Source organism: Heteronotia binoei, chromosome 1, assembly GCF_032191835.1.
Source record: "Heteronotia binoei isolate CCM8104 ecotype False Entrance Well chromosome 1, APGP_CSIRO_Hbin_v1, whole genome shotgun sequence".
In the NCBI taxonomy this organism is placed as follows: Eukaryota; Metazoa; Chordata; class Lepidosauria; order Squamata; family Gekkonidae; genus Heteronotia; species Heteronotia binoei.
This window is the reverse complement of record NC_083223.1, coordinates 199,165,420-199,453,777: the sequence shown is the minus strand read 5'-3', so window position 1 is coordinate 199,453,777 and position 288,358 is coordinate 199,165,420. Positions and strand designations below refer to the sequence as shown.

Sequence of the window (288,358 nt, the reverse complement as noted above, 5' to 3'; positions counted from 1 at the left end):
GCTACTATGCTATTGCTTTTAATGTGACTTCAGAAACAATTATATTTTTTGTTATCAAAGTATGCATCCACTGAACATCTGGATAAGCCAAAAGATACAGGCTCTGTACACAGATGCTCTGATATTAATTAGAAAATGTGGCAATACTGTAATAAACCTAAGAAATCTGTACTGTGGTCTAGCTTATCCAGTGTTTACTGTGCCTCCATTTCCAGAAGTAGACAAACAAGAAACAAACCAAAAAAGTGATCACCAAAGCAAATATTGTAATAATAATGTGCCCTCTGGGAAAAGAACCAAAGGACAACTGGAAAGGCTTATTTCCATCACAAGACTATCAACTTGCTTGCAAGCAACCACACCACAGGTCCAACAGAAACAGACCTATAATATAGCTTAATAGGCCCTTTTTTATCATCACACACCAAGAACAAATTGAATTCCCCAAACATTTGTACACATAAAATTCGAACATAAGAGAGAAGAGAAGAACATATTGGATTTATACCCCACTCTTCACTTGGAGTCTCAGAGCAGCTTACAATCTCCTTTCCTTCCTTCCTTCCTTCCTTCCTTCCTTCCTTCCTTCCTTCCTTCCTTCCTTCCTTCCTTCCTTCCTTCCTTCCTTCCTTCCTCCCTCCCTCCCTCCCTCCCTCCCTCACCTCACAACAGACACCCTATGAGGCAGGTGGGGCTGAGAGAACTACTCTTGAGAGAACAGCTATGTCACTGGTTCAAGGTCACCCAACTGCTGCATGTGGAGGAATGGGGATTCAAACCCAGTTCTCCAGATTAGAATCCACCACTTTTAACCACTACATCAAATGTGCTCTCAAGCAAAAGGACCACCACCAAAAGAACTACCAACAATGCGTGGGAGCCAGTCCTACAACCACAGGCAAATATGATATGTTTGCAAGTGTGACTGATTCCTCACTGGCAGCTGTTCTGCTCCTAGGCTTCTGCTTGAGCCGGCTCAAGCTATTGATTCTCCACCAGTTGCTTCATGGGCACCTTATGATCCACAGCTACCTCCCATTCCCCTCACAGTGACCAGATCTCAAAAAAACTAGATCTGGTTGCTGCAAGAGGAATGGGAGGTAGCCATGGATCAAAAGGCACCCATTGTGGGGAATTAATCACTTGAGCTGGCTGGCTCAAGGAGAAGCCCAGGGGCAGAGTAACTGCTGGTGAGGAATCAGTCCATGTATGTTGTATTCAGACTTTTCTTCTCTGCAATGCAGTCCTAAAAAGTTACACCCTTCTAAATCCATTAAAGTCAACTCTGTTTAGAATTGCATGGTAAACATACATTCAGAACATCTTTGGTGTGTGCTTTAAATTGTATATGCATTGGTCAAAAGTCTACTTCCATAAATTGTGAGAACAAATTGGCATGTGCTGTCCTTATTAATGTCCGACTCTTTTAATTATTATACCTGCAATGCAAACACGGCTAATCAGTATCTATACATTAATCAGATTATTAAGTGTTCAAAAGCAATACTGGTACCTCCATTGACGTCAGCAAGCTGCACAGTTATCACTGGGGAGCAGAGTGTGAAGATGATTGGATTGCACAGCTTGGAATGTCCTTTATAGTCTGTTTCTACTCCTGTGTTGGCAGCAGGAGTTTGCACAGACTCTCAGGGGCCAGATCAATTTCACAGGGTTAATTTATTAAGGAAACATTACCTTCCCTCTCCCCCCTCCTTAACTATAACTTCCAATTTTACAAGTGCACTTTGGCCAGACTCGTGGCTAAAACTGAGCAGAAGTCTCTTCGGTAATCCCTAAGCATCTGCCATGGATGTCCAGCATCCTGGGGCATATTCTAGGGTGGATACCAGTTCATGTCAGCCGGGATTTTGGGGACTTCCAAAAGCAGAGCATATGCCTCCCGATACCCACACTTTTCTGTGGCCTTTTAAGGGAAAATCAGTAGTGGCAGGAAAACCCTTTTTTTTTTCTTGGAAAGTTTGTCTGCCATTATTGTCTTTTTGTTTACTGATCCCTGAGAGGCCTGGGCTGTGAGGAACTCCTATGTTCTGCAGAATACAGGTTGAAACATGTTGTCAGAGTAAGTGACATAGCAACAGTGCACAACCTTATTAACAAGTAGATAAAGGTTTATTTAGGAATTAACATACTTGATAAGAAAGAGAAGAGACAGAGATAGGTTCCTAACTACATCTCTAGCTGAGAGGGGGGTAAGACTGAGTGTGGCATTTCCAAGAAGAAGGGGGAAATTACCCTAAGAGTAGCAGTCTGGAAACAGACAAGGAATGACACTTAACAGGAAATAAGGTGCTGACTCTACTATCCTATTTAATTGTCTTCTTGCTGCCCCCAAAAGGGTTGTCTTCTCTTCTCATTGCCTTTTCCAACAAAACCCACTCCTCAACAAATTAGCATCTGAAGATGAAAAGGTTCTGCATGTCAAATGTTGCCACCATGAACCCAGCTCTCCCTCCACTGAAATCTAATGAGAAAGAACCAAAATACAACTTGTTGACATTTTATTACATTTATATGTTTGATGTATTTGCCATCTGGCCTGGATTGAGGCCACCCACAACAGCAACAGACAGCAGAAATTACATATTTTGGGAACAAATTGTGGATTAAAGCCAGGAAAAGAAAAGAAAGTGTGCAGTTTCTTTCAAACCAGACCAAGGATGTTGAGCAGCAATACATTTACTACCTAGATGCTGCATGCTTTATTACAGCTTCCAGAACTTCATAAGGGAATTTGCCATAGAGTCCCTGCTATTTGCAACTTTAGAAGGCTGAGAATTTAGAAATCTTTAAAGGCATCAAAGACTCATTTCCATTGTCTGGTCTTCTCCTGCAGGCCTATCTCCTAAGGATTATTTGCTCAGATTTATAAAATAGATCCTTTTAGAGAACTGACAATCTCTGTTTCATCTCCCCACAGTGAAACATAAGCAAAAACTTCTACATTGGGGCCATTTAATGAGTAGTATTAATCACCTCACACACTCACACATATTCACAGGGCAGTAGTTCTATAGATACCTGTAGACTAGAGTAGACAGCAAAGGATGTATTTTCAAAACTCACCTAAAGTCGGGATGCTTAAGAAATTGTCTATAGCTGAATTTCTCCGACGAACTTGATTTGGCCACTCGTTGACATGAGTGGTCGGAACAGATCCAATCACATTTTTTCTCTCTCCTGTTACTTTGCCACCTAAGGAATGATAAGGTAAAACATATATGGCAATACTTATTTTTCTAGAGCAGTGTACAGTTGCAGTGTTCATTCAGGCAAAGACATGATAAATAATAAATGGCAAAATAATAGATATTGTGAGATGTATTCAAGTATCTATTGTTGTGCAAAATACTAAGGAAAAAATCTAAAGATAAGTGAGAAAAGCTGAAGGAATGGAAAATCTATTTAAAGATCTGCATATTACAGCAATCTATTCAAATCTTTTTTATCCCTAATCTAAAGTAGGAAAGGAAGTAGCCGCTAGACTGTTCTTTAGATTAGTAAATGACCATACTTTTGTATATTTTTTATTATTTTTAAACACTCTTAATAGTCAAGATTGACCATTGAGTTTTTGTTCAGTCATAAATTACCACTGAAGAAATAAATCAAGCTGACTAGATATGATTTCAACAAATTTATTAGAAAATATCCATAATTCCAGGTTTTATTTTAATTTAATATTAGCCATTGTTGGTTCAGAATTTAAAATGTTATTTTATTTTGACAGTGTAAAGACCATTCCTCCCCAGTGCAATATTATATCACTTATTTAAAGCTCCATTTAAATAAACCTTACTTAAAATTTAAAATTATCCAATTTCACTGAAACTTTGCTCATAATACCAAACACAGGTATGCTAGTATTGTTCACACTTGCTTTCAGCTTTCTGATGTAAGGTCCCAAAGGGTAAATAATGTCTCCCCCCTTCACTAGAATGAACAGCTATAGACATTTTGCTCTCCTCCCAAAAAATAACTTCTATAATATGGTCATGTACAACCAGGACTTCCAAATACAGTACAGTACAGTACTATCTCTTGGTGGCTCTCAGTTACTAATGGTTCAAAAGGTGGCAAATTCATTGCTAAGTGTGTGCTGACAAACTGACTTTTAAAAGACCAATACATGATGGCTAATGGTCTAATCACTTATAATATTTAGAAGACACAAACATACAGTTCTCCACCAATGAGTATTATCAAAAGTAGCATCTTATGCATTTAAAAAGTTAGATTTTCAGTTATCAGTTATAGACAGTATAGTGATTTTATTTCTTACCTATTTCAGTATCTTGATCAACAGAGTGATGGCAGTAACAGCAGTCCATGAAGACAGCATAATTAACCACATTGAAGAACAACCCTACAAGTCCCACTATTAGAACATACAGTGCTGCTTCTGTCTTCTGTGGGTTGAGATACCTTTTCACAGCTTCAATCAGGATGCTGAACATCAGGGCGGTGGCAAAGACAGAATTACCAAAGGCTCCCAAAACATCAGCTCGAGGGAAGCCAAAAGTGCTGTTTTTGTGCCACCTGATGCGGCTGACCCGAACCCCAAGCAAGCCGATAATCATGGAGATTGTGTGAGACAGGACAGCAAATGCATCGGAGGTTAGAGACAGGGAGTTACCAATGTATCCCACTGTCATTTCTAACACAAAAAGTAGAAAGGTCACAATGCACATAAGTAAAAGTCTACTGCTTCTTCCTGAGTAGCGGCCCATGGCAAAAGCTTTTCTTGATTTTTCTCTCAGAGGAGGACTAACTGTCTACTAGAAGGGTCTTACAGGTGTTAGCCAGTGATCTACTGTGGCTGGTCCCTTTTTATTGTCTCCTGCTGCTTGTATGGAGAAGTTAATTTTTATAAGCTGCACTAAAACCATAAAACCTGTTTAAAGGGCAATTAAGCAAGAACTTATCACATGCAGGCTGCCTCACAAGAAGTATGCAAAGGAAAACTGCATCTGCACCCCCCCAATACTCTTCCACACTGGTTGTTTATTTTTATTATAGCCAAGGTATAAAATTAAAGATATGTTTGTTTATCCCATTGCCTAAAGTTATTCTGTTATTCTTATTTAAAACTGTAGTAATAGTTTCTTTGTGCAGAGTAAATGCTTGATCAGTTCCAAAAGTTAATTGATCTGAGGAAGTGAGAAATGCTAGGGATAAGGTCTTTTGTGCCTAGGATAGCATTTCCCAGGCTTCTGGTATATGCAAATACTTGTGTTCTGAAATAAAATTGGAAGCACACCTCCTCTTTACTTTTGGGATACATTTACTTTTGGGATATGAGAAAACATAGGTTGGACCCAGACTAAATTGGCAATTTGCACCAATTCCTCCTTCCCACAGCAGATCTCCTTCATGTTGTTTCTTGGACTCCCCAGTCCTCCAGGAGCAGGGTTTTGTGGCAATCAATGGGCTGCAGTGGGAGGGAAGGCAAGAAAGTTCCATTCTGCTGATGGAAAAATTGGGCTATCTTGTATGTTTTTATCTCGCCCTTCTTCCAACAAGCAAGGGAAAAGCTCTGACTCAACAAGAAAGGGAGGAGTTCTGGCTCCATGGTAGAGCATTTGCTTGGCATGCAGAAGGTCAGGTTCAATTTGCAGCACCTCCATGTAAAAGGACCAGGTAGGAGGTGATGTGAAAGAGCTCTGCACGAAACCCTGGAGAGCTGCTGCCAGTCTGATTAGACAATACTGATCCTGATGAACCAAAAGGTCTGATTTAGTACAAGGCGTGTTCAGCAAGATCGGGGCAGTGTACATGATTATCCCTACCTATTTTACCTTCACCACAATGCTATGAGGTAAATTAGGCTGAGAAAATGTTACTGGCCCAAGGTCCCCAGCAAGCTTCATGTCAGAGTTAAGATCTGAACCCAGGTATCAAACTCTGACATTTTAACTTCTATCCCACACTACAGTTAGAAGCCACTCAGGTACCAGCAGTATTTTTCTGCACGAATGTGCTTCCTGACAGGAGAGAGGCAGGCCCAGAGCAGTGAACCTTCCTCAAAGCCTGAAACTTCTGTCACATGTCAATATTGAAAGTGATTGAATCACAGACCTACAGATTATCAACAGAAGTTGACTGAAATGATGCAAGTAAACTATGCAGATATTCATGTCAGCCTCCTCTATGGATGGGTTATTTGGATTTATTGGAATCTGTAACTACTTAATTCATTTCTCATGGCATACCAGCAGCTCCTTGCAGTGCTGTTGTGGTCCCTACAGAAGGTTTGGGAATTACTGGCCTAATCAGTGGGATTTGCCATGACTTCCTTTGAATGGGGAGTTCCACATGGTAGAGGTTGAGAATGTGTTGGGAAATACGATTGAATTCAGAGGTGTGGAGTGGCAATAAATGGAGACAAGGCTTGAGCTTAGCAAAAGAAATAAAGTTTACTAGAAAAACATCAGGAAAAGGTATTTGGGATTAAAAAAAGAAATACAATTTAGCTTACCAGCATGGCTAAATACGTCTGGTCTCTACATGCCTATGGATCACAACTCTTTGTCTAGCTAGTTCTTGTTCCCAGAAAGCATTTGGGACAGGAAGATAGGCTATTCAGCTTGCATACAAGATCAAAGTTTTTCACACCTAACATGCTGTCTGACCAATGCAATGTTTACGTGTTTCCCAAGGTTAGAAGAGTCAGTCCCTAATTGGGTTTAAGCTACAATACATCATTTCCTCTTTCAGGTAAACAAACAGTTAACTCTATAATGGCTGGAATGTAAATAACTTGTATTCCAACATTCCCCTTCTCAAGTTATAACATTTCAGTCATTAGAAATTTCAATCAAGTTCATACTTTCATGTAATCGTTCAAACTTCAGTCTGTTAAGTGGCTTTGTCATGATGTCAGCAATCATTTTTTCAGTAGGGCAATGTTGTAGTTCAACCAATCCTTCCTTAATCAACTTTTGCACAAGTAAACACTTGATGACAATATGTTTGTTGTCTAGTTCATGTTTTCAGCTTTGCATATGCTTATGCATGCTTGGTTGTCTTCATACATGAGTAATGGTTTAGGTTCCTCTATTCCAAATTCCTTTAGAAGAAAAATAATCCATTCCAGTTCATTGCATGCCTTTTGAGCAGACACACATTCAGCTTCAGCAGTAGATTGAGATATAATCTTTTTTTTCCTTAGTGTTCCAGTCAATCACACTATTTCCATAGAAGAATATGTTGCCACTTGTTGATTTTCCATCTTCTTCATTTCTCCCAAAGCTGGCGTCCATGTAGACTACTAGTCTTGAGTTGTCACATGCTGAAATTAGTAATTTGTAATCAGCAGTTTTGAATGTCTTGCCAATCTCTTTATGGCATTCCAATTATGATGATATGGTGAACTTGTCTTTCTCCTCAAGATTCCAACAGCAGTAGAGATATCTGGTCTTGAGATTCTGCTCAAGTACAGTAGTTTTCCAATTGCTTCTCTATACTCACGACTGTTTTCGAGCAATTTTCATTCTTTCAAAGTTAAGTATGCTGGATCAAGTGGTGTACTAATGTTTCCATGTTTCTTTATTCCCATGAATTCAACAAGGTCCATAATTTTGTGTTTTTGGTTCAGCAGAAAACTTCCATCTTCAGCTCTTTCAATTTGTATTCCAAGGTAATGTTTATGTCTCCCAGTTGTTTGACTTCCACATCTTTGTTCAGCTCATCAGCAATTTCTTTGATGCCTTCCTTGTTGTAGCAACATAAAATCAAATTGTCAACATAAGTCAATATGTACTGGTATTGTCCATTTTTGAGTCTTGTAAACAAACAGGGTTCTGATTTCCCTTCTTGAAATCCTTGCTTCTTTAGTAGTTGGGTTAGCTTTTCTGACCAACCTCTCGTGGCTTGTTTTAATCCATAAATAGCTTTTTGAAGATTACACTCAAGTTTTATCCTTTCCAACTTCTTCAGATCCTTCAGGTTGTTCCATGTAGATTTCCTCTGTTAACTCTCCATTGAGGAAAGCTGTTTTAATGTCCACATGTTCAACTTGCATACCTTTCGAGGATGCAGTTGCTAGGAGTATTCTGAACGCAACATGACTTATGACAGGTGCAAAAGTCTCCATACAGTCAATTCCTTGTTCCTGCTTGTATCCTTTTGCTACTAGACATGCTTTGTATCGATCCACACTTCCATCAGGATTGTATTTTACTTTGAGTATCCATTTACAACCAATAGCTGTACTTTCAGGAGGTAAGTTTGCAAGTGTCCAAGCTTGCTTGTCCTTTAAGGACTTAATTTCATCATTCGTTGCATCCATCCACTTCTTTCTTTCTGAATCAGGTAGTTGACTTACAGTATTTATTTCCAAGTTGAGGGTTCTTTGAGAGGTTGCACTGTTGCACAAATGCCAAGTCTTGGCAGTGGTATGGCTTTGTTGCTTCTTACTGACATTCTCAAACTGTGGTTGTCTCTGCTTCTCTTGGACTTCCTGCTTCCCCTTCTGATTCATTGCTTTCTTGTGAAGGTGGACCTGCCTGCTCACAGGTGGTCTCTGCACGTTGCCAAATAGCAAAGTCACTGAAGGTAACATCCTGTATAGGATTCTGAACAGTTTGTACTGTGGATTCAGCTTGCATAGGAGCTTGCAAAACACTGTTGCCATCTATATATCACACATTGCATTCTTTTACAGTACATGCATTAGGGTCTAGGATTCTGTATCCTCTTCCACCATTAGCATAGCCCACAAGTATACCAAGTTCTGCTCTGGAGTCTAGTTTTCCCCTTTTCTTCTTAGGTACAAATATGTATGCTTTGCAACCAAAAGGTCTTAAATGTTTCAAACCGGGTTGTTTGCCATACCAAATCTCAAACGGCAATTTGTTTGTCACTTTGGATGGAATTCTATTATGCAAATAAACTGCAGTATTCACGGCTTCACCCCACATATAATCTGGCAATCCAGATTGCAGTAGCATTGATCTGGCCATTTCCATAATTGTTTGGTTCAGTCTCTCAGCTGCGCCATTCTACTGTGGTGAATAGGATGTAGTGGTTTTATGTTGAATGCTTTGTTGTTCCATAAACCTTTGGAACTCACTGCTACTGTATTCAGTTCCGTTGTCTGTGAACAATACTTCTGGATTTCAGGTTTTCATGGCTGGTAACATCATTAGGGTTTGTAGAATCTTTCGAGCTCAAGTGCCGTGTTCTACTGGAGAAAGTTTTTCTTCCAGACATTTTGTTCTCAGCTGTGGAGAACATCCTCAGTGGCGTTGTAGCCGGAGCAGGCGCTCTGACCTTCTTGGCTGCTGTGCATTGAGTCACTCAATGCACAGCAGCCAAGAAGGTCAGAGCGCCTGCTCCAGCTGCAACGCCACTGAGGATGTTCTCCGCAGCTGAGAACGAAACGTCTGGAAGAAAAATTTTCTCCAGTAGAACACGGCACTTGAGCCTGAAAGATTCTACAGACACTAATACTTCTGGAACTTTGCCAAATTTATTTCTCACAGCAGCTACATAGGATTTAAATTTGTCAAATACTTAGAACATAAGAACATAAGAGAAGCCATGTTGGATCAGGCCAACGGCCCATCAAGTCCAACACTCTGTGTCACACAGTGGCAAAAAATTTTATATACACACTTACACTGTGGCTAATAGCCACTGATGGACCTGTGCTCCATATTTTTATCTAAACCCTTCTGGAAGGTGGCTATACTTGTGGCCGCCACCACCTCCTGTGGCAGTGAATTCTACATGTTAATCACCCTTTGGGTGAAGAAGTACTTCCTTTTATCTGTTTTAACCTGTCTGCTCAGCAATTTCATCGAATGCCCACGAGTTCTTGTATTGTGAGAAAGGGAGAAAAGTACTTCTTTCTCTACTTTCTCCATCCCATGCATTATCTTGTAAACCTCTATCATGTCACCCCGCAGTCGACGTTTCTCCAAGCTAAAGAGTCCCAAGCGTTTCAACCTTTCTTCATAGGGAAAGTGCTCCAGCCCTTTAATCATTCTAGTTGCCCTTCTCTGGACTTTCTCCAATGCTATAATATCCTTTTTGAGGTGCGGCGACCAGAACTGCACACAGTACTCCAAATGAGACCGCACCATCGATTTATACAGGGGCATTATGATACTGACTGATTTGTTTTCAGTTCCCTTCATAATAATTCCCAGCATGGCGTTGGCCTTTTTTATTGCAATCGCACACTGTCTTGACATTTTCAGTGAGTTATCTACCATGACCCCAAGTTCTCTCTCTTGGCCAGTCTCTGCCAATTCACACCCCATCAACTTGTATTTGTAGCTGGGATTCTTGGCCCCAATGTGCATTACTTTGCACTTGGCCACATTGAACCGCATCTGCCACGTTGACGCCCACTCACCCAGCCTCAACAGATCCCTTTGGAGTTCCTCACAATCCTCTCTGGTTCTCACCACCCTGAACAATTTAGTGTCATCTGCAAACTTGGCCACTTCACTGCTCACTCCCAACTCTAAATCATTTATGAACAAGTTAAAGAGCATGGGACCCAGTACCGAGCCCTGCGGCACCCCACTGCTTACCGTCCTCCACTGCGAAGACTGCCCATTTATACTCACTCTCTGCTTCCTATTACTCAGCCAGTTTTTGATCCACAAGAGGACCTGTCCTTTTACTCCATGACTCTCAAGCTTTCTAAGGAGCCTTTGATGAGGAACTTTATCAAAAGCTTTCTGATCTTTGCTTTTAATTAAGTAGACATAGATATATCTTGACTTAGCTTCTATGAATGTTAAGAAGTACCTGCTTGCACCAGCCGATTCTTTGATTGGCTCTGCAATATCTGAGAATACTATTTCTAGAAATTGTTCGTTGTGTATAGTATTTTTGCCCGTGTATTTTGGGGTGGTACCTTTTGCTTTTAGACATATATCACAACCAGCTTGCATTTGATCATAACATCAACATCACAGTCCTTCAACAATTTTTGCACACTTTGCACACTACAGTGACCCATAGTTATATAAGAAGACATGATTTATGCTTACATTTAAGAAGACATGATTTATGCTTACATGTAGATTGTATTGTATTATACGCTGGTCCAACAACATTAGTTACATCAGAAATATTTTCAGCATCATTTTGCACATCATCATCAACAACAACAACAACAATATGACCATCAACTACATCAAACATAAGTTCAGTTCTAAATTCAGGATCAACAATATTTCCATTTTTCTTTCTGAGTACAATCTCATGATCTCTTCTGACAATTCTCTTTGTTGATACTAGGTTGCTGACTGCTTCAGAAGCAAATGCACACTCTATTAATGTAACCTTTTTAATTTCTTGATTTTCATCCATAACATTTAAGATTACTTTTAATCTGCAGTAATGGCAGATTATTTCCTTTTTTCCCAGGATGGACTCTGAGTACAGACATTTTATTCTCAGTTTCAAAAGCTCCCTCCTCCTGGCTTCATCTCTCAAATATTCCAAAATGTAATCAAGTTCCTGTTTCTCTCTCATCCTCAACAAGGATGCAGTATTGTTATAGCTTTTAGGAAAAGATTTAAATAGAGCAGCAATTATCACTTCATCTTCAACTGTGGCTCCAATTCTCTTAAGTTCTGAAACCACTTCCATTATCTGATTCGGATGGGCAGCCATAGAATCTGTATCTTTCATCTTAAAATTGTATAGCTTTTCTCTGAGAAATATTCTCTGAGTCATAGAAGGCTTAAATGATTGCTTTTCTAGTAATATCCACATATTCCTACTTGAATCACAGAATAATTAATTGTGTGATTGACTTTCACATCAAAATCTGAGACCTTGTCCTTATTTTCAGTGAAGACTGCTTCAAAGCACCCCTTTTCCCAAAGGAGCAATTTCATTTTTAGCGCCCAAAATCTGTAATTGTTTGCGTTTAAACATGGAATTTTAACACTGAGAGGATCACTACTCATGACCTGAGCCATTGCGTTTGCTGAGGAGTCGTCTCTCACAACAGCCAAGGTAGAAGGATGCTCCTGTGTGTCGGACATTTGAATCAGGCTTCAACAGGTCAGCAGCAGGAAAAAGCAGCATCTGTGCTCTTTCTCTGTGCTCTTTCACTTCATGGCATTTGGGGGATGCAGAGTTTCCCAGCTTCTAACTGAAAGGCAGATTTCTTTTCAGTGGTATCAAGCAAGAGACAAGGCTTGCCTTCCAGAGGTCCTTTGTTCCTCTTGATTGTTCCGGTAGCAAAAAATACAGCTTTCAAACAGCTTCTGGTCACTCTAAAATACTTTTCACTGTCTGCCTGTTCTGACTTTAAAAAATCATTCTCCAATGCCAACTCCGAGCAACCATCTGCACTGCTAACATATGTTGGGAAATACGATTGAATTCAGAGGTGTGAAGTGGCAATAAATGGAGACAAGACTTGAACTTAGCAAAAGAAATAAAGTTTACTAGAAAAACATCAGGAAAAGGTACTTGGGATAAAAAAAAGAAATACAATTTAGTTTACCAGCATGGCTAAATATGTCTGGTCTCCACATGGCTACGGATTACAATTCTTTGTCTAGCTAGTTCTTGTTGCCAGAAAGCATTTGGGACAGGAAGACAGGCTATTCAGCTTGCATACAAGATCAAAGCTTTTCACACCTAATGTGCTGTCTGACCAATGCAATGTTTACATGTTTCCCAAGGTTAGAAGAGTCAGTCCCTAATTGGGTTTAAGCTAAAATACGTCATTTCCTCTTTCAGGTAAACAAACAGTTAACTCTATAATAGCTGGAATGTAAATAACTTGTATTCCAATAGAATGAGCTACAAGAAGCCCTCTGAATTATTTCCTTTATCAAGAACTCACTGTATGCCAAGGGTGTCAAACATGTAGCCCATGGGCCACACCTGTCCTGCTCAGTGCTCAAATCTGTCCCCCATGGAACTTCCTTCTCCTGCTTTCTTTTCCAGAGTTGCTATTGCAGCCACACAGTGGCTTTTCCCCCCAGCTCCCTAGTGGTTTTTTGCTACCTGTGTCTTGCCTCTTGCCTCCCTCCCCCGCTCTCTCACACACATAGGCACACAGAGAGCTCTGTGGTCGTTTAAATACAAAGACACATGCACAAAGAGAGAGAGAGAGCTTCTGCTTCCTTCTCCAGGATTGCTCTTCCTCTTTTGGGGAGAAAGGGATGGGGAGGAAAGATACAGAGAGAAAATACAGTTGGAGTCCATGATGGCAGCTTCAATATCAACATTTTATTCCAGGTATAAGCTTTTGTGTACAAGCACATGTCTTCTTTAGAGGGTGGGTTTGATTTGGATGGATGGATTCTTCTGACACAAGCACAATGTACATTGAGGACAATGTTTTGGATTATTCTGAAAACTTGTTGCTTTTTTTAGAGAAAAGATTGGATTTCTCTGTTCCTATCTGGATTTGTTTTCTTCCAAAAAAAGACTCTGATTAGGAATTAGAACACCTGGATTGATCCTTGTATCTTGGAGTGATTTCAGATGCCAAATGATAATAGCACACATTCTCCTTACACGGAACATTGGTAATGAGACAGGAAAACTAGCTCAGTTCAGTCCAAGAGGATGCAGTGGCTTGAGCAGGGGTGGCCAAACTAAGGCTCAGAAGCCACATGTGGCTCTTTCACACATATGGTGTGGCTCATAAGAACATAAGAGAAGCCATGTTGGAACAGGCCAATGGCCCATCCAGTCCAACACTCTGTGTCACACAGTGGCAAAAAATTTTATATATACACACACACTGTGGCTAATAGCCACTGATGGACCTCTGCTCCATATTTTTATCTAAACCCCTCTTGAAGGTGGCTATACCTTTGGCCTCCACCACCTCCTGTGGCAGTGAATTCCACATGTTAATCACCCTTTGGGTGAAGAAGTACTTCCTTTTATCCGTTTTAACCTGTCTGCTCAGAAATTTCATCGAATGCCCACGAGGGCTCTTGAAGCCCCCACTGCCCTTTGAGAGTTTCTCTCTTTAAATCACTTCTCCAAGCCAGCTAGTGGCTTGGAGAATTAATTTAAAGTTGCTTTCTTTTCAGCCAGTTTGGTGTAGTGGTTAAGAGCCAGTTTGGTGTAGTGGTTAAGTGTGCCGGCTCTTATCTGGGAGAACCGGGTTTGATTCCCCACTCCTCCACTTGCACCTGCTAGCATGGCCTTGGGTCAGCCATAGCTCTGGCAGAGGTTGTCCTTGAAAGGGCAGCTGCTGTGAGAGCCCTCTCCAGCCCCAACCACCTCACAGGGTGGTAAAGGAGATTGTGAGCCGCTATGAGACTCTTCCGAGTGGAGGGCGGGATATAAATCCAATATCTTCTTCTTCTTCTTCTACCTCTCCTTCTCTTCTCTTCTCCCTCCCCTCCCTCCTTTCCTTCCTTTGTTGTGGCTCTCAAACATCTGATGTTCATGTCTTTCAGCTCTCAAACATCTGACATTTATTCTATGTTGCTCTTACATTAAGCAAGTTTGGCCATCCCTGGTCTTGAGCTTCATTATCAATTGCAATTCAGCAGTCTCTCTTTCTAATCTCCCTTTGAAATTCCTTTGTAAGAGCACTTCTGCTCTTAGGTCAGTAACTGACTGTTGTGGTTCCTAATGTCAGAATGATGTCCATTTATTCTTTGCATCCTCATGGATGGAACAGAAACCTAGATTTCCTGTCTCGTTACCAATGCTGGTATCCTAATCCAATCAAGCCTGCTATTGTCATCCACCTACTATTGCCATTTGAGATCTGAAATTGCCTTTATGAAGTTTATATCTCTGGTACTTTGCGTTACATTTTATGGTACACATGGCCTGGCCCAAGAAAATGACATTCATGTCAGATCCAGCCCTTGTATAACAAATGAGTTTGACACTTCCGCTCTATGTGATCTTATGCAAACAAGTCCCTCTCCCTCCCATCTGCAATATGAATCTTTAGTTTTAAAATTTTTATTGGTTTTCAGTATAAAGGGGGAAAAATGCGGAGATAAAAAAACAGAGAAGGAAAGGAATTGGGGGGGGGGCGGGAAACAAAACAGATAAAAGCAATAGATATAGCTGTTACATTTCTACCTTTCAAACGTGATATTACATTTTTTCTTCCTGCAAGTCTTACATTTTAATCCAATACAACCATTACATTCTACAGTCATATTATTTTATTATAGGGTTTTTTTGCTATTTATGCTTATAATATGAATCTAAACTATTCATCTTTGATACCAACAAATGAGAAAACCATCAAAGCCAACCACAAAATAAAACCCACTAAGTAATCTTAACCATATTAGGGATAAGTACTAATTTTAACAATAATAACCATAATCATAAGCAGAGAAGATGAGTATAATCATTTTATCCTTAATACTACCTTAATTGTTTCCAACATAAAAAATAAAAATAGAAATAACAAAAGGCCAAAAAAAAACTAGTAGACAGTACTTTATCTTTTACAATATCAACAGGATCTATTATTTAAACAATTAAAATAAAAAATAAGCAGGGGCAGATGTTTAAAGCTTCCAAATACCTGTGTTGTCTAGATTATTATAAATTGACCCAAATTACTTATTTATCTAAATTAGATATTTAAGTATTTAACTTTAAGTATTTAACTTCATTAAACTTTTTGGAGACTATATCTCCTATTTCCATATCACCCTAAGAGAGAAAGAACAACAGACGCAAATTTAATAAGCAATCACAGCCCATTTTCCATACTTATTATTTTTCTTAAATAAAAAAATCATATACTCTTTATAACCCACTCTCTATTAAAATGCTCTATTTGACTTTAAAAAATAGACTCTCTAAGTGAAAACGGTCTCCTCTCTCACCCTTATTTATTTTAACCCATAGAAAAAATCATACCTCGCTATAATCCACTATTAAATTGCTCTATTTAACTTTAATAATATACACTTCATAAATCAAATAGCAAGCAGAAAAGAAGCAGTCTGATTTTAAGAGTCTCTTTGCCATTTCAAAGTCATGCTTCTCTGGAAGTCTCGCTTGTCGTTTCTGAGCCATTCAAGGCCGTACGCCAGTTCCCTTTTATTAATTCCATGTTAGCCAATTACAAGAAAGAGTAACAATTTGTAATCCCTTCTTTTTAAAAGCTTTCCACGACTTGGTCTTCTTAAAGTAGTCTGCCTTTTCTCCCTTTAGCACATATATCCATTTTATTGAAAAAGACAGGTTGCTTACCTGTAACTGTAGATCTTCGAGTGGTCATCTGTGCATTCACACTTGTGGGATACTGCGCCTGCGCGGGTCCCCGATCGGTATCTGTAAGAAAGCCCGGGAATTTTCCACGGTCGGCGCCACTGGGCATGCGCAGGCGTCCCATTGCGCACGCCCAACGGCGCCATCGCGGTAATCCCGCCAGTTCCTTCATGACCGCTGAAAGCTCCTATTGAAGGGAGACCGTCAGCAGTGGGGAAGGAGGGCGGGTAGTGTGAATGCACAGATGACCACTCGAAGATCTACAGTTACAGGTAAGCAACCTGTCTATCTTCTTCGTGGTCTCTGTGCATCACACTTGTGGGAGATTAGCAAGCAAGGCATACCTGGAGGTGGGAAGACGGTCAACCGGAGATAACAGATTGTAGAACCGCAGTCCCCAACCGAGTCCTCTGTTGAGCATGCACGTCCAGCGCGTAGTGCTTCATGAAAGCATGCGGGGAAGACCAGGTAGCAGCTTTGCAGACATCCGCCAAGGGCACGCCCTTCAGGAACGCCACCGATGTCGCCATTGCTCTTGTGGAGTGCCCACGAACAGGTCCCGGCAGCGGCCTCTTTGCTAGGAGGTAGCAGATCTTGATGGTCTCCGTCAGCCACTTCGAGAACCTCTGTGAAGAGATCCTGGAGCCCAGTCTGGGCGCAGTGTATGAGACGAATAGCTGCTGGTCCCTGCGAAAGGCTTTAGAGCGCTTTAGGTAAAAAAGTAGGGCACGCCTGACGTCTAAGGAGTGCAATCTCCGCTCCTTGTCCGAGGAGGGGTTAGGGAAAAAGGCGGGTAGCCAAACCTCTAGATTGAGGTGGAATTGGGAGGGCACCTTAGGGAGGAAGTTGATATCTGGGGCCAGGGAGACACCAGATTCTCTAAAGGCTAGGTAAGGGTAGTCACAACGCATCGCCGTGAGCTCCCCCACACGACGAGCAGAGGTGATGGCCACCAAAAAGGCAGTCTTCCAGGACAGGAGCTGCAGGGAGCATGTGGCCATAGGCTCGAAGGGACGCCTGGTTAGCATGTCTAGGACTAGTGTCAAGTCCCACAACTGAGTGGGAGGCTTAGATTGTGGATGCAGTCTAAATAGCCCCCTCATAAACTTTTTGGACTGGGGGTGGGTGAAAACTGAGTATCCGCCCACTGGTTCGTGAAAGGCAGATATGGCTGCCAGGTAGACCTTAATGGAGGAGAAGACCAGGCCTGCGTCGACTAGGGACAGCAAAAAGTCAAAGATTGCCGGCAGGCCTGCCTCCCTTGGTACGCCTGGCTGGTTAGCCATAAAGTTCGAGAACTTCCTCCACTTCCTATCGTAGGATGCCCTGGTGGAGGGTTTTCTGCTATTCAGTAGAACCTCCTGGACCCTGCCCGAGAACTCTAAGAGTCTACGAGCCACGCTGTCAGTTTTAGGTGTGGTACGTTGTGGTGTAGCACCAGGCCCCCCTGAGATGACAGGAGGTCTGGTTCCGCTGGGAAGTGGTAAAAGTTCCCCCCCGACAGGTGTAGTAGGGAGGAGAACCAGTTCTTTTTTAAAAAAAAAAAACTTTAAATTTTTATTAATTTTAACAATATTCAATAATTCAAAAACAATCTTAACAACAAAACAATTCTCGAAAGATGAGCACCTATGTTACAATTAAACGTAAAGTACCTTAATTCTCCTCTTAATCTTTATAACATTGGATGTCACTAAACCCAAACAAAATTTTATCTATTGTTTAAATAAATCTAATTTTCAATAATATGAAAAATCAATAAAAATTTTTGGAACATATTTATGAGGATCCTCTTCTGAATTAATATAATTAAAAAATGGGAACCATTTTTCAATAAAGTTATTATTCTTTCTTTGTGTCTCCATTGTTTTTATTTGTATTGCCAGTTTATCCAAAGCTGCTACCTCCCATACTTTAGTCAGCCATTGTTGTACTGTAGGGGACGCATCTCTTTTCCAAAATTGAGCAATCAGTAGCTTTGCCGCCATTAACAAAAGACTTATTAATTCCTTTCTCAAATTAGAAAGTTTTGAGTTGGGCCAAAAATTCAAAAGAAAGGATTCTGGTGTGAAGGGGATATCTTCTGCTGCAATAATATCAATTATGCGTTTAATATCTCTCCAAAATTTATTAATTTCTGGACACAGCCACCAACAATGCAGAAACGATCCTTCCTGCTTACAACTCTTCCAACAGTCTGGAGTTGGTTTTATGTGAGCCAAAAAAAGCTTTTTAGGTGTCAAGTACCATCTTGCAAACAGTTTGTAGTTTTGGAGTTTCACATTTAATGAATAGGTGGTGTAAAGTGGAGATTCCCAAATGGATTGTCATTGTTCCAATGAGAAAGATATACCACAGTCTTTCTCCCAAGCTTTCTGTTGGGTTGTAACATCAGACCAATCTTTAGCATTAATTAAGTTATATATAGTCGACGTTAGTGTTTTAGTTCGTTCTGTATTCTTTTTCAACAAGTCTTCAAAAGTTGTTAACGGTCTGTCAATCACTTCTACAATTCTGGGGTTATGCAAAATAAAATGTATTTGTTGATACTGAAACCATGGGATTGATACTTTAAATTGCGTTTCCAATTGTGTTTTAGTAAGCATTTGTCCATTTTTAATGATATTTTGGAATTGGTATATACCTGTCTCTCTCCAAATTTTAAAATCCCCTGGCTCACGTCCTGGTTTAAACCACGCTTGACCCAGAAAGCTTGCCATCGGCGAAGTGGATGGTATTAAAGTTTTTTTGTGTCTATCTCAAAGTTTTAAGGTCAGAGCTAGGTAAGGGTTATTGTTTACAGTAAAGTGCCTGTCTTTAGGAGTGTTCCAGATGGCTTCACATAGATAGTCATCTGCTAGATATGATGCCTCAATTTTTACCCACGGTTTCCCGCAGTGCTTTATTGCATACATTAATATGTTTTTTTAAATTTGCAGCTAAATAATAAGCTTCTAAATTAGGTAGGCCCAACCCCCCCTGTTTTATTAGTCTTGTCATTAACTTAAATTGAAATCTTGGTTTTTTATTAGCCCATAAAAATTTAGAAATAAACTTTTGTCTTTCCCCAAAATCCTTAGTTGAAATATAACAGGGTAGGTTATAAAATAGAAACAGATATTTAGGAAGGACGAAAGTCTTAATCATATCAATTTTTTCTAACAAAGTCAAATTTAATTTGCTCCATTGTTCCAATTGTATTTTAATGGTACTATCCATTGCTTTGTAGTTGACGGCATAGAGATCTTGCAAATTTAATGGTATCTGTATACCCAGGTGTCGAATAGACTTTTGAACCCATTTAAACGGAAAGGCGTTTAATAGATTTGATTTGGTATTTGGAGACAGTACGATAGGGTATAATTCAGATTTTGTATAATTTATCTTAAAACCTGATATCTCACCAAATATTTGGATATGATTTAATAGTGATGAAATAGATTGAAGGGGGTTTGTAACATAAAAAACTGCGTCATCGGCAAATAAACTCAATTTATACTCTTCTTTTCCTACTGAGATGCCAGTTATCAATTTTTCATTACGTACCGCAAAGGCCAGCGGTTCTATAGAAAGTGCAAATAATATAGGAGACAGGGGACATCCCTGTCTCGTACCCCTGTGCAACTCCAAGTCCTCAGATCTATAATTATTAATATAAATTTGTGCTTTAGGCTTTGCGTATAAAGTTTTAATGGAGGTTAATAATTTCTGGCCAAATCCCATATATTGTAATAAAGTAATTAAATAAGGGACCTCCACCCTATCGAAGGCCTTCTCTGCGTCGATGGCCAAAAGGACCGATTCTTCCTTTCTTTGTTTCCCCAGAAATATTAAGTCCATTGTTTTACGGATATTATCCGTTAACGTTCTTGTGGGGATAAAGCCTGATTGGTCATTATGTATGTATTCTGTGATGACATTATTCAATCTGTTGGCCATCAAAGCAGAGAAGATTTTAAAATCATTATTTAAAACAGAAATAGGTCTGAATGAGGCTGGGTTTTGTTTGTCTTTTCCAGGTTTCGGAATTACTGTAATTCTTGCTTCAGACCACGTGTTAGGCATTTCTCCACTGTACATAACTGAATTGCAGGTGTGGACCAAGGGTTCCATCAGCTCTTGCTCAAAGGCCTTATAGAATTCTATAGGGATACCATCCCGACCTGGAGCCTTATTGTTTTTAATATGCTTTAAAGTTTCAGATACTTCAATAGGAGTTATATCTTGTTCTAAGTATGCCTTATGCTCCGAAGATATTTTAACATTATAATTTATTGAGGTAAGATATTCCTTAATTTTATTAGGTTCTGGGTTCTCTGATTCGTATAACTTTTGATAGAATTTCTGAAAAACTTGAATTATGTCACTTGACTTAGTGACTAGAGATCCCTGATGATTTCGCATATTGTGAATAAGATGAGAGGCCCTCGTTTGTGTGGTCCTCTGTTTAAGCAGTTTTATTGATTTAGGTGTTTTGGTAAAATATTTTTGATTGAGTATTAATAAATTTTTTTGTATTTGAGATGTTTCCAATAGTTCCAATTTTTTCCGTTCCTGTTCCAATGTTCTTAACAATTTTTTCCCTCCTTTTTTTGCATATTGCAATTCCAAATGTTTAATGTTATTAGTAAGTTCTAGTATCAATAATTGTCTTTCCTTTTTATGGGTGGAAGCTATTGCAATTAATTGCCCTCTAATAACTGCTTTAAATGCGTCCCACAATGTCCCTTGTGTTACATCCTTGGTGGTGTTAAATTTAAAGTATTCCTTTATTGCTGCTGAGATTTTTTTACAAATCAATTCATCTTGTAGCAGCAATTTATTTAATTTCCAATGATATCCCTGTTTGTCTTCTGATTGGGTGGTAAGTGATCCTGTAACCCAGGAGTGGTCTGAGATTGTACGTGGGCCTATATCTGCTTCCTGAATTTGATTAGCCATCTTTTTGCTCACTAGAAGATAGTCAATTCTTGTGTGAATTTGGTGAACATTGGAGTAATAAGTATATTGCCTTACTCCAGGGTTTAATGTACGCCATATGTCCACCAAATTGAATGTATCTAATATATTCTGTAGACCTGTTGGTTTCAGTACTTTTTTCCCCGTTTTGTATGTCCTGTCTAATTTGGGGTCCAATATGTAATTTAAATCGGCACCAATTATTGTTTCTCCTTTCTGAAATTCAGACAGCAGTTGTAAGGTAGTCATCAAAAACTCCTTTTGGTTCACATTTGGGGCGTACAAAGATGCTATTGTTAATGGCTGGCCGTCCATTTCTCCGCTAAGAAAAATATAATGACCTCTAGGGTCAGCTTTTACTTTCTGGCAATGAAAGGGTACTGATTTTGATATTAAAATGGCTACTCCTCTGGATTTTGATGTTCCTGCTGCCAAATAACTTTGATTAAACCAGTTTGAGGATAATAGTTTTCCATTTGTGTTTTTTAAATGCGTCTCCTGTAGGCATACAATGTTTGCTCTATCCCTTTGCATGGTGTTAAGTAGTCGCTTACGTTTTACAATATTATTGAGACCTCTACAATTCCAACTGAGGAGCTTATATGGGCGTATCATCTTCCAATCTAACTAACACAAAAATAAATAAGAAAATATTAGTAACAACAATATTCAGTAGTGTTACAACAACACACCACCTCACACACAAAACTTAACTTAAGAAACAACTTCTTAAACTAAATTCCCTAATTAGGGAAACTTTTCAGAAACTCCTCCCCTAGAAAATACCAAACAGAGCAAAGAAAGCTATTATAGTGCTTTCTTATCTGAAAAGTAAAAATAATCCTATTACAATCACTATTATCCGGGGGCATTGTTCAGATGTCACAACTTTTTTCCCATAACCAACAGTACAAATCAAAAGTTCCCTCCTTCCCTCCTGTAAGGATATAAGCAGACTAAATTATATTCCGCATTTCAATTTAACTAACCGTAAATGCATTTAGTGACTTGTAACCTTTTTTCCCCACCTTGACTCTATTTCTAATTGTGTCTACTAACATTCAACTCCTCACTCATATTTAACTATATCAACATACATTCACACCCTCATTCAGATTTAACTCAATGTACTTCCCCCTTTCCCTTATCATTTACTCCAACTGAAATACATGTGAAATAATACTTAACTTGACTTACACTCTACAGTATGCTAGTTAAAACACTTATATAGGTTCTATCTGAATTATTTAACTAGTACTGCCCTCTGGTGGTTTGGGATGTTACTGTTTCTAACGATAGAACTTAATAACCATACTTAAAGTCTACATAATACATATTATGATAACTTCTTCTTGTACCTTCTTCTTTACTTAAATTGACTTACACTCTACAGTCTACTAGTTAAAGTACTTATATAGGTTCTATCTGATTTACTTAACTAACACTGCCCTCTGGTGGTTTTGCAAGTTACTGCTTCTAACGATAGAACTTAATAACCATATTTAAAGTCTGCATACTACTCATTATAATAGCTTCTTGTATCTTCTTCTTTTTTTTTTCCTTGTTCTCAAATACATTATCAGTTTATCAGTAGTTCATGTGTCCGTAGGGGTTTGTTCTTCTTCTTCTTCTAAGTCTGGGGAGAGGGCTTGTAGTTCTTCCTCTTCCCTTTGAGATAGTTTAATATTCAGTTTCTTTAAAAGCAGTTTTCCCGTTTTTAGATCTGATGCTTTTAGTAGAGCCCCTCCCTTGAACACTATAATGTCAGAAACAGGGCTCCAGCGGAATCGAAAGTTCTCAGCATACAATTTAGTTGTGAAGAATTTCAGGCTCCTTCTTTTTTCTAAGGCCTCTGGTGGCAAGTCTAATAGGACTAGGACTCTCTGTCCCTCATAACTCAAGGCGCCTTTCTTTCTAGCTTCCTGGAGTATCCTGGCTCTCGTTGTGGGAAATACGAACTGGACCCATATATCTCTTGGCCTTCCTTTCTTTGCTAAGGCAAACGGTCCCAGGCGTATGGCTTTTACAATCTCTGGAACTGTGCTATTTTCTCGGCCCAACACCTCCATCAGCCATTTGTTAATAAAGGGTAAAATACCCATGTCTTCCTCCGCGCCCTCTTTAATCCCTCTGAGCTTCAAATTATAGGCTCTCCAGCGGTTTTCCAGCGTTATAATTCTGTTATTAAGCCTTGCTTCTTTACTTTTTATTTGTTTTATTTCTGTCTGTAATACAAGCGAGGCTTCTGCATTGCGTTCCGCCATTTTGGCGGTTATTTCCATGCTGTTCTCCATCTCCTCGACTTTCTTATTTATTGGGGCTAGCCAGCTTTGCATAGACTCCTTAAAGAAAGTATGAATATCCTCTTTGAGTTGCAAAATGTCTTTTTTTGTTATGGGAGTCTCGTCTATCTGCAACTGCTCAGTCCCGGGAGAATGTTGTCCTGCTTCCATAGCTAGGGCGGCCTGGTTTTCCCACCTCGGAGAGGAGTTGGGGGAAAAAAACTTCCTTACCGACTGGGTCGTCTCTACCGCCGCCTTCGTTTTCAGTTTTGGAGTTTCCTTCGGCTTCGCTTTGCTTTTGGAAGGTTTTCCCATTTGGGGCTGCTTTTTCAGTCCGCGATTTAGCGATAGGGCCGGGATTTCGGAGGGAAGGAACGGAGCTGTGCTAATTTGCGTCCACCATTACCCGGCGACGCTCCGCCCCCCCGAGAACCAGTTCTGGCGAGGCCACCAGGGGGTCACCAGGATGCAATGTGGCCTCTCCGTTGCTATCTTGTTGATTACTCTCGTCAATAGGGGGAGGGGCGGGAACAGGTAGAGGAAACGGCCCTCCCAGGGGATGAGAAGCGCGTCCCCCAGGGATGCTGGGTCGGCACCCCCTCTGGAGCAGAACATGGGGCACTTCTTGTTGTCTGCTGTGGCAAAGGCATCCAGCTGTGGGTATCCCCAGAGCTGGAAAACTGGTTGCAGGAAACGCCACTGGAGTTCCCACTCGTGTGGTGAGGCCCCCCCTCTGCTCAGGGAGTGCGCCTGTATGTTGAGGACCCCTGGGAGATGTGCGGCCTTCACAAAGACGTCGTGCTGGATGCATTCCATCCACAAGTCCATCGCCAGTGCACAGAGGCGACGGGACACCGTCCCACCTTGTCTGTTGATGTACGCCAGGGCGGTGGTGTTGTCTGTGAGCAGTGCCACCGTCCTTCCCGCCAGCTTCGGGCGGAATGAACGAAGGGCAAAGTGGACCGCCAGCAGCTCCAGGTAATTTATGTGGTGCAAGGCCAGCTTGGGAGGCCACTGGCCCCCCACGCACAGTCCGTCCATGTGGGCGCCCCAACCCCACTGGGAGGCGTCCATGGTGATGGTCACTGTGGGGGCCGGGAGGTGGAAGGGCGCTCCTTGGCAGATATTGTCCTTCGACTCCGACCACTGGAGCGATTGGAGCGTCGTAGGAGGAATAGTGAACCTCTTTCGAGGTGAGTCCTTGGTTGGGCGGAACTGACGGAGAAACCATAGCTGCAGGTCTCTCATCCTCAGTTTCGCGAAGAGAAGCACGCTTGTCGTCGCCGCCATCAGCCCCAGCATCCGCTGAAGCTGTTTTACTGTGCCCCACCCTTGTCTCTGGAGCAACTGTACAGTGTTGGTGATGTCCTCTGCCCTCTGGGCGGGCAGGAACGCTCGATGTAGGTTTGTGTCCAGTACTGCCCCTATGAACTGCACTGTCCTTGATGGAGTGAGTTTTGATTTCTCTAGGTTGACCTGCAGACCCAGGGCATCGAGAAGGCATAGTGTGGTTGTGATGTGGGCAGACAGACTTTCCCTTGACCTGGCTACCAGGAGCCAGTCGTCTATATATGGGAAGACTATCACCCCTTGCAGCCGGAGGTGGGCAGCCACTACGCTCATCATTTTTGTAAACACCCTGGGTGCTGTGGAGAGTCCAAATGGTAGGGCCATGAACTGGAAGTGCTGTGGGCCTACCGCAAACCTTAGAAACCTTCTGAACTCTGGGTGGATGCTGATGTGGAAGTAGGCATCCTTGAGATCTAGGGTGGCCATCCAATCCCCTTGGTTGATGAGGGGCAGGATAGATTGCAGTGTGGACATCCTGAACTTCTGGTACAGGATGAATTTGTTCAGATTCCGAAGGTCCATGATGGGTCTCAGACCTCCATCCCTCTTGGGAACCAGGAAGTAGCGGGAATAGAACCCACCGGTTCTGTCCCCTGCTGGTACTTTCTCTATGGCTTGTTTCTGTAGGAGGGTGGTCACCTCTGCCAGCAGAGGTGGGGAGGGAGGAGTGGTAATCACTACGGACTGGTTTGGAATCTGAGCAAAGTCTATTTTGTAGCCCTCTTTGATGATGGAGAGAGCCCACCTGTCTGAGGAGACCCGCTCCCAGGCAAGCAGGAAAGGGCGGAGGCAGATAGTGAGGTGGGTGGGGGCGACAATGCGTGGGACAGAAAAGTCAAAGTCCCTGCTTGGAGGGGCGGGCACCCTTAGATTTGCCAGAAGACTGGGTGCTGTAGCGACCTCTGTTGTTGCCCGAGTAGGCCTGCTTGTCGGGCTGCGAGGGACGTGGGCGCCACTGTTGGTCTGAGGACGGCTTGTGGGGGGGTTTCCTAGTCCAGGACCTGCTCCACTGCCTGGCTCTGGGTTGTCTGGAGGGTGCCTGCACCCCCAGGCTCCTGGAGATCTTTAAGTTTTTATCTAGTTCCTGCAGGGCGTTATCTGTGGTGGAACTAAAAAGCCCGTCCCCTTCAAAGGGCAAGTCCTCGATGAGCGCCCTGGTGTCCTGCTGCAGGGCGGTAGACCTCAGCCAGGAGTGCCTGCGGATGGAGACGGCGGACATGATGTTCGAGGCAAACACGTCCACCAGATGTTTTGCTGCCGTTAATTGCTGCTTGGCTACCTTCAGGCCTTCATGTTGCAGTCTCTTGGCAGTCGTTTTCTTGTCCTCGGGTAGGGAGGACAGGAGGGGGGACAGCTGTTCCCACATGGCGTATTGGTATCTCACCATGCAGGCCGTATAGTTCGATACCTTGGCGCCCAGGGATCCCGCCGAGTAGATCTTCCTGCCCATGGAGTCTAATTTCTTCCCCTCCTTGTCAGGGGGGGCAGAATGCACCCGGCGCGACCTCGAGGAAGACGAGACAATGGCTGAGTTTGGTTTTGGAGGACGAAGTGCCGAGGCAGTTAGTGCGGCCGAGAGCCTTGCCGCCCTGTTCTTCCTGGTTTGTTTGGAGAAGCGGAGGCAGTGTGGGCAGGCCTCCACACGGTGCGCTTCACCCAAGCAGAGAAGACACAGGGAATGGCCGTCGGGAGGGGCGATCTTCTTCCCGCAGGCCTGGCACCTCTTAAAAAACCCCCAGCGACTGTCCATAGACAGCGGTCGCTGGGAAGGTCCTCTCAGAGTCCTCTGAGAGGGGAAAAACTAGGGAGCAACAGGGGGGGGAGGTCCCGGAGGACGACCCGCCACAACACGCACCCGAAAAAACAACAACTTTTTTTTTTAACTAACTAACTAACTAAGAACTAACTACTACTCTAAGGAAAACAACAAACAGGCTAATATTTACAGAGGCTAGGGGAAAAAAGGGTAAAACCCGAAGCTCACCGACCGGGAACACGAGGAAAACGCAGCTTCTTCACGCAGCGGTCAGAAAGGAACTGGCGGGATTACCGCGATGGCGCCGTTGGGCATGCGCAATGGGACGCCTGTGCATGCCCAGTGGCGCCGACCGCGGAAAATTCCCGGGCTTTCTTACAGATACCGATCGGGGACCCGCGCAGGCGCAGTATCCCACAAGTGTGATGCACAGAGACCACGAAGAAGATAAATGAGATCTCCACGCAGTCACTTCCTCCTGCAAAAACTTTAATCCAGCTTGATTTCTGTCTCCTTTTTGTAGCTATGCACAATGTCTCTATTTTGATTTCTTTCGACTCCTTTCCTACTGGATCTTTATCCAGCTCCGTAGACATCACTGGGATCCCTTCATCACTCCACTCGTATATATTTTCCATTTCACTGTGTTTTAAAACAAATATTTCTACCTTGTCCTGTATTAACTCTGCCAACAGACCGATTTCCTGCTTTAAGGAAGCTATGGCTACCATAATATCTTTTTTTTCAAACGCTTCATTTGGTTGAATCATCATCTTCTCTACAGTTAAACACAGTCCAGTAATCAAAGTTAAAAAACCAACTCCAAGTCCCAGATAATATATCTTTCTGAATCTCCTCTTGCTGTGTGCTTTCCTCTTACTGTCTGCTTGTAATCTATTTCATCCCAATCAGATATCAGAAGCATTTCTCTTAAAAATATACATGACTTTTATTCAAACCATATTAAGATAAAATAATACTCTTATTGTAGCTTGTTCAGTTGTAAGCCAAATCCATTCAAATATCCCTGTTCAGATCAATTTAAATTCTTAAGAGTTGTTAAGTTTGTTCTTTGTCTTTTTGAAGCCTCACTTGAGAAAAGAGAAGGGGGGGATATCCTCCTCTTCCCCCTTTTTTTGAACAGTCCTGATTGGCGTTATGCCAGAAAATCCATTAGGTGGTGGTAATAAAAAGAAAGACTTACTTGCACTGTAGCATCTCGATGTTTAAGGTAGAAATATGATATAGTAGAGTAGAAGCTTGTTGAAAAAAGAAAGCTGTCGGGTATTCATCTCTTGCTGCCATCATGGCAACCATGAAGAGGAGCACTGGGACAGACAGAAGAGACAGGGACCAGCTGCCGCCATTTTCCTGGCTCCTGTAGAGCTCTTTGCTATAAGAAGACCCCTCCAGAGTCTTCCACAGCTGTGGCACCCCTCCTACTGCCCGGTTCGGGGGGGCCACTGCGAGCAAGCTCCGCAGACCCCACCGAGCTCAAGATGCCAAAACCGCAATATGAATCTTAATAGGCATGTGAAGAACTGCATTTTGTCCATGCTGGACTAGCAGCTATTGTGAAGTATATTATGTGCCAGATTTCCACCTTTGCTAAATAACCCAACATTCACTCTCAACTTATTCCATTAATGGGTATTTACAAGATACTAAATTAAGAGGCAAAAAGAGACAATAGTGTGGGCATACCGTGAGGAAAATATTTCTTCCCTTCCAAAAGACTGTAGATGATCTTCTTCGTGGTCTCTGTGATTCACACTCATGGGATATAGCGCCTGCGCCGATCCCCCAAATCGGTACCTAAAAAGCCCAGGATTTTTTCGCGCTCAGCACCATGCGCAGGCGTCCCAGTACGCATGCTTACCGGAGCCAGCACGAGGATCCCTCCAGCTCCTTTTTGACCGCCGCGCTGAGAGGATCTCCTTTCAATTGTTCTGGTTGGTACTTTAATCCTTTGGATTTTTCTTGTTGTTATATAGTCCACTTGTTGTTTTCTTCATTAGTAGTTAGATAGTTAAATAGTTATAGATAGTTATTGTTGAAAAAAAAAAGACTGTTGTTGGTTGGACTTGCCCCTTGGGGCTTTTTTCCCCCCCATTCCCTCAGAAATTGTTCTGTGTGGGTTCCGGTGCCTATGGAAAGGCGTTGGGGGGGTTTTAAACGTTGACGCAAGTGTGGCAGCAAAATTGCACCTCCTGATGGACGGTCCCTCTGCTTACTGTGCCTGGGTGAGGGACACCAAGTTGATTCATGCCTGCATTGCTTAAGTTTCTCTAAGCAAACCCACAAAAACCGGGCGGCAATGCTCTCGGCAGCACTTGTGGAATCGGCTCTTCATCCGCCGAAAATGGCAACGGGCCCGTCGGTATCGATGGGGGAAGCCACCCCGGCCCCGACAGTTACATTGGTCGATCCATTGTCACCGGTGCAGACCGATATGCCGACCGAGCGTGGCCGACCCACGAAACGACCCTCTGAAGGGTTAGTGGTGACTCCAGCCAAGAAACGTCGGGACGATTCGGGGACCCGATCGTCCCCCCCCCCCGAAGAAGTCTAAGGAGAAGGAGAAGCGAAAGAACAGACTTTCCCGCACTCTTTCTCCTTCTTGGCATGCTTCGGCATCGATGCAAGCTGCTCCACCCTGGAAGATCCTGGCGTCTCCACATCCAAGGAGTCCTTCGGTGTCGAGAAGCAGGCGTTCGCAACCAATCCGCCTGTGGGGATCCAGGCAGGAGATAGACCTGACCCAGCGCACCCACTCATCGAGGTCAGGAACGCGTTGTCGGAGCGACAGTAGTTAGATATCAGAAATCGAGGCTTCGGCACGGAATGAACCCCTGGCACCTCTTACACCGATGATGGGACGGAGAGAGCTTGAATCAGCTGCTATGGTTCGATGTTTCCCGCCGCTTCTGCCGTGGGATCAACGTCAGTGGCCTTGCTCCTACGGGTACCCGTACCTGCCATACCAGTGGTACCCCCCACGTGACTTCCCCAAATGCGATCAGCGGTCGGGAGCCTCTCATCTCTCGAGGGTTTCACATCATTCCCAGCATTGAGCATTGGCATCGGTGCCGATCCCTCCTGAGAGACACAAAGAGAGGGTGGAGGAAGTGCAGCCGCGATCATTGGTATCGCTGCGGTCACCCAAGCAAGTTTCGACTCCGATACTCTCAGAGCACTCTGTGAGAAGAGATTCCTTGTCATCGGACTCCGAGGTTGGTACCGATGACCCTGAAAGGGCAGTGAAACCTTCGCCAGAGTCGCATATTGCTGAGGACCTTCCCATATCTCCATCGGAAGATCTGATGGGGACCTGGTGAAGTGGATGGCACACTCCCTCTCCCTCACAGTGGTTCAACCACAGCTAGTCGTCGATGACACGGTCTTCGATATAATGCAGAGAGACACATAGACGGCTGTGGCCCTGCCTGTAACAAAAGTTATCCTGCAAGCGGTGAAGGAGCCCTGGGCAAAACTGGCATCTACACCTATTTCTTCCCGGAGACTGGACCATACGTATCGGGTTCAGGAGGCTGGTGCTGAGTTTTTGTTCACCCACCACAAGCCCAACTCGGTGGTCTCCTCGTCATCTAAGGCACGCAAGACCCACTCTTCCCCACCTGACAAGGAGGGCAAGAAATTCGACAATGCAGGCAGGAAATTTTATTCAGCTGGAGCATAGAGAGTAAAGGTCTCCAATTATGGCGTGTGCATGGCTCGCTACCAATACTCTATTTGGGAGCAGCTCACCCCGCTATTATCTTCCATGAACGAGGAGAAGCGATCTTCTTTTAAGAAGCTGCAAAAGGAGGGCTTTGCTGTGGCCAAGCAACAACTGGCTGCAGCAAAGCACATGGTGGACGTATCGGCCAAAACCATCACTTCTGCCGTCTCCTTATGCCGTCACTCTTGGCTAAGGTCTACAACTTGGCTAAGGTCTACAACTCTTCAGCCTGACACCAGGGCCTATGTAGAAGACCTGCCTTTCGAAGGTGAAGGTCTCTTCAGTTCAACCACTGACAGTGTCCTCCAAGAGATGGACAAAAGTATAAAGACCTCAAGAAACCTGGGTGTCCCAGCCTCCTCTAGGGCTGGCAAGCCTAAGCAATGGCATAAATCTTGGCCCAAGAGGCCCTACCAGAAATTCTCCCCCAACCAGCCATGGAGACCTCTCTCTTCCCAACCAGAGAGTAGGTCTCCCTATAGGGGAAACAACAAAAACAGGTTTGCTTCAGCATCCCAAACCACTGGCAAATCTAAAGGTGCCCGCCCACAGAAGCAGGGCCTTTGACTTTTCTGTAGCATGCATTGCCGCCCCTCCTTCATCACTTATCCACCTTCATCAATACCTTCCAGCTTGGGAGTCCATCTCCACAGACAGGTGGGCTCTTTCCATCATAGCAGAAGGATACAAGATAGACTTCGTTCAGGTTCCGACTCAGTCATTGATTGTCACTACACCCCCTTCCCCACCTCTGCTGGCGGAGGTGAGCAACCTCTTGCAGAAACAAGCCACAGAACCAGTCCCAGTAGAGGCCAGAACGGGGGGGGGGGTTTCTATTCTCGTTATTTCCTGGTTCCCAAATGGGATGGGGGATTGAGACCAATTATGGACCTTCAGAATCTGAACAAGTTTATTGTGTACCAGAAATTCAGGATGTCCACTCTGTAAACAATCCTTCCCCTCATCAACCAAGGGGACTGGATGGCGACGTTAGATCTCAAGGATGCCTACTTCCACGTCAGCATCCACCCTGAGAACAGGCATTTCCTTCAGTTTGCAACAGGTTCCAACCATTTCCAATACAAAGTCCTTCCATTTGGCCTTTGCACTGCACCATGGGTGTTCACCAAGATGATGAGTGTTGTAGCCGCACATCTCCGGCTTCAGGGTATAGTCGTCTTTCCATTTATCGACAACTGGCTCCTTGTGGCAGAGTCAGAAGAACGTCTATCTTGCCATATTGCAACTACTCTTCATCTTCTTCACACCTTAGGTCTGCAGGTCAACATGACAAAGTGTCACCTTACACCATCACAGACCGTTCAGTTTATAGGGGCCTTGCTGGACACAAGCCTTCACCGTGCTTTTCTGCCTCAGCAGAGAGCAATGGAAATTATCAATCTCATCCATCTTTTCCAAAGTCGGAAATGGGGCACAGCACAGCAGCTGCAGTGGATGCTGAGGCTGATGACTACAAGCGTGCTGCTGTTTGCAAAATTGAGAATGAGAGGTCTTCAACTGTGGTTTCTCAGACAGTTTTGGCCTTTATGGGACTCGCCTCGGAAGAGGGTCACAATTCCACCCTCGATCCTCTGGACCCTGCAATGAGGGAAATCCAGAGACAACATCTGTCAGGCAGCTCCCTTCTACCTACCTGTAACAACACTGACGATTACCACAGATGCACCTCTGTGGGGCTGGGATGCTCACATGGACTCTCTCTGTGTGGGGGGCCCTTGGCCTCCACAATTGACTCATTGCCACATAAACTATCTGGAATTGTTGGCAATTCATTTCGCCCTTCAGTCTTCTGTCCCATAGTAGCGGGGAAGGTGGTGGCCCTGTTGACGGACAATACTACAGCCCTCTGTTATGTCAATAGGCAGGGCGGAACAGTCTCTCGTCGGCTCTGTGCACTAGCAGTAGAACTGTGGACAGAGTGTCTGGAGCACGACATCTATGTAAAAGCTGCACACCTTCCAGGGCTGCTCAATCTGCAGGTGGACTCGTTGAGCAGAGGAGCAGCATCTCCACACAAGTGGGAGATACAGTGGTGCTTCCTTCAACCTGTGTTTCAGCTATGGGGGTATCCTCAGATGGATGTGTTTGCCACAGCCAGGAATCGGAAGTGTCCTCTGTTCTGTTCCAGGGCAGCATGGATCCAGAGTCATTGGGAGACGGCCTGATGTTCCCATGGAATGATTGGTTCCTATACCTGTTTCCACCTCTGCTGACAAGAGTTGTCAACAAAATTGCAAGAGAAAGGCCGCGCTGCATCCTAGTGACGCCATGGTGGCCTCGGCAGAACTGGTTCCCGATCCTGCTTCAACTAGCGAGGGGTTTTTTTTATCAGTTTCCGGTAAAGCCGGACCTTCTGTCGGCCCAGGACAGTCACGTGTTCCATCACAACGTGCCTCACCTGAAACTGACAACGTGGCTCATCAACCCTGTGAGTTTTCCAGCAGAGTCCAATACAACTTTCTAAATAGTAGAAAGTTGTCTACCTGTGCTTCCTATGACAGGAAGTGGGGGAAGTTTCTTCAGTTTTTGGCTGACCCTACAGTCTCACCCCAACGGGTGGGTCTGTCGGTGATTTTCGATTTTCTGTTATCTTTGGTGGATGCTGGACTTTCCTTTTCTTCTGTTAAAGTTTATTTATCTGCATACCATGAGTCTGTTGAGGGGCATTCAGTTTTTGCGCACTCTTATTCAAAGAGGTTTCTAAAAGGTCTGCTCAGATTGCATCCCCCATCAAGGTCACCTCCACAGTTGTGGGACTTGACTTTAGTATTGGATAGGTTGACTCGGCGTCCCTTCGAGCCAATAGCGACATGTTCTCTACAGCTTCTGTCCTGGAAGACTGCTTTTTTGGTAGCAATCACATCAGCACGCCGTGTAGGGGAGCTCATGGCTATGCATTGTGACTATTCATATCTAGTTTTTCAGGAGTCCGGAGTGTCATTGGCTCCTGATGTTTCTTTTCTTCCCAAGGTGGTTTCCCAGCTTCACCTTAAGTTGGACGTTTGGTTACCCACATTTTATCCCACGCCTTCCTTGCATGAGGAACATCAATGGCATGCTTTGGACATTAAGCGTGCATTATTGTTTTATTTGAGTTTTCATCAGGACCAGCATCTTTTTGTTTCTTATGCTGCTCCTAAATTGGGCTCCAGAATTTCATCTCAGCAGCTTTCAAAGTGGCTCACTGAGACTATTAAACTGTGCTACATGTTGGCAAAGAAGCCATTGCCTGGGCCCACTCGTGGACACGCTACTAGAGCGATGGCGACGTCGGTGTCATTCCTGAAAGGCATTTCCCTGACGGATGTGTACAAGGCTGCCACCTGGTCCTCTCCGCATGCTTTCATGAAGCACTGCATTCTGGATGTGCATGCTCAGCAGAGGACTCGTCTGGGAGCTGCGGTGCTGCAAGCTGTCTCTTCTGGTTGACCGTCTTCCCGCCTCCAGGTATGTCTTGCTTGCTAATCTCCCATGAGTGAAGCACAGAGACCACGAAGAAGATAGACAGGTTGTGTAATGTACTCGGAGACAAGATGTGTTGAAGGCAGCATGCTTTATTTGATGGTACATTACGGAACTCGAACACTCGGGCCGGGCCCCGCTTTGTATACATTCATCCCGGAACAGCCCCCCAGCTGGCCAGCCCAATCCTGGCCAGTCAAAGTTCCCGCCACTGATCTTGATAGGCGGAGTCTTTCCCGCACTGTGCTGGGTGACTGTGGGACTTCTCCTGGTCGCCCTTACTTGCGGGACTGCGTGGTGCTTTGTTTAAGCACAAGACACTACAGGTTGCTTACCTGTAACTGCGGATCTTTGAGTGGTCATCTGTGCATTCACACTACCCACCCTCCTTCCCCACTGCTGACGGTCTCTGATCGATGTGCTGATCGATGTGCCTCCTCAGCACCTGGCCCCCCTCGGTCGCTACCTCGTATGATCTGGACCCCGTCACCCTCAGTACCCGGCCAGTTACCCAATCTGGGCCACTTGCGAAGTTCTTTGCATCGACTGGATCACCCGAAAAGAACCCCCGCACCGCTTCCCTGATCTCTGGGGAATCGTGGACGTCAGTGGCTCGGTCCGGGTGCAGCCTGTCCAGCCGGGTAGTCAATTTCCTCCCCATTAGCAGCTCAGCGGGACTGGACCCTGTTGTTGGGTTGGGGGTGATCCTGTTGTGGAACAGGAAGGCTGCGAGGCGGTGGTCCCAGTCCCCTTGAACAATGTGGCCTAGGGCCTCTTTGGTGGTTCTCACCATGCGTTCGGCCTGGCCGTTGGTGGCCGGGTGGAAAGGGGCCGACCTAATATGCTTAATTAAGTATCTCCCTATGAACTCCCGGAACTCCCGGGAGGTGAACGCGGTGCCATTGTCGGTGATCAGGATATCAGGTATCCCGTGCGTACAGAAAACCATCCGTAGGGCTCTGACAGCTGCCGCCGTGGAGGTGGACGCTACCAGGATTACCTCCAGCCATTTTGTATAGGCGTCGACCAGGACAAAGAATATTTGCCCCTGGTACGGCCCGGCGAAATCTAAGTGGAGGCGGGACCACGGCTGCCTGTTAGACTCCCATCGGTGGACCGGTGCGGAGGGTGGATCGGGCCTGGACTCCTGGCATGGTTGGCAACTCACCCACCTCTCTATTTCCTCATCCATGCCTGGCCACCACACATAGCTTCGGGCCAGGGCTTTCATCCTTACGATCCCCGGGTGGGTTTCGTACAGCATTTTGAGTACCTGTTTGCACATGGGGGGGGGAACCACCACCCTGCTGCCCCATAGTATGCACCCTTTGTGGGAGGATAGTTCTTCTTTACGGGATGCGAACGGCCTGAACTCGCTGTCTACCCTGCCCGTGGGCCACCCCCTTCCCACCCAGTCCAAAACTCGTGCGAGGATGCGGTCCCTGCCTGTTGCACGAGCTACCTCCTCGGCGTGGAGTGGGCGCTCGGGCAGGGACTCGATGAGCATCACCCTGTGGGCTGGGGCGAGATCTGGGTCTGTTGAGGGCAGAGGCAGGCAGCTGAGCGCATCGGCGTGCCCCATGGCTTTGTCCAGGCGGTGCACCAATGTGTACGAGTTCAGGAATTGGTTCCACCTCAGGACCCGCTGTGATACTATTTGTGAGGTCTGGCGGTCAGGGGCGAGGAGACCCAGGAGCGGCTTGTGGTCCGTGGTGATGGTGAAACGCCTACCATACAGGTAGTCGTTAAATTTGTGCACCCCCGCCACGATGGCCAAGGCCTCCTTATCAATTTGAGCGTAGTTCCGCTCTGCCGGGGTTAGAGTTCGGGAGTAGTATGCGACCGGCACCTCCCGCCCGTCTGGGAGTTGGTGCCCCAGGACGGCCCCCACCCCAAGCCAAAACCAGTGGCGTCACAAGCCAAAACCAGTGGCAAGGCTTCATCGAAGTGATGGAGCACTGCGTTTGAGACCAGGAGGTCCTTTACCTCCTGGAACGCCGCGGCTTGGCGCTTGCCCCAAACCCACGGGGCTTGTTTGTCCAGTGACCGGTGCAACGGTTTCGCTACAGCAGCTTTGTGGGGCAGGAACGAGTGATAAAAGTTCAGCAAGCCCAAAAAACTCTGTAGCTCCACCCTGCATGTGGGGGCAGGGGCCTGGATGATGGCCCTGGTCTTGTCCGCAGTCAAGTGAATTCCCTCCGCGTCCACAGCGAACCCCAGGAACTCCACCCACGGGACTCCTATCAAACATTTCTCCTTTTTAACTTTCAGCCCCGCCGCTTGGAAATGACGGAGGACCTCTCGCAGGCGGCGGCTGAACTCTCCTGTGTCAGGGGCGGCGATTAAAACATCACAAGGGCTGAACTCCGGGGATCCCTTTCAGGAGAGAGTCCATTATGCTCTGAAAGATCCCCGGAGCCACGCTAACCCCGAACTGCAATCGTTTAACCCTGAACGCCCCCCTGTGGGTCACAATCGTCTGAACCTCCGCTGTCTTAGCGTCAACCGGCAGTTGTTGGTATGCTTGCGCTAGGTCCAGCTTCCCAAAAACCCGGGACCCTGCTAGGGCTGCTAGGACATGGCTGACCACCGGGACTGGGTAGGGGTTGTCCTGGAGAGCTTTGTTTATTGTGCACTTGTAGTCAGCGCAGATTCTCACGTCCCCATTGGGTTTAACCAGCGTTACTATGGGGGTCTCCCATGCAGCATACGCCATGGGTTCTATAACGCCCTGGGCTGTGAGGCGGTCCAGTTCCGCCTCTATCTTGGGCTTTAAGGCGAACGGGACGCGCCTCGCCTTGAGCCGGATTGGCCTGACCAATCGATCGGTAGGGTGATGGGCGAACCCGTGTAACTCCCCAGGGACCCGTCAAAAACCGCTGGAAACTCCCAGCAGACCTCTTCGAAATTACTGGTCCGCACGTGTCCCACCCCCACCAGCTGGATCCCCAGTGGTTGGAACCAGGCCAGCCCCAATAGGGTGGTAAGTTTACGCTTGACCACCAGGATGTCTAGGGGCCCCTTGAAGTCCCCTCGTTCTACTCTCACCCAGGCCCATCCCACAATGTGTACTGGGTTCTTTTGAAAGTCCCTCAGTACGAAGTCCGCTGGCCTCATTTGGAGGCGGCGGGGACATAGTCTCTTAAGGGTTTCCTCCGAGATAATGGAGATGGAGGAACCCGAGTCCACTTCCATGACGCAGGGGGCGCCCTCGATGAGGACCGACATTTTGACTTTGTCTGGGGCTGCGAGGGGCAAGTTTAATACCTGCAGGCTTGTGGACGCCGTTGTGTGAGCATCCGTAGAGTCGTGGTGCGCTGACGGTTGCCGGCGGCTGTTCTTGGCCCGGCAAGCCCGAGCGATGTGGCCTGTCTTTCCGCAGCTGCGGCAGTCCAGGTTGCGGTATGGAAGTCCCTCCTCTCGTGGGGGTCGCTGCAGCTGGCGCGTCTGGTGGTGGAGGCCCTCTCCGTCGTTCGTTGCTTCATGGGGGCCCTTGGGTCTGTCCCTTGTGGTCGCCGGAGCTGGAAAGCGTCTTCCTCTTCTTGGTCCCCCGGCTCCATTTCTTCTTGGTGTACTGCCTCTCCACGTGGGTGGCTGTATGCTCTTCTGGCCCTCTTGAAGGCCGTCACCTCGTTGAAGGCTTGTTGGAGGGTGAGCTCTTCCTTGGCGAACAGCTTCTGCTGCAGCCTTTCGTCTCGGAGGCCCCAGACGAACCTGTCCCTCAGGGCCTCTTCCCTTTTGTCGAACTCGCAGTTCCCCGCGATCTGTCGGAGAGCGGTCAGATAGACCGCCGCCGTCTCTCCGGACTTCTGATCCCTCTTGTGGAAGAGGAATTGGCGGGCCACAATGGATGGTTGGGGCGCGAAATGCCCTGTGAGGAGTCTGACGACCTCCCCGTATGTCCTTTCGGTGAACTTCACTGGGGCCGAGAGCCCTCGGGCGATCTCAAAGGTCGCCTCTCCACAGACGCTCATCAGGACGTCCCTCATTCTGTTGTCGTCTGTAATTAAGTTGGCCCACAAGTAGCAGTCAACTCGTTTGGTATACGTTTCCCACCACTCAGGGTGGTCCGGGTTGAACTCGGCAAGATGGCCCGTCGTTACGCTATTGTTCACCATGGTGGCGGCGGGCTTCTCGGTTCTTGCGGTTCAGCGCCTTCCTCGTCTTCGGCTAGGGCGGATGCCTCCCTAGCTACATCCCATCCTCGTCGCCAGTGTAATGTACTCGGAGATGAGATGTGTTGAAGGCAGCATGCTTTATTGGATGGTACATTACAGAACTCGAACACGCGGGCTGGGCCCTGCTTTATATACATTCATCCCGGAACAGCCCCCCAGCTGGCCAGCCCAATCCTGGCCAGTCAAAGTTCCCGCCACTGATCTTGATAGGCGGAGTCTTTCCCACGCTGTGCTGGGTGACTGTGGGACTTCCCCTGGTCGCCCTTACTTGTGGGACCGCGTGGTGCTTTGTTTAAGCACAAGACGCTACAGGTTGCTTACCTGTAACTGCGGATCTTTGAGTGGTCATCTGTGCATTCACACTACCCACCCTCCTTCCCCACTGCTGACGGTCTCCCTATGTTAGGGGCTTCCAGCAGTCAAGAAGGAACTGGCGGGATCCTCGCGCTGGCTCCAGTGAGCATGCGTACTGGGACGCCTGCGCATGCTCACTGGTGCCGAGCGCAAAAAAATCCCAGGCTTTTTAGGTACCGATTCGAGGGATCGGCGCAGGCACTATATCCCATGAGTGTGAATGCACAGATGACCACTCAAAGATCCACAGTTACAGGTAAGCAACCTGTCTTTCCAGTCTTCTGCTTCCATTGAGAAAGATGCTAATGCAACATTTAGAAACAGGAAGTACTTACCTTTACAGCCTGGCAGCATATAGCAAGCGAAGCCAACATGTCATGGGGGAGAAATAGGTTCAAATCTGCACTCAGCAATAAACCTCACTAACAGTTTAATCCCGTTGACAAAAAATTGGATTTCTCTGTTCCCATCTGGATTTGCTTTTTTTTTTTTTTTCAAAAAGACTCTGATTAGGAATTAGAACACCTGGATTGATCCTTATATCTTGGAGTGATTTCAGATGCCAAATGATAATAGCACTGGTTGACAGATTGCATCCAAAGAGTGCTTGTGAATGGTTCCTCATCCTCTTGGAGAGGAGTGACAAGTGAGTGCCTCAAGGATCTGTCCTGGGACCTATTTTGTTCAACATCTTTATCAATGATTTGAAGAAACGAATAGAGAGAATGCTGATTAAATTTGCAGATGATACTAAATTATAAGGGGTTGCGAATACAGTAGAAGACAGAAACAGGATACAGGATGATCTTGACAGGCTAGAAAACTGGGCTAAAACCAATAAAATGAATTTTAATAGGGATAAATATAATGCATTTAGGTAGGAAAAATTCAATGCATGGTTATAGGATGGGGGAGACTTGTCTTAGCAGCAGTATGTGCAAAAAGGATCTAGGGGTCTTAAGTGACCATATGCTGAACATGAGTCAACAGTGTGATGTGGTGGCTAAAAAGGTAAACGCAATTCTGGGCTGTATCAACAGAAGTATTGTGTCCAGATCACGTGAAGTGGTGGTATCGCTTTACTCTGCTGTGGTAAGACCTCACCCCCAGCATAGGACCAAGTCCTATGAAGAAAGGTTGAAGGAGCTGGACATGTTTAGCCTGGAGAGGAGGCAGCTGAGAGGTGATATGATCACCATCTTCAAGTACTTGAAGGGCTGTCATATAGAGGATGGTGTGGAATTGTTTTCTGTGGCCACAGAAGGTAGAACCAGAACCAATGGGTTGAAATTAAATCAAAAGAGTTTCCGGCTCAACATTAGGAAGAACTTCCTGACCGTTAGAGCGGTTCCTCAATGGAACAGGCTTCCTCAGGAGGTGGAGGCTTTTGGAGGTTTTTAAACAGAGGCTAGATGGCCATCTGACAACAATGAAGATCCTGTGAATTTAGGGGGAGGTATTTGTGAGTTTCCTGCATTGTGCAGGGGGTTGGACTAGATGACCCTGGAGGTCCCTTCCAACTCTATGATTCTATTGATGTCAGTAGGCTTGGAAGGTGTCACTCTGCTTAAGACTAACAACATTTAATTATGGGTATAAGCTTTAATTATGGGTATAAGCTTCTTCAGATACGTTAAAACAAGACTTTCTCAACTATTACATATTAGTGGGAAAGGGGGGGGGTATTTGCCAGGAAGGGCTCATTAGGGTCAAGATACATAGGTACCTGAATGATGTGTATTTAAGATTGGATTAAAGCACTTGGTAAGACCTGTAAAGAGCAGCAAATTAGCATACAGATAATAAAATACTTAATAAACAGATGTGAGACCTAACTTTGAGTCCAGTGGCACTTTTGAGACCAATGGAGTTTAATTCTGGGTATAAAGAAGAACTGAGCGATTTAGCATGTGTAGTGAAATAAGAACCTGATATCTCTGTTAAGCTCTGGGGTTTCATTGTCTTTAGTGTTGTAATAATTTGTAATCAACAATCTCCCATTCCAGTCTGTTTCTGAAATTCCTTTGCAATAAAATAGCTGCTTTGAGATCCCTCATTGAGAGCCCTGGGAAGTTGATACGCTCTACAGAATTCTCAATTTTGTCATTCATTCATTCTTCCTCCTCCTCCTCCTTTATTGAAGTCAGATTTGTGTCCATTTATCCTTTGGCATGCCATAGTTTGACCAGTTTGCCATATGCAGAGAACTGAAGGAGATTGTTGGCATTTAATGGCATATACAGTGTCAGAAGATGAGCAAGTGAATGAGCCTGAGATGGAACATGTGATGTTAGTTTCAGTGATTATGTTGTCTGGGTATATGTGGCAGCAAAGCTGGCATCTGAGTTTTTTGAAAGCTCTCATACTAGTATCCATCTTCAAATGAGATGGTGAATGATTGTGGGTGAGGAAAGCTTATAACCTGAATAAAATTTTGTTGATCTTAAAGGTGCCACTGGACTTGAATTTTGTTCTGTTGCTTGCTTCAGATCAACATGAATACTCACCTGAATCTATCTGCTTAGGACTGTACTGTAAAGGCCTAACTATATGTTTGGGTTTTAAAGGATCCAGGTCCACCGCAGCTGTGGGGAAATGCTGCCATAGTGCAATGAAGGGCTCCTGCCTTTTTCCTCCAAACCTTAATGGCATATGCCTTGTCCAGACCTTAATGGCATAATGTCAGAAGATGAACAAGTGAATGAGCCTGAGACAGTGTATGTGATGCTGTTAGGTCCAGTGATTATGTTGTCTTGGTTTCCAGCAGAAAGTGCTGGGAGTTATCATTTCCTCATTTTTGCTGCTCCGTGTGCACAGAATACTCCATGTGGAGCAGCAAAAATTGGGAAATACCACCCCCCACACTGGTTCAGCACAGGAAAAGGGCTGAGAGGGGAGGAGTATAGGAGCCCTTCTTTCCTTCTTGGTGGCATTCCTAGCCCATTTTGGGCTTTTTCTTAAAAGTCTTCCCTACAGCTGCTGCTTGTTTGCAACAAACCTGAATTGAGTCCAGGAACCCACACCCAATGTAATTTGACCCGAAGTGATCTTAAACCAGTCACTCACTTTCAGCCCAACCTATCTCACAGAGTTGCTATAAAGATAAAATGAAAGAGGGGAGAATTTATATGGTGCTCTGAGGTTCTTGAAGGAACGATGACATAAAAATGTGACAGGTTGAATGGTTTTTCCCACAGCATTGTAATGTTGTGCCATTGTGCCATGTGAATTTTCCTTTCCTTCTTTTTTTCTCATGTGCTTACCTTTTCTTCATGTGCTTCCATTTCACACCACACTTGCACAAGGAACAGCATAGGAACCATCAAGGGATAACAGACACCAAGAGGGGTCCATAGTAGGCTGCAGAGATTCACTCATGACTGAAACTGCTTATAGGTGGGTGTCACAGCCTTATAAGAAATTCTGCTGTGAGACAGCGTGTTGTTGGGTTGAGGGGCCTGTCTCCACACCCGTAGCCAAAACATTCCGGATGGGGGGGCATGGCAATTTTTTTTAATGGAGGGCCCCCTCTCTGGCAGCCCCCCTCCATGCAGCACCTCCCCCTCCCTCCCTCCCAGCCATCCACTGGGCGAAACTGTAAAGAGCTGGTTCCAGGGGCTCTTGCAAGGCACCCCCAACCCCCACTGATCACGTGATCAGCTGGAAAAGCCGTGCCAAAGCTGGCAGTTCCTACGCTGGCCCCTCTTTAATTTTGCCCAGTGGGTGAGTGGGTGGCTGCGGGGAGGGAGGGGGAGGTGCCACACGGAGGGGGGCCGCCAGAGCCATGGGGAGAAAAGCGGCTGTGGAAAGAGTGGGAGCCGTAAGAGAGGGGGCCCTCCATCCCAAAAAATTTTCGGTGGAGCCCCCCAACCGGAATTTTCTGGCTACGGGCCGAGAAACAGGCCCCTCAACCCAACGACAAGAAATAACAACCCTGAATCTCTTCCAAGTAAGAGTTCTTAACCTTAAGAACATCTTCTCCAGGATGAGCAGCAGCACCTGCAAGAATCATTTCTTCCTTTATTGCCTTCTCCACAAGGAATTGGTTTTAGTCCTGCCTGAGAGGATCCAAAAAACAACAGCCACTGCAACTGCTCTCTGGGACTTGGGAGTTGTCCCTAGAGTGTTTAATGGGGTTCTTTTTTATTCTATTTGTTATTTGATGTTTAAATGAAGCTTCTGGGAGACACCATCCAGAGTTTGGGACAGAGTTAAGTTTACCATATTCAGCAGATTCCAGAGCAGTCCATTCAGTTCTAAATTGGGATTTCTCTGCTGTGATAAAATGGTTAAGGATGAAGAATGTGAAATTCTACCCAAACAAGACTAAAATGATGGTAGTTACTGATCCTTAGTCTTGATTTTTTTGTTTGTGGGCATGCACTTAGAATTACCAGTTTAGGGAAATACTGGTGATAATCTCAGGAGTAACATTTTTGTTAACTGATAGTTAAATCCCACATATATGAGCTTGACAACAGAATATTAAAACAAATGGGTGGTTTGGGGGGGGGTTCCCCTTCATTTTCGCAAAATTGATTTTATTTTTTCTGTTAAACTATTCATAGGTCTTTCCTATAATGAAAGGAACCTGCAAGAGATTTAGTGGAACACTACAAAATTGGGATACAGCAGTATCAGATGTGGCAATAAATATAATCAATGCAATATGCATCAATTCTAATAAAAGGGCTTGCTATGAACCAAAACATTTTTAAAATGCTGTTTAAATGTTGTTGCAGGGGATCAGAATTTGGCTGTTCTGATGTGAACCATCCTTCACCTAGATCCTCACTGTGATCCAGATTTCCCAATATTTTTCCACTACAGTAGTTTATGCTTTTATAATTGTAAGGACAGACTATGGAAATGTGCTCTGTGTCCTTGAAAACTATTTGCATCTATAGTCAATGCAAAAAGTACTAGTCATTTCCAGATGGGTATAGGTTGTGAAGAATAAGTCAACAACTGACAGCACAATTTCAGGCATTTATCTTAACCTAAAAAAATTGAAACTGGGATCCTGGGGCATGCATACCTCAAACCAACAAGAGAGATATGGTCTCTTCTGTTATGACTCCACATTTGGGAAATCCCCTTACCAAAGGAGCTTCTCAAAAAGTAGGAGGCATTGAGAAACTGGAAAATTATGGGCACTTTGCAAAATATTGGATTGGACTCCCAAAACTTGCAGGTGGAAGGAAACTAGCAGCTATTGTACATGGATGGACACAAGGATAGAACATGTTTGGATTTAATTTCACTTTTCTTGGACATTGCTTTAGAACAGGGGTGGCCAAACTGCAGCTTAGGAACCACATGTGGCTCTTTCATACATATTGTGTGATTCTTGAAGCCTCCACTGCCGCATTGGCCAGCTTGTTCAAAGTTAAAGTTGCTTTCTTTCCACCTCTCCCATCTAATTGCCTGCCTTCTGGCTCTCAAACATCTTATGTTCATGTCTTGCTGCTCTCAAACATATTTATTCTATGTGGCTCTTACATTATGCAAATTTGGCCACCCCTGCTTTAGCACAAGATATAAAATAGCCCTTGTGTGTGTGTGTGCAGAAGTTGCCTTCTCTAATTTTACGAACTGTTGTTGCTCAGTCACACAGTCGAGTCAGACTCTTTGCGACCCCATGGACCAAGTCATTGCGAAATGTTTGTATCTCAGAAGATTTTCAAACTTGGTTTTATAACAATTTGAAATAATATAGATAGCTTTGAAAAGGATGCATGGTTCTTAATAATGAAAGTGATCTGGTAACATCATCTCTTTATTTTATATTTTAAAGATCAACACTTGCAGAGAGCCAGTTTGGTGTAGTGGTTAAGTGTGTGGACTCTTATCTGCGAGAACCGGGTTTTATTCTCCATTCCTCCATTTGCACCTGCTGGAATGGCCTTGGGTTAGCTGTGAGAGCCCTCTCAGCCCCACCCACTCTGTTGTGGAAGGAGAAGATATAGGAGATTGTAAGCCGCTTTGAGTCTCTGATTCAGAGAGAAGGGCGGAGTATAAATCTGCAGTCTTCTTCATTAGTTATAGTCTTGGACCCACAAGAGTTTCCATCAATGAGATGTCTTCCACCCATAGTTGGGAGATCCCCAGGACCAGCATCTGTGGACACATTCTGGGCTGCAGTAGGAGCAGGGAGGAAAGAAAGTCACATTCCATGGATGGAAATCCTTTCCTTGATGGAAACTTTCTCTGCAGACCGGATTCCAACACTAGCCTTATGAATTCATCTGAGTACAACTGCTGTCTTCACTATGATAACTATTCATCGATAGGACTTGAAGAAAAAGTAGAAAAAAAATTAAAACAAGGATGGCTTCTGAATCAGTAAAGCTTCGAAGAAATGATTCAGAACAGCTCTTTTTTAAAAAATGTCATCAATATTGCATTCAAATACTTCCCTTTTGATCAAATTGACTAGAAGGAAGAACCGTTTCCCTTTGATTCCTCCCCCACCCCCCAAGACCTGAGTACACATGCTTTGAGATCAATAAGAAGGCAGAATTAGGTTAAGGAAGCCTAGAGTCTTCCTGATATATGGTATACAGAAACACTTTGAGGAATTAGAAAATGTGCTATAAACAATTCAGTTGAAACTGGATGAGTTCAATTCTCTTCCACTGAAGCAAACATAAATTAAAATGTGCTTAATTCAGGATAGATCACGCCCATGACATTAGTACTGCTGCATGGTCATTAAACCTCTTTGTATGCCAGTAAATATTCTATAACATTAGAAAAGGAAATCCTTATTGGTAAGCATGATGGATACATGAGAGATATGCTTGTCTCCAGCTTCCCAAAGAGTCGTTTCCACTATATTTGCATACATAGCTTCCCCCCCCCCCCCACTTTCTGGACAATATTTAAAAAAAAAAAAACCACTTCTGAACAATTGGCTTAGACTGGGGTATAGGACTGCACGGTAACAGAAGTGTGTGTGTGAATTGATGCTTTACTATCTACAACATCCTACTATCTACAACATTTATTCATCAGTACCATAGAGGTCAGCTGCTCTGTGATATATTATATCCTCCCCACTTGTTATTTTTCTAAGCAACAATGTAAACTCTGTTGGCCATGGATCATTTTTACTCCCAACTGAACAGAACAAGAAAGTGAAATGAATATGTAAGGTGAAGTTCACAAAATTGTATTCTCTCCCTGGTATCCTTACTGTTTTATTCCTACAAGGTCAAAGAGAGTTTAATGACGTATAAGGGATTTTTTTTTTCTTTGCAGTTGATGCAATGGTCAGTGAAATCCATTTTTTAAAATTACTCTGTCTTACCCTGGGGATCAATTTGACTGCCACACCAGATTAATAAATACATAATTTGTTCAGATGAGGATTTAAAGTGCCACCAAATCCTTTTACCTGCATAACTGATGCTGTTAGCCGCCCTGAGCCTGCTCCGGCGGGGAGGGCGGGATACAAATAAAAAATTTTAAAAAAAAATTAACTGCCAACTTTGTGTATACATGATCTAACACAAGCATGTATCCTCCAACATCAGTAAAAAGCCAAAAAACAGCTGACAATACATATTTATTATTAGAGATGTTGTATACAGAAAAATCTGTGCATTACTGTGAGTCTGACTGACTGAAGGGATATGACACCATATGGCTTTATTAATCGTTGTTCTGAAAAGTAACAAAAGTTGATAGCATCTTGGAATATTTCAGTCTTATTTTAAAAAGTTGAGCACTCAAAAGGCAAGGAATATTTTCAGCTAGAAGCTTAGTAACTACGACCAAAGAGGGTGTAGAACTTGGCAGGTTTCTTTCCACAGACACATTTCTCTCCATTCTGCAGCAAACGGAGAGGTTTGAAGGGAATACAGAGACTTTTTGCTCCCATGGATGGAGCACCTGGCTCAAGGTCTTGTTCTCTGAAACACAAAGTAGGTTTTGTTGAATTACCAGCTGTCTGAAATAACAATACTTAGAAGTTGTGAGCTAGGATATAGGTATATGCCCTGTGGTATATTATATCCTCCCCATTTATTATTTTTCTAGATAGTCCTATACCCCAGTCTAAGCCAAGCACAAGGGATGAAGATTAACAAGGGGTGGGGCAGAGAATCTGTTGCTCATTTGTGGGAATGCTGCACAAAGTGGTTTTGTGGCTGATGAGCTACAATCCATGCTTGTGCAGGCCAGTTACTGAGGTCAGCAATTCAAGTAAGTTTTAAATGGAAATGTTTTTCCACTTATGAATCACAGAACCTTTCACACTTTATTGCAGATTACACCTCATGTGACATGGAAATTCTCTATCACTGTTCTTCTTTCATAAGCCTAGTACAAATATCCCTTCCTATTCCCTTTCTAAGACAGATCACATGGCCTTGTGAGCTGATCTTTCAGAGTAGGAGCCACCTCCACAGGGCACTGTGTTATGTAAACCTTTGAGAAATGCCATTGCAACTGTTAAGAATATAGTATAAATGGTACAGCTTAATGTATAAATGTATAAATTTATGTTTTATAATGTATAAATTTATGTTTTATGAATCCTGTTTATCTTTTACATTTTTTTTACCTGGCAGTGGTTTTCTTGATCCAATCCTCACAGTCTATTTCACCACAGAATGGAATTTGCACAATCTGAGAAGGCAAGAAAATCCAACCCAGTCAGGATTCATAAGGTGGGAAACATTGAAAAAAATAAACAATTTAAACATGGTTAAAGTTATAAAATTATATTAAAAACGCATAAACTGGCAGCACTAGAACACTAAACAATTGGCTTCCATTGTTCAGGATTAGTCCATGTATAATACCAGTTTGGTGTAGTGGTTAAGTGTGCAGACTCTTATCTGGGAGAGCCTGGTTTGATTCCCCACTCCTCCACTTGCACCTGCTGGAATGGTCTTGGGTCAGCCATAGTTATCGCAGAACTTGTATTTAAAAGGGCAGCTGCTGTGAGAGCCCTCTCAGCCCCACCCACCTCACAGGATGTTTGTTGTGGGGGAGGAAGATAAAGGAGATTGTGAGCTGCTCTGAGACTCTTGAGTGGAAGGCAGAATATAAATCCAATGTCATCATCGTTGTCTTCTTAACCCAGCATAGCCTTTCCCAGTATTAAGAACAGTCTGATGGGATTTTTAATGCACATTGGGGAGGAATAGTAAATCTCCCATTTGTGGTAAATCTTGATAAAACATTACGCAAAAATTAAAGGATGTGAAATGACATAATATTACCACTTTGAAATTGAAGAGGCAAACACATCTTTGAGTTTTTCTACAGTGAATGATACAAAGACAATTTTCTTTTTTTATTTCCCAATCCAGTTTCTTAAGTTAGATGTTCTCACCTAAAGAACAATTTCCAAGCAACAGTTCCCCGCCTCCCCGATATTTAATCACTGGTACCCACATCAAGCTCTTAAGAAATGGAGAGGTTAGCAACTTAAATTGGAGTTTATGCCTGGTATTTAACACTGAGGAGCAGAAGGAGACATTTCTTTGCATTGAACTGCCACTTTCTCACTTTGCTCTATAAATCTCTCCATTTTCATGTATTTTAACAGGGCAAGTGGAAAAGAAAGAAATTACAATAACATGAAGGAGACGTGTTAAAGACATGTATGGGTAAAGTGGACAATGGCCAAAGCATTATGCACACTCATATGTCCATTTTATCATTCTATATATGTATACACTCTGTAAAGGTTTCAAATGGTTTCAAGTGGTTTTATCATGTATGTTTTTAATTGTTAGCCATCTTGGTGGTCCTTGTGAGGGCAGAAAGGCAGGATATACATTCTGCACAAAACATAACTGCAGCACAGGTTACCGGTCCAAATTTTGAAAAGTAAAGCTAAATTATACTGCTTAAAAAGTTTAAAATGGCAAAGGGGGGAGGAATTAGAAAAGTAGTGCTGGGTATTTCATTCTCCCCCTCTTTACCACTGCTCAACCTCACCTGGCTCTTTGTCCTGCGGGGGATGGCAGAGATCTGGGCAAAACAGAATCCCTTCACCCTACAATGCATTCATCTCCTGCCTATTTGTGTGTTATAACAATGCAACAAGTGCATGTTTTAGAATCTATGTAATCATTTTTATTTATTTAAATTTCTATCCCACCCTCCCCGCCAAGGCAGGCTCAGGGTGGCGTACAGGGCCAACATCCTTGATGTGACCCACCCTGAGCCTGTCTTGGGAAGGGCAAAGATCCTTTTCCCTCCTCATATACTCCTCAGTACTGGGTCTCATGCTCTTTAACTTGTTCATAAATGATTTGGAGTTGAGAGTAAGCAGTGAAGTGGCCAAGTTTGCAGATGACACTACATTGTTCAGGGTGGTGAGAAGCAGAGAGGATTGTGAGGCACTCAAAAGGGATCTGTTGAGGCTGGGTGAGTGGGCGTCAACGTGGCAGATGAGGTTCAATGTGGCCAAGTGCAAAGTAATGCACATTGGGGCCAAGAATCCCAGCTGCAAATACAAGTTGATAGGGTGTGAACTGGCAGAGACTGACCAAGAGAGAGATCTTGGGGTCGTGGTAGATAACTCATTGATAATGTCAAGACAGTGTGCGATTGCAATAAAAAAGGCCAACGCCATGCTGGGAATTATTAGGAAGGGAATTGAAAACAAATCAGCCAGTATCATAATGCCCCTGTATAAATCGATGGTGCAGTCTCATTTGGAATACTGTGTGCAATTCTGGTCACCGCACTTCAAAAAGGATATTATAGCATTGGAAAAAGTGCAAAAAAGGGCAACTAGAATTATTAAAGGTTTAGAACACTTTCCCTATGAAGAAAGGTTAAAACGCTTGGGGCTCTTTAGCTTGGAGAAACGTCGACTGTGGGGTGACATGATAGAGGTTTACAAGATTAGGCATGGGATGGAGAAGGTGGAGAAAGAAGTACTTTTCTCCCTTTCTCACAATACAAGAACTCATGGGCATTCAATGAAATTGCTGAGCAGTCAGGTTAGAACGGATAAAAGGAGGTACTTCTTCACCCAAAGGGTGATTACCGTGTGGAATTCACTGCCACAGGAGGTGGTGGTGGCTACAAGCATAGACAGCTTCAAGAGGGGGTTAGATAAAAATATGTTCTTATATCAGAGTAGACATGTGTTACAGTGTATAAGTGCTGCATGAGGACTGACTTTCTGATTTAATAATACATGAAACCCTAATGCATTTCTTTTAAATACGTAGTTTTAAAAGCGATTTTGAACTCAAGTCTCTCTTTCCAAAATCCAGTCAGTAGCTATTTTAGCTGTAGTGTTGTATATTTTCCCTGGCACTTCCGATTTAGACTGGCCTAAATTCTGAGCCCCACATGGTTTCTGAGGCATATGCAGGGCTCAGTTGGAGTGTGGGTCTGAGGAAATGACAGATGGGGTTACTCCTTCTGTTCTTCAATCCAGCAGTATGTGAGTGCTGGGAGTTCTTGAACTTCAGGTGACTGTGTTCACATTTCAATAAAGATGTTTGCTACACTGTTTGCTTTCCAAGTTATAAAAGCTTTACAATCATTTGGTGCACTTGAAATTTGACAGAAACCAAATCCAGACAGTACATTTAGCACGTAGGATTAATTCTCACAATTCAGCATGGTTTGAGTGACCAACAGCACAATCTGGGGTGAGGGGATCGAGTACAGAAGTGCTTAGGAAGCCAACCAACCTTTCTGTCAGCGTATGTCCAGATACACCAGTGTAAGTGCCACAGCCATTTCATTGCTCTTCGGTGCCAGTAAAGCCCCACAGCAGCTGCCTGTTGGCGCAACTGAGCTGTAGATTTCTGTGCTGGCATAGCCGAGGGTGGTTTTGGGGGCATAGCCAGTGTTAGTTGGCTCCCTGAGCCCTTTCTGCCTGGTAAAGCCCCCTGCCAGAGGCAGAAAATTATGCCAACAAAAACCATGACATAGCCTGTAGAAGCCAACTGAACTAAAAAATCAAGTATCTTTCCCCCCAAACACACACTGCAGCCATGCCAATTGGGCTCAGAGGAGCTCAGGATGCTACTACAGCCTTAGCCAATCACCACCCTCCCCCTCCTCAGCAGCCAATTGTGCCCCCCCCTTACAAAAACTTCAGCCAGACCATCATACAACTCAGTACTTAGGGTTTGCAGCTCAAGACTTACCTCAGAGTTCCCTGCTGTGCAGATAAGCAGCAAGAGAGGACACTCAGCACTACAGGAGAACACTTAGCACTAACACCCAAAGAGGAGAGCAAAGTCCATACTGTGTGGATGACCTCTCCCATTTCAGAACCCTACCAGGTACCCATCTTTAGAGGCTGGACTCAAAGGGGCAACCGCATACGTAAGCAAGGGCAAGGATCCCAAACCTGCTTCCCCATTAGCCTTGCCTGAAACTGGGTGCCACAACAGCACTTCCTGCACTCAAGCCCAGCACTGAGTTTGTGCAGGGGTGGCGCAAGCCATGGCCTCACAGCACCATTGTCCCTGACACGTCATGGGAAAAGATCCCAGGAAAGTTTCCCAGATCTGCGGTGGGGGGGTGGGGAGAGGGGAGAGGAATGTTCTGTCGTTTGCCTGTTTTGCATCCTCAGCAGAGGACAGGACCTGTTGTTGGGGAGAGGGTCTGGCAGCTGCCCCACTGTATGCCGTGTACCATTTTGCCAGGCAACCCTTTGATTCCATTTCCTTGCAGAATCAGAGCCTCAAGCCACAGCTGCTGCTGTGGATAGCTCACCAGTAATCCCTGAGGATTTCAACATAGGACCAGTGAGTTCAATTCAGATGGTACGATCATGTGCCTCGGGGTGGGGGGGGGGGTGTCATGGCAAAGCCCCCCTCTCATGGGACTGCATTTGTGGACCCTGTCAGGACAATACATCCATGGCTAAGCCCCACATGGCACTCGTGACTGCTTACCATGGCTGCATGGATCTCTGTTTTGCTTTCCTGCAGGTGAAGATCCAACAGACTTGTGAGTATGGCAAGTCCTGCCTCCCCCACCCCATTCTGTTCAATCTGCTGTCCCAGCCCTCTGCTTGGAGTGGAGCACTGCAGCTGGCCAGCCCTGCCAAGTTCCACCTGCAATGCCATCCCACATAGATGCATGCCATGCCACAGATCCTCAGTCCTCCTCCCTATGGTCCCAGGGAGGCAGCAAATGGAGTCTTCACATCTCATCATGGTTTGCAGTTCAATAAAATCTGTTGTGCCACAACCATGTCTGTCTGCTTGGTTTTGACTATATGACAGGAGCTCGACACGCCTCCCTGCCCCACCTGTGACTAAGAGAGAGGGCTCTCAGGTGGCTGCGGATGGTTCTGTAGGTGTCACTCGTCATAGTAAACTGCCAACATAGAGGCAGCCCAGCAGCACCTCCAAAGCTGACCTAACAACAGGTTCCCTCCCTTATCTCGCAAGCTGCTGTGTGAAGGGGAAGAGCCAGAGGGTAGTCTGGGTGAAGGAGTATCCCTGAGATGGATGCTGGATTCCACCCCTAGCCACATGACTAAGTGGCCCTGTCCTTCACAGTGCTACCACCTCCACACAATATCTCCACTGACCATAGTGGTGCAGTTGCTACAGATGTTACCCTGGTTAACTGCTAACCAACAATGTCTTCTGGCTGCCTATAATTTATCCCCATAGGGAAAGTACTAGCGCCACCATAGTTAGGTAGTGGCTGGCTACTGTGATACAGGTGCTGCACAGGATTGCTCTGCAAGTTTAATTCTGATTAACAAAAGCTTAAATTTATAAAAGAAAAATCGCAATCAAAGTTTCTTAAGTGCACAATAATAAATGCAGTTTTTCCTTTTCACTCAATAAATGTATGCCAAGGTACTCAAGTTTACAAAACATACTTAGGTAATTTCATCTGCCTAATATAGTTAAATAACAATCAAGTATTTAAACTGTACCGAAACTGTACTTAAACAATTTAAACTGTAACAAATAAGGAAATGGATGCTATTAACAAAAGGCACTCACCCCAAATACTGTAATGAATTTTAATAAATAATGTTATGCCAATGGAAAGTTTGTGTCCAAATCCTCCAGGGAGCTTTACTGGTAGCATCAGATCATATGGAAATCCCTCCCTGGTGTAGTATGTGTAGACACCCTGACAACCCAGACTCTCAGGCACTGGGTAGAAAATACCCTGGTCCCAAAGCTAAGTTTATTTCAAGAAGCAAAGCAACAGCATGCTTAGACTTTATCAGTACACTGTAAAGTAGTCATTTATCCTGAAGATGATATGGAGGAACGCAATTTGCTCCCCCCTCCCAAAAAAGTCAATGCCACTGTAAAATCAGTAGCATTAACATAAACTAGCAGCTAGGCTTAAACTGCTCCCATGACAACCTGTAACACTCCAACGCTATTAGAGTGCTTCATAAACCCAGTAACCTCTTGCCATACAAAATCTCCACATGTACTTGATACCTTCTGTTTTAATCAGATAAAACAAATTACTTGACGCACACAATGTGTTCTTTGAACTCTCACACTACTTATATTGTTGGGTAATCATTTTATAGTTATTCATACTGGAACAATTACAATATATAATCAGCTACAAGTATTTATGTCTGGTATGGTCACGGTAACATTGGTTGACAACAGGAGTCTAATGATTTAGGAGCAATTATTCCGTCTTTTCTTTTGCAAATGTTATTTAAAACCATGAAGCAAAAATCCTAGCTTAATTCATACATTACTTCTGTGCTATGGCTTTCACCACTAACTTGTTGCAGTGACTCATCTTGTTTGCTGCACTGCGAATATACGGATGCTTCTCATATGGATGGCCCCTAGGCTAGTATCAGCCAGCATGAAATTTACCCATGTGTGGTAGAAGAGCTCATGTGAGCCAGCCTTAAAGGGAAATTTTTGAAGCAGTGCATAGTGCTACAAATATGATTGCGAAGTTTTATGCCTGTAAAAACCACTGAAGGCAGTGTGCATGCACATGGCTTCAACACTAGTTTAACATCTGTAAATGAGAACAAGATTCCAGACATATTTAAAACTTCTTACCTTCCCTGAATCAAGCTCCCTCTGAAACTCTTCCATTGTGTTGGCTGCCACCATGTGGTTTTTAAGGTCTTCCAAAGCTCTAAAGGAGAAGAAATTCAATCAGGGTATACAGAGACATGAATTTACTAAAATATTTTCTTCAGAACCAAGTCTGTAATGTAAGTCGACCATGCAAAGAGTTGAATTTTAACAATCATAAAGATATTCTATTTTACTACAAACAAAAGGTTTTTTGCAAAATGGATTCGGTCTATGTTATACTTATACTACTCTGCTCTTGACTGATTGCTTGTGTGTCTCCTTGGCCTGTATTCAGATATTCAATGAACAAACAGCCAACATTCTAAATTGTAGCATGGCACACCACAGTTCCATACATCGAGGAGGTTTGAATGATGAACCCAATAGTCTATTAGCTTAAACTGTAATAATCCAGAGATCAATATGCATGCACTGAATGCAGCCAAATAAAAAGTTTATTACCAAGAACTGTGCTTGAATTAATTCTCTATTCAATTTTCATAATGTTACAAATACAAGTTGATGGGGTGTGAACTGGCAGAGGCTGACCAAGAGAGAGATCTTGGGGTCGTGGTAGATAACTCACTGAAAATGTCAAGACAGTGTACGATTGCAATAAAAAAGTTCAACGCCATGCTGGGAATTATTAGGAAGGGAAGTGAAAACAAATCAGCCAGTATTATTATTTATTTATTTATTAGATTTATATCCCGCCCTCCCCACCGAAACAGGCTCAGGGCAGCTCACAAGACGCTTCTCATATGGATACATTCTCATACGTATCATAATGCCCCTGTACAAATTGATGATGTGACCTCATTTGGAGTACTGTGTACAGTCCTGATTACCACACCTCAAAAAAGATATTATAGCATTGGAAAAAGTGCAGAAAAGGTCAACTAGAATTATTAAAGGATTGGAACAGTTTCCCTATGAAGAAAAGTTAAAACGCTTGTGGCTCTTTAGCTTGGAGAAATGTCAACTGAGGGGTGACATGATAGAGGTTTACAAGATTATGCATGGGATAGAGAAGGCGGAGAAAGAAGTACTGTTCTCCCTTTCTCACAATACAAGAACTCGTGGACATTCAATGAAATTGCTGAGCAGTCGGGTTAAAACTGATAAAAGGAAGTACTTCTTCACCCAAAGGGTGATTAACACATGGAATTCACTGCCACAGGAGGTGGTGACGGCTGCAAGCATAGCCAGCTTCAAGAGGGGATTGGATAAACATATGGAGCAGAGGTCCATCAGTGGCTATTAGCCACAATGTATTGATGGAACTCTCTGTCTGGGGCAGTGATGCTCTGCATTCTTGCAGCTTGTGGGGGGGAGGGCAACAGTGGGAGGGCTTCTAGTGTCCTGGCCCTGCTGGCAGACCTCCTGATGATGCCTGGTTTTTTGGCCATTGGCCAACATGGCTTCTTATGTTCTTATGTTTTGGATGATGGGCCTTTGGCCAACATGGCTTCTTATGTTCTTACTGCACCTTTGGAACCCAATGACAGGATGACTGCAAAGTATGAAATTTGTGTTTTATAATAATCATAGAAGATGGCTTGCTCCAGGTCTAACCTGTTATAAAGATTATTGTGGATCTCTTCCAGAATATGTCTGAGTTGGTCCACTGCTTCACCTTCAGTAAAAGTCATCTTCTCTCCTGTGTCTCTTCTGACAGCTACAAACTGACAATTTTTCATATCTCTTGGTCCAACTTCAAGCCTCACTGGCACACCCTAGAAGTAAAGAAGGTCACAAAATGAGTTTTGTATACCTTTTTGTGTTATGCAGATCACAAACAACATGTTCAGGGATTCATTTTGGTTACATTCAAAGCTCACAAAATTCCACCTGGCCAAAACTATGTAATACAAACAGGGGACCCATAAGGACTTGAAGGAGGGGCATCTCATTTTCCCCTCCCCTACTATATCTTCCTTCACTTTCTCCTTTTCCTGCTTCCTTCTCTCCTCCTTACTCATAAACTAACCTACTGTTATCACTCCTCCTACCTTTCCCTCCCCCTGGCAGCCTCATCCCAAGTAAACTGTGGCTGAGTTACATGGAGTTGACCACAGTGACAGGCTAGTTTGCATCAGGGACAGACCTGTGCTCAACCTCCCTAAACTATGCCCTCTTCCTCTCCTCCCAGCAGCCCCCATATCCTCATCTTTCTGTTTCCTTTTCTCCTTCCTATTCACCGACCAACCTACCTTTTATGTGCCCCCCTATTCATTTATGTGCCAGCTCTATTTATAACGTATTTACTTCATATATACCCCAAGTTTCTCTCCTATGAGGAATAAAAGCATCTCAGATCCTAATCTAAAAATCTATCCACTATACCACATTCACTTTTGTGAACCTGCTATTGTTGAACAATAGCAAACAGCAGACTTTGGTTAAGTCATGCCAGTTGTGTGGTAGTGAGACGCCTGTGGTTGTTGTCAGGCCTAGCCTTGATAAGTCCTCCCTCAGAGGCCAAAAGAGCCTTGCCATCTGCTTTTTACTGACAGAAGACTTGAAGGCTGGCAATATTGTTGTGGTTGCCTAGCAATGGCCACTGAGGGATTTCATTTCCTGAAGCCACAGGAGCTGCTTCTGTTGGGGCAGGTGTTAATACTCCTCAATATATTTTTTAGATTTCAGATTTTTCTGCAAATCTTGGGCTTTTCTCAGGTTTGTAGAAAGATCCATCTTGTCTGTTGAAGGCTCCAGTCTCTGAATTTAAGTATCCAGGAATAGAGCCATGCTGAGGATTAGAAATGATGATTTTTGTTTAACATGGTAAAGGGATTAAAGGTAATTTATCCCTGGGCAAAGTATGGAGAGATTATTTAAAAGTCTCTTTTAAAAATGTTGATAAGCCAGATCTACAGTCCCTATATTTTATCTGAGTGAGAAAAGTACCAGACTAATTAAGTTCTCACTGCACCAGCCCCTTCACCCATCCACCAAAAGAAATACTTTCCAAATAAAATGAAAAAACCAAAATCACATAACACCGCTTATTAAGACCAATCAAAATGTATGTACTTGTGTAATGTCAAGTTGCTTCTGACTTATGGCGACCCTATGAATTAATGACCTCCAAAACGTCCTATCGTTAAGACTTGCAAATGGCACACAATGTCATTTACCAATAGTTGCTTTATTAGGTTTCTCCACTAGAGGTCAGAATGGAGTAGATAACTGGTGACTCCTCCATTCTTCTACATCTGCTGCTGCTCCAAATTACAAGCAAACAAAAAGCCTGACAACAAGCAAATTATCAAAGAAAGCCAAACCGAACATTTACCTTAAGCTCCCAGTGATTGAATTTCCAGCCAGGTGAATAGTTTTCTCTCAAGTCAACACGTACACGGATGTTTGCACTGTGCAATCGCATTCGATATTCATTACACTTTGCCACCAGAGCTTCCCGATCTTCTTCCGAAAGTGCATTTGTGATACCGCAAGGAATAATCACAACCTGAATAATGATACAACGTTAATAAAATTAGGTACATTAATGGACATAACAGGGACTACAGCTTATGGGCAAACAGCAGAAATAAAACACACACCCTAGGGTGAGTTCATTTCAAATGGAGAAAGAGATTGCACGAGAACTGGTGTGGAGGCCATTGCCAGAAAACCTCTTTCTTGCTCGCAGCACCTATAACTGCATCCCATTCCACTCATGATGGCCCCCTGATCAGCAGGGGCAGCTTCTGCAGTGGTGTGAGGAGGAGAAGAGAGTTGCAGGAGGGAGGGTGAGAGATCCATTCTGTGAAGCCATTTCATTCAAGGTTCATTGGTTCCTGCCCATGACATATATATCAGGGGTGACGAACGGTAGCTCTCCAGATGTTTTTTGCATGCAGCTCCCATCAGCCCCAGCCATCAGCCATGCCGGCTGGGGCTGATGGGAGTTGTAGGCAAAAAACATCTGGAGAGCTACCACTGGCCACCCCTGATATATATCTATCATTCTATAAAATGGAAATATCAGCATGAGAAAAAAGGTGCATATTAGACTAACAGTTGATTTTACTCACTTGAACACAAGCTACTCTGGGTGGCAGCACCAAACCCATGTTATCTCCATGAATCATGGCCATCACACCAATGGTCCGAGTTGTGATGCCCCAAGAGTTCTGATAAGCAAACTGTTTCTCTCCTGGGATCCTGGGGTCTTCAAAAAAAATCTCAAACATCCTTGAAAAATTCTGTCCCAAGTGATGAGAGGTTGCTCCCTAAAAAAAAAACCCAACATAAAAAGCATAGATCTCTTCTTTCTGTACATTCATGAATGGTACACAATTTATGTATTCCTGCATACCTGGATAGCTCGCCCACTGGCAGATATAAATGCCTCTACAGTGGTTGTATAGTCTCCACCTGCAAATTTTTCTTTTTCTGTTTTTCTTCCTTTCACAACAGGGATTGCCAGAAGCTCTTCATATACTCTAGCATACAAATCAAGAATCTGCAACACCTGGAAGAAGTAATCAAAATCATTTAAAGGGTTAGAAGAAACTAAGTTATCCATGTAGTTTTGTGGCTCCAAAAATATTACTATAAAGTTTGATTGGGAAACAAGTAAGTACAATATTCCACAAACCCAGCTACCACTGATACATAAGGATTTGCTGTTATTACAGTATTAAGCTGTAGGAATGAGACCCAAGCCCCAGACAAAATCTAACGGAGATTCTGAGGAATGAAATTCTCAGTCACTTATCGGTCTGGTAGTTCAGTTCTACTGTTGCTTACAATGACGTTTCAAACATTAAGTAATTGCCATTATATTGCATATATATTGTATATATCTCTCTATATATACACATCTATATTGTATATATGTGTACATCTACATTTCTCTTTTATCTCTCCTTCAATGCCAATAAAAGTAACTGAACTGAAAGATGAGGTGAATTGCCCTTCTTGTATACAGCAGCCAGGAGTGGATTGGGGAGTGAAAATGACCCTGAAGCAAGCCAATCTAAGCAGCCACTGCTTTGTACTACAGGGCAGCACTGCAGGGCCACTAGCTCAGCCATTGCACCCTTTCTCAAAGAGGAAGCAGTGCTGAAGGAGGCAATTTGTCAGCTGATACCGACCGTCACTGCTACTTATGAATCCCAACCAAGTGGCTCCTTGAAGCACTGGCAGAGCTGCTGGAGTGTGGCTCTGTTTGCTCCTGGCCACCAGCAGCCCTCTATGGTAGTGGCCCACCAGAAAGCTTCCCTGTCAGTTAAACAGCCAGTTTACCCCATCATTCTATAAATCCATTGACTGCCCAAGTGCCAGTAATGACAAGGAAATACCAGCAGGCACTCAAAAGCAATTTTTGGGTGTACTACACCCTGGATGAGCAAAACCCACTATTATTCAACATTACATTTAAGTTTCAGTTTGAATTACTATTTGAAACTAAATAACAGTTACTAAAATAATTGAACATCCCCAAATCTTTTGAATATAGAAAGGCAACAAACCTTCGCAAACTGCTATGAGTCAGATCCCACACAGAGACAACTGAACAGAACCTCCTTGCCTTAGGCTTTCCACAGCTGACCCCAATCTCAAAAAATTCCCTGCTAAGCGTTGTAAACAAAATTCTGCCAATGCTAAAGCAAACAACTTTCCTGGAGAAACAGACCGAGGAAGCAATTTCCCCTCCTCACTGCAACTCTGCAAACTGTTTTATGAGCATCCTTTCACCTTCAGCAGAAGATTTTGGGATATGTAAGACACTGCTTGGGGAGGGGCAAGGCAAGGAAGAAGAGTGCAGAAAAGATTAGATTAGATTAGATAATTTTATTTGTATCCCGCCCTCCCCGCCGGAGCAGGCTCAGGGCGGCTAACAACATCATACAAATTTCAATTATACAAGGAAAGCAAAAAACACAAAATTACATTTAAGCATTAAAATTCTGATTAGGTTTAAAATTTTGTTAATTAAGTTAATAAAAGTGCTAATACTGTTCTTTTAGGATGGCGGTTATCATTAGCAATTTCTTTCTTCGTCAGCGAAAGCCAGTCGGAAGAGGAAGGTCTTGCAGGCCCTGCGGAATTGTTCAAGGTCCCGCAGGGCCCGCATTTCCTCTGGAAGTTGGTTCCATAGGCTCGGGGCTACAGAGGAGAAGGCCCGGTTACGGGTACATTGCAGCTTCACCTCTCTCGGTCCGGGAGTAGTCAACAAGTTTTTTCCGGCTGACTTCAGTGCTCTCTGGGGTTCATATGGGGAGAGACGGTCCCTAAGGTAGACAGGTCCTCGACCATATAGGGCTTTAAAGGTAATGACCAGCACTTTGTAACGAACCCGATATATAACTGGCAGCCAGTGCAGCTCGCGCAGTCCAGGCTGTATGTGCTCCCATTTAGGAAGCCCCAGCAACAGTCTAGCCGCTGCATTCTGCACCAGCTGCAGCTTCCGGGTTCGGTACAGAGGCAGCCCCATGTAGAGGGCATTACAGTAATCCAGTCTCGAGGTGACCGTTGCGTGAAGTACCGTTGCCAAATCTTGGCGCTCTAGGAAGGGGGCCAACTGCCTTGCCCGCCTTAGGTGGAAAAAGGCTGACTTGGCGGTGGCTGCAATCTGGGCCTCCATTGATAATGAAGGCTCCAGTAAAACTCCCAGACTCCTAACCCGGTGCGCCGCTTTCAGCGGCGCCCCGTCGAAGACCGGAAGAGGTATTTCCCCTTCCCGAGCGCCCCGACCCAGACAAAGAACTTCTGTCTTCGCTGGATTCAATTTCAGCCTGCTCCCCCTCAACCAAGTTGCCATGTCCTGCAAGGCCCAGTCTAAATTCTCAGGGACGCAGTCAGGCCGGCCATCCATCAGCAGATAGAGTTGGGTGTCATCTGCATATTGATGGCACCCAAGTCCGTATCTCCTGGCAATCTGGGCAAGAGGGCGCATATAGATATTGAATAACATTGGTGAGAGAACTGCCCCCTGGGGCACCCCACAATCCAGTGTGCGCCTCCGGGACCGCTCGCCCCCAATAGCCACCCTTTGTCCCCGATCCTCGAGGAAGGAGGAGAGCCACTGTAAGGCAGACCCCCTCACCCCTATGTCGGCGAGGCGGCAGGTCAGTAGCCGATGGTCGACCGTGTCGAACGCAGCCAACAGATCTAACAGCATCAGCACCGCCACACCGCCCCGATCCAGATGCCGTTGGAGATCATCTACCAGGGCGACCAGTACTGTCTCCGTCCCATAGCCCGGGCGAAAGCCGGACTGGCAAGGGTCTAGGATGGAAGCGTCATCCAGAAAGCTCTGCAACTGCAACGCCACTGCCCTCTCTATTATTTTACCTAAAAATGGTAAATTGGAGACCGGTCGGTAGTTTGCCAATTCGGCCGGGTCTGCTGTACTTTTTTTCAAGAGGGGTCAGACCAAAGCCTCTTTCAGAGATGATGGAAAACGCCCCTCCGAGAGGGATCTATTTATGATGTCCCGTAAAGGACAATCTAGCTCCCTCAGGCAGCATTTAATTAGCCAGGAGGGGCATGGGTCCAAATCACAAGTTGTAGGGCGCGCAGAGGAGAGGATTCCGTCAACTTCCTCCAGGCTGAGCGGGTCGAAAAGAGCAAAAAAATAATACAGGGTTGGAATGCCTCCTCTATGGGGCAAACTTAAAGCATCTGGAGTTTTTTGTTTAGAAAAAAGGTGACTGTGGTGACATGATACAAAGCAATGAACAGTATAGAGAAAGTGGGTAAGAGACCTTTCCCCCCTCTCTCATAATACTAGGTCACCCTAAGAAGTTGATTGGAATACATTCAATACAGACTTAAGAAAATACAACTTTACACGGTGGGTGTGACTTGCAAATACGCTGGGACAAGCTTCACGAAGAAGAGATTTATAGCTGGCTACCAGTCATGATAACCAAATGTGGCCAGCAGATTCCTGGGATGCTGGGGAGCAGTCAGCAGGAGAGGGCCTTGTCTGTATACAGGCCTTGCTCATGTGCTTTCTGGAAGTATCTGACTGACCACTCTGAAAAAGACTGACTAGTGGTCTTTTGCATGGCCACTTTTACATGTCTACTCTGCCAGCTGCTACAGGTTTTTCTATAGGATCCAAACACAAGCAGTATTATAAAAGTACGTGCAGATTTAATTTATATGCAAAGAAGGAACACAAAGACTGCACTATCTGAATATACAGAGAAGTTTTGTCATTGGTTCTGAACAGCCACCATTCCATTTTTCCTCCTGAGCAACTATCCTGAATTACAAAGTAGAAGCCACCCACCACCAAAGCCCCAAACAGGAAAATATGGGTGCAGTAGAATAAAAACATACTACTACTCAAATAATCCAGCCCTATTTATGCAATGATTTCCTATAAATATCCTTTAAAATTGCTGAAAGACAAATAATGCCATTCAGCAAAGGTAGTGCAAGTCTACCTCTTCCGCTGCTTCTTCGTAAGTTGAGAAGGCTGTGTGTCCCTCCTGCCACAGGAATTCACGAGTTCGCAAGAAAGGTTGTGGATGTTTAAACTCCCAACGCTTCAGTGTGGAAAAACAAACAGTTTGTCATTCAGTATTAAAGCTACAAACCTTCATCAATAAGCTTGTTTTTTTTTAAAAAAGTATTACTTAGCACTGATCAAAACTCTCATTTGCAATGATATATCAGATGATATGAATTCAAAGTTGTCCAGATGTTGCAAGGTACAAGTCTATTCACACCACAAAGCTAACAAAGATTTGGACCAAATTTTGATCATAGCAGCCATATACTAATAGCCAAGTCGGCCAAATCTCCAGTGACTGGAACTGTGAACAGGCAAGGAAGATCTTTCTACAAACCTGAAAGGGACCCAGGATTGTAGAAAAATATAAAATCTAAAAAACATATATGGGTGTGGAGTTTAAAAACACCAACATGATAAAAGGAGCACCTGAAGCTTTAAGCAACAGATTCCATCAGAGGTTGTTGCTAGGCAAACACAGTATTCCAGGCTGGGTTTCAGTGAGCAAAAAGGCAGAGGGAAAAGGCAGGGTCCTTTCTAGTCCTATTTTGGTCTTTGAGGGAGGACTCACTGGGGCTAGGCCATAGGATTGCCAGCTCCAGGATGGGAAAGTCCTGGGGATGTTGTGGTGAAGTCTGAGAAGAGCAGGGTTTAGGGAGCTGCCATTTCCTCCAGGAGAACAAGGGTTGCCAACGTCCAGGTGGATGCGAGAAGATAACCTGGAATTACAGCTGCTCTCCAGATGACAGAGATCATTTCCTCTGGAGAAAATGGCTGCTTTGTAGGCTGGACTCTATGGCATTATACCTGCTGATGAAACTTCCTTCCCCAAAACCTGCCCTCTCAAGGCTCCAAATCTCCAGAAACTCCCAACCTGGGTCTGACAACTCTTAAGGAGGAACTGATCTCAAGTAACTGGGAAATCTACTGTGATTCCAGGAGATCTCCAGGAATTTCCCAACCTGGGGGTTGGCAACTCTAGAAGGAGAAAAAGAAGCAGAAAAAGGGAAGAGGCTATGGGGTTCTTCCAGGAAAGTGAAAGAGGAAATAGTGAAGAAGGGAAAAATGAGTTGCCTCCCACAAGATCTTGTGGGTTCTCACGTATTTTCATAATAACACAGAACATCAATAGATTACTTCAACTACAGATATCTACATAAAATCAGAGCTGCTTTACACAATCACAAATCCTGACATATTGTAAGATCTGAAGGGACACAAATTTCTAACATGTGATTTAAGCGTAACATGCATTTATCGATACCATACATGGAATTTCTCAGTCCTTCCACTTCTTTGTTGATTACAGAAGGAGCACAGCAATCAAATATATGGTATGCCTGATGCACATGCAATGGGGAGTGTGTGAAGGTCACTGCCTTACCATGCAAATGACTGTGCTAACTGGCCCATTATAACTAACAGCACTACTATACAATTAATTGTAGACAATAGTGCATTAGATTGGATGAGAGACTAGGAATGAAATAAAATCTATCAAGATGCCTTACGTTTTTTCCTTAATAAAAAAAAGCAAATAGTATGGGAAAGCAAGACATACAACTACCATATATGACATAGCAAACAGTAATGGTATGAGCTGTACTTACCACCACATTACACCACTGATTAAGTTTGATTGGTAGATCCCTGTGTGACTGAACCCACTTTGCATAAGCAGGATACATTACTGCAAAAGGAGGGGGAGAGGAAATAATTATAACACCTTTTTCACTTTTTGTTTTGAAAACCTAATTTTTTTGGTCAGCATAAAAAAGGCAAACCACCTCTCAACATCTCTGGCTTTGAAAAGCCTAGGGGGCCATTGCAGGTTGGTTGTGCTTTCCACCACAATCAAAAAGCCAATGAAGAAAAGCTTTTATAATTAAACATGGAATGGCAGAAGATTCTCCATTTCATTCATCATCAATTGTTCTCATCACAACATTCATCATCACCAGTTTGCCATAAAGGGGAAAGACTCTGTAATTAATATATTTTACTTCCAAGTCTTACCTGTTTCGCTAGTAGGACGGACAGCTATTGGTTCAGCCAGCTCTGTTTTGCCTGACCGTGTAACCCATGCAACCTAAAACAAATGCATGTAAATTCTTAGAAAATCTCACATTTTTAAAATACTTGACATCTTTTTTACCCTCACTAGAAATGTAATTTAATATAAATAACTATACAAATATCTAGTTGCCTCATGTATTTTTACCTTCACTCTGATCCAGTGAATGCAGCAAAGAGCTCCACTGCATGAATTCCCCATTCATCTCAATCTCTACAACAGCTTTAAAGATACATTCCACTGCAACTATCCCTTCATAGTGGCATATGCATAAACATATTTTGTTTAGAGCTAGTTTTACAATTTTAAAAAAATCATATAGTATTAGCATCAAAGCAACATTAGCATATAGCACCAAAGATTACCTCTGGGGCAAAGTCAGCAATATGTGTCTTCTCTTTTTCTAGTGCAGCCTGGGACACAAACATGGGAAAGTAACAGTTTTCCACACCAAGTTTCTTGATTTCAGCATCAAAGAACTCCTTGATAGCTTCCCACACAGCATAAGCCCATGGACGAAGAATGTAGCAGCCACTGACATCATAATATTCAATCATCTCTGATTTTGTGATCACCTTTATAGAAAAATGAGAAGGTTTTGATGTGGTGGATGTAATATTGCAAACAGCAAGTTTAAATGTACACAGGAAAAAATGCTAGAATGTAACAATTTCATTTCTGCAAAGATTAGAGCAAAAGAGTCATCTGAGAAAATGGGGATTTTGTTTTGATTCTCATTTATGTATAAAATGAAGCCAGCACAGTTAGGTATCCCTATTACATTTCACTGATGCCAGTAGTACTGTATGTTGGATTCCAGTCAATGTGACCGTCAGCCTGAATAATACAAAACCTTTTGTCAGAATCATGATCATCCAGAAGTTCATAGCTACATTTAAGGGCATTTGGATATTCAATTTCTTGAACAATTCCAAACAACTGCTTTAAGTGAAGTTGCATTTTTGAAGCTGACTGTTTTAGGAAAGTTGTTTATTTTTGTGTTGTGGCCACAGTTCCTCTACCTCAACTTTACCTCATAACAATTAGTAGTATACATATTGGGATAATGAGCAAATTTTCTAACAAAAGCTAAATGATCAGAACAAAATTTGGGAAATAATCCATTATTTCACCAATATAATTTACTCCACAGTTCTTAGAATAGATGATTTTGAAGAAAAGTTATATGCAATAATTATCAGTGAAAACTGAGATCTACTTGCCTGAGAATACCATTCAGAAAGATTCTCTTCCTTCTTAACCTCCAGACCCAACCTGGAATATTTAAAAGAAAAATAAAACACTGAGAACAGTCTATGCAAATGAATCTCACATCTGCATATTGAAGATTAGGGGGAAAGATGCTAAAACAACAAAAATATCTATAGGGAAAAAATACAAATGTGGTCTTAGATCATGGTCACAAGATATGCAAACTTGTTAAAGGTGGGCCTAACTATTGTCCAAATGAACTCTTGGGAACCATATATTACTGTCTTGCATTCCATGGAATATTAAAGTAATAAAATACATAAACATATCTTCAATCTTAGCATGTTGTGCTCAGCATTAATGAGTGAGATTTTATTTTATTATGTTCAAACTCCTCAATATTCCAAAATAAAAACCCACACAAATTTCAGTTTTCTTCATAGCATATTTTGTACATATAAATTAAGTTAAAACTTTTTAAATACAAAGAATGAGGCACGATTTGAAAATGAGTACTGGGGGGAAAAATTCCCTCACCTAATAGATGGTGCATTATTTTAGAAATATTTGCCACCAATACATCCACCATCATTGAGTTAAAACAAAACCCCACTAGTTTTTTCAGTGTCCTGCTTTAAAATATTAGACTTGCTTAAAACTAAATATGAGCCACTCTGAAATATGTTTAAAAGCTTCATGCAAATAAAATGGTAGCAACAGTCTCAAAATTAATACATTTAGTGTAACTACACCATTTGGAGTGTGTACAGCAATTCAGGAGAAGAAGAGACAGATTATATCCTGCTCTTCACTCAGAGTCTGGAGCTGCTTACAATCTCCTTTCTTCCTCTCCCTGAAACAGACACTATGTGAGATAGGTGGGGCAGTAAGAGCACTGAGAGAACTGCTCTTGAGAGAACAGCACTGAGAGAACTGTGACAGACCCAAGGTCACCTGGCTGGCTGCATGTGGAGGAATGGAAAATCACACACGGTTCTCCAAATTAGAGTCCACTGTTCTTAACCACGATACTAAATTGGCTCTAACCACTATACTGCCACACTGAATGTGAACACCATGTTTTCTGCAACTAACTCTATTACATCCTTATCAAGTCTTTCTCTCTACCTTCATCTTTACTGTATCACCTGGGTAGAAAATATATCACTCCTGTGTTCCACAAAAACTGCAGCAAATAACTGGAACTAAACTAAACAGAAATATCAAAGATTTCAGGTTTTCACGGCTGGTAACATCATTAGGGTTTGTAGAATCTTTCGGGATCAAGTGCCATGTTCTACTGGAGAAAGTTTTCCTTCCAGACATTTCGTTCTCAGCTGCGGAGAACATCCTCAGTACATCCTCGCCACTGAGGATGTTCTCCGCAGCTGAGAACGAAACGTCTGGAAGGAAAACTTTCTCCAGTAGAACACGATACTTGATCCCGAAAGATTCTACAAACCCTAAACAGAAGTAATTACACTGAGGAAGCCTTAAAATATAGTAGCAGGGAAGAAAGCACTGTAATACCAATAAAATGCTTTCTGCCGTAGTTATATCCTTCAAATAATGCAGTGTCAATCTGCTTGTTGTTCAGACTCTCTTTGAAGTCGGGTCATGTTTTTGTTACCTGGTTTGTTTCTTAGGTCCTTGACCATCTCCTGGTCCACTGGAAGACAGGTTGCTGTTGCCACCTTGATCCTTCTGTTTGTCTTTCTTCTGGCCACTGTTCTCCTTCTCTTGTTTATTCTGCTTTTCAGATTTGTTCTCTTTCTCCTTGCTCCTCTTGTCTTTGTCTTCTGCACCAGCTGCAGAGACTGGTTTATAGTCTACCCCTGCTAGTGATTTGTATTGTGCCTTCAACTGAAGCAGATCTTGCACTGCTGCATCAACTGTAGCCTTTGGAAACACAACATGTCCATGTCAAAGCAAGCAATTCCTTATCTGGACAAAAATACACTTGACATATTGACTAAAGGAAAGTCATAGAACTCATGCTGAAGGAGAAAATTCAAAGGGAACAAGACTTTGAAATGTCTGAAGAGGGCTAGGCATTATGACTTCATTATTTCATATTGTTTTTTGTAATAAGAGTGAAGTGCAGTAGTTGTCATTATATAGCTAGTTGTTGGTCACTCTCACAGATGACCTCAAGAGACACCTGGATTCAGGCAGGTCAGTGCTCCTGTTACTTTTAGATCTGACAACAGCATTTGACACAGTCGACCATGAGTTGTTGGCCCACCACCTCACCGACATAGGAGTTAGGGAGATTGCCTTGCAATGGTTTTCTTATTTTCTCCAAGGTCAGGGAAAGATGATTGTGCTTGGTACCCACTGGAATGTGGAGTGCCACAGGATGCAATTCTCTCACTGATGTTGTTTAACATCTATATGCAGCCTCTCGCCCAGTTGGTACAGAGGTATGGGCTGGGATGTCACCAGCATGCAGATGACAAACAGCTCTATCTGTTAACAGATGGCCATCTGGACTTTACTCCAGAAGATCTTGACCAAGCGCTGGAAGCTGTGGCTGGATGGCTTAAGCAGAATTGGCTGAAACTTAATCCATCTAAGGAGGAGGCCCTGTGTGTGAGCTGGGGCAGAGTTGGATCTGGAATCAGGCTCCCAACCCTTGATGGGGCATCATTAGTGCCAGTGCTGAGGATTAGAAGCCTTGGGGTGATCCTGGATGCCTTGCTTTCTATGGAGGACGAGGTTACTTAAGTTATCAGATCTGCCTTTTACCATCTTCAGCAGGTCAGGCAGCTGATTCCTTACCTCTCTACACAGGATCTTGCCACAGTAACCCACGCGACAGTCACCTCCAGGCTAGATTACTGTAACTTGCTCTATATTGGCTTGCCCTTGAACCTCAGAAACTCCAGCTGGTACGAAATGTAGCAGAACACCAGCTGACTGCAATGCCTATACAGGCACATATTCAGCCAGTGCTCTATCAACTGCACTAGCTGCCAGTTGAGTACTGTATCCATTTCAAGGTAATCGTGTTAACCTTTAAAGCCCTTAATGGTCTGGGGCCAGAATATCTGAGGGACTACCTCTCCCTGTATACCCCCCAGAGAGCTCTACTGAACAGCATCTATTGGTTGTCCCTGGCTCAAAGGATGTCCACTTAAGCCTCAACTAGAGCCAGGACCTTTTCTGTCCTGGCTCCTGCCTGGTGGAATAAGCTACCATTGAAGACCCAGGCCCTGTGGAGCCTGTAGCAGGTCTGCACGGCCTATAAAACAGGGCAGTTCCACCAGGCCTTTAGTTGAGGCAGTGGACACTACTGAATATCCAAATATCAATATGGCCTCCCTGTCACATACCACTGTATGTTGGTCCATCCGTGAGCCCATTGGAGTTTTGACAGACTGTGCCCATAATCTGTCTTCGTTTGTCAGCCAGCGATCAGTACTAGTAGAAAATGGTCATCATCTGCATCTGAATTGTACTGCTATTATTGCCTATATGTTTTAGCTAGTTATTTTAGTATCTATGTATTATTTTACCTTTGATGTTACCTGCCCTGAGCCCATTTGGGAAGAGTGGGATATTAATAACAACAACAACAATATATGAACCTCATGGAGAACATCTAGAGAAGCCTCCAAAATTAATAACAGACAAAATTGTTTACAAGCCTTTGGTTACTCTGACTAACCATGTAGGAAGAGCTTGTGAAATGCTACATTAAAAAAATAATTTATAAATTAATTTGTAATCAGCCACCAATGAAGACTGAAACAAATAGTTGTACTAAAAGGAAAGCTATTTTGCAAGTGGAATGCTCATATTTTGAAGCCAGAATATACTGTAGGTACTATTCTTAGGGTTTGTAGCTCAGTAGTCCATCAAATGCTTTGCACGCAGGAAAAACAGGTTTCCTACCTGTAACTGATGATCTTTGAGTGGTCATCTGTGTATTCACACTCATGGGATAAAGCGCCAGCGCCGATCCCCAATAAGTAGTACAAAAGTTCAGGATTTTTTGCTGCCCAACTCCGGTAGGCAAGTGCGACAGCCCCAATGCACATGTTCACCCGGTGGGCGTGAACATCCCGCCAGTTCTTTCCCACCGCCACCTATTAAAGATACCATGACCGGCAGCAGAGGGGAAGGAGGGCGGGTAGTGTGAATGCACAGATGACCACTCGAAGATCATCAGTTACAGGTAGGAAACCTGTTTAACTTCTTCATGGTCTCTGTGCTTCACACTCATGGGAGATTAGCAAGCTAGGAGGGAGCTGGCAGTTATGCAGAAGTAGCGGCTTGAAGGACCAGGGTACCCAGCTGTGCTCTGCGACGCTTCCAAATATCCAGGGCATAATGTTGCATGAAGACATGAGGAGATGCCCAAGTTGCAGCCAAACAGATGTCTGCCAGGGAAGCACCCTTCAGAAACGCTGTGGACGTAGCCATAGCCCTAGTGGAATGCACACAGAGTGGCCCCAGCAAGGGACGCTTCACCAACAAGTAACAAAGTTTAATGGCTTCCATGATCCACTTAGAAAGTCTCTGTGAGGAGATCTTGAGACCCAACCTAGGCACCGCATAGGAGACAAATAGATTGGGATCCTTTCTAAACGGCTTGGTGCGATGCACAAAAAAACCCAACGCCCTCTTAACATCTAAGGCATGCAAACGTCGCTCTTCCACGGAAGGAGGAGAAGGATAAAAAGTAGGCAAAAAGACTTCCAAATTGAGGTGGAAACTAGACACCACTTTAGGAAGGAACGAGATGCCCGGGGCCAAGGACACCCCATCGTCCTGAAAGGAAATGAATGGAGCATCACATCGCAAAGCCACAAGTTCACTGAGAAAGCAGTCTTCCAGGCGAGAAGATGCAACAGGCAGGTAGCCAAGGGCTCAAAGGATTGCCTAGAGAGTCAGTCCAGAACGAACGTCAGATCCCAAGCAGGAGGAGGAACCTTAGACGGCAGGTGAAGCCATATAAGACCCTTCAGAAAACGTTTTGTATGCTGGTGAGTAAAAACCAAAACACCATCCACAGGGTCGTGGTGAGCCAAAATGGCAGCCAGATAAATTCAAACCGAAGAATGATTAAGTCCAGCATCAACAAGTGAAAGTAAAAACTCAAACACCAACTCCAGACCAGCAGAACATGCAGTGACACCTTTGTTCTGAAGAAAAGACAGGAACCTGGACCACTTTCCCACATAGGAGTGACGCGTTGACAGCTTCCTACTGTTCAACACGACATGTTGTACTCTGTCAGAGAATCCTAGAAGCTGACCCTCCAAGCCGTCAATTTGAGGTGAGGGATGTCGTGATGAAACAGATGGCTGCCTTGAGCCAAAAGGAGGTCTGGTTCCGACGGGAACTTGTGACACCCTCCCGCCATGGCTAGGAGAACAGGAAACCAAGTCTGTCGAGGCAACCAAGGAGCAACTAGGATACACTCCAGATGTTCCTGAGTCAGTTTGTAAAGCACTCTGGTGAGAAGAGGCAAGGGTGGAAACAGGTAGAGGAACTTGCCCGCCTATGGAAGCAAAAGGCCGTCCCCCAGGGATCTCAGGTCTGTCCCCCCCCCCGGAGCAGAACTGTTCGCACTTCCGATTGTCCATCGTGGCAAACATGTCTATTCTGGGATAACCCCACTCCCGGAACAGAGGTTCTAGGTATCTCGAGTTCAGTTCCCATTCATGATGGGAGACCTCTCCCCTGCTCAAGGAATCTCCTTGAACATTTAGCTCCCTGGGTAGGTGGGTGGCTACAATGAAAACCTGTGAAGCTATGCAGGTCTCCCAAAGCTGCATTGCGAATGCACACAACCTTCTGGACACAGTCCCCCCCTTGGTGATTTATATAACTGACAGCTGTCGTGTTGTCTGACATCACAGCTATGGTCTGACTGCTGATTGGGGTAGAAACAACTTCAAGGCTAGATGAACTGCCATAAGCTCCAGAAAGTTGATATGATGGTGAGCCAGGGACGGAGGCCATGGGCCGCCTATGCAGAGATCCACAAGGTGCACTCTCCATCCCCACAGCGAGGCATCCATCGTTATCGTGAGCGAGGGGAGAGAGAGATGAAACGGGGCTCCTCTGCAAAGTTTGGACTTCATCTTCCACCAGTCCAGTGACTGAAGCACCAGCGAAGGAACTTGCAAAATTTTGGACGGGAGATCTCTCACCAGATTGAAATTCTTGATGAACCAGAGCTGGAGTACTCGCATCCGCAGCCTTGCAAAACTCAGAACGTTGGTAGTAGCCTCCATGAGGCCCAAGAGACATTGGATCTGCAGAACAGAAGCGCATCTCACTGTCTGAAGGAGCTGAACCAGGGAGATGATATCCAGAACCCGGGAATCTGGAAGAAACGCCAGATGCTGGACAGTGTCCAAGACCGCTCCAATGAACTGAACCCGTTGTGTTGGGATCAGGTGAGACTTCTTCTCGTTCACCAGAAGTCCTAGTGCACTCAAGAGGCGGAGGACCACCTGTAGATGCGCTCTGAGAGAAGCTTCGGACACAGCAACCACCAACCAATCGTCTATGTAGGGAAACAGGATGATACCCTGGAGCCGAAGATAGGCCACCCCAACAACCATAGTCTTTGTGAAGACCCTGGAGGCCATAGAGAGCCCAAAAGGGAGCACCTGATATTGAAAATGGTGTGTCCCAATGGCAAACCGAAGAAACCTCCTGTGACTGGGGAGGATGCTGATGTGGAAATAGGCATCCTTCAAGTCCAGGGTAGCCATCCAATCTCCTTTGTTGACGAGTGGAAGGATGCTGCGCAGAGTCAGCATTCTGAACTTCTGATAGGCGATAAATTCATTCAGGCCCCTCAGATCCATGATCAGACAAAGTCCACCGTCCCGCTTGGGAACCGTGAAGTACCTAGAGTAAAACCCCTGACCCTTGAGATGATCGGGAACGGGTTCTATCGCTCGCTTACAGAGCAGATTTTGGACTTCCTCCATCAAAACCGCTGTAGGGTGGGTGATCACCAATCTGGGATATGAAGGGAGCTGAACAAATTCTATCGCATAACCCTCCTGTATGATGGACAAGACCCACCTGTCAGTGGTAATCTGCTGCCAAGCTTGCAAGAAACTGCAGAGACGGGTGGGCCCCGAGGAGTGGGGAGGAGAGGGGGGGACACCAAAATCAAAGTCCCTGCTTGGGGTTCCTGCCAGCCTTAGATTTTCCTGTATGCGACGAAAAAGAAGAGAACTTGGATTTCCCTCCTGCAGGGAAGGAACTTTTAGCCTTATGCTGACCAGTATGCAGCTTCCACGAACCCTCAGGGGATTTGACGTGGTAGGGCTTCTTAGGCCATTGTTTAGACCATGAGCGAGACTTGCCAGGGTGAGGAGAAGATGATGGCACTCCCAGATTGCAAGATGTCTTTATACTCTTGTCCATCTCCTGTATGACCGTGTCCGTAGTAGAGCTGAACAGACCTTCACCCTCAAAGGGAAGATCCTTGACCCAGGACCTCGTGTTGAATTGGAAAGCGGGGGAGCGAAGCCATAAGTGATGACGCAGTGTAATAGTAGAAGTGAGAGTTTTAGCTGCAGTGTCCACCATATGTTTGGAAGCCTGCAGCTTTTGTTTCGCCAGGAGCATTCCCTCTCTCTGAGCCTTCTTAGCCAAAGTGCGCTTATCCAGGAGTGGTGACAGCTGCTCCCATAGTGAATATTGGTACCTCGCCATGCAAGCCGAATAGTTCAAAATGTTGATGCCCATACTGCCTGCCAAATAGAAGCACCTGCCAAACATATCAATCCTCTTTCTTCTTTATCAGAAGGGAAGGCATGGGTTTTCTTAGCCTTAGAGGAGGACGACACTACTACAAAGTTGGGGCGTGGATGATTGAAGAGGAACTCAGCACCCTGCTCCTGGATCCTGTACATGTGATCCATGCGCTTGGAGGAGATAGGAGTCGAGGCAGGCTTAGACCAAGGATCTTTGATGGCTTGCAAGATGACCTTGGTAATGGGAAGGGCTACCGCTGTTGAGGTGCCCTTTTGCATGATGTCAAAGACTGTATCGTCAATGACCGGTTGAGGCTGGACCACAGGCAAAGACAGTGAATTCGCCATTTTTTTAATGAGTTCCCCATAGGACTTCAAATCCTCAGAGGGAGAGATTGAAAGGTCCTCAGCTATTCTAGATTCTGGGGACAATCCCACCTGATGGCCCAACTGTTCTTCCCCATTGTCATCGGAGGTTGATGGCGAAGACAATATGCTCTCAGCCAATGGTAAACCTGGGGTGTCAATGGCAATCCGTGCCGAGGAGGTCTTTTTGACGTCGAGACCACTGGAGCGTGCCGGCTTCCTAACCAGCCATGAGGTCGAAGTCAGCAGCGATTACTCCCGGCGACTTGGTGGAGAGTGTGCCAAGATTCTAGAGTGGCGCAAAGCCTCCGAGTGCTGATCCCAATCGGGATTCTGAGGAGGGTACCACGGTACGGAGAATGGTAGGGGTAGCCACCAAACGGGTAAGCCCAGGGTCACGGGTCTCAGTTAGGCAAAGGATGAGGACATCGAAAAGGATCTGAAGGCTCTCAAAATCTCTTAGGCTGGATCAAGGGCATCATCATGTTGAGCGGTCCCTCGGCTGTGAAACCTCTAAGTTCGATGCCGAGCTAAAATCATCCTCCTCCTTCAAGTCTAATGACCATTCTACGGGTTCAACCTCTTGGTCAGAAGCTGGAAAGAGAAATGCGCTGAACCTCCGTCGGACCCAAGGGGCTCTTCAGTCAAACCAGTGAAGCGAGGATTTTCTCCAGAGGCTCCCCCGAAACGATCGCCAGGTCCTTCGTTGACGGAGAAGGGATCTGCCTGTCCTGGCGCCTCTTCTTCTCCTTATGCTTTTTGGGCTCAGCAGAGCGTGAGTCCCAGGCCCCTTTGGCCTTCTTGGCCAGGGTCGATGGTTCCGAACAGGTTATCAAGCCCGCACGTTTGTGGGAATGGTCAATTCCCTGGGCTGGTTGGGTCGGTTGGCTCGACAACGAGGCCAGAACCGATATCGATGCTGGGGTGGCCATCGAAGTACCGTATTTTTCGGACCATAAGACGCACTTCCCCCCCCCCAAAAAAAAGTGTGTGGGGGAAGTGTGTGCGTCTTATGGAACGAAGGTACGTACCTTCCTGGGGGGGGGGGGGGCGATCCGCTGCCTCTGCCTCCGATCCGGCGCTTCTTCCACGCCTCCCTGCCTGGCTCCATCTTCTTCCAGCAAGCACTGGGATCGCTCCACGTGGCCCCACCGCAAACCCAGCGCTTCGCGAGTGCCGGCTGCGGAGGGCGCAGCGTGCTTCCTCCTTGCCTGTGTGCCTGGCTCCACCTCTGATGCTTAAAGCAAGCGCTGGGATCGCTCCCTCCGCCCTCCGATCCCAGCGCTTGCTTTAAGCATCACAGCTGAAGCCAGGCACACAGGCAAGGAGGAAGCACCCGCCCCTCTGCAAACCCAGCGCTTCGCGAGCACCAGCTGTGGAGGGCAGCGTGCTTCCTCCTTGTCTGTCGGCCTGGCTCCACCTCTGATGCTTAAAGCAAGCGCTGGGATCGCTCCCTCCGCCCTCCGATCCCAGCGCTTGCTTTAAGCATCACAGCTGAAGCCAGGCATACAGGCAAGGAGGAAGCACCCGCCCCCTCCGCAAACCCAGCGCTTCGCGAGCGCCAGCTGTGGAGAGGGCAGCATGCTTCCTCCTTGTCTGTCTGCCTGGCTCCACCTCTGATGCTTAAAGCAAGCGCTGGGATCGCTCCCTCCGATCCCAGCGCTTGCTTTAAGCATCACAGCTGAAGCCAGGCACACAGGCAAGGAGGACGCATGCTGCCCCCTCCGCAGCCGGCACTCGCGAAGCGCTGGGTTTGCGGTGGGGCCACGTGGAGCAATCCCAGCGCTTGCTGGAAGAAGATGGAGCCAGGCAGGGAAGCACGGGGGGAAGCGCCGGATCAGAGGCAGAGGCAGCGGATCGCCCCCCAGGAGGAAGGTGCGTCCTATCGTCCGGAGTGCCTTATGGTGCGAAAAATACGATACTTGTCGACGCTGATGTCAACATCTGCGGTGCGAGAGCCGATTTCACCAATGCTGCCGAAAGTCTCGCTGCTCGGTTTTTCCTGGTCTGCTTTTGAGCGGTAATGGCAGGATTCGACGTGATGACGTTCCCCAAGGCACAGCAGACAAAGAGAATGTCCGTCCGGAGGAGGGATCTTGCTCCCACACTTCAGGAACTGCTTAAAAAACCCCAACGCTTTTCCATAGACAGAGATGGCAGGAGAAGAGCGGGGGGGGAAACCCCGAAGGGGTGGAACAACTAACAGTCTCTACTAATAATTATATATATATAATTATATTATAATATAATATATATATATTGACAAGAAGAAAAAACGAAGAAACGAGGAGAAACCGGCCTGTCCGACGCAGCGGTAAAGAAAGAACTGGCGGGATGTTCGCACCCACCAGGTAAGCATGCGAATTGGGGCTGTCACGCATGCCTACCAGGGTCGGGCGGCGAAAAATCCCGGACTTTTGTAATACTAATTGGGGATCAGCGCTGGCGCTTTATTCCATGACTGTGAAGCACAGAGACCACGAAGATGTTTCAGATTCAATAATCAGCTTCCATAGTTCATAGGATCTTAGACAAGAGGCAGGGGAATAATATTTTGCCTAAGACCTTGAGGAGCAGTTGCCAATTATTACAGACAGTATTGGACTAGATCAGGGTTTCCCAAACCTTCCCCCTCCCCCGTGGCCTGGTTATTTTTACACTTCTGCTTCGTGGCGCACTAAAATTTGGGGGTGGAGCCGGGAGACAGGAAATGATGTACAAATAAGCCTAAAACTCTTGCAATATATTTTTTAGGAAAAAAAGAGATAGTGGAATTTTGCAATGCAATTTCAAAAATAAAAAATCAAGAAGAAGCATAAGGATCACACCGCAGGAAAATAAAAATATAAAATGTTCTCATCCTGGGAAAACATGAAATAGCAGGGCATTTCAAGCTTCTCCCCCCCCCCCCCCCCCGCAGGTCTACTCAGATTAGCAATGGCAAAGAAGGAAGGAAGGAGAGACAGGGGAAAAGTCTGACAGAAAGAGACACAGAGAAAAGGAAGGAAGGAACTAACCTGAAATAGCAGGACATCTTCCCCCCCACCCCCGCAGGTCTACTCAGATTAGCAATGGGAAGGAAGGAAAGAAGGAAGGAGAAAAGACTGACAGAAAGAGAGAGGATGGGAAAAGACTGACAGAAAGAAAGAAAGAGTGAATGAAAGGGAGGGGAAGAAAAAGAGAAAGGAAATATGAAGAAAGGAAAGGGGAAGGAAGGAGTGAAAGAAAGGAGGGACAAAAGGAAGAAAGAAAAGAAAAGTGGAAAAAAACGGGATGGGAGCAACTCACTTTTAGAAAAGCTGACTCTCGCTGCGCAAACGCCTCCTTCTCCCTCCCTTCCCCACCGCTGGTGTATTTCCGGCTTTGTAAAGCTCCCCCCTCCCCACCTCCTCAGCGAGGAAAACGAAGCTGAGATAATACAGCGCTGAGGCATGCTGCCAGCATTTCGAGGGGACCATGCCTGGAAAAGAAGCATGGCTGATTCCTTCCCCACTGAAGTGTGGGGGAGGGATCAGCCACGCGCCCTTTCCAGGTACGGTCCCTTCGAAATGCTGGCAGCATGCCTCAGCGCTGAATTATCTCAGCTCCGTTTTCCTCGTCGAGGAGATGGGGAGGAGCTTTACAAAGCCGGAAATTTACCAGCAGTGGGGAAGGAAGGGAGGGAGAAGGAGGGGGGGGCGCTATGCTGTTGCGGGGGGTGACCGATCACCCAATCGGTGGGAAATTGACACTGAGCTCATTCCACGCTGGGCCAAGCCGGCCACAGATCGAATAGACCGTGGCCGAAAAGGGCGCATGGCTCCTCCCTCCCCGGCATTTCCTTACCATTCAGGAAGTGGTGGGGAGGGAGGAGCCATGCGCCCTTTTCGGCCGCAGTTTGTTCGACCTGCGGCCAGCTTGGCCCAGGGGGAAGGGTGAAACTGACCTGCCTGCGGTGGGGAAGGGTGGGAGAAGGAGACGCTGAGGTGCGAAACCCGGGGAAGAGAGGCGCGATGCAGGAGAAGGCAGGGGGAGGGGTGGCCAGGGGACTGGAGGCCCTGGGGCCCAGCGTTGAAGACTCTGCGGCCCAGTGCCGGGTTGTGACCCTGCCTCTGGGAAACGCCGGACTAGATGGACCAATAGTTTGATGAGGGTTCATATCAGGGCCGGTATGTGGGAGTAGGTGGGGTAGGCGGCTGCCTAGGGCACCACTCCATCTGGGGGCACAAGCTGCCCCCTTACTCCCCTTGCCCCTTCCCTGGCGTCGCTTGGCTCCGCGCTCTTCAGAGGCTTCCTTAGAAGCCTCTGAAGAGTATGGTGTTTTGGTGCTGTCCAGCCGCTTTCCAGCCAAAAGCAGCCACCACACTATTCGGAGGCTTCTAAGGAAGCCTCCAAAGAACACAGCCGCCACTTTCAGCTTGAAAGTGGCCAGGCACAGCAGGGGGAAAGTGGCGGCGCAGCAGCACTCTTGTGTGCTGCGTGTCGCTTTCTCCCCCACATCATCCTGCGCAATGACATCACTGAGCAGGACGACGTGGGGGAAAGAGTGACGGGCAGTGCACTAGAGTTCTGCCGCGCCACCACTTTTCACCTGCTGCGCCTGGCCACTTTCAAGCCAAAAGCGGCCGCCGCACTCTTTGGAGGCTTCCTTGGAACCCTCTGAATTGTGTGGTGACCGCTTTTGGCTTGAACGTGGCCAGGTGCAGCAGAGGGAAAGCAGCGGTGTGGCAGCACTCTTATGCGCCGCCCGTTTCCTGCATGGTGACATCACTAGTGACGTCATCGTGCCACACACACATAGCACATGCAAAAAGAAAAAAGGGGCATGGGGAGGCACAGGGGTCTGCCAGTAGCGGCAGAATCTCTAGCGCTGGGCCTGGTTGATGTAGTGGTTAAGTGCGTGGACTCTTATCTGGGAGAACCAGGTTTGATTCCCCACTCCTCCACTTGCACCTGCTGGAATGTCCTTGGGTTAGCCATAGCTCAGAGATTGTCCTTGAAAGGGTAGCTGCTGTGAGAGCCACAACAAGGTATCTGTTGTGGGGGTAGAAGATAAAGGAGATTGTAAGCCGCTCTGAGTCTCTGATTCAGAGAGAAGGGCGGGATATAAATCTGCAATTCTTCTTCATACACTCTCCTAACTCCTCTCCACTATTGCCAAAATTTAGAGTGTAATTTATTTGGAGAATGTCCTGTAATTTTATTTGCCTGCTGCTTTCTAAAGTAGCATGTATATTTACCACATAAATGAAGAATGATACTGACCCAAAGAAAAATTATGCCAGATGCAATTTAGTCTAAATACACATCCTTCTTTTTCCTTAGTGTTCTTACCCCACCCCCTCCCCTCCAGTATTGGATTTTGGTAAGAGGACAGATGCAGAAAAACAGACCAGAATACAAGTGGGGAACCCTAAGTCTTTGGGGGGAGAGGACCACTGCTTCCTACTAGTTCTGTTCAGTCCTTTCGGGTAACTAGTAGATTTCTGTAGGATTCATATTAAAAATGAGTTCTGCAACAACTGAAAAATGTTGCCAAACTGTACAGAAACAGCAGCATATTTAAGAACTAAACACATCAGTGGTCAACTTATAGACATGGGAGAGGATGTTGGCATAAACAATAAATAAAAATGAATGGTATGTATGCCCAAACTCTACGAAAATGTTTATTACATGTTGTTACCTTTTCTGCCTTCTCTGCTTTTAATTTCCGGACAACCTCTCCTTGGGCAGCAACCTTGTTGAAGAGAGCTTTGGCTTCTGGTGTGTCAGGGCCACTGGTTGCTGTGCATGTTGGCTGGGTCACAGCAGGTGCTTGAAAATCTGGGGGTTGTCCTGGTTTGTAGTCCTGACCTGTCTTGTCTTTATACACTGCTTTCAGGGAAAGGAGGAGTTTTACAGCCTCATCCACTTGATCCTATGGAAAACAGTAAACAAGACATTCCAAGGGGTATGCATCTTGCCTGTACGACACAGTGACACACAGCATGAAAATCCTGCAGGTAATCTGCAATAGATTTGATCTATCCTCTGCAGATCTCTTCCTCTAGCTATCATCAGTAATTTTACATGCAATGAAATCCAGGTAGCTAAGCATTGGCTGTTAATCCCAGATCCCTCCAGAATCTCCTGCACATCATGCATTGATCATTTACAAAGGAAGAACACAAAGGACTTGGAACTTTTTCTATCCATGGTTGAGAATTTACTCATTAAAAAAATGGTGAATATACAGATACATGTATGCCAATGCACATATTTACCACTATTATACCTTGGAAACCTTTTCGGCTTTGAGTCTCCGTACCACCTCTCCTTGTTCAGCTACCTTACTGTACAGAGCTTTTCTGTCTACAGGGCTAGAAGATGCCAAGCCATTGCAGAATGTAAGAGAAGGATCAGAGGCACAAGAGGACAAGGAGGAAAGAGGAGCTGCAGGTGGATTTCCAGGTTTATAACATTGGCCTGTCTTTTGTTTATATTCTGCCTTTAGAGCAAGAAGCACTTTCACAGCAGCATCTATCTGATCCTGAATCAGAAAAATAATAAAAAGGATCAGTGAGAGTAGAAATACTTCCAAAAACCAGAAGGGCATAAAGCAAGGGAAGAGAGGGGAAAATACCAAAGTATCATATTACCATGACTTTTTTTCAATCTCATGTATGCATTATGATCATAAGGCATAGTGAACATTTTGAAACAGGAGATTTTATAAATGTAATAAAATCAGGCTTCCCAGATACTGGGCATACAATTCTCTTTGCTTTACTTCACTTTATTTATACTGTCCAAATATTAAGTAGAAAATAATTAAAATGGCCTTCATTTCCAAACGATTCAGATTTATATCACTTACATATATTTGTATTAAGGCTAGAAACTTCAGACACAATTCACCAGGATTTTCTCTTACATAAACTTCAGTGAAACAAATGGCAGTCATGCCATGAACAAATCTGAATGCTTGCATTAAGCCCTATAAACTACATGCCTTCATACACTGGAAACATTAACTGAAGATGATGTGAGCCAATAAAAAGAATTATCATAGCTTATTATAGTTCCTAATTTTGATTAATTTCCACTATCATTTAATTGTTGCCACCCATACCAACATTTTATATGACTGGACAACAAAATAATCCATTTTGCATGAAAGAGTACAAGATCTAAGAAATCAAACATAAGGCTTGTTGGACTCATACTGTGTTTTTTTTTTTAAAGGAAGTATTACTATTGCTGCTACTACAAACTGGCCACGATACCTTTGAAGCTTTCTCAGATTTAAGTCTACGAACCACATCGCCTTGTTCAGCTACTTTATCATAAAGAGCTTTGCTGTCTACCAGGCAGAGGGGTGCAGGAGGAAGAAAAGGAGAAGGAGCAGCAACAGAAGGAGTTGAACTAGGAAGGACACTTTTTGGTGGGTTTCCAGGTTTGTAGTCCTGCCCTGATTTTTGTTTATATTCTGCTTTTAGAGCTAGAAGCAATTTCACAGCTGCGTCTATCTGCTCCTAAAACAGGAAGTGAAAGAAGAGTTATGGAAGATGAGATAGAAATTAAGATCTCGGCACAGATGTGATTATTAGTATGCAAAAAGCCAAGTTGACAAAAAGATATTCACAATAACGGAAACTTGCTTTTCACTGGAGAAAATATTATTAAAATGTAACACAAAGTTTAAAATAGAATTATGATTTGCAAACTGTTCTTTATTAAAGCTACCTTTATGTGGTTTTGGCCACATTACTATCTTCAGGAAATCTAATGGAAAAAAGAGGCATAAACTGCACAGTTTTATAGTACCTGTTAGCTCCCGGTTTCTGTGGCTTAGTGATATTTTGAACAGTCCCCTCCCTCAACAATAACATGGAAAGGGGGCAACAAGCAATAACATCCTCTGTCCATATCTTACACCTCTAATTTATATAGAAACTAGTAGTGGTGTTGCCTCTGTCTAGATGCCAAAGCTTCTACCATTTATACAAAACAAGTAACTACTGGTTCTTATTTAGACTTGTTGCAGCCAATACAGCAGTACAATTACTGCGTTTTGACATGTACTTTGCATAAATTTCAATAAACACATGCTTTTTTGCTTGTCTCTGACAAAAAACTGTCCAGCATTTTGGTAATGTTAAATAACTCACTGGAGACATGCTATCAAAAACCAAGTATATATTTGATGTAGATGTAGAAGTACAAGAGCACGTAGGATACAAGTATTCTGCTCACAGACCACATGCGCTATAAATACAATTGTGGCATCACTGACAGCATTAACATGTGACCGACCCCATTTGAACAATCACAGAAATTCAAATACTTTTTGAAACACAGATTAAATTTCATTGATAGACTTTCTGTTGTATTTTAGCTGTATAACAGTGCAATCCTAAAAAGTTACTTTGGTCTAAGCTCATTCATTTGAATGGGCTTAAACTGGAGTAACTCTCCTTAGAACTGCACTGTAAAACACCTTGCAATTTTAAAAAATGGAGACATGTCGTATATAAATTAGATAACTCTGATTTACCATTTATCTAATAAAAGGATAAAATACCACCTAAAATACCACTCCCTGATGTAATTTCTCAGCAGACTAACCTTGGGTGCTTTCTCTGTTTTCAGTTTTCGAACCACTTCCCCTTGTGCAGCTACATTATCATAAAGAGCTCTGCTGTCTAGATTGGTGGTGGAAATCTCTGGAGTAGAAACTTCAGCCATAAGTGAAACAGGTTGTCCTTTCAATGCAGTGCTGGTCTTTGAAAAGAAAATGTACTCTTTTATACAGTGCACTTAATCAACTAGATGAAAATAATGGTTTCAATCATGATTTCTAGTTTTAAAAAACCCCATTCCCTCTCTCTCTCTCTGTCTATTAAAATTATCTCATTTTTGACAAAAAGAAAATATAAATTAGGGTTTGTAGAATCTTTCGGGCTCAAGTGCCATGTTCTACTGGAGAAAGTTTTTCTTCCAGACGTTTCGTTCTCAGCTGCGGAGAACATCCTCAGTGGCGTTGCAGCCAGAGCAGGCGCTCTGACCTTCTTGGCTGCTGTGCATTGAGTGAGGCCAGGGCTGCTTGAGAGCTGCTATTTCTAGGCTGGAGGGGGTGTGGTGAAAGGGCAATAGGTTTGTGGATGTGCCCATTGTTTGGTGGGGCTTCCTGGAAGGGTAGTGATAAGGAAACTGGCTGTTGAATGTGACCATTGTTTTGTGTTAATTGCTGGGAGGGTTGGAAGGGGTGTGAAGAAAAGATATGAGAGATCCACTTTCAACCCCTGGAGTCTACAAAATACCCTGTTCCTGTGGTGCAGTCTACATTGGCACTACCCAACGCAGTATCAACACCCGCCTCACCGAACACAGGAGACACTGTCGCTTGTTTCAGCCAGAAAAATCAGCTGTAGCTGAACATGCACTTCAAGAAGGAGACCACGTCATCCACTTTGAAAGAACTGAAGTCCTTTCTATGGCCTCACATTATCATACCCGCCTGAACAGAGAAGCTATTGAGATTTACAAACACCAGCACAACTTTAACAGAAAGGAAGAAGGCATTTCCATCCACCAATCTTGGTATCCAGCTCTGCAAAACACCCTACAGACTATAAATCGCAGAAATTCCACAGAACAATCAGCACAGTCAACAACCATCTTCCTTTTCTTCACACCCCTTCCAACCCTCCCAGCAATTAACACAAAACAATGGTCACATTCCACAGCCAGTTTCCTTATTACTACCCTTCCAGGAAGCCCCACCAAACAATGGGCACATCCACAAACCTATTGCCCTTTCACCACACCCCCTCCAGCCTAGAAATAGCAGCTCTCAAGCAGCCCTGGCCTCACTCAATGCACAGCAGCCAAGAAGGTCAGAGCGCCTGCTCCGGCTGCAACGCCACTGAGGATGTTCTCCGCAGCCGAGAATGAAACGACTGGAAGAAAAACTTTCTCCAGTAGAACACGGCACTTGAGCCCGAAAGATTCTACAAACCCTAATGATGTTACCAGCCGTGAAACCCTGAAATCTTTAGAAAATATAAATTTTGAAGATAATGTAGCATATTTTATTGGATCTCCTTTGGTTAGTTTTGATTATGAATTCTGAGCAATTTAAACCCTGGCATTGTAGCTAGATCAGTAAGAGGTCTTAGAGGCTAAAATTCATTTTTAAAAATGAGTTTTATATATCACACAGAATTACATAAAGTAATCTTTACAATGTTTTTTCATCTTAAGCAAAAACAACACAGACCTTAATAGGGAACAGTGAAGGACAGCAATAGGTTTTTTTTTACTTGAGATCTACAAAATATCAAAAATATTAAATGCTAGGAAGACTAACAGTGAAATCCTATGCAAAAGTTACTCCAGTCTAACCTCAATGAAATCATGAGCTTAGACTAGAGTAATTCTGCACAGGATTACACTGTAGAGCAGTGTAACCTCTGAAGTGCCCCTATTGGCTAACAATCCATATAAATTAGATTTCTTTACCTCTTTATTTGCTGTTTCTGCCTTAGACTTCTCCTTAGATCCAGATGTTGGCATTTCTTTTGTGTGCCCATCAGGGATATAAATCAAAATGCATGGGGCTTCTTTACAACTGTATGGACTACAGGAAAAGATTAAATGAATAGATTTTTTAATGGTAATCTTGAATGGGCAGCCCCTGAATAATTAATTAATACCCCCAATAATAATAATATTTGTCATATTGAGTAAAAATATGCTTTGTCTTCAAACAAAGGGGTCTGCTGTAAAACTGCCATTAGAAACTGACTCTACCACCCGGTGGGTGTGAGCTCCAGCTGTAAGATTAGATAAGGGAACAGCCTCCTACAGGTGACTTGCTGTAAATAGATAAGCAAGGAAACTTATTCAGGGAATTTTACCAGGGAGAATTTAGTGGAGGCGGGGCCCTTTGAAATCAGATAAAGTCGTGTGCCTGCCTGCTAGTTTTCTGTGTGAATAAAACTGTCTGTATGTAGAATGATTTTAACTCAGTCATTTCGGGGGCCCATGCCCAACTGGGTTCTGCTTATGGTACCATAAAGTAAACCTTGCTTCAAACCAGTAAGTCTGTGCGGACCTCATTATTTTTCTACTTCAATCTCATACTGATTGAAATTGTTCAGAAGATCAAAATAGTAAAAAAAAATGCAAGCACTTCTAAGACCCTCTGATTCCAATGTGCAAGCTCTTCCTGCTTAAGACAACTGGATGTGCAGCTCAATCTCACCCAATGTTTACTAAGTTAACAAATTCCATGGTTCCCATTCCCAAGCAAGAATGCCAAACACAGAGGATTTAAAAGTTCTCAACTTCACCTATGTTGTGTCCATTCTCAGAATACAGATGACATTCAATTCAATACCAGATTGGATTGTGTCCAGTCTAACTAATATGGACTGCTCTTTTGATATGGATGAAATCACCAGCTATACATAATAGCTGGATGAAATCATATGGATGAAATCACCAGCTTGGGGGGGTGGGGAGAGAGAACCCTCTAAAAGCCCAAGCCAAAGTCAGTATTTTTAACACTCTATGTCAGTTCCACCTAGTGGAACAACCTATCTTACAAGGTCAGAAAGGGTCATATTAGTAGCATCTCACAATGTATAAAGTGGAACTTTTTAGGAGGTCATTTCTCTGAAAGGGACATTATTATAGATTGTAATTTTTATTATTTTATTATTATTTATTAAATTTAATTAATTGCCTACCCCCAGCTCACGCCAGGCTCTAGGCAATTTACAACATATATAAGCCTTTTGTTGAAGGTTTGTGGACAGCTTTTATTACATTTATTGTTGGCTATTAATTTTCCAATCCATCTTCAACCTTTTTTGAGAGAAATGGGCTACAAACGAAATGGCAAACAAATAAACAAAGCTGTTTCCATAATATCTAACAAGTAACGGTATCTAGTGAGGGGCTGAAATTGGGAGAGGAGAAAATAATGGTTTTACAAACATTTTTGACCTCTGTGAAATAGGACTCCCCACTCATTTGGGGGATTTTTCATACCCCTTTTACAAAAAAGAGGCAGGGATGATGGGTGGGGCAGTGCCATAAGCAGGGGAACAGGAAAGTTCTCTGTCAGCTGCCACCACTCTAGTATGGGCCTCTTCGGAAGGTCCCAGAGCATGCATTATGTCCGCTCTTTCCCTGCAGGTTTCACTTTCTATGTGACTAAAAGAGGTGTGAGGACCCAGGCAAAATAATAAAGAATTTTATTTAAGATGTCTAGTAATAACAGGTTTTCAAATACTTAGTAGAATAATAAGAACAGTAAAGGTAGGTGAACAAACACAATAAAACATCCTAATGCACTCTATCTAGACTGTTCTTAGCTGTCTCTTGGTGACTGGCTTCAAGCTAACTCACCCGTTCTGGATGACAGATCCCTCTATGTTCCCCCAACTTCCCACTTTGGGGGAGACCTTTTATCCCTTCTTCCCAGGCACCACCCTCTACTCCTTTACTGGTGTATGTTTTATATTTTCCCTCCAAATCCCCTGATAACCAATCACAGGATCCAAACTTAGGGTGGCCTGGGAAATGTAGACCCAGTAGTCACTCCAAAAGATAGAAATCCCATTAAATAAATGAGTGAGTAAGTAAGTAATACAGGCTTTCCCAGAGCCACTAGGCCTCACTAGCAGGCCCAGGCTCAAAACTGGCAGGGATAGATTTCCCCCTCTTAATCATATTTAACTATCTTTGGAGTAATGTGATGTGCATACAATTCTGGACATGCATACAACCTACAGAAAGTAATGCAATAATAGAAGAAAACATCTGCATTTAGACCGGCGTCTGTGTGTGAATGATGTGCATCTGTTCTGCACTGCCTTCAACAGTGTGTGATTTCTTGGGCATGTTAAGTCATAAGCAACTAGACCCACATCACTGTGAAAGCCTAGTCAATGTGGATGTTCTTTTATCACCCCAGCCCCAAAATGGCAGCAGATCAGTGAAACAACTCACTGCACCAAACATTTGAGTGAAATGTTACAGGAACATTTTTCACAACCCAAGAAATGGCATATTTTGCAGTAAACAGAAATCCAGCATCACAAAAATTAATGCAATGATATTGTATCCCAAAATGCAAGCCAGGCAAACAATAAGTATGGCCAAACTACACAGAACCTTTAAAATGCTGTACCCATCCACCAATTTTGGCCAATGGAAGAGAAAACGCAAAAGGTCCTATTGACATTCAATGGAGTAATAGAGAACAAAGATTTGTTTCCAACCACTCACCTGATAGGCTCATATGGCTGATCACAAATATAAAAGCCTCTTCTCTGAAGCTGTATGATGTCTCCCTTTTTCAGATCTTTAAGGCAAGGATCACCTAACATCAATTCTTCTCGCTGTAAGCGAGTTAAAGAAAAAAATCAAAGCTACTTCCCTGGAATAATATATATGCTATATGCTAGAAATCAATGCAAAGCTGCACTGGAAAACCAATGTTAACCAAAGAGAACAGACATACTAAGCTGAATCTATTATAATATAATATTGGATAGGAATTCAAAACCAAGACAATTAGAAAGCTAATGGTTGGATTCTGGATTTTTACAGGCACAAGATGGAGAGGATATTTTTAGCTGTTCCCTTTGTATGGCAGTCCAAAACACCCTGCTTCTGGAAAATGGGGAACTCCCAGGAATAGCTGGGGTGGTGGGGAGGGGTTGGAGGTCTCCTATTTCAAATGTATTGGTGAAAATGCTTCCCTCCCCCCAAAAAAGATCTCAGTGGCATCTAAGACATCATCACGATTGCACATCTACCAAGTCAGAACAAAATAAAAGATAGAACCAGGACTTGAATATATTTTGGACTCCAAGGTGCTGGCAGACCAGTACAAAAAGTAAAACCTTTAGTTCACCGCACAACAGCTTGTGTAGGTGGTTTTACTGTGAGTTACCTTGCTGTCTCTGTTGACATACTGTTTGAAATCTTCATCTTTGCTTAGGACAGGCTTGGTGATCAAATGTTCATAGGTGACACAGACTGTTGGGATGAGAGGTGCACAAGAGGTTTCTGCTAACCAGGTAATCTTAGCAGTTTTTTTGTAGTCTTTGTTCTCCAAGTTGAGTGCAACATCAATGGATGTGGCTTTCCCTGTGGCATTCCTACACAGAAAGTAGGACAGATACTGTAGTTAAGTGTATTTTCTGCAAAGAAATTATTTAAAACTTACCAAAAATACATCAATTACATGCTGGGTCCTGGTTAAAATACTCTTTTCAATGCACAGAAAAACACGACTTAAATTTACTAACTGAGCAACATTGCCCATGATGGCTATCTCCTTGGAAACATATTTGTGAGGAAACAGGATACAAATACCTAATGAATAAATAAAACTATGATAGGAGCTAATGTCAAAGCATGGTTAACTATCATTTGCATACTGTGATTTGGTGATAACCATAAATCACAGTATGTTAGTCTGGATATCACAGTAAGCTTTATTTAACATAAACTAGGAATGCGGGGGACAGGGAGAAGTGCCCCGCATGTTTTCTGATTTCAACTAGTGGCCTGTTCAAAGTTCATCATGAATAAATAGAAATATGAACATGATTTCTCCACATTCCAGACACAATTTTTTTAAAATTTTCACTCTAAACCACAAAATCTTCTCATGGAAACCCTTGGTTATATGTCTACACATCATAGTTTAAGGTTCTATTGAAATACATATCCCCATAATTTATTTCAGAGATTGTACTGTTTAGATTACAAACTAGAAGTTGACAATATATAACCCATTAGGATACATATGCATTTAAGTACCATGTATTTTAATTCTTGAATTTTATTGTTAGAATTTTTATGTTGTGAGCCGCCCTGAGCCCGCTTTGGGGAGGTAGGGTGGGATAAAAATTAAATGAAATGAAAAATGAAATGAAAATGATGTTCCTGAAATATTTATGGCAAAATCCAAAATCCAAATTTGCGTTAAGACCCAGAAACTCACTTGTGTATTTTGGTAATGATGATGTTGCCCCAGTTAATAAATGTAACCGTCTCTCCTTCTGTCAAGGTCTCCGCATCCGCTCCTTCGATCAGCACTTTGGGACTGTACCACACAGGCTTCAAGCCAACTTCGGAATTCTGTATGTTGTGAAGGAAAAGGATAAAGAGCTGACTTAGTTATTTGGTTTAGATTTTAACTGACTGGGCAGAAAATAATCCATTCTGGAATAATGCGCAAATGTGTCAAGAATATCTGGCATTATTGTGAATAGCTTCCTCATAAAGGAACACAGCAGACTTTATTTACTCAGTTACAGTTTCCATAGACTACAACAAAAAGCCAAACACTTAAAATTATAGTACAGGAAACAAAAACAGCAGCAAAAGCAACAACAGTAGCAGGCTATTTAGACTAGGCCAGATCACACTCATCTACACAGCCCAGCTACCATCACATTTGCCACTGTTGACTTGACTGCCTGGTCAATGAATTCCACAGGATGTACTTATAAGATCTGTCAATAATTTGTCAGCTTCCTCTGAGGCTCTTCCTTTACTGTTTCTTCATTGGCAAACATTACCTGCACCCATAAAGACCCTTCCCTTCTCCTAACCCTGCACTTCGACAGGGGAAGAAAAGCTGTTCATGGGAGGCTTTGTAGGGAGGAAGCAGCAAGTTCCACAAAACCAAGACTGACTATGGAAGAGACTGACAGGTTGCCACCCCTGTTGTAAGAGTAAGTATGGAGGTAGGCAGGAGGCCCCTGAGGGCAACCAAGCCTGGTGGGACAGTGCCCTATTCATCTAGATGGGCCAGCCCCCCCCACTACCCAAGAACTTTTCTTAAAGATCCTGTGGTCTTGTGCATATCTACACACCCATTATTAGCACTGCCATTCTCCCACCTCCACACATTCTACCAAACTTTTGTTTTCTACCAGGCATTCTACCAAACTTTTGTTTTCTCTATTACACTTTGGGAGTCTAGAATATTTCTTATTTGTAAAATCCACCCCAGTTCTCAGTTTTACAGCATTAAAATTCCCCTCTCCTCAAAAAACCTCCAATGACTGATCATCAAACCTTTGGATGTTTGGCCACTTCTTTCATCTCTTCTTGAGCTTCAGGAATATTCACTGTGACCACTTCATCTTTCAGCAAAGCAGTATGCCGGGGTGCTACTGGATCTATAACCTGTATGCCAACAACAGCCAGAAGTAATCACACCTATTCAGCTCTCCAGCAACAGATGAAAATGAAAATCAGTGCCATATGAATTAAAAAGTACACACACACACACACACCATTTAGGAATATTAACTGGCATTCTTTGTGTTACTGCATATTTAATTGCACTTTAGTTTTGCTTGAATCTGAATTGTAACAATAAAACAAGCAAGAGAATATAAACTACAAAGCCAGCAACACATATGCAATTCTACCTTTCAAAAGAAATAAGCTTTAATTAAAAAGCAGACAATTGCTGACTTTAAAATTAAATAAAATAAAAGGAACCCTGATTTTAAAAGCTACCTAAAATGTAACCTTGGTATTACATAAGTTAACACTAGGCCTCAGCCAAAGCAAATTAATTCCATAAGTCTCAGTCAAACTTGGACATTAATACCTATGTCAGACTGCAGGAAAACTCTACATCAGCATAAGCTTTAGTGCATGTATAATTATACTAAATCTCTATTGTAAGGGGTGGGGGTGAAATTCTGAGTGTCTTTCAGTATGACCCTTACCACAAACAGGAGCATTAATGAATATCCACACACATAAATGCTACATCAAGCTTGAATGTGTTAACATTTTTGAGACCAGTATATGAAAAGGACAGAAGATTTCCAAAGTGCTCCTAGTGGATTCAACTGAGCCAATCCTGATATAGTATTTTCATATAGGAAACTTTAAAAGTGCCTTGTGCATACCTGAGGAGGCGAACTGAGAATCCACTTTCTTAAATATTGGCATGGTTATGTGTTTTTAAAAAACAAACATCATCAACAAATGTGATATATTTCCAGATTTTCCCTTTCCCATACCATACTGGTGAATTTCTATTAAACCAAAAGATTGGCTATGAAGTTATTCTATTACCTTTACTCTCCAATGTAATCATTATTTAATACAACAATATTAGACTACTACAATAAGGCAACATCACAACAATTAATTAAGAAGAGCTTGTCATCTTGGGCAAAGTGGTGATATACTCTACTTGTTCTGCCCCATGAAGGAGCAGAGGGTTAACTCGGCAAGAGGAGGATAATTCTGTACCTTTAAATGCCAGGGATTATGGGATTTGTAGTTTAGTATGCTCCTCAGCCTTTATTGGCTATTGTAGGAGGTTCTTCAGGTCTTAGCGGAGCCTGCGAAATATGTTTATTGCCCCTCCTCCTTCTCTTTGTTTAATATTCTGATTAGCTAGCATGAAAGACAGCAGGGATTCACATTTCTTTTCACCACTATGCATGGACTGAATAGGAAACCTGCATAATTTCCACATTCAATTCAACGGAGACAGTAAATACATTCCTTCTGTTCATCTTGGGAAATCAATAAAGCTGATAAGATGTTCATTCGTGCTTTGGTGCATTGATCACACCTAGAAGGCATCCTCAGCCAAAGGCCAGAAGATGCTGGACAGGACACTACTCAAACAAAACCTGTTTCAGCATTTTTCTTCCCATTTTCATCATATCAACTACTTTATTGGTTTAGGCTTTCTAATTCATCTTGTGATGTCCCATTACTGAGTACTATATGCAGAGCTTTTTCTGTAGCAGGAACTCCTTTATAGATTAGGCCATACACCCCTGATGTAGCCAATCCCCCTGGAGTTTACAGTAGGCCCTGTACTAAGAACCCTATAAACTCTTGGAGGATTGGCTACATCAGGGGTGCGTGACCTAATATGCAAAGGAATTCCTGCTACAAAAAAAGCCCTGACTATATGGAAATGTTTTAGACAAATAGAAGATATAAAGCTAGAAAGAATACATTCATACAAAGAGACTGATACAAGAGTCAGGGTGGATTTTAAAATTCTTCACTTCCTATGTTGAAAGCAACTTTTCTTAACAAGAGAGTCTGCCTTGCCAACATTCCATTACTGTAGCAAAACAGCAAAATTCCATCTACAACATGGCAAGCAAAAATTTTACAAAAATATGCTTCACATATTGTAGGCCAATAGGTTAAAGTCCCTGTTGCTTTTGGGACTTGTAGTTCATGTTCCCTGTTTATTGTATGTTATGCCTTTTGCTTGACTGAATTCTAACTGTGTAGCTGTTTTCTATTTTGTTTTCTATCCATATATTTTAAGCCTTCTAAAGGAGTCTTCTTAAGTCTAAAGGAACTGTACTAATGTAATGTCTTTTTTTGCCTTTCTAACTATATTTGAAGCCTTCTGTTTAAAGAGAAACTTGGAGTCTAATAAACTGTTTTCTTTTCTAAACAGTCTAAGAAAGTTTATCTATGAGGTCTTAAAATTTATTAGTGAGTATGTATTAGCCTTCCGATAACTGCAGGTTGTTTTGGTTACTGCAGAGTTTTGGTTTTGGGGTTTTCTGTTGTTGGAGGTACAATAGAAATACCCAACAGTAGGCATATTAGCACCCAGTGTGGGTGTTACCAAGGCTTTTTTTGGTAGAAAAGAACTCAGCAGGAACTCATTTGCATACTAGGCCATACCTCCTGACATCACCATTTTTTCACATAGGGCTTTTTGTAGAAAAAGCCCAGCAGAAACTCATTTACATATTAGGCCACACCCTCTGATGTCAAGCCAGCTGGAACTGCATTCCTCTGTGTTCCTGCTCACAAAAAGCCCTGGGTGTTGCATTCTTGTGATTACCTCAGGCACAATCATTATTCATGCCTTTGCCTATCCACTAGAAAAATGAACAAATTGCTGACACGGTGAGTCCACACTCTCCAGTAGGGGTCCCAACCCTCCCGCCCTGGCGGGGGACCCCAGGATTTCCCCCCTCTTCCCCTGCTCCCCCCAAAAATGGAAGCGGGGGGAGAGGGGGGAAATGGCGAGCCGCCCCGTCCCGCAGCGTGCGAGGCCGCCGCGCCGCTGCCGCCCCCTTCCCGCCCAGTGAGGTCGCAGGCGGCGGGCCCGCCAGCGCCCAGCAGCAGGAGGAGGCGGCGGTGGCGGAGGAGCTGTCGGCCGAGGGCCTCGCTGGCTGGCGGCGTTGGCAGCACAGCCCCGCCAGCACAGCCCCGCCAGCACCAGCGCGGCAGCGCCGGAGGCAGCACCTCGGCAGCGCCGGAAGCAGCACCTCGGCCTCCGGCGTTGGCAGCACAGCACAGCACAGCCCCGCCAGCACCAGCACGGCAGCGCCGGAGGCCGAGGAGGAGGCCCCGAGCCCCCGGCCCCGCTCTCCATGCCCGCGCCACCGCCCTGCTTCACCCAGGCTTCCAGCCTCAGGCAGGGCCGAGGGGCGGGGAGGACGAGCGGGAGGAGGAGGAAGGGACAGCTTCCTCCTCAGGCGGCGGCTGCGGCGCGGGAACCTGCGGCTGCGGCGCTTGTCACAGCCTTGATCTTGGCTCCACCCCTAACATCTCCTGGCTCCACCCCCAAAGTCTCCTGGCTCCACCCCCAAAGTTCCCAGGTATTTCTTCAATTGGACTTGGCAACCCTACTCTCCAGAGCTCATAAATCTGATCCTGAAAAAGATCCATCTATCAGCAACTTTCCCATTACATTTTTAGCGTTTAAGAAGAGATACAAAATGATTCTCTTACTCACAAGAAAGTACCTTAATTTAGCCCACAGCTTGCTAGTTTTGCTGTAATGGACAATAGGAATAGTTTGGATGTCCTTGTAATATCTCATAATGTCCTTGTAACATCTCATTTGCTTTCATTAGTGCTACCAACTCATTTGTTTTACAATATTATGTGGCTAATATTAATTCCTAAAGAATAATTAAATGTCTCCACTTTCACTCCAATCAGATTGCATTGAGAAAGGCAATACACAGTACCAAAAAATGAGTAGTCTACCAACTTAAACTTTAATATACTATGGTGTTATAAATTTGCTACATACTCAAACAAGTCACCCTATGCAGCAACAGAAAGAACCAATTGATAATCCTTCATATAAATGAAGAGAAACAAAACAGAAAGAGCTATAGGGGAATACAAGATGCATGCCAGGCAAGCAAACACTTAAATCTGGAAATAGCCTGTTTGAAACAAGCAAGAATCCAGACACATGTTAAAAGAATGGGAACATCCACAGAGGTGTGCAGACAGATGCTAACGGTTTGCCTTATTATACTGTCCAAGCACCTGATGCCAAAAAGCAACTAACCATGTCAAGATGCAGTATTCCTTATTTGAAATTCAATTAAGGAACAGAAGAGCTTTACTGAGTGTGTTAAGAGAGAAAAAGTTAAAGCTCTCAGAATATTCAATGCAGAAAGACAGCACAGACAATATCAGGTAACTTGGAGTGACGCTCTCTTTTCTATTGAGAAATCAAGACTGACATCCCTCCCCCACTTTGGAACAGGAATAATGCATTTTAAGATGGATATAAGATATATATATATATATACATTAATATATACAGCCCTTGTTATGTAAGCAATGTGTTTATGCTATGAGAAGCTGCATAATGATGGCTTATGCTATGTATGCTTACAATACTGTAAGCTATATGCTAAGGCAGAAAAAGCATTAAGTAATACCTTCTTACAGATAGCTCGCAGCTTGAAAGCAGAAAAATGAAATGCAGAGTTTTCATATCAGATTTACATCAGCAAAATTCCATCACCTTCCCACACAATCCAAGAAAAACAATTCAGTATTGGTTTGGCAAAAATTAGCAAGATTAGTGCTAGCCCTTGTTAGCAAGAGGGGACATTCCATTTTCCTGAAAATGAGCTGGATGATGCAACATACTCAATTGCAACTCTTTGAAGAGCATTCCAAAGAATGCTGGATTTGCTACCAGCACAACCTGAACTACCATCACACTAACATGGAGAAGTACATACCTTTTTGTTAAATGACCAAATTTTATCCCATTCCATGTTTACAACTGACCGAGAAGAACCCTGTGAAATAAATTAATTTTAAAAAGAAAAAGGTATTATATGCAGAACAAAATACTACTTGAAAAAATTCCACAAGTATTTTTCATCTTATCTTCCAAAAAATTTATAATGAAAAGATCTACAATATTGAGTTTCTCAGCCTATAGTCTGACAGAATCTCATTTAAGGATTGACTGTTCATTAGATCAGGCTTCTGTTGTACAATAAGCTGCATTAGCTGCCTTAGACAAACATCAAACATTTGAATGCCTTTGGTCTGCACTGAATGCCTCTTGCCAGTATAGTGGGATTTCAATCTAAACACCATATATACTCAGACTTATATATTCCTTTGCCTAAAAGAGTAATAAAGTATAAATAAACTTTCCATATAGGAAAAACTGACTAGGAGCTTTATCAAGTCACATAGGCTATAATATTGTTCTACTTGGCAGCTTCCAGAGTTAGGTTAACTTACTGCTCTTGGTTAGCTATCCTTTTCTCTGTACCTTTCAACTATCAACAAGTCTGTCTTAATAAATATCAAGCTGCACTAGACAACAGTTTTTACCACAGTCCATCAATATTTGACACAAATAATTCAACTCACTGAAAGTTACACATCAGTTAATTTAATCAGACAATGAAAGCAGGTAACTTCAGTAAATCTATAAGAAAATCTAAACAAGGTTCTTTCTAACAGATACAACCTCATACACACACTCATAAATACAGTTACCAAAGGTATCCTGTTGCTATTACAAACTCATCAGTGGTTGAAGATATAAACAGACGTCAACCAAAACATCCACCCTGGAGGGACAGTGCCCATGAGCTTGCCTGTAGCCTCTGCCCCACAACATACGTTTTAAGGCTTGTTTCTGGAAATGGGTAAAGATGCAGCTCCAGTAACAATCTAGTCAGCAACACAGCAGATGCTAACTGAAAGGCTTGCTGGCAAGAAGCAAAGCAGCTCAGCTCCCAAATGCCAGTAAGAAGGGGAAAACAAGGGAGAGGCAGGATTTCCTCCTACATACATAGTTTCTTCTTTCACTTTCAGTTGAAGCTCTACAGCCTGATTTCCTGGCATTCCCCATTACAATTAGAAAAAAGTTATGCTATCACCACCTCTGAATGTCTCTTGCCTTGAAAAACCCTGCAGGGGTTGCCATGTGACTTGATGGCACTTTCCGCCAACACATTCTTTTACAGAAGAGAAAGCAAATAGGGGTGTACTCAGGGACAGAATGGTGGTGAGAAGACTACCCCTGTTCCCTGCCCCAACTAGGATTGCCAGGTTTGGGTCTGAAAATACTTGGAAGACTTTGGGGGTGGAGCTGGGAGAGGGCGGGGTTCAGGGAAGGGAGGGACCTCAGCATAGTACAATGCCATAGAGTCTGCCCTTCAAAGCAGCCATTTTCTCTAGGGGAACTGATCTCGGTCAGCTGGAGATCAGTTGTAAAAGCAGAAAATCTCCAGATCCCACTTGGAGGCCGGCAACCCTAGTCCTAACTGACTTCCACCGCTAAGAATCAAACTACAACCCCGATGCTGGGCTCTGTTCCTTGGCCACAAAAAAGTGTGACAGACACAGATAGACAGTAACACCAATCTAAATAAATGTGAAAGATTACAAATCCAATGTTACAAACGAGGATTTGCCAGACTTCTGGGAGATCTGCATTTTGAATTAGCTGTGAAGCTAGTATTCCCCCTCTCCAGGGTAAGAGCAAGCCATTCCTGTTCTAGTTGCAACCCCCTGAATAGCATGTTGTTCTACAGCTCACAATACAAAGCAGCAGGAGTGCAAGTCAGGTTGCTAGCCCCCATCCCCACCATTGGGGGATGGGAGATAGGGCTGTCATATCCAGGCTGGGAAACTCCTGGAGATCTGGGGATGGAGCCTGGGGAGGACAGGGATCCATTTTTTCCTCAGGGGAATTAACCTCTGAAGTCTGGGGATGAGCTATAATTCCAGGGGATCCCCAGGCTGGCATCCCTAAATGCAAGGGAAAAGCAGAGAGTGATAAAAATTACTTCTGAAAACTTGTTCCACACATGGAAACAGGATCCAACCTAATATCTGCAAGGACACTCCAGTAGTTTGGAAGAGCACAGAAATAGCACCTACTTGCGCAGCAATAAACTGTTTCAGTCCTTCAACTGTCATGCCTCTTCTCAGTACTCCACGCACAGTTGGGAATCTGGGATCATCCCTAACAGAAAAGTTTACACTTCATTTAAACAACATGCAAACATTCCAGTTTCAAGAAAAAAAGCATTCTTGTATGAACTTTGAGCATTTTATTGAATTGCTCTTTTACATCTTGACCATCTAATGATGGCTTCTAGATAAACTACAGATGTTAAAACATTAAAATTTCTTATTAATGTTAAACACCTATTTAATTGTTATCCTTCCTTCCCAGGTAAACAAAAAAATGCCAGACAAACATAAATTGCAGTATGAATTAGAATAGCAGATATTTGGGAGAAATAGATGGAGGAAAGTGCACCACTCCCATATGAAAGCTTCAATGCCAGTATGCATTCCTCTGCATTTGATGCTGTGATAAAACCAACAACGAGATAGTCCTTGCTATGCAGAACCAGGGACAGGCCTTTACCATTATATAGCAGGGAAGATTTTGTCATATTGTGTATCCCATTTGGTAATCTCACTCTTCAGAGATACAAAGAATGAATATGCTGTTAACAATAAACTCTTTTCCTTTGACTTAAAAGTCTGCAACAGAAGACATCCATTTCACTCAAAATCTAAACAGCTCTGGAATTATAATTTGCATGTATATACAGAAAGAGAAACATGGGTCATATCAGTCCGGCTGCCAGTCTAGTATCTTAAGAACATAAGAGAAGCCATGTTGGATCAGGCCAATGGCCCATCCAGTCCAACACTCTGTGTCACACAGTGGCCAAAAAAATTATATAAGAACATAAGAGAAGCCATGTTAGATCAGGCCAATGGCCCATCCAGTCCAACACTCTGTGTCACACAGGGCAAAAAATTTATATACACACACACACACTGTGGCTAATAGCCACTGATGGACCTCTGCTCCATATTTTTACCTAAACCCCTCTATATAAAAAAGGCCAACGCCATGCTGGGAATTATTAGGAAGGGAACTGAAAACAAATCAGCCAGTATCATAATGCCGCTGTATAAATTGATGGTTCGGTGTCATTTGGAATACTGTGTACAATTCTGGTCACCGCACCTCAAAAAGGATATTACAGCATTGGAAAAAGTCCAGAAAAGGGGAACTAGAATGATTACACACATACACACACACACTGTGGCTAATAGCCACTGATGGACCTCTGCACCATATTTTTATCTAACCCCCACTTGAAGCTGGCTATGCTTGTAGCCGCCACCACCTCCTGTGGCAGTGAATTCCACATGTTAATCACCCTTTGGGTGAAGAAGTACTTCCTTTTATCCGTTTTAACCCAACTGCTCAGCAATTTTATCAAATGCCCACGAGTTTTTGTATTGTGAGAAAGGGAAAAAAGTACTTCTTTCTCCGCTTTCTCCATCCCATGCATTATCTTGTAAACCTCTATCATGTCACGTTTCTCCAAGCTAAAGAGCCCCAAGCGTTTTAACCTTTCTTCATAGTGAAAGTGTTCCAACCCTTTAATCATTCTAGTTCCCCTTCTCTGGACTTTCTCCAATGCTATAATATCCTTTTTGAGGTACGGTGACCAGAATTGTACACAGTATTCCAAATGACACCGCACCATCGATTTATACAGGGGCATTATGATACTGGCTGATTTGTTTTCAGTTTCCTTCCTAATAATTCCCAGCATGACGTTGGCCTTTTTATTGCAATTGCACACTGTCTTGACATTTTCAGTGAGTTATCTACCACAACCCCAAGATCTCTCTCTTGGTCAGTCTCTGCCAGTTCACACCCCATCAACTTGTATTTGTAGCTGGGATTTTTGGCCCCAATGTGCATCACTCTGCACTTGGCCACATTGAACCTCATCTGCCACGTTGACGCCCACTCACCCAGCCTCAACAGATCCCTTTGGAGTGCCTCACAATCCTCTCTGCTTCTCACCACCCTGAACAATTTAGTGTCATCTGCAAACTTGGCCACTTCACGGCTTACTCCCAACTCCAAATCATTTATGAACAAGTTAAAGAGTGTGGGACCCAGTACTGAGCCCTGCGGCACCCCACTGCTTACCATCCTCCACAGCGAAGGCTGCCCATTTATATTCACTCTCTGCTTCCTATTAATTAGCCAATTTTTGATCCACAAGAGGACCTGTCCTTTTACTCCATGATTCTTGCACTTATTAAGGAACCTTTGATGAGGAACTTTATCAAAAGCTATCTGGAAGTCAAGGTAAACAACATCTATTGGGTCTCCTTTGTCCACGTTTGTTGACCCCCTCAAAGAAATGTAACAGGTTAGTGAGGCAAGATCTTCCCTTACAGAACCCATGCTGAGTCTTCCTCAATAACTCGTGTTCATCAATGTGCCTACTCAGTCTGTCCTTGATAATGGTTTCTACCAACTTTCCCGGTATTGAAGTCAGACTGACTGGCCTGTAATTTCCCAGATCTCCTCTGGAACCTTTTTAAAGATGGGGGTGACATTTGCTACCTTCCAGTCCTCAGGAACGGAAACAGATTTCAATGAAAGATTTCATATTTTTGTCAGAAGATCCACAAGTTCAACTTTGAGTTCTTTCAGAACTCTTGGATGTATGCCATCCGGACCTTATTAGTTTTTAATTCGTCTATCAGTTGTAGGACCTCCTCTCTTGTCACCTCAATCTGACTCAGGACTTTCAACACCCCTTCCAAAATAAGTGGTTCTGGAGCAGGCAAACAGTTCTCGTCTTCCACAGTGAAGACGGAGGCAAAAAATGCATTCAGCTTCTCAGCCATTTCCCTATCCTTCAGTAATCCTTTTACCCCTTGGGTCATCCAAGGGCCCCACTGCCTCCCTGGCTGGTTTCCTGCTTCTAATATATTTGAAGAAATTTTTATTGTTGGTCTTTATGTTTTTTGCAATATGCTCCTCATGGTCCCTTTTTGTCTGCCTGATCACAGTCTTGCATTTGATTTGCCACAGCCTCTGTTCCCTTTTATTAATCTCACTTGGACTAGCTTTCCACCACTTAAAGGAATCCTTTTTACCTTTTACAGCTTCCGTAACTTTGTTTGTTAACCATGCAGGCCTTTTCTTATACCTGTTTGTGCCTTTCCTAACTTGTGGTATATATTTTATCTGAGCTTCTAGGATTGTAGTTTTAAATAGCCTCCAAGTTTCCCCAAGGGTTTGGACTGTATTTACCTTTCCTTTCAGTTTCCTCTTCACATGCCTCCTCATCTCAGAGAATTTACCCCTTTTAAAGTTAAACATGGTTCTGCTGGTCTTTTGGGGGCAACTCCCTATTTATACAAATGGTGAAATCAATAACGCTATGGTCACTGCTCCCAAGCGGTGCGATCACTTTTCCATCTCTCACCAAGTCTTGGGCATTACTTAGGACCAAATCCAGGATCGCCCCGCCCCTGGTAGGTTCTGTGACCATCTGCTCCATAGCACAGTCATTGAGAGCATCTAGAAACTCAATCTCTTTCTCTCGACCTGAACACATATTGACCCAATCAATCTGCAGGTAGTTAAAATCACCTATTACGACAGTTTTTACGCTTAGCCGCTATCTTTAATCCTTCCATCATATTATAATCGTCCTCTATCTTATGATTTGGTGGGCGATAAACTCCCATAGTTAAATTTCCTTTTGGGCCCTCTATTTCGACTCAAAGCATTTCTAGAATGTTTGTATCAGCTGGCTACTAATTAAACATATTTAATATTTAAAATGACCTGATCACACATCAGAAGCTAACTGAGAGAACTAAAATAATCTGTTGTACATATGTGATATGGTTCTTTCCCTTAACGTACCAGCCATCCACTAGCCCTTCATTGACAAACCAGGTTAACTTTCTTTTAGACAGCACAGTGTTGTTGAGGTTTAAACGGCTATACTCCCAGATATAGGGCTTCCTTATGCCAAGGGCTTCAATTATCCAGTAGAACTGCTCATCTCGGTCATGATATTCTGTTGTTCTTAATGCGTGAGTAACATCTTCAATACTGTCAACTATAGGGCAGGCAAAGTCATATGTGGGATAAATACTGAAACATAAAACAAGAAACTCCCTTAAGTTTATTATTTACATTTCAAACATTAAGTACTATATATACAATTAACACAATTAAATAAGCAATTTCTGACTTTGAGAATCAGCTTGTAATATATGTGATAACAGTGCAAGAAGGAGCATCTCACCATCTTTGAGCCAAGAGCAAAAAGTTTATCTTCCTGACACAACTTTTGTTGTATTCATAGGCACTAATGAGCAGTTGCTGATATTTGTTTCTGTAATTTCATCAGTGGAATCTGTTCCCAGAATGGGTGTTCCCAGAAGAAACAGAAAGCAAAAAATAGAAAGGTTTCTCTTTTCAGTTCATTTATAGCAGTGGAGTCAGTTTGATTCTATTTATTAGTTATAACAAAGCAAACTTATTTGTGAGGAAGCCAAACATTCCAGAGGAAATGTCCCACCCCTACAATGGCAGAGCAAGGTTATGACAAAGAAATTAACCAAAAGCAACTCCATTTTGTGTGCCTTAAAACTTAAAAATCTTAAAGTCCTAAATTCCTGAACTCTGTCTGACTTCTGCTAATTTCATAAATGCTGCTAGCATCATAAGGAGATGCCACATTATGAATGTAACGTGCCTGCCTGAAGCAGAACTAATTCTGTATTCAGGGCTTTTTTCTGGAAAAGAGGTGCCGCAACTCTTATGAGGGAAATGAAGAAGAAACACACAGGTGACCCTCATGAACTTTTAAACATTTTTTTAGAATTTTGTTTCCACAAAGAGGTTCCAGAACTCTATCCCACGGTGTTCTCCCAGAAAAAAAGCCCAGGATGTACTCAAGATAAATGCCTGGTGATGTCTGTCCTGAGCCTAGCCTCAAGTATAAGATGCCAAAATTATTTATTTATTTATTTCTGTCGATTTATAGCCCGCCCTATCCCGTGATGGGCTCAGAGAGGGTTCCAACACAATAAAACAATCAAGCCAACAATAAAACAGAATCAAACAATTAAAAACAGATTAAAATTTAAACTAAAATTTAAACACAGTAAGCCATTTAACTCAGTGTTGATTTCAATGCGGCATGGAATGGTGTGGACATATCACTTAAATACAGCTTTGGTGTCAAGGATATCAGCTGTATTGGCCCGACTTAAGTAACAGTGCAGGGAGGCCAATTTGATGGTATAATGAGGTAAGGACATCTGGCTGCCTCAGCCATAGGCCTGGCGGAACAGCTCCATCTTACAAGCCCCCTGGAATAGCAACAGATCCAGCAGGGCCCAAACGTCTAAAGGGAGCTGGTTCCACCAGGCTGGGTGTTCAAGGCAAGCCGGACGTCCCTTGGGCCAGGGATGGTCAAAAGATGTTGATTTGCTGATCTTAATGACCTTCAGAGCTCGTACGGGGAGAGATGTTCCCGTAGGTATGTCAGTCCCAGGCCACGTAAGGCTTTAAATGTCAGTACTAAAACCTTGAAGTGGATCCGGTACTCAATTGGTAGCCAGTGCAAACTGCACAGCATTGGCTGACTGCCATCGGCCAATTAGAACATGAAGACATAACCATAAACAGTTGCTTACCATTGAGTAAAAGCTTTCTATCTCTAGGATTAGTACATCTTTGTAATTAAGTGCTGAAATGTGTGTTAAAGAAATATAATTGGTAAATTTAGTAAATGTTAATGAAAACATAGTGAATAATAGTGAATAGTTACAGGGTAACTGGACAGATGATACTATATGATGCATGGTGTGTCAAAACTTTGGAGACTTGCTTTCAGTGCCCTGGGTAAGGATCCCTTTGTAGTTCAAACTACTTATCAAATTTTGTTCTGCTGAAATCCCCTGTCCCTATTGAATGCCCAGTTAGAACCCTCAAAAAATTCCGTCCATTACAACGGAGACTTACTGGAAGAACTACAGGAAGAAGTGCTCAGCCTCACCCATGCCTGTCAGTTCTTTCCTGCAAGATGTCCCCTCCCCGCAGCATATTTCCCCCCAGCTTGCTCCCATTTTCAGAGCCCAATCTAAGAAAAACATTGAAAATTCTTGTGGGGAGGGGTATTCACAGGGTAGAATTCATTCCTTCCTCCTCATCAGTTTCCCCATACAACTGCCCTCTACATGCTATCAAAAAAAAAGAGGAAAACAGGACTGAAAATACTGTACTTTTCTTAAAGTTTTATTCTATACAAAACTTTCATTTGAATGTGACTTCAGGATGTTGTCAAAATTTTCTATAAGAAAGAAGAGCACAATGAGCAACATACAAGCTGCCTTTCATCAGACAAAGTACAACTAAAAATAGCAATGGTTCCACTTTGTTAAACTTCAGAACCCTTTGGTTTGAAGCAAGGTCAAGGATAAAGGTATCATTTCAGCGTCTCTAATCTGCTGGATTTATCACAATGCAACTGGAAATAGGTGCTTTGAACTAGTGGTCAACTGTTGCAGTTTGTTAGTAGGCAGACTTAGATCGAACTATGCACAGTTAACTCTTAACACTTGACTACAGACAGTAAAATCCATTTAGCCAATAACTGCTATGATCTTTTTAAAAACTGTAAAGGTGAAGACCCACTGACAGAACATCTGCAGGGGAAGGGGGGCACAGAAGTAAAAACAGACTAAATTTAACATTTATTGTTGTTCATGCTTTGAACAAAATTGTAAATAATGAAAACCATTTTCCTATATCAATTGGCAGTGAACTGTGAAAGATAGCAAGACAGCTTGCGGAGATCAAATCCTCTCTCTCTCTCTTTCTCTCTCTCTATATAAAAGCTGTGTTGTCTTGGCAAAACAGAGCTCCCTCATTGGTTGGGACTGCACTGCATCAACCTTTGGCCCACTAAACCATCAATCAAGAGTACTTGCATGCCATTGGTTGAGTTCGCTCCTCTCTCCTGTCAGTAAAAGTCAAACAACCTTGGTTCTGGCAGTTGCTGCTCTCCCTACTCTGCCATTGGCTGAGCTGCCTGTCACACTGCTTCACAGTGGAAAGAAACCCTTCCATCGATTGGCTGAGGGAGGAAGGAGGAGGGAAAGAGCCAGAGAAAGCCTTCCCCTGATTGGCTGAGAGCTCTTCCCTCTCCTCTGGAAGGGAAATAGCCAGTGATAGGGGGGGAAATGGTGTCCCTTGGTAGCAGAACAGATACTGAGAGAGGGGGAGGGAGGGAAAGCAAGACACACACAGAGAGAGAATGAAGTCCTGTGCTTAAGACCAACAACATAATCAAAGAGAGACTGTTGGTATGAAAGGTATCACGAAAGGCCTCTGAGGGAGAACTCACTGGGGCCACTCCTAACTATGGCTGCCAGTTCCAGGTTGGTTGGAAATTCCTGGAAATTCTGTGGCAGAGTTTGAGGGCATAGAAGTTAGGGTTTCAGAGCAAGGTCTTCCAAACTCAGGTTTTTAGTGTGGAAGCTGACTAGCTGATTTTGGACCAGTCACAGACTTTCAGCCTAGCCTACCTCACAGGGTTGTTGTGCAGATCAAAGGGGAGAGAGGAGATATAAACTGCTTTGGTCCTCCCCACTGTGGAGAAACACTGTCCTTTTCCTATGTAAAGGCTGCAGGGAGGGGTGAGGCAATGGAAAGCTGAATTCAGGGGGCAGATAAAGTGAAGGAGATAAGGTTGCCAACTTCAGGTTAGGAAATTCCTGGAGATTTAAGGGGTGGAGCCTGGAAAGGGTGGGATTTGAAGAGGGGTACAAAGTTATAGACAACACCCTCCAGCCATTTCCTCCTGTGGAACCACAGTTGCCAATCTCCAGGTGAGGGCTGGGGATCACTCCAAAATACAACTGTTCTTCAGATGGCAGAGATCAGCTCCCCTTTGAGGTGATGGGGGAGTGAATGGCTTCACTTGAGTGAATGGGAAGAAAGCAACAGTGGGGGCAATTTGCCCAGAGCCTCTTTCTAAAGCCCGCTGTATTTTTCTTCACAATGGGCCTTATTCCCAGTATTAAAATAAATGCACAATCTCTCTAGTTCACTCATTCATGCACCCTCACACCACACACAGAAGGTGGGACGTCTCCTCCCAATCCCACTGTAAGAAGAATGAATAATCAATACCTATAGTCTCAACATATTGTTCTCTACTTGTTCATGATGTATTTTGTACCATTTGATACTTCACAACAGATGCAATTGTTAGTAACAAATTCTAAAACAATAACTTGAAAACCAAATGATTGAGCGTTTTTTCAGAGGTGGTCTGGCTGCATCCCCAGGAAACAGCACTGAATGAAAAGCAAAAGAAACTTTTTTTTTGGGAACAGAATACATACTTGTACTTATTTCCCGTACGTGGGTGTGGCTGGTTTTTACAACGATAAAGAGTTGGATCCCTCAGGCATCCATTATTACTAGTCATGTCAATTTTTGCTCGTAGACAACAGGTCTGCCCATATTCTGTTCCTTTTTTCATTTCTTCCCACATTTGCCAGTTTTTCTCAACAGCTATTGAATGAAAAGGATTTAGTTAAGAACATAAGAGAAGCCATGTTGGATCAGGCCAATGGCCCATCCAGTCCAACACTGTATCACACAGTGGTCAAAAATTTATATATATATATGTGTGTGTGTGTACACACACACACACACACACTCTGTGGTTAATAGCCACTGATGGACCTCTGCTCCATATTTTTATCTCACCCCCTCTTGAAGCTGGCTATGTTTGTAGCCGCCACCACCTCCTGTGGCAGTGAATTCCACATGTTAATCACCCATTGGGTGAAGAAGTACCTCCTTTTATCCGTTCTAACCCGACTGCTCAGCAATTTCATTGAACGCCCACGAGTTCTTGTATTGTGAGAAAGGGAGAAAAGTACTTCTTTCTCTACCTTCTCCATCCCATGCATAATCTTGTAAACCTCTATCATGTCACCCCGCAGTTGACGTTTCTCCAAGCTAAAGAGCCCCAAGCATTTTAACCTTTCTTCATAGGGAAAGTGTTCCAAACCTGTAATCATTCTAGTTGCCCTTTTCTGCACTTTTTCCAATGCTATAATATCCTTTTTGAGATGCGGTGACCAGAATTGCGCACAGTATTCCAAATGAGACCGCACCATCGATTTATACAGGGGCATTATCCCTGTATTAGTGGGGCACATAACATACACTCTCACCAACTATTCAAATCTCACCTTTACCAAGAATTCACTTAGGTGTTCTTAGGAAGTTACTCTCTCAGCCTCAGCAGCCCTGCCCCACTAATACAGGGATAATAATACTGCCTACCATATAAAACTGTTATAAAGTGTTTTGAATACTGAAAATACTTGGCAGCTGGCAATATTTTTATTATACTTCAATAACTTAGTTCTGATACTGTATTTTCTCAATCAAATGTTAGGCCCTTCTAAACAAGAACATATTCCTAACTAGCATTATTTGGGGCAATAGGATTATTCTTTTCTCAAGTGACATTTGGTCTCTTCAGTTTCTCCTTGCAGATCAGATATTACCTGTAGATAAGCTAAAGGAAAGTCATGGTAAATCCAGATTTTAAATAGTAATAATTATATCAGGAATCACATTAAGCATCTTCATGTTTTGGATCATTTCTCTAAACATTTTTTATTCTCACACAAAGCTCCCTTATAGCAAATCAAGTAATTGGTCTATCTAGTTCAGTACTGCCTATTCCCACATGATTGACAACCTCCACAAAATCCTGGGTAGAAATCTGCCCCACCCTTACTACCAGACTGAACTGAAAATGTCACTGACTGAATCAGAGACCTTCTGTAAGCAAAGTATGTTATTTTAGCGCCCCCGCCCCCTCTTCTCTCTCAGGATCTTTTCAGAGATGTATTGCTTAAAATGTAACTCTCTACTTCCTGCTACAAGCTACATCACTAACACTGCCGTCCCGAACACTGCCAACCCTCTTCTAAGAGATACCCTCTTCTAACCTCAGTCATTTCGATGAATGCAGAAGGGTGCAACTCTGCTCAGGATAACAATGGAATAGCGCAGGGGGTGAGAACTCAGGCAAGGTCACTTTAAAACACTAATTCAACACCTGAAGTTCTTAGATATGATAGATTCAACTAATTACAAATTTCAGAGAGATTGCATTAACAAAGTAAAGATAACAAAAGATAGCTAAAGAATCTTACAGTTATTCCTATGCTTGGATTCAGTTCTCTGTTCGCGTTCCAATTTCATTTGTTCAGCTGGTGTATCATCTACATAAGCTTTCCCTTCCTGAATGAGCTTCTCGGCATATTTCATTATTGTCTCAAAATGATCAGATGTGTATGTGAATTGGTCTGGTTTAATATGCAGCATTGCAACATCTTCCAAGATAACCTGCAAACATTAAATTTCAAAGCACCGTTTACCATATATGCATACACATTTGCTGCAAAAATTTTTTAGCTTTCACTCAGAAAAATCTTAGGATTTTTCAATAGTTAATCTCCCTGAAGGCAACTGAAAATTTGGAAGTTACATTTTATATATAAAGAGAATCTGGACCTCTTCTTGGCCATCAAGGTAGTGGAATTAAATAAGAAAAGCATATAGTTTGACAGATCTAACTTGGAGCTCAGATTCTTCAAGAAAGAGTGAAGCCCAGAGGCAAAGCAGAAATTTGCAATATATGTTGTTCTACCAGGGATTTTCATGTAAAGAGTCTTCCAAGCAGAGAAATGCAAAAGCTGCATTTTGTACAATGCAGTGAAACACAAGTCATTCTGAGCAACACAAGAAGTAGGAACAAACAGTCAGAGAGGATCTCATCCCCTCAAATAAGTTTCCGGCTAAAAAAAAGGAGGAAGAAGAAGACTGGCTTCACAGAAAACCAGGCTCCATATTGATATTATTCATATTTTAAAATCCTATATGTTTACATGTGAGTAAATCTCAACAAACACACTGGGGCTTACTTCTGAGTAAACATGCATAGGATTAAGCAACAAATTAACACAAAGTTCCACTGTTTTACAAAGGCACTTTACTGTACTGCATCTATAAGAGTTTCACAGCAGGCAGCCAGCAGCCAACTTTTACTTTCACCTTTAGCCACAACTTTTCTGTGTCTCAAAAAAAGTTAACTTTGACTGACCTTTCTGTTTCCTCTGCTGACATCTTCTGAGCTAACAAGAGAGCCTTTGCCTATATGTACATGAAAAGAGCCTCATTCTGTCACTGTTTTGGGCTATCTAGCAGAATTTTTTTTTAAGAACTAACATTTGCCACCATTTTTACTAAAAGCTTTTCCATACCCAGTAAGCTTCAGTGATGTTCAGCCTGATCCTATGCATATCTACCCAGAGGTAAGACCCAACAAATCTAATTATGTTAACTTTTAGGAAAGTGTGCAAAGGAGTGAAGCTGTAAATATATGAAATAGCCTTATATTGAATCAGACCATTGGCTCATCTAGCCTATCATGGTTTACAGCAAATGGCAGATTTCAGAGGCTCAAATACAGGTCATTTGATTCATGCTACCAGAGATCCTTTCACCTGGACATAACGGCGTTTGAACTCAGACTCACATGTGCTCTAAACTAAGTTACATCCCCTTTCTTTAACTACAAAAACTGTATACAAAAAGCAGTCTCTTGTCTTCTACAGAAGTCACTAAAATTAGTTCTATTCAGAAATACTACTTGTGTCTTCAATAAACAATTTTCTTCATGGCATTTTTCATTAAGTGTACATAAAACAGTACCTAAGGTAACTTGTTCCTTGCATTCAAAATCTCACAAGCAAACAGAACAATGTAAAAAATGAAGCAATTAACCTGGCTTAATTCAATTCTGCACCATCATCATAAATGAATAGCTTTCACAGCAATTCTACTATACCTTTTCAAAATCTTCCTTTTCTTTTTCTGGATTTGTATCATCAAACCTCATGATCAGTTTACCCTTGAAGTTCACCTGGTAGTGCTGATTCAACAAAGCTGCTTTCGCATGGCCAATATGTAAGTATCTAAAAATGAAATAATCATTCAGAACAAGGAAATGTCATACTTTGGACAAGAGGAAAAAGGGTAAGTCAGAAACAGCATAACACAAAAAAGGCAATATAGGAGTACTCTAGACTTCCCAATCCCCAGGTCCCAGCGGGGGATCCCCCGTTTTTACAGGCTTCTCCCCACCCCCAGCCAGCTGGCCGGTGGGGGAAGCCCCGCCCCCCACAGTCACCATGTAGTTTTAGAGCTCCTGAAGGTCCGTTTCTAAAATATGTGCCTTTAAGGCTGAGCAGGAAGGGATTCGGAGAACGGCCCCTCTGTTTGTTTTGCTTTCGTTTTCAGATCAAGTAAAGTTCTGCAGGAACAAGACCCAGTAAGTATTTGTGTGTGAGAGAGAGGGAAGGGGCAGGGGATTCCCTGGTTTGGAGGCCCTCCCCTTGCTTTAGTAAGCGGGGTGGGGGGGAGGGAAATGTCTACTGGGCACTCTATTATTCCCTATGGAGAACTATTCCCATAGGGAATAATGGGTAATTGATCCGCGGGTATTGGGGGCTCTGGGGGGGCAGGTATTGGGGGATCTGGGGGTTTTGAGGTAGAGGCACCAAATTTTTAGTATAACATCTAGTGCCTCTGCCCAAAATACCCCCCAAGTTTTACAGTGATTGGACCAGGGGGTCCAATTCTATGAGCCCCAAAAGATGGTGCCCCTATCCTTCATTATTTCCTATGGAAGAAAGGCATTTAAAAAGGTGTGCTGTCCCTTTAAATGTGATGGCCAGAACTCCCTTGGAGTTCAATTATGCTTGTCACACCCTTGTTCCTGGCTCCACCCCAATGTCTCCTGGCTCCACCCCCAAAGTCTCCTGGCTCCGTCCCCAAAGATCCCAGATATTTCTTGAATTGGACTTGGCAACCCTAGCATACTCCCCTGCTACAATATTCTCAATAAAAGCAGTAAGCTTTGTCTCCTAGTGTAAATGTAATTAGCTCTCTGCATGCAACCAAGGAGAAAGCAGGTAGGAATGAGGAATGGAATCACCAGAACAAATACAAAGTACCACTTAAAGCGGGGAATGGACAACAGCAAACAGGAACTCAACAGTTTGTAGTATTTTTGAGGGTGTAAGGCATGCATCATAGGTTCCGTTTATATCCTCCAAATGCTTCAAAACAGTATATGGCACTATGCTGTGTGGGTCTGGATAACTAGCCCTCAACTCCAGCAATCAGTGCTATATAGAGCAATTGCACAAGGAAGCTCTAGGCCAGGATCTTCAACCTGTTGGTTGGGAGAACAGGTGGATCACAGAGGCCCATCTTTTGGGTCACTACCACCCAATCTGTCCAACTGTGGTTTTAGTTGCTTTTGCACTCAGAGCAGCCTTGTCATCCTTCTCTACATATACTGAAAGGAGCACCAGAATGATAAGGCAAGATCACTGATCAGTCATGATTTATTTAGCACAGGAAGGTTCAGAGACCCAGCACCCTCTTCTTCCAGTCACATGACTCTGTCCCTTGCCTGAAATGCCATGTGACTTTGTCGCATGGTTCTACCTCAGAGGGCCCCTTGCTTCTACCTTAGTCTGGAAATGTTGAAGATTGCGGCTCTAAACTGAGGTTTAGGTTTGCCTTAGAACTTAGCTGTACAGAAGAGAAAGCTCATCTCTTCCACACTTTCCACATTTTCTTGCAAGGCCCCCAACTTATGTAAAGATACAGAAATATTATAAATATTTGCATTTTTAAATTAAATTGGTGCAGAAAACAGCACTGAAGTGATCACAGATAACACAAGATAACAAATCAATGCTTGTGCGTAAGACCATGATTAGTCATGCAGGCTCAGACCAATAGTCTATCTAATCCAATCTGTCCAACCTCCTTTTAATTCCATCTAAGCCCTAATGGCCATGTGTCCCACAAGTCAACTAACTGTATGAAATGCCTTAACAGTAATCTATTCGGTACAGAATGGACCCTGAATTACCTCCTTTCACAGGTCACATTCTATTCCAGTTATTATATTTTTGAATGCCCTACATTTTAAATGAAACCTGCACAATCTATTTTTTAAAGTCTTGCTTCTTAGACACTGCAGAAGACAAGCCTCTTAATTTTATCACCTAACCTCTCATTTTGTGAAAGAAATATGGATTAGATGTGCTCATCTTACCCGCTTGCTTCAGGCGGAAATCGAACGATGACCTTCCCCATCTCTGCACCAGGGAGCTCAACAAACTTCCCGACGTCTTGCTTCTTATCTGCAGCCTTAACATTAAAACAATGCCATTATTGTAAAACATCATAACAGCACAGCTATTAAATATTTATTGGGAATGGGCTGCATGAATTCGGGTAGCCAACCAACTGTAAATGAAGCTCAGCTCATGGATCTGCACCCCTCACTGCCCCCTCCATAATCAGCACAGGGAATGATACAGTGAGAGGGATCACACCCCCATCTTCCCCAGCAGAAGTGTTTTTGCACTGGCAGAAAAGAAACAAGGGATGCAACTCACTGCCTCACACCACAGCATTATCAATCCTAAAGTCAACATTGGACAATGCTGTTAAGCGTGGCTATGTGATTCCCCATAACTGCTAACATCAGCATCTCACCTACTCTATTCAAAACTAAACAACTGTTTACTTAACTTGGTATCTAACATAGCTTAATTGCATTATCCACTGCAGCTTCCCATTCACAATGTAAATACTCCTCTTGGCTCCTTAGGGAACTCTGACAATAGTACTGCCAGTTCAGATCCTGCATGTCAGTATAGGTTTGTCTATGTAGCTGCCAACTGTGACCTTTTTCAATCAGAACTTTGCAGATAAAACCATTAATACTTAGTCTTACTTAGATACCAAAATTGCAACAAAACTTGAGCCAGAGATGCCCAATCAGCAAAAAATAAAACTTACCACTTTGGCCTTGGAAGCAGGAGCAGCTGCAGACCACTGCATACCTACAGACCGAAAAACACGTTGAGCTTCAAGAAAGTTGTACCAGCGTTTTATGTGAACTGGAGCATTGGCTTGAACTAACTGCTCTTGCCACTGATTGTTGCCTGCTGAGAAATAACATAGATTTAATTAATAAGTAGCCAACACAAGGCTTGACAAGATATATTACCCTCATGACTCTCAATGAATGACAGGGTAATTCTGGAGCTCTAGTGAACTACTGCCAGAAAGAAAGAAAAAACATTTCCAAGCTTTTTTGTGTATGCTTTTTTAGAAAACAATAAAAGTTTATTCATAGATGAAAATGGTAAAGCACAACATGGAAAACTATGTAAATTATGCTATATTGAATGTTTTCTATGAAAAGACTTTAATATATTAAAATGTTTTATTTACCCAAAAATGTCACAATTCTTTAGCTTGGAGAAACGTCGACTGCGGGGTGACATGATAGAGGTTTACAAGATAATGCATGGGATGGAGAAAGCAGAGAAAGAAGTACTTTTCTCCCTTTCTCACAATACAAGAACTCATGGGCATTCGATGAAATTGCTGAGCAGACAGGTTAAAACAGATAAAAGGAAGTACTTCTTCACCCAAAGGGTGATTAACATGTGGAATTCACTGCCACAGAAGGTGGTAGCGGCCACAAGTATAGCCACCTTCAAGAGGGGTTTAGATAAAAATATGGAGCACAGGTCCATCAGTGGCTATTAGCCACAGTGTGTGTGTATATATAAAATTTTTTGCCACTGTGTGACACAGAGTGTTGGACTGGATGGGCCGTTGGCCTGATCCAACATGGCTTCTCTTATGTTCTTAATTCCCACAGTAAAAAAATAAAACAAAACCTGATGCTTATACAAGATTAATTAGCAAAGATGTGGAAAATTAAAAGAATTTATGGGCAGCATATAAATCTAAAGTAAGTAAATAAATAAATTTGGATCTGTGCGTTTTGTTTTCTGTTATAACAACTTACCACAACATGTGCTCCACTAAAACACATTGATGAACAATTACACTGGTGTAGTGGTCAGTGTTAGACTGGGATCTAGTAGACCCAGGTTCAGATCTCCACTTTGCCGTGACCTTGGGCCTAACTTACCTTACACGGAGGTTGTTCTGATAATAAAACATAGAATGGTGCTGTAAACAACTTTGGGTCCCCATTGGGGAGCAAAGCAGGACACAAATATATATACATGCACACAAATAAACTAACATTTAGCATATTTACTATGGGGTTTTTTTACCTTTTAATGTTGCCCAGACACTGAAATCCGCAAGGCTCAAAGAGTTCCCAACTAAGTAAGTCCTCAGAGAAAGGGAGTTATTAAGTTCTTCAATTGCTGAAGCAAAATAGGTTGGATCAGACAACTTTCTAGCACTGAATTCCAGCCAATGATCAATCTTGGAGAAAGATAATATTTAAATAGAAATGCTTAGTAAATTAGAATAATACTGATGGTCAACAAAAATGACATCCATTGCCACTTGGAAAATACTAGTTATTAGAAGTAATATATTATTAAATTAGCATAATTCATTATTATTTAAAAGTGGGAAGCAATATTGTATTTGAATATATTATCATGTTCCTGTTTAAATGTCTTAGAAAACTATACACAGGAATTTTCTTTGCAGTTCTCCTCCTTCTGGGCTCTTATCTCTTCATATACTTATAATGACTGCTGAAAATGATACCACTCTGATCCATGCATAAATATAAATACCTGTTTATATTTATGCATGGATCAGAGTGGTATCATTTTCAGCTTACCTGTAACTGATGCTTACCTGTAACTGATGATCTTCGAGTGGTCATCTGTGCAGTCACACACATGGGGTCTTGCCGCAGGCAACGGATCCGTACCTCGGAGTTCTAATAGCTCGCCTGTAGCGCTTTTTGGCATGCTTCCCTCCCGCTCTGGGGAGCAGGCACCGACTGCGCATGCCTGGAGCGAGGGGGAGGCACCATTCCCACTCAGTTTCTTCCAGCCGCCACTGACACTCAGTAGAAGTAAATATAAGGCAGAGGAGGCCAGCAGCGGGGAAGGCTGGGTGGGTGTGTGTGACTGCACAGATGACCACTCGAAGATCATCAGTTACAGGTAAGCAACCTGTTTATCTTCTTCGTGGTCTCTGTGCAGTCCCACACATGGGTGATTAGCCAGCTAAATGGTCCAGGAGGAGGGTGCTGGTCCAAAGAAAACGTTAGTTACATCACCCAAGAATATGCACAATCACAAAATCACATTATATAGATTATAGATGGAAATGGATACACTCACCAAAGACTTCAGCGGAAGATGGACCTGAGGACCGCTTGGCCAAAGGAGGCATCCCTTCTCGCATGAACGTCCAGGGCATAATGGGAGACGAACGTGGATGGTGAGGACCAAGATGTGGCAGCGCAGATGTCCTCTAGGGAGACGCCATGCAGGAAAGCCGAAGACGTCGAGACCGCTCTGGTGGAGTGAGCCTTAAGGCCTTCGGGTAAGGGCTGCTTAGCCAGTTCGTAACACAACTTGATGGCACTAACTACCCATTTAGATAGTCTCTGGGTAGAAATTTTGTGTCCTCTGCGAGGGTTACCGTAGGCCACAAACAGGTTAGGGTCCTTACGGAACTGTTGTGTACGAGCAACAAAGCCCTTCGGACGTCGAGGGCGCGCAGAGCTCTTTGCCCAGAGTCCTGTGGATCAGGGAAGAAAGTTGGTAATGACGTTGACGTTGATAAATGAAAGTGGGATACAACCTTGGGAAGGAAGGAAGGGTCCGGTCGGAGGACGACCTTATCCTTATGAAAAAACGTGTAAGGAGCATCATGGCGCAAGGCACAAAGGTCACTGGCCCGCTTGCCGGAAGTAAGGGCAACTAGTAGAGCGGTCTTCCAAGACAGTAGATTGAGATGTACTGTGGCCATGGGTTCAAACGGTGGTTTCATAAGGCAAGAAAGCACTAGGGACAAACTCCAAACTGGAACAAAAGGTTTAATCGGAGGATGAAGGTGCAACATGCCCCTCAAAAATAACTTGGATAACTTATGTGAAAAGACAGTCTGTCCATCAACAGGATCATGGAAGGCTGAGATGGCAGACAGATGAACTTTTAACGAAGAATAACAGAGTCCTGATTCCTGTAAGGAAAGTAGATATTGAAGGACTAACTGCAGAGGCATAGACTCTGGTTGTAAGTGCTGGGAAGACGCATAGGAACAGAAACGCTTCCATTTACATTGGTAAAAGCGTCTGGTGGAAGGCTTCCTTGCGTTAAGGATAACCTCAGCTACCTCTGCAGACAGGGAGATGGACAGATTCTCCACGCTGTAAGGGCCAGGACTTGTGGGTTGTGGTGCCATACCTGGCCGTTGGCTTGTGTTAGGAGGTCACCTGCTAGAGGGAGGCGGCGGTAGGTGTGACGAGACATCTGCAGGAATCTCGTGAACCATGGTTGACGTGGCCACCATGGAGCAATGAGAATACAGTCCATGCCATCCCGTGCAGTCTTCAGTAACGCCCACGTTATGAGGGGGATTGGAGGAAACAGGTAGTGCAAGGGGCCCGCCCAAATGTGTAGGAATGCATCGTTGCCCCTTCTGGTGTAAAAGCGGGAGCATTTCGCATTGCTCCTTGAGGCAAAAACATCGATCTTGGGCATGCCGAAGCATAGGAAGATGCGATGGAGATAGATCTGATTGATGGACTATTCGTGGTCGTCTATCCGAGTCCTGCTGAGAGAGTTGGCCAGGACATTCTCCACGCCTGGAAGATGGATGGCAGTCAGATAGATGTTGTGCTTGACACACCATTCCCAGAGCAATATGGCTATGCGGCAGAGCCGAAGGGATCTGGTACCGCCATGTTTGTTGACATAAAATACTGTAGCCATATTGTCCATGGAGATCTGGACGTGCCGACCCCTGATCAGCGGGAGGAACGAATGGAGGGCCCTGTGCACAGCAATCAGTTCTAGGCAGTTTATGTGCATGGCCCTCTCGGACGGAGTCCAAAGCCCTCTGACGGTCTTGTCCTCTAAGTGGGCTCCCCAACCCCACTTGGAGGCATCTGTTGTCACAGTGACCGATGGAGGAGGAGAAAGGAACGGCATTCCGGAAAGCAGGTTGTGTGGTATAGTCCACCAAGCAAGGGAATGTAGAGCTCTCTGGGGAACGGTGAGAAGAGTGCTCTGTGGCTGCACGTGTGGATGGTAGGAACGAACAAACCAGAGTTAAAGATGTCGCATACGCAGCCTTGCAAAGCGGAGAACAGATATGGTTGCAGCCATGAGGCCCAGGAGTCGCTGAATGATGAAGGCAGACTGGATGGGGGTTTGCCGAACTAGGTTGGCTAGAGAAATTATAGCTTGCACACGGTCCTCTGGGAGGAAAGCAAGATGAGGGGACGTACATAGACGCGCACCTATGAACTGCAAGTCCTGGGTCGGTGTGAGGTGTGATTTGGTGATATTCACACAAAGACCCAGGGAGGCTAGCAGAGAGAGGGTTGTATCGAGGTTCCTCTTGAGTTGGTGCTGTGATGGTGCAATCAGGAGCCAATTGTCTATGTACGGGAACACAGGGATGTTTCGGAGATGCAGGGCAGCTGCCACCACTGCCATGCACTTGGTGAACACTCTGGGTGCGGTGGAGAGGCCAAATGGCAGGTATTGGTATTGGAAGTGATCTGGACCTATGGCGAATCGCTGAGGCCGGATGGTCACATGGAAGTAAGCGTCCTGAAGATCTAAGGAGGCCATCCAAGAACCCTTGGGAATCAGAGGGAGGATGGATTGCAGGGAGATCATTCTGAATTTCTTGTACATTATGTGCTCGTTCAGCTTCCGAAGATCTAGGATAGGACGCTTGCTTCCATCCCTCTTGGGCACCAGGAAATACCTCGAGTAGAACCCCGTCCCGCGGTGTTGAAGAGGAACCGGTTCTATGGCATTTTTCTGGAGCAGGTCCAGAATTTCTTGTTGGAGGTGAGGGGAGGGTGGGGTAACGATAAAGTAATGGCGGTGAGGTGGTGAAACGAACTCGATTGCATAGCCTAGGCGAATGATGGTGAGCACCCAGGAGTCCGTGGTGATCGAGGTCCAAGCTGGATAAAATGGGAGAAGACGTGTGATACAGAGGGTCCATATGTGGAGTGGATGGGAGAGGAAAGTCAAAGAGACTGCTTGGATTGCTGTGCAGGCTTCTTCGTAGGTTGAGAGCGGGGCCTTTGCTGGAAGGGCTGCTTATGTTGTGGAGGCTTCCTCCTCCAATAGTCAGGTTGCCTGGGGGAACGCTGACGACATTGGAAAGGTGGTCTCCAAGGTTTGGGCCTGTTGAATTGCTGAGAGGTCGGCTGGGAAACACCCAAGCGCTTAGCCCTCTTACGGCCATCATCAACCGAGGTCAGAACCTCATCAGTTGAGGCATGGAATAGGCCAAGGCCATCAAAAGGCAGGTCTTTGATCTTCTGCTTAATATCAGGCTGCAGATTGGTTGACCGAAGCCAAACGTGACGGCGTAGAGCCACCGAGGAGGCAAACACCTTAGATGAGCAGGATACAGCATGTCTCTGGGAATTGAATTGCTGTTTCGAAACTCTAGACAGCTCAGAGACCAAGTTGGAAACAACCTTCTGGGAAGTATCAGGCAGGGAAGGAATATGAGGGGTAATTTGGTTAGCCAGGTTGTAAGTATATGCAGCGAAGTATGCCAGATAGTTACTGAGCTTTGAATTTGTAGATGCAAGGCTGTAGATTTTTCGAGCCAAAGTGTCCAACTTTCTGCCCTCACGATCAGGTGGGATAGGGTGACGGGATGGCTTCGATTTAGTGGCTGAATGAACTATAATTGAGTTGGGAGCCGGGTGGAAGGCTAAGAACTTGGATTCGGGTCCATGGACGCGATAAAGGGAGTCGAGGCGCTTGGAAGTAGGCGGAATAGAGGCCGGTTTGTCCCAGGACTCGCGTAAGCCTTCAAGGTGAACAGGTAACATGGGTAAAATGGAACCAGATGGGAAATCAACTCGAACGAGGTCAAGAACGATATCAGAGACTTTAGGGGAATCCGAAGGTACAGGGATATGAAGGGCCTCGGCCATGGTAGTAATAAGATTAAGGTACGCTTTGGAACTATCAGACGGGGAAAGTTGGGTAGGTTGTATGGAATCCGAAGTGGGAGAGACAGGGGGGGTCCTCGGAGTCTGAGGGATCCGATGTGCCCATCTCGGATTGGGAGTCTTCTGGATGGGGAGATGCTTGAGACTTAGTGGGAACGGAGGAAGACTGATCTTTAGGAAGCTTCAGAGAAGTAGACTTGGTAGGATGAGAGGATGTATTCGGGGCTACGGATACTGTGGCAGACGGTTTGGAAAGGACTCGGGTTTGAGAAGATTCACGAGTTCGGTAGGTCTCACAGGTTCGAGGGGAGACATATTCCTGTAGGTCGTGGGAAGGGACGGTTCACGAGGTTGATAGGTCTCACGGGTTCAGTGGGAAACATACTCCGGGTCATCATAAGGGTAGTATGGGGATTCATGACGGTACTGGTATTGGTAGTCCAAGGTCTGGGGGTGGTAACGGGCGAATCATGAAGGTTTCGGATTCGAGGAGTCGAAACGTCTCAGCCAAGGTCGACATCACAGTAACGGGATCTGCGGGGACTCAGCTCCGACGGGGAACGATAGTAGCGTTGGCGGATCCGACGTCCATGAGGAGACGGTGACCGGGAAGGAGAGGAGTAGTCGTAACGACCTCTATGATAATCCTGGTACGGCGACGGGGAGCGACAACGCCGAATCGGAGAACGAGACTGGACCCGTTGGGTAGAGACCTGCATAGAAGACTCTCAAAATAACGGAGAGACCGCAATGTCCCGAAAAGAGCTCGGCTTAAATCTCGAACGGGTCATTTTAGGCGAAGGGTCAGACTCCAGGATGTTATCAGGTAGCTCGCTGTGAATAGAAGGAGAGCGGGACCCGATCGGGATGACTTCCACCCTAGGCGGAGAATGAGGAGTCAGTTCTGGCATCTCGGAAATGACGTTGGACGGCGCCGAGAGCTCAAACGGGATGATGGGATCCGAAGCCATCAGAGTGGACGCCGAACCCGAGGTAGATGGGATCGGGTCGCGGGGCTTCCTTGGAACCGAAGCAGACGCAGCGGAAGCCGTCGCAGCCGGATTGCATGGTCTTGGCGAATCCGGATGACGCGATTTCAGATCCGACCTCGGCGAATCCAAAGCCCGAGACTTCTTCGAAGCCTTATGGCCGTTGGAATGCTTGGAAGGCCTCTTGTCGGACTTATGCTTTTTTGCAACGTGCAAAGTGGCTGAGGCAGCCGGATCTCCCGCTCGCTTTTTTGGGGGAGGCGGCAAATCCAAGGCAGGCATAGGCCGAAGAGATTTCGCCAGTAAGAAGCTCTGGAGTCTAGCCACTCGATTTTTTCGCGCCTGTTTCCTGAAGCTGGCGCAATGGGGACAGGTATTGACTCTGTGGGATTCCCCCAGACAGAAGAGGCAGTAGAAATGCCCATCAGAAGTAGGAATCTTCGACCCGCACTTCCGACACTTTTTAAAAGTGATCTTCCCTTCCATACACTCCGGACAAGGGAGGAAGGAAGGGAGGGAGTTGGGGGGGTAGAGAAAGATAGTAAGCGCAGAAACCGGTAACTGTTTTTTTTGGGGGGGGGTTGTGGACGAAAAGGGGAAAAGATAAGAGGAAATAAGAATTAAAGAAGAAGAATACGATACCGACAGACGAACTATAGAGGAGCGCAATGAGGTAGGTGTTGTCCGGGCGGCGGAAAGGAAGAAACTGAGTGGGAATGGCGCCTCCCCCTCGCTCCAGGCATGCGCAGTCGGTGCCTGCTCCCCAGAGTGGGAGGGAAGCGTGCCAAAAAGCGCTATAGGTGAGCTGTTAGAACTCAGAGGTACAGATCCGTTGCCTGCGGCAAGACCCCATGTGTGGGACTGCACAGAGACCACGAAGAAGATCTAATCTTACAAGAGACAATAGAAAAGAGTAAGACTCTTGCTCTTTTCTACAGCTAGAGACAAACATAGCTACCCATCTTGATCTATCTTACAAGAGACAGAAAATTAATCCCCATTTCCAAAGGAGGTTAGCACATTAGAAAGCAGAAAAAATGAGTGTCTTGATGTAAATTTTTCACTTTTAACTAAGACAATCTGTTAATCTTCTATTTCATATGTATAGTATAAGAATCTTCCTCACTGGCAGGTAATAATTCTATCATATAAAAACTGACTAAGATCTGTCTTAATAAAGACATGCAGTGTGTCTCTTTTACATTTTAAATCACTTTGAAAGACCAATAAAGAAAAGTGAAGAAGTGTATTCATTTTAGAAAATATAAAATAAATCGAAAAGTCCATAGTACCAATCCATCAACTGATCATTAGGAGAGAAACAAAAGGGGGACCCTATGAGAAGTTGCATTTTCTTGCTCCCCATGTGGGCTCCAATGCCCCCCTTCTCTTCTAGCAATTTGCCTTCCATTCTTGCTTTCCCCCTCCTCTTTGTTTTTGCTCCTCCTGTTCATCGATGCCACTGCCCCCTCCTTCTCCTGGCTACAGCTGCATCTTTGCCATTGAGACCAGTTTCTATACAGCCCTGCAGGTTGCCATGGCAACCCAAATTCTATGTTAGCAGTAACAGGGTCAAACAGGTGCCAAAAACAGGTGCCAAAAAAGTTTGTCCAGTTGCTTGGAATATTTTTCAGTTTATTCAGTATGAAGATGTGAACACGATCCTTGGAAGTTTAAGACATCTGTATATGACCATTGCTGGTTGCTTAAGTCTGCTGGGGGAAGGAGCTAACTGACTGAGTCTGAGAGATAATTAATATTCTTTGAAAGATGGGGTGGTCGCCCTAGCCTTGTGAATCCATTGCTAAAGAAATCTACCCTGGACCCAGAAGAGTTGAATAATTATTAAAGTCTCAAGAGTACAATTCTTGAGCAAGGTGACTGAATGGGTGGTGGCTGGACAACTCCAGGGATTCCTAGATGTGGCAGGTTGCTTAGATTCTTTCTAATCCAGTTTCAGGAATGGTTATGGAACTGTAACAGTCATGGTCACCCTCATGGATGACATGCACCAGGAAATGGACAGAGGGGGTGGAACGCTGCAGATTGTCCTGGACCTCTTAGCAATTTCCAGTGCTAGCCATCATGGGATCCTTCTGGACTTTCAGGGCTGAGACCAGGAGACACCATTTTGCAGTGGTTCCAGTTGGTTTCAATTTATGGTCCCACTGGACTGCTGCTCAGCCCCTTGGCCCTTGACTGTGGGGTCCTGCAAGGCTGTATCTTGTCCCCCATGCTTTTCAACTTCTACATGAGACCATGGGGTGAACTCATTTGGAGATTTGGGCTGAACTGTCACCAATACACTAGCTCATGCTTCCAGCAAATTCCAGGGAGGCTGGAGAAACCCTCAACCAGGCAATTTTGGGGTGGAGCTTAATCCCAACAAGACTGAAGTGCTATTAGTGAGTGGAACGACTGTCCAAGGATTTAAGGTGTCATGTGTTCTGGATGGAGCTGTACTCTACTTGAACAAACAGGTCCATAGTTTGGGAGTGCTCCCAGACCCAAGTTTATTACTGGAATAACAGGAGGCAGCTGTGACTAGGAGTGCTTTTTACCTGCTTCAATTGGTTAAGCAACTGTGGCCTTTTCTGGGCAGAAAATATCAGGCCATTGTAGCGCATGTCATGGTAACATCTAAATTAGATTACTGCAATGCAGTCTATGCGGGGCTGCCCTTGGAATGTACTTGGAAACTTGAAATGGTGCAGAATGCTGCAGCCAGGATGTCAACTGAAGTGAGCTGTGGGAAATATCTTTGCCTGTCAAGATATTAACTGCGAGAGTAGTTGCACACAAGTCCCTGATCTTAAAGGCTTGGACAAATATCAGAATACATTATAAAAGCCAAGGGGAACAAACAATAATATTCTGTGATTTTAAGAGGCTCATCAGGCAGAGAAAGAATGCAGTTCCAATCAATTTCTAATACAAAAGACTTTTCCTACCTCAGTGTGCTCCAGCAAATTTGATCCATATAATCTAGCAGAAGGGGCAATTCTGGCCAGATAACGAGCTATGGAAGTTGCATCAGTGAATGTAACTTGACTGTGTAAAAAAATGAAACACATATGAGTTTATCTGCACTTGGAATGTAACTGTATCAGAACAAATTATAAAATCAAACTAGCAACTACACAGAGAATTTAATTAGTAGGTACACTTTCAAGTAAATTAAATAACTTCATTCATTTACTTTCACCTACTTATAATTGGCCCTACCACACTAACCATTAAAGATTTGTGGACAAAACCAACAGAAAATGTTAACTATTTTCAGTTAATAAATAATCTACAATATTTTCTTCTAGTTCAGGTGTACCAAAAGTAACAGTACGTCACAGACCAGGACAAACCTAACACTGCAATCCTAAGAACATCCAGCTCTAAGACCCAATGAACAGATCTGAATATTATTCTTAGATAAATCTGCTTTAATTAACAAGGATAATACATGTGCTTGCTTATACAATCCCTGCTCCCCTTCAACCACAAGTCATGGCTTGGCATTATATATTGTCCAGCTAATCCTGCTTGATAGAACAGAGTTTTGCAGGAAAAAGTATCACAACTGCTCTGGTTGTCACTGGCTTAGCTGTTCTGATGTCATAAAAGGGCTTGATAGTTTCTGCCTCAGCAGCTAGGTCCAATAATAAATTTCTAATAGCTGCTCTTGTTGAATGAAACATCACAAGTATTCTTTATATACTATTAACACCTTGTTGATGAGTACGATTTCAGGCCTTTCAGTGGGACACTAGTGATTCACACTTGGGGAAGAAACCATAACTCAGTGGTAGAGCATCTGCTTGGCATGCAGGAGGCTCTGGGTTTAATCCCTGGCATCTCCAGGTAAAGGACCAGGAAGTAGGTGATGGAAAGCCCACTGCCTGAGTCCCTGGAAAGCCACTGCCAGTCTGAATGGACAATACTGACTTTCTCAGACCATGGGTCTGATTCAGAACAAGACAGCTTTGGAAACCTGTTGAGCAAACGCTTCTTATTATAAATACCACTTAAAGAGATATTGTTGTCATGGAGAAAGCTTAGTGCAAGGACAAATGGATCACTCAAAAGTGATCCACAGTAGTTTGTGGTTGCCTCTATATACACACAACTAAGAACTCATGACTTTTTTTTCTTGATTGTAGATTCCTGAGTACCTGAAAGACTGACCACTCCTCCCGCACACCGTCCAAAGCAGGATTTGAGAGCTGCATGAAGGGCCTTCCTTAGAAAACTAGGCTTGGATTGGCTGGGGCAGGGAGGGAAGGCCTTCTCTGCTATAGCATCCAAATATGAATGGAAATTGACCATATACTCAAGGGACTTCTGCACTAGCTTAAAGATCTACCTGTTCCATCTGGGTTTAGGAGATACTACCGCTGTTGCTGCTAGAAGAGATGAGGTGGCTCTTATTCACTGTTTCAATGATTTGTTATTTTATATATTTGGTTTTAAATTATATTGGGAGACCAGATATGTTTTATAGGAGTTCCAGAAATATACTAAACTAATAAACAAGCCGCTGCTGGAACTGGAAGATGTTTCAAAAGCAGCTGAGGATACAGTATGAAGGAATTCTGGTTTTGGGGGGGGAGGGGTGTCAGAAAGCACCTGCTATATGCGCATGCCTTTTTGTGCTCATATGAATGCCCTTCCAGGGAACAGATACAAATAAATTCTGTACCAACTACAGATATATACCTCAGAAATTTTATCCTTGTTTTTTCTTAACTACAACTCACACCTCATTCAACTTTACAGTTCTACAAAAGAATGTTCTCATTAATAACCCGAATTTAAGCTATGCTGACATCATCTTAGCATTCCCAATCAATAGTCTGACCTATTTCACAATAGAAAAAAGGCATAAAACACTGCGTAACAATTGCACAGAATGTCTAGTCCAGGAACAATCATACAATGCCACTTCCCAACTGACATTAAGAATCACTAATGAATTAAGAGAGGCAGATATAATGGGTTGCATCCAGTGAAACAGCTAGTGAAAGGAACTGGCTTTCCCTCACAGAAGCACCCTGTCCTTTATCCTAACTCCTTTAAGGACTGAGAAACTCTTGCAAGTAAATCATGCCACAGGGTGGGGGAAGAAGGCTGCAGCTTGAGTCTCTTTCTCCCTCTCAGCAGGGGAGGGAAACAGAAGCAGTTTTACCTGATTCCTTATTTTTGCTGCAGACAAAATAACTGTTTTGTTTGCAAGGCTATCCCAATCTTCAGAGAAGAGAAGGATAAACAGCAGGCTGTCTGGGGAAGGGGAAGGCAGGAAGAAGATCCAGCTCATAGACTTTTGCTGTATAGAGCCCAATGCACTACTGCTTACTCTGGTGAATGCTGCAGACCACTGCCACCATGTAGTTAATGCTGACACCATGTGGGGAGCGACTGTCTTGCCCTCCTTTTTCCTTTGACTGGCACCAGCATGGCTAAAATTCAGCCCCATTCTCTCTTGTGGTGTTGCTCAAGGTCAATGCCACAGGGTATATTATTCCACTGGCTGCCCACCTGTTACCAAACTCAGTTTAAAGTATTGGCCATCATGTCCAAAGCCCTTCACGGCCTTAGATTCTCATATCTGGGAGACCACCTCTCCCCCAAGCACCATAATGACAGCTTCATTCATCTGAGCAAGGGCTTTTACAGTAATGGGAGCAATAAAAAATTTAGGATAATTTTGGAATGCAAAGGATAGCAATTGTATATGCAATCATTAATTCTGTATAACTGTTTCTTCCATTCTCCATTAAACAGAGTGAGTAACAACTGTCTTTTAAAAGTATGCATGGCAGAGATACAAGGCACTTACTCAGATACCCGCAGGATGGTTTCTTTGCCTTCTTCGACTGAAATTTTAACTTGATCTTTCACAAGTTCTGCAGTCAGCAAGGCTCCTGATTTTAAAAAAGAAAATAATTCATAATCAAAATAAAAGAATTTGATTTCTTTCTTTTTAAAAGCAGCTTTAACTCAGCATCTGCTTATCACTCCAAGACCAAAATGCTCAGGGAAGAAATCAGTTGATCCTATATGATCCTGGAAGTCTTTAGGGTAGAAGCATGAAAAATCAAAGCAAGGATTAACTTTACATTCATTTTCTAGCAATGCTGCATAATTTACAGTGCTCCCAAAGCAAGGGCATGATCTGCAATTTTTAATGCACTACTGATTTAATCCTTTTTCATTAAATCAATGGGGCCACATCAGCTGAATCATACTCAGTCTTTCACTTCAGTTATTTCTAAAGTCAAAGCCCATTCCTAAAGTCATGGGAAGCTCTCTCCAAACCATGCTGACTTTTACTAAAATTATGGTAGTTCTTAAAAAAGGAATTTTAACTGTGAATTTAGAGTGGACTGTATAAAACCAATTTCAAGCTATTATTTTACACTTGACTGAACACAGTTCAGTTAAATGAAGACACTTATGCATAGTTCAGAACTAACATAAAAAATTGGCTTGTTGGACAGTACCCAAGAACCAGCAATGATTTTAGTGTGGTCAACAAACCAAAACATGAAACCATAGTTTGAAGCCACTGTTTGGCAAGAACTTGGCTCGAAATTACATCCAACAAATCCAGATTTCAGCCCATGGAAACTGCCTGGCCTCAGAGAATATTGCTTAAAAATGAAACTACTCTGGCTGCAGTTTCCCATGGAACTCCCTTCTCACATTTTTGTTTGGCCACTGCCATATCTCCATCCCTCTCCAACTGCCACTTTTAAATAAAAAATGGCCATGTGGAGATCCATCAGTCACTTCCTCTATTTCATAGGTTTCATCCACCATGTCAAAAAGAAATCCTTCCAAGCAATTATTATGCAACACAATTTATACAAGAAGACAGAGGGGAAGCAGCAAAACCCAACTTCAGATATAGATGAAACCACCTGAAACAATAAAATGTATACATATGTAGTCACCCATTGGGCAAGGCTAAGTATTTTGAATAGTATCTGGGGATTCCTATGGAACTAGGGTGAAGCAAGGAGTATAAATTGAGATCTGCCTAAATGTCTTTAATACAAACCATACTTTGGAACTTAGACTACAGTTAGTATAAAACATGGTTTGATATTATATCTGAACCAAATGTTAAAAGAGTATGGTGTGAACTTTTTAAAGAAAACACTGTGAAGGCAGAAACACTGTAAATATTGTTTCTGATATGTATTGTTTGTCATGCATAATTCTAATATACTCATTATACTCAATAGCTCTTTATCCCAATTACACACTTCATCTAGCCTTTATAAGGGTTAAACTTTAATAACTGTCCACAGTTCTGAGATACCTTAACACAGCCCTCAACAATTACAACAGGCCACAATGATTACAACAACTATTGCAACCTAATGTTTGCTTCTGACATCTGGAGCTGCAGTGGCCCTCAGCCTGTAAACTCCCTTACACAGAGTTCAAAAGCAGGAGGAGGTTGACAAGAGGGAGTCAGGAAGAAAATAAGGTCACATCAGTAGGTAGGGAGTCATCCCATAAAAGGAATGTCCTGCAAAACTTCTAGTGCAAAGCTAATTTTGTTTATTTATTGGGGGGGTGTTAGTCACGGCTTACCCAAAGGGTTTCATGGTGACTTACAACACTTAAACAACTTCATAATAAATAAGTTAAAAAACAACAAAAAACAAATAATACATATAAAATTAAGATATATAACTCAGCACCAGATCAATATCAAACCAGCCTAGCCAAGCTGGCCTGGGAAAAAAATTGCTGCCTGATCCCAAAGTAGCAATCATTTTCCTGGGCGTATAAGAAAGGGCCATGAGAACTAAGAACTGGTACAACCCTACCTGCCAGTCTAAATTTACAGGATCAGCATTGCTGTCAGATGGCCTTCTAGCCTCTTTAAAAACCTCCAAGGAAGGAGAGCCCACCTCCTCCTGAGGAAGCCTCATCCACTGAGAAACTGCTCTGTTAGGAAGTTTTTCCTAATGTTTAGTCAAAAACTTTTTTGATTTAATTTCAACTCGTTGGTTCTGGTCCAACCTTCTGGGGCCACAGAAAACAACTCCACACCATCCTCTATACGACAGCCCTTCAAGTACTTGAAGATGGTGATCATATCACCTCCCAGCCACCTCCTCTCCAGGCTAAACATGCCCAGCTCTTTCAACCTTTCCTCATAGGACTTGGCCTCCACACCACTCATCATCTTCATTGCCTTCCTCTGGACACTTTCCAGTTTGTCTATATCCTTCTTAAATTGTGGTGCCCAAAACTGAACACAATACTCTAGGTGGGGTCTAACCACAGCAGAGTAAAGCAATACCATCACTTTGCCTGATCTGGACATGATACTTCTGTTGATATAGCCCAAAATCGCATTGGCCTTTTTAGCTACCGCATCACACTACTGACAACAAAAGCATATGGTTTACTAAGATCCCTAGATCCTTTTCACACACAAGACAAGTCTCCCCCATCCCATGATGCATTTGATTTTTCCTACCTAAATGCAGAACTTCACATTTATCCCCATTCATTGTATTTGTTTTAGCCAAATTTTCCAGCCTGTCAAGATCATCCTGTATCCAAGCTCTGTCTTCTAACCCTCCCAATTTAGTATCATCTGCAAATTTAATAAGAATGCTTTCATCCAAATAATTTACAAAGATGTTGAATAAAAAAGGCCCAAGAACAGATCTATGAGGTCCTCCACTTCTCACTCCTCTCCAAGAGGATAAGGAACAATTCACAAGCACTCTTTGTGTGTGATCAACCAGTCACAGACAATGTTCCCTCTAAGCTGTGAAGTCTTGGTAGCAGAAATTCTACTTTGTGAGCTACTAGCATTAAGTTTTGAGCTACTGCAAAAATTAGTTTCCTCTGGGGCCATTTTTCATGAGCTAAGACAAAAATGTGTTCACAAAACTGTGAACTTGCTCACACTAACTCAGCTTAGAGGGAACACTGGTCACAGATCCACCTAACAGTAACAGGATCCACATTTTACCAACTTTTTAACAGAATAGTATATTGAACCTTATTAAAGCCTCACTGAAATCAAGATAAACAATGTCTAAGCAGGGGTGTCAAACATGTAACCTGGGGCCAAATCAGGCCCCCAGGGAGCTCCTATCAGGCCCCTGAGCAACTGGCTGTCAGCTGCTTCCTTCTCCCTACATCTTGTTTCCTTCTGCATCACAGCTTGCTTTGCCAGGCTTGCTCAATTGCACAGGAGCTACAGAACAAAACCTCTATTCTCTCCACTGGCTGAAGTCCCTCCCTTGGGGAGGAAGGGGGGAGGCAGAGCTTGCTTTGCCATGCTCTCTCAATCACACAGCAGAGCTACTGAGCCAAGCCTCTCTTCCTTCTATGGGCTGAGGCTCCTCCCCCACCAGTTCCCTGGGGAAGGAAGGAAAAAGCCAGATCATGTGTGTACCCTGGATCCATGGGAGAAATACAAAGAAAGCACCTTTAAAATCAATGAGTGCTAACATTTTAAGCATGTTTTTAAGTTTTTATTTTTAAAAAAATTGAGTTTGTCTGTGTCTTTTATAAAGTTTTTATTTATTTATTTATTTATTACTTCCCATTTATATCCCGCCCTCTCCGCAAGCGGACTCAGGGCGGCTTACAACATTATAAAAACAATCAATCCAATAAAACCATAATTTACATATATTAACTTTAAAACCATTCTATAGCGCTATTTCAGTCCCGTATAGGCGGTATTGACTTCTCGACCAAGATCGCCAGCATTCTGTAGGATGTCCGGTGGCAGCCTTTTTTCGATCAAACCACAAAAGCCTGTTTGAACAATTCGGTCTTACAGGCCCTGCAGAACGCAGACAAATCCCGCAGGGCCCTTATAGCTTCTGGGAGAGTGTTCCAAAGTTCTGGTGCTGCCACCGAAAAAGCCCTAGATCTCGTTATACATAGCCTGGCTTCTTTTGGGCCAGGGGCAGACAACAGATTTTTTGTCCCTGATCGCAGTGCTCTCTGGGGGATATCTCTGCTACCTAATCTTAAATAGGTACACACATGGCCTGGCCCAACATGGACCGGTCCAACCCAGCATGGCCCAGCCCAACATGGTCTCATTTATATCAGATCCGGCCCTCATTGACACCCCTGGTCTACAGCATTCCCCTAATACAGCCAAGTAGTAAAATTCAAAAAAGAGATAAGGTTAGTCTGACATGACTTGTTCTTGAGAAACCCATGCTGGCTGTTAGTGATCACAGCCACCCTTTTTAAATGTTCCAGGACTGACTGTTTAATGATTTATTCTAGTGCTTTTCCAGCTATAGACATCAAGCTGATGTATCAGTAGTTACCCAGATCCTCCTTTTTTTAACAAGTCCTTAAATCTCAAGAGCTACAAAGGATGTACCAACAGTGTCATCCTAAACAGAGTTACATCTTTCTAAATCCAGTGAACTCAGTGGGCTTAGAAAGACATAACTCTGCTTAGGACTGAGCTCTTTAAGACTGTGTTCCAAGGTGGTCTGTTTGAATGGAGCAGAATTTAACAGGTAATTCATTCCTAATAGGAAAACAACTCTTTAAAAAGTATACACACACATGAACATGAGCAACTGAGCCTACTGTTATTTGCAAGGTAAAGCACATCAAGCTGCAATTGACTCATGGCAACCCCATAAAGTTCTATCCTATGGGATTTTCAAGATAGATGACAGATTAGATTGGATAAGATTAGATTGGATAAGGATAGATAGATAAGGATAGATAGAAAAGGATAGATAGATAGAAAAGGATAGATAGATAAGGATAGATAGACAGACAGACAGACAGACTTATTGTCATTGTTCTCAAAAAAGAAAATGAGAGCAACGAAATGAGGTGCTCTTCCACAAACATACCAACACATCAACACCCCAAAAAAAGCTCATATACATAAACCATTTAAATGCATCTAAAAACAAATAACCATTCATAACCCTGCATTTAGCCTAACCACGGCACTTGGATAGAAGCTACCCTTGAATCTATTTGGCTTAGCCTTCAACACTCCTCAACACTAAAAGAGATTAGAAGAGGAGGTTTGACATTGCCTTTCTCTGCAAAGCAGCCTCAGTCTAACTTGGTGGTCTCCCATTCAAGCACCAATCCTAGTTAGTTTCCAAGTTCTTATGAGATCAAACTAGTCTGGACTCTTAGGGCTGCTACACTTGTTTGTATACATAAGACAAAAAGACAAGAGAGTGACATGAAAATGTCTATGTGAATTAAAAAGCAAGTTGTTGGAAATAATAATTTACAAAACTGCCTATAATCCTGCACACATTGAATATACTGGAATTTACTTCTGAGGAAGCACATATAGAAGCATGTTGCACAATAACCAAATCATAAATCAAACATTTTTGGGAAACTCCTTTTTAGATCAAATAGCTAAATAACATCTAGTGGTTAAACATGCTAACAGGGAAGCTGCACTCAAGGGCAAATTCAGCATTAAAATAGCTACATTATTTCAGGTAAAGGATATTAAAAGGCAGGGGAGCCCAGAGGAATGTATTTGAAGATAATGCCGAAATTTGCAATCATATGGAAGTAAATTCTATTAAGCCCAGCAGGAATAGCTGTCAAGTAAACATATACAGAATCAAGCTACATATCAATAGTTTTTGCATAAATGTGTTTATGTGTATTCAAGTCATCATGATCAGCAGATCACTCAGCGTATAGTTCACAGCCAATAGTAGATGGCAAATAGCTGTGATATTACCAGTACAGCACATTCAACCATTTCTAAGTGACCGAAGCTGTCATTCCAGCAAGTTCACTCCATTTATTACAGTCTATACTACAGTCTACAGTCAGTTTTGGAGACAAATGACATCCTATAATTATAGAAACCCCATGACTAAGCAAAAATCTTCCTGAGCTACACCCCACAATGTCTAAAAGCATCCCTTAATTTAGCAAGGAAATAAACCCTGTGTCGCTAAAGAGACATAGTAAACACCATGTAAAAGTTCTGTTGTGACTTTTATAATACCCTTAAAGACGTGTGTTCTTATAAGTATTTTTCACAAAGTGTGAATTCTCCTCCAAGTTTGTCCCACTCAAGTTATGACAATATACGATTTATTTATGGATTAGGAGGTGAGTCAAGCAGGAGTGAGTGAGGAAGATCTTAAAGCTAAAGTGAAAGATACAAGTCCAGTTAGTACAGCACATATCCTCAACAATTGATGAGAGAATACATTATGTACAGTAGCAACTGTTCAAAAATTAACCTGGTCTGAAATCAGAGATTTATTTTTTAGCTTCCTTCTATCTGCACTAAATAAAAGGCAGAGGCAGTACCCACCCAAGGACTCCTGACATATATGCAGGGAGAATCAGAGATTGGGAGTAAGTGTGTGTAAAGGAGAGTCCAACAATTCATACACACATGCCACTCATATGCTCCATCACCGATCTCCAACCACTATCACCTTTGGCTCTGCAGGGACAATTGCAGAACAGAACCTGCGCTTTGCTGAAAAGTAACAAGAAAAAAAAATCCTGCCTTATGCCATCCTTCATAGTCTCGACTGCGAGGAAAGTAGGTGATTAAAGGGCGTTAAGAGATAACTCTATAATCCAGAGACACAAAACAGAAGCATCTGGCCTATCCAACCCGGAGATTTCCGAGTTGTCAATCTCCCTGCTCTGCCACCATTCGCGCCACGTGTCAGCCACTCTCAACCCATTCCCTCATCCAACCTTCTTCCTTCCCCATTGTAACGTCTGACTGCTCTTTAACTTATTGGTTCCATCTCTGCTCATCTATAAGATCTTTCTCTCCCCGTCACTACCCAATCTGTCTCGCCCCGCTTCCTTCTCAGCCTCGACTCATGTCTTCGGAGCTGGGGGGGGGGGGGGGGGGGGAGTACGATTAGCCCTTTGCTCAATGCTCCCCCACACCGGGGCCGTGCTTAGAAATATCTTCTCAGGACACTACTGCGACCCAGAGAGGGTGACCGTAGCGATGAATGGACGGGCCCGGTGCTTCACATGCGCCGTCTGATGCAACATGGCAGCAACACGCTCCGCCTCATCTGCCCTCTGAAAGGACCTAGAAGGGGGCAAGGGAATGGCCCTGGGGCGTGCGTACACATGGTGGGGTTGGGTATGAAACACTTACCGAGAGGGGGCTCCGCGGACTTCACCGTCAGACTCAGCGCCATTCTGGCGGAGGCGATAGCGACAAGCAAGGCGGCAGAAGAATGGGGCGGGAACTCGACACAGCGTCGACTCACTGCGAGGCGGAGACAAACCCTCTCCTTCCCCGGGCAGGCCTTGTCCCGGCCTCCGTCCCGCCTTCTTGGATTATCACAGGGAACGGCGCCGCCTCCATCCACGCAAACGTATTTCAGTCGCCGGAAGAAAAAGGGGAGGGGGAGAGGACACGCACCTCAAAATAGGCATCATCCGTCAGCCAAGCGCACGCCCTCAGCACATCGCTTATTCGGAGCCTAAAGGTCACCCTAGTATGGCCAGCTTACCCTAACCTACCTGGTAGGTTGTTGCGAGTATATAAGAGGAGGGGGAGGCTTCAGACACCTTAGGGGAAGGGTTGGATGAAGATGTATAGACAGGCAAATTATACACTTCACTTAACGTACCATCAACGACATAATCTGTCACATCAGCAAGATCATGGTTACTTTATGTTTCTTAATTCAAAATAGCTACTCTCTTCTAGCTGCCCTACTGAAAAACATCAATGTGTATTAAAACACATGGTATTTTAAAAGCTGACCTTTATTGTATTATTCACTTTTGAGAACTACCAGGGGGCTTTCTCATTTTTGTAAAGTGAGAGCAACAATGGAAAAGGCCTGAGCTCTGGTCGATGACAGGTGGGCCACTCTAAATGGGCAAACAGCCAAGAAGTAGCAGCCCAAAGTCTAGCTGGTGCAGGGGAACTTAAGGGAGGCAACAATCCTTCAGATAATGTGGGCCCCAAGCTATGGAGACCTTTAAAGGTCATAACCAGCACGTTGAACTGTTCAGAAATAAATTTGAAGCTAATGTAGCTGTTTCAAAATAGGAAAGATATGTTCCCATCGACTAATTCCAGGTAATAATCAGGCTGCCACTTTCTGCACTAGTTTCCAGATTGTCTTCAAAGTCAGCTGGGGACTAAATTAACATCACTGAAAGCACTTGGGTGTTATCCAGGCCTGTAGCCACGGGGGTGGGGGGGCCTGTGAGGGGACTGCCCCGTGTCTTCCAGGCAAGGCCCATTGATTTCCAGGGAGCAGATTGTGTTTTTCCTTTTTTTGCCATGGCTGAACCACCAAAGTCATCAGCGGTAGCTGGAGCTGGGAGTGCTGAGCAGGGCACACTGCATTGCAGCAGCAAAAGCAGCAGGTGGAGAGGAGGGAGGTGGAGGAGAGGGAAGCGAAGGAAGCTGCATGGAATGGAGCTGTTGGTTGCAAAGTGCCAGGGTGGGGGTGAAAAGGAAGGAAACCCCACTGCTTGCATGCAAGGTGAAGTCCCTTCTTGACTCCAAAGTTTTATCATTGGCTGCCTCGACTTGGCCACTTTCAGAGCCTCCAGCGTTTGTCCCTACCCCAGAAAGCTTCTGAGAAGCAGCAAGCCCTGCAGTGGATGGAAAAGGGTGCCACCTAAAATGCTCCCCCCCCCCTTTTAAAATCCTGGCTACGGCCTTGGTGTTATCAGGCTACAAACCACTTTAGTTGGATGAGATTTCACTGATGCAGTGGTGGCAGAGAAGAAAAACTACAATCGCCACTGCCTCATAGACCTGCAAATGGACTTCATCATATGCTCTGTCTGATTCATTTGAGTCTTCCACCAATGCTGTTCTGTTCATTTTCCAATCCACTTTGTCCCAAGGAGCAACCCTGTTTATGGCTCCAGCTGTAAGTGGATCTCTAGCCTGCCAAGTCCCAAGAGGTCAGGTCCCTTACTTCCCTAATTAATGTAAGAAAGATGCTTCAATTGTCATTAAAAACTCATACAATTAATTTTAAAAAATGAAAATTGATAAACCTCTTATCATTAAAGCATGTAAAATAAAATATTGGTATTTACTGGGACAGAACTGGGCTTAAAAAGATGTAATTCTACTTATGATGGCACTGTAAATTACCCAATGCCCATTTAATCATGACACACTGCTTTACAAACTATACACGTCAGGACCACTGGATGTAAAAATTAGCTTGCATTCTGCAATTAGATATAGTATGTCACAGAAGTGAGTACAACCCTCACATTTTGTAAATATTTAAGTATATATTTTCATGTGACAACACTGAACACTTGGCTACAGTGTAGTGAGTCTACGGCTTGTATAACAGTGTAAATGTGCTGTCCCCTCAAAATTACGCAACACTCAGCCATTAATGTCTAAACTGCTGGCAACAAAAGTAAGTACACCCCTAAGTGATAATGTCCAAATGGGGCCCAAAGTATCAATATTTTGTGTGGCCACCATTTTTTTCCAACACTGCCTTAATCCTTTTGGGAATAGAGTTCACCAGAGCTTCACAGTTTGCCACTGGAGTCCTCTTCCACTCCTCCATGATGTCACATAGCTGGTGGATGTTACAGACCTTGCGCACCTTCACCTTCTGTTTCAGGATGTTCCACAGATGCTCAATAGGGTTTAGGTCTGGAGACATGCTTGGCTAGTCCATCACCTTTACCCTCAGCTTCTTCAGCAAGGCAGTGGTCATTTTGGAGATGTGTTTGGGGTGGAATACTGTGTTGGAATACTGCCCTGCAGCCCAGTCTCCGAAGGAAGGGGATCATGCTCTGCTTCAGTATGTCACAGACATGTTGGCATTCATAGTTCCCTCAATGAACTGTAGCTCCCCAGTGCCGCCAGCACTCATGCAGCCCCAGACCATGACATTCCCACCACTATGCTTGACTGTAGGCAAGACACACTTGTCTTTGTACTCCACTACACACGCTTGACACCATCTGAACCAAATAAGTTTATCTTGATCTCATCAGACCATAGGATATGGTTCCAGAAATCCATGTCTTTAGTCTGCTTGTCTACAGCAAACCATTTGCGGGCTTTCTTGTGCATCATCTTTAGAAGAGGCTTCCTTCTGGGACAACAGCCCTACAGATCAATTTGATGCAGCATGCGGCGTATGGTCTGAACACTGACAGGCTGACCCCCACCCCCCACCCCTTCAACCTCTGTAGCAATGCTGGCAGCACTCATACGTCTATTTCCCAAAGCCAGCCTCTGGATATGACGCTGAGCACGGGTACTCAATTTCTTTGGTCGACCATGGCGAGGCCTGTTCTGAGTGGAGCCTGTCCTATGGTCTTGGCCACAGTGCTGCAGCTCAGTTTTAGGGTCTTTGTAATCTTCTTATAGCCTAGGCCATCTTTATGTAGAGCAACAATTCATTTTTTCAGATCCTCAGAGAGTTCATAGCCATGAGGTGCCATGTGGAACTTTCAGTGACCAGTATGAGGGAGTGAGAGCGATAACCTGCTCCCCCTTCACAGCTGATACCTTGTACCACTAACGAGTCATATGACACCAGGAAGGGAAAACTGCTACTTGGGTCCCATTTGGACATTATCACTTAGGGGTGTACTCACTTTTGTTGCCAGCAGTTTAGACATTAATGGCTGTGTGTTGCGTAATTTTGAGGGGACAGCACATTTATACTGTTACACAAGCTGTAGACTCACTACTTTACATTGTAGCCAAGCACCATTTCTTCAGTGTTGTCACATGAAAAGATATACTTAAATATTTACAAAATGTCACTTCTGTGACATACTGTATTTGCAGTATCAGGACAATTAACATGGTTTCCCCCCCCCCCTGCATTTGCAGGGGGTTGGACTAGATGACCCTGGAGGTCCCTTCCAACTCTGATTCTGTGATTCTATGAAAGTTAGGATCTTACTCAAGAACCCTGGATATAACATACAGAATTCTGAAACACTGGCTAAAACCCAGACTCCCTCCAGCTCCACTGCTGCCCTTGCCCATAGCCAGAAAATTTTAGTTGGGGAGGGGCCCCACATGAAAAAAATTTGGGTGGAGGGGCCCCCCTCTGGTGGCCCCCACTCTCTCCGTCACCACTGCTCTGGCGCCCCCAATCTCCCTGCCGCTTTGGCAGCCCCCATCCCACTCTGCGGTGCCTCCCCCTCCCACCCACCCAGTGAAGCACAAGCTCCTGGGACTCTTTCAAGGCACCCCAAGCCACACCAAGGCCAGTGGTTCCTACACCAGCTTTCCAGCACATTCAGTGCCGTGTGGAGGGGAGCGAGGGCTGCCAGAGTTGCAGGGAGATTGGGGAACCAGCGCTTCACTGGGTGGGAGGGAGGGGGAGGTGCTGCACAGAGGGGAGCGGGGGCCGCCAGAGCACCAGGGAGAGGGGCCATAAAGGTCAAAGGGGGGGTTGGGTGGGGAGGCCGTGTCCCCTGGCCCCTCTGTGGCTACAGGCCTGTTGCTGCCTCCAGGGGCCTGCTCACCTGGCTGTCCTTCTCTGCTCCCATGAAGGGGGAGGTGTTTACCAGACCTCATTCTGGGCAGGAGCTCACAGAAGCGGAGCTCTTGAACCTCTAAATTTTATTGTGCTCTTTCTTTCTTAACCCCCCCCCCCCCAATACTTGCTTCTGGGCTCCACTGTTAAAAACCCCTAAGATAATTTTGCTGAACTCTAAGATTTGATAAACTTTCTAATATTTTCCCCCACAAAAATGGGGAAAATAAACAAAACATATAAAGCAAACTGATGGAAATCTTCATCATGCCACTGTGGCCACAAAGGAGAAAGTAATTTAAAAGAGTATGATAGGAATAAGGTTTTATGACAATTATAATTCAAGAAGTATTTTAAGGTAGAAACTGAGCTGATATAATTTAGTACACCTTCTGGTAATGTCAGGGGTATGCGGCATATGTAAATGAGTTGTGCCAATGAACTCCAGCACTTCTTTTTCTACAAAATGACCCCTGCTGTTTACTCTGTGTAAGGAAAAACAGGCTAATGGCACTTTATTTAAGAACAATTTGGAGTAAGTCCTTGGGAAAATATGAAAGAACCAGCTTTTTAAATAATACTTCGGGCAGAATGGCACAGTGTTTGCAGTTTTGTGATTACTTTTCCATATATTTTTAAAGGTAAAATGCACAAGAAGCTCCAATTTAAAAGGGAATAACCTGTGCTATTTTTCTGCCAAACATCAGCAGCCCAAGTTGCATTTGTCCATAATAGAGAACATGTATGGGTTTGGATTACTAGTTATTTTTACTCCCAATCAGAAAAGGCAGTGCATGCTGAGAGGGGTATTACAACTTCGGCAGAAAAACAGCATAAGGGGAAAGAGTTAAATAGCTCTCTCCTCTCATACTGGCTTTCTCCTTTAAAATTGCAGCCTCAGAGGATGCATTCTTCTAAACATAAAGAACTAGGAAATAATGTCATATATTGCACATAACAGAGAAATACAGAGAAAAATGTATCAACCAAAATATCCTAACATGAAAAATAATGGCCATGTACACTGAAAATTATATTCTTTGACACTACATTCCCCCAACAGGAGACTACATCTTCCTCTCTTCCAATGCACAGTAAATTAGGGTGCAAGAAAATGACTGCCCCAAGGTCACCCAGTAAAGCTTTATTGTTCAGTCAACCCTTGCCTCCTGCTGAGAAGCATGGTATAGGCTACAAAGTCACACTTCTCTATACATCACCTCAGTACCTAACGGCAGGTCACTGCTTGGGCCAAAGTGGACCCAAAATGGATGCTGGACAGTCAGAGACCTGGGAAAGCAGTTTCCAAGGCACAAGGCCAGAAAGGCTGGCTGGCTACTAACCCCTCCTTGCCCTGGAGAAATGCATTATGCAGAACAATGGGTCACCCGTACACTCAGGAATAATCCCATCAGTACCTAAACCTGACTTCTCTTCACCCGATACCCTTGATTAATCAGTGATTAATCAATGCTTAACTCTATTCACCTTCCCTGTTACCCTTCCCATCTGGTGCCTGTAGAGCCATCAAACCTCTCCCACTTCTTTGTCTGCCTCTGGTAGAATGAACAGTTAATCATTCTTTAGTGATGAGTCAACTGGCCTCAGGATACTTTTTGCCATATAAATATGTCATCCTGCTGCCCCAGCAGGTGAGTGTGCTCTTGGATCCCCCTCACATCCTCACTTGCATGTGGGCCCTCTCTTTTCTCTCACTTCCTGTAATGCTGGCTATTTCATCTTTGACTTGGTGTCTCTGCAGACCTCTTCAAGACCAGTAAATATCACCTATCTCTACAATGCCATCCCCTTTCCTCCTTGATTCTCCTACTTAGCTCTTGCATTAGTTTGCTATGTGCATCTATGTTTTAATTTTGTTTCAATAAAAACCTTTCCTGTAAACAACAGCCTGATTATTTCCTAGAGTTCTCATGGAGACAATCCCCGTAAACATAGATGAAAATGCCAGTTAGCCAACTCTCACTCCATCTCCAAGCTAATTCCCCCAAACTAAGTGGATACTGCTTATTTTGGATAACATCATGATGGAGTTGGTACTAATAACCTGGTTGTCCCTAACCCTAGCCTAACACCCTAACCATTATACCACATTGACTATCCTTGCTTTTAAAAAATCTCCTTGTTAGGGTAATGGACCCTACTGTGTTCAGTATCAACCTAAATCAGCATGCTTCAGTTAATGAGACCCTGGAGAGCCACTACCAGTCAGAATCCACAAGAGTGGCCTTGACAGATAGATGCAGCTCTACCTATGTTCATTTTAAAAGAATGTTAGAAAACGAAGGGAGGTCCATATAGTTTCAGCACATAAGTAAAGAGCCTAGACTCATATCAGAAGTCTTTCCCCATCCACTAAAATACTGCATAGCGAAAGCTGAAAAAAGAGTGAGGTAAACTGGAGTCAAGCAACATAGTGAGTGGGAGCTGATGCTAAACCTTCAGTCTATCATTTCCTTGAAAGCTTTTATAAATAAATAAATTTGATACAAGAATCATTACTTTATTCTCTATGACATTTTCAATCCACTCAAGACAAATGATGTTCTACATATAAAAGTTAAACTATATATGTTTACATACAAAGGGTATTTGGTACTATCAAAAGGCAACAGAGATGTGATTAGTTTTTGTGTCTTTCCTCCCATTAACAAAGTAATGGGATTGGTCTGCGATCCAACTGTCCAATAAAAATGTATATGGAATTGTCATATTAAACATATATACTTTAAGGATGCTAAGAAAAAGACAATATATTATTTCATCCAAAACTCAAGTCAAACTCTCAACCAGTACTATACAATTGAAAAAGAAAACAGATCACTAAGCATTATGGCAGAAGGAAACATTAATCCAGTTCCAGTAACCGATTCCAGCTAAGATTAATATAGAAGTTCCTTCTCAACTAAGTGGAATGCATCATCCATCTTTTAAGACACAAGTGCTTGTTTAACTGCCTCAGGAACTCTAGTGGCATAATAGTCATGATTTCTCAAGGTAGCCAGAACACCTCCTGAATTCATGTGCTTGACGTCTTTATTATAATTAAAGAAATTACCATGAATATCAGTGAGCTTGCCTGAAAAAAAAGGAAACAATTATTAGTGTTTCTGCATTTAGACACAGAAGTTGCATCTCTACAAAGAAAAAAAATGACCACCAAAGCTGTTCTCCTTTTGCCAATACAACAGACCTTTCTTTTTCCAGACCTTGTTTATCTAAATTGAAATTCATCCATATCAGTAATCCCTAACATAACACACATGGGCTCCATAGTGCTTGCCAATGTGATTCCTGGAACCCACTCATTTGTCCTCCAAACACTTCCAAAACAGAGAACCTATAACAGCTTTCATCTACCTCACTAGCAAAAGAGGTTCTTCAAAAGATGACAGGAGGTATCACCATTATGTTCACAAGAAACACCCATTTCCACAGATGATTGGGAGCTGTTTAGCTCGAACCTCCCAACATTTTGTACCTCTCCACCCTTGGCAGTCATTTCGTGACTGGTCACACAATGGCAGCCATTTTGTGGTGTCACCTACTCTGTGTGTGTATGTGTAAAGTGCTGTCAAGTCACAGCTGACTTATGGCAACAAGAGCAAGGGGCTTTCAAGACAAGTGAGAAGCGAAGGTGTTTTGCCATTGGCTTCCTCTACAATGTCTTCCTTGGTAGTCTCCCATCCAAGTACCAACCCTACTTAGCTTCCAAGATCTGACACGATCAGTGTCACGGGCTGGGGCCAGGCCAGGCGAAGTCCAGGGGCAGTCCAAGGTCTGTAGCTGGGTAGCAAGGAGGGTCCAAAGCGCCAAAACCAAATCACAGTCCAGGTATTGTAGGTCAGAGGTTCAGAAGCCGAAGTCAGGGGGTCCAGAAGTCAATGCCAGAGTCAGAGGGTCCAGAAGCCGAAGTGGATGCTAGAACATCAGGTAAGTGACTAGTTGCTTCCACAACGCCTTCTCTCAAAGCCCACAGCTATATAGCCCTCTGCTGTCTGTTGCCCATTTGGGCTAATTGCTGACTCAGAGGGCAGCCAGGATCCTGCTGAGACTCAAGCACCCTCACTCCTAGAAGGGCCAGAATTCTTTCAAAACTCAGGGCTCAGGGAGCGTCTTGCTCGTGAGCGTGCCGCCCTCCTCCGATCCCTGAGGTCCTGACGAAGGCGGTCACGCACACGAGCCACCCAAGAGGGCGAGGCAGGGGGGCTTGGATCTTCTCCAGCAGGAGGCAGGGGCACTGGTGCAGGTGGCAGGGGCACAGTTTCTTCTGCAGGCTCGGCTTCTTCTGCAGGGCCCCCAGCACTCATGACAATCAGGCTACAACCCATGGCACCTACCATGGCAGAATTTCAACATGACTGAGGACCCCAAATCTACACTATAGTCCAAATTTAGACTAGTTTTATAGTATGTTTCCCACTTAAGTTATCTTACTAGGGAATACTAAGGAATAGTAGGGTAAAATCAAATTAAGAGCTGAAATACCAATGATTAGATCGGCCCAACATTTTAAAGTAAAAGAGTCTGAGTTTGTGTGTGAATTAGCATATGAGTATGAGAAACAGAGATCTGTATCAGGGCCATGGCACATATGTTACACCTCAACTAACTTTTTATTGAGGAATATTAATATTTCTTAGCTCAAAATGGTGAGTCTACAAGAGGTGAGGTGAGCAGGGATCTCTGTCTATGTTTATGGAGATAGACCACTGAAAATCCTTTTGTTAATAATGGATTTTATTATAGATATAGGTTTTCAAACAGTTACATCCCAATCAAACAATTTCAAGCATACAAGAGGAATACAGTGGTTAGCTGAATAAGTATGGATGGGGGAAGGAGGTTATACAATACCTAGATCTTGCAGGGTAGGCTCAGTTAGAGGAAACACAAGGCTACTGGAGGAAGATTTCTCTTGAGAAGAAGGGGGGGTGAGGGTAGGAAGAGATGGAGGGAGGAGAGGATGGAGGAATTCCCTCTCTTTTTCCGACTCTAATCTTGACAGGTGGGATTGCCTGTTTTCTAGGGTAAATTACATCACATCAAGCGATTCAGTTACCCAATGAGGAAGCAGAGTGTCACACCAATGGAAAATCAGAGTGTCATATGTGGAATATCTAATAAGAGATCATTGTGTCATAGATCCATACCTCAATGGAGGAATTTTAATTACACTGGCCAAATGACTTTTTATGGCCCTGTTTTTCCAAACTGGTTCCTTTGAAGCTCCCCAAAAGTGATAGATTTCTCCCTTAATGTCAAACATGGATAGGCATCCATCAAGTGTTCAGGAGATTGGTTGACTTTGATAGCCTTAGCAGTAATTAAAGAAAAATAGAAACTTTGTTCCCTGGCAGAAATGTGAGACCAGTTTACAGGTATACCACACATTCACAACAAGATGAGCACTTAACCTTTAGCCTTTGTGTTTCTGCTGTCCTGCCCTGAAGAATAACAGAACATATATATACAAGCTATTTATTTGTGTTGCAGGAGTCCTGGTAACCCTTATTTTTTATGTTTTGATAACAGGACAAAAGGTTGCCAAAAGAAGTGAAGGAACTTTTACAGCTCTGCCCACCATTTGTCCCTCTCTGGGCCTGGAATTCTTCATTTCCAGGAGCAGAACGATGGATGCTTCTTAGCCGTTCAGTATTTGGCCACTATGTCTGTCCAGCCTGTGAACCAGACTTGACATCATTCCAGCTTGCCTGGGGCCTAGAAGGAACTGGATTTTTCTCCCTTATGCGCAAGAAAGACCATTCCAATTCAAATGGGCATTGCTGTGTCATATTAATATTCTAGGGTTACATTGCAATATCACATTCCAGGGGTGCATGGCTTGGGAATCAGTACAGGGGTGTCTTTCTGGATATCACAGAGGAAGAAAAGAAATCCTTTCCAACAACTTTGGTGAAATCATGCAGGAAGAAGAAGGTTAAATACCTTCTCCCTCAGCACCATGGCCTCAGTTTGAATGATTCTTCTCCCAACATTTGCAGCTGCAATATAATTTTAAAAACACTGGGAAGATCCGATCACAAATCTCCCCAAGTCACATCTGCTTTGGCTCCTAACTTTATGAAGACAAAGGAGCATCAAGAAAACCCAACTAACTACAAAAACACATAGTTCAGCATTGGTTTTCATGAAGGCTAAGGGTAAGCTCAACATCTGGCAATCAGAAAAACACACAGCTTTCTATACTTTTGTGCTGCATGTTTAAGTACATTGAAAAGTTTCAATTCACATGATTTACCAGTTAACTTACCTCCTACCGCATGCAAAATAGCTTCTGGGGCACAAGTATCCCATTTCTTACACCCAGGGCTGGCAAATACATAAGCAGAAGCTTTGCCTTCTATAAGATGAATGATCTGATACAAAGAAAGAATTCACAAACATTTTTTCACAATAGAGAGATATTTTCATAGTGTATCGAAACACACACACAACCCCCCCCCCTAAAGTTTTCAGTGCTTAGCACTGTCCACTTCTCTTGTTTAGTTTTGATAGCTACACAGTAATACACTTGTCTGTGTATTTTTCTTCTTATCCATCACACTGCTGCAGTAATAGGGAAAACTGAATCTGCTATGCTGGCATGAAAGCAGCAAAGGGAATCAGTTTCAAGATGAGATCTAAGCAGCCCAAATTGATTCCAGCAGAAAAACCACTTCTGTTCAACAGTTCTAGCTACAGGTAAGGCATGGATCTTTTCCACTGCCCAAATATGCTTTTGGTTTGGTAACTCTGCCATATGCTAAATAAATAAATAAACCAGGTCCCAGGACTCAATGAAAACTTAAATAGCCCACAAAGATTTTTTAGCACTTTCATAAAATAATATCTAACTGGGACTAGAGTGTGTTTAAGGCAATGGCAAACCACCCCATAAAAAGTCTGCCGTGAAAATGTTGTGATGAGATGTCACCCCAGAGTCGGAAATGACTGGTGCTTGCACAGGGGACTACCTTTACCTTTTAATTTTGTATTCTGCCTTTCTTCCCAAAGGCACCTAAAGCAGCTCTCAGCAAAAATAACTACAAGGTAAGTAAATTCAAATAAACAGAATAGTGTATGTTTGATCTGTGGTACCACCAAGTTTTCTTCTAAAAATTTAATCCTTGTTCCTCTCTCCTAGAAACATAGTGAAAGCTAAAAGAAGGTAAAGAATGCCCTAGCTCATATTCACACAATAAAGTGTTGTTTGGGTTATTTTTAAAACAATTTATCCCCACTTTGGTATAGCTGAAATAAAATTATCTCCATACCTTATTTCCTGCCCCTCCGACTCTAACCACAGTATCAGGGTTCATAGCACTAATACAGTCATTGACCAGTTTGCTGCTGTGTGACCGTGTCGTGATGATGATATGTTTCCCAGCTGGCACCTCTTTCAGCTGAAATCCAAAGGCACCCAAACCCAGGACCCCCCAGATTGTCCGGCCCAGGGGTGCATCTGCACCTGCCTGCAAGAAGGTACAAAAATTCAAGACATACGGTAGTTAATGGTGGCCTTCAGCACAGCTTTAAAGAGGAAGATTGAAAGTGTACTGACTGAAGGTACAGCTTTAAAGAGGAAGATTGAAAGTGTACTGACTGAAGGTATTATGAACTATAATGTTTAAAGAAGAGAAGAACTGATTCAGCACCATTATTGCAATATCTCCAGATTTTATCTATTGACTATCTTCTTTAGATGAACTGTGGCAATGCAATGAAGTATCACTGGCAGTGAGCATATAATAGAGATTAGGTATAGTTTAGAGATATAGTGTGTAGAATTCCACAGTTATCTGTTATGAAAACCATTATAGTACTATTAGCACCAAAACATATACCAATTCAAAGTTCCCCTTTTCCAACTCCTTTTTTGAACCCCCAAGGAATTCTGAAGGGCAATTATGAGTGATGCTGTGGCAGGACTGTGTATCCTGTAGTACTGTAGCCCATAGCCAGCTGGGTAAGGTTTTAGAGTCCATTTAGAGTCCCATCCAGGGCTTTTTTTTTTTTTTTTTGAGGAGGAATGTGGTTCAGGATGACTTGGTGTCATGAGGTGTGGCCTAATATACAAATAAGTTTGTGCTGGGCTTTTTCTACAAAAAAAGTCTTGGCCCCATTCCCCCAAGCACATGCAGGACTCTCCAGTCACCTTAGCCAGTCATTTATTCAGTCCTTCCCCTTAAAAAGTCTGCCTTGAAAACACTGCGAAAGCAACGTCACCCCAGAGTCAGAAATGACTGTTGCTTGCACAGGGGACCTTTCCTTTCCTTCAGTCATACAATGCAATGAAGTAGCTGACAGCACTCTTCCTGCCTCATGGCTCCAGAGTTTCCCTCGCTATTCCATCTGCCATCCTCCCCAGCAAACCTCTCATTGCTGTTTTTAAGCCTTGCCTTACTAAGCATCCTGGCTTGACTGACCTGCTGCCCCACCCATTCCCGGGCTGCTGGTAATGGCTACTGGCTCAGCCTGTCTCCAGCACTGTTAGCTCTCACCAGCACCATGGGGTTTGTTTTGCCTTTTCTGAGCAGGCTTCTCAGAGCTGCTGGTGTACCCTTTTGCTTTTCAGCCACACCTCAGGGCTTTCCTCCTGAGGAGCACCTCCTGGCCTCTGGTAAGTGGGCTCACTCTCTAGCCTGTTCCTATTACAGATGCTCAATAATTTGATGCACAGTTCATGGAGGATACTATCCCATCGTGTCCTCCATAAACTACAGCAGGTTTGCAGAGATTAATAAATATGGATTATGGATACAGTATTTGACAAAAAGTTTTTTTAGAAAAAAAACCCCAAGTTATCCAGTCTCCAGGCTAGCTTTAGACAGTTAGAAATGCTGTGTACAGAAATTAGGACATGCCCTTAAAATAAGAATTAATCAACACTTTCCAGCAAATCAAATAATCTTCTACCTCATAGTTGTAGTAGGGTTGGTTGATAACTCCTGCTATTGCTTTTCCTTCATAAGCAATTCCAATAAGAACAGTTACGTGATCCAGAAGACCTAGAGAAGATAACAAATATAGTTGGCTGGAGCTATAAAAAAAAGACCAGGTATAGAAGAAAAAGACAAGCCACATATAATTCTAACTTTCTGCCAGTTTCACACCACCCTGTGAAGTAGATTGGGTTAAGGGAGTGTGATTGGCTCAGAGGTCACTAAGTGAATTTCATGGCAGTGTTAAGGTTTGAACCTAGGTCTCTAATACTAGCAAGTATACTATACCAGCTCCTCTGCAGCTGAACCAAAGATAGATACATCTGCAGATACAAACATATTGCAAATGATATACAAGTGAAGTTTAGTTTGTTTGGGATTTTTTTTTTTTTTGCTGTTGTCACAGCTGACTTATGGTGGCCCCATAGGTTTTCAAGGCAAAAGACATTCAGAGGTAGTTGCCATCGCCTGCCTCCCTGTAGCAACCCTGGACTTCTTTGGTGATCTCCTATCCAAATACAAATCAGGACCAGTCCTGTTTAGTTTCCAAGATCTGACAAGGTTGGATTGCCTAGGCTATCCAAGTCAGGATGAGGTTTAGATTATGGAGATGTAATTCTAGGATCCCAAGAACCTTCAGAAAAGTAGGGCAGAAAAAAGCACCAAACCACATTTCCACCACCCCCCTTGGTACAGAGACATGTGTGTTTATGTCAGGAAATAATCCTGGCTATAATTGTTCTGCTGATGCATATTCTGGGTGTCTCCTAATTCTTACTTAATTCACCCTCTATGCTGATAGGTTCATAAACAGGGAGAGCTAAGACAGGCCAGATTTCTCCCACCACCACTTTGCAGCAATTGGCTTCCCACCCTAAAAGGTGTGGCTAGACAGAAAAAGGTTGCTGGTTGCATCACTGGCCATGTAAAAAAAACTCCTCTAGTTTAGTCATTACTTTTATATGTGTACACAAAAAGGTTGACAGTTTTCCCCCCTTCTTTATTTGTCTTCACAACAACCCTCCAATGCAGGCTTTGTTAAAAGATGATGCTCTGCTCTAGATCACCTAGTAAGTTCAATGTCCAAGTGGTAATCAACTGGATCACATCTGAGTTGTTGTTTCCAGTGGCCTTTAAAGAAGTAGTAGTTCCTTAGCTGTGCTGCAGCTAATTCTCAGGGACTTTCAGGATAGTGCAATTAGCCCTAGTCTGGGTTCTACAGGCTGCATCATCAGGACTGTATGGTTTACCTAAAAGAGTACACTGGACTATCTTTCTCACCAGCACAGCAAAGAGTACACTGGACTATCTTTCTCACCAGCACAGCAACTGCTTCACAGAAATGACTTCCAACAAAGAAAGTCACCCATGAGATTTCCTGCTTCAAAGACAAGGTCATGGTGGACCTTATTCACAATAGAAACACCAACTGAAGAAGAATGAAAAACAGCTAATTCTTAAGCAGAGACACACCATTCTCAGCCTTCCATGTACTAAGAAGGGTGCAACTCTGTTTAGGACTACATTGTTAGTTAGCTACCAAACTGATAATGCCTCTTGCAGCATAGTTTCTATCGTACTAATAAAACCAATCTTTTAAGTCTTCAAACGATCACATAGATGTATTTACACACGAAAAGTTAAAACCAGATATTCCAGATACATTCTGCATTGTGCTTATTCAAAATAATAGAACTCTCAGCGAATATAATGAAAACATACAAACAAACCTTCCGTGTATTCTTTGGTTCCATCCAGTGGATCAACCCATACAACAAGCTTCAAAAAAAAGTAAAACCATAGATTTAAAAAAAGAAATACAGCTGAAGAATATTCTGAGTCTACTAGCAGCAAGAAAGAATCTGCATGGTTATTCCAAGTGTGGGAGTGACAGTGTCGTATGAAAGAAATGAACACCACTAGACAGTCACAGAATGGATGTGTTGAGCTTTCAGCAGCAGGCCCACAGTACCTTTAAGAACATCTCCCATAAGAACCATCCATCTCATTGGTATCTGATGACAAGGACCTGCTCCAAATTCCATCATATGGAGATGCAAAGTTTGTACATACTAGCTGCAGACCTAGTCAATTATCGCTCTAGAAGACCAGCTCCCCCTAGAGGATCAGCTTGCTCCCTTATTTTTCTTTTTTAGAAGGCTCACAAACATTCTTTTTTCTATCAAATCTTTTGGATTGGGCGGTTCTCGTTTTATGCTGAAACCTGATGAGGATATTTGTAATTTTAATCTTGTACACTGTTTCTGCATTCCCAAACTAGTGAAATTGTGAAATGGCTGCATTCGTACATCCTTGCACCGGTGTATTCTTTCCTCCTTACTTTACATGCTGGTAAAGGAGTGAAACAGAGGATAAATCAGGCTTACAAACATATCAGAGATTAGGGTTTGTAGAATCTTTCGGGCTCAAGTGCCGTGTTCTACTGGAGAAAGTTTTTCTTCCAGACGTTTCGTTCTCGACTGCGGAGAACATCCTCAGTGACGTTGCAGCCGGAGCAGGCGCTCTGACCTTCTTGGCTGCTGTGCATTCAATGGTCAGAGCGCCTGCTCCAGCTGCAACGCCACTGAGGATGTTCTCCGCAGCCAAGAACGAAATGTCTGGAAGAAAAACTTTCTCCAGTAGAACACGGCACTTGAGCCCGAAAGATTCTACAAACCCTAATGATGTTACCAGCCGTGAAAACCTGAAATCTTTGATACCAGAGGTTGTTCATGACAGCTGAATGTAGCCATTGTTTTTAGAGGCTTTACCTGTGAAGTGCTCAGTGAGAAAGGCAGACTATAAATAATGTAATTAAATAAATAAAATCCTTTTGAAGTTAAAGAGGTGAATAAATACTGGAAAGAAACCAAACACATGAATCTAGCTTAGTACAAGGCCAACCATTAGTCTATTGATTCAGTATGGTTTACTCTGAGTAGCAGTAGCTCTCCAGAGTCTCAGATCAAGGTCTTTCTCATCACCTTTTACATGATCTCTTTATATAGAGATGCCAAAGATTGAACCTGGGACTCTGCAGATAAAGCAGAAGCTCCTACCACTGAGCCATGGCTTCTGAGCACTCCACTTTGAGCACTGCAGATTAGACCTAAGAAGGTAAATACTGTACCATTTAGGTTTTTTCAGCAGGCTACATTTCCTCCCCCCCCCCAAAAAAAAAAAAAACAAAAAACCCAAGAATGAGGAGACTTTTCAAACTTGCAGTTGTTTAGTTACATGTTTTGTGTGTGTTTTAGATCCATGGGCAAATGAAATATTTCACATCTTGATAAGTTGCCCCTGTTATATCTCAAGAATACTTGACAGCACTTACTCCACAGGTGAACTCCACAGTGTAAGGTAGCTATCCCAGTTCTGTTTATTTCAAAATATTTTTAAGTTACTATGTTTCTTAACAAACACATAGATAATTATTTTTCTCTTTCCCCCACCTTCATTTCAGGACCATTCTGCCTGTGATTAGATTTATGCATATCTTCAATTAACAGAGTGCTCAGTTTGAATTATACCACTAAGGAAGGGTAATTGGTATGGGGCGGGGCGAGGTTTGAATTTGGAGACATTATGTACCTTTTAACTTGTATTTATATGAATGGACATTTGTCTTTATATTGGGATTAGATATTTATATGCTTAACCATAGGAGTGTTGTTTTTAGATGATACTTTAGCACTCACAATCATATTATTAAATTATATTTTATACATTTGCACTACATGCACAGTTATAGTTTAGTGTTTTCCCCTTAGTTTCAACTTTCTCCTGAAAGTCTTTCAACAATAACTTACTTATGGTTCGATTCCTCAGCTGTGAACCCAATGGTAGCAGTGGCACATTCCACTGAAAACTAGCATTATGGGCCTATCATATTGAAATAGTTTGATCATTAGTAAAACTCAAATTTAAATACCTCTTCCTCTTTGATGCCATTATACTGAGGTGGACAAGCTGTCTTCAGTATCTCTTCACACTGGCCATCCTCAAGTAGTTCTTCATTTACCTCTTCATAAGGAAGATCCTGATTTTAAAAGATACACACATTAAGAGTCAACAACGTTCACCCAAGCTAGTAAACAGGAACTCACCAACTTACATCTAAGAAGCCAGACAGGGAAGCTGGATAACATGGACTCAACGTGCCACAAATTATCAGCAAAAGCAAGACTCCATAGTGGAGTCCCCCCCTCAACTTAGGAGCATGCAGTTCTACAATACTGGACATTTTGGAAGGAACCCTCACAATGACAGGGGGGCCGTTACTAATAAAGATTTCTATGTCCCAAAATAAGCAGGTATGAACAGGTGGTGTATCTAACTAAACAAATGACCAATGTAGAGTACAATGGGAAAACTGCAGAATTTCAGAGTCCTCTCACCTCTTCCCCAATAATTGTCACCTTTGGAAACTTCCGTGCCAGGGAGGAACAAATACTCATCTGTACTAGTCGGTCTGCTTTAGTCTGCAGGTCATTAGCTCCACACTATTAGGAAGAGGAATCAATAAGTTGATGTTCACAGCAATGATAGAGATCATGTAGAAAGAGCTCAGATTTTTTCACAAAATTGTGGCTTTTTCTTAGGTTGTAGAAATCTCTGTCTTGTCTACTCATGGCTAATCTCTGGATTTAAGTATCCAATGATGGGGCCACGTTGATATTGACACATTTGATGCTTCTTTTGTTATATGCCTGCATTTCTGTGCTTTAAAATGCCCCCAGGTTTTGCCATAAGGATGCAAAAATTGGAGCTTAGACCAATGTAAGCTTTATCGTTGTACTTCTGTGCTACCTGGATAATTTTCTTTTAGAGCACCAATGTCAAGATTGATTGGAAATATCTTGCCAGATAAAATAAGGGGAAACAGGCAATGTCAATTCAGCTATATTTTCCTATTTATTAGGTGTTGTTTCTTAGATAAAACATTTCAAATTGAGATTAGGGCTGCCAAGTGTCTGGGCCGGGAACCCCACCCTGGAGGTTCCCAACCCGCTGGGCCGCATTGGGCCGGCGGGGGGATCCTCCCCTGACATCGCCGGAGTGACAATGTCACTGCAAGTGATGTCATTGCACTGGCGATGTCACATGATGGTCACTCTAGCAGCTTCCAGGAAAACTCTATGATTTCCCCGGATGCTTTAGCAATTTAGGAGGGAAAACTCTATGGTACCTATTGTACCATAGAGTTTTCCCTCTCAAATTGCTAAAACATCCAGCATGTGACATCGCCGGCATAATGATGTCACTTGCTAGTGACATCATCGCTCCATGCATGAGAAAACAGTCCCCTGCCAGAGGCTGGGGGGGACTTGGCAACCCTGATTGAGATGCAGACATACAATTTCAATTTTCTGCTTCAAATTTCAAATTGAGATTAGGGCTGCCAAGTTCCCAGGCCGGGCGGGGTTTCCCCCACCCTGGAGGTTCCCAACCCGCTGGCCCGCATTGGGCTGGCGGGGGGGATCCTCCCCCAACATCGCCAGTGCGACATCGTCACTGCAAGTAATGTCATTGCATTTTCTGCTTCTGTTATTGTTTGGACTGAGTAAAGGTTCAGTTTCAGGTCCTTCTTCTGGATCAATAATGGGAAGGACTGTGGCTCAGAGAAGATCCTGGGTTCAGACTTTAGAATCTCCAGTTAAAGGATCCAGGTGTTCCTATATGTGCTCAAGATCCATTGTCACTCAGAGTAGACAATACTGATGGATCAGTAGTCTGACATTGTATAAAATCTCTTTATAAGTTCAAGTGTTCTCAGATTTCAGGCCTGTGACAAGTAAATTGACACTAATTCTATGCAATGCAGGAGGGAGTGTGGTTCATGTTGTTTTAAAAATCCAAATTATGCTCCTCCCAGGCTGTGGATAAACAGGGGTTTTTTTGTTTTTAAGAAAACCCAGCATGCTCATTTGCATATTAGGCCACACCCTGATGTCACCATTGTTTCACACAGGGCTTTTTTTGTAGAAAAAGCCCAGCAGGAACACATTTACATATTAGGCCACATACCCTGATGCCAAGCCAGCCAGAACTGGCTGAATTCATTTATTCAAAATGTTACAAACTAAGGCTTTGCAAGAAGTAGCATGATGATGGGGTAAAAAAGAATTATTACAAGAACACTAGAGGAAGAAATGTAATAGTCAGAGTGAAAGCCACAAAGAAAGGCCTAACAACATCATGAGAACTATTTGTCTTTTTGAAAAAAGATGTTCAAGTATTCAGTGAGTCAATGTGGTGCAGTGGTTATAATTGAGAAGATCTGTGTTCAGATTTTCACTCTGACTTGAAGCTCACTAAGAAACCTTTGGCAGGTCACTGTTTTTCAACCCAACCTACCTCACAGGGTGATAAGGAAAAAGGGAGGGGAAAATAGCACATATTCTCCCCCACCGCCAGTGCGAATGATCTTCAGTTATCCATGAAACAAACAAGAACCAAGCCCTTAATAGAGAAGATCCATTTCCAGCAGGCTGCCTTAAGCAAGGACCTCATTCTATTGTTGTTGCAATGAAGCAGAAACTGCTTTAAGCCTCTACTTGTAGCCAGTTCCAGAGTCTCTGTGCATGATTAGCAAATCCAAATCAGACACATTTGGCTCTTTTAGGATCTAGTTAGTCTTTATCCTAATGACGAGATGCCTAGTAAATGGTTTAGGCTACACTGCCCCATGCCAGTCTTCCTTTTCAAATAATAAGTTACTAATTTCTGACCTTGTGCACAATTTTTTTTGCTTTGTCCACGAACCTGTACGTTGTTAAAGTTTCTGGTATCAATAAAAAGCTTAGTAAGATTATACGTAGAAGCTATTTGTTAAAGGCATGAGAAAATGACTCCAGGTCTTGAAACAAAATAAGGAAGAAATGAATGCAAAGCATGCACAGGAACTAACAAAGACATAAACACTTTGCACACTGACTGAACACACAAGTGCTCTCTAAAATGAGTTTGCCAGAACACTAGTATAACATTCAGCATAGGAAACTGCCATATAAGGAGTAGGGTCACCAACTGCTGGGGAGGGTGAATGTTTTGTCTGTTTAATAGTTTTTTCAGGTGTTTTTACCAACATGCCATGAAAGGACCCATTTCCATATATTAAGCCTCTATTAAAAGGACAGAACATATTTCTCCTGGTCTGTTAGCAACCCTAGTAAGGAATCAGACCACTGGCCTATCTAGTCTGCTCCTGCCTACTCTGACAAGCAGTAGCTCTTTAAGATCTCACACAAAATTCTTTCCCATCCACTACCTGAAATCCATTTAACTGGAGATGAGGATGAACCACACTCATTTTGTGCACAGAACACACCTACTATATTATACTGCTATGTCCTTTCCCATTGTTATAATGCAAAAGTGTAGTTAAGCCCTTCACTGACTTACAAGGGATGAATAACAACTGGTTTCAGCCAGGAGATACACAACAATAATCCCTTCTGAAAAGACAGTTGCAATCCTATTAGGGCTTTGAAGATAATTGCAACTGCACCACAGTGGGTGCTTGGGCTCAGCATAGGGCTACCTGCACACTAGCCCTGGAATGTGTTTTTTATGTCCAGTCTTAGTTTGGGCACATAAGACACAATAAGAGAACAGGGAGTTTGGGGAGATGTCAAAATAAATCACATTGGAGTATGTCAATATGGCACAACCAAACCCAAACTATAGCATAAGGCAATAAGCTGTGAGAAGGGCAGATGTATTTTAAAGCATTCAAAGGAAGAAATGATCCATCAGCATTTTGAATGATTCTTCTACCTTTATAAATAGGAAACGGAGAGGACAGTGCTTTAGGACAGTGCTTTAGGTTCCTGATTTCCTAGCTTCTCATCTAGAGCCTTAGACAAGATGCTAAAGTAGACAGGCAGACACATTGAACAGTTACAGATTTATAATTGTCCAAACAACCAGTATTTTTCTTTCAGTCATCTGATGTCAGCAGAATTTATAGCAAAATAAGCTCAGTTTTTTACAAGTAAAATTATACAAGCATCCACCAACACAGTTACCTTCTCCACTATGCCCAAGTCTCCACCAGCCATCACTTTCCTGACAATTGTTCCTGTTTTATTAGCAACAGAATATGCTGAAGCCACCAGACGTATCAGAACACTTGTATTAGAAGCCATGCTTACTGCACAAGGTGGGGAAAATCAAGAAGAATCTTGTGAATGGCACAGTCAGCAGCTATCTGAAACAAATGCAGTGTTTTATTTACCACAATAAGTAGCACAACGAAATTCAAGTTGAAAGGAACCAATTAAGTTTGGAGAATCGATTGTAATAGAAATAGGCTATCCTCTGTTGTTACTTATACATTTAAACCCTGCTTTTCTTCCCAATGGAGACCCAAAGCCATTTACACTACCATTCTCCTTTCTTCCATTTTATCCTCATAACAACCTTAGGAAGTAGGTTAGGCTGAGAGAGAATGACTTGCCCAAGGTCACCCAGCAAGCCTTCATGGCAGAGTGGGGATTCAAAACTAGATCTTCCACTCACTATACCACTAATGCCTTAGCAGCAATGGCAAACAATGAGAGGGTCACGGCAATCCAATATACACTCCCAATACTGTGATCAAAATGCTATGTATTCAAATAATAAAAAATGTATAACATATATATGTGAGATTCATAAAGTCATAACAGTACAGAACACAACAGTTTCCAAAACATAAAGGAAAACCAATGCGTACATGCAACTGCAATTAGGAAAATACACACTTTCTCAAATGCAAGCCCATACACCTCTGAAATATGTCCATATAGTAACTGAAATCACCAGCTCTATATTATGTCTCTCCTGCAAAATTAAAAAAGAGACCCCTCATAATCCAAAAGGGCTTTCCTTAAGTGAGAAAAGAGTGCAAAGTAATGCACATTAGGGCCAAGAATCCCAGCTACAAATACAAGTTGATGGGATGTGAACTGGCAGAGACTGACCAAGAGAGAGATCTTGGGGTCGTGGTAAATAACTCACTGAAAATGTCAAGACAGTGTGCGTTTGCAATAAAAAAGGCCAACGCCATGCTGGGAATTATTAGGAAGGGAATTGAAAACAAATCAGCCAGTATCATAATGCCCCTGTATAAATCGATGGTGCGGTCTCATTTGGAGTACTGTGTGCAGTTCTGGTCGCCGCTCCTCAAAAAGGATATTATAGCATTGGAGAAAGTCCAGAAAACGGCAACTAGAATGATTAAAGGGCTGGAACACTTTCCCTATGAAGAAAGGTTTAAACACTTGGGACTCTTTAGCTTGGAGAAACGTTGACTGCGGGGTGACATGATAGAGGTTTACAAGATAATGCATGGGATGGAGAAAGTAGAGAAAGAAATACTTTTCTCCCTTTCTCACAATACAAGAACTCATGGGCATTCGATGAAATTGCTGAGCAGACAGGTTAAAACAGATAAAAGGAAGTACTTCTTCACCCAAAGGGTGATTAACATGTGGAATTCACTGCCACAGGAGGTGGTGGCGGCCACAAGCATAGCCACCTTCAAGAGGGGTTTAGATAAAAATATGGAGCCGAGGTCCATCAGTGGCTATTAGCCACAGTGTGTGTGTGTATGTATTTGGCCACTGTGTGACACAGAGTGTTGGACTGGATGGGCCATTGGCCTGATCCAACATGGCTTCTCTTATGTACTTATGTTCTTAAGAGGTGGTGGAGATAAATCGCTTATGGAGGTCTTTTCATACAAACAACAGAATAATGAACAGGAAAAGGCATCCAGATATTTAATTGCTTGTGTTTCCTGTAGTACTGCATGTTTTGGTCACTGTTGCATTCTCTATTGTTATGTCTTTATGAACCACACATATATTTGTTACATTTTGTTTATTATTTGAATGCATAGCATTCTCATCACAGTATTAAGAGTGTATATTGATTCACAGCTATGGCAACATTGGAAATATCAATGCACTTAGCACATCATTTTGCACTGCTACAGCCACACACTACTGCTTGTGGGTGGACTGCACTCTTCTGGTTAATACCATCAATTTTTAAAAAAGAATTTGTCTTTGTTAGATGCACTGTTATGACAGATAATGTTTAGGTTGCTTAGTTATGAAACGTTGACTCAGTTCCCCCCATTTAGAGAGGCAATTTTAGGACTCCCAACTTTCATTAAATGCAATATATTTCAAAGCTCTTATATGCAGAATATGCAATAAGGTTAAACAATGTTGAATATAAAACATAGCAGAAGGGCAGTAAAGTAATATTTATGGTTGCAAAGGGCACATCTCTAACTTAACAGACCAGTTCATCTGGATCATCAACAGAAGCCAGCAAACTTTGAATTAATCTGTTATTTTGTAAAGGAAAATTTCCATGGGTTCACTTTGTTTGCGTTTCTCCTTATTCTCAGAGGTATATCTTACCTTTGATCCACTTACACAACAAACCACTTTTCTTGTTTTAAAGAGGCACTTCCTTATTTGAGTCATATTACAAACCAGGTTTCGCAAAGTATTTTCTTTGCTTTGCCCTTTCTGCTTTTCTTAAAAATTCAATAAAATAAAATAAAGCAATAAGATGAATCTCATTCATCCTGAGCATCATGGGCTACAATCCTGCAATCTCCAATAGCCTTCTCTCACTCTTTCACTTTGTGTGTAAGATAGAGACTGATAAAAATTTATCATTTTTTTATATATGATTATATTTAAATTGCTGTGTATATTGTTTTATTTGAATCATGGAATGCCATGTCTGTAAGCCGCCCTGAGCCCGCCTTTGGCGGGGGAGGGCGGGATATAAAAATAAATTTATTATTATTATTATTATTAAAAATAACATCTCTCTGCAACTAATTCTAGCTCAGATAGCCTGATCTCATCAGATTTCAGAAACTAAGCAGGGTAGGCCTGTCTGCTATTTGAATGAGAGACCTCCAAGGAATACAAGGGGCATAACATGGAGCTGGGCAATGGCAAACCACCTTTGAATGTCTCTTGCCTTGAAAATTCTACAGGATCCCCACCAGGGGTTGTTTTGCACAAAAATAGGTGGTGGAGCTCATCCAGGGATCGTTATGCAGCTAACCTACTATTCAGTGGGCAAAGAGGTGGAACTCTCAGAAAGGTTCAGGAGCTGTGCTCTTGTGAGCTCCCACTGAATCTGAGGTCTGGTCCCCACAAATCAGCTGTGACTTGATGGCACTTTCCAATACCATACAACTGATTCTATTTAGGATATTTACACCAGATTGTATTTTATTCCAGATTAATTAATTTGATATCAGCTACTGTAAAAACTCCTCTTGGACACACACCTTAACAGGGTGAGGAGAGGTTGAGTGGGTCAACAAAGCAGAGAGCAATACTATGACAAATTTAGACTCTGCCAATGGTGATGGAGCAGAGGAATCCTTGAAGGTATTTATTGGGCAGCAGCAGTAATGTGTGAACTCTTCTTAGAAGTGTGAACTCTTCTTAGAAGCTATAAAGGCCAAAGTGAGGCTTTGGTCACATTATGAGGATTTAAGTCACTGGAAAAGACAACAATGCTAAGAAAAGTTGAAGGAAGTAGTAGAAGAGGAAGACCCAACATGAGATGGATTGACTCAATCAAGGAAGCCCTGAGCAAAGTTATTAATGACAGGATGTTTTGGAGGTCAGTAATTCACATAGAAGTAAGAGCCCCATGGCACAGAGTGGTAAAGCTGCAGTACTGCAGTCGGAGCCCTCTGCTCATGACCTGAATTCGACTCCAGTGGAAGCTGGGTTCAGGTAGCTGGCTCGAGGTTGACTCAGCCTTCCATCCTTCCAGGGTCGGTAAAATGAGTACCCAGCTTGCTGGGGGGTAAGTGTAGATGACTGGGGAAGGCATTGGCAAACCACCCCGTAAAAAGTCTGCCGTGAAAACGTTGTGAAAGCAATGTCACCGAAGAGTCAAAAATGACTGGTGCTTGCACAGGGGACTACCTTTACCTTTTTAATTCACATAGAGTCAACATGTGGGAAATGACTTGATGGTACACACAGACACTTTGCAACGACTCTGAAATTTTTTTGTGAAATAAAAGAAATTCCAAGGCTATTTATAACTGACCTGACTTTATTCGAAGAACCCCAATCCCATACTGTGCATGGCTGGCTGTACTAAACCGGATTTATATTCAGGAGTACTGGCATAGAATTGTACTACAATCATTGAAGTCAGATTTTAACATGGATTAGTCATTTATGACTTATATCCGCCCTGAGCCACTTGTTGGGAAGGGCGGGATATAAGTCATAAAATAAATAAATAAATTCCTTAAACATAGTTTAGCCACCTTTTACAAATATAATGAAGGGCAGATAAGAACATTGGAAAGATATGCTTTTCTTCTTTTTTACAATGCACACATATGTGCACACATGCGGGATTGGTTACATTACATAAGGAGTTATATCCGATTCAAAATACTAGTGATCCGAAACTAATTTATTTAAATCATAATAATGTGATGATTTTGAAAGCTTCATCCCGACAGCCCAAGAGAAATAAGCAATGTATCTTGAAATCCTCCTTTCTTAGCAACGTCCACCGAAGGCACAACAATTACATGATGTTCCTATTTGCTTTACCTTTTTATTTATTTGCTTCCCCACGTCGATCTTTATAGTTACCGCGCATTCACATGCATGCCATTATCTATAAATCAAACTGAAAAGGGATGAAAGAAATTTTGACACGAGGAAAACGTACCTTAGCTTGCCAGCGCAGCCCACAGACCAATACTTTCACCTACAACCTAGTTCCTTCAAATCCAAGCCTCCGAGGACTTCCTCTATTCTCCGCCCAGCATAAGAATCTTCACAGGCATCTACTGGGTCCTAAAGTACATGGATATTTTTTCTCGGTTTTAAGCCATCGCTGGATGTATTGTATACAAATACTCACTGCATGCAGATTTAGCTTTGACTATGTATTTAGTGAGGTGGGTTATCCATGGCAGCCGAATTAGGTCTGCTTGCAGACACACATACACGCTAGCAGATTATTTAGGACTGCAACCTATGAGGGGACACGTTCCATTATAATTACTCCTGAGTACACATGGTACATTCAGACTGTAAGTTTAGACGATCATTCTAGACTTCAGCTATAATAATAAATGTGTCAGGGCTTTGGTTTTGCTGTGAAACTGGACAGTGACAATGCAATCCTATGCAGTGTTAATCCACTCAAATTCAGAGTTTAGGACTGGGCTCACTATACGGGGTGGCCAACGGTAGCTCTCCAGATGTTTTTTTGGCCTACAACTCCCATCAGCCCCAGCCATTGGCCATGCTGGCTAGGGCTGATGGGAGTTGTAGGCAAAAATCATCTGGAGAGCTACCGTTGGCCATCCATGCACTATAGGATTGTGCGAGAAAACGGATACTTGCTTAGGTTACGTTTAGGAGTGCGATGAATCCCCGTAGAACAGGTCCCGTCCTGTGCAGTTTTTCTTAAGATTCTCTGGCACTTCACGCGCGGCTGTCATTCATTTCTACAGCCTTCTTGTTAAATTCTGGCTTCGCTCGCCTTTGAGGTCCTGAAACATGTCGTGGGGAGCTTACTTTCTCAGAACATGCCTGAAGGAAACGGGCACTCGTGGCAGCACAACACTCTAGCACCCTGAAATTGCAGGCTGACTGTCGGACCCGACCAAGCATCTCGGGGTGTAGGAAGGAGGACGGAGCTCTAGGAGGAGCTCGAGAACCAAGTCCCAACTTGCAAAGCCTATGGGTGCCGTGGTGGCATGTCCCCTTTCGGAGACCGTTACGCGCTCTCTGTTCGCCGTCACTCACCCGGAAGTGCTTATCGGCCAGGTGTGGAAGATGTTGTGGGCATTGCCGGTGGTGCGGTCCTCGCCGCGTCCCTGGTGCTGGGCTCGCTGGGTGGCCTCCTCCGGGGCCAACAGGAGTCAAAAAGCAAGGGCCGACGCCAGGTTCCGGGAAACGGTGTTGTTGCCCCGCAGCGATTTTCCTGTTCAGCTGCCCGGTCGGCTGCAGCCCGAAACTGAGCTGGAGATACAGGAGGTAGAGGGGGGAGGATGAGAACGGTGGTCTCCCAACTAGGGAGTTGGGTTGAGGGAGGCTGCGTACAGCGAAGGGAAGGGGAGTTGTATCATGCACACTCGCTTCCTAATGCGGTGGAACGAGCTAGGTCGAGAGCTCTCTGGGGTTGCTCACTCACAGTCGGCACACCTCAGATAAACGCCCACTGTATGGAGTATAGAGTGCCACAATCAAATAGCTGGAGCGAAGCTATTCATAGAGAATATAACTATGGATGGGCTTAAAGTGCATTGATGTGCACGTGTTTTTCCAAGAAAGTCCTGCCATAAGGATGCATGGGATTCTAGTCTGCAGAAAGCAAGCATGGCACAATCTAGGAGAATGTAAATTAGCCGCGAAATCTAAAAACGGTGATAGTTATGAATTATTTTTGGAAGAAGGAGCCTAATAGCCTAGCCTGAGGTTGTCAGAGCTTGGAAGCTAAGCAGAATTGATTGTGATTGATACTTGAATGGGAGGCTGCCTCCACTGGGAGGCCACCAAAAAAACCCTGGAATTGCAGTTGAAGAAGGCAATAGTAGACCACCTCTGCTCATCTCTTGCCTTAAAAACCCATTATACTGGGGATGTAATGAGTTGGTTGTGACTTGATGGCTTATGATGATGATTATTGTTACTTTAGTATTAAGCAGCATCTATGTCACGTAGCTGTGTGCTCAAAGTGCTAACTATAGGATCTGGTTTGGGAATGAGTCTTTAAAAATCAAGTTCATTCAGCATAATGCTTGTCAATAATTATTAAATAATTTGAATGTGGAAACAGCATAACAACCATTTATTAGATAATACATATTAGATTGTTGAAGCTGAATATAAAGACATATTTCATTCTTCTGTTTTTAATATAGCTTTTTGTTTTCAGCTTGTTAAAATACATGAGTAAAACTATGTTCTGATACTGTGTTTCTGTAGAAATGTGGCTTTTCAGAACTGTATTCATGGCAAAGACAAAGGAAAACAAAGCAAGAATTTTGTCTTCATGATGGACCACCGTATGCCAATGGAGACCCACATGTTGGTCATGCATTGAATAAGGTGAGTATATTTATGTTAAATTAATTTGCTTTGTCTTCATGGCACATAAAATGTAAATCTTTCCTGTATTGCCTAACCTGCCAGTTCATATCTGCCTCACAAGTTCTGCAGTCTGCCCCACCTTCAGAGGTGAGGCAGTGATGGCAACCAGAAACAGGGTTTTTTCTGGTAGAGGCATCTGGCTTAAAAATGCCTTCCCCCTTGATGCTCATCTTGTAATTATGTTGCCAAACCATTTCTGTTCATCCAGGCTTTTAATTAGGGGAACTAGATTTTTATTTTTACAAAACCACCATTATTTAGGCCTGAAAACTTGTTTTAAGCTGTCTGTGGTCTGTTATGTTTTTATGCTAGCCTCTTTTTAAAAAATGCTGAAATTAATAATCTTTTCATATTTGATTTTACTATAAGATGCCTCAGGCATGTTTGTGGATAGGAAGCATAAAAATGTTCTGAATAAGTAGCACTTGAAGTATCAGACCAAGGGTCCATCGAGTTCAGTGCCCTGTTTCACACTGTGGGCAACCAGTTGCTCTGGGGGGGGGGGGGGTGGCATACAAATAGGACAGAGAGACTGTAAACTCCCCCTGTTGCTTCCTCTAGTACAGAGGTTTGCAATGCTGTGGATGGAGGCTCCCATCAGTCACCATGGCTAGTAGCCATTGATGCTCCTCTCTTCCACGGATCTTCCTAAATGCCTTTTAAAGTGACCTATGTTTCTAACCATCACTGTGTTGATTGGCAGTGGATTTAATAGTTCAAGTACTCATTCATGAAGAACTGTTTCCTTTTAGAGCCAGTTTGGTGTAGTGGTTAAGAGCAGTGAACTCTAATCTGGAAAACCAAGTTTGATTCCCCATTCTTCCACATAAAACCAGCTGGGTGACTTTAGATCAGTTACAGTTCTCAAAACTCTCTTGACCCCACCTACCTCACAGAGTGTCTGTTGTGGAGAGAGAAAGAGAAGATGATTGTAAGCTGTTCCAAGACTCCTTCAGGTAGTGAAGGGCAGGGTATAAAACCAACTCAACTTCATCTTTGTCTTCTCCAACAACTTCACTAGGTGCCCCTGAGTTCTATTAATATGGGAGAAAGGGAATAAGCTTCCTCTATCTACTTTCTCCCCACTGTGGATTTTATAAACCTATATCATGTCTTCCTTTAGCCATCTGTTTTCTTGACTGAAAAATCCCAGGCTTTCCAGCCTTTCCTCATAGGAAAAGTGTTCCAACACCCAAATTATCTAGGTTGCTCACCTTTGTACTTCTTTCTACCTCTCCAATATCCTTTTTGAGATATGGTGACCAGAACTGCACACAAATGAGACTTACAATATTGGCTGTTCTCTTTTCAGCCTCTTTGCTAATACTTCCTAGTATAGAGTTTGCTTTTTTATCACAGCTGTACACTGGGTTGACATTTTCATCGAGCTTTTTACCATTACCCAAGATATCTTTCAGCTCATCCAGTTCCAGCCCCATCAGATCTGCCCAATGACTCTTATTACCGTGCCAGACTGTGCAAGCAAATGTGCATGAAGCACAAAGATAATCCACTCTGTGTCTTCAAGCTCTTGAGAACGGCAGGGGACATCATGTTAGGTGGTTCATACTTTTGCAGATGCAAGTTAACTATTCTTGCATCTAGGCAGTATGCTTTTTTTCTTAAAATGTCTTAGTATCACTTTTTTTAGAAATTAAGTACTAGAGGCGAGAGATACATGTAACACCCCCTGTACTTTGAAATCTAAAGTAAATGTTGTAGGGCCCTTGTGAATTTGAAAGTTAAGATTTGAAGCATATCCTTTTTCTCCCCTTTCAGATTTTGAAAGACATCACCAATCGATTCTACATGATGCGAGGCTACACAGTACATTATGTGCCAGGCTGGGATTGCCATGGATTACCCATAGAGTTGAAAGCATTATCAGAATTTGAGGGAACACAGCATCTCTCAGCAATGGAAATCAGACAGAGAGGTATTTCACAGTTTTCCTCTGAGAGGTTTGTGACATGGGTGTGCAGCTGTTATGTGAGCATGTGATTCTTGCTTATTTGAATGAGAGAATCTGTGTGCCTTGAAGTATTTGAGAATCATACACATAGAACATTGATTTAATTTCTCATTGAAAAGGTATCGGGAAAAATGAAAACATGCTGAAGATGTAGGCATTTGAGCAGTTAGACAAAAGCACAAGTCATAGGGTCAGATATTTTGTTGTTTTAAAACAACAGATTTATCTTTAAAACTGTCACATGTGGAACTGCCTTATACTGAATCAGACCCTTGGTCCATCAAAGTCAGTATTGTGTACTCAGACTGGCAGTGGCTCTCCAGGGTCTTGGTTAGAGGCATATCACTATTGCCTCATCCTTTTAACTGGAGATGCCAGGGATGGAAACTGGGACCTTCTGTATTAAAGCAGAGGCTCTACCACTGAGCCACAGCCCCTCTCATTATACTTGTAATTATAACTGTTAACAAACTGAAGTACTGTTTGTATAAATTTGAATGAGTCAGTGAATATTTGGCTTGTATTCTGTACTGGTAGGTCTGCTCCTGACTGCAGGGGGTATAGGGGCAGCAGTGCTCACTTCTGCCTTTGCTAACAGATAGGACTTTAATTAAATAGCAACAACAAAAATCAAGCTGCCTTTTTATACCAAAGTTTATAGTGGCTTAGGTCTGCACCAGTTTCTCTCAGGGAAATCAGGATAGGTAAGCCTGATAGGTCTGTCTGTGGCAGTAGAAAACAGCAAGCATGTTAAAGACTAACACATTAGTCCAGTAGCACATTAAAGACTAACAAAATATGTGGCAGGGTATGAGCTTTCATGAGTCACTGTTCACTTCTTCAGATGGTATCTGAAGAAGTGAGCAGTAATTCACAAAAGCTAATACATTCCCTGCCACAAATTTTGTTCATTTTTAAGGTGCTACTAGCGTCTTGCTCTTTTCTCAGGAAAATGGAACAGATGTGTGTTTAGAAAGAGATTAAGCTTCTTCACTTCTGCAGACTTGGTTCATTCATTCTCTACAGCTGATTTAAAAACCCCCAGAAGATCAGTTCTTGAGTCAGCAGCATCTTGTCTAGTCATGCACTGTATCAACTTATAGATTACGTTGTTATTTTTTGTCAGCAAAGACTGATAATTAAGCCAGTAACATTTCCCTGGTACTGGCCAAATTACTATTAGCCACATGTTTTTCCTTTTTCAGCCAAAGAATTTGCACAAAAGGTGATTGAAAAACAGAAATCAGCCTTCATTCGCTGGGGCATAATGGCAGATTGGGAGAACAGCTACTATACGTTTGATAAAAAGTATGAAACAAAACAGCTGAGTATTTTTCACCAAATGTATGATAAGGTAGGTTAACACTTGGTACGTAACAGAATTTCAGCTTTCAGAAAACCAGTCAGTATTGATGGTTTCAACTCTTTTTCTTCCTTTAGGGTTACATTTATCAGGATTATAAACCAGTGTTTTGGTCTCCTTCAACAAAGTAAGTAGCAGTCTTGTTTTTTATCCTCAGATGATTTGTGAAGGGGCAGGAGCAGGGTTGACTCTATAATGATATGGTGGCCTTGAGTGGCAGAGTTTGGGTGTGGTAGCTGTCACCTTGGTGTTGTCATGAGCAGCTTAACACTCCTCCAGGTGTCTTTAAACACAGTGTTGCAAGATGCATTGTACGACCTTGTAAAGTCTTATTGGGCATGTAAGCCTGTGGGAATGAGGTGGGGAAGAAATGTTAGCTGCCATAGGCGAAGCCATTACAGGAGTGCCCAAACATGCTTAACATAAGAGCCACATAGGATAAACATCAGATGTTTGGGAGCTGCTAGACATAGACATCAGATGTTTGAGAGCCACAAGGTATGAATGTCAGATGTTTTAGAGAAAGAGCGAAGGAAGGCAGATAGATGAGGAAGGGAAATAGAGGTGGAAAAGGCATGGGAAAGGCCTCAAGTAGTACCCATTGTCAGACTGCTGTTGGAAGGGAGCAATTTGAGCCATTTATTTATTATTTCCAATTTATAACTCACCCTCCCAAAAAATTATGTGCTTGTTCTTTATCCAGTACAGCCCTGGCTGAAGCTGAGCTTGAATATAATCCACAGCACATTAGCCATTCTGTTTATGTCAGATTTCCCTTGTTGAAAGCACCACCCAAGTTGGCTTCTCTGATAGGTATGCAATGTGTTCCGAATTCAATGTCTGTGTTTGTTTTATTTTGGTTCTTCAAAAAGATGGCCTAATAGAATGTGTTTCTGTCTGTAGATGGAATGCAGTCTGTGAGTTTGATAATCTGGACCACACAACCCTGGACTATTCCAGCCAATCAAGCTGTTTGCTACATGCCAAATTCAGAGTATGTAATTAATTGTTTTAATTTATCTCTGGTACTGGAACAACTTGAAATCCCTCTACGTTTGCAATGATATGGTGCAAATATTAGTGCTGAACTAGTTATTTGTGCTGCTTGATCTGCTTTGTTTACTAAGAATCAAGTACCAGTGTTTACATCCAGGAGAGTGTTTGTATAGGGCTTTGTTTGAATAATATGACAACAGCTATTAAAATACACAGATCCAAAATTTTACAGATCCAAAAAGGAGACTTGCATGTTTTCTTTCCACTGTTTTTGTCTGCCTTCATTCCTTTGAAACATTTTTGATGTCTTCTTAAATACAAAAATCCAAAGTTCTTAGTATATTAATTGTAACTCTCATTTCCATTGTATGGAATGCTTGCAGTAATATAAAAACATAAGATAAGATTGTAGATGTGGATATACTACATGTGTACATTTATGATTTCTTAACAGCTCTGCCACTAGCTCCACTGCCAAATTCTCAACTGATTTTTAAAATTTCTTTATACCCTTGAGTTTAAAATGTTATGTCATTTGGCACAGATCCTTACTGATAAAAGAATTGGAAGAAAAATGTCATTTTATTACCTTTGCTTAATTTCTAGTTTCTACTAATTTTAAGTATGTTGTACCTAAGCAAAAGGATGCAGATAAAGCAAATAAAAGTAGAACCAAAGAACGCTCAATGCATTTTATCTAGTATTTCTCCACATGCAAAAGTGGACTGAGTTCATTTGCTACTAGATTTTGAAGGGGAGTGGACAAATTCATGGAAACTGAATTGAAGTTGTTCTCTTCAAACTATTAAATGTGTTCTATTACTTTGTTTCTACATACCAAATCTCACTTCAGTTTGTCACTGTTGGCAACTGGAGACAAGTTTGGATAACCAGGCTGTTCTTAAATTTTGTCACTGATGGGCAGATTTTTCAAGGTACCTAGGGAATATAGCATAATTCAGTCTGTGCAGATTTCTTAAAAATAATCTTCACAAAATGGACTTGTCTTCATTTTGACTATGAAAATGCAGTGAAGTGGAATTGGTGCTTCCTTCTGTGTGACAGCAAATTCCTTGTCAGCACTGCTGTGTTCTGTGAATTGTCATGGGATAAGGTTGGCTTTTAATGGACACAGAGCCTGCATTGTAGGAAACTGGAGAAATGCTGTCGCCACTGAAAATATACATCATCTAATGAGATTAGCACCAAATCAATTTTGATTGTTTTAAATTGTAAAATCTGTAATTTTATAATATGTATTGTTTTAATTGTTACTGTGATTTTATACTGTGAGCTACCCTTGGCGGGGAGAGTGGGATATAAATCAAATCAAATAAATAAATAATAAATAAAAGGATAGCCTAAACTCATTAGATCTCAGAAGCCAATCAGGGTCAGCCCTGGTCAGTATTTGGATGGGAGACCACCAAGGTAGTTGAAGGTCATTGTGCAAAGGCTTGCAATGGCAAATCACCAATAAATGTCTCTTGCCTTGAAAACCCCATGAGGTGTTACCATAAGTCAGCTGCAACTTGACAGTAAAAAAAGAGAAAAGTCTGCTGTTTTCATTCATTCTGCATCATATCTTCATGGTATTGTAGAATATTTATATGTATATGTGCCTAAACTTGTAGGTATTCGATTGTGAAGTGTACAGATACTGGGGAGCACTTTATTGTGGCTGCGGACAGAGTTCAGTCTACAGCTGCTGTTTTGGATACAGAGTTTGATGTGATTTCAACATGTAAAGGTAGATGTTTTAATACTCTGAATTTAAGAAATCTTAAATGTTTGTAAACACTGGTCTAGTGCATTATCATTTGCTGACTAACTAGCAAGGACTGCTTGTATTCTGAGCTCTTAGTACATTTTGTTGAGCAGTAATTAGTCTCAGATGATAAATCCGGTTATTCTTCTTGAGTTGTCTTTAAGGTAATCCTTGGGTGTCTTTTTTTGGTTGTACTGTTGATTCTGCTTTTCATTATAGAAATTTACTGACTGATTTTTAAAATTTATAGGTTTCAGTAGCTTCAGTTGCTTGTCTGTTCACTCAAAGGAAGTAATCCTGAACCATGGCATGGATCTCTTTGGTTTTTAAAAAATTATTTATTGTGTTACAAGACAGAATATTCAAGTGTCTGGCAGTGTCACACAGCAGGGGACCAGACAGGGCTTCTGCTGGCTGCCACCACTCTGGTAAGGATCTGTATGGGAGGACCCAGAGCACCCACCGAACCCATGTGTCTTCCTTATTAGCAAGTACATTTTAACCATGACCGAAGAGACATGAGGATCCAGGCAGTTTAACAATAACAGGTTTTTTATAAGTGCTCAAAACAATGAGTGGGTTGTAAAACTTTTAGTGAAATAGTGAATGAAGAAACAGTAAAGATTGGTGCAAAGAAATTAAACAGCCCTGATAAAACTAACTGGATGTTTCCTTCTACTACCTTCAAACCAACTCACCCTCCTTGGATGAGGGATCCCTCGCTGGCTGCAACCTTTATTTTATTTTATTTTATTTTATTTTATTTTATTTTATTTTATTTTATTTTATTTTATTTTATTTTATTTTATTTTATTTTATTTTATTTTATTTTATTTTATTTTATTTTATTTTATTTTATTTTATTTTATTTTATTTTATTTTATTCTATTCTATTCTATTCTATTCTATTCTATTCTATTCTATTCTATTCTATTCTATTCTATTCTATTCTATTCTATTCTATTCTATTCTATTCTATTCTATTCTATTCTATTCTATTCTATTCTATTCTATTCTATTCTATTCTATTCTATTCTATTCTATTCTATTCTATTCTATTCTATTCTATTCTATTCTATTCTATTCTATTCTATTCTATTCTATTCTATTCTATTCTATTCTATTCTATTCTATTCTATTCTATTCTATTCATATCCCGCCCTACCCCACCGAGGTGGGCTCAGGGCAGCTTACAACATAAAAAGCTAATCTGCCTTCAGTTCCACAAAGAACCACCCTGTCTGTAGCTTGGCCTTTTTATTATTTTCTCCCAGGTTCCACACACACACACACACACACCCGAGCAAGTTCTCCCTCCAAAACCTTTTCACCCAATCTGGGGAACAGAAGGGTTCATGGGAGATGTAGGCCCACAAGTCACTACTACACAAACTTCTCTCTGCCGTCTAGGCTGTACTATGCCTAAGATCATGACAGGTTGAGATGCTGAAGACTTGTGGACAGAGAGGGAGGGGGAGCATAACCTTACTTTAAAATGTGACCAGAGTTCAATTTCCATTATGTCAGATTTGATTCTTATGTTTCTACTTCTGTATTTTTCTTTTTTAATTCAGGGGTAGATTTGGAAAGTGGCACATGCTCACATCCTACAATTCCTGGAAAACAGTCCCCACTTTTACCTGCAGATCATGTGACCATGTCAAAAGGAACAGGATTAGTCCATACAGCCCCAGCTCATGGTATGGAAGATTACAGTGTAGCTTCTCACCACCAACTTCCCATGGTACTGTGGTTTTGCTTGCTTAGATTTTTAATTTGTGTCTTTCTAGTACAAAAATTCTTGATGTCAAACATTTATTGATGGAGCAAGAAAGAGTGGAAGCTCCTATTCTCATTTTTTAGTCCTCCTGAGAGTGGCTGATAACTCATAGAATGTTTGTATAGTCACTTATTATTCTGGGTTGGATCTTGTCTGTGGGAGAAATGATCTTCCCCCTTCTCCTGTCATTTCCAAAGAGAATCCTGATTCCCCCCAGCTCTAGTTATAACTAATTGGGAGGCAGGGAGAGGACAGACAACACAATTGTGCCTTTCTCTCCACCCCCCCCCCCCCGGTATTAGATCTACTAGCAGCTGAGGAAGGGTGTAGATGGAAAGAGCTACTTGCGCACATGTCCCAATCCATTGCCCCCCCCCCTGCCCTGAGCTTGAATTATACATTGAAAGATCCAGTCATGGATGTCCAGCATCATGCATAGTTTGGCCCTGGAGTTCTGTTCACATAACTAGTCAGGAAAAGAAGGCAGTTGTGTACCAAGACAGAGTGATACTGTCCTAAAAATCATCCAATCAGGTGTTGAGAATCCTCAAAAAAATACAGCTTATTGTCTTTGGATAAACCCCTTCGCTGAATCCTTATACTATCTGTAGTCAGCTGTCAGCAAATTCTTGGCAATACTTTTCCTCCAACAGAAGACTCCTTAGGCTGGAGAAAGGACTGCAGATTTTGCTCAGGGAAGTGGTAGGATACATGCCAGTATCTTGAGCCTCACTTTAGAGAGCTGGGGAGATTATGATGATTTTGTGAGGACTCTCAGGGGAAAGGAAATCTCATTTCTCCATCCTCAACATCCTCAGCATTGCCTCTGTCCCTCCTTCCTGCTTACTTGTCTCCTCCTCCTGTGTGCATATGCATACACATACAGTAAGAAGAGGAGAAATGAGCATCGGGGAAGGAAGCCAGAAGCAGCTCCAACTTTCCCTGTTCCTGGTGTGTCTTGCTGCTATGCTTTTGAGTTCCATTTTGCATTGCTAGCCCAAATATTGTTGAACTTTGGTGGGTGCGTGTGCGGGGAGGTTGATACACATGCACATGTGTAGATTTTCTATACCCAATTTTTCTTTATTAAGGTTTTTCCAAGCCTGGGAGTTTCTCTAGTTTTATAGACGCCTATATTGTAGCTGTGGCTGGACCTGTTGGATGGATTTGCATATCTACATGGAAGTTCCCTAGCTATTGGAGATATATAGACACATGTTTCTGTAGTGCTTTCAGATGTGCAAAGCATATGGTATAAATTGCCTTATAGCAGTCCTTACAATAAGTCCTGTTAAGGTAGGTCAGTATTCTTCTTCATATTGCAGAATGAGGGCTGATCTAAGAGATTAGCTCATGTAAGATCACCTAAAGAGTTCTTTACAGAAGCAGAAATTGAACCAGGAATTTCCTAATTCAGCTGTCTCCACTAGCTGTCTTTGACCATGTCCTTATAAAGCATGTCTGATAAAACATTTTCAGGTTTATAAAATCAACTAATGTTCTTCTAGGATTGTCTGGTGGATGAAGGTGGACTTTTCACAGAGGCTGCAGGTTCAGAGCTTCAGAATAAATCTGTTCTTGAAGACGGAAATGAAATGGGTCTGTACATGATTTCTATCTGAAAATAAAGTAGGACATAGCAGATCTCCAGTTGTGCAAGATGCTGACATTTGAAATTCACCAGTGATCTTTCTATGGCTTTCCACAGTCATTCAGATGCTTCAGGCAGCCAAAAATTTATTGAAAGAAGAGAAATTCACCCACAGCTACCCATATGACTGGAGGACTAAAAAACCAGTGATTATTCGTGCCAGCAAGCAGTGGTTCATTAATACAGAGAATCTCAAGGCTGCTTCTCAGGTATTAGACGGACTCTCTGAACCTTTCGTTCTTGCTAAACTGTCAGATGTAATTTTCATTATTCAAAATGTTTTCATCTGGTTCTGAATGCCGATATTTGACCTCCAGATGAGAACCCCCTGTAGGATATATAAAGGCAGTGGGTTAGATTCTAAGGCATTTCTGCATATTCAAAGGTTAGTAGGATTTCTGTGATTCCCATTCATTGTAAAGCCCCACCCCCCATCACAGTCCATGCTTTTTGGTAGCATGGGAACAGAAATAGATGAGATAAAAAACAACTCATCTACAAACTTCCATCTTTTGGCCTTCTTTGCTGTCAGCTCAGCCCTGTAGCTGAAAACCCAACATTCTACAGTACTGCCCAGAAGGTTTTTACCTGTATGTTATTACTGTGGCAACTCTATTATGGCTTTAAGTATGGATTTTAAATTTTAACTGGTTGGATTTTAAACTTTTCTGCTCCTGTTATGATTACGTGAATTGTAAGCTGCCCTGAGCCCGCTCCGTGGGGAGGGCGGGGTATAAATTAAAGTAAATAAATAAATGATGACAGATCTTGGGATCCCATCCAAGAAAGCACATAGTGTCCAATCTAGGGTTGCCAGGTCCCCCTGGCCGCCATCAGGGGCGGGGAACTCCTAGAATGTAGGGGTGAATCATGGAAAGGACAGAAACTTCAGCTGGGGTACAATACCATAGAGCCCACCCTTCAAAGTATCCATTTTCTCCAGAGAAACTGATCTTTATAGTCTGGAGATGAGCTGCAATTCTGGGGAATTCCCCACATCCTACCTGGAGGCTGGCATCCTTAGTCCAGTCCCTTGGCAGCTTGAAATGAGTGGTAGCTGTTGTTTGCCAGACTGTTTAAGATGGAATTTAGAATCACCTAGAAGAGATTTCTAGATATACTTGCACAGCTCATAAGGTACACATTTGGGTGAGGGGGGGCGTGTTCTGGAAAAAGAGATGTCGGAACTCTCGAGGGAAATGAAGGAGAAACACATGGGATTCTTTGAAACAATATTATTTTCATGTGCTACAGACTTACCTCTACTTTAAAATAGTTTCTAAACTTTAGACATGTCACCAGTTTCCTCAGTTCTTTTTTGGGTCTTGCTTTTGGTGCTCAATACTGAATGATGATCTTGAAGCAACTGTGTTTTAACATACTTTGTTGGGTCAAAGATTTTTAAAGGAGGTCCAACAATTTTTATAAACAATAAAGATGTTACAATTTTGACTGACAAGGAGGACATCATGTTCCCCCTGAGCCTCTCATGCACTTTTAGGCATTTTTTTTAAATATTGTTTCCATGAGGAGGTTCAGGAACCCTGCATTTGGATCATGTGAAGTATTGGACTTCAATGTTTTTGTACCCACAGCACCTATAAATGTGAACTGAAATTCTAAATACATAGTATTTATTTCAGAAATACAGTTGTAAGATTTTAAAATTTAAAATATGGGAAACCTCCCAAATAGGGGAGGGACGGTGGCTCAGTGGTAGAGCATCTGCTTGGTAAGCAGAAGGTCCCAGGTTCAATCCCTGGCATCTCCAAAAAAGGGTACAGGCAAGTAGGTGTGAAAAACCTCAGCTTGAGACGCTGGAGAGCCGCTACCAGTCTGAGTAGACAATACTGACTTTGATGGACCAAAGGTCTGATTCATTATAAGGCAGCTTCATATGTTCATATGACATGCTCTTCTAAAGTTTGTTTTTTGCAAAACAGTTTTGTGGGAAAATAGTGTCTTTACCTCTCTTTGACATATGATCTTTTGTCAAACTGTAAGACTTTTTCTGAATGTTTTATAGGAGGCACTTAAGAAAGTTAAATGTGTCCCAGCTTCAGGGATGAATAGAATGCTAGAAATGCTGGATAGGAGAACATACTGGTGTATATCCAGACAGAGGCGCTGGGGTGTTCCCATTCCAGTTTTTTACCATAAGAAAACAGGTGAACCCTTAATCAACAGGTATGTGTTTTATAGGAATTTGGTTATTTTAAAATGTAATGTGGCTTCGTTTGGGGTTTTTGCATACAGCAACAATTGGCAAAGGGAATACTTCAAAGCTCCAACATATTTTGACCTTGGCTGTCACTATCTTTGTGGTAGGTGCTTTGGGGAAACCATGCATACCATTTCCATGCTTGCTTCATCAGTATGTGCATTTGCATAAGAATACACTCAGGGGGTGCTGTTTCCAAATCTTTGTCCTTCAGGAACTTGGTGGAAGCAAGCCTGTTGTCCTCATTTAGGTCTGCAAAGGATGGAATGTATGTAAACAGCTGTTCCTGGTATTTAAGTGAAGGAGTGGGGGAGCTCTTTTAGTGTAAGCACAAAGTTGGCATGCATATTGAAGTCTGTGCACACACAGGTGGTCACAGGATTGGGGCTTTATATAAATAAGCTTTCACAGTGTGATAAAAAGGGGATCACAAGCAAACAGTTGTTTAGTTACATAACTAAGATCCCACCAAACTGATGAACAGGCTATGTGTAAAGGGAGAGCTTTTGCATTTCAAGGACGTATACTCATACACTTTATAGTCGCACTACAGCTGGGATATCCAGGGTCAGAGATGGAAGCCACGTGTTGCCTCTCAGAAGCGGTGTGGGCAAGCCATTATTTTTCTCCACAGAAGTGAGGGTTTACCCTTCACTATTTTGGCAGAGGTGTAGACTTGAGCACGTTAGTGGGACACAGGATATATCTGATGGCTCCAGATGTTGAGAATGGAACTTGGTCCAGTCCAAGTAGCTTTGTCCTTTGCACTATTTCTTGTTCATATTAGATGGTATTTGCGAAGGAGCAAAGAGCTCATGAAACAGTGTGTAAGAAACTAAGAGTGGTGCATACACTAGGTAATGTTAACTTGCAGGCTTGTACGGAAACTAAACCCTCGGGATGCATAAAACATGGATTCTGATGTCTCTGCACTAATGCATAGAGTATGGGAAACAAACAGGAGGAACTGAAAGTCCTAATAAAGGAAGGAGACTATGACATAATAGGCCTTACTGAAACTTGGTGGGATGACAGACAACTGGAATATTAGGATTCAGGGGTACAACTTATTTAAAAGGGACAGGCAAATGAGAAAGGGTGGAGGCATAGCAGTATATGTGAAGGAGGTATATACTTGTGAGGAAATATGTGAATCTGACCATGGCAGCTCAGTTGAAAGTCTCTGGGTAAAAATAAAAGAACTAAGAAATAACAAGTGATATTATTGTGGAGGTCTGCTATAGACCACCAAGTCAGGTAGAGGACTTGGATGTGATACTTCTACAGCAGATTGCAAAGTTCTCCAAGAGAAGGGATACAGTGATCATGGGAGATTTCAGTTACCCAGACATCTGTTGGAAGTCCAGCTCTGCTAAAAATGAAAAGTCAAATAGATTCCTGACTTGTCTTGCTGACCACTTCCTTTTCCAGAAAGTGAAGAAGGAAACAAGGGGATCTGCTATCTTGGATTTGATTCTCACCAACAAGGAAGAATTGATTGAAGAAGTAGAAATAGTGGGCACCCTGGGCAGTAGCAACCATGTGATTTTGGAATTTACAGTCTTAGGGAAGGGAAAAGCTATACGTAGTCAAACTTATATGTTGGATTTCAGAAAGGCAAACTTCGATAAACTTAGAACTATGCTGGGTAAAATCCCATGGTCAGAAATACTTAGGAGGAAGGGGGCTCAGGAGGGGTGGGAGTTGCTTAAAAGCGAAATACTGAAAGTGCAATCATAGATGATTCCTATGAGAAGAAAAAATGGAAAAAGCCTAAAGAAGCCAAAGTGGCTCCATAAACAGCTCTCTAAAGACTTGAGAAATAAAAAAAACTCCTTTAGGAATTGGGAGGAGGGCCTTATAACCAAGGATGAATATAAAGAAATCACCAGTGCTTGTAGAGAAAAAGTTAGGAAAGCTAAAGCTCAGTATGAGCTTAGGCTGGCCAAAGATGCTAAAAACAACAAAAAAGGGTTCTTTTCTTATGTTCAGAGTAAGAAAAAGAGCAAGGACATGGTATTCCCATTGTGAGTGAGGGCAAGGAAGTGAAATTGTAACAGGTAATGAAGAGAGGGTGGAACTGCTCAATTCCTACTTTTCCTCCTCTTCTGAGGGAAATAGTGCTCAACATGGCAAAAACAGAACATATAATGAGGGTATGAAGTTCCAACCTAGGATCAGCGTAGGGGTATTACATAAACACCTAGTTTCTTTAAATGAAACTAAGTCCTCAGGGCCAGATGAACTGCATCCAAGGGTTCTAAAAGAGCTTGCGGATGTAATTTCTGAGCCTCTGGCTATTATTTTTGAGAATTCTCGGAGAACAGGAGAGGTGCTGGAAGATTGGAGGCGGACGAATGTTGTTCCCATCTTCAAGAAGGGGAAAAAAGACGATCCGGGTAACTACCAACCCGTCAGCTTGACGTCTATACCTGGAAAAGTTTTAGAACAAATCATCAAACGGTCGTGGAACATTTAGAAAGAATGGATGTGATTACTAAGAGCCAGCGTGGTTTTCTCAAGAACAATGTCAGACTAACCTGATCTCTTTTTTTGAGAAAGTGACTACTTTGTTGGATCAGGGGAATGTTGTAGACATCGTTTATCTTGATTTCAGTAAGGCTTTTGATAAGGTTCCACATACTATCCTTGTTGACAAGTTGGTAAAATGTGGTTTGGATCCTGTTACTGTTAGGTGGATCTGTAACTGGTTGACAGATTGCACCCAAAGAGTGCTTGTGAATGGTTCCTCATTCTCTTAGAGAGGAGTGACAAGTGGAGTGCCTCAAGGATCTGTCCTTGGACCTGTTTTGTTCAACATCTTTATCAGTTATTTGGATGAAGGAATAGAGGGAATGCTTATTAATTTTGCAGATGATATTAAATTGGGAGGGGTTGCAAACACAGAAGAAGACAGAAACAGGATACAGGATGATCTTGACAGGCTGGAAAACGGGCTAAAATCAATAAAATGAATTTTAACAGGGATAAATGTAAAGTTCTGCGTTTTGGTAGGAAAAATCCAATGCATGGTTATAGGATGGGGGAGACTTGTCTTAGCAGTAGTATGTGCAAAAAGGATCTAGGGGTCTTAGTGGATGATACGCTGAACATGAGTCAACAGTGTGATGCAGTGGCTAAAAAGGCAAATGCAATTTTGGGCTGTATCAACAGAAGTATAGTGTCCAGATCACGTGAAGTGATGGTATCACTTTACTCTGCTCTGGTAAGACCTCACCTGGAGTATTGTGTTCAGTTTTGGGCACCACATTTTAAGAAGGATATAGACAAGCTGGAACGGGTCCAGAAGAGGGCGACGAAGATGGTGAGGGGTCTGGAGACCAAGTCCTATGAGGAAAGGTTGAAGGAGCTGGGAATGTTTAGCCTGGAGAGGAGGCGGTTTAGAGGTGATATGATCACCATCTTCAAGTACTTGAAGGGCTGTCATATTGAGGATGGGTGTGGAATTGTTTTCTATAGCCCCAGAATGTAGGACCAGAACCAATGGATTGAAATTAAATCAAAAGAGTTTCCGGCTCAACATTAGGAAGAACTTCTTGACTGTTAGAGCAATTCCTCAGTGGAACAGGCTTCCTTGGGAGGTGGTGAGCTCTCCTTCCTTGGAGGTTTTTAAACAGGGGCTACATGGCCATCAGACAGCAATAAAGACCCTGTGAATTTAGGAGGAGGTGTTTGTGAGTTTCCTGCATTGTGCAGGGGTTTGGACTAAATGACCCTGGAGCCTGGAGGTCCCTTCCAATTCTATGATTCTACTGGGCTTTTGCTGAATATGGTGAAGTAGGTAAAGGTTCATAGACCAGTTCACATCATTAGGTAAAAGAGATTGTGCTGGGTTTTGCCATAGAAGAACCAACCTTGTCCATGGCTGTCATTTGGCCAGGGTCCCAGTAGTTCATTTGAAAAAGAAGAAGGTATTGGATTTGTACCTCACCCTTCACTCTGAATCTCAGAGTCTCAGAATGGCTTACAATCTCCTTTACCTTCCTCCCCCCCAACAAACACCCTGTGGGGTAGGTGTGGCTGAGAGAGCTTTCACAGAAGCTGCCCTTTCAAAAACAGGTCTGTGAGAGCTATGGCTGACCCAAGGCCATTCCAGCAGCTGCAAGTGGAGGAGTGGGGAATCAAATCCATTCTCCCAGATAAGAGTCCATGCACTTAACCACTACATCAAACTGGCTCTCAATTTGCCACCTTTGGAAGAAAATGCAGGCAACCCTGCTCAGGCCCAGTGCTAATTGTTTTCTTTGCAACGTTGCTGAGAAGAGCCTGTATAGAAGCCAAACTCTTCTAATACAGTAGATATCAGAAACCCCTCAGGAGCTGGAGACTCTGTACATAAAGACTCATTATCTCTGCGCTGCAGTGTCCTTGCCAGTTTTTATGGAGGGAAGGATGAGCCATGCTAAGAGCCCATTATGATGAAGACAAACTACTTTCATACAGAAGCAGCTATTTTTAAGAGTCCGTCTTATTTCCTAATGGTACTTCTTAATGGAAATGTATACTAGAATTTTCTTGAGCATTGCCTTGGTTATAGTTGAGGGCTGCTTTGTTGTTTAACACTTGATCATCCAGAATGCTCCTGGGCAGCTGGCCTGTTTGTCTGCCTGCTGCATAGGAAGGTTATGTGGCTCAAGGGGAAGAAGGATCCTGCCGACAAGTCAACAAGACTAACCTGATCCAGTTGTTTTTTTTTTTTTTTGAGAAAGTTACTATCTTGCTGGATCAGAGGAATATTGTGACATAGTTTATCTTGATTTCAGAAAAGCTTTTGATAAGGTACTACATACTATCCTTGTTGACGAGTTGGTAAAATGGGATTTGGATCCTGTTACTGTTAGGTGGATCTGTAACTGGCTGACAGATTGCACCCAAAGAGTGCTTATGAATGGTTCTTCATCCTCTTAGAGAGAGGTGACAAGTGGAGTGCCTCAGGGATCTGTCCTGGGGCCTGTTTTGTTCAGCATCTTTATAAATGACTTGGATGAAGGAATAGAGGGAGTGCTTATTAAATTTGTAGATGATTCTAGGAGGTTTTTAAACACCTTCCTCGGGAGGTGGTGGGCTCTCCTTCATTGGAGGTTTTTAAGCAGGCTAGATGGCCATTTGACAGCAATGAAGATCCTGTGAATTTAGGGGGAAGTATTTGGGAGGACAGCTATGGAGAACCTAGGCAGTATAATAAAAAGTAGAGACATCACCCTGCCAACAAAAGTCCATATAGTCAAAGCGATGGTATTCCCGGTAGTAATGTATGGCTGTGAGAGTTGGACCATAAGGAAGCCCGAGCGCAGAAGAATAGATGCTTTTGAGCTGTGGTGCTAGAGAAGAATCTTGAGAGTCCCTTGGACTGCAAGAAGATCCAATCAGTCAGTCCTAAGGGAAATCAAGCCTGACTGTTCCCTGGAAGGTCAGATGATGAAGCTGAAGCTCAAATACTTTGGCCACCAATTAAGAAAGGAGCACTCACTGGAGAAGACCTTGATGCTGGGAAAGACAGAAGGCAAAAGAAGAAGGGAATGGCAAAAGATGAGATGACTGGACAGCGTTACTAATGTAACTAACACAAATTTGAGCAGACTTCGGAGGATGGTGGAAGACAGGAGGGCCTGGTGTAACTTTGTCCATGGGGTTGCAAAGAGTCAGATGCAACTGTGCGATTGAATAACAACAATTTGTGAGTTTCCTGCATTGTGCAGGGGGTTGGACTAGATCAGGGGTGGCCAACGGTAGCTCTCCAGATGTTTTTTTGCCTACAGCTCCCATCAGCCGCAGCCATTGGCCATGCTGGCTGGGGCTGATGGGAGTTGAAGGCAAAAAACATCTGGAGAGCTACTGTTGGCCATTCTTGGACTAGATGACTCTGAAGGTCCCTTCCAACTATGATTCTATAAATTGGGAGGTCTGGAGACCAAGTCCTATGAAGAAAGGTTGAAGGAGCTGGGTATGTTTAGCCTGGAGAGGAGGCAGCTGAGAGGCAGCTGATCATCATCTTCAAGTACTTGAAGGACTGTCATATAGAGGATGGTGCAGAATTGTTTTCTGTTGCTCCAGAAAGTTGGACCTGAACCAGTGGTTTGAAATTAAATGAGAAGAGTTTCCAGCTCAATATTAGGAAGAACTTCCTGATAGTGGTTCTTCAGTGGAACAGGCTTCCTCAGAAGGTGGTGGGCTCTCTTTTCTTGAAGGGTTTTAAACAGAGGCTAGATGGCCATCTGACAGCAATGTGGATCCTGTGAATTTAGGGGTAGATATTTGTGAATTTCCTGCATTGTGCAAGGGGTTGGACTAGATGACCTTGGGTGGTCCCTTCCAGCTCTATTATTATCCTATTCTATGATTCTGTGAAGGCTGGGAATTGCCGTCATGATATTCACTGTAGGGGGCAGGGCAGAGCAATAAGCTGGGGTGTCTGGTATATTTCATTAACCTGAAACCCCCATTCCCCATGAGAGCTGGATAACAAAGCTTTTACTGCACATATGTTTAGAAATCTAGGCTTCTTGCATCTTCTGCTAGTGTGTTTGTAGTTTTAGTCCCTTTTTGTAATTGGGGCTTAATACATTAGTAGTAAGAATAATATCCTCCTGCCCAACATTTTGTGATTTGTTCTCTGGCAGATGGTATTGAAATAAACATGCTATGTACCAAGAATGCAGTTGCTCCACCTGGCAGAATTCCAAATAGACATTAGAGGTCCCTTCCTACATCTTTGCAGGAAAAGTGGAGGTGGGAGGATGAATGCCAAATGGTTATATTTGCAATGCTGCTCCTCTCCCAGCATTCAGAGGAGTATGGCAATGTTCATCCAAGCTTTTGCAGATGGATGCACAGCTTCATGTGCAGCTCCCTAAGTGTGTGATTTGCTGGGAGTGTGGAAGCTGTGTGTGCAGTTACTGAACAGAGATAGAAGAAAAGAATAAATGGGGAATGACTGTTGGAGATGCAGAGGGACCTATGTGGCAGATAGAGGGGGGAAATGGGAATGATGGATTTGGGTTCTGAGGGACCTATGGGTGGTGTAAGAAAGAAAAAGGGGAAATAGGGAGCAAAGAATTCCTGTGGGATGGAGAAAGAAATAGGAAATTAGCTTGAGAGATGGGAATATAGAGACCCGAGAGCCACCAGGACTTGCAGGGGCATTGTCATTTTCCTTTCCCCCATTATTTCCTCTTGTCCTTCCTTGGCAGCCCCCACAATCTCTCCCATTTTTCTGCTTCCTTAATTTAATTTAATTTAATTTTTTATCTATATCCTGCTGTATCCTGCAAGCGTACTCAGGGTGGCTTACAACAATAAAACAACAGAGTTAAAATAATATAAAAACAGACATTACAAAACAGGAGCAGCACAGTAAACAGTCTTACAGACATAGGCAGTAAACAGCATGCGGCCATAATGGTGAAATGCTGGGGGAAGTGATAACTTTCAAGGACACCCGCTGGATTAATTAAAAGCCTGGCGGAAGAGCTCTGTCTTACAGGCCCTGTGAAACCTTGATAAGTCCCACAGGACCTGGATCTCCAGCGGAAGCTCATTCCACCTGGTAGGGACCAGGGCCAAAAAAGCCCTGGCCCTCGTTGAAGCTAGCCAGGTGTCCTTAGGAGCAGGTATTATGAGGAGATGTTGAGCAGCAGACCTCAGAGCCCAGGTGAGTTCATATGGAGAGAGGCGGTTCCGAAGATATGCAGGCCCAGGCCATAAAAGGTCTTAAAGAAGAGCCTTCTACCCTTCCCACCCACCAGCCAACCTGCCTTTATCTGCCCCTGTTTTCAGCTTTTCCTCTCCTTGGCAGCCTCTTCCTGGGAAAATTGTCATCCAGTTGTGCAGCCATACACTCCCAGACCCACAAGGATTTGGAGGAACACTTCATTTCCCCCATATCCCCATACTATTTCCCTTTTCCTTCCTCTTAGCAACACCTATTCCTTCTTTCCTTTACCTACCAATAAATCAGTCTATCTTTTATCTGCTCTGCTTCAACTATATTCATTTACTTTTTTATACATCATCTCTCGCCACAATAGTCTTCTTCCCTCTTTTATCCTCACAACAATCCTCATGATAAATTAAGCTGAGAATGTGTGATAGGTACAGAAGCTCACTGGGTGACCTTGGGCTACAGTGGCTATTCAAACTTGGTTTTTCAGATCCTGGTCTACAACTATCCATTACACTGGTTTTCATGGGGTGACTGCTGTTGAATTGTAGCAAGCAGTTAGTCATGGGTGAGTCATGCAGGTTGCATGGTAGCCTGTTGCTTGGCGGTTGCTGTCAGGTCTGACTCCAAAGAGTCCTCCCTCAAAAAGACCCAAAACAGTGTCCTGTCCCTTTCCCCTGCATTTTACTCACAGAAACTAAGACTTGAATTCTAGAAATTCTCTTGTGTTTGCCTGCCATTGGCCACTGAGGGCATTTATTTCTTAAAGCTACAAGTGCTGCTTCTATTATTTTGGATAGTTGTATCCCCAAGATGTGCTTGTTTTTAGATTTTGGATTTTTCCGCAAACTTCAGGCATTTTTTTCAGGTTTGTAGAAAGCAGTTTTGTCTGTTCATGGCTCAGATCTGTGACTAAGTATCCATAGATAAGGCTATGCAAAAGAAGGAGCAACAGTATAAGAGAGTATAGAGCAGAGAAGAAAGAGAAGGGAGGTTTACAGATGTAGTGCCGTGTAGCTCCTTAGAGCCAGAGTGTCAAACATGCAGCCTGGGGGCCAAATTAGCACAGGAGCTACAGAGTAAAATACCTGGGGAAGGAAGGAAAAAGCCAGAGCTTCCTTTGCCCAGTTCCCTGGATCCCATGGGAGAAATACAAAAAAAGCACCTTTAAGACCAACAAATGCTAATGCTTTAAACATGTTTTATTTTAAGAGGTTTTTTTTTAAAAAAAATCTTTAGTTGTGTTTGTTTGTGTCCTTTAAAAAGTTTATATCTCTGCTACCTAATCTTAAATAAGTAAACACATGGCCTGGCCCAACACAGCGCAGCCCAACAAGGTCTCATTTATGTCAGTCCGGCCCTCATAACAAATGAATTCGACATCCCTGCCTTAGAGGATGCAGGAAAGGGAGATTAGCAGGAAAACATGGTTCAAAAAGAAAACACTCCTCAGTGACTCTCCTCAGTTTATGGCCCTTTTGAGTCAGTAAAAAGTTTTGGTAGGGTTTTTTTGTATGTGTGATGTTGACTCTCTTAAAATAATTCCAGGATTTATGCTTTAAAAAAAGGGCCCTGCTGCATGTGAGAGTTTTAAGCATACCCTCTTAAAACAAATATGAAAAATGCTGGTCGGGGAGGGAGGGGTGTGGGATATACTATTGGTGACAGTTTGGGGAGAGAACTGAGTAATTAGAATGCCGGAGGAATTCCCTAGGTGAATGCAGGAAGGAAAATTCTAAAAGTAGCTGTTTGGGGGTAGGGAATACTTTGTGAGATTGTTACTTTAAACTCAGAAGCAATGTTCTCTGGGAAGTGACTGAGGTTGGTTTGCGTTTGTTTCTGTTTTCCTTTGTTTAAAAACTGTCAAGACTAATTGGATTCATATTTTTGCTAAGTTTCTTTTATTTAATAAGATTTTTTTCTTATGCTTTGCTCTAATCTGCTGTTAAAAATATTGGGACATGAGTGGAAGAAAAATGGAAAAAAGAAGCCAAGACAAAAGACAAGACAGACAAGAACAATATATACTATAAGAAAGAAACTTTTTCATACCCTGGCTTTGATAGAAAGAAGGGAATAAGGAGTTAATAATTACTAAAAGGAACCAAGCCAAAATCAAGCCTGTCTTAAGTCTTTTGTGTTTGGTGACATAAAGTGGCCAAACAACTTAAACCAGTCCTTTCCTTCCTCTCTGATGAGGTTTAAGCATGTTTCATCTATGAAGTATACAAGTTTTCTTATGGGTTTTAAAAATCTTACTAGTTTGCTTACGTGAACTGTCAGTGTTCTGATTTGATATACCTTGCAATTCATTGTCTTCCGAATAATAACCTAGAATGTTTGCACTACATGCAAATAGATGTATTCTTTAGAACTGATGTAGGCCGAAGGTAAATTGTAATCCACTTGCTAGATTTCCAGTGAACCACCTGTTGCCTGCTGGGATTCTTGCAAAGTGTGCAGCACTAGGTGACCTTGTTCCAGGCAGCATAGCATTCCGGCTCAGAGTGCATGCTTGAGATCATTGAAGGAAGATTCATTCACATGGCCCAATAGTTAAGAGAAGGTGCTTTGTATGCAGTTTTCCTTAATAAATTTAAAACACAGCTGTGAATCTTGGGGATTCTAGTACACCTCCCCCCTCAGAAGACTAAAGTCTTCTCGCCTCTGCTTTAAGGACCTTCTGACCACTGATAATGGATGCATCTGTTATCTGGAATTCTTCCATGGAACCAAGCAAACCATGATACGCATGTAACTCAGGAAGCGAATCACGATAGGCCTAATTTATATGTAATTTTAAGAAGCAATCTGAAGAATCCCTTCTGCCTTCCCATCCCCTCCCAAGCACAAATTCCACCACTGCATGTGTTAATTCTGCTTAAGATGAATGTGACTTTGCACTGAAACTCATGAGATTAAGGACTACTATATGTGGTAGTCCTCTATATTATCAAATTCAAATTGAGCCGGTGTGGTGTGGTGGTTAGAGTATTGAACTAGCATCTGGGAGAACTTAGGGTTGAATCCCTGCTCTGCCATGGATACTCACTGGGTGGCAGGTCGTAGAATGGAAACTCACTGGGTGACCTTGGGCCAGTCACTCTCTCAGCCTTACTTACTTCACACAGTTCTTGCAAGGATAAAATGAAGAAGAGGAGACTTACGTAAGTCTGTTTTGGGTCCCCAGTGAGGAGAAACACAGGACAGAAACATCTAAATAATGAGTGGGGGTTAAAGAGGCAATGGCTTTATGGTAGAGCACATGCTTCACATGTGCAGGGCCTCTGACTAGAAAAGACCTCTGCCTCAGGATTTTTGAGGACTGTTGCCAGTCAGGATAGGTAGTAATGTGTTGGATGGACTATAAGTGTATTAAACAGCTTATATAAGCTTGCACAATCCCATGGCTGAATCCATTAATATTTTCTTGTGTTCTGGGACTGAGCTGTCTGCTGAGACTGAACTTTGTAAATAACTGATATACAATTGGTGGGAAATAACATATTATAGAAAGGGTTGGTTCTCTGTTTTGGTTCATGTCATCATAAAGTCATAATTTATTGCTTCCTTTTTATGGTGCTTATGAACATGTATTTCTCATATTACAGGAAGTGGCTACTTTCGGTCTCTGTTGAATCAAAAATTCTTATAGCCATATGATCTCTTTAATTTCATTATCAAGGCAAAATAATCCTTTCTGAGATTCTATATAAAATTCCTGCCCCAACATTATAGGCATAGATGTAACAAAGGAGAAAAACACCGGAAGACAAGCTTGAGTTCTTTTTGAAAATAGTTGCTTTAGTTATATTATGGAGAAATAAAAACAGTATTTATTGCTGTGTTAGATTTTTTTAACAGTTTGTTCACAAGAAAACAAAAAAGCACTTTAATATTTTGTTCTGAAAATATTTTGTTTTTATAGATAAATTGCCAAATGGGTATTGGAAACATTGATGTAGAACAATTCTTGTGTTTATCTGAAATCCAAGCACAGATCTAAAGTGGTCATGGTTTCTTACAATCTTAAACTAGGGGCAGTTTTTCAAGTAAATCAGAAGCTTCACATTTGTTTTAATTACAGTATTCATAAATTATTATAAATGGTACATGGATACACAAGGGCATTCACATTAAGACTGAAGAGTAATATGAAGTGGCCTTAAGTGTTTTAAAATCATTTATTTCCTTCAGTTTGAACTTCGGTCATCGTCTTTGCATCCCAATTCATCTTCCCCCAACATATCTTCTATGTAACTTGCTGAATGGTGGAAGTATCCAGTGTAGTGGAGGAAGTATGCAGTGTATTGACCTACAGAAATGACAGACAAACTTAGAAAGTACAGTCTGTCAAATCATAGGTCATTACCCTGGACCTCAGGTTTGAACAGAAACATCGATTGGTTCTGTGTCCCTTTGCTGCCTTTTCCACAGAACACATAATATGTTTATATGCTTATATAAGACAAAAGAATATGCACTGGAATGAAAAACAGTATCTTCCTTATGTATGTAATAACACATTTTTCTGGAGTGCTCCTACAGTCTGTCCTGATAGGCAGATGTTCTTCAGTCAATACCTACTCCAGTCTGGTCAGTGGCCTTCAAAAGTAACAGCACCTCCACTGGAAATTTGCCTAGTCCACATGGAGTTGCTGTTACACTTGACAACACTGTTTGAACAGCATCTGTTTCCTGTCCACCATCTCATCATGAGCAGAGTGCTCCTGTTGCAGCTAGTCTGAAATAAGAGAGTTCTTTTCCCCCAGGAAGTCTCAGTAAGCAAGGCTGTGGGTGAAGAAGTGGTACTCTTTTTTGGGGTGACTTGCTGCATAAAGCATGAAATGTTTTACTTTAATGTCTTTATGACACATCTTTTTAACCTGAAAACTGGACATTAATATTTAGTCTCTTTGCATCCACCCATCTTATTTTTATATCCAGTGCTATATATGTGTGTCTCTAAGAATTTAATGACACTCAAACTGAAAAACTGGAATAGGAAGCAACAGGTACTAGTAGTTCATGGAGGATTTAAAAGATAAGCAAGTTTGCAGCAACAAAAAAGTATGCAAATACTAATCAGTATGTGACCTTCAAGAAGAGAGTTTCTTATTTTGAGTAGTTTTCTGACAGGAGCACTGAGATTTCTGCTTCAAACCAAAAGAGCTTCTAGAGAAATGAAAGTTATTGTTGAAAAACTGTATCTTTGATCATTAAGGATCGAGAAGATATATTAGTCAAAGCCATTTCTTAAAAGTATCAGTGGATTCACAGTCTTCATTTATGGAATTCGGGGCTGCAAGTATATGTTTACTGTATAGAAAAGTAGCAGCAGCCGCTATTACTAGTTTTGCTTAAATTTTATGCATTCAAAAGCTAGGAACCAGAATGTTCAACCAGTGTTAACAGTAATAGGTAACAGTAACAGTAATAGACAACAGAAATGAGTAAACTGTTTAGAAAATGAGAACCATGCATATTTGTGGCTTGGCTTTCCATTTCTTCTACACAGTATTAACTAATGTATTGAAATGAAGAGATTAGAAATACATGTAAGTCCACAAACCTAGTCAGTCAGACGTTTGCAATTTATGTAAATTAATCCCAATTAAACTGTTTTCCAAGTGCTCCAATTATTTTTTGTGAGTTAATCCATCTGAGTGTTAAAAGATCTGTCTATTTGTGTGTGTGGATTTACTAAAACTTACCCTATTTAAAAATCTTTTAAAATGAACTGAATGCTGCTAACTTTTTTACTGTCTCATTCAATTCTCCTTTTTCCTACAGCCCCTGTGCATATGGCATAGCCTTTTGGGGGGTACTTGACAGGAAACTTTCTTCGCTTTTTCACTTACATAAAAGCTAGTTGGATCCAACCTCAAATCCTGAGTGACCTAAGACTTCTAATATAGTAATTCATTGTAGCTGAACTATGCCTTAAATTCTGTAAGCTTCTAAAATCCCTCTACTTACATATCTTGAAAGATAAAAGAATATCTTTAGTAAAAAAGAAGTTACCTGGCATTCTCACAGTTGTACACAAGGAAGCAATACCAACTCTTTTCCCTCCTGGAAAACGTCTTAGTGCTGCTTAATTTCCCACTAAATAAGCATTTGGCATAATCAGTATCAGAGTTCAAAATGATTGGTTGGCGTCGTGGTAGCGTGAATTGCCTGGTGGATTTTTGTGGCTCGGGTGACACGTAATACAAGTTCTATCCGATATGGCACATGAATACAGGGCAAAGTTTTACAACAGAGCTGCTTATTGCTTACTCTGTGAATTATGATTTTCAAACTGAAGCTTGTCGTTTGTAGAGTGATAAGTAGTTATTTGAGCAAGGTGTTGGGCTGGCAAACTGAATGTGCACTGTGGAGAGAACTTTCACCTTGGGGTGAAATGGGAAGAATACTACTCAGCATTCATAATCGTATCGGGAAAACTTATAGACAGGTTTCCAAGAGGAGCTAAACAGGAACATACTCCAGTTTTGAGAAACATTGCAAGGATATTGACTACCATGTGTTTCTTAGAAGTCAAATAATGTGTAACTATGGTAGCCAAATTATTAGTTTAAAAAAAACTTACAAGAACAGTCGTTTCCTGATCTGCTTTTGTTCTTTTAACTATGCTACCAGAATAGGGTTTTAAAAAATTAATCACCTAATAGTGTTCAGCATTAAGATTTAGATAATAGATTTTTTAAAGACTATAATTATTAAAAAAAAAACTATTCTGTTGTTTGTACTCTGAAACAAACTTCTAGTCTATACAGTAGAGAATTTTGAAAGGCTGCTAGTGAAAATGTTAAAGATATAGAAAGGGATAAACATGAGATAAAGGGAAAACATGAGATCTTAAGTATAGTTGCATTTTTAAGGATATTTGTAAAAGTTACAAATAAGAATTGTATCTCTTACCCACATAACTATACTGATCATTTGTAGCTTAAACCTTTGTTTTAAAAGATAGCAGCTTTCCTGCCTAGTTGTCTGGAAGAAGTTATTGTCATAGGGAAGTTTTTATATCAAGCCTCCATATAAAACCAAAGGTGTCCACCATATGTAGTTTGTCTGTTCTTTTGAATAATTAATATATCTTATGGCCAAATGAACTGTAACGCCCAATGGGTTTTTTTTGTTAGCTTTCAACAGTTGACCTAATAGCAGAGTGAAGAAGATAATAATCTAATCTTATAATAACTGTACTAAATTGCTGTTGGCCTTTGGGTTTCTCTGGGAATCTGATATTGGCATTATATCGTTCATATCTATTTATCTGCCACTACTGTAGTCCAGAATCTAGCAAGTCACCACCTTTGCCTGCAGCAAAGCCAAAAAGTGGTCTCATTGCATTTAAACAGATTTATTAACGGGTAAGCTTCCCTGGGCTGGAATGTTCTTCATGAGACGCGTTATGTTGGCTCAGTATATCTCTCAGTAAAAGTTAGGCTTGGATGATTCTTCTTACAGTAATCCCATAGTGGCAGACAAAACACAGTGTTGAAGCTACCCTTTCTACCCAAGTAAGAATCATGCGATTGCAAAGCAAACCAGGATCCTTTTGAGTTGTGAAAGGAAGCTGCAGTCCCTCTCCCAGGACATCATTTTCAAGTGTAAAATCTAGGGTTTCCATGAAAGCTTTGCATGTTGCACGGATTTGGGGATTTGCTGTCTTCATATAACAAGGCTTGAAAAGGCACCATAGGAATTGGCAAAGCTTCCACTTTGAAATAATGTGGAATAGCTGTTGTACAGATGCAGTTAAGGGTACCTTACAATGGAAGATCACATCTGTTACTCCGTTAGCCCTCTCAACTTTACTTGTGCAAACTCTTGCCACTAATTAAACAGCTCTAGTGAATATTTATGCAGAGAGAAACTGGGTGTTGGATCCTATATTACTTTAAATGAAATTAGCTTGTTTAAGGGATTTTGCAACCTTCAAGATGCCCTCTGGTGACTGATCAGGCTGGTTAGTGCTGTTAGTTTGTCAGCAGGAGGAGGAGGAGAATGAATTTATATCCCGCCCTATACTCTGAATCTCAGAGTGGTCACAATCTCCTCTACCTTCCCCCCCACACACACACACACAACAGACACCCTGTGAGGTAGGTAGGGCTGAGAGAGCTTTTTACAGCAGCTGCCCTTTCAAGGACAGCCTCTGCCAGAGCTATGGCTGACCCAAGACCATTCCAGCAGCTGCAAGTGGAGGAGTAGGGAATCAAACCCGGTTTTCCCAGATAAAAGTCCGCGCACTTAACCACTACACCAAACTGGCAAGAGCCCAGTATAGCATCTTAAAGATTAGCAAAGTTTGTGGCAGGGTGTGAGCTTAAGTGAGTCATTGCTCACTTCTTCAGTATCTGAAGAAGTGAGCAATGACTCATGAAAGTTCATACCCTGCCACAAATTTTGTTAATCTTTAAGGTGCTACTGGACTCTTGCCTTTTCTTCTTGAATGTCAGAATTTTTTAAAGGGGGCAGATTTGTGCTGTTGTGACCCAATGATTTAATTTTCATGTGTTATTTAGCTCTGAAACGTCATCTCTCATCACATCTGGTTGACTCACAGTAAGATCCTAAAAAGAATTACATACTTTGTAAACCACTGAAGTCAGTAGGCTTAGAAAGCCATAACTGTATGGCATAATAGTCCTCCGTGGTGTCCTCCTCTTCCATATTCTCCCAGTATTAGTTGTAAGAAAGTGGTGGCAGGGGTATGTTGTAACCTGGAACTCCTTGAATCATGAGGAAAGGTGGGGTTTATATTTTTAATAAAACCTCTGAAGGCTTAGTATGAAAATTTCTAAGGTGATTTCAATTAACTATTCAGGCTGAGAATCTCAAGAGGTTCTAAACTGGGTTGCTTTTTAGAATGTGATGTCAAAATTCATAAATCAAGCAGTATATGAAAAAAATTAAAATGTTACACTGAGTGTAAGTATAAAAAAACAACAAAAAGACAGGTTTTAATGAGTCATCTGCTAATTTTCCACCATCATCTGCTCTTCTCTTTACCTGGTTCTTGTTACAGTTGAACTTGTCTGACTTCTGTGACCTCTTCCATTCCTAGTATATGGCTGATGCCAGATGTGCGGTGTAGATGTATAAAACAACTGGGCTGACACAGAATAATTTGAATAATTCCAATAGTATTCATAGGGTCATAGAGTTGGAAGGGATCTCCAGGGTCATCTAGTCCAACCCTCTGCAGAGTGCAGGAAATTCACAAATACCTCTCCCATGCTGCATGCCCAGAAGATGGCCTAACCTCCCCTCCCTCTCCCCCCAGATCCTTGGTCAAACTGGCCTGGAGAAAATTACTTACTGATCCCAAAGTGGGGATCAGCATTTCCTTGGGCATGTAAGAAAGGGCCATGATAACTGATGCTACCCTTCCTGCCTTCCCTCTCATGATGTGCCTAAGTTCACAGAATCAGCATTGCCTTTTGGCCTTTTTTTGAAAACCTCCAAAGAAGAGCCCACCACCTCCAGAGGAAGCCTGTTCCACTGGGGAACTAGTCTGTTAAGAAATTCTTCCTAATATTTAGCCAAAAATCTATTTAATCTATTTAATGTCTTTCACAGGAAAAGTACAGAGAATGTGATTAAAATAGTGGAGCAGCATGGCAGCGATGCATGGTGGACTCTTCCTATTGAGCAGCTTCTTCCCAGTGAGGCTTTGGCAAAGGTAATGTAGGAGGTGCTCTTTGAAAGCTGTGTCTGTGCATGGAGTGGCTCATGTTAATTTTGGCCTAGAATTCACAATTTCAGTTCAAGTCCCATCTTTAACTGTTGGCTTGGTTAACTGAGCAGAAGGCCAAAGTAGCTTGGATCTACTGCACCAGCAACCATAACCTTGTGAAAGGATTGCTACTAGGAATGAACACAAACCTGCCCATGACCCTAAATTCAATGGTAAAATCACCTGGGTCATGGTTCACAAACTGAGGTTCATGCAATCCCCTCACCCCTACCCGCCGACCTTCCCACAACCCTCCATGTGATTTTTCGGAGGTTCATGCAGCTTCTGGTGGGAAGTGGGGGGAAGGGAGCAAGAGGGATCACTGAAATGACTGTCTTGCACCTATTTCAGCCTAACAGCTGACAGGCACATCAGTCCCCCTGCTAGTTTGAAATAGATGAAAGCCGTTTCAGCAATCCCGCTGTTCCTCATAGTGATACCCCCCTTTTCCCTGCTGCGGCTTGCTGCAAGTGGAAAAATGGTGGCCCAAACCAGCCAGTTCAGTTTGGACATTTTTTTGCTCAGTTCGGGCACACCACGATCACCAAAAAGAACCGTAATTTTCGGGTTTCTGCCCATCCCTAGTGGCTAATAAATTGTCTAAAGCAAACTGTACAGAATGGGCATGGCAGACTGATTGATCTCATGCTGCCATATTCTTTAGGAATGAAACAAAAGAAGTTGTGTAACTGAATCTCTGTGAATTTAAATGTAAAGAACATAAAGGATAAAAATGGAAGAACAAATTTGTGTATGTAATCTAACTTGTAGAATATTCTGTTGATTCTCCTTACTTGTTTGTGACACTCTTCTGTCTATATCTGGATCAGGTTGGTGCCCATAATATCCATGATTATGTACCAGGACAGGATGTCCTAGATATCTGGTTTGACAGTGGAACATCCTGGGCTCATGTTTTAAAAGGTAAGTTCTAAATCAGTAGCATCCTGAATCATACAGTGGATCATTGCAGCTACCAGAGGATGTAGCATTAGTCACCAGGCATGAGACAGATTATGCTGATAAGTGAATCCATTGCAACACAATGGCATAAATCTTATGGAGCACATGTATGAAATGTTACACATGATGTAGTTTGTTTTTTCCCTCCCCCTTCCTGCAGCAGTCCCCTGAGACCTCAGAAGGCTGGTGCTGGATACGGTTGTTAAGTAAGCTACAAACTGCATAGCTCAGTAAGCTGTAGTGAGGAGAGGGAACCATGTTAAAGTGTCCTCCTCTTCCATCAGCATGTTTCCTTTGTTAGTGATGAGTCTCATCGACCATACATTTTTGTTGTTCATGCAAGTCGCACACCTCCAGCATTAGTGTTTGGGGGGCCTTGGGTGGAGCTACTGGAGAGGGCAAGAAAAAAATGACGTCTGGGTGCATCCATCTACTTATATTGTCTAAGCCCATTATTTAAAAAAATAAATAAAACTAATGACAGCCTTAAAGAATTAGATTATTTTCAGCATGTATAGATAATGTCACATTTTTATGTTCTGAGTTATGTTCCAAAGTTAATGAAATTTTTTGTGTTGCATATTTCTCCTCTTTCGGGCAACAAAATTAACATGTACCTTAAGTACAGATTGATTTTTTACAAGTGGTAGGCTTATTTGTCAAATACATCATTGTACCTCCAGTTTTATGATTCAAGTATGAAAACTCTCTGAATATTTGTGGAAGCAGCTTCAGTGCAACAGTGGAAAGGCAACCCATGTCTACAGTGGTCTCCAAGATTGTGAAAGAGAATTTTAGTGGTAGGTTCTGTTTGAGTAGGACTCTTGTCCAGGGCATCATGTGCTTTTGAACTTTAAACCTGGTATACAAAAACTTCTGATAGTGATCTCTTACAGCTATAAAGCATATTGTCCTAGGGGTTTTATTTCCTGGCAACACAGAGAAGCAATGGTATCATCAGCAAACAGTGAGTTTATCTAAGGGTTCTTTGCACCTTGTCATGAAACAGTTCAGTTAAATGATAGTGAAATTTGCAGAGCTGATTTGCAGTTGTAAAAATCGGTACAGAATTCTTTAAGGAAGTTTCACTTCTATCCATTTTCTTTGAAAGACTGGTTTTACTGCTGGGGTTCATAATCACATGGCGGTACATTGGCATTGTATTTTCTCTTTGTGTAAATGCATACAGATCCAGTAGTTATATGTTTCCTGCTTAAAATGCATGCCATCTTTGGCCAAGTTGGGAAATGCTTTTAACCCATAAACAAGTGCCAGGTTTGCAATTTCTCTACTTTCTTTGAAGTTCCAAGCAGTTGCAGAGTGCTAGTGAAGTTTTATCTCATTGTTGAACGCTGCAAATAACGATCTGCCCACATGGCTGCAGTAATTAAGGTATTTGATAATCTTCACAATTGGGACTAACAGTACTAGTTCCATGTGAGGGACTCCAGTGTGCTAGACGACTCAGGAGATAAGATGGGCCAGCCATAGTCCCTGTAGTTTGGCCTACATCAGGGGTGGCCAATGGTAGCTCTCCAGATGTTTTTTTGCCTACAACTCCCATCAGCCGCAGCCATTGGCCATGCTGGCTGGGGCTGATGGGAGTTGTAGGCAAAAAACATCTGGAGAGCTACCGTTGGCCACCCCTGGCCTACATTGTCCAGTTCAAATTCTTGAACTTGACTGCATTGTCCTGCCTGGATGAAGTGGACGTGAGCTCCAGGTCATGCTTGCTAGTATCTGCTGAAGAGAGTTCCCATCCGTGCACGTGCCTTACAGTGGTCCCTTTGGTGAAATTTATGGGTCTGGGCTGTTCAAATTCTTGCCAAACATTCCTTCCATCCCCATATAGGCCTAGTTTCAGTTCTGGGTGAAGACATGGGGAAGGTTAATAAATGGTTGACTGTCTTTGTAAAACCATGGGAATTAAGGAGCTCACGATGCCTACAGAAAAGATGTGTTGTATATGACCTGAGTGAAAATTTGAGGCCATACTAGATGCCATGGAGCTATCCATTCACAAATAAAGGAAGAGGGATTGACATGGAAAGTGGTGTGCAAGTAAAGGGTGCTGAATCTTCCCCTGGCTCAAATTGTTACTCTCTCCTGTTTGCAGTACTCTTCCAGCCCTTACCTAGTACTAGAAGTAAGCCAAGTTTGGAGAGAAATACTTCATAAACAACTGAATGGTGCAAGGTGAAGCAAGGGAGGGTTTAGCTCCCTTCATCTGCTATGACGGACCCTATCCACTTCCCTCTCTCAGAGGCAAGATTTTCCCTCAGTTTTCCTTTTCCTTTACTGACTGAGGCACCCTAGTAATGTGTTTTCTTCTTTCCTGAAGAACTCTGGCTGTCCCACGCTGTCACAATACAATATCTGGCTGTTGGCTCAGCCCTGGAACCTGAAGGAAGGATCAGAAGCCCCCTTCAATTTAAATAGCAGTTGAGGCATTTTGAAATTCAAAAATAAAAAATATATATTTTATATAACATAGAGGGGAAGATCAAGTGAAATCAGGGGTTGAAATTTCTTAAGTAAAACCAGTACATACACCTTGTGTTTCAGGTTATTAATTAATTCTTAAGCTATTCTTAAGCTGTACTATTCTTAAGATATACTTGAAATCTTTATGAGAGACTTTTGTTCCAGTGTTTTCCCAAACACTCAAGTACACTGGTGCTCTCTTACCAGTACCCAAACCCATTATTTTGAAACATTACAACTCAATAGGGAGTAGCTAACTCCTTGTTTGATTGGTAGGAGAATCCTTCTATCTAGATCTATCCTTGGCCCAAAAGGGCCTCCATCTAACTACCTACTTGTCCTTGCCAGCTTTCCCCAGTTCTTCTTTCTGTGTTAAACTGCTGTCAGTCAGTGCTGAATTCCAAAACTGGACTCTTCTTAGCTAGAGCTGAAATCAGATGTCATCTCTTCTGAGCATCCAGTTCAGAAGTCTTTCTCTGCTATGCTGATGCTAACTAATCAGATCTCTTGGAACAGCCTGTCACTCAGGGCTCTTTGGCTCTGCAAAGAATCTGCCCTTCATAGTCCTTTATCTGTTTGCACAGCACTTCTAAGGTTTTAAAAGTACAATCCAGCACTCCTGCATATTCCTTTTAATGTAAAAAAATAGCTGTACACACTTTATATATGAGCAGGGCAGATCCATGAATAAACACACAGGACTGCCACATTTCAATCATTATAAAGATGTCATGAACCCTACTCTAGCATTTGGCACAGTGAGGGCTTGAGGAAGCTGTGCCAGAGACCCCCTCATCTCTTGGCTGCCCTCCATGCCTGAATAGGCACCAGGCATAGGGGTACATACTCCATACTTTAATGCTGATTTAAGTGGTCTATAACCAAGAACAATTCATGCTTGTATCCAGCAGTCATTTCATAGAAAAATAGGTGGTGGAGCTCATCCAGGGATTGTTATGCAGCTGTACAAGGAGGTGGAACTCTCAGAAGGAGGAGGTGGAACTCTCAGAAAGGTTCAGGAGCTGCACTCCTGTGAGCTCCTACTGAATCTGAGGCCTACTTGTATCTCATATCCCTTATGCAAAATAACTTGAATATTTTGGGCAAGCCTATAGTTAACATGGTAGCAGGTAACAGCTGTGCCCAAGTTGTTTGGACCAAATTCTGAAATGTGTCTCTTGCTGGAACTCCAACCTTCAGCAGCATAATTCTCTGGGGAGCTTTTCTACTAATGTTTAACTAAATGGACAGGATTATTTTATAACAAGCCTATCTTGTTTGAGCTTTTGTGCTGACAGGGCATTTTCAAGAAAAAGCCTGGATAATTGTGGTTGCCATTAACGTACAGTGTGTTTAATCTGTAGGTTAAAGTCCCTCATGAGCAAAGATACTGTACTCAAAATGAAGAAGGATCATTAAGTCCTAAAGACCAATGCCCTTTGAACTGTAAATAATAACCATAGTTAAAGCTTCCTAGGCACCTTTCAAGCATGTGAAATGTATTCGGCTAGAAGGTTTGCTGGGGGGAAGGAAGGAAAGGAAAGAGGGGCATTACTGTCTGCCTCAAATGTGTATGCAACTGAAATGGATTCTTCTCCCTTTGAAATAAATCAGACTAATAGAGCATATGAGGAGGTGTTTGAGCAGTTTGGGTCTGATAAAGGAGCAAGAATTGACTTGCTGATAGACCCTGAATTGCATTTTTAATGGAGTTAATGAAATTGTACTTACAGGCTGCATTTGTTATGTCACTTTTGTAACCAGAAGTAAAACCAGGTTGTGCCTCAACTTGGCATGTTGCCATTCTCTCACGTGCACTCCTCTCTTCCTCCCTTCTTTCTCCATCCCCTTATTTCTTGCATGGAAAATTCCAGAGAGGAACTCAGCCTTGGATCCTTCCCTTTGCACCATGCAGTCCTGCATTGCAGAGTGTGATCCTCTGATTTTAGATGCTTTCTGCTTATGCATTTCGCATGAGAAGAAAGCATCAAACGCTGGAGAAACACACTTTGCAATAGAGGACTCTGCCGTGCAAATGGAAAGGATCTGTACCTAGTAGTTTCCAAGATATACAAATGTTAGTGTATTAGCTAACAAGAGCTAGTCCCCTCCTCACCTCTGAAATTCTAGACCAGATTTTTTTATGCAGTTAAAAGCTTTTTTCTGTCTAATTGAAAGCTTGAGATTCTCTGCTTCCTGATTCCAATCCAGATCTCTGTAGGAGGTCTCTTATGCATTTTGAGCTTTCACATATGGAAAGTCTGCACATTCCTTTTAGTGTCAGGGCAGTTTCATAATGGGAATGGATGCACAAATGCATCTGCCCCCACCTTTGAGATGAAGAGCTAAGGTCTTGCACAAAACCTAGACATGCAAGTAGGGCTTTCTCTGAGGTAGCAGCCAGATGCTGGTATTCATGCTCCAGTTTTGGCTGGCAATCTTTCATTGCCAGCTAAAGTTGTCTTGGTTGACAATTGCTTGCTTGATATTTCTCTAAATGAGTTGTTTCTTTGTGTTTCATGAGTTTTAAATTTTGTTGCTTGTATACAGTCAGCTGCTTTGGAGATCTGCACTGATGAAAGGCAGGATAGTCATTTTAGAATAGTAAATGTTGGGTCTCAGAACCATGCATGGAACCTTTAGTTACTGGGGCACAGAATACATTCACATATCATTCTGAACTAGTAGCAAGCCAGGATCTGCACAGGAGGCCTGTGAGGTATATGTTTCCAGTGCCAGATTGCAGGTTTCATGGCTGTTGGATTTGACAGTAGCCATCCAACTCATAGTACTGGAAATCAGGACTGAAACTGAAGTACGAGAAGCTACTGGCATCCAACTAGCAATTTAAAGATCCTGTTTTAAAATGCCATACTTCTATGTGTCTTCAGATGTAGGTGAAAGGGCTGATCTGTACTTGGAAGGAAAAGACCAGTTGGGAGGTTGGTTTCAGTCTTCTCTCTTGACTAGCGTGGCAACCCGAAAAAAGGCACCCTACAAGTAAGTCAGTATTTCTGGAATAGAGCATTAATGGGAAACAGTTAACCTTGGGCAACAATGGCAGTTAAAATTGTTTGTACTGAATCCGTTATCACAAATTACATTGTTTGGATGTCTTTCTTTTAGGACTCTTATGGTTCACGGATTTACTCTTGGTGAAAAAGGAGAAAAGATGTCAAAATCAATTGGAAATGTTGTAGACCCAGACGTGGTTATCAATGGAGGCAATGTAAGTAACTACATGGCTGTGGTCCCAGTCCAAGAACATAATCCATTTGTCAGCTGGTTACCAGTGATTACTGCTCGAAGGCAGCTTCTCAGCTCAGCCTACCCCCAGTTTGTCCCTGACAGAAGAATTGTTGGAAAGACTATTTAAATTCTAACATGAATAACTTCTGTTCATTACCTTTTCAGGTTTAGTGAATTATTCCAAGCTGTTTTTAATGGCAATCTTCCTGGCCCAAGCAGTCCTTGAAGAAGTGTAGTTGCTGGGTAAAAAACACTTGGCCAAACTCAAACAATACTAGCTTTTCTAATTCATGATGTCTGAAGTACTTGCATTCTGTAAGGGGATTTTTTGGAATTTACCTGCCTAACCTTGAAGTGACTGATGCCTGGGGAAGAGTGCTCATGTTTGCCATTCAGGGGATCGTTTGGGAGAACGCCTCAAAACCCTTTCTGAGAAACACTGAGGTATTATCCACAACAGGGAATCCTGAATTTGAGTTTTCTGTATATGTGACCTATGTAGTGCCACCTTGCTTTAGGGAATTCACCTCTCCTTGAAAATTCCAGGTTGCTTCTTATTTTAAATAAAAGGGTAAGGCCTTTTTTACCCCAGCATTTCAAAATAGATAAAATAACACAGAGGCATTGCTTCATTAGAACCTACATGGATAACTTTTTTAATATATGGGGAACAGTGGGTTGGATCCTATGAGCTCTCTATACATGGAGGTGGATGTTTCCCCTTTCATTTGCCCCCGTTGGCAATGCTGGAGGTTAGGGGAGCCTCATTGATGGTATGCCAAATGACATGGAAGGCTGCAGTAAGCAAGGGGAATTGGATTAAGTCACCCACCTCCCTCCTGTGTGAACATTCAGCTTCAATGAGCTAGAAGGCCACCACTGTGGTAGACTTTTGTGTTCAATACTGATGTTCATGCTGCTCATGACCACAGTCCTCTCTTGCCGTCATAAACAGAGAGAATGTTTTATGGCTCCCTTACTTGGTTATCAGTGCTCACTTTATGGGGAAGATGGCTTTATGCTCCACTTGAGCTCAGCATGAATCTTTTGCTCAGTAGGCTGATACTTACATGTCTGTCCTCCCTGTCCAGACATTGTCCTGCCTTTTGAAAGTTCCAGTCATATTTGATCTGCCCTCAGGTTTTTACAGTTCCAAATCTAAGATCCCTGACACACAGATAATGCCTGTAAGGCAGACCTGGTAAGCTACTGGAGGCAGAGGAAATGAGATGATTAATTGGTGGCTACTCTCTTAATCAAGGTGCTCCTCTGTCACATACAGCCTTTTATGGTGTGTGCTAAAGAAATCCTTCATGGAATAAGCATTCTATTAATGCTTGTACACTCCCCCAGCACAAGGAACCTCTTGCACAGACAAAATAGAGGAAGGGCAGGAAGGGTTCATTTATTTCAATGTGTTAGGCTGCCTTTCCCTGCATACATGGCTTGGGGGGCTTACAGCAGGAGAGAATTCTATCAAGGGTGTCAAATGTGCAGCCCAGGAGTCGAATCAGGTCCCCAGAGAGCTCCTATTAGGCCCCCAAGCAACTGGCTGTGTCTGCTTCCTTCTCCCTCTCTTGCTTCCTTCTGCATCACAGCTTGCTTTGCCAGGCTTGTTCAATCACACAGAAGCTACAGAGCAAAGCCCAGGGCTTTTTTTTGAGCAGAAACGCACAGGAACGCAGTTTCGGCTTGCTTGTCCAGGGCTCTGGCTAAAAATAGGTCTCTGGCAGAGGGAAGGCACTAGGCAGCCATATGCTCCCAGACTGCATGCTCCTTCCTCTCTGCTGCCTCCAACGGGTTTACGAAAAGAGTGAGAGACTTGGAGCCGCCCATGAGCACCCCATTCTGGGAAAGGCTGGTCCTGCCACTGCCTGCTCTGCCACACATGACTTTCGCCAGCCATGTTTGGAGGGGTGAAACAAGATGTTTCATTGGGCTGTGTGAGAACACATATCCATGAAATGCAGCTGATGGCACTGTACTGTTCTGTGTCAGTATGCAGAAAGTAACCTACTGAACGGGTGACATCACTCCTGATGATGTCAGGAGTGTGGCCTATTATGCAAATGAGTTCCTGCTGGACTTTTTCTACAAAAAGGCCTTGGCAAAGCCTCTATTTTCTCCATTGGCTGAGGCTCCTCCCCTGGGGCGGGGAGGGGAGATTAGGTGGATTAGGCTGAAAGAGTGTGTCTAGACCAAGTTCACCCAGCACATTTCCTTTGTATACCTGGGATTTTTAACATAGACTTCCCAGATAAGTAGGCTGACCACTATATATTGCTGTCTCTGTATTCTTGCACTGTCTTGTTGGCTTTCTCTGGGGAATACTATAGTTTTGTAGACAAACACATAGCCCTCAGTTTGTGTCATGGTGCCGTCACATGTTTGTGACCAGCACATGAAGTAAAATATGTGCAAAAGCTCCCAATGTCCATCATTTCATGTTTTCCCCCTGGGTCTTAGGCTCAAAGCATGAGATTTCTGTAATGAATGGCAATAAATCAAAAGTAGGTTTACAACTTACAGATACACACCTGAACAGAATAAGATTGCTACAGCACATACATTGTTTCCAGATTTTGATGCAATAATTTAGAGCAAGAGGTATCAGTTATCAGAGACTGTTAAATAAACAACATATTGCAAAAGTGCTAATCTTTTAAGTATGTTTTAAGTTTTTAAAATCTTTAAAAGATTTAAAAAATCTTTAATTGTGTTTGTCTGTGTCCTTTATATAAAGTTTATATCTCCACTACCTGGCATTACATTTTATGACATGCATGGCCCGGCCTGACAAGGTCTCATTTATGTCAGATCCGTCCCTCATGAGTTTGACACTCCTGCAATAGATAACAGGATTAAAACAGAACAATTCAGTATCCAAGATGATGGCACATTTTCAGTTTCCATCAATTTCCATTGGCATGGAGGAATGCGGGGAGAGGTAGGGGTATGGGAGTGCCAGGCCATCACTTTTCTCAATCAAATGCCTGTCAAAACATCTCTGCCTTACAAGCCCTACAGAAAGGTAGTAAATCCTATAGGGCACAGATTTTCTCCAGAGAGTTCCACCAGCTAGGGGCCAGGACTGAAAAGACCCTGGCCTTAGTCGAGGACAGATGGATCTCTTTCAGGCTGGGGACCTCTTATTGCCAGAGCATAATGCTCTTCCAGAGGTATATTGAGAGAGGCAGTCCATAGGTACATTTGTCCCCAACTGCTAATGGCCTAGTTGCTAAGTGCTTAGTTCTCGTGGCCCTTTCTTACATGCCCAGAAAAATGCTGATCACCACTTTGGGGTCAGGAAGCAATTTTCTTCCAGGCCAGTTTGGCCAGGGATCCTGAAGGGTTTTTTCATCCATCTTCTCGGTATGGCAGACAGGCAGACTGACCTTTATTAGCATATCAAAGATAAAAATATATTTTAAAATGCTATCTTTAAAAAATAGATAGCAATCAAAATGATTGTAAAGCCATCCAAAATGAAATAAATCAGTTAATCGCTTCCCTTTTTTGGATTACACACTGAAGAAAACAGGTGACATTAAGTTATTTTAAAATTATGACCAGAAAGTAACTGCTGGACCTTAATACTATCAGGAAGACCACACCATGTACAAAGAAGGGAGTTCAAGAATTTTTCTTGGGTCTTAATGTAAAATGTGCAGTTTAATAAAACATGAGAAATGAATTTGGTAGCAACCAGACTATGTGGGTATTGTCTAAATTCATAGGGGACTTTCTGTGAATTTGTGAATTTCCTGCATTGTGCAGAGGGTTGGATTAGATGCCCCTGGAGGTCCCTTCCAACTGTATGATTCTAAAAGACCTTTTGTGCTACAGTGTTGTCATTAGTGGAATGTGTTGTCATTAATGGAATGTTTTGGTAAGACCTAATGCTCTTATCTGGGAGAACCGAGTTTGTTTCCCCACTCCTCCATTTGCAGCTGCTGGAATGGCCTTCAGTTATTTATTTATATTTGGACTTATATCCCGCCCTTCCCACCGAAGTGGCTCAGGGCGGCTTACAACATAATAAACTTACATAAATTTAGCTTAAAAACATTTACATAATAAAGATTAAAACAATAAATAGGTTAGCCATACCTATCGCAGGAGCTGTCCTTGAAAGGGCAGCTGCTGTGAGAGCCCTCTCAGCCACACCCACCTCACACGGTGTCTGTTGTGGGGAGAGAAGACATAGGTGATTGTATGCCGCTCTGAGTCTGATTCAGGGAGAAGGGTGGGGTATAAATCTGCAATTATTCTGCAAGGATTAGAGAATCTTGCCTTCCCATTAACTCTGATCAATGAGTAGCTCAGTTCATTGGCATTCAGATTAGTTGTTTAAAAGTGGGAGCCTGCAAGGACTTGGACATCTCATTTCCCTTCCTCCACTATTTCCTTTTCCCCTTTCCTGAAAGCCCTCATAGCCTCCCCCCTTTTCCTGCTTCCTTCTCTGCTTCCCGCCAACCAGCCAGCCTGCTTTTATTTGATCCTTGTCTTCAGCTTTCTCTCCATCTTCTTCGTGGTCTCTGTGCATCACACTGATGGGATATAGGCGCCCGCGCCGATCTCGATCGGTATTCTTGAAAGCTGCGGATTTCCGCGCCCCAGGCCCAGTGCGCATGCGCAGAAGCCCCACCGCGCATGCTCACAGGGACCGGAGCGGACATCCCGCCAGTTCTCTTCTGTCCGCCGCTTGGATCAGTCGATCTCTCGCCACGGTCGGTGGAATCCTTTCTTGGAAGTTGTTTTTCTTTTGGATTTTGACAAATTTTGTTTTGGCTTGGACCACGCAACAGTCTTTGTAAAGACTAGGGAGCGGGAAGACTAAATCTTTTCGGGACTTTCTCCTCAAATCTCTCTTCCCGCCCTTCCCCCCCCCCCCCGCATGGAACAACGGTGGGGATTTTTCAAACGGTGCAAGAACTGCGGCAGCAAAATCGCTCCCACAGACGGGCACGTTCTTTGCCTTTTTTGCCTAGGAGAAGCACACATCCCTGACGCGTGTGCTCACTGCGCGAAGTTTTCCCGCCAGACGAAGAAAAACCGCGCGGGCCGTTTGGCGGCGGCACTGATGGAGAAAGCTCTGTCGCCTAAGAAAATGTCGGCGCCGTCGCACAAGCCGTCGACATCAGAATCGCTCGGCACCGACAAGAGTGCCCCCGACGCCGATCGCCCCACAAAAACGGGCTCGGCATCAAAGTCCGCCTCCTCCACTCCTGCAAAACGGCTAAGGGAGGAGAAGGGACTCCAGTCGGAAGCGAAGAAGAGGAAAAAGTCGGACAAACATCGATCGTCCGCGACTTCGCTCCCGACGTCGCCGTCGGAATCGGCAGCGAGAGTACCGCCGTTGAAGCTGTTCGCTTCCCCTCGCCGCCGTCCAAGCCCCCCGACACTGGCATCGATGTCGACACAAATCGCCATCTCTTCGGATTCGGACCGCGACTTCGATCTGTCGCAACGGTCGGGAGCGGAGGGCAGTCCACTAGAAATACATACTGTAGAGGACACTGCTCAGCCCCGAACACCGGCCCGAGACCCGTCGGTCAGCCCTGACGAGCGGCGAACCCGAAGCCCCAAGAAGGATCGATCCACCACGCCTAGGAAAGATCCCAGGCGCGACGACTCAAGCAGCCCTCGGCGTAGCCCTCGGGGCCGACATCGATCCCGAGATTCAGAGGAAAGCTCTCGCAACAGAGATCGCTCTCCTCGGAAACCACCGCCCCCAATGTCGTGGGATCAGAGGCAATGGCAATACCTATATGGGTCTTGCCCTATGCCCTCCATGTTTCCCTGGTTCCCACCTAGACACCTAGATTGGGACCAGCAGTCCGAAGCCTCGGTCAGATCCCGGACATCTTACCGACCAAGACACACAGCGTCGGCGTCGGTGTCCAAACCACCTGACACACCGCCAAAGACACAGAAAACTTCCCCTCGACGGCGGAGTTCGGAGAGCCGGAAGACCCCTGAGTCGCCGAGAGCGTCGGAGACGCCCAGACATTCTTCGGAGCACTCGGAGTCCATAGAAGGCTCCCCCAGATCGGAGGAAGGCTCCCCCCGGGAAGTCCAAGACATTTCCTCCCCAGAGGAACCGGCACCATCGAGTAAGGTGGGCGAGGAACTCCCCATATCCCCATCCGAGGACCTAAAATCGTACGGGGACCTAATTAAACGGATGGCACACACCCTGTCGCTACCGACGGTCCAGCCGGAGCCGGTAGTTACCGACAACGTGTTCGATGTCGTCCAGCTAGACACCTCGACGGCCGTCGCTTTACCGCTTACATAGAGTAAGGCCTGAACGTAAGGACCCTAGACTCTTTGTCTCATATTCCACAACGTCGCAAGGTGTGAGAGTTTCGCCACAGCGGATCTCGAAGTGGATAACTGAGACTATAAAACTGTGCTACCTGTTGAACAAACAACCCCTGCCAAGACAGGTTAGAGCTCATTCCACTAGAGCCCTAGCGACCTCGGCAGCCTTTATGAGAGGAATACCACTGAAAGACATTTGTGATGCTGCCACTTGGTCCTCCTCGCATACGTTTGTGAGCCATTATGCGTTGGACCTGGACTGGCGTAGACGTGTATCAGTGGGCCGTGCGGTGCTTCAAGAGGTTTCTCGCTGATGGACCGTTGCACCCTCCTCCAGGTAGGACTCTGGCTTGCTAATCTCCCATCAGTGTGATGCACAGAGACCACGAAGAAGATAAACAGGTTTCCTACCTGTAACTGATGATCTTCGAGTGGTCATCTGTGCAGTCACACTACCCGCCCTCCTTCCCCTCCGCTGCCGGTCCATCTCTAAGGGCTTACGCAGCGGTCAGAAGGAACTGGCGGGATGTCCGCTCCGGTCCCTGTGAGCATGCGCGGTGGGGCTTCTGCGCATGTGCACTGGGCCTGGGGCGCGGAAATCCGCAGCTTTCAAGAATACCGATCGAGATCGGCGCGGGCGCCTATATCCCATCAGTGTGACTGCACAGATGACCACTCGAAGATCATCAGTTACAGGTAGGAAACCTGTTTTTCCCTCCCCCCAGTGGCCTTTCCCCAGGAAAAGCCTGGCCCAGTTACACCATGTGCAGAATTTGTGCTCCCTGGAAGTCCTTATATCACTTTCCCCCGTAACTCCCTCCCCACACTATTTCCTTTTGCCCTCCTCCTGGCAACTACAATATCTTCATCTTTCCCTGCTTTCTTCTGTCCTTCCCACTTACCAACCAACCTCCCTTTTATCTGCTCCCCATCTTCAGCTATATTTATTTATTTCAAATACACTACACCTTTCTCTCCATTAGGAAACTAAACAAGCTTATATCATTTCCCTTTTCTCCATTTTGTCTTCACAACAACACCATGAAGCAGGTTAGGCTAGCGTGTGTGACTAGCCCAAAGTCACTCCATGAGTTTCCACATCAGATTGGTTATTTGAATTTGGGTGTCCCAGATCCTAGTCTGAAACTTGAACCGCTACATAGTGCTGGCTTTTGTAGAATGGCTGCTGTTGAACCGTAGCAACAAGCCAGAGCTGGGTGAGTCATGTTGATTGCATGACAGCAAGGAGCCTGGTGAAGCTTCCATAAAAGGCCAAAACAGTCCTGGAAAGAGTCCTGCCTGTCCCCTTTGCCTTTAGAAGCCGAGGCGTGAAGGGTGATACTGTTGTGATTGACTAGCAATGGTCCCAGAGGGGTCTTCGTTTCTTGAAGCTTTTTCTACCACTTGGAGGGGCTTTAACACCCACCTTAAAAAAAAAAAAGATTTCCAATTTTTTGGGGTCTTTTTCTCAGGTTTGTAGAAAGATCTGTCTTGACTGTCCTTAGCCCCATCTCTGGACATAAGTATCAACAGATGCGGTCATGTTTAGAATCAGATATACTGATGATGTATTTGAGAGAATGCATTTATTGCCAAATTACAAGACATCTTGTTCTAAGAATTTTGTAGTACTTGTCATGGTCTTCATTAAAAGAGTGCCACATCTCATCACTACACAGGACCACAGCACAGAACCTCCATACGGTGCTGATATTCTACGCTGGTGGGTGGCTGAGTCAAATGTATTTACAGAAGTACTGATTGGACCAGCAGTGCTTAACTCTGCGCGAGATGACATCAACAAGGTAGGAAGCAAAACGTAATGACCAGAAGCCATTCCAGAATTAAAATATTAGGTTTTGGAGTGCCTAATTAGAAGTCTGGAGTGCATAACTGGAAAGAACAGATTCAAATCTTGGCTATTTAGAGGCTTTTTTCCCTTGAATCTTAATACCAGTGCATGCCTGGCTTGTATAACTTGATGTCGAGGGATAACAGCATCTTTTCTAGTATGTTTTGTCTTCAGCTGCTTGTTCATGCTATCTTTGTTGATTTGCCAAATGTTTACTTTGTGGTTCACATTGGAATTTGAATGAACAATATAAGGCTGCTATCAAAATCACTTGACCTCAGCTTCTCTTCCCTCTCCCTTAACATCTGAAGCTATGCAGCTTGTGATTTCATCATGCTGAATGTTGCCATTGTGCTACTTTCAGGGCAGGGAAACTATCAGCATAATGACACTGTATCATCTATGGGACCTGTCTTAGCACTTCAGGGGAAAACAAGAGGGAGGGCTGTTACTTTTGGGCAATAATGCCCATGCTTGCCTTAACATTTAGTTTCAGCCTGAGCTCTGGGCACCAGCCAAAGCAGTCGTCCATCATATTTGATTATGTAATACACACACGCAGAGCTTCACTTTGAGCTTTGAGGATAGAAGAGCCAAAAATATTTGGAGATCATGTAGCAACTACTGGACCCAATCCTGATGTGCACAGGGGTTAGGTGTCTTTCAGCAGTATGAATTAACTCTTACCTTCTGTTCTCAATATGTCATGGTAAGTCTTGTAATGGAAAAGAGCTTTGGGAAGGGGGTATGAAATTAAGAAATTCCTTTGGCTGTCTTGACAATAAATCTTACTGCACAGTCCTGGATTTTATGAAATACTTTTTCTTTCAACACATATTACTGAATGGTTTGTTGACAGCTTCGGAATACACTCCGGTTTCTGTTGGGCAATCTGGCTGGCTTCAATCCAGAAACGGATGCAGTACCCACTGCAGAGATGTATGTAATAGACCAGTATATGCTCCATTTGCTGCAGGGCTATGCAAACAAGGTAAGCAAAGAGAACTTGATGGAGTTCCTAAGTGGTGGTGGTGTCAAGGTGTGAGTTTATAGGCTGCTGAACAATCAGGTGGCAAGAGGCATTATTTTGAAGTGACCTCAGATTATTTTTATTGGTTTCTTGCATTCTGCTAAAACTGTGGGTATAGTTGCAGACTGTCATTTATTTTAATAGCTACATGACCTTGCTTGAGAGAGATCATCTGAATATTTGGAAAGGTATCATCAATATGTTGGCAGCAGTGCCAGCTCTAGGGCACATGGCGCCCTAGGCAGGCCCTGCCCGCTGCCACCTCCCACCCTTCCTCTGCAGCATTTTGCTCCGTCGTGCCCCCCCCGGTCAATCAGAGGAGCATGCCGTGATGAGGATCAGCCCTACCAGCTTTGGGGCAGCCGGCATCTGAGCGTTTTTTGAAGAGAACGCTGGAGGAGGCTTCTCCTCCCTCCTTTCTGGAACTGGAAGTGAGGGGGGGAGCTAAGCCTCCTCCAGCTCTCTTCAAAGAACACTCAGATGCCGGCAGCCTCAAAGCCAGTAGGGCTGATCCTTGTCACGGTGCGCTCCTCTGATCGTGCCGGAGGGCGGGTAGAGTGCGGGGGAGGGGGCTGGTGGTGGCAGCAGGGAGGTGGAGAGACAAATTTAGGCATTTGTCTTGGGCACCGAGGGGGGGAGCAATTCGGCACACACACACCCCCGGCGCCTTAGGCAACTGCCTAGTTTGCCTACTGGGTGACAGGCCCTGGTTGGCAGCAGGAGAGTTCTGTGAGAAGGTGTCTGGAAACTGCAGTGGTCTGGGTTGAAGGCCAATAAACATTTGTCTACTAATGTAGACAAAACTGAGGTGCTGTTTGTCAACCATAATGCGGAAGACAACCCTAGATGGATTGCATTCCACTTGAAAGAATGGAGGTGCTAAGAGGTACATTTCCTTTCAGTGGATGTTCGGTCATCATCTGAGGCACAGAGTGCCTTTTTAAATGAGCTTTGGCTGATTTGCCAGCTGTGTCCTTTTCTAGAAATGCCAGATTTGGCCGGTGTTATCCATGCTGTAATCATATCCTTTGAGACCAATTTCCCAGTAGTGGTACCAAAATTCTGGAATTCTCTTCTGAGGGTCATTTGCCTGTTTTCTTCTGTTTCCTTGTTACTATCTTCCACCAGCAGGTGAAGACTTTGTATACTGTTTTCTCAACAATCCTTCCTTCCTCCTAGTTTTTTAATGTTTTTTATGCTTTGGTATGTTTTTTAACTCTGGTTTTAATTGTTTTAATTATTTTTGCTAGATTTAGTGGTTTTTAAGATGTTATTTTTATTATGTTAGCTCTCCTGGTGGCCACTATGAGGATGGAAGGGTGGATAACAAGTTTTGCAAAATAAATGCTATCCAGATTTTGATAACTTTCAGTGTGTTGGGATTCTCTTTTGAATACTTGTTTAAAATAGTTATTGCAGAATGCAGTCTGTCCAAATAAGTATTGTCTATTTTGACTGAGAGTAGCTGTCGAGGATCTCAGAAGTTTTTCTCATCACCTACTATGTGACCCTTTTTTATTACTGGAGATACCTGGGAACTTCATGGTTTGAGCTGGAAAGGAATTCATGATCCAAGCAGTGCAGATTTTTCCCCACTAACCATATTTTTTCCCCCTTGGCAGTATCAGTCAGAACTGTATGAGTCCATGGGTTGCAGTATGGCACACTTGGTTAATGGAAGTTTTTAGAAAAATAGTTGTCTCCAGATCTCTGATGTGATTTCAGATGTCTCCCTTCCAATTCATTATCATTGATATCTTTTTACAGCTGTGTATCTTTGCATTTCATTTCCCAGGTTACAGATGCATATAAGGAATATGACTACAGCAAAGTCGTTCGATTACTGCAGGCCTTCCATTCAAGAGAGCTGTCCAGTTTTTACTTCAGTATAGTCAAAGACAGGTTGGTATAAGTAACACTCCCTGTTATTACTGTATCAGGGGGAGGGATGGTGGCTCAGTGGTAGAGCATCTGCTTGGGAAGCAGAAGGTCCCAGGTTCAATCCCTGGCATCTCCAAAAAAGGGTCCAGGCAAAGAGGTGTGAGAAACCTCAGCTTGAGACCCTGGAGAGCCACTGCCAGTTTGAGTAGACAAGACTGACTTTGATGGACCGAGGGTCTGATTCAGTAGAAGGCAGCTTCATATGTTCATATCAAGGAAACTTGTCTTTCTCACCTTCCAGTTACACTGAAGTGTGAACTAGAAGAAGATGATATTGGATTTATATCCCGCCCTCCACTCCGAAGAGTCTCAGAGCGGCTCACAATCTCGTTTACCTTCCTCCCCCACAACAGACACCCTGTGAGGTGGGTGGGGCTAAGAGAGCTCTTACAGCAGCTGCCCTTTCAAGGACAACCTCTGCCAGGGCTATGGGTGACCCAAGGCCATTCCAGCAGGTGCAAGTGGAGGAGTGGGGAATCAAACCCGGTTCTCCCAGATAAGAGTCCACACACTTAACCACTACACCAAACTGGCTTTCAGAAAGGAACTAGAAAGGAAAGCACACTTCAGTGTAACTGGAAGGTGAGAAAGACAAGTTTCCTTGATACGGTAATAACAGGGAGTGTCCATTTTATTTTAGGCTTTATTGTGAAGAAGAAAAAGATCCTAAACGCCGTTCCTGTCAAACAGCCTTAGCAGAGGTATTGGACACATTGGTTCGTTCATTTGCCCCAATCCTTCCACATCTTGCTGAGGAGGTATTCCAGTACCTTCCCTATAGAAAAGGTAAGATGCTTGTGCAACTATGAAATAGAATTCAGATTCTAAAGCCCATCAAGTGATGACTCTCCAAAAACTCTGTTGTTAAAATTGGCTGAACATAGACTACTGAGCTGGAACTGCCAAGTAGCCCACTTAAGAGTACAATTTCTAGTCCACATGTGATAAGCACCAGGCACCCTAGGTGTGAATACCAATGCTGCTGAGCATGTGCAGTGCCTTTTAGACCACAGCTCCAACCACAGGCAGCTGTACAAATCAAAGCTGCCATCACCTTAGCAGTCATTCAGCCACTGACTGTACCTCTTCATTTGCTTATTACAAAGAGCCTCACAGTTATCCAGGAAACAACCTGTGGGTAGGTAGAGTATGAGATACCCCAAGCACACTGACGAAAAGGTGAAACATTAATGATAGCGGGAAATCAGAATGACAAGTAAAATACAAAAAACCCTCTTCTCAGAATAGAATAAGATTAGAAAAAACACATGTACATAAATTATCTTTCACTGTCTAAGCTAATAGGGTCCCATAAAATTTACTTACATTTTAGACCCCCCCTGTTTGAAGCATTGTTTAAAGTGGAGTTGGGCAAATGCTTCCTTAGAACAAAGCAGCAACTGGGAAGGCATTGGCTGAACATATCCGAGGTGCCTTTTAAGAGCTGTCAGGGAGGAACCAACCTTACTTTCCCCACAATTAAAGAGATCCTGAATGCAGACAACTTGGATGCGAGTTAAAAGCCCATAATTCAATAAGGGAGTGAACTAAATAACCAATTAGATGGGAAGCCAGCAACAATCAGATACCACAAGAGTGAAATACCTGAGGAACTCCGGATGCAAGAATATTGGCAGTTTCGCACCAGTGGAATGGTCTGCCTGAAAAAAGGAAGTTCCTAAGAGCCGTGTGATCTGTTTCAGTGTAAACTGTCTTGAAATTTATGGAAGGCGGGGTAGATAAATGCGTATATCACAGGATTAGCAACTTCTGCTTGGAAAAGGGAAGCCTCACATTTTTACATCAGCAAATAGGTAGGTTGCTTATCCCAAAAAGGGGGGTACAGCTTACCTTACAGACAAAATGGGAGTTTGCCAGTCTGTTAAGTAGGTTTTTAAAAAAGTAACTGTTCATTCGTAACATTTATACTCCCATAGTATGCTGCAGCAGGAGTTTGAAAGCTGTTCTAGAGCCTCTAGTGTTACCTCCCCCCCCTCCTCTTTTGCTAGAGTCTGAGAGTGTGTTTCATTCTGGATGGATGAACACAAGTCCTGTATGGAAAAAACCAGGCCTTGAGGAAGCAGTGGAAGGAGCCTGTGCAATGCGAGATGCCTTCCTTGGTTCTATCCCAGGCAAAAATGCTCTGGAACATAATGTGATCCTGGTAATTGAGCCCGGCTTGCTTTTTGAATTAATGGAGGTAAGTCTGAAAATCATCACCATCATCCCTGCAAAGTACTGCTGATGTCTTGAATGTTCCTAAATATTAAGAAGAGGGCTAATAAGCCTGTTGGATTGTCTACTGGCACAAGAGAGGAAGTGATTTTTGTCCAGTTCCCCTTTTCACTGCAGTCCCCTTACAATGTCCACATAGGTTTTCAGGCATGCAAAGAGCCCTTCTTGGCTCTTGTGCCAGTGAACAGTCCAAGAAACATCTTGAAATGGGAACAGGATCCCTTCCCAGCACATGAGGCCACACTGAGGCTCCCAAAGTTAGCTCATGCTTCAGACTGCCAGCCTTGCCTTTGTAGTTTATAATGCTCCCCCTCCCCATCTCTGTACAGTATATTAGAGCACTGGATGTTGAACTAAAATTGTAATACACCTATAAGATATGAAATCTAGTTAATACTAGATTTATCCTTCCAGTCTAGTTTGGAAGGCATTACCACATAGCCTGCTGTTGTTCCCTCTGGTTTTTATGACTTCTCCATGTTTGTAACATAAACACTTCTGTCCTAGGCCAAACCCCACACATTTATGGATGGTCCATAGCATGCCTAGACTGTGTTCCCTTCTGTTTTTTTGTTTGTGAGGTTTTTGTATGGAGACTAGTGCGTACAAGAACTTTCATTCATGTCAGTTAAGAGCTAAAGACTTTGTTATAATGCATGAACACTAGGTGTGTCTTTATGCACACCACCATTCAACTTTTATGTAGTGACTACATTTGTCTAAAACTTACTAAAAGTACTGCTGCGGGTGGGTGACTGAAATTTTCCCCTTAAATTAGAACCTGCAAATAACTATCTTCATTAGTAATCATGTTCCCTTTTGCTTTCTCCCATAAGCATACCTCCCTCCCCCACACAAAAAAAGAGGAATGTCCCTAACATTAGCAACAGAACTGTCCGACTCTAATTCTTCCCCAGGTGTTACAACAAGAGGAGTCTTCCAGTATATCCCAGCTCAATGAAATAATGATGGCATCACAGACCTCTCTGCTGACAGAAGTACCCAGAGATGTAGTTGCTGAAGAAAACATAATAAAAGGGACATTTTTGATTAACTTGGAAGGTAATTGTAGGTAGTGACATCTTTAGCTTTGGGCTCCCTTGCTGCAAATTATGCTTAATTGGATTCTTTCAACAGGTGGTGACATCCGGGAAGAGTCCTCATATAAAGTCATAGTTCTGCCAGCTGCCAAGTCAAAATGCCTTCGATGTCGAAAATACACTGCTGATTCCTCAGAAACGCCGTGTGCACGCTGCATGGAAGTCCTTGGTGGAAAGTGATGCGCATTTTAAGTACCAATCATACTAATGCAATGGCTGAAGTAAATGGACACTTTTTGCTAGGTTTCTCCATTCTGGAAAATGGGAAGGGATGTAGAAATGTACATGGAGAAGGTATTGGCTATTCCTGTGGGGGATAGTGTTGAAAACAAGACTGTATACACTCATACTTGTACACTTGATAAAGTGTTCATAAGAGATGCTCAGTGGTCCTTATTTTTTATACGTTTCTCACTGCTTGACCAGTACTAACAGTTTAAATGTCTACAAAGAGATCTTATTACATATTTGGGAATAGAATTGTTCAGTGTTCTGAGCAAAGAATACTGCAACTACATTTTATCAAAGCACTTATTCTGGGTGAAAGTACCTATAATGCTGGGCATGCATGGTTCAGACAAGCAGGATGATGCATGCTTTTTACTGACTGGACTTTGCTTCAGCCTCTTTAACAAACTGCAGGGAAAGGACAGAAAGATATCTGAAAGAGTGGTTGGTTGCTGATCTCATAATTATCTCAATTAATGAATACACAAGTTTGCTTTTTTTGCTAAAAGAAAACAAGCAATAACAGCTGTATTCCCCAAACTTGTGACACTAACAACTACATAGTATACAAAATCCTTTAATACATTACAGATCGTTACAATTCTGTCCTTAACATGAGAACACTGCATGTTCACCATAGACCTAATTGCACATTGTTTATATTTCCAAATGGAGTTCCTTCACTCAGTATGATCTGATTAAACTTCAAGGAAAAGCAGTGGGCAAATGTAACCTATCCTATCAGAGGCCAATCTTAGACTAATGATTCTTCATTTCAGCTGGTTAGACTCTGTAGTGTTCTTTACATGACTGCTAGCTTCATTTGAAGAGCCAGCATCAGCATCACTGGATACCTTCAGAGCAAGTCAGCTTCTATAGTGCTATGCTCCATAAATATTCAGAGCTTTCAGGCATCACCTGTGGATTTTTTAGCCTTCCAAGGTACAGATCAACAATTGTGAACAGCTGTAAGGGAAGCAGAAATTTCAGAACAGGAAGTCTAGTGAACACAATTTACAATATTTTTACAGTAAGCTGTACAACCATTGGGGGGTGGGAATTACAGATGACTAGTAGTTTCTGTTGAACTTGATTGTTATTTCATCTGTGGTCAAAAGAGGCAGCATGGTTCACTATCTACATTAATATTTAACACAAAGCATCAGAGGCCTACCCAATAGCCATTTCAAATCACCCAGTTATATCTTAACATGATGCTGTGTGGTGTAGGCTTCTTGCCATGCTATTTCTTTTGTTAAACCAGAAGCTCTTCTAAGCAACATATGTGAAATACAGGAGTTCTGTTTCTGATTATCCTGTCTTTAAGCAACACTTAATTTTGTACCTTTAGCATATGAAAAATTCTAACAAGTTAATTACAGCTGCTCTGAAACCTAAACTACTGCACATGACTGCATCAAATAAATATTTAAGGGTATAGACAAATATATACAAAAAAGACAAGACTGCCCCAGAAAGGCAGAACCATCTCATGGGTACCACCTAACAAAAGCCCAAAAACATATGTTACTACATAAAAGTCACTTGGAATTTTTCCCCTCTAGACATTTCTGGATGTAAAAGAGCCATGCGTTTATCCTAGAAAATAGCTTAAAATGATCAATGAAACTGGCATCATGACATAGCTTCTACTGCCTCAATTAGATTCAAGGCAACACTGTACTGCCCGTGGTTTTCGGGTAAGTGTTCTATCACTTTGTCAACAAGCTTTGCAGTTGTAGCGATTGGCACTTCTACATTCTGAAGATCCTGGGGGTCCTGCAGAAGAAAGAAAGGCACAACCTTCAGGCATTCACTACTGTAAGTCATTTTCAAGTTTGCATTTGCTCAGCAACTTGAAATAGGGATCATTTGAGTCTACATCTTTATCCACTTTCCAATTATGTGGAATATTGACTCTAACCATTTTAAGCCTGTGAACGCCTTTGGAATTCTGACACAGCATGGTGCATGTTGCCACAGGAGGCAGAGCCAGCCACAATATGGCTGCCACAGCTTACTTTCAGCTATACAGTGAGGACTCTTGTGGTGTGATGGCAGCTGCTGCCAAAGCAATATTTTTTTTTAAATCCGCACAGCCAACCAACTCTCCAAAGGCCTCTCCTGGGCCGCAACCATTGTCTACAAACACTTGGCAGGCACCAGAAAAGGTGTTGGAAGATGCTATGGCATTCATGGGCACCACGCTGGGGACCCTTGCTCAGGCCCATAGCCAAGAGAGGGGCACAGCCCCCCCAGCCAACCCCCCTTGGGGCTTTATGGCCCCTCTGTTCCCCGGTCCCCGCTCTCTCACCTCCGGTTTGGCAGCCCACACCCCACTCCGCGGGCGCCTCCCCCCTCCCTCCCAACTCACCAACGTGAGGAAATGGTGAAGGGGTTATTTCAAGGCGCCTCCCCCCTCCCCCTCTCCCCATCAATCACATGTCCAGCAAGAAAAGCACCTTCGAGGCCGGCAGTTCATACACTGGCTTTCTGGCAAGTTCAGTGCTGGAGCGGCCAGCACTGAACTTGCTGAGCATGCCCGAAAGCCGGGATACGAACCGCCAGCCTCAGAGCAGCTTTTCCAACAAGTCACTTGATCGGTGGGAGCAGGGGGGGCGCCTTGAAATAGCCCCTGAAGCCTGCTTTTCACTGTTTCCCTGCATTGGTGAGTTGGGAGGGAGGGGGAGGTGCTGCGTGGAGGGGGACAGGGCCACCAGAGGGGGGACACTCCATCCCAAAAATTTTCCTGTGCCCCACCCCCCACCACCCCACATTTGGAACTTTCTGGCTATGGCCTACCTTGCTCCAAACAATATATAGAGACCAACTGAAGTTAGGCTGGAAATTTAATCACTAGGGCAGCGAGAGAGAGAGAAAATGAAAAGTTCCCTGAAGACACTGCTTATTCTCAATATTCCTCCCAACAAATAACAGAAAACAGGGATGGACACAAATTAAGAAAATGGTGATTCATGGTTCATTTGATTGCATGAACCACCATTTTCTGGAACTGGTTCATGGTTTGTTTGGTTCAAGAGACTATAGAACAGCCCCCTCATGAGTTAGAGATACCAAGCACATAGGGAGTTTTGAGCAGACTCTCCTCTACCTGACCTTCAAGTTTGAATTTGGGATGACCAAGTTATAGCCCCCCAAAGCACGTGCCCTCAGGAAAGCTCAGCTCTAGTTTCAGGTTTAATCCCTGAAACCACAGCAAGGAAAACCTTGGTCCTTTTTTTGGTTCATGCCCATCCCCTACTAGAAAACGTGCTTTCTTAATGCAAGCTGGAAATCGTCATTTACTCAGAGCTGCACCATTGTTGTGTGGCATTTGCTAATTAATAGTCTCTTTAAGTAGTCCAGATCTCTGGAGTGGGGTTTTTTTGGGTGCCTGTATCTTTACTCCATTTGGATGAATGGGTACTATGGATGACCCATTAACATGGAGTGTTGCTGGAGGTTCATGGTTTTCACAAACCACAAACCTCTAACGAAGTTTTTCATTGGAAGAACTGATTCGTGGTTCATCCAGTTTCTAACGAAGTTTTTCATTGGAAGAACTGATTCGTGGTTCATCCAGTTTCTAACGAAGTTTTTCATTGGAAGAACTGATTCATGGTTCATCCAGTTTGTGGCTCATCTTATCCCCAGTGAGCTCTGAAGGCAATTAAATGCCTTCAGAGCTCACTTCCAGTTGGGCATGGTCCACTGAAACTGACCAGCTCTCCCTTCCTTTCCCCAGCTGGCCAGCCGCAGCAGACCAGCTAAGGAAGCAAAAGGGAGGCATCTTAAAAGCCTCCCCAATCTGTCTTCAGTTCCCCAGCTGCTCTACCTCCCATTCCCTTCCCCAGCCTGCTAGGGACACTGTACAGCAGACGCATGTCAGGGGGAGGCATTTAAATGCCATCCCCTCCCTTCTTCAGCCAGGTGTGGGAATTGCTGGGCAGCCAAAGCATGATCTCTCCACTGTACCCTATGGTCCCATAAGGTACAATGGAAAGACAACCCCCTTCTGGGGAAGAGAAGAAAGATCAGGGAGATGTTTCCCCATGGGCTCTGCTGGGTTGCCCATTTGAAACTGGACAGTCCAGCAGAGCCTGCAAAACAGCTGATCCTGTGGGGAGAGGTCTCCCTGTAGGCTCAGCTGAGGCTCTGAGGGAAGGCAACCTGAACTGCCTTCCCTCTCAGGACTGACTTCCCAGGTGTGGGATGGCTGAACCTCCATGGGAGGTTCAGGGAGCGTTCATAGGGGGCATGTTCTTCCAAAACCCTGGTTCGGGGACCACGAACTGGTTTGTGCCCACTTCTACTGGATACTGCCTTCTACACAGCTAAAAGTAAGTCTTGCTATAGAAACATTTCCAGATATAAAAAATGCTTTCTGGAAAAATGAACTGCACTGCATGGTGCCTTGTGTGTGGAAGATTTTATAAGTAACAAACGCCCAATCCAAGAACTTGATATATGTCCAGTCCAAAGAACTCACCATAGCTTTAAGCCAAGTGCAGAGCGTTGGAGGCAGCCTGGCAAGCAGCTCCATGCCTTCCTTAGTCTGGGTATGCAATAAGGCATAGGCTAGTCTCTGGCCTGTCAGCACCAGCAGCTGAGATGCGAGGACTTCTTTGTCAAGCACTTGAAGAATAGCCTGAGTATTAGAAGACAGAAGAACCCCCAGTCAAAGCTTACTTTAACCCAGTGACAACAGCTTGCATAGCTTGCTTTCCAAGTTGTTCATTTGAAACAGAAGCGCCCCCCCCCCCAAAAAAAAAGATGGTGAACAAACTTCAGACTAAGTGGATGTCTGCGGCAAGTGATGGTTGGCTCTGAATAGAATGCAACACAGAACACATTCAATAGCCTGATCCTTGGAGTGGGACTACATAAGAACCTCTGGATTCACTGAGATCTGTGCATGCCAGAGAAACAGAAGAGGAGCAGCCATTGCATTGGCCTGCCCAACCCAGCAGGCAGTGATTTCTCCCCTCAAGCAAAATTCGTCCACTGCACTGCCAAGCCTAGAGAAACTGGCCTATGTTTCCAATGCTAAAAAAAAAAAAAACAGCTCAAGTTTGGCTGCATCCTAAAACTAATTTGATTTGATGAGGGGCATACAATGTATTGATCTGCCCTGCTGTCCTAGAAAAACAGGTCATTTTCACTGTGATCTGTTTACCTCTTCTCCAAGATGATCCAGGCCATAGTTATAAAGTTCACATACATAGTGCCGCCTAACCATGTCCTCATTGACCTGAAGGTGCTGAGCCAAATCCACAGTCAGAGCTGGCCAATCTCTATCTTTCACTGATACAACTGCTGACTCTTCTGGGCTCCCTTTGTTTTTCTGGGATGAAGACTGGGCTTCCACCACCGCAGTTAGCAGTTTGGTTAAGAACTGGTAAGGAAAACAAGATGACCATGTCAGCAGCAATTCAGTTTTACAAACACAGTGTTATTAGTTTCCCAAGGGGGTTCAACTTACTTGATGTCGTGCAGATAATAGAGCCGGATCCACTTCACCACTAGGCAGCAACTGAATGGAAGTCAGGTCTTTGAAAAAGGCATTTTTGCCCTGCACAAAGAACAGAACAGACAACACCCTCTTCAGTAATAAAGATGAGAGGATAAATAGAACAAACACTTGAAAGATTCAGTTTTTTCATCTGTAGCCATTTCTAATCTCAGGAACTGGTGTTCAAACTTTATGCATGCTGGCAGGATGTAACTGGCCACCTCTTCAATGCACATGTTTTATGTAATTGCAGGAGAGATTACTGTAAGCTTCATACAGGTACATTTAAATAAAAACATGCATGGAAGATGTGGTCGACTGCATCATGCCAGCACATATGCAGAGCAAACCACACAATTGTCACATGTAATTTATGTGCAAATTGAAAGGAGCTCTCTGAGATGGGAAGCAGCCCAGACAGCTGTGGAGAATGCCATAAGCTCAAGCTACAGTGCTTCCAAGCATACAGAATGGTTGTTGATCTTCTAGCTTCTGCTCCTTGCACTGTATCAGATGCTGCTCCAGAGGGTAATGGGAGCTTCAGGAGCAGCTTTTCAGAAGGCACAGGTGACTGATACAAATCGGAACAGGTTCACAAGCCTCTTTCTGTATAGGTGGTGGTTTGTATTTGAACACGAGTCTTCAACAGCCCATCCATGTACTAAACGTGTTTATTAGCTTATAAATTTGTCAAAAGGCAAGACAGGACTAAGTTATTGCTTATAACAGGTCTTCTCAAACATACCTTACTATCAAAAAGAGAGAGGGGCTTCACATTCTTGAGCGAAAACTTCATGATTCCATACAAGATAGTGCAGAGCACAGACTGGTGCTCCACAAGAGGGTAATGGATATGTTTCTGCTCCAAGGCTAATTCCACCAATGAGATTTGGCCTTCAACAGATGCCCAAGCATCTTCTGTGTCCAGCACAGGAAGCTGCATTTCATCACTCCGCACATCAGCCTGGGGTGACCAAGTAAAGCAGTGTTTTAATAGAAACAAATTTAATTTGCAGAGGGACTCCATTTTTAACAGTTAAAAATGCAAAACTAAGAGTACAAAAAAAATCTCACCTGCAAAAACATTAAATGCTCAAAATGAAATAAAAACAAATCATCTGAAAGCTACCTTTCACCTTTTAAGATCACAGTTTAGTAGGAATTTCATTGATATTCCCTATGAAAGTTTCTTCCTAAAAGAAGTTTATGGTGCAATAAAATGTTTGTGTCAAATGTAGTCCTGGGTGACATATGAACCCTTTATTATACAGAAGCTTTAAAAACTTTTCTCGTAGTAGACAAAGTACCCCAAGTATATTATTGGGAGAAATTCTGAATAAGAAGAGCATGCAGTACCTCCATGAGTATCTGAAGAAGATCTGAGCAACAGCCAAGGAAATACGTTACTGCAGCATCACTCATTCCTATGTCCTGTGTGAGAAAGAGCTATTAGCCTTTGCAGAGTGATTTCTCCTGAACACGTTTAAGAGCCATTAAGACTTGATGCCAAAATATACTCCGGAACAATGAGAACTCGGCAACTGGAAAATTCCTAAAATATTCTGCCAACATCAGTTAACTATATCCCCAATTCAACAAAGTTCTTACAGATGAACCTATAGAAACGAGGAAATCTGTGCCTTAGTTCAGCATTCCTTTGTTACGCCACCCCACAAATTGGTAGTTAAATTCTGCTTGGAGGGCCAGCTTAATTGCTGGCCAGGCTAAAGAGGATACACTATAACTGTAGATGATGTTGAGTGACACTTTGAGCCATGTAGTGGGATTATAAAGGGGCAAAAAGGTGTGTAAGAACTAGATATAAACTGGAAGGGTTCTCTTGCCCTGAACTCAGCAGAATCACCTCAGACCTCCCTTCTAGAACAATGATCTTACTCAAAATCTTTCAGGCTACCATCCAATCAGTCACACATTTCTTCAATAAAGAATTTTTAAAAATTACTTACCCTTCTGCACAATCTTTCCTTTGGTGCTTTCCCAACCTATTAAAGAATTTTTTTTCTCTTGTTAAGTCTAATAATCCATTTAGAAAAAGCTATTGAACTCAATGCATTCCTGAGCTCCCAATAAATACCAGTTTCTTTCTTATCCACACAAACCCTGCAACACTCCTTTCCCACAGAACAGATGAATGAGAGGAAGTAGTCCATCAGGTAACTTTGAAAGCTTTCTTCCTCCCCCAGGGTAATGCAAACAACTGCAGTTCATCAATTAGAACCACTACCCCAGGCCAGTGACTTATAAAAGCACACCCACAAAGGGCATGACTTGAAGGTACTGGAAGTGCAAGTATCAATCCCAGCCAAGGCGCCAGGGTGAGACCAGCCAGTGCATCTTGCCACTGTTCAGTGCTTACCTCAGTGACGGGGCACACTCTCTTGCACACTTTGTTCAAAACAATTTATTCACATGCAAATTTATAAAGATTGAATCAATCGAAAGGGACACATGACACAGGAAAACTGGGATCGGATCTCCTATCCTTTTCATTTTTACTTTAGGTGAGGCAACCGAGGGGGGGGCGTTGTTTGCAGCAATGGTGCTGGGGGACTGCAGCTTTCTTCTACCATGGTTCCAACAACAGCTGTAACTTATAGAGGAGAAAAGGATGCTGCTCCAGTCAAATTCAGAACCCCATGCCAAGTAAAACCAGAAATGCAAGGCATGGATCTCCTGGATCCCCTGCAGCTTGACTTTGCAGGGTGACACTCCTAACTAAAAATGTCAATTTAAAAATGCAAGGCTTCAATCTTTTCCCCACCTGACAAAAATGAATGGGAAAGTCTAACATTTACCTTGTCCATCAAGTAGGTAGCAGCAGAGAGCCTTTTCACTATGAATGTGTTCCACATCATTAGAGCAATTCCTGAAAGAAGAACATGACTTTAAAAGGTCAAGTAGCCTGGGATATCAAAACATGAATTTTTATTGCTCATCTTAGAAAAATGGGTCAACTTGTTAAACTACTTTTACAAAAACAAACTATTTTTAGCGACCCAACTTATCCATATGGCTTCATATGCACAAACCAGGACTTTTGGTAATAGCTGAGAATCAGAAAGAAGATGATGATATTGGATTTATATCCCACCCTCCACTTCGAATCTCAGAGCAGCTCATAATCTCTATCTTCCTCCCCCACAACAGACACCCTGTGAGGTGGGTGGGGCTGAGAGGGCTCTCACAGCAGCTGCCCTTTCAAGGACAACCTCTGCCAGAGCTATGGCTGACCCAAGGCCATTCCAGCAGGTGCAAGTGGAGGAGTGGGGAATCAAACCCGGTTCTCCCAGATAAGAGTCCGCACACTTAACCACTACACCAAACTGGCTCTACACCAAACTGAAAGCGTTTACAAGGACCGGTTTAAATACTGTTTTGTCTCGACACATTATATCAGGGTGACATCAGGAGAAGGCCTCAGGATTGTGACTTTTATCTCCCACTGATTTCCCAGACCAGGATGATCAGCAGGATCATCCTAAGTGGGTTTGGTTTGGTTTGGTGAGTGAGGGGCTAATTTCTAATGATGGTGGCAGGAATGAGAGCAGGAAAGAAACAAGCGAACAAGCCCCACGGCCCTTCCAAGCTCATTCCAGGAAGAATTTGAGGCATGCAACAGTTTCTGAAGAGACCCTGGACAATAAACTTTTGTTATGCCAGTTAAACAGCAGGTTAGGGCACGATCATTTGCAATGTCCACATGCTCTGTCTGCCCAGATTCAAAACATAAATTAACACATTACAACCTGATGTCTTGAATATTAAACAAGCTTTCAAAGGGGGCAGAAATCCTCCCTTCTCCTTGACAGTGGGCAATCAGAGATGCAAAGGAAATTCCCAGGGAGCAAATGGCTCCAAATCATGGACTGGGCTGTGAGGGAAAGTTGTACAAGTAGTGACTCCCAAGCAAGTTCTACTCCATCCAGAAAGTGGGAAGGTGAGACAGCAACTGGGCAAGGATAGAGAAGCTAAGATGGCAGAAATGTATTCCTAACTGGATGGCTGGAAGAGGATGGGAAAGTACCCTGTAGCCTGTGTATAAGCTCACAACAGGACAAGCCTGTTTCAGTGGGAATTAACATCAGCACCTTGACTGTTGCAAAATCTGCAAGTGGTGCTTGACTGCTTTGAACACAGCATATATATCAGTAATAATTCAGCAAAAACATGGATGTAATCAAATCAAAGGAAGGATTTGGGATCTTTTAAAAAATATCACATTCCATTTTTCTTGTTTTCCTGAGGTTCCAACTTAAGGTACATTCCTCTTAGAAGCTGAATCTGGCTTCATATGACGTAAGTAGATGTTAGCTATTATTTTAAAACAGATTGCAGGTTGACATTAGCTGAAAGGCAACATTCTCCTGAACAGGTGCTTTATACTCACCATGCTGAACATGAGCATTGTCAATGCATCTGAGATGATCTATAGACCTGGTGAGAAAGTGTGCTTCCTTGTATAAAAGGATTAAGGAGAAAGTGTTAAAATCAGTCAGTGCAATGAGAGATCCATGTTAAGCACTGCCACCTCCAAGCAAATTATTAAATACTTCTCCACTTTATTTCCTGTTCTGGCTTTGAGGAGAAATGTTTAGCTTCCTCCTGATGTGCTCTGGTAGCTGGGGGAATGGGCAGGGTGGCAAGAAAGCAAGAAAGAAAATGAATGCCGAGCAATGGGCAAAACATTTGTCCCTGTTGGCTGGCCTATGTGCTTCTTATTCTCCCTCTTTGGGCATCCATGTGTATGTTATTCCCCCTTTGGCTTATGTTTTATCCCTCCTTTACCACCCCTCTTTGGCTTCTTTAGGGGTTGTGTGCTTTATTCCCGCCCCTCCAGATTCTTTTGTTTACATTCCCTCTTTCTTGCTTTGTTTACATTCCTCTTTCCTGCTCATATGTGGAGGGGGGGTGTTTCCCCTCCTGCGCCAACCATTTTGTAGCTAATTCTACCTCCTACAACATACACTTTGGGGTGGCACCACCACCCACCCCTCAATATTCCAAAGGTGCTCAGAAATGTTGGTGACTCCTGATGTAGGGTAATGGGGGAGAGAGTCTTGATAGTATGCTATCAGCTATTCTGACAAAAATCTGACAATGGCTCCATTGTAGACATACCAATGCAATGCAATTGCATCCTGCTGTTTGCAACAGAAATAAAGGTAGGTGCCAGACTTGAAAGACTAGAAAATGACATTTGCAGTAAAATAATGGTCAAAAATTAAATTGATCAAAAAAACCTTTTTCTTCCTAAATTTTCCATCTCTAATCTTAATCAACATTGTTTCACAGTATTCACTTGGACCTCTGCAACTACACAGACAACACAGAAAGGGGGAGAGGTATAAGAAATGAAAACGTCCTATTACCTCTGGGTATTTGTTCCACTGCACAACATACTCCCAACAACAATGGGCATGGAGTACACTCAGCTCCAGGCTGCAAGGAAACTGCTGATATGTTAAAAGCAGCAATTCTAGAAAGCAAGTGAGACAAGATCATTAATAGCTTTTCTCATTCTTTCCATGTTTGTCAGCAGGAAATTTAGTGAACCACTTTGTTTTACTTCCAAAATCACTCAGCATTCAAAAGTTTGTTTCTTATCTTTACCTAGTATGGTTTCTAGTGCAGTCTGATCTTCCTCACCCTCCGCTAGAAGGATACTGTTACTCTCTGGAGGTTCTTCCTCATTTTCTTCTTTTTTCCATCCAAATCGAAGCAACGGTGGACTGAGGTCTTGCTTGAACACCCATTTTGCTACACTATCTGCAATGCCTCCTGAAAGTTTAAAAAAAAAACCCAAAATCTTGTAGAGTAAGCTAAGACTAGTCTATACATACAACATGATCAAGCATGAAAGTTCTTGGAATTCTTTCAAATTACAGATAAGTGAGATATTTGAATGGTATCAAGACTCAATGAACCTTTAGAAATGAGGAATTTTTTCCATTGAAAAATAAAGCACTGGAATTTGTTCCAGAAATTTTCAAGAAAGACAACCAGCCTGCCTCATGATGAATAAACTTGACCTGAGTTCACCTGATCATCCGTATCTTCCTGAAAAGTGGGAAGAAAGGTTTTGATGAAGTGTGGTATTTCTGTTTCCTGCATGTACATCTTCCACCCTCTCATTCAAGTAACTGGGCAGTTTTTCATTCTGAAATTCTGCATGGGCAATTTGTTAAATGGAACTGGGGGAGAGGGCCAGAGGAGATACACCCCTCTCCTTTCCCCCCTGCAGATGTCAGAGCTGCCCCTTACCAAAAACTGCTTGAAGGGAAAGTTCTGCTATATCCAGTACAAACTGTGATTCATACAATTCCGCAAGATTTATTCTTCTAGAAAACAACATTCAAGAATTGCCAACAACTGTAGTCACAGTCATCACTTGCAACAAGTAAGGTCATTTTCAGCATATTTTGTTTTTATGTTAAGACAGTGTAACACAATCCTACCCCGATCAGATAGCCAAGGTTAGCCTGAGTTTGTCAGATCCTGGAAGCTAAGCAAAGTCACTTCTGGTAAGTATTTGGATGGGAGACCACCAAGGAAGTCAAGAGTCACAACAGAGGCAGGCAATAGCAAGAACCATCTCTGAACATCTCTTGCCTTAAAAACTCTATGGGGTCACTGTAAGTTGGCCATGACTCAATGGTACTTTCCATCACCACCAATAAAATCTTAGTATCTTGTTCATGAGGAAGAAATTCGAAATGTACTGCATCCAACTTCCTCTTTTCCTTTGTTGACATATGTGCAAGGCCATATGCCACATCAACTATTGACATAAATCCCAGATGAGAGATTTATTCCTTTGCAGTTAATTAAGACCAATACAGACAACTGTCATCTGATTCCCAGCAGTGTAAATTATTCATATTTGAAATATTTTTTTTTCAACTTCCTTCTCATGCTAAGATTTATCTCACTCAGTTCAGATACTACTGTCTAATCCATCTCCATGTTGCAAAAGCTTGGAGCAAGTTTTTCAGTGCAAAGACATATATTATAGATGTAGATTTCTGTTTACAAACAACTGTACCATTTAAATAGTTTAAACTACCAGGAAATAAAGGGTTATTTTCATATTCTGGTTATGACAGAGAACTGATTAGGTTTTCTGACTGAAATTTTGATACATGGAGTTTCTCTTCTATCTCAGACAGAAAGTTCCAAAGATTGTTACAAAATAAACATTCTCTGGCCTCTCACTCCATTCCTATCCACCCCATGACACTTCTGCTGAAAGCAGGTCCCAGCTGACAGCTTTAGAGGACACTTGAAGGCACACAAAAATCTTCACCCCACATCAAAAAGGCACATAACTTTAGTTTCACAAACTCTTCTCCTTTCCTTTTCTTATCACTTCTGTGCTGGCCACAAATACAAAGGAATAGAAGTTCTAAACCGCAGAACAAAGTACAGATCTAAAATGACAGACACAACACTTACAATACAATCCTAAAGAAAACTACACTCTTTAAGTTCGTTGACTTCAGTGAAATTAGGATTCTCTGCCTAGAATTTTATTGCTAGTAAGCAAAACAGAGCAGTTCACTAGACATTTGCAAAGTACTAGTCCATGCACAAGTTACAGAATTTGGTACTGAGTAACGGCAGAAAAAAGAACACAAATGCCCAAGCTATTTTGGCAAGCTCACCTTTTCCTCCTTCAAGCAGCTTCTTTACAGAGAGTTGGCCAAGTGGCTCAGTCTGCACAGAGGATGCCTGGCTTCTTTTCTTGCCCACTTTACTATGCAGGAGAGTCTGAAGTATTAGGCAATCCTCTAACTGTTTCAGCAGAAGTTTCCAGTATTCTGTATCAAGGGAAAGCGCTTCCCAAGGATCTGTGTCAGCACCTACAGTTATCTGGGAAAACTAGGAGGGAGGGGGGAATTATCTGTGATCTCTGATGTTCACCTAAAGAAGCTGCATTGGTAGGTTATGACCTTTTCACACATTACACAAAAACACAGCAGCTTGCTGAGCACACACTGAACGGATGGCTACAGTCAAATACAGCTCCCTGACCTGTAAATACACATATTTGTCACATGCACAGATTGCATTTTTAGATAGAGACCAAAACATCTTGGATGTACACCTGAAAAAAAATGTGTCCCTTGGAGAGGAAACAGAGCTAAAGCAATCACAAAAGTTATCCGTTGGTATAGAATATGGTAGCAATGGGTTTGATCCAAGCTTCTGCCCTTACTGTAATCTCCTGTGGTGATTACATCATTCCACTGTTGCATCAGCTGCTGATTTGTTCCCAAGCCCAGCTCTGGACCAGGATATGTGAAGGTCCCCAGCCCTGTCCATCCATTGGAAGTCATCATCTGATGCCTGTTCTGCATACCATCCATGAGAAGTGCAGCTGGTAAGCATAAGGAGCAGGACATCTAAGGCCGTCCCCTGCCCTTAGAAAATCACCTCAGCCCCTTGCTTATGGGTCAGCCATCTTATTCCTAAGATCCTTCAATGGTTTGATTGCTTGAAACTTTTTGTGAAGCATTTTGTTGATTTAACCATTGACAAGGCTGGTGATTTTATGCCCTTTGTGGTTTTATTGCTTGTTATTTGTCTGATTTGTTGCCATTTTATTAATTGTCCATTAATTTTATCTGTTTTCTGGTCATTTTTTACTTGTTTGCCACCTCTTGTGTTATTATGGTAACCAAAATAAGAGGCAGAAATCCCCAAAATTAAACAGAAAGGACATCCTCTAACAAAAACATAACAAACATATGTTTAGATGTATGAACTTTTGTGAATAGCAGCCTGATAACCAAATATGAAGGATTATACTGTAAGAGTACTATGGCCTATTACTGAACTGTAATGCGGGGAAAACATAATTCGAGAGAGATTGTTGATATGAAAGCATAACTATGTTGCATCACATTGATAATATTTTGTTACCACTATTTAGCCTCCATTTCCCTAATCCTTTCCCATATCCCTTTACTCTTGAAAAAATAAAATATTTGAAGAGAAGCGATAAAGATGTATGAACTTTTGCTACTATTTTTGAAAGAGTCAGAAGTTTTCTCTTTCCCCAAATCACCCCGCCTTTCAGAGAAAACTGCAAACTCTTAACTTTCAGTACAGAAATAGAAATACATACATGTCCTCTCTAATTAAGATTAAAAGATAAAATACAATTTCTGAGATTCACATCAAAGCACTTTCAGAAAAATGAGATAATCTCACACAGCCCACATCTGAGAGATTCAGGAGTATCTTGGATGTTGCTATCATATATAGGCTCAATTATGTGCAACCCACATGTCCACAACAAAACTATCCATTTTGTCACTTCTGATTGTATGAAGTGAGTGCTCCTCTGAGCTTAGAAGAATTTCCCATAGAAATATAAGTATCAAAACTATTACTTCAACTTGTTCAGAGATTTTTCTGGGCAACTGCCCATATATTTAAAGTTACCTCCTACCCTAAAATGGAACAGTGAGAAAACATCTGAGAAAGTAAGATTTGTACATGACTTGCAAATTTGAAAACTAAAGCAAATTGCCAGTGCTGCTGCTTGTTCAGTCAATACTGTTAATGGACAAGGGTCTGCGACATGTGGTTTGCCTTTATGCTCCTTAATACATATGTGCATGCTATATACATACACCACAAATGGGACTTGGGCCTTTACTTTCCAGATCACTGTAAATCTAAAATCCCTTAACTTAACTAAGGGTTCCAGAAAATCTAAGTGAAAGCAAGGTCAGTTTTCTTCTAGGACGGCGTCAGTTTCTATATGCCCGAGGCAAAGAAAGCTGAGCTTTACTTACCTTTTTCTCCGCTATGCTATCAGTTATCTGTGCTGTTACAGAATGTCCAACGTGAGCTGATAATAAGGCAGCTCCATTATTCACTGACTGAATGCAGGCTGTGCGCATTTGCTGCCACCAGGGGGAGACTGACTGGGAATCCCACGACTCGTCAATAGCAACTAAAACAGAAAAGGACTTGAGATACACAGATTGTGAACTAAACTTAGCAGACCCAAGTTCTGTAGACATAGAGTTCAGTGAATACATTATAATTAAGTGATTTAAAAATCCTGAGACCAAGAAGTGGCACCAGTAAATAAGGGGGGAGCGTTCTTTTTAAATAGAAAGATTAAATGCTTACAAAAAATGAGCAGAAAATACAATCTTAGGGTTGGTTCATACATGCAAGAGAACAAAGTGGGAATGAGGTGACAGAATGAGCTGCACTCCTTCAGACTACAAGCCATGAATCTTCCTTCAGGTACAAAATTCCACATAGGGCTCAACCCACCTTCCCCTCTCTAACTGCTGTGCTTGCTTTGTATTTGCAAGGGTTTTTCGAGTTTTTTACATGTGGGGAGCATTCAAAAATGTGATCCTCCAATGAGCCTTGACCTGCAATCTGAAGTGGGGACCTTCCTTCTACCACCTCATTCTCCTGCATGTGTGAATTGGGCCCTCCTTAGAAGTAGTATATTCTTGTCTCTTGATACATACAAGGCAATGTATCTTACAGCACTGTATCTGCTGTTACATTGCATCACATTAGCAAACTCAAGTGACATTTGGATTAGCAAACTCAAGTGACATCTGGAGAACAGACACTTCCTGCTCTGGGAGAAGAGGAGGAAGAGGAGGCACCTCTGGGACACAGGGCTAGGAGCTGGCTGATGCCTCAGAATTTCCCATGCCCCATTTAAAGAAATTGCAGGCACCCCCTTCTCAGTCATAAACTCTATAAACTACTTGACACACATGTAAATCACCTAACTGATTAAAACTTTAACCAACTTGGGTTTTTTAACCAACTTGGGTGATTTAACTAGTACACTCCAGAATCACTGGGTGGATCCAACCACTGCCCTGCAGTGCACTCTCCAATGAATGAGCCCCTTACAAGTGCAATCCTAAACAGGGTTACACCTCTTCAAAGTCCAATTGGTACGGTGTCACTCTGCTTAGGATTGCATTGTTAAATTGGAGGTAAGATCCATCCCATTAAAGCCCATTATCTGAAATAATAGTGAGTTGTAAAGCTCTTGGGGAAAGATGAAGGCACAAATTGGCTAGTAGAATTGTGCAAGTCACACCTGAAGCCCAAGCAGACTTTAGCAAGGAGGAGAGCAGAACACATTTCCAGAAGTATTTGGGTTGTTGTTGTGGTGGTGGGAAGTGCTGTCATGTCGCAGCTGACTTATGATAACCTCTTCATGGCGTTTTCAAGGCAAGAGACATTCAGAGGTGGTTTGTCATTGCCTGCCTCTGCATCATGACCCTGGGCTTTCTTGGTGGTCTTCCAAATATTAACCAGGGCCCACCCTGCTTAGCTTCCAAGACCTGATGAAACTGGGCCAGCCTGAGCCATCCAGATCAGAGCAAGAGAACCTTACAAAAGCCTAGGTTCAGTAAACCCACAAATGTGTTCTAACTGGGCAGGGATGTGAGTGGCCTGGGCTCTGGGTTCAACTTTCCCTTCCTCTAAGGATTGCAGCTTCAGTTGTTTCTGTCAGTAGAACAGGAAATACTGTGATCCACTTCACAAGATGTTAAGAAGTTGAACACCAAGATGCTGATCAATCCCATAGCAAACTGTTATTTGGAGGAAAGGCAGTAGTGATTATAGCAGGCATAACCTTCAATTGCTCCCTAGTGTCAGAGGGCCAGAAAGCTTATCTTGATATGGCAATACTATGCCAATGCTTGAATATAACACCAGCCTGAGACCAGGAGAGGGAAACAGCAGCTCAGATGACGTTTCCACCAGCAGTTCAACTGGTTGTTCAAAAGGTCTGCTGAATAACATCATGCAAAAGTGCAGGTCTTCTTGATACCATAATGAGAATGTAGCTAAGCCCACATGCCTCCCTAAAGCAGGCTTCCTAACTGATTCATTGGCTCATTTATTCTGAAATGCATTTAACACAACACTAACTTTGGCTCTGCTCAGAGTTTTAATTATTACTAACATAGTCAGGGCAATGGCATATTTTCAAAGAATAAGTGCTGGCTCATTTCCATCCTGTGAGCTCATCTTACCAGTCATTTTGCTCAGAAGCGACAATGCAGCGTGAAGACAGCAAATGGACTGTGTCCTATGAAGAATGTCTTTTTCCTTGGAAAGCCACACACTAAGAAGCAGGGACTGAGAAGGGGGGGAAAATAACATGTTTTGATAAAGGTAAAGGTAAAGATAGCCTCCTGTGCAAGCACCGAGTTGTTACTGACCCATGGGGTGACGTCACATCATGACGTTTTCTTGGCAGACTTTTTACAGGAAACATTTTCAAGTCAAGGCTGAATTACAGTAAAGATTTGAGGCCCTCAATTCTAAAGGGGTTGGAAACAAACCACTAAGGGTTTATGCTGGCCTCCACAACAGTTGTGGCAACAAACCGCTGTCCTATTTCCATTTGCTATTTCATGAGGATTAAATTTCTCTCTCTTTGTTTCTGTTTCACAGACAGTGCACACTTCCTTCACAGCATCCAGGTCTGATGTACTCAACACACCAACCCCATTTTCATTCCAAGCTGAGGCACCCATTTCATGGTCACCCAGCCACATCCACTAGACAAGGCCAATTTGAATGGAAGAGTATTTCCTTCATTACACTTGCCATCTCAAAACCGATGATGGACAGAAAAACATTTCATACCCACAGGCAAGTGATCCTTTGCTTTGCAGCCACCTTCTCTTTCCACACCTCCCCAGCTGCATCTTCTGGGTCCTAACCCTAAGCAATTTCTATTCCTTTTAGACTTCCCTGCTCATGAAAAATCAGGTACAACAGCTATAAGTAGGACCATCAAGGCCCAATTTTAAGAGTAAAACCCTAAAATATAACATGCTCCTCACCAGTAACCGCTGGGGACTAAATCCTGCAGACACCAGGATATTGCACATTTCTTCTGTTGGACTCTCGCCATGTAAACATTTCCAGAAAAAAAAGTTTCCTATATATACAGAGGGAGGAAGACAAAACACCAAACATAGTTCCTATCATTAAAAGGGAAGCTCCGCCTTCTTCAAGGAACCTATCATCTTCCTTTCCAGGGACCACTAAATGAGCAGCACTCAGGGATTTGAACAGCTAACATGCCCACCATGCAATGCTAATAAGCTACATATGTTCCTCTTAGCTCCTTCTACACTTATTCCCACACACCACTTCTGATTAAGGGAAGGTGTTCTCAATAATCACTTTGACAAGTCTGGGCATCCCTTAGGGGCTGTCTCACAAGGATCACGATATCATCTGAATCCACATCCCCTTGTTCACTCCAGTGCTTATACAGGGAACTCCACCCTTCATTTCAATAGATGGGGCAGCATCAATCACTATGCCAAGAGAATCCCCTGGAAGGAGGGAACTTCAAAGTGCATACTGGAGAGTCCCCACACTTGCAAGAAGTCGCAGGACTGAGGCACACCTCTTAAGCACTGATGAAGCAGCCCTGGCTAAGTGTTGCCCTCCTTTCAACTACCACCTGATTAAGGCCAGACAAAAGAGATGAAGCAGCCAGGCTTCCTTTCATTCTGCCTCCAACTGCGAGTGCCCACCTACCATAAGAACATAAGAAGAGCCCTGCTGGATCATACCAATGGTCTATCTAATCTAGCATCTTGTCTCACACAGTGCCCAACCAGTTCCTCTGGATGGCCTGCAACAGGGCATAGAGGCTGAGGTCTTCCTCTGATGCGGACTCCTGGTTCTGGGATTCAGAGGTTTAGTGCTTCTGAATGCGGAGGACCCCCTCAGTCACCATGGCTAGTAGCCATTGATAGACTTATCATCTATGAATCTATCTAATCCCCTTTTAAAGCTATTTATTCCTTGGGCCATCACTAGCACCAGCAAGGCTGTTGTGAGAAGAGGTAGAGAGAGGACAGGTACCTTCTCATCACATCTGATTAAGATCCCACCCCCAATTGTATTGCAACTGCAATCTGTACTATTTTTTAATCCAAAGCCATTTAGGGAGCTAATTTCTTCAGCAGGAAATAAGGTGAAAACAAATAAATGGCAAGGCAGTGCCTAGCAGCAAAAGGCTCTTACCTAAAGCCACATATTCTCTTTCTTCTAGCTTCTTCAACTCAATCATGTTTTCTTCACACTCCAAATGCTCTAAGAAAGTTTTCACAGGTAGCACTCCATCTTTATCTTCCGCAAAATGAACAGAAAGTTGGGTGTCCTGCAGTTTGTAATTCTCCAGGAGCATCTGCAGCCTAGCATATTCTTTTTCGTCTAACCTGAGTAATTTAGCCAAGTCCTTAAAAGTGAAAAAAGCCAAATATGGAACAGTGAAGATTACATCTACCCAATAAAGGTGGAAACACTGTAATCTGGTTCCAATGTTTCCTTCTCTAACTGTGTTCACTGGAATAAAGTTTGAGTTCAGTAACACCTTTAAGAACAACAAAGTTTAATTCTGGGTATTTCCATGTGCATACACACTTCTTTAGATACACTTTGTCACCTTGTACCTGTATCATATTGTATATCTAGAAGTGGGTCTCCTAGGATTCCTTTGCAATATGTTAGGGACCCCTGTGGCAGGTTTTGTGGTCCATAATAAAGGAGAAAAAGACAAGTAAACGAAGAATCAGGTTGGAAAACAGAATGATGATATTGGATTTAAATCCTGCCCTCCACTCAGTGTGGCTCACAATCTCCTTTATCTTCCTCCCCCACAACAGCCACCCTGTGAGGTGGGTGGGGCTGGCGAGGGCTCCCACAGCAGTTGCCCTTTCAAGGACAACCTCTGCCAGAGCTATGGCTGACCCAAGGCCATTCCAGCAGCTGCATGTGGAGGACTGGGGAATCAAACCCAGTTCTCCCAGATAAGAGTCCACACACTTAACCACTACACCAAACTGGCACACAGGAAGGCTGTGTGAGGAGCTGGCCATGACTCAGGACGGGTCAGGTAGGGACCACAAAGGAAAAGCAATGCCTCCTCTCTGATCTGCCCCAGATGTTCTGCCCCCATAACTAACTAGCTCCAACCTGCATTGCATAGTGTGGGGAATTTGCAGTGTTCCAGGTGGGGAATTCAGTTTCTATATATGGAGCATCCTTTAATACCAACTTTGGAACAAGGTAACTTGACCCTAAGCAAAGGACCTCAGTTTTTAAAATATGAAACCTAGTTTCCTTGATACGGAATACCAGATCTGGTTATAAAGAACTTAGATACAAGCACCTTGCTTTGGGGAGAGTATGAGTTCATTAGACACCATTTCTAGGATATAGGAGCTGCTTAATTTTTTTTAAAAAGCATATTTTAAAACACCTCCAAAGATGTTTCATCTTATGCCCTAGCAAATAAAAAAAATCTTCAAGGTACTCACATTATCAGACGGCACCATGTCTGGTTGCATGGCCAGACAATTTATCTTGCTGACTGACTCATGAAGTTGCAGCAGCTTCAGCTTGTTTGTGCAGAACTGTCGCAGCCCTTCATCCACACACTCTCCCTCTAAAGCCACAGACAGAAATAAAAATGCATGTTTGTCTCAATGAATATGTAGTAACAAAGTTGTGAAACTGCTTTGTGCCACATTTCTTTCCAGTGAATACAAGGATTCCAAGGCTTTTTAAAAAAAATTCAGAAAGGTTCTAACTTGGGTAAATTCTACCTTCAGACAAACTGTCACTCTGAAAAAGGTTTAACATGACAGCAAATGCGACACAAAGTGCTCGCCAGAAGATTTCAAATACCAGTTTAAAGGGTTCCCCATTTATGGCATTGATGTTCAAAGCAAATTACTTGCACAGTAGTATTTAATGCAGGACACACCTTATATCCCATCGCCTAAGGTGATAAGCACTTTCATGTTTATTTCTCCACAAACAGAATCCTTAAAACTGGAAGTCCCAAATCAAGCAACTTCCTAGCCCCTTCTGATGATTAACTAAATGAGCACATTCTGTTAATTCAATTAATTAGCTCATTCCCCAAATGTAAGTTTAATTACCATGTAATAAGGGGGTACTACCTTTATGAGTGCCCGTTTAGGATACAATATAGGATATAATGCAATAGCTATAATACACTTTTTCCAAGCACATTAGGCAACTTTTGTATCAGTTTCAGTGCAGAGAGGGGAAAAAGAACAAAGCCTTTGTCAATGTATCTATAAATCCATCATACACATAAACAGAAAACTGCTGCAATGCAATATGAATACAAGGTCTATTTGCTGCAAATCTGCATACAGCAATGAGTTTGTCTTGAATTAGAAACTCATATTTAAAAAGATATTCAATAACTGATACTGCTACTTACACATCTGCAGAATTTCCCACCACATAAGCTATTTGTAAAGGATGCAGGTTGGCAAATTTGTACTGATATTAGAGATCCTTTACTTTTCCAGACTAATAGTAGGTGCTGGAACGACCACCAACATCTCCCTCCAAAAGTCACAAAGACAGCACGAGCTTGCTTTCCTCTAGCCACAGAGAATCCCCAGGAATAGAGGCAATGTGCAAGTGCTGGCCCTCCCTCACTGCAGCAGGAAAGTGACCAAAGGATTCAGCCTCCCCTGACTGCCAAAGCAACTGCAGAGGAACAGGAGGCAGAAAATTGAGCTCAGAGAAGGAAGTGAAGTTTGAACCCAGTTCCTTCCCTACAGTGGTCATATCACAGATGCAATTCCCTTCCTTCCCAATTGCTTCAGTGAGAGATTATACTTGAAGGCCTACTTTGTAGAGAAAGGTCATTTATAAATGTTTTCGTTAATATGTTTAATAAAGAAGGAAGCTTTCTGAAAAGACAACGCCCTCCTCTGATCAATTAATTGCAGAAAGGAAGGATGGAAAGAAAGAAGAGCCCCCCATTTCCTTACGTTCTCCCTCTTATTTAACTTATACGAAATTCAATCGCTTCTCCAATAACTACTAGTCACAAATAAAAACATGGAGGTTCTGACATTTGTAGCAGTCTTCAAAGAAACCAGAAAGTGATCCCTACCCCATTTTTTACTACTGATTCCAGTACCAGACCTAGTTATTTCAAAATACATTTTCTCTTACCCTGATTTCTTAAAGTATCCATTAATGTTTGTGTGATGTTTGTTAGAGAAGAGAGTGGCAAACGCTCATTTGCTAGGATGCTTTCCAAAGCCTTAATGAAAAAAAGACATAAATGCATAACACAACAAATATTTCTCAATCCCAAGCTCAATTAAAGGACAAATACAAATGTCACACACTAATACAAACCAGAACTATTTTTAACACTACTTAATGTCGCCTTCATGTTACAGAACAGCACTTTAAAACAAAATACCTAAAAAAACCAGTCCCATGCCATGAACTTACTATCTAAATGGATTTGATCTCACAAACCAGATATATAAATTGAAGTTTATTAAGAAGTAAAGAGTATTGCCAAAATCTAGCTTCTCCATATATAAGCATTTTGTAGGGCCAGAAGATCACTCTCACCACTAAGCCATACAAAACAGTCTTGGGAGTCAGATCCTGCCTAGAATTCCACTGGCACAAGGGAAGTCTTTCACCAATTCTCCCCTCCCACAACAACCATGAACACCACCCAAAATGCTGTTCTGGGGAACAAGAGGTCTCCTACAGGAGCAGAGAAACAGCACTTACCTTCCAATTGTGCCAACAGCAATCTAGGCAGGATCTAAGGAAATGCATTGTTCAAGTTGACTGCAACTGTCTCCTCTATTTAAAGAACTGAATGTTTGTACATGGAAACAGACCTGTTAAGCATGCAAAAAGTCATAACAAGCCACATGCAGTGGCTAATTACCTGCTTTTTAGTAGCAGGATATTTAATATCTAGAATTAATTCTTTCACTTCAGCCTCAACCACATCTGAAAACAAAGAGAATATAGTGAATTACCACGATAATTTAAAAAGGCAATTTAAATAAACAGTTTATGTACATAACTATATTCATCAAGCAGAGCCTCCCTAATAGTCACTAGGGGGAATAAGTCACTTGATATGTCTGCACAAACACAATGTTTGCAAATAATTAAACTAACCCCCCTCCCCCAGCCACTGATCTGGACCAAAGTTATATTAAAGGAGATTGATAGTGCCATCCTAAACTATGCAACAACCTTCTAAGTATACTGGAGTCAATGGGCTCAGAAAGGTGTAATTCTTCTTATGATGGCACTGTCAAGACTGTATCCTGGCCTTGTGAAAATCAACATGTTGCTCACTGAAACAGACTTGATGGGACATGATTAATTAAAAATCAAATAGAGAAAATTTCTGTAACATGTGGTCCAATTCAAGCAATTTCAGCAGATTATGAACTACAATGTGGCTGTGCTTACAAACTGCAAGATTTGTCTAACTGCCCTCTGGAAGAATCTGACATAGAACATAGCACAGATTAATAAAACATGACTATTATGTAACTCCCACTACAGATTACTGAAACATGAATATTACACAACTCCCATTAATCACCTGAGCCAAAAGTAATAAATAATAAAAGCCCCTTTCCTTCCATCCTTAGTGTAACCCTCAAAAAGACTAAAAGGCAGAAATAGTTTTTAAAAAAAACCCTACCAAGATTTAATGTTTTTGCTTTCAGCAAAGCAGCTAATTTCTTCACAAGATGCATATCTTTTGCTCGTTCGCTTTTCTTATCACTGGAAGATATTTTAAAGAAGTAGAAAGTGAACACAAAATGAGTTCATGTGCACTGCAGTGACAGAAAGGGGAGTGCACTATCTTTTAAGAACAAGTCAAACAAGAGGGGTGGGGAATGCCTTTCTGGATCAAACCAAGGTTCACCTGAACTAGCACAATGATTCCAAAAGCAACCCAACAGATGCTTCTACATAGTAATGAGCAAAACACAACAGCAATAGTAATCAGCTTCTCTCATCATCCAGTTTTCAGAGGTCTTCTGCCTCTAAGTATTGATTTCCATTTGTTTGTGGTAACTTTTTTGTTGTTGTTGTTGTTTTTTGTAGAAGATCTATTTGGAAACTCTATGGGGGAACACTTAGTCCCTGAAATTGGCAAATACTTACTATACCATTTTGAAAGTTCATACAATAATCTCATAGAGGAAATTGTGTTGCTCATTTCTGGTGATCCAACACAATCACACAGCCATATTCCACTATTCACTAAAAGCAATGGACCTGCTAGGTGAGCGAAACAGACTTCATTTCCCCCTCTGCAAAACAGTTATGTCTTGAGTGGTGAGAAATGCAACATCTCTAAAAGTTTGGATTTCCCACAACACAAATGTAGCAACAACTGCACATCTCTGAGAACAGCCTCCAGTGCTTCTTTGAAACAGTACAGGAACCTGCTGGTTTATCTGACAGCTAGCAGTCAGTATCCATACTCTAAGAAAAGATTCTATTAATTGCTTCAGCTATACCATGGGTGGCCAAACTTGCATAACGTAAGAGCCATATAGAATAAATGTCAGATGTTCGAGAGTTGCAAGACACAAACGTCAGATGCTTGAGGGAGGGAGGGAAGGCAGGCAGGCAGGCAAATAAATAGATGGTGGGAGGGAGAAGGGAGAGAGAGGTGGAAAGAACTTTAAATGCATTCTCCAAACCGCCGGCTGGCTTGGCTTGGAGAAATTATTTAAAGAGACAAACGCCTTCTCCAAGCTGGCCAACATGGTGGTGGGGGCTTCAAGAGCTACACAGTACGTGTGAAAGAGCCACATGTGGCTCCTAAGCCATAGTTTGGCCACTGCTGAGTTATATATTAGTTGTTGTTTAATAAGCCTTACCTCAGGGCTAAATGGAAAGGTATATGAACAGTTTTTACTGTTCCTGAGACTGGATCAACAAGGCAAATCTGGTAAGTTTGAGGCTGCCAGCCCTGACTTGTTACATTGTTCAGGCCCATTATTTTATAGCCAGGATACAGCAACCTGAAACACAAATTTAATAATCAGAGCGGGATGTGGGAAGGGGTAAGGGGAGTGGTGCAAATGAACAACAAACAGTGCCATTACAAATACTTTTTTCCCTCATGCAGAGAATACTTCTACTTTTCACCAGACCAGTGAATATCAAAGGATAATTGCAATTAGGGCAATTTCCCAATTGAATTTTGGTCCTCTCCCATCAGACTGCTCTTTGGACTGAAACCTGATTGGCATGAGATTCAATGAGCAGCCTGTACTTCTTGGAGTTTAATTTTACCCTGTTCTTCTTCTGCATCTGTGTAGATAGCAAACACCAGGGAAAATGTTTTCTTTTGCATAGACCTGCACGCCTACAACCCCAAGAAAAGAATACTCAGGAGTTCTCACAGGGAAACAAACAAAATAGATAATAGAAAGAAAATTCAGCTACCTTTTTGTACATCCCCCCCCATGTTTAGTTTTTTATCACAAAAATAGATCATTTTCAATGGTTTCATTTCATTTCTATGGCACTGAAAGGTACAGTTGGATCTGACTGAACACATTTTTAATTTACATGCACAAACTTATACAAACACATACCTAACAAATGGAGACAAAGAACAAAGATGCTTGCTTCAGCCACCTGAACAAGTTCTACTCCTTTTTATAACATTACCACCCAACACAGACAATAAACACAAAACTTAAAACTAGAAATGCTACCTTGAATAACTGCATCTTTAGATGCTCCATTTAAACCCTGTGTACTCCCTAAACTATTAAACTTCCACTTTTGTTTTTGTGGCTTTATGTAGTGGTTAGTGTCAGGCTGTGATCTGAGGAAGACAGGTTTAAATTTCCACTCCATCATGGAAGCTTGCTAGCTGACCTTGGGCCATTGGCATACTCTCAGCCTAACCTACCACACAGGATTGTTGTAAGAATAAAATGGAGGAGGGAAGATCAACAGTGAATTGGAATTTACATTGCTTTCACAACATTTTCACGGCAGACTTTTTATGGGGTGGTTTGCCATTGCCTTCCCCAGTCATCTACACTTTCCCCCCAGCAAGCTGGGTACTCATTTTACCAACTTCGGAAGGATGGAAGGCTGAGTCAACCTGGAGCTGGCTACCTGAACCAGCTTCCGCTGGGATCAAACTCAGGTCATGAGCAGAGGGTTCCGACTGCAGTAGTGCAGCTTTACCACTCTGTGCCATGGGGCTCTTAATATATATATATTGTCTTCTGCACTCCTATGCTTCTTTTTCGACCTGTTCTTAGTACTTACCTGCAGTGTTTCCCTACATTGAAGGCTCCAACCCTTGGGCCCTGCTGCGTGCTCCACACCTCCAGGATTCCTCTTCTGGGAGCATAAATCACAAGAAACTGAGCCACTCTGCTAGGCCCTTGAGAACTGCCAACAGAAGAAAAATCCATCTTTTCAGCTACCCTTTCATGAAGATCTTCCACAGTCTGAATCCATCCAACCTGTGCATCACGGTAACCTGAGAATAAAAGTACAGGACTTCATTAACTTACACCACATACAATTCTCTTGGTTAAATGTGCTGCCACTGGATCTGCTAAGTTAAGCAGCAGATGTCAGCTTTGCTGGTCATGCTGAAGCAGATGCTCCTCATGCCCAGCTTGGATCAACAGAGTTCTTCCTCTGTTTCCAATGCCAGCCTCACTGGCATCCCTTTGCTGCTGCCATACTCACTGCTTCCTCTCCACCCCACATTCCACAGGGCTCCTGTCTCTGCTGTTACTAGTTAACTGTAACCACAATTGGGCAGCAACATCATGCAAAAGGCTTGCATTTACAGTGTGCTTTGTCTTACAGGTAAGAATTACTGGGCAGGCAAATAGTCAAAGCAACTCACACTCCAGGCTTTTAAGAAGTACATCTAAATGAAAGCGAAACCACCTGCATAGTACCATAATGCTATGTACCTTTGACTAAAAATAGCAGTGGCACCAAAATGAAAGATTAAGGCAGCAATTTCCGGACCAGCACAATGAGGTTGGGAAGCAAAGCCAGAGCCACTCTCCACATAGCACCTTCTTTCTTCCAAGCTTCACCCCCTTTAAGGGCTGCAATCTGGGCACCCTACTTTCATCATCCAGCTCTGCCAACCCCTCTTGATATTGTTCTTTCTACAAAGGAACTGTCAGAATAGTTGTTTCCCTCACCATCATACCACGCTTTTTCTTCCCATCCACCTCTCCGCTTGCTCTAGTTAAGAAATATTCTCTACCCAGGGTCATATTTTAAAATGCACAAAGGCATAGCTAACTAAGCTAACTAAAAAAAACCCCAACCCAAAGGTTCTGTGATCTTCAAATGTCTCTGCACGGTATGAATGGGCTATGGCAGAGTATTCTGCACCTCAGTCAATAGCACTGAGAAATGAGCTCCCACCCCTTCTCAGCATGAAAAGTGAGAAGCTTTTCCACATATTCTCCCTTGATACACCTTTGCAGCTCATCCATTTACTCAAGTCTTGTCTTCAGCATATAAAAAAGTGGTGAGGGAGAAAGAGGGTATGGATATCAGTGCATCAAAACAAACCTGCCTGTTTGTAATACCTTCATTTGATGGATACCCCTACATGTTGATTACCCATGCCAGAAACATTATTTATTTGGCACCTCCCAAAGCAAATTTAAGCGGTTTTCTTTGCCTGGACCCCTGGTGAACTACAGTGAGGACTCTTCTGTTACTTTAGTGCTATCCTCTACGGAGGTTCTTTGAAATACTGTAGCTGTTGCTTCTGGAAGATTGTATTTTTATTTCTGTTAATTTATATTTCTGTCATTGCATATTTGTTATTCATAACCAGCTCTTTGGGCCAGTTTTATGGAAAGGTGGGATATGTTTTAAATAAAAATCTGTGTATGTTCATGTCAACCTATAGACACACGGCAAAACAGGCTGAGATATTAAGTACCACACTATAGGAGCTACTATTTCAAGAAAAATTTCCTTTGTAATACTTCCTAAATCAGAAGATCTACTTTTTAACATTACCATTAACCACCAAGATACAATCAAATGAGCCAAAAATGAAGTTAAACATCTTCATTAAAATGCCTAGCTACCATCTCACCTCATAAGATCATAAGAGAAGCCATGTTGGATCAGGCCAATGGCCCATCCAGTCCAACACTCTGTGTCACACAGTGGCCCCCCCCCAAAAAATTATACACACACACACACTGTGGCTAATAGCCACTGATGGACCTCTGCTCCATATTTTTATCTAACCCCCTCTTGAAGCTGGCTATGCTTGTAGCCGCCACCACCTCCTGTGGCAGTGAATTCCACATGTTAATCACCCTTTAGGTGAAGAAGTACTTCCTTTTATCCGTTTTAACCTGACTGCTCAGCAATTTCATCGAATGCCCACAAGTTCTTGTATTGTGAGAAAGGGAGAAAAGTACTTCTTTCTCTACTTTCTCCATACTATGCATTATCTTGTAAACCTCTATCATGTCACCTCACAGGCGACGTTTCTCCAAGCTAAAGAGCCCCAAGCGTTTCAACCTTTCTTCATAGGGAAAGTGTTCCAACCCTTTAATCATTCTAGTTGCCCTTTTCTGGACTTTCTCCAATGCTGTAATATCCTTTTTGAGGTGCGGTGACCAGAACTGCACACAGTACTCCAAATGAAACAACACCATCGATTTATACAGGGGCATTATGATACTGGCTGATTTGTTATCAATTCCCTTCCTAATAATTCCCAGCATGACGTTGGCCTTTATTGCAATCGCACACTGTTTTGACATTTTCAGTGAGTTATCTACCATGACCCCAAGATCTCTCTCTTGGTCAGTCTCTGCCAGTTCACACCCCATCAACTTGTATTTGTAGCTGGGATTCTTGGCCGCAATGTGCATTACTTTGCACTTGGCCACACTGAACCTCATCGGCCACGTTGACACCCACTCACCCAGCCTCAACAGATCCCTTTGGAGTGCCTCACAATCCTCTCTGCTTCTCACCACCCTGAACAATTTAGTGTCATCTGCAAACTTGGCCACTTCACTGCTCACTCCCAACTCCAAATCATTTATGAACAAGTTAAAGAGCATGGGACCCAGTACTGAGCCCTGCGGCACCACACTGCTTACCGTCCTCCACTGCAAAGACTGCCCATTTATACTCACTCTCTGCTTCCTATTAATCAGCCAGTTTTTGATCCACAAGAGGACCTGTCCTTTTACTCCATGACTCTCGAGCTTTCTAAGGAGCCTTTGATGAGGAACTTTATCAAAAGCTTTCTGGAAGTCAAGGTAAACAACATCTATTGGGTCTCCCCCTGCCAAAGGTCCACTGGCATTTAACAAATAATGGGGAGGCGGCCACTATTCCACCATCCCCACAGCATTGACACCTGAACCATTCCAGTACAAATCCAGAGTGCCAAATAACATCTTATAATATCATTATATGCAGCACTCAATAAGAATTAAAACCCACCACCTGGATCCTGGTGAGTGAACCTGGAACCGTACTACATATTTTAAATTGTATGAATTGTTGAAATGTTTAATGATTTTGTTGTACTTTGATTTGAATACTTTGTTATTTTAACTGTCATTAGCCGCCCTGAGTCCATTAGGAGATGGCAGGATATAAATGCAATAAAATAAATAAAAATAAATAAATATCATCATACCCTTCCACATGCGAATAGCAATTCCTCTTGCAACATCTAACAGAAGAACCCTTCCAAAATCATCAGTTACTGCTGCCAAGGAATTACAGGGAGAAAGGCATATCCTCTCACCATGACGGCGGGAATCTGGAATTCCAAACCTATAACCAAACAAAATTAAAAGTATAAAATAATATTCAGATATCAATGATATGCTTGATTAGTTCAGACAAACAGCACTAAGGAAAAAATTAACGTAAGATAATCAACTGTCAACAATACATGAGTTCATCAGATACAAATTAATGCTTTGTTTTTGGAAAATACCCTCCAAGTACAGCAGTGAGGGAAAACAGCAATAGCAAAAATGTTCCATGTTTTGCTGTGTGGAGAAATGTCATTTTGGCTGGTCTTTCCCTGAGAGTGGCTGGAGGAGTCTCTAGGCAGGCTGTGGGGCCTAGTCTATTCCTCCTTCCCCTCCTGTCTGGAAGCAGCACTTCTGAGGAGGCCTCCTAGAGAGACAGGAAGTCTTTCAGGCTGGTCTCCCAGAAGGCTGCAGGAGGGAAAACCAGTTCCTGGGTGGGAACTGAGTTTGATATTAGAGGTTTTTGGAGGGAAACAGGTAGTTAAAAGTTGTCAGGGGAAGCTGACAGTCAAGTTTGATTTGAGTCTTGGTGACTGGTGAGTCGGTTCTGGACGGTATGGTCAGGGCCAGTTATATATTAGGGAAAGAAGGTGCGTTTATCCCTACTTTCATTTATTACTTCTGTTCATCCTGTATTTAAGAATGCCTGTAAATAGTTGCATGTTTTAAATAAATGTTTTATTTGTTTAAAAGGTAGTCCCTCTGTACCACCAAGGTTCCCCAACCGCCTTAGATCACACTACTGTTAGAGAGGAGTCCAAGGAAGGCATACAGTTGGCAAGGGTGCCAATCCTCCAGGGGTCTCCCAAAGAAGGACTGTGATTTCTCTGTGTTAACCAGGTGCTGGGTTGGCAGAGGACTTTGAGGCCGCAGAACTGGCAAGTGGGATTGGGAGTCCTGTTCCTCTCGGTCAGGAACTCCTAAATTGAACAGGTGGTGGCAGCGTGCCCTAGTGGTGGGAAGAGGATAAGCTCCCTTCAGGAGTTGGCAACTCAAAAGGGAGTTGACGAGACTGGGTCTGAAGGCAGAATCGGGCCGGTTCCATCGCATGCTGCATCAAATATTGAATTTCATGGTGCCATGTTCCAGTCTTTTAAAAAGATGACACATTACATGCAACCACTACTCATGCACAAGCCTGTCAAAGCCAGCAACCAGTGTGAACCCACCTATGCTCTTGGAACCACAGAGGATATACCGAATGGTGAAGAAGCAGCATTAGTACACACATGAAGCTGCCTAATACTGAATCAAAGCAGCAGTAAGCCACAGCTACAAAACTCGGCTTTGTCTCCTATTGCTTCACTACATAAGGGACAAGATGACTGAAGGCTCTAAAAATGTTTGGATGCCTTATTAATCCAAAACAGGAAAATGTTACTGGACCATTCAGAAATACATATTAACATTAATTCCTATTAACACTTGCCTTACAGCTAAAGGAGTTGCAGGCTCTACTTTGGGTTTCTGCTTCTGTATTGACTCTTCTTCCTGTTTGTGCTTCCAGCCAAGCCAACCACTAAAAATAGAAAAATCAGCACAATCATAGCCAAAATTTCAAGAAAATACTCTTAAATTGCAAAGTCACTGACATTTCCATTTTTGTGACAGTATTATTTTGGCCATCATTACCTGGCAGCATTAAATAATGCAGATGTCAGCTTGCTTGCAACAGCTAATGCAACATGAGACAAGAGTGGCTGTGAACTACCCTAAGAAGAGATTAAAAAGTGGTTTATAAATTATCAAAATAATCAATGATTCCATAATAATCTCAGGAGATGCAGCTCACAGACAGGAAACTGGCCCAACTATAGCAACGGTCAACTGACTGAAACCTTGAAAGACTGCATTTCATGTCATTTTAGCACAAGGAAATGGTAGTTCTTTGTTCCCCCTTTGACAAGCTACCTGATATTTCAACTACTTAAACACCATGATCCCAGCAGTTTCTATTCCTTGTGGGAGTTTGCTAGAAGGACCTCAGTTTTACATTACTCTACTTTCCTGTACAACTGAAGATACTTTTACTTGGCTGGTAAATACACAGATGCATTTCACAGATACTCCGTGTGGTATAACGGCTAGAATGTTATATTAGGACCAGAGAGGCACAGGTTGAAATCCTCTCTCTGTCATGGAAGCTCACTGGAGTGCCTTCGGCCAGTCACTTGCTCTCTGTCAGCCTAACCCATCTCACAAGGTTGTTGCTGCAAGAATAAAATGGAAAAGGGAAGAACTATGTTGTAAGCCACTTTGGGTATCCATTGGGAAGAAAAGCAGGGTATAACTTTCTCAAAAATAGAGAATTTTTAGTGTATGCATAAGAGAGGCCATTATAGTGTACAGGGACCAAATAAAGTCATCATCTCCCTGCACACACCTATCACACCAACTAATGAAAGTACATACAGACACACACACAAGCTTCCTGCATGGAAATCAATGTGGGTGACTGCATATGACAGCCTTGCTATTCAAGGTGGCACTTAAGAATGTAAGAGAAGCCATGTTGGATCAGGCCAATGGCCCATCCAGTCCAACACTCTGTGTCACACAGCGGCAAAAATATATATATATATATATACACATACACACACACACACACACTGTGGCTAATAGCCACTGATGGACCTCTGCTCCATATTTTTATCTAACCCCCTCTTGAAGCTGGCTATGCTTGAAGCCGCCACCACCTCCTGTGGCAGTGAATTCCCTTTGGGTGAAGAAGTACTTCCTTCTATCCGTTTTAACCTGACTGCTCAGCAATTTCACTGAATGCCCACGAGTTCTTGTATTGTGAGAAAGGGAGAAAAGTACTTCTTTCTCTACTTTCTCCATCCCATGCATAATCTTGTAAACCACTTGGCACAGCACTGTCATCTAGAGAGTATTAAGAAATCACTATGAGAATGAACCTAAAGGATCCTCCGACTCACGCCATCCCTCCACCCCCACTATGGCCAAACACAGTGTGAGTTAAGACTATGGTTCACTGCAAGTCTATTTTTCTGCTAAAACCATAAATTATAATTTGGGCTCTTCTCTGTAACACATATTAAATAATAATTGCAGGGAAATGTGTGAACTATTAATTGCAGACTAGGTGCAATGATGAATTATGATTTTTCACAAAAGTGCAAGTCTTTCAGTAGCTAGACCCACAGAAATAGAAAAAGAAGAACGCAGGTTCAAAGAGCCGCCCTGAGCCTGCCTCGGCGGGGAGGGCGGGGTATAAATAAAATTTTATTATTATTATTATTATATAAAGATCTGCCAGCCTTGTTTACGCAGTGATAAACCATAGCTGCCATTACACCTGAATCATGCCTAAGAAGTCCCCCTTCCTTTAAAAAAAAAAACAGTCAGACGCAGACAATGAAAGAACTGCAAAAGATTAACAGTTTTTCCAAAGGATGAAGACATCATTTACTGTGGAACACTGACACACTGGCTGGATGCTCAACATTCACACCTTAGCACTCTTTGTTAATATATCAAAGAATCATATTGAAAGAACATTTTCTAAAAGCCAACCTTCTATAGTTTACAGCCATTTGTAGATTTTTTTTCTTTTTAAGAGAACGTATTAAAGTAGCCTGCTTCGGCGGGGAGGGCGGGATACAAATCAAATAAACTAACTAACTAACTAAAAAGGAACTCAGAAATACCCTATTGGTATCTAAGGAAAGGAAAGGTCCCCTGTGCAAGCACCAGTCGTTTTGGACTCTGGAGTGACGTCGCATCATGATGTTTTCACGGCAGACTTTTTTTATGGGGTGGTCTGCCATTTCCATCCCCAGTCATCTACACTTTCTCCTCAGCAAGCTGGGTACTCATTTTACTGACCTCGGAAGAATGGAAGGCTGACCCAACCTTGAGCCAACTACCTGAATCCAGCTTCCACCGGAATCGAACTCAGGTCGTGAGCAGAGAGTTCAGACCGCAGTACTGCAGCTTTACCACTCTGCGCCACGGGGCTCATATAATTGGTATCTAAACAGACAGGTAAATCCAAGACATATTACTGCACTTTCAAAAACACTGAATTTTAGAAGCAACCTGCTTTGTCCCCCCCCCCCCCCCACACCAAATCTCAGAATGTCAGCAAAAATAGACTGATTAAAGACCGAGTTAATCAGAAAAGGCCATGGTCTTTTCCCAACTTCCATTTCATAGTCCACACTTACCTCAAGGGCATAAAAAAAACCAGTGAAGGGATTTGACCCTACAGTGATGTACTGAGACATAGCAGGTGGGCTATTCTTTATAGCTGCATTAAATCCACCAATGTTGGAAGCAGTCTTCATTTGATCAAATGGTGACAAAGTCATGATACCTATTATTTAAGAAAAATACAACATGGATGATTCTAAAATTCTATTAACTTTTCAAGAAATCAGGCCCAAACATGTTCATAAATTCGGGGGGGGGGGGGAATCAGGTGGGCAATTTCTTGAGGATACTAAATTTAGAGTACAATCTTATGCAGAGTTTATTCCAATCTATGCATGTTGAGAGAGTGGTGTAACTGGGCACAGGAGAACACTATAAGTGGCCTTATAAAATATAAGAGTCTGACATATAGACATTTAGTATGACCTATATTGAAGTAAAGCAGGCAAGTAGGAAATTTGCACAGGGCTACATAAATGCATAAAATCTGGGACATCAGTATAGCCCTCATAACTCAGTATAAGGGATTGTTGGCAGCCATTAGTAGGAGAAAACTGGTGATTACTATTCCACTGCCTCTTGGACTAGCAAGATAGCACCAACAGCCTTTTCACAGGGATGACAGGACTGTTATATTGGGAAACAACCATGTAATGCAAACTGTGAATCAGGAATCTCCTGTTTCAAACTAACTTTCTGTCAAGTACCCGCTTAGAGGCTGTAGGGAAGCCAACTGCAAGATGGAGATAATTATAAGGATATATGTTACTCTACTAGTATTGCTTTAAAAAACTACGCAAGTGGTTATTTCTCCTTTAAATCCTCTAAACTGTTCTCATAGTGACTCATGGAACAGAACTATCCATGCAATGCTGCCGACAAACATGACAATACTTACTTACCAATGCTAACATGATCAACTATGGTATCCACATCCTGAAGGCCCCATTTCTTATAAGCTAATGGAGGTGGCTGAATGTTCTCATTTCCTGAAGCAGCAGCTGTCCACGTTATGAAAAAGGCAGAAGATTTTATAGAATTATTAGCTAGAATATCATCCTCATATGAATAAATTAATGAGCAGCACTTGTAAAATATCTATGCTCGTCAATCTGTCTTAACTATTGAGTTCACACACAATTGTTGAGTAGCTCATTATTTTACTCAAAGCCATGCCATTTCTCCTTCTAGCCAGTGTGATAATATGATCAGAGTGAGCACTCTACATCCAAACCCCTTTCCAGCAATGCAACTGAATGGAATTTGCCTTGGGCAAATGACAGGGCATATTGTAACTAGCTTTGAGCCCTTAAGAAAGACTGGAAAAGAAATCTAAATACGCTGCAATGCTTAAAAATTTCTTCCTTTTCCTTTTCTACAGTCATTGTTTATTTTCATACGGGGGGGGGGGAGTCAAACTGGCAATGATTCCTTGATCCAGGAAGAGCATCTGCTGCATCCCCTCCAAATGTAGGCTGTGCAAGCCATGAGACATCCAGCATTCAGAGCATACTGAGAACCAGATGCTGCTAATGGAATGGAATATTACAACAGTGGTGAAAGAAACCTGCAGGAACCGCTGTGCAATTGTCTGAGCATTGTCAGATTTCTATGAAGAACAGCAATTCCTGTGGATGCAATTTATTTATGTATTTATTTATAATTTAGATTTATATGCCACCTTCTCTGAGTTCACAGAACTCAGGGTGGTTAAACAAAAGACTATATAAATTAAAATCCAAAACAGTTAAAATAGCTAAAACTTCAGATGGTGCCAAAACAAGATTACAGTTTAAGAACATAAGAAAAGCCATGTTGGATCAGGCCAACGGCCCATCAAGTCCAACATTCTGTGTCACACAGTGGCAAAAAATTTTATATACACACATACACTGTGGCTAATAGCCACTGATGGACCTGTGCTCCATATTTTTATCTAAACCCTTCTTGAAGGTGGCTATACTTGTGGCCGCCACCACCTCCTGTGGCAGTGAATTCCACATGTTAATCACCCTTTGGGTGAAGAAGTACTTCCTTTTATCCGTTTTAACCTTTCAGCTCAGCAATTTCATCGAATGCCCACGAGTTCTTGTATTGTGAGAAAGGGAGAAAAGTACTTCTTTCTCTACTTTCTCCATCCCATGCATTATCTTGTAAACCTCTATCATGTCACCCCTCAGTCGACGTTTCTCCAAGCTAAAGAGTCCCAAGCGTTTCAACCTTTCTTCATAGGGAAAGTGCTCCAGCCCTTTAATCATTCTAGTTGCCCTTCTCTGGACTTTCTCCAATGCTATAATATCCTTTTTGAGGTGCGGCAACCAGAACTGCACACAGTACTCCAAATGAGACCACACCATCGATTCATACAGGGGCATTATGATACTGGCTGATTTGTTTTCATTTCCCTTCCTAATAATTCCAAGCATGCATTATTGTCTCAGAATAAACTGGAGAAAGCAGGTGAAGGAGGGGAAGGGAATGTCAGATAAGTTGGTACCCGTTGCTGTCCTTGACCAAAAGCCTCAGCCAAATTTATTAACATCCTTTTAAGTGCTGGCAAGGAGTAACACAGTTTGACTCATTTCACCATTAAAAGCACAACAAAAATGGGTAAAGCTGACTTCTGTCCTGGACTTACCTCTTGCTACCTGATTTCGACAAGCCCGAAGGGACTGAAATAGGCTGAAACCATCAATTGTCACAACTGCAGAAGGATACAAGATACTCATTTCCTCATTCTGCATAAAAAAAGAATTATGGAGAATGTCAACTGATTCTGTAGTAACAAAAAAGGGTATTTATCAGTAAAATAGTTATTTTGTTATTCTGCTGGAGGCACTTTTGTATTTCTGCTCTCCTGCTGAAAGCACCACACTTCCAATAGGGGATCACCTCCCTCATGCTTCAATGGTACTCTTGAAATCGGTGAAAGAAAAGCAGCAATGGATACCATTTATGGTGCACTGAGGCTTACTTCAGGAAAGTGTCCTTGGGATGGCAGCCTGTGTCTTGTGATAATTTCTTGTACGAAAAGCATCAATCCTAGTACTTGTTGCCCTGACCTAGATAGCCCAGGCTAGCCTGATCTCATCAGATCTCAGAAGCCAAGCAGGGTCAACTCTGGCAAGTACTTGGATGGGAGACCTCCTTGGAATACCAGCAGCCAGGAGGAGAGGGGCAGGCTTTATTCAGTCATCTCTCTGAATATCCTCCAGTAGGGGTCAGTCACCAGAGGTTGCCATGACTTCTAGCTGTAGACTTACACACACACGTTAAAAAACCCCAAAACTTAGTACCTGTTCAGTAACTCCAGGATGCCGTGGGATCTCATAAGTTCTGCATTTCAGCTGCTGGACAGGATCTTCATTCAAAAGCTGTGCAAGAAGTAGCACTCCATTCTTAAAAGGTGAGAAATAAACATTAATATGAGGGCTTAGGAGAGTAAAGGACAGGGGGCATTACAACATGCCCTGTAGGAAGTAGATTACAAGCCACAACCTTAGGGCTACGTCACATGATACATTTTCCTAACACTGTAGGAATTGCTGCACAGTTCTTTCTTTTTTTTTTTCACACTTAAATTTTTATTAATTTTTCTAAACAAAATATTCATAGACATTAAACATAATAAACAATAACACAGATAAATACTAACACAACATAAAGAGTACTCTTACAGTCTTCTGTTAATACATATCTAAGCATTTACCATCCATGTTTCAAGTATATTATTTCACAATGTATCCTATCTTTTTTCCAAATTAAGAAGAAATTTAGTAGTATGAGAAGGTTATGTATTTTTTTAGAATGCATTTTTCAAATTCATCATCCAAGCTAATATAATTTAAAAACGGGAACCATTTTTCAATAAAATTGTTGTCTTTCTGTGGTAAATCATTCACCCTTATCTGTATAGCTAGTTTATCTAATGCTGCTATTTCCCATACTTTGGACATCCATTGTTGTTTATTAGGAGACACATCACTCTTCCAATGTTGCGCTATCAAAAGCTTGGCCGCCATGAGTAATAAAGCTGCCAACTCCTTCTTTACTGAAGAAAGTTTTAAATTTGGCCAGTAGTTCAGAAGGATTGACTCTGGGGTAAAAGGAATATTACCCTCAACAATATTGTCTACTGTTTTTTTAATCTCCTTCCAAAAATTATTAATTTCCGGGCACAGCCACCAGCAATGTAAAAAGGACCCTTCCTGCCTACAGTGTTTCCAGCATTCAGGGTTGGGTTTTATATGTGACAGAAATAGCTTCTTAGGCGTCAGATACCACCTTGAGAAGAGTTTATAATTCTGAAGTTTTAATTTTAAAAAGTATTATAGAGAGGGGATTCCCATATAGTCTGCCATTGTTCTAAAGTAAATGGTATACCACAATCCTTTTCCCAAGCCTTTTGTTGACTAGTAATTTCGGACCAACTTTTAAAATTAAGAAGATTATAAATAGTTGAAGTTAAAGTTCTAGCCTGTTTGGGACTTCTTTTTAACAGGTTTTCATATGGTGTTAACGGTCTATCTATTATATCTATGATCCTAGGATTGTGTAGGACATAATGAAGTTGCTGGTATTGAAACCATGGTATATTTATGTTATATTGGGTTTCTAGTTGTGTTTTAGTCAACATTCGTTTGTTTTTAATAATGTCTTGAAACTGATGTATACCAGCCTCCCTCCAGATTTTAAAATCATATGTACCCCGACCTGGTTTAAACCAGGATTGTCCTAGGAAGCTTGCCATCGGTGAAATAGATGGTATTAGAGTTTTTTTGTATTTGTCCCATATCTTTAATGTTAGGGTTAAATAAGGATTGTCCTTGGAAATGAAGTGCCTATCATTTGGAGTATTCCAGATGGCTTCCCACAGTTGGTCCCCTAATAAATAGGATGCTTCAATATTCACCCAAGCTTTATCACAGTCCTTCATTGCATACCATAATATATTTTTTAAGTTAGCGGCCAAATAGTAAGCCTCTAAATTAGGCAAGCCTAACCCACCCTGTTTTGTTGGTCTAGTCATTAACTTAAATTGAAATCTAGGTTTTTTATGTGACCATAAAAATTTAGAAATAAGGTTTTGTTTATCCTTGAATTCTTTAGAAGGGATATAACATGGTAAGTTATAGAATAGGAATAAATATCTAGGAAGTACAAAGGTTTTAATCACATCTATTTTTTCCAGCAAGGTTAGATTAATTTTACCCCATTGTTCCATGTTTGATTTTATAGAGCTATCAAGAGGCTTATAATTAACAGAATAAAGGTCTTGTAAATTCAATGGTATCTGAATTCCCAAGTGTCTAAAAGACTTTTGTACCCATTTAAAAGGAAAAGCGTTTGTTAATTTCCGTCTGGAGGTTGGCAACAGAACTATAGGGTACAATTCAGATTTTGTATAATTTATAGTAAATCCGGATACCACACTGAACTTTTTGATTTGATGGAGTAATGAGCTAATTGACTGAAAGGGTTTAGTTAAATAGAAAATTGCATCGTCCGCAAAAAGACTTAATTTATGTTCCTCTTCTCCTACTTGAATACCACTGATTAATTTATCGTTTCTTATAGCAAACGCTAATGGTTCTATTGAGAGGGCAAATAAGATGGGGGATAAGGGGCAACCCTGTCTTGTGCCTCTATGTAGATTAAAATCCTCCGATCTATAGTTATTAATATAGATTTGTGCTTTTGGTTTAGCATACAGGGATTCAATAGAGGTCATGAATTTTGGTCCAAAGCCCATATGTTGTAATAGAGTAAGTAGATATGGGACCTCCACTTTGTCAAAGGCCTTTTCCGCATCGATGGCCAACAGAACTGATTCCACTTTTTTTTGCTTTCCTACAAAGATTAAATCTAAAGTTTTACGGAAATTGTCTGTAAGAGTTCTAGTGGGAATAAAACCCAATTGGTCACTATGAATGTAGTATGCAATTATTTTATTTAATCTGTTAGCCATTACAGCTGAGAATATTTTAAAGTCATTATTTAAGACAGAAATGGGTCTATAGGAAGCAGGGTATTGTTTATCCTTCCCTGGTTTGGGTATCACTGTGATTCTAGCTTCTGTCCATGTAGTAGGTATAGTTCCATTAACCATTACTGAATTACAAGTTTGTACTAAGGGAGCTAATAACACAGATTTGAATTTCTTATAGAATTCAATGGGTATACCATCTCTACCTGGTGCCTTATTGTTTTTGATGTGCTTTAAAGTTTCATCCAGCTCAAATTGTGTTATTTCTTGCTCTAGAAATGAAAGATGTTCAGGTGTTATTTTGACATTGTAGTTTATAGCATTAAGGTATTCTTTAATGTTGGCTCGATCCGGTTCCTCTGATTTATACAGCTGTTGGTAATAATTATAAAAAATCTGAATTATCTCTTTAGATTTATTAACAAGTTGTCCTTGAGGATTACGCATATTATAAATAAGATGAGATACCTTTTTTTGGATGGTCCTCTGCCTAAGTAACCTAATGAACCTTGGTGTTTTAGTAAAATATTTCTGATTGAGTATCATTAATTTTTTTTGTATTTGAGAAGTCTCTAATAGTTCTAGTTTTCTACGCTCCTGCTCTAGCTTTCTTAACAATTTTTTACCTCCTTTTTTAGCATATTGTAGTTCCAACTGCCTGATATTACTGGTTATTTCAGATAGTAGTGCTTGTCTCTCTTTTTTATAGGTGGATGCGATTGCTATTAACTGCCCTCTTATAACAGCTTTGAATGCGTCCCATAATGTCTCCTGCGATACATCGTTGGTTGAATTAAATTTAAAGTATTCCTGTATTGAAGCTGTTATTTTTTCACATATCCCTTCATCTTGCAATAACAATTTATTCAATTTCCAATGATATCCTTGCGTGTCATCATTTTGAGTGGAAAGTGTACATGTTACCCACGAATGGTCTGAGATTATGCGGGGGCCAATGTCTGCCTCTTGTATCTGATTGGCTAGCCTTTTAGTTATAAGAAGATAGTCAATTCTGGTATGAATTTTATGTAAACTAGAATAGTAAGTGTATTGTTTAACTTCCGGGTTCAATAAACGCCATATGTCTACCAAATTAAATGACTCAATCATATTTGATAATTCAGTGCTTTTTGTTGCTTTTTTTCCTGTTTTGTGTGTTTTGTCCATTGTAGGGTCCATTATATAATTTAGATCTGCCCCAATAATGGTTTCACCAATTTGAAATTCTGCTAGGAGATTAAGAGTGGCCTTTATGAATTTTTTCTGGTTTACGTTTGGGGCATATAGGGATGCTACTGTAAGTGGCTGACCCTCTATTTCCCCTCTGACAAAAATATAATGACCCTTAGGATCCGACTTTATTTTTTGGCAATGAAAAGGTACTGATTTTGAGAACAGAATTGCTACACCTCTGGATTTTGAAGTTCCTGCAGCCAAATAACTTTGAGTAAACCAATTGGAGGATAACAGTTTTTCATTAGCATTTTTTAGATGTGTCTCCTGAAGACATACAATGTTTGCCTTTTCCTTTTGCATAGAGTTAAGAAGCCTTTTGCGTTTTACAATGTTATTAAGACCTCTACAGTTCCAACTAAGAAGTTTGTACGTATGTGCCATCTTTAATGTGGCTTAAGAGTACTCAACTGTATTATAACCTAACACAACTTAACACGAAAACTTCAAACGTGGTTCCCCTAAATAGGGACACTTCTCAGAATTCCTTCCCTATATAAAGGGGAGAGAAAGGAAGCTAGTAAAAAACTTCCTTGTCTGAAAAGAATATCTCACCTAACCTAACCTACCCTACCCTACAGGGGGGCTTATTTCAAGCAATTTAATTTTGTTATGTATATAAAAAACAAATAAACCAGTTGCTTTGTTAAGTCCTCTACCTTCCCTTGCTCTTACAGAAGTATTATTACTGCCTATGTCAACCTTCTAAGAATTTTAAGAATTTTGTAAAACTTTCATAAATTTTCCAATAACCTCTTAAATATACCAATACTATATAAGACCCTATAAAACATTTTAATAAAACCTACACATTTACATTACATTTAATGTCCTTTAAACCTTATATGCATATTTAAACTTTCGTTCCCACCTACATCTATAATTATATTTAGCAACTGTAATACTTGAATAACAATAATCTATCATACCTATATTTTCCTTTCTATACATTCTGCCTTTACTTATATTTCCATGCATGTTTTTATTCTTAATGATATAAACACCAACCTTCCCATCGAAATTCAATTAACTAATCAATTACGTATCTTTCCATAGAAAGGGACTGATGGAAAGCAATAAGAGATAAAATAAATAAATAAATAAATAAATAGGTATCAAAAATATCAAAGATCAAGTCCATAGGCCAAATAAAGTAAAAATGAAAATATGAAACAGAAAGAGTTAGGGGAGAGAATAAACATAATTCATCATTAATTTGTGATAATTCATTCCAATTTAGCACAAAGTATTTAATTACCTACTTAATTCATTTCTAATTTGAATATATCTAAAACACTTTAGTCAGATAATTATAATGTCCAATAACTCCATATAATATCTGTACCAGTTATCCTTATGAGTTTTATGCGTCTTTATATGGATCTATTTCTATAAATATTCACACCACCCAGCCCTCTCATTGCACTAGGCAGCTTCATATGTTCATATGTTCACTCTTATTTATTATTATCCATTTACATATGCCTTTAGAGAGGGTTGGCTGAGAGAGAAGGAAGAAAAAAGAAAGGTGAGGGGGAAGGGGTTAAAAAAGGAGGGAGGGAAAGGGAGAAACCTATGTAAAAGAAATGAGGCGTGAAAAGGAAATAAAAAAGGGGGGGAGAAATGGGGAGGGGGATAAAACCTTTTATCATTAATTTATATCAATTCATTTCTTTTTTAGTTTAATTTTATAGTTATCCAATTAATTCATTACTGGTTTATACACCCACACACCATATATGTATATACACCCACACACCATATATGTATATACACACACACCCATATATATATATATACACACACACACATTCATACTCCTACACATACATATATACATCCACACACATCAGGCACTTAAACTAGTCAGATATTTATACTATAAGATATCTTCATTTTTAACATCATCATATCTTTAACAGTTGCTTCTATGAGTTGTAGTATGTCACCCTATAAGTAAAATAATAATAATAATAAAATAAAAATAAAAACATGAGAAGGAAAGCTTCTTCTTATGTATCTTCCCACCCTATACACTCTGTTCATTTCATTAGTGTTCCAGCTGCAGAAGTATCATCATCAGTAGAAGTTTTTTTTTTTCCAAAGTCTAATATTATTGAAAGTCATATCTAAAGTCTGTAGGTGGTAACATACAATACTTTAAACAAAATATATAGCCATGTTGCAGACATCACATTAAGTACAGTCTCATTGTTATTAAAAGAAAGTTGTCAGTGTTTCACTTCTCACTTATCCTCTGGGACGTTTTTGGGTATCTTCCCTTCTTCTTCTGGCGTGAGTACAATCCCCAGGTCTTTCAATAGCTTTCTTCCTGAAGCGACATCCGAAGCCTCCATGAGAGAGTCATTGCGAAAGACGTATATATCTGAAGACGCACTCCATCTGAATCTCACATTGGATGTAAAAAGCTTATTAGCAAAGAAGTTAAGAGTTTTACGTTTCTGAATTGCTTCTGGGGGGAGATCCAGTAAGACCTGTATCTTCCTTCCCTCATGTAAAAGACCTCCGGTTCTCCTGGCCTCTTTTAAGATCTTATCTCTTGCTCTTGGGTATAAGAATTGCACCAAAATATCCCGAGGCCTATTCCTTTTCGCTCTAGCTAAGGCCCCCAGTCTATAGGCTCTGACAATGGCTGGAGCTACCCTGTCTTCCGCACCAATCGCCTTTCCAAGCCACACAGACACATAGCTTGCTAAATCTCCTTTATGATCCACGTCCTCCTCCACCCCTCTTAGTTTAAGGTTACACGATCTCCATCTGTTCTCCACAATTAAAAGTCTGTCTGCAAGATTTTTTTCTGACCTTTGAAGTGCTTGCACTTGGGATGCTGCTGCTTGGCTGATTTCCGTTGCATGCTCTGCCATTTGGTTTGTTTCATGCATTGCAGCTTTTAACTGATCTATATCCAGTTTAACTGGTTGCAGGACGTCATCGACTGCTTCTTTTATGTACAAACGCAGGTCCTCCTTAAGCTCCTTAAGATCTTGTTTTGTAAGGGTATTGGAGTCTTGCATTGTTTGCTCTTTATCTCCGTCGTTTCCTTCGTTAATGGTTGGCGCCATTTTTAACTGCTCTTGTGTAGAGGGGGGTTGAGATTTTCCCTGCTCCTCAGGCCAAAAGAATTCTTCAACTGTTGTTGGTCGTAAGTTTCTGGTGTTCTTTTTAACTGCTGATTTCCTGTGTTTGTTTTTATTCATCTCTCTCGGTCCGATCTATGGCAGTTTGATTTAATGCTGGGAAAGTGGGAGCCCGCTCAAAAGTATGCGTCCACCATTGTCAAGCGACGCCCCGCCCCCCCACAGTTCTTTCTTCACACAATTTTGCAACACATCTCTAGCCTCTCACCCTACAAACAGGTATCTGATCTACACCGCTGTCTTGTTGGAAAACCCACATCAAACAGATGCTCTGCATTTTGAAGCACTATCGATTACCTCTGTGTAGGAAACATGTGGTGTATGAAACAGTCCTCTGCAGGCAAACTACAGTGAATATAACTAACCTCTGTGTAGAACCGAACATAGCCAGAGGTGAAGCCTACAACAATACAGGTCCAGTCAGGCCGGCCTGTGGAGCTCCTGTCTCGTACAAAGAAAATAAAAGAAGTTATTCTTATTCTCAGTTGAATCACAGAATCAGTTATTTTTCATTCAGGCTCCTTGAGGGTTTAAATAGCCTGTTCTTACCTCTTTTGACTTGCTAGCGGGATGCACAATGCACTGCTTACACACTCGCTAGAGGAAGAAAAAAGGGGATATTAAGAGGTTTATGACAGACTCTGCTACACAGAGAACCAAAAAGACAGTCTTAATAGAATGGTGTGATACAGGTGCTGATTGCTAATTCAGTGTTAGTGGCTGTGCCCAGCCTTTAAATCCAGAGTGTTAGCCTGGTTTATGCTTAGGTTCAGAACTGTCCTTGCGTTTTACTATAGTACCTTATTCTCTTATTCCAAATTTTGTGTACTTCCTGTCCACATATGCATCTTTCATTCAGTATTTCAGGCTTAAGGTTTTCCCTTTTTGTCTTACTGCCAAGTTTATACAAATGAACTTGCACATCCCCCCCAAATAGTGTAAGTCATAAAGTAAGCTGAAGGGGGGGGGGAGAGAAGCAACGTGCAGAGATTGGAGGAATGAATGTTAAATAGCCAGTTAGGTTCTGCTAAAAGAAAATAGTGTCTACATGAATGGATATAGCACAAATGCACCATATGAGGGGGACACAACTTTTACCAGTAAAACAGGACGAACAGAAAAGTGGCCACAGCAAATTTTGTACCTTCATAAGAATGACCTTCATATGAAGCCAGACTAAAGAGCATTAAACACACATATGTGACAGACTGGGGACTGGTGTATGGACAATATCCTCACTTGGACTTTTCCTCATACCAGATTATGTGAAAAGCCACCCAAGACAGCTGACTCAGAACCAAAGGCACACTCTCTTTGGATTTCAGTTGACTACTATAAATAGGACACCACTCCTGAGGACTTTAGAATCAAAGGTCAGGGAACTTAGAGTCACAGAAATGTTTCATATAGGATCTCGTTCACACAAGACAGACAGCAGGGCAACCATCACCTATATGTGTAGATAGTAAGGTAACACAGATTTATTTTTTAATTTTTATTTACATTGTATTTACATAACATAAATATAATGTAACAGGTTACTCTTATCCAGCTCCAACTTTGTCATTGTTACCTGTGTCAACTAAGGAACTGGACTTCTCAGATCCATACATAATTTATTTCTACAGATCCATACATAATTTATTTGACCAGATACAAAAGATCTCAAAAGATCTCACATCAGCCAGGACTTCTCAGATCCATCAGTCCCAAATTGAAGAATTGCCGCATACTTAACTTCATCACATGAATACTGCCCCAAACAGAACCCCTATAAGCTGTTATTCCACTCCATCCTTCCTTCTCTTCCCGCCCCCCCCCACTAACTCTTAGTATCACTCAGTGCTTAACTGCATTGAGAGTTTCAGGCAGTACCACAAAGATCCTAAAACGGGAGTCAGAGACAGTTGCCCAGAGCACCTGCAGAGAATTTAAACACCAACCAGGGCAGCATCTAAAACAGGATTTGGGGGAAGGGGAAGTCTGCAGAACTCAGAACTCTCAAAGTATTGCAAGTAACTGATCAAAGAGAATTTTTAAACTATGTAACATTTGAAATAATTTAACTACATCATATCAATTATTAAAAGCTGAAGCTCTGATAGACACTGTAATAAATGCATGCTCACAACTTCTAACATTAAAACAAAGTTCAGTGGCACCTTTAAGACCAACAAAGTTTTGTTTAAAGTATGAGCTTTCATGTGCATGCACACTTCCTCAGATACAGTGAAATGGAGTTTACCAATCCATGCATATAGGCAGGTGAGCGGTCAATTAGCATGCAACATAATGAAGATGTTTATCAGATTCAGGAAGCTTAGTTTATCATTTATTTGAGCTCAAGTCAGGGGTGGGGGAACCTAGTGAAGAAAATAAATAAGTCTAAATTGGAGGTTGATGTATCCTTAATGGCAGAATGCTGAGAGAAAACAAATCAATTGTCTATGACATTTCCACTCTACTCTTCTCCCAAGGAGTTCAAGATGGAGTACATGATTCTCTTCTCCCTACACTACCTTCACAGAGATGAGGCAGGATGTGTTGCCTGCTCCTCATGTGATGTACTTATAGAATTATATTTATTGTGTGGAATAACATTTTTTAAAGATCATGATTCCCACCTAACAGCTCTAATGCTATGTCTATTTGCACATGCACAGCTATTCTTCTCTATGAATAAGAAACTCTAAGTGCAATCTAGGGAAGAACTGATTTCTTAATTGGAAAGAATATGCAGTCTGTGCATGGAAAGGCCTTTGGATCATATCCCAGATAAGAGTTTCCCCAGAAAAGTTTTTTTTAAAAGGATGATATTGTCATTCACAAAATTTCTAGTTCCATTCCTACCCTTCTTCGACATTTAAAGAGCCACTCCAGCCAACGGCATATTGCATTTCTTCTTTCCCTTTTTCACTGTGCTTCCATTTTGCTGAAAGAAACAAAAAACACACACAACTGTTCATGGACATTTTTCATATTTTCATTTTCAGCACAAGACTCAAGAAACTACCCTGACAAAGTACCTAAGTCTTGGACCCTAATTCCCACTCTAGAAGGGGAAGTATGATTTTGAGTAATAAATGTTTTCCAGTGTAGACCGCCACTGAGCCTTGGGAGCATGATTTCAGGAAACACAGCAGGCCACAGGGAGAGCCAAGAAAGTACCCCTCTGTCTATCAGAACTCTGCTCACGCTAGAAAGGATACACACACAAAATACGTTTGCCATTCTGTCTATAAATTTTACTGGAAGAAAATTCAGAAACAGTCTCCCTGGAATAGTGGTGAGATAAAGAACTTTGCCAAATTCAAACAAAAAAGATGAATAGATGGGTCTAAATTAATTTTATCTTATAGTACTTCAGAAAGATGCTCACGGGTACACAAAAAGACTTTCATGCTTCCTCCAGCACCTCAAGGAATATTGGTTTTTCCCTTTCTACTGTGCTCAAAGGAAGAAGCAAATAAGAATGGATGACTGAAAGCCATGTTTATTAATTTGGTTCATAATGACTGATGGGAAAGGCTTCCCTGTGCACTCCAAGTTTAATTACAAGTAGATAAAATACTGGGAAACTTACACTGACTTTTTAACTGGTAAATAAGAAGTGGATGAATTCTTTATCCTAAAATTAATTCCTTGCTCTACAAGCACCTCTGTTGCGGTGTACCTGCTTCTCTCATTATATGCTTCAGGCCCATTAAAAGCGTGATGTTCAAAGACAGTGGAGTGCATCTGGCCATCCTCCAAGGAACCTTCTTCTAGCCTAAGAAGTCTTCCTCTTACAGAAAAACCACTTAAGTTGGAAGAAGGCTCTTTAGTCTGCAGGATTCTTTCAAATTTTGGAGAACATGGATCTGATACATCCCATATATGCCTGTTGTATGGTAGACTACTCTTTTAAGATTACTTGGGTACAGTAAATTAAATACTAGCTATAACCCCTCAATGATTTCCATGTAATTTATGACTCCATTCTTTCTTAGGGTTTAAATGTTAGAAAACTGCCCAGTATACAGCGTACTTCTCAGTATACAGCATATACTTCCAGTAAAATTGACATACATAATTTTTTCTCAGGATTTACAGAAGAGGCCAATTCAAGTCTAGTTTGGCCTGCTACACTAACACATGTAAACAAAATCTACCCTGCAATTCAAATCTTGTAATTTGTGGCTTAACATTAATGTGGAATTTTTTAAAATCCTTAGTTAAATGCTCAAAATCCCTACCCACTCACTGTTCTAACTTCCAAACTTCCCCAAGGGAACACTTTTGATACTTTCAGTATAAAAGGGGGAAATTCCCCTCCACAATGCATACAAAGAATTTCTTTTCAAGTTTGCTCCTCCTCTTAAAACGGAATTTTTATTATTTTCACATTCTGATGCCAATACCCCCCCCCCCTTTAGTCTCTGTCAAGAGAGAAAACTTCTTAGAGGGAAATCCAGGTAAACTCTCATCTCATTGCACTCTGACTGCTCTACAGGTGTCAGTCAATGCCCCCCCAGACTGGTGGTTACTCACCAAGGACATCCCAAAAGCCTGTTAATTAGTTCACACACTTCAGATGTGAATTTGGGATGGGAAGCTACTCCTACTCAGGAAGTTCCATGAAGACAGTGATTGGTTGGGAAAATCAGAAGGTTATGGCCCACAGTTTCTATATAATACAGACTATGGTAGATGAAACATCCCCTTCTTATTCCCTTTCTTCCACCTACCCACCCTTGCTGCCTGAAGATACTCTTCTGTACACTCTCAAATATGTGTGTAATCCACACTTATATTTGCTGTAGGAGATACTACAATTATGTTTGCTACACAATTATGTTTGTTACGTAAAACATCAGTTTAACCACAGTAGCTGCTAAAGATAATATAATATTTCCCTTCAATCACTCTAATTCTGAATAAAGGAAGAGCAGTGTATATCACTATAAATAATTTCCCAGAAGAAATGGGAGGAGGACAGAGTGAGAAGGTGAATAAGAAGCTGTAGCCAAAGATAATTCAAGACACAGGCTTGGATCCAGCAAATAATTTCAATGGATGGAAGAACTGCTATACATGGCACATGACTTTCTCTCCCCCCCCCCCCCTCCACTGCAGCCCCAATGCTTCCTTTCCCTGCTCGGAGAACAGGGGACTCCCAGGAACAGGATGAGGAGGGCATTTGGGGCTGAGTGGGAGAAGGGAGGCAAGAAAGTCACATGCTTAAATGCTTTGTTGGATCTAACCCACAGTGCACGTCCCAAGGCAATCTAATCCAAAAACTCAATTATCACCATCACAACAGCATGAATACAAAACACATACAGCATACTTACGCACAAAAAATACAGCTTTCTGCTCACGAGCTATTACCATGAGATCATTTGTTGGCGACAAGGATACAACACAATCCTGAAGCCAGGAACTTGCCTGTGCCTTGGAAGCAGATTCTTCTTCTTCTTCCTGCACACAGCAATTTTTAAAGCTACTAATCTTCAAATGCATATTTATAATGTTTTGGAAAAAATAATCTATATTCCCCCCTCCAAAAAAAGAGATAGCTATTGAGGTAACCATGCAAGAATATTTTCATAGTATTATGACTTCCTATCAAATAAGCTTCCTATCAACCGCTATCAAATAACTATACCCAACAACAAGAAAGGAAGGTTCCATTCAGTTTTCAGATAAGCCATACACCACAAAATTTTAAGAATTTACAAACTATGTAAAACAAAAATTGTGTATGTCTACAATGAAGTTTTAGCAGAGGCTGCTCAAAAGGAGTCTTACTCTTACAGTATCAGGAAAAGATGAAGATTTCAAAAGCCATTTTGTAAGGAATCTTTCACTTGCTGTCTCATGTTTTGGACAGTAGAAGAAAATATGAGACAGTGAGTCGAATTCTGTTAAAGGGCAGTCACAATAGCACTGGTTCAGGGGTATCTTGAGAAAATTGCCCTTTTGGAAGCACATTACAACATATTATCATGTACGACGGCCTCAGTTTTCGAAATGTCAACATGTTTTAAGTAAAAAGGCAGGTCAGATTTAGTGGAATATTTAATTCATAAACGAAGTGAGGAGCATTTTAATCTAGCATTCTTTAGAAGAGCATTCTAAGGAAAGCTGCATTCAACAAGATATCATATCACCATGTAAACTGGATGGGTGAAACAGATAAAAGAAAACAGATAAAAGGAAGTACTTCTTCACCCAAAGGGTGATTAACATGTGGAATTCACTGCCACAGGAGGTGGTGGTAGCTACAAGCATAGCCAGCTTTAAGAGGGGATTGGATAAAAATATGGAGCAGAAGAAGAAGATGAAGAAGATATTGGATTTATATCCCGCCCTCCACTCCGAAGAGTCTCAGAGCGGCTCACAATCTCCTTTACCTTCCTCCCCCACAACAAACACCCTGTGAGGTGGGTGGGGCTGGAGAGGGCTCTCACAGCAGCTGCCTTTTCAAGGACAACCTCTGCCAGAGCTATGGCTGACCCAAGGCCGTGCTAGCAGGTGCAAGTGGAGGAGTGGGGAATCAAACCCGGTTCTCCCAGATAAGAGTCCACACACTTAACCACTACACCAAACTGAGCAGAGGTCCATCAGTGGCTATTAGCCACAGTGTGTGTGTATATGTATATGTGTGTGTACGTATGTATGTTTGCGTGTATAAATATATATATATACACACACACACATATTGGCCACTGTGTGACACAGAGTGTTGGACTGGATGGACCATTGGCATGATCCAGCATGACTTCTCTTATGTTCTTAAACCAAGTACATTTAAGCGCAGTGTTCCTACAAAAATTATTCCAATTATTCTGAGAAGCACTGAAGACAGGAAATTCATCTACAGAGTGCACAATTAATTATGAAAGCAAAAAGGACAGACTTACAGGTTCTTGTACTTCTCCTTCGTCCCAGGCTCCCCAACCATCATTTTCCCAGCTTGCAGTTTTACCTAATATGAAAGATTAAAGTATTCTAGCTTAGTTTAGCAAATCATAATGTATAGGCTGGTGTGAAAGCTGCATCACAATGCTGTGATAAGCAATTAAAGTTAAATCAAGAAATAGTCACATGAGGCTTAAATAACAGCATATAAGAAAACTTGGCTGAAGAGCAGCTTCCAGGTAAAAAGTCTGAAAGCATATGAATGCACTCTGTTTCTCTTTGAAAACTGGTTTTGAATATTTTGGATTGTTAGTGTCAACTGTCAAGATGTATTTTTCTTTCCTCAATTTTTGTTCAAAGCAGATCCTGCGGCCACATGGAGCCATGTGGACAGAAACAACTAGCTAGCCAGCTGGACTGCAGTAGGGCTACTGTGCCTCTTTCCAGTTGTTCTGATCAGGTACTGGACTATCAAATCAATTCAGGGATGACATTAAATGCCTACAACAAAACATAAAATTGTATAAGCGAAATTTGAAGTTTTAATGCAAATTTAAAATATGCTACAATATTTTCATGAACAAGTTCATGAATGCCAAAGGTCAATTTCTCATTGTCATTTATGACTCAAATCTTATATATTTAAAAGCCCTATGGAATTGGCCTAGTCTCTCCCATTGACTGTGATATGTGCTGCAGCAACCACTGGCCTGTGAAACATCACTCAAATATATTTGTATGGCATTGGCTGACTCCACTCCTCTCCCCCACCCACTGCCAGCCCCAGGACAGACAAGGATTGGGCCACTGAGGAACTGCTAGACAGTGCCTGTTGCTAGGCAACCAACCTTGGTTCTCTCAGTAAAAAGCAACCAAACTTGATTCTGTCAATAAAAAGAGGGGGAAAGAAGCCCTTTCCAGGCCTATTTTGGCATTTGAGGAAGAACTCATTGGGCCCAATCCTGACTAGGGCTGCCAGTTCCAGATTGGTGGGAAATTCCTGGATATTTTGAGGCGGAGTCTATGGAAGCCAGAGTTTGGGGAAGGGAGAGGCCTCAGCTGAATATAATGCCATAGAGCCCACCCTCCAAAGCAGTTATTTTCTTCAGGGGGAAAGAGATCTGTTGTCTGTAGTTCAGTTGTGATACCAGGAGATTTTCAGGCTCCATGTGGAGGTTGGCTACCCTAGGCCTGGCTGCTTGCCACTGTTCAACAGCAGCCAACCAGCCATTTCCTCCAGGGGAACCATTGTTGCCAATCTCCAGGGAGGGCTGGAGATCACTCAGAATTACAACTGCTCTCCAGATGGCAGAGATCAGCTCCCCTGGAGAAAATGGCTGCTTTGCAGGGTGGACTCTGTGTCATTATACCCTGTTGAGATCAATTCCCTTCTGCTTTTGGTCCACACTGTGATTTCAGAACCCTCACAGACTTTCAGCCTAACCTACCTCGCAGGGTTGTTGTACAGATCAAAAGGGGGAGAGGAGAAAAATGTAAGCTGCTTTGGTCCCCACTGTGGAGAAAGACTGTACTTTTCCTAGGTAGAGGCTGCAGGGAGGGGAGGAGATGGAAAGCTGAAGTCAGATCAATTCCCCTTCAGAAAACAACTGCCTTAGGTGGGGGGGAAGTCAGTGGGGGGGCACTCACCCAGAGTCTCTTTCTAGAATCCATTGTACTTTCCCCCACAATGGGTCTTATTCCTAGTTTAGTAATAGTCTTACTTAACAAAGCAAAACTAGAAAAGTTACATGGTTCAAATATTTCATTTGGGCATAGAGTGAAAAAAGTAAAAATGACAAAAGTGTTCTAGAATCTAGTTTTGCAATACATTTTAAAATGAGTCCCATCTATGCTACACAACGGTAAGCCTAAAATAGCTGGAAAGCAGTTCTGCAACGTTTCAACCGGCTACATATACTAGGGGTTTTTAGAAGTGATGTATTCTTACAGCAGAAAAAAGTAAAAACCATTCATTTATTATACCATGCTTATGGAAAACAAACTGATCTGCACAAGAAAGCCCCAAGCATTCTAGTAGACCACATTCATACTCCTGTTTTAGAGGAGGAACAGGTATCTATACCCATTTTTCTCTACCCTAAGGAGTCTCAAAGCAGCTTACAATTGTCTTCCCCTCCTCTCTCCATAACAAGCACCTTGAGAGGTAGGTGGGGCTGAGTGAGTTCTGAGAGAACTGTGACTGGTCCTAGGTCCCCCAGCAGGCTTCATTTAGAGGAGTGGTGAATCAAACTCAGTTCTCCAGATTAGAGTCTGTCACTTTTAACCACTATACCACACTGACACTTCTTGGAAAATGATTAGCATAATTTGGTGGGTAACTGGCAGAGCAATCCTAAACCAAAAGACACCTTTCTACATCTGAAGTCAAGTGGGCAGTAAATGTCAAGTCTGCAGATTCAATAACGAGTCGATGTAGATACAAAGAATCTAGTTTATTGATACTGGTTACTTGCGGCCTAAGCCAAAGCTTGAAGAGACTGAAACCATACAGTAAATACATTGCATATAAAGAGTACTTCAAAAGCATTCCTACGGGCAGGGAAATTGTGCAGGGGACATTCACACATAGATATTACTAATACATTCTCATGTTGATTAGGTGTATTGGCCCTGATGTTTTACCAGGCTCCTAGGACTCCCCCGGGCCTGAGCTGAGAAGGTTCAGATAAGGCTTTTCACACATCACCACTTCAAAGCAGGGAGAGTTCCTAAGACAGGGAGGGGGAACAGTAGAGAGGCACTGGCAGCATTTTGTTCTACCCAGCATGCTCTTTGGTTGAGCCAGAGTTATATTCAGGCTTGACATACTGCCCCCCCTAAGCTGCTTCTACCGCCCTGTTAGAGCATTTCTGATAGAACCTTTTGATCAGGTCTGGGGCTGATATATCATTTTCTGCTACCCATTCATTCTCGCTGGAGGAAAAATGTTTCCATTTTATTAGGTAATGAAGGACCCCTCTTTTGACTTTAGAGTCCAGGATTTCTTGGACCTCGTGATGGTTCTGATTCCCAACCAGGATAGGTTGTGGGGCTGGTTCTCAAGGGTGCCAAACCGAAGCCCCTGGGTCTCGACAGAGTAAGCTGCAATGAAATACAGGATGCACTTTACTAAACATTTTTGGCAGTTCTAATTCTACCGTCACCTGATTGATTACTGTTGAGATTCTGAAGGGTCCCAAGAATTTGTATGCCAAGTTTCTTAGAGGGCTGGCTGAGAGGCAAGTTCTTGGTAGACACGAATACCAAGTCCCCAACTTTGAAATCCCATGCGGGAACATGGGACTTGTCATATTGCTTTGTATAGGCTTCTTTGGCCGCCTCTAAGTTTTCCTGGATTGTTTTCCAGCTCCCGCTCGGCCCTTGCAACCATTGCTCAAAAGGTGTTGATTCAGGGGAGGGGGCCCCCCCTGGCAATAGTGGCATCGGCTTCCCTTCATACCCGTGGACGGTTGAAAAGGGGGAAGCCTTGGTGGAACTATGCATGCTGTTGTTATACCCATACTCAGCAAAGGGGAGCAGGTCTACCCAGTCGGAATGTCGGTGGTTAATGAAACAACATAAATATTGTTCTAGAAGTCCGTTTATGCTTTCTGTCTGTCCGTCCGTCTGCAGGTGGTAGGCGGAACTCAACCCTTGCTCTATTCCGGCCAGTTTGCAAAACTCTCACCAGAAGTTGGCAACGAACTGCGGGCCGCGGTCGGTAATGACCTTATCGGGGAATGAGTGAAGCCGGACCAAGTGGTTGAAGAACAGGAGGGCCAGTTTCTTGGCTGTAGGCAGTTGGGTACACGGGATGAAATGTGCTTGTTTGGAAAACGTGTCTACTACTACCAAGATCACTGTTTTCCCATGGGAAGGTGGCAGCTCTACAATAAAATCCATTGACACCACCGACCAGGGGCGTTTGGCCGTTTCTAGAGGTTTGAGCAGCCCCAGGGCTTTACCACCCCTTTTCTTGGCCATGATACAGATGGGGCATGAGGCTACGAATTCCAACACGTCCTTTTTAAGGGATGGCCACCAAAACTGTCTACTAATCAAATGAAGTGTCTTGACGTAGCCAAAGTGCCCGGCCAGTTTGTTCGAGTGGCAGAATTGCAGCATTTCTGCCCTTAGGCTTTTGGGAACATAGAGTTTCTCCCCTTTATACCACAGTCCGTCCCCTCTCTTTTGAACATCCCCTGGAAGGGCATCCCCCTCCCTCTCCGTTTCCGCAGCCAGTTTCTCGGCTCCCAGTTCCCCCAAGTCCCTCTTCTTCTGCGACCACGTAGTTACTGTGGCGGCCACCTGAGAGGGGGGAACTAAGGAGTCAACCACTTCCTCCCTCTGGCTCTCATGTTGTGGGAGGCGGGGCAACGCATCCGCTAGGAAGTTCTTCACCCCCGGGATGTGCCTTAGCATGAAGTCAAATTTGGGGAAGAATCCCGCCCACCGAATTTGCTACTCGCTCAGCTTCCTCTTGCCTGTAAGGGCTTCGAGGTTTTTGTGGTCGGTCCAGATCTCAAATGGCATTTTGGCTCCTTCCAGCCAGGACCGCCACGTTTTTAGAGCGAACGTCACCGCAAAAGCCTCCTTGTCCCACACTGACCAGTTCCTCTGTTCGCCTGAGAATTTTCTAGAGATATAGGTGCAGGGCTTTAGCCACCCCTCCCCATCTTTCTGCATTAGTATGGCTCCGACGGCCACATCAGAAGCGTCACATTGCACAATGAAGGGCCGTTGTTCATCAGGTTGGCTCAGGATCGGCTCACTAGTGAACAAGTGTTTCAGTTTATCGAATGCCGTTTGGCACTTCGGGGTCCAATTAAGTCGGGCCCCCGGTCGCTTCGCCTCAGGCCCCTTTCCCTTGGTTTTTAGCAACTCGGTCAGGGGGAGGGCGATCTGGACGAACCCTTCTATGAAGGTCCTATAAAAATTTGCGAACCCGAGAAATGATTGGAGCTGTCTACGTGTTCTTGGGGGAGCCCATTCCAATACTGCCTGCACTTTGGCCGGGTCCATTGCCAACCCCTTCCCCGATACCCGGAAACCTAAATAATCCAATTCTGTCTTATGGAATTCACATTGAGACAACTTGGCAATTGATGCTTCAAAAGAGTGCTTAGCACCTCTCTCACTAACTTCACATGAGACGGTTCATCCTGTGAATAAATAATGATATCATCCAGGTACACCACCACCCCCTTGAATAAAAACTTCCTTAGTACATCATTTATAAAGTTCATGTACACTCCCGGGGCCCCCTGCAGTCCGAAAGGCATGACTAGGTACTCAAATTGTTCCATGGGCGTGTTAAACGCAGTCTTCCACTCGTCCCCCTCCTTAATGCGCACTCGGAAGTACGCGTCTCTCAAGTCCAACTTGGTGAAAATTTTGCCTTCAGACACCGTGCTTAGCAAGTCCCAGATGAGAGGGATGGGGTAGGCGTTGGTTGTGGAAATCGCATTAATCCCGTGAAAGTCTGTGCAAAGCCTAAGCGAGCCATCCTTCTTCTTCCTAAACAGTACCGGGGCCACGTGGGAGGCGGTTGCCGGTCTGATAAATCCTCTCTCCAGATTCTGGTGTAAGAATTTGCGGAGCTCCTTCTTCTCTGCCCAGCCCATGGGATATAACTTGGCTCTGGGCAGAGTTTCCCCTGGGATTAGTTCTATGGCAAAGTCTGTGTTCCGGTGGGGGGGTAGCTGGTTTGCCCCTTGTTCGTTAAATACCCCCATCAGGTCCCAGTAGGCCTTTGGGATGGTGTGGGTCTCTTCCACCGACATAAAAGCCCTCTCCTTGGCCACCGGAGCCCGCGGGCCCCAAGCAGGATCCCAGGGGTGCGTTTTGCAAAGGGGATCTATGAACCTAATTGTCTGTGCCCCCCATCTTATGCGGGGTTCGTGCTTCTCCAACCAACCCACCCCAAGGACTACAGGGTAGGAGCATGAGGGGGCGATGACAAAGGACTCCTGGTCCCAGTGTTCCTTGATCCCCATCGGCAAGACCTGGGTCTCTAGTCTGCATGGCTCCCCTCGCATCACTGACTCGTCCATTTGCTTGAACTGCATCGGACAGGGTAGCAGAGAGCTTTCGAGCCCCAAAGCTTCTACTAAGTTGGGGGTGATAGGTTCCCGATTACACCCTGAGTCTATTAGGGCCCGTACCTGCATGAACCTTTTCAGTTTAGGGTTCAGCAGTTTTACTACTACAAAATACAACCGTCCCGTCACGCTCACCCTCAGCGGTGCCGGCTCCTCCTCAACCTGCTGGTTGGCACCCTTTAAAGCAGGTCGTTCTCGTTTCCCGCCGGCTCAGACGCCCAAGCCAGGTCGCTCAGCTCCGCTGACAGCAGCACGTCCTCCTCCGGTTCCTTGACCACCGCGAGGCTGCTCTTCACCGCTTCCTTAGGGCGGCTGGTCGGTTTCTTGGGGGTCGGGGTGCTGGTCTTCTGCCCCCCTTGTGGGGCCTTGGGGGGGGCAGGCAGCTGGAAGCGAGGTGATTCAGGTCGCCGCAGCGGAAGCACTTGCGAGGTCCCTCAGGCGCCCCCCCCCCACGGCTTTTTTTTGGTTCGGCCTTCAGGGGGGTTGTTTTCTGCGGACCCTTTCCGGATTGGTATTGACGTTGCATCGCCATCCGCTTCATGTTGGTCTCGACTTCTCCCGCTAGTTGTATCCACCCTACCAGAGTGGTAGGTCTAGCCTGGGTGAGGGCCCGATCCAGGATGCCGGCATTCAGCCCTCTGGTGAAGTGTTCGATCGTCATCAGCTCACTCCACCCCCTTACTTTGGCCGCGTTGGTTCGGAACTCAGCGGCGTAGTCGCGGATGGTCCTGGAGTCCTGTTGCATGTCCTGCAAGGCGGCTAGGGCCCGCGTCTCCTGAAGCGGGTCCTCATACTGGGCCAACAGAGCCTGAAGGAAAGTTGTACATTGTCCACTTTCGGGCTCATGGCTTCGTAGAGGCTCACGTACCATCTCCTGGCGGCCCCCTTCAGCTTTGACCCCAGATAGTCCACTCGGCTGAATTCATCGGGGAAGGTATTCCCGCAGTAGCACATGTAGCTGTTGGCTTGGACGGCAAAGTATTCTACCTCGTCTGGGTCTCCGTCAAAGGTGGCATCCAAAACCCTGTCTCGCCCTCCGTCTCTTGGGCCCGCCGGTGCTTCCGGTCGTGGTGCTTGTCCTGCTGCCGGCGGCGCTGGGGCCTGTATTGGGGCCGGGGGGGAGCGAGCCGGTGGAGGCTGAGAAGGTCTCCGTGGCCCTGGTAGTCCTAGGGCGCGGGAGATCTGGGCGGTCATAGCCTGCATCTCGTCTTTCAGGCCCTTGATCGCTCTATCTACTTCTTTTCGGACCATAGCCCGAAACATGCAGGCATCGTCCTCGTGCATGTCCTTCGGCAGTGGTTCCTCTCCTCACCCTTGGGGTTTTCCTCCTGCTCTTGGACATCGAGGGCGGCTTCCGCTTCACCCGACTCCAGGGAACCCGAGTTGGCGGATTCCGTCTCGGTTAACCGTACCCTCCTCATGTGTCGGGTCAGGATCGCGTCCCTCCGGGCAGGGGCCTCGTCCATCATGGTGGTTGAGGTCCGCGGTTGTTACTGCTGGGGCATGATCACCAGTTGGAAGTGTGGAGGGGAAACCGCTGCTCGCCTGGCATTTAGTATGTGCCAAGGTGCCGCTGGCTCTTCCTCCAAGTAGGGGAGTTCTCCGTCTCCTGGAATTTTTTCGGCGATCAGGTTATAAAGTTGCCAGGGTGGATGAATTCCAAAGGGAGTCTCTTCAAAATGTCAAGTCTGCAGATTCAATAACGAGTCGATGTAGATACAAAGAATCTAGTTTATTGATACTGGTTACTTGCGGCCTAAGCCAAAGCTTGAAGAAACTGAAACCATACAGTAAATACATTGCATATAAAGAGTACTTCAAAAGCATTCCTACAGGCAGGGAAATTGTGCAGGGGAAATTCACACATAGATGTTACTAATACATTCTCATGTTGATTAGGCGTATTGGCCTTGGATGTTTTACCAGGCTCTTAGGACTCACCCGGGCCTGAGCTGAGAAGGTTCAGATAAGACTTTTCACACATCACCATTTCAAAGCAGGGAGAGTTCCTAAGAAAGGGAGAGGGAACAGTAGAGAGACACTGGCAGCATTTGGTTCTACCCAGCATGCTCTTTGGTTGAGCCAGAGTTATATTCAGACTTGACAGTAAAGGGACAGCACTTCAGAGTCCTGATCACTCTGGAGGCCCAAGAAGCCAAGCAAGGTATTGCTTAACCGCCTATAAATTCAGCTACCCCTGGAGGAAGGAAAAGGGAAATATAACCTTGGGTGAGTCAGTATCTCTCAGCCTAACTTACTTCACAGGGTTATAACCTCTTATCTTGTGCTACCAGCAGATCCCAGGGAGCATGTGAAAGCTGTGAACAAGCACCTGGAGGGCTAAGCTAAAACAATCCTGGCAAAATGGAGGTTCTACTGGTGTGGGGCAAGGGTCTGACTGAGGAAATGCAGTATCCCCTCTTCCAAATGGGGTTGCACTCCCCCTAATCTAGGTTAGATTACTGCAATGTGCTCTACAGGGGGCTGTAGTTCCAGAAGCTACAATTGATACACAATGTTGCAGCCAGAGCATTGATTGGAGTGGGTCATAGGGACTATATTACTTCAGTCTTGTAATATCTATGTTCGCTTATGTGACAGACTGCACTTTTTAATAGCCCAGAACAGTGGTGTCAAACTCATTTGTTATGAGGGCCGGATCTGACATAAATGAGACCTTGTTCAGCTGGGCCATGTGTGTCATAAAAAATATTCCAGATAGCAGAGATGTAAACTTTATAAAGAACACAAACACTATTAAAGATTTTTTTTAAACTTAAAATATGCTTAAAACATTAGCACTCTTGCACTATTTTCTAATAGTCTCTGATAACCGACACCTTTTGTTCTAAATTATTGCACTGAAAACTGGAGATGACGTCTGTGTTGCAGCAATCTTGAGTACACGGTTCAGGTTTTGTTTAAGTATGAATCTGTAAGTTGCAAACCTACTATTGACATTGACATTCATTACAGAAGGGGTCCCCAACCCCCGGGCCGGGGACTGGTACTGGGCCACGTACAGCACCCCCCCCCCACCGTGGCGCCTCTTCTTCCCCCCATTTTCATCATTTTAAGGCCGGGGAAGGGAAGGAGGCAAGGGCAGCATCGCTCACTGCTGCAGTAGCAGCAGTTTTCCCACCTATCAGCTGATTGGCAGGGGGGGTCGGTCTGGGAGGTGTTTCACGGTCCCTTCCCTGACTTTAAAATGGTGAAAATGGGAGGGGAAGGAGGAGGAGGTGAGGCTGAGCAGGGGATGAACGAGGGAGGAGGAAACACCGTGGTGGGGGGGAGTTCGAATTGGGTGCCCCCACCCTGCCGGCCCTGGGGCTGGTCCCCAGGGCCAAAAAGGTTGGGGCCCACTGCATTACAGAATCTCATGGTCAATGCTCTGAGACTAAGACCCAGGAGAAAACATGAAATGGCTGGGCATTGTGAGCTTTTGTACATAAGTTGCTTTGTGAGCTGATCAAAAACATATGAAGGCACCATTGCACAGATTGAAGGCTATGTGTTTGTCTACAAAACTATTTTTCCCCAGAAAAATAACTACAACTCCTACAAGGCAGTGCAAGAATAGAGAGACAGCCATGCATAGTAGTCATTATCAGCCTACTATCTCCAATCACTCAAAGAAAAGTGTGGAAGAAAAATTAAAGGAAATGTGCTGGATGAACTTGACCTGGACACACACGCTCAGCCTAATCCACTTCACTGACTTGTTGTTATTCCTCATCTAAATAGTTCACATGCTTTCCTAATGAGAAAGACTGGATCATGAGGACACGAATACAGTGATTAAGAGGAGGCAAACCCAGTTTCACCCAGGAGAGCCCTGACATAACAAACCCAACAAAACACATACCCTGTAGCAAGGCAAAAAGCTCATACCTTGAATCAAACTTCATTGGTCTTAAAGCTGCTTTGTATTTCTCCCATGTGATTGAGGGAACTAGACTAAGTAAGGGGATGAGGAGGGGGAGGGGCCTCAGCCAATGGAAGGAAGGCTTGGCTCAGTAACTGTGCTGTGCAAATGAGAGAGCCTGGCAAAGGAATTGCTCCTGTGCAACTGAGAGAGTCTGGCAAAGCAAGCTGAGATGCAGAAGGAAGTAAGAGAGGGAGAAGGAAGCCAACAACAGTGAGTTGCTTGCAGCCCTAACAGGAACCCTGTGGGGGATGGATCTGGTCCATGGGCAACATGTTTGACACCCCTGGCCTAGAAGTGTTGTACAAACAGCTGAAGGACAGTGAAGGGTTAATTCTTCACACAGAGAGTCTTTAGTGACAGGCTGCTCCAAGCAATCTGATTGGTTAGAATCAGCTAAGAAAGAGAAATCTTCTGGACTGGATATTAAGAATATTCACTAATTTCGCACTAGACCTTTAATCCTGGTTTAGCCCTGTCCCTGATCTAACATTCTACACTAAAATCATAAAATTATAGAGCTGGTCTCTCTGATTCTATGGTTCTAGTGTAGAATGTCAGTTTGGGGACAGGGCTAAACCAGGATTAAAGGTCTAGTGCGAATATAGTCTTATTTCTGGCCTAGTTGAGAAGCGCTGAGCACTATCAGTTTCAGAATTCAGCCCTAACAGAGCAGTTTAACACAGAGAGCAGAACTCGGGGAAAGTTGACAAGGAGTAAGTAGGTGAAGACTCCCATTCGGGCAAAAGAAAGGGGACAGATCTTTTAGAGCAGGGTGGCCAAACTGTGTCTTGGGAGCCACATGTGGCTCTTTCAAACCCATTATGTGGCTTACGAAACCCCCACTGCCCTGTCAGCCAACTTGGAGAAGGCATTTGTCTCTTTAAATCATTTCACCAAGCCAGGCAGTGGCTCAGAAAATGCATTTAAAATTAAAGTTGCTTTCTTTCCACCTCTCCCTCCCCCATTTTCTCCTTCCTTCCTTCCCTTGTGGCTCTCAAATGTCTGACATTTATTTTTTGCGGCTCTTACATTAAGCAAGTTTGGTCACCCCTGTTTGAGAGAGAAAAAAATTTCCCTGCCCAGCTCTGAAGAATGCAGAGATTCCTGGTCTGGTGTAATTAGAAACTGCCTGTAGAAAACCTCAAGAGTCAGTTAAAACTCAAGATGAGTAGTGGTGTTTCAAGAGAAGAGGTTTGGATGTCTCTTTTGGTGAAAAAAAGCATTTTACCAACTCTGACTATTTTGCTGCCAACTTGGAAGATCTCAATTTTCTTCTCATACTTTTTTCGCCATTTGTAAGTGATCGCTTCAATCTACAGCAGGTATTTAGGGACGAGTTGTTGGCGCCTCTCTAAAACACGTCTGCCATAGTGAAGCGACGCCCAGCCCCCCTCCCCCCCCCCCCAAGAAATCATTTTGAGTTTATGGATCTCTCTGGAAGTCCCACTTTACGTATAACAAGAAAAGCGAAGGAAAGTAGTGCACCAGTAGTTCACCAGTATTTCCACTTTCCCTGTTTCGTTCCAGTTCTTGCATGCTGTTTACTCACCTTGAATTCTCACCCATTTGATATCTTTTTATGCTGGTGTATCTTGTTATATGAAGCTGGTTTGATGCGGCTCTTCCACTGCCTTTAGCATCCCACCTCCAAACCTAGGCTCACTCAAGGAGGTGCCCAATTTGACAAGTAACTTGTCTTTAGTGAAAAGTCTGCTTAATTAATCTACACTTGAATTGATCTAATCAATGAGAAAGTCAGACAGCTTTTGAACTCCTGTAAGAGGCTAGGTTTTAACTCTCATTGTTTCCAGTTCACTCATACAAGAGCTACAGGAACCCTTCTCTCTGGCACACTAATTTTCTATACACAGGGGTTTTGTGTGTGCATGCTGAAGAGCACTTCCATCACGCAAGTCTTGCATGATAAAACACATTGATGGTGGGGGGGAATCATGTAAGTCTTCATCTTCACTCTGAAGACCAGACACAAGTTCATCTACTCATCTGCAAGGGACAGGCATGTCCACATAACTACACACCTTACAGATGTACATCCCATCTCTTGGATGCAACTTATCCCTTGAAAGCTGCACCAAGATGTCACTTGCACATTAGGAATCTGCCCTGATGGATTTTGAACATAATGTATGGAAAATACAGCTGAGGACTTGTTCCAATTTCAGCCTTCAGAATGACCATTGAAATGACTTTACACAAGAATCATAATTCCTAGGATAACCTCATCAGTAGGATCAAACAAGAATCTCCTAACCATCACTAGGAAGATTGCATTTTGACATAAATGGTCCACATAGTCACAGAATTATGCCACAATGTCCCTCCAGCCAGCCCACTGAGTACCAGACCAGGTTGATCATGGATCAGAGTATAGTATCCCATAGTCCCCTTACTGCTACATACAACTACCTGTGACTAGTAGAAGTATAAGATAGATATTGAGTTTATATCCCGCCCTCCACTCCGAATCTCAGATCGGTTCACAATCTTCTTTTTCTTCCTTCCCCACAACAGACACTCTGTGAGGTGAGTGGGGCTGAGAGGACTCTCACAACAGCTGCCCTTTCACGGACAACCTCTGTCAGAGCTATGGCTGACCCAAGGCCATTCCAGCAGGTGAAAGTGGAGGAGTGGGGAATCAAACACGGTTCTCCCAGATAAGAGTCTGCACAACTTAACCACTACACCAAACTAGTGCCCATACTACTTCCTTCCTCAACATGACATGTCAGGTTTGCTCTACACATGCAGCAGAAAAAGGCACAACCCAGAGACAGTAGCACTGACTGCACCACTTCAGGCTATGGAAAGCGCCCTGGCTCAGTGGCACAGCATCTGCTTGGCATGTAGAAGGTCTCAAGTTCAATCCCCAGCATCTCCCGTTAAAGAATCTGGCAGTAGGTGATGTGAAAGACCTTTGTCTGAGACCCTGGAGAAGTCCTGCCATTCTAAGTAAACAATACCAACTGTGACAGACCCACAACCTAATTCAAGATAAGGCAGCTTCGTGTGTGTTCAGGCTGCAGATGGTGCGTACTGTATTTGACTGCTCCCCCGCATGGAAGCATCCTAACATATCAATAAGAAAAGTTTCAGCAGGAGATGCATAGCCTAGTTTGCTCCCTACCATACTTATATTTGTTCGGAGATTTATATACAAAGATAAATCACGGAAAACTCTCTTCTACTTGCAGGCAGGAGTGATAGCCTCATTCTGTTGCATGTGCAGATCTGGAGAAGCAGTTGGCAAAGTGAAGGGGGGTTTGAATTCCGGGGGAGGAACCCAATATAGTCAACACTCTTTAAGGGAGAAGATTAACAATGGCCAAGAGAGTAGGATCTTCATCAGGCAGCAGCTACGAAGGGATGAGGGGAAGTGGGGTGTATCCCCAGCAATATCGCATTTCGCCCGCCCCCACTGCAGGAGCTGGGCACACACACTCACCGCCACTACTTTCCTTGACGACCCCGATTGCACTAGCGCCGCCCTGTCGGAGATGCGAACACAGGAAGACCCGCGCCGAGTCCAAGTCCTGGAAGCTGCAGAATGGAACGAGGGCACATGCCATGGCGCCAAGTAAACACCCGCGTCTCGCGCTTGACAAACCCCGGCCCCAGACCCGCTCTCTGACTGCCAACCCAACCCGGAAGCCGACCCCGGCTTCTGCGCATGCGCAAAGAGGAAGCTCGTCCCGGTCTGAGAGGACGACGAAGCGGTACGACAATGAGATCACGTGGCTCTCAGGCGGGGCGGGGCGGGGGGCGGGCGGTGTTGCTGGTTCTCGGTGGCAGTGATTCAGCCTTCAGTGCGTGACGGAAGCGAGGGAGGTCGTCGGGGAGGGGCTTGCTTAGTGGCCCGCAAACACGTGGTGAATGTATTTATTCAGGGGGTCCAGTGGTATTTATTATTTAGTAAGAGTGCTTGTATGTTTAGTCGGAAGTAACTCCCGTTTAGATCAGAGAGGTTTGTTTGAGATTTTTTTTAAACTTTTAAGTTTACGCTGCGTATTTGTGTTATAACTAAGGAGTCTTTTCTGTAGTAATAGAGCAAAGTTTGAGTACGACGGCATCTTTAAGTCCAACAAAATGTAATTCTGGTATAACCTGGATTTGCAAGAACTCTTAAACTCGGAGAGGGAATTTCGCTTAGCTTTCTGAGGGCTTCAGTCGCTCATAGCGTTGCTAACAGCCTGGAGGGGGGAAAATGACCTGTCCCTTTAATAAAGGGTTAATATTTAGGAATAGACTTCTCGTGGCATGGAGTTAAATAACATCTAACTGCCAGGTTTGTGTGGAGGGACTGGCTCAGTAGTAGAGCATTAGTTTGGCATGCAGAGAATCACAAGTTCAAGTCCTGGCGTCTCCACTTTAAAGGACCAGGTGAAAAGATTCTAGAGAGCAGCTGCCAGTCTGAGTAGACAATAATGACCTAGGTGGACTGATGGTCCAATTCAGTATAAAGCAGATTTGTGTGTTAAGCCTCTATGAAAGAGTCAGTACACACCCAAACCAGTGTTCCCTCTAAGCTGCAGAGTCTTGTGAGCAAAAATTCTACTTTGTGAGCTACTGGCATGAGAGTTGTAAGCTACTGCATAAATTATTGTGCTCTGGGGCCATTTTTCCTGAGCTAAGGCAAAAATGTGTGAGCTAGAGGCTAAAAATTTGCGAGCTAGCTGACACTAACTCAGCTTAGAGGGAACACTGACCCACACCTCATTTTGGGCAGGAGCTCGCAGGAGCGGCGCTCCAGAACGGGTGTCGAACTCATTTGTTATGAGGGCTGGATCTAACATAAATGAGACCTTGTTGGGCTGAGCCATGTCAGGCCAGGCTGTGTGTGTACCTATTTAAGATTAGGTAGCAGAGATATAAATAGACAAACAGTTTTTTTTTAAAAAAACTTAAAACAATAAAATAAAAAAACAAAATAAAATATGCTTAAAACATTAACACTTGTTGGTCTTAAAGGTGCTTTCTTTGTGTGTCTCCCATGGGCTCCAGGGAACTGGGCAATGGAGCACTAGCTCTTTCCTTCCTTTGCCAGGGGACTAGGGGAGGAGCCTCAGCCAATAGAAGGAAGAGACGCTTGGCTCAGTAGGTCTGCTGTGCGATTGAGAGAGCCTGGCAAAGCAAGCTCTCCCTCCACCATTCCTCCCCAAAGAAAGAGCCTCAACTAATAGAGAAAATAGAGATTTTGCTCTGTAGCTCCTGTGCGATTGAGCAAGCATGGCAAAGCAAGCTGTTATGCAAAAGGAAGCAAGAGGGATAGAGAAGGAAGCAGATGACAGTGAGTTGCTCAGGGGCCTGATAGCCCTCCGAGGGCCTGATTTGGCCCCTGGACCGCTTGTTTGATATCCCTGCTCTAGATTTTATTGTGCTCTTTCTTCCCCCCCCCCACCAAACCAAATACTTCCTTCTGAGTTCCATTGTTCCAACCCCCTGTGAGAATTTTGCTGAATTCTTAAGATTTAACAAATTTTCTAATATTTTTCCCCACAAAAAATGGGAAAATAACCAAAGCATAAAGCAGACAGATGGAAATCTTCATCATGGCACTGTGGCCACATCGGAGAAAGTAATTTTAAAAGTATGATGGGAGTAAGGTTTTATTATGACAATTATAATTCAAGAAACATTTTAAGGTAGACGCTGAGTGATATAACTTAGTACACGTTCCGGTGCTGCTAGGGGTGTGTGGCACATGCAAAAGAGTTGTGCTAATGAGCCCCATCACCTCTTTTTCTGTGAAATGACCCCTGTGTGTGTGTGTGTAGGAATTAAGACATAGCTGAGGTTATAGGTGGCTAAACTGCAGCTCGGGAGCCACACGTGGCTCTTTTACACATATTGTGTGGCTCTTGAAGCCTCATCACCCTGCTGGCCAGCTTGGAGAAGGCACTTGTCTCATTAAATTATTTCTCCAAGCCAAGCTACCCGTTGGCTTGAAGAATGCATTTAAAGTTGGTTTCTTTCTACCTCTCCCTCCCTGTTTCCTCCTCATCTATTTTCCTTCCTTTCTTCCTTTGTCTGATGGCTCTCAAACATCTGACGTACATGTCTTGTGGCTCTCAAACACCTGATGTTTATTCTGTGTAGCTCTCATGTTAAGCAAGTTTGGCCACCCTTGTTATAGAAGGTCTGGGGTTCAATCCCTTGACATCTTCAAAAAAAGCCTAAGAACAGCCCTGCCGGATTAGACCAATAGTTCATCTAGGCCTAGGATTGCCAAATCTAACTCAGAAAATATCTGAGGACTTTGGGAGAGGAGCCAGGAGACTTTCACATTTCTTAAAATAATTAAGTAAAAATACAGTAGTGCAGTTCCTGTGAATATAGCCTTCATTTCCTCATCCCCAACAAGCTGCACATACGGTGTACACTCTCTCTCTCACACAAACAGCAACCAAAATAAACAGTTTGCAATCCCACATTTGTGTGGTCTCGTTGGGGCAATTTACTAATGAATTGCTGAAGTTCCAAGTTCTTCAGATTAACAAGGAAACCAAAGGTTCTAGTTACCCTTAACTATGCAAATGACTTCTGAAAAGATTGCAAAACAAATGGAGGGTCTGGGCAGCTTTCACAGCTACTGGGAGCAGCCATTGTCAAGCCCCAATATCCCCAATAATGAAGACCTTTTGTTTTATTTCAAATAGACTGGTTTAGGAATTCAAAGGTGCTACACGGAACATGGCCCGTGGAAATACTGAGATACCAGAGGTTACATGCTTGCTATATAGGGTGTCATAAACTGTTACAAAAAGCGCTTCATTTGAATCTAAGGCTCAGAGGTTACAGCAGTGACTGTCATTTCACTACAAAAGCACTCTCACACTACCTTGCAAACAGATAAGGAAGCCTGTGAATTTAGGGAGTACATCCTTGAAACACAGCAGGCCTTTTCCAGTACCATAAACATTCTTCTGCCAGATGATGATGCCTACATGTTCTCTAGGTTGTAAATAATGGAGAAGGGTCATAGCATTAACCTGACATTTGGCCAGCCATCTCTAAGCGAAGAACGGGGCTTGACAGCCATGTTGTTCTGCCAACTCACCCTGCCCCCATTCAGCCTGGCTCCTAGATTTAAAGGCACAGACACACTGTCTAAAAAGCAAGCTTTTCCAAGCATCTTCTTAAGCCTTCCAAAGTGGAAAAGCTCATGGTGGCTGTTGGAGCAGGGCTTCCCCCTGCTAGGCCAGTTGACTGGGGGTGGGAAGGAGCCTGCAAAACCGGGGAATCCTCTGCTGGAACATGGGGATTGGTAAACCTATCTAGTCCAGCATCCTGTCTCACGCGTTGGCCAGCTAGTTACTCTGGGGGGCCAACAACAGGCTGAGACCTTCCCTTGATGTTGGCTGCTGACACTGTATTTAGGGGTTTACTGTATCTGAATGTGCAGTTGTCCTTTAGTCACGATCGTTAGTAGCCACTGATATTGGCAGCAGTATGGACAGACCTTTTGGAGCTGTGGCTCAGCAGTAGAGCACCTATTTTACATGCAGAAGGTCCAGAAACTAGCATCTCCAGTTAGAAGGGTCAGAATGCAGGTGATATGGAAGACCCCTGTGCAGGACTGGGCTGCTGTCAGGGTAGTCAATAGACCAATAGGCTATTTCAATATAAGTCAGCTTTATGTGGCCATGTGCCTAAGACCTTAGAGAGCTGCTGTCTGCCAGAGTTGACAACACTGAGATGGACCAATGGTGGGACTAGCAGAAAGCTTCATGTGAGAGACAGTGCAGCATAGTGGTTAAACTGCCACACTGGGATCTGAGACCCTGGTTTGAATCTCCACTCTTCCAAGGAGTTTTGCTGGCAGAACCTGGGCCAACCACACACTCAGCCTAACCTACCTCAGGGTCATTGGGAGGATAAAATGGAGGAGCAGGGAATTATATGAGCTGTTTTGGATCCCCCCTGAAGAAAAATGTGGGATAACTTCGTAAATAAATAAAATAGTGGTTAGACTTTCAAAGGAGGATTTGGGAGACTCAGGTTCAAATCCCCATTCAGCCATGAAGCTCACTGAGTGACATTGTGCCATTCACTTTCAGCCTAACTTTCTTGTGAGGATAAAATGGGAAATGAACCACCATGTATGCTACCCTGAGCTTCTTGGAGTAAAAGTGGAATAAAAATGTACTCTGCAGATAGAAAGTAGGCTTTTGTTAAAGGAACAAAACTGTACTGGAACTGACAAAAGATGGAGGGTAGGATCTTGCTCAAGCTCTTAATAATTCTGCATTTAACCCTATTCTCAATTTATGTAGCATTACAGCTTTCAGCTCTGTGTGGAACATGTGAGGTCTTATGAGAAAAATGATAATGCCGTCAAGTATGTACAGAGTACATGGCCAATCTTTATATGCCCTTGTAATTGGGACTCCTCAGTCAGTTGCTGGAAGACTTGAGTCTGGGCACCAGTCACTTATTAGATTAACACTTAGCATGTGGCAAGAAGCTGTTTAGGAATCTTCTGTGGCACAATAGAGTTCCAAGTGGTTTTTAAATTCTGAATGTGAGGAAGACTGCAAGACATTTAATTTACTAATAACAGCTACTTCACTAGGATATTGTGAAGAAAACAAAAGTCCAGTGGCTCCTTACAGACTAATAACAACTCAGTTCTTCATATATGTGAGAATCGTTCTTATAGGAAAGATTACAGGGGGAAGATGGACTTAAGGCAGGGAGTGAATTCCATAATGAATCAAGTATAAATACTATCGGGGGGGGGGGGGGGGAGGAGAGAAAGAAAAGACAGAAAAGTTAGGTATATATTTTGTTGTTATCCATTGTTATGATACCTTGAAATAGATAGGAGTAAACTATAAATATAAAGCACTTTGAATATTAAAAGTGGACTACAGTGGTACCATAAAACCTTTGTTGGTCATAAGCACCTCATTGTTTCAGCCTAAGATTTTGTGAGAAGGCTTAAACAGACAAAGGGCCATTTTAATCATATCAACAGGATGAATATAATATAGTGGGTTCAACACATAGAAGAGACGAGGGAGTAGTGATCATAGCTCCTTTATTAGATACAGCATAGTATAGGGCTGCACTTAGAACTGAGAACTGGGCCCATAGGGCCAACTATATATTCATTTAAATTCCCACACAAGCATGCCATTGGATCATTCAAACCAGCAAGGGGCCCGTGATTGCAACAGGGCAGCGAGGATTTTGATCCTGCTGCCCATTGTTCCTCAGTCACCAAGCTCAAGCCTAAAGGTTCCAATGAGCCAGGCGGGAACCTCATTCCAAAGTCACAGCATTAGTTTATATACACAACATCCCTCCCCCACACTTAGTTTGCAAGCCTTAGCACACATAGTCCTTCAAGTAGGCTGGCTTGCAATGCTCCCGCATGGATCACCTGAGCGTTAGGGCTGGTGGAGGAGCGGTTGTGGCTTCCAGTGTGGCGGTTGGAGGAGCCATTGATGTGGGGATGTCGGGCAAGGAAGCAGAGTCCTCAGTGGCCACTGGCTTGGCCTGGAGGACTGGAGCCAGGGCCTCTGGTTTGGCCTGCTCATTGGGGGGGGAGGGTGACGGAGTGGCTGGCTGGTTGCCCGGACTGTTGTCCTTGACCTCAACCTCTGGGCTCACCTGCGACCACCTAATGGTTGTCCTGCCCTCTGTGGTCACCTTGTATATAACTGACCCCAGGGCCCGGGTGACGTTCCTCTGGAACGTTAACCTTAGAGTCTCTATTACAAACGATAAGAGAAGATCCTGAAATTAAAGGTGTTAAAGTGAAGAAAGAAGTCTACAAAACACAAGCCTTTGTTTGTTTGTTCACCCCCTCAAAGAAATGTAACAGGTTAGTGAGGCAAGGTCTTCCCTTACAGAACCCATGCTGAGTCTTCCTCAACAACCCGTGTTCATCAATGTGCCTACTCATTCTGTCCTTGATAATGCTTTCTACCAACTTTCCCGGTATTGAAGTCAGACTGACTGGCCTGTAATTTCCCGGATCTCCTCTAGAACCCTTTTTAAAGATGGGGGTGACATTTGCTATTGAGGAAGACTCAGTATGGGTTCTGTAAGGGAAGATCTTGCCTCACTAACTTGTTACATTTCTTTGAGGGGGTGAACAAACATGTGGACAAAGGAGACCCGATAGATGTTGTTTACCTTGACTTCCAGAAAGCTTTTGATAAAGTTCCTCATCAAAGGCTCCTTAGAAAGCTTGAGAGTCATGGAGTAAAAGGACAGGTCCTCTTGTGGATCAAAATAGGTGTGAAAAACTTCAGCTTGAGACCCTGAGACCCTGCCAGCTTGAGACCCTGGAGAGCCACTGCCAGTCTGAGTAGACTTTGATGGACCGAGGGTCTGATTCAGTATAAGGCAGCTTTATATGTTCATATATATATATAAAAACTGGCTGAGTAATAGGAAGCAGAGAGTGAGTATAAATGGGCAGTCTTCGCAGTGGAGGACAGTAAGCAGTGGGGTGCCGCAGGGCTCGGTACTGGGTCCCATGCTCTTTAACTTGTTCATAAATGATTTAGAGTTGGGAGTGAGCAGTGAAGTGGCCAAGTTTGCGGATGACGCTAAATTGTTCAGGGTGCTGAGAACCAGAGAGGATTGTGAGGAACTCCAAAGGGATCTGTTGAGGCTGGGTGAGTGGGCGTCAACGTGGCAAATGCGGTTCAATGTGGCCAAGTGCAAAGGCCATGTATAGCAAAGGTCCGGCAGAGGCGGCTGAGGAGGAGGTTGACGACGCAGGGGCTACCTCCAGCCACTTCGAGTAAGAGTTCACGATTAGGAAGAAAGTTTGTCCCTGGAAGGGCCCCGCAAAGTCCAGATGCAAATGGGACTAGGGATTTTGCATGGACTCCCACTACTTCACTGGAGCGTGGGGTGGTGCAGGTCAAGACTCCTGGCAAGGTTGGCAACTGGCGACCCAAGATCTGATTGTGTCATCAATCCCAGGCCACCATAAGTAGCTGCGGGTGAGTGTCTTCATACACACGATTCCCAGGTGGGTTTCATGCAACACGGTGAGGACTCAGTGACGCAGCACTGATGCAGCATCGGGGGCACCACCACCCTTGCGTCACTAGGCGGTCTAGCTCCTCATCTATTTTTGGTTTTAGGGCGAAAGGGACATGCCTGGCCTTAAGCCTTACTGTTGGCATGGCTGGGTTAAGCTGGAGGGATACAGGGGGCCCTGTGTACATTCCCAGAGACCTATCAAAGACTGACAGGAACTCCACGCAGACCCATTGGAAGTCTGTTTCTGAGGGGGCCTGATGGATGCCAATCATGCAGATCCTTAGTGGTTTGAACCACGACCGGCCCAACAAACTCGCCAGGTTTCCTGCCACAACTAGCAAGGGCAAGGTTCCCACATATGACCCATATTTCATCTGAACGAAGGCAACTGCATGAACTGCCACCTCCTGCTTTTGAAAGTCCCAGACAATTATCGGAGAGGGGCATAGGCAGCGTTCCCCTTGGGGCATAGCTGTTTGAGGGTCTTGGCCGAAATCACAGTAAAGGTGGCCCCTGAGTCTATCTCCATTCTACATGGAGCATCCTCTATAGACACAGTTGCTTTAATCAGGGGAGAGCATGGATAGCTGACATACCTGACTGGTGGACATGGTGAGGGAGTGCAGCTCGTCCATGATGATGGCATTGTGACATCGGCCATGTTGGCGTTTGACTACGGAGTGGGCCAACTTGGACCTGCAGACCCATGCCAGGTGACCCGACTTGCCGCACTGGTGGCAGATGGCATCCCTGAATTTGCACGATCTTCTTTTATGAGGCTCACTGCAACTAGTGCAGGCTTTGGGGGTCACTGGCTCTGACGCACATGGATGCGGGTGTTGCTGGACTGCTTGATGTACCTTGAGAGCGTTGTCCCCATCTGAGTCTTCCGATGCTGTGTTAGGGGGCAGTTGGTGAACACTGGTGGCTTTTTTCTTTGCTTGCCTCTTCCACTGCCATGGTGATCCGGAGGGCATTCTCCAGCATAAGGTTGGCCTCCACTGCAATCTTTTGGTGGGCTTTCATGTAGCGGATGCCATGGGTGAATTTTGCGAGCAGAGCATCCTCTAGCTGGGTGCCGTATTCTGCTTTCATGCCCATCTCATGAAGGAAAGCAAGGTAGTCTGCCACGGTCTTGTTCTGCTACTGATTCCTGTCGAGGAATTGTAGCTGTCGGGTGAGGTGGGTTGGCTGTGGAGTGAAATGGCCTGTCAGCACCTTGATAATCCAGTCAAAGGAGGACGTTTCGAGCATAGCAGACATGACCAGGCTCTCCACTAGCCTCAAGCTGGTGGTGCCACAGGTGCTCAGCAAAATGTCCTTCTTTATCACTTGGGCCTCCTCCCCATCGATGATTCTCAGAGCCATGAGGTGGTACTTGAGTTGGGTGACCCTGATTCCCAGACCTCAGGATGACTGGTGTTGAATTCGGGGAGGTACCCTTGCTGTGGTCCGGGAGCGGCAGCCATTGTCAGGCTGGGTGGCGGAGTCAGTTGCACGGAGGCACTGCAGCTCAGTGCACTGGGCTTCGTTCATCCGGATCCCACCTTTGTCACTATAATATAGTGGGTTCAATATAGATAGCCATGTTAGTCTAAAGTAACAGAACAAAATTTGAGTCTAGCAGCACCTTTAAGACCAACAAAGTTTTATTCAAGATATAAGCTTTGATGTGCGTGCCCACTTCTTCAGAAGGAATATGTAGGTCATTAAAGAAGCAGAGCCAATGACAGACCAGAAGTCAGGAATTCACAAGGCAGACCAGAGCACCAGTAAGGCACAAGATGTACAAAACTGGTAGGGAGAATTGGATTCATCAGGATCCCTGCAACTGTGTGCATAGAACTGTAGTCCCTATGATATGAAGCAGTCTCCATGCACCCTCCCACAAAAAAATCTACTTTCCCATATCCGTGGTTCATTGAAGCATTAAAATATCCACTTAAGTTTAAAGGAGTCTTGATGAGCAAAACAATTATCCATATATTGCAAAATTCAGATTTTAAGTGTTTTGCCTAATAAAGGCCTAAATGTTAGCTAAAGTTTAGCAGTATTAGAGGATTAACTGGAGGTATCAATCAGATAAATACATAAACACAGTTATCGTTTATCATGGATTACTAATTCAGATACTTTTACAAAAGGCCTTTAGAGCATATGCCCTGAAATGATTATTTAATTAAAAAGCAAATTCTTTTGTGGATACTCCAGGTAAATGAGAGTTTTAATTGCCTATATAACTGTTGTCCTTCTATTTGCCTGCAGGTTTGCAGAAAATCTCTTGGGTGGTGAGTACTGTCTCAAACAACTTCATCCTACTTTAAGAAATGCATTACATTCTGAAATTTGCTTTGATTTTAATCACATGTAAAAGGGGACCCTTTCTCCAATCAGTCTGAAATATGGCAGAGAATATCCCTTTATCAAAGGGGAAAATCCCTGAAAATTTCATCCTAATTGCATAGAAAACAAATAGAAAATAAGAGCTAATTAATGCAACAAGAAATACATGTAAATGAAATTTTGGAAACCAAAGCACTGTAGGAAAATCTGTTCCTGCTCGGATTTTGTACTAGTGATAGAAAACCAAAGAACAATACTGAACTTTTTTTTAACAAGAACGCAGTTTTGGCTGGCTTGGTGCCAGGGGTGTGGCCAAATATGCAAATGAGGTCCTGCTGAGCTTTTTCTACAAAAAAGCTCTGTCCCTGACTATATATTTTTAGTTTTCACTTAAAATGCTTTAAACTATTATTGTAAGCCACCTTGAACTACAAGGAAAGGTGGGAATACATATTTTAATTAAAAATAACATATTGCTCTTGGAGGATTAAAGCGGCCCTGTGGCGCAGAGTGGTAAAGCAGCAGTACTGCAGTACTGTGGTCTGAACTCTCTGCTCACAACCTGAGTTCGATTCTGGCAGAAGCTGGATTCAGGGTAGCTGGCTCAAGGTTGACTCAGCCTTCCATCCTTCCAAGGTTGGTAAAATGAGTACCCAGCTTGCTGGGGGGAAAGTGTAGATGACTGGGGAAGGCAATGGCAAACCACCCCATAAAAAGTCTGCCGTGAAAACGTTGTGAAAGCAACGTCACCCCAGAGTCGGAAACGACTGGTGCTTTCACAGGGGACCTTTCCTTTCCTTGGAGAATTGGCTACATCAGGGGGGCATAGCCTAATATGCAAAGGAGTTCCTGCTACAAAAAAAGCCCTGAATATTGTATGCTAGTTTTCCTGATCAAACCTTCATTCCTTATTTAAGATTATTTAGTTTGTGGTGTGTTAACTGAAGTTCCATCTTGTATTGAGTATTATCCTAAATCCATCTCTCTTTTGCTGAGAGAATGGTGAGGCTGGAAAGCCCCCATGCAGGAGAGGTGTGCGCATGCTCTAGAAAAGCAGAGCCACGGCTTCTCCGCTCCGACAGGCAAGAAGATTAATGCCCTAAAAGGAGGCAGTAAAACTTACTAAACTGCTAAAGAACAGTCTGTGAGGTCCTTGGAAGGTCACTGAGGTAAAGGGAAAAAAGAAAATAAACTTCATCCTGGCACGGTAAGCAGCAATTAATCTTAAACAAGAGGAGCAGCGGCAGGAAGGAAGAAAAAAAAAAGGAAAGCCCCCATGCTAAATAAAAAGGGGTACACAGAATTTGTCAGTTCAAAATACACCTAGTTAATGTTAACCAAGTTTCTACCAAGATAAATATAAAGTAGTGGTAGATGATAACTGATTTTGGATTCAGAATCACTAAATTTAGTTAGCTTATTCTCTCTTAATGTTAAAAGTCACCCACGGGTGGGTGAATATGAGAAATACTTTGACTGATTGCAGTCCTACTTTGAATATTCTTTTATTATTATTTTTCACTTTGAAATTTAACATTCAGGAGCTGGTATTAGATTCACTGCCTTATTAATCTTGTGGAAAACGAGGCATACCATTAAAGAATAGTAAAGTTTACTAATATTTTTGCCACTGTGAGATGCAGCATTTAAAATTTTGCCTCAAGCACCAACCAGTTTGCTTTGAATAATTTCTGTCCATGGCAATGTTTTCTGAAAGTTTATTTTTATTTTTCCCTTCCGACAAGGAATCCACAGCAGTTTTCTGTGAGGTAGTAGCCAGCCAAGGTTGCCTAAGTAGCTTCATATTAATATGGAGATTCGAATCTAGGGCTCCCGGGTCTATTTAGACGTTCTCTTATACCACAGCCTTTCTGTTCAGGACACTTATCTGGTTAAATAATGCAATATTAAGATCTAATAGAAAAAGAAGTTAATTAGATTTATACCCTGCCCTTCACTACCCAAAGGAGTCTCAGAGTGGCTTACAATCTCCTTTCCCTTCCCCTCCCCACAATAGACACCTTGTAAGGTAGGTGGGGCTGACAGAGCTCTCCCAGAACTGCTCTTGAGAGAACTTGTGGCTGACCCAAGGTCACATTAGCAGGTGGATCTGGAGGAGAGGGGAAGCAAACCCGATTCTCCCAGATAAGAATCCGCACACTTAACCACTACACCAAACTGGCTCTCTAATAGAATGAGTTTGGTAAATTACAAAGTGAGATTTGTATGTGATGTATAATTTTAATTAAAATAATAAATCAATAGAGCTTAAAACAAGTACAGTTTCCGCTGTTAACATACCTTTTTAAAGCAGGGATAGCCAAAAACAGAAAGAAGACTAAGAGAGCCAGTTTGGTGTAGTGGTTAAGTGTGCGGACTCTTATCTGGGAGAACCGGGTTTGATTCTCCACTCCTCCACTTGCACCTGCTGGAATGGCCTTGGGTCAGCCATAGCTCTGGCAGAGGTTGTCCTTGAAAGGGCAGCTGCTGTGAGAGCCCTCTCTAGCCCCACCCACCTCACAGGGTGTCTGTTGTGGGGGAGGAAGGTAAAGGAGATTGTAAGCCGCTCTGAGACTCTTCGGAGTGGAGGAA

At 42.9% G+C, this 288,358-nt stretch overlaps 4 protein-coding genes across 15 annotated transcripts; 1 reads left to right on the top strand and 3 right to left on the bottom strand.

The window, feature by feature from the left end:
* Positions 1-45,876: 45,876 nt before the first annotated feature.
* Positions 45,877-131,851, bottom strand: EPRS1 (glutamyl-prolyl-tRNA synthetase 1). Of its 12 annotated transcripts, none has more exons than XM_060246375.1 (35): positions 131,607-131,851; positions 124,290-124,374; positions 121,411-121,510; positions 112,612-112,768; positions 111,314-111,462; positions 110,562-110,656; positions 108,276-108,402; positions 106,579-106,771; positions 104,740-104,911; positions 100,238-100,471; positions 96,403-96,487; positions 94,233-94,292; positions 93,924-93,944; positions 89,296-89,406; positions 88,214-88,350; positions 87,155-87,362; positions 86,485-86,597; positions 83,707-83,824; positions 81,811-81,966; positions 80,469-80,717; positions 79,478-79,732; positions 78,887-79,120; positions 66,753-67,021; positions 65,134-65,185; positions 64,276-64,485; positions 63,853-63,925; positions 63,447-63,526; positions 61,769-61,870; positions 57,682-57,837; positions 57,398-57,595; positions 56,656-56,829; positions 54,933-55,093; positions 53,337-53,415; positions 46,892-46,956; positions 45,877-46,238 (listed from the first exon to the last, which is right to left on the bottom strand). In XM_060246375.1, the coding sequence occupies exons 1-35, from the start codon at positions 131,647-131,649 to the stop codon at positions 46,088-46,090; spliced, it is 4,872 nt and encodes a 1,623-aa protein (XP_060102358.1). In that variant the 5' UTR covers positions 131,650-131,851; the 3' UTR covers positions 45,877-46,087. The 12 variants fall into 12 exon arrangements, with proteins under 12 accessions (XP_060102358.1, XP_060102366.1, XP_060102402.1 ...); XM_060246383.1 differs by having other exon boundaries at positions 111,314-111,459; XM_060246419.1 differs by lacking the exon at positions 79,478-79,732.
* A 6,609-nt stretch (positions 131,852-138,460) lies between these two features.
* On the bottom strand, positions 138,461-153,136 carry BPNT1 (3'(2'), 5'-bisphosphate nucleotidase 1). The gene is made up of 8 exons (XM_060246575.1): positions 152,954-153,136; positions 149,321-149,425; positions 148,855-148,962; positions 146,654-146,702; positions 144,898-144,989; positions 143,256-143,453; positions 142,253-142,358; positions 138,461-139,057 (listed from the first exon to the last, which is right to left on the bottom strand). Exons 1-8 carry the CDS (start codon positions 153,071-153,073, stop codon positions 138,909-138,911), a joined length of 927 nt encoding a protein of 308 aa, XP_060102558.1. The 5' UTR covers positions 153,074-153,136; the 3' UTR covers positions 138,461-138,908.
* Positions 153,137-158,662: 5,526 nt separating this feature from the next.
* Positions 158,663-210,837, top strand: IARS2 (isoleucyl-tRNA synthetase 2, mitochondrial). Its single transcript, XM_060246484.1, has 23 exons — positions 158,663-158,974; positions 159,926-160,048; positions 161,870-162,026; positions 163,268-163,416; positions 163,503-163,552; positions 164,129-164,238; positions 164,329-164,419; positions 166,056-166,171; positions 167,764-167,933; positions 169,478-169,568; positions 169,678-169,829; positions 171,647-171,807; positions 189,120-189,222; positions 190,107-190,200; positions 195,615-195,723; positions 195,850-195,952; positions 203,979-204,104; positions 205,011-205,142; positions 206,977-207,083; positions 207,763-207,908; positions 209,132-209,322; positions 210,275-210,419; positions 210,495-210,837. The coding sequence occupies exons 1-23, from the start codon at positions 158,678-158,680 to the stop codon at positions 210,635-210,637; spliced, it is 3,066 nt and encodes a 1,021-aa protein (XP_060102467.1). The 5' UTR covers positions 158,663-158,677; the 3' UTR covers positions 210,638-210,837.
* Positions 210,838-211,246: 409 nt separating this feature from the next.
* On the bottom strand, positions 211,247-276,068 carry RAB3GAP2 (RAB3 GTPase activating non-catalytic protein subunit 2). Its single transcript, XM_060246360.1, has 35 exons — positions 275,862-276,068; positions 262,368-262,436; positions 260,800-260,922; positions 258,317-258,398; positions 256,016-256,063; positions 255,832-255,907; positions 248,386-248,487; positions 247,728-247,827; positions 245,992-246,090; positions 245,104-245,252; positions 242,546-242,625; positions 242,343-242,432; positions 240,790-240,929; positions 237,393-237,609; positions 235,979-236,122; positions 234,784-234,866; positions 234,007-234,071; positions 233,262-233,352; positions 231,575-231,702; positions 230,280-230,493; positions 229,079-229,176; positions 228,260-228,365; positions 226,022-226,182; positions 223,880-224,096; positions 221,829-221,996; positions 221,588-221,694; positions 220,606-220,672; positions 219,014-219,084; positions 218,165-218,200; positions 217,554-217,628; positions 216,943-217,161; positions 216,168-216,257; positions 215,862-216,080; positions 215,175-215,333; positions 211,247-212,464 (listed from the first exon to the last, which is right to left on the bottom strand). The coding sequence occupies exons 1-35, from the start codon at positions 275,983-275,985 to the stop codon at positions 212,321-212,323; spliced, it is 4,161 nt and encodes a 1,386-aa protein (XP_060102343.1). The 5' UTR covers positions 275,986-276,068; the 3' UTR covers positions 211,247-212,320.
* Positions 276,069-288,358: the final 12,290 nt, after the last annotated feature.

Excerpts from the sequence above, each read along its gene's own strand:
- EPRS1 (XM_060246375.1), bottom strand. The coding sequence starts at position 131,649 with ATGGCGCTGAGTCTGACGGTGAAGTCCGCGGAGCCCCCTCTCG. Across the intron at positions 111,463-112,611 it reads TGTCTGGGCAACATTAAAAG|CAGGCAACAATCAGTGGCAA; the intron begins GTAAAAAAACCC and ends GTTATTTCTCAG. Across the intron at positions 86,598-87,154 it reads ATGTCAACAGAGACAGCAAG|CGAGAAGAATTGATGTTAGG; the intron begins GTAACTCACAGT and ends ACTCGCTTACAG.
- BPNT1 (XM_060246575.1), bottom strand. The coding sequence starts at position 153,073 with ATGGCTTCTAATACAAGTGTTCTGATACGTCTGGTGGCTTCAGCATAT. Across the intron at positions 149,426-152,953 it reads ACTTGGGCATAGTGGAGAAG|TGTGGAGCTAATGACCTGCA; the intron begins GTAACTGTGTTG and ends TCTTCCTAATAG. Across the intron at positions 144,990-146,653 it reads AACCAAAGAATACACGGAAG|GTCTTCTGGATCACGTAACT; the intron begins GTTTGTTTGTAT and ends TATCTTCTCTAG.
- IARS2 (XM_060246484.1), top strand. The coding sequence starts at position 158,678 with ATGGGTGCCGTGGTGGCATGTCCCCTTTCGGAGACCGTTACGCGCTCT. Across the intron at positions 171,808-189,119 it reads GGTGAACCCTTAATCAACAG|GAAAAGTACAGAGAATGTGA; the intron begins GTATGTGTTTTA and ends TGTCTTTCACAG. Across the intron at positions 209,323-210,274 it reads TGCTTTTTGAATTAATGGAG|GTGTTACAACAAGAGGAGTC; the intron begins GTAAGTCTGAAA and ends ATTCTTCCCCAG.
- RAB3GAP2 (XM_060246360.1), bottom strand. The coding sequence starts at position 275,985 with ATGGCATGTGCCCTCGTTCCATTCTGCAGCTTCCAGGACTTGGACTCG. Across the intron at positions 262,437-275,861 it reads CGTCAAGGAAAGTAGTGGCG|GTAAAACTGCAAGCTGGGAA; the intron begins GTGAGTGTGTGT and ends CTTTCATATTAG. Across the intron at positions 229,177-230,279 it reads AAGAGAATATGTGGCTTTAG|GAAACTTTTTTTTCTGGAAA; the intron begins GTAAGAGCCTTT and ends CTGTATATATAG.